This window comes from Panthera leo, chromosome C1 (assembly GCF_018350215.1).
Source record: "Panthera leo isolate Ple1 chromosome C1, P.leo_Ple1_pat1.1, whole genome shotgun sequence".
NCBI lineage: Eukaryota > Metazoa > Chordata > Mammalia > Carnivora > Felidae > Panthera > Panthera leo.
Window position 1 is genome coordinate 14,643,917 of NC_056686.1, and position 261,570 is coordinate 14,905,486.

Here is a 261,570-nt window from a genome sequence, read left to right on the forward strand (position 1 = left end):
TGGCTGGAGCTGCTGCAACCATCCTATCACCACGAGGGGAAGCCTACTGGAGAAAGGAGCCTACTCAAAGGATGCTGAGCACAGAGACTCAGGAAGCAAGCAGTTACATCATTTGAGCTTTGGGATCAGGCTATGCTTAAAGTAAGGTCTATCCCTGGACTTTCCAGTTGTGTAAGCCAAAAAAATTCCCTTTTGGTTAAGCCTATTTGGAATGGGTTTCTCTCACTGGCAACTTTAAGCCCCACTGATTTGCCACTGATTTGCAAATGTTACCACTCATGCTCAGAAAATATCAATGGTTTCCTACTGTCCATAGACCAGAGTTTACATTCCTTAGCCTAGCACCCAAGGCCATCCACAAGATGGCCTCAACTTACTTCCCAACCTGTATTTCGAATTCTTTCCTTATATGAAACTCTCCTTCTGTCAAACTGGCACACTCTTTGACTCCTGTTTATTCAGAGCCCACAGTCACCTTTGAAGAGTCTTCTGTTTTTCCTCTAAGAAATAACTCAAGTCTTACCCACCCTAGGCCCCAGTGATCTCTTCTGTCTCTGAATTCTCATACATTCATTGTTTTGAGCTTTTCTTTGACACTTGATACGAGCCATCTTACTGCTGTCATTCTTTCTACCATTATCTAATGGGCACCCATGTATGCTGGGCACAGTTCTGGGTGCTCAGAAGACGTGATGTCTGTTCTCAAGGAGCTTGCAGACTAATGAGCAAATCGATGACCAAATATTTATGCAAAGAGTACTATATAATTATAATTAAGATAAATAGTATGCCCCCAAAAGGTCAGGGTCCCAGAAGAAGGTATAACAAGGGAACCTGTCTAAATAGTGGGGGGCAGGGAAGGTTTCCCTGAAAAGGTGATCATTGATGCACAAAGAGAAGCACTCTGTGGCCAGAAGGCAGCTGGGTGGGGGGTGGTAGGAGATGAGTCAGAGAAATCACCAGGAGCAACTTATATGGACCGTGAGAGGGCTGGGAATGACTCAGAACCTTAACTTACTGGCAAAGGCATTGGAGAATTGTCAGCGGGGAAGGCGCCAGACCAGCTCTGTACTGTCAAAGATCATTCTTGTTGGCACATGGAAAACGGATTAGAGGGGACCGTTAGATTAGAGGCAGCCATTATGGTAGTAGAGGGGACGGATGACGGTGGCTTCAATTTTGGTGGTATCAATGGAGCTGGAGAGAAAAAGGTGGATCCAGTTACATTTTGAAGACAGCCATTGCATGACTCCATGATTTGTTGAATGCGGGCAGAGGGATGGGGACTGGAAGGAAGATGGGGAACACTGGAGGCAGAACAGGTTTGGAGGAAAAGGAGGCTTGTTCCAGATAACTTTAACTTGCAGTAGATGTGGAATGAGCGCATTTGTTAAGTAGTTATGTGTTTGAAGTTTAAAAGAACAGTCTAAACTTTGGATACACGTTTAGGAGTCTCTTGCATGTCCCAGGTATGCAAAGCCATGGAGGTGGATGAGCTCAGCCCAGGAGATGATAAAGCTCAACAGTGACCCAGCCTATATTGCAGAACACTTCAAATTTTAGGGATTTAGTTGTTGGGATAGAGGCAACACAGATGGGAGATGGGGATCTCTTGCTACCCAGACAGACTGAAACCTCTTGGGGACAGGAACCCAGCCTCATCTGTTTCTTTGATGAGACAGTGCTCTGAACTTAGTATGCAGAGAAACAGTCAGTGTAGATTACACCAAACAGTGGCATTGGGCTGAGAATCAGAAGGTGTGTATTCTAAAATGTAATGATTTGGGGTGAAAACTTGTAATCCACACTCACAACTTAACTGTAAGTGACAGGCTTTCATTCATTCCACTGGTATTAAATAGAACCTATAAACACACATACTGTATAGGGCCGGAAGCAGAAAAGGGGAGGAGGGAAGGAGAGAAAGGGGCTTCTCCTTTTATTTTCACTAGACGCCTATGAATAACACTCCTGTAAAAGACAGTCTTACATGTGGCGGCTGAGCAAACTGAGGTCCACAAAGTTTTAGAAACATAGTCACTAAGCAGGGATACTGAAATTCAAACTCAAACCTGCTGATCTCCCAAACCTGTGCTTTTTCATCTACTATACAGTGTTCCTGAATCCCCGCTCAACAACACACAATTTATAAGGAAGTTAGCCAACAATGCAAAGTGGTCCATGATTAAATGTCAAGGTAGTTGGGGCACCGGAGTGGCTCAGTCGCTTAAGCATCCAACTCTGGATTTAGGCTGAGGTCACGATCTCATGGTTCATGGAATCAAGCCCCATTTCAGAATCTGTGCTGACAGCATGGAGCCTTCTTGGGGTTCTCTCTCTCTCTCAAAATAAACAAACATTTTCTTTAAAAAAAATAAATGTTAGGTAAGAGTGGTAGACTCTGAATGCTATTGTTTAAAGAAAAAGAATCTCAGTATGATACAGTGAGAAAAGTATGGTAAATTAGTTGTGCCTTGAAATGAAGATAAGAGAGTTTGAGGGTCAAGAATGTGTGTTCACAGGACAGGTCAGCAAACCCCAAAGCCACACCACTTGAAAAGCATTTTCTTGTTAAGACTCAGAAATTCTCCTCTTATGCGCCTCATACAGCTCATTTGAGAATATGTTCTTAGAGGCAGGAGCATGTCTGTGATGGTGGATGGTGGACCTGGGAGCCGGTAAAGTACTTAAATTATTTTTCATGATAGCTAAGGGGTTTGTAAAGCATGTACCTTCGGCTCTAAATAGGATTCACTGAAAGATACAATGCCAATCATGAGTAAAATAAAACAACCAACGGCTTTAATAAAATAATGCTGGTTGTCTGTGAAATCCCCATTTAGTCTGGATTTAACTTGACTCGTATGAGATTCCCCACCACATTCTTCCCCTCTCAATACTGCAAACTCTTTGAGAGTAGGGACCACATCATAATCATTTTCTCGGGTCTTGATGGCTTGCCCCAAGGTCTTATCCAACTTAGTTGTTGTACAAACATGTTTTAAACTACTGGAGAATAAATGTTGCATTCCACAAATGGAGCATCGAGGCTTATGAATGCACCAGGAAGCAGTGAGAATGGCAAGGGTGTTTTTCCTATCACTGGGTTTTTATCAACCAAAGGGGAAGGGAGGAGAGCAGCAGCCAAGAGTTCCATTTCAACATAGACAATTTTCAACCTCCTGAACTAACTAGGAGATTGAAATCTATTCCGAACCTGCCAGAGAACTACACTCAGAGCAGTTACAAATTACCAACTCACCTCAATCCCTTCGAAGGAGGAGTCAAGATACACTGCAGAGCAAGGGCAATATCAGAGCCATCTATCTGCACTGAGTAGATCCAATTCTCAACTCTTCTAGGGACTAAAAGTGGAGCCAATTGCAAAGAATCTGGCCAGAGAGACTGGGGTGACCTGAGGCCAGGAAACAGCAAAGCTTGAACTCTTTCTTAAAAAATTTTTAAGTATTTATTTTTGAGGGGGGGGGCAGTCAAAGAAAGAGGGAGACAACAGAAGCCGAAGCAGACTCCAGCCTCTGAGCTGTCAGCACAGAGCCCCACGCGGGACTTGAACCCACGAACCCGTGGGATCATGACCTCAGCCGAGGTCAGACGCTTAACCCACCGAGCCACTCAAGGGCCCCTTTAACTCTTCCTTAATAAAAACCACTACAAATAACAAATGCGAGTTCCTATGAGCTCACATGTGTGACGTACTTAAAAGCATGGCAGGTGCTTTCGCTCTCGCGATCTCATTTGATCTCCCCTCGACAATCTCGTGAATAAACAGCACTTAGCGCAGTGACCGGTAAGCGCTTAATCAGTAGTCTCTGAACGCACTGGGCCACACAGGAGCCGAGCGTCCCAGTACCCAGATGAGGGACCCAGGCTCAGAGAAAAGAAAAGGAAGCGAAGTTCTCTCCAGGGCTCCCGGGAGGACAGGACTCAGTCTGCGCATCTGCAGAATGGGCGCGGGCGCCCAGCCGATTCTGAGGTCGGGCCCACGACGTCTGAGAAGTTCTACATCCCACGTGCGACACAGGGGGCCCTTTCGGGTTCCACATTTTCCAGAGCTTCCCGGGGTCCCCCCCGCCCGCTCCCGCTCTGCTCCCCACCCCGACCCGTAGACCCTTGCGCGCCGGGTCCGCGGGTGGGGGAAGGGCGGCCTAACCCTCGGACCCCGGAGCTCTCCAGCGGCTGCAGGCTGGTGCAGGACTGCGCCTGCGCAGGACGCGCCTCCGTTCTCGCCCGGGTGGGAACCCGAGGCTTGAACTTCTGTTCCGGGGCCAAACTCCCGGGCCGCCCTCTCTCTAACCCTGATGAGCAAAAGCAATCGCCCTAACAGACGGTTAGAGTACTACTCCCAACTGCTAGTTAGAAAAAGGAAGTCAAAGTCTTGGGAAAATAGTAGCTCCTGGAGAGGCAGATTAAGAGTCAGACTGCCTGAGTTCAATCCTGACTTCACCACTTACTACCTAGGTGATCTTGGGCCTCGGTTTCCTCGTGTGTAGATGTACGTTTTAAATGTTAATCGATTGGGGCGCTTTGGTGACTTAGTCGGTTAAGTGTCCGACTTCAGCTCAGGAAATGATCTCACGGTTCGTGAGTTGGAGCCCCGCGTCGGGTTCTGTGCTGATAGTTCGGAGCCTGGAGCCTGCTTTGGATTCTCTCTCTCTCTCTCTCTCTCTCTCTCTGCCCCTCCCCCGTTCATGCTCTGTCTCTCGCGCGTGCTCTCAAAAATAAATAAACATTAAAAAAATCAAATGCGTTAATCGATGTAAATCGCCTACACTGGAGCGGCGTCTGGCACACAGTAAGCATTATATAAATGTGATATTGTATTATCCCAAATAGTTCACTGGACAAACAGGTTATCGATACTACCCTTGAAATAGCGTTTTTGATATTAACATGTGATGATGAGATTTGCTCTCCTCTCTCATAACTGCCAGGAAGCCTTCTCTCCTTCACCTGAATATTTCACCATCCCTCCTAATCTGCTGACCGCAGGCATTGTTCCAAAGGAAAGGGTCTTAGGTTGTGCTTACACATACAAGAAAGCCTATAATTCTGATGTATTGGGACACCGAAGTCGGTTGTCACTCGACATTTGGCTAGTGATTGCTCTTGTAATATTTCCTTCCTTTGTACAGTTTTTTTTTTTCTTCAATAAATACAAAAGCCTTACTTTGACTTCAGAGTCTGTGGTCTTACTTTCCACAATATATGTAGTAAATTGCAAAAATCCCCCCAACCCTACATGCATTCATCTTTGCAATATGTGTTTGCTGCATTTCCCACTGAAAGATGGAGTCTATTTCTCTACCCCTTGAATCAGGGCTGGCCTTGTGACATGTTTAACAGAATGAAACAGAAGTCTCACTGTGGAAGTTCTGAGCCTAGACCTCAGAAACCTTGTTAGCTCCCACCCTCTTTCTTCCTCACTGGTAGGATGACCAACCATCCTGATTCTCCAGAAGTTTCCCATGCCATGGGACTTTCATTGCTAAAACCAAGATAGTTCCAGGCAAAGCAGTATGGCTGGTCACCCTACTTGCTGCCTTGAAGCTGCCATCATCCTTGAGGATGAGATGCCTTGAGGAGAGAATGGCCCGGTCAACATCCAGCACCACAAGCATTTGGTTTTTCCAGCCCTAGTCTAGTTGCCAGATGATAGCAGCCATGTGAGTTAATTCAGATGAGACCAGCAAAACCATCCAGCTGAACTTATCTCACATTTCTGTCCTACAGAATTGTGAGCAAATGCAATGGTGGTTGTTTTAAGCCACATAGTTTTGGTTTGTTAAGCAGCAACAAATAACTGATATGATATTGTAAACCCTTAACTAAAGGGCCTTATACTAAAAGCCTAAGGCCCCGCCTACCCCAGTAAGAATCACAGGTGACTTAACCACTCCTTTTGCTGTGTCCGTGGATGCTCCCCATTCCATATAAGAAAGCTTTGTCCAACTTTCTTACTGAACAAACAGATAATTAGTACACTAACTCCTGAATCGTACTTTTTGGAAGGTTCTTCAGCATTAAATATTTCAGCATCTGAGCATGCATTCTTTTGATAAATATTTTTTGTGCATCTATATCTGTGTCAGGCATGTCCTTGGCATTGAGGATACAGTCATGAGCAAGTCATGTCCCTGCCCTCTAGTGGAAGAGACAGATGCCAAAACAATAATTCTGTAAATATAACATCAGGTAATAATAAATGCCACAAGAAAACAAAAAGCTCAGTGTGAAAACAGACAGGTAAAGGAGAAGAGCCTTGCATTTCAAACAACAGTGATAAAAATGAACAAGGAAGAATTTACCAAGGAAGAAAATCTGTAGCTGTTGTCCCAAGTTTAGGAGATGCCAGGGAGCTGTTCTTTCAGCACCTCTCCCCTTGGCTAACACCTTTCTTCATTGGGCATTTACTCTCCCCTTGGCTAACACCTTTCTTCATTGGGCATTGGGTGTGGGATATTCCTCTGGCAGAGTAAGAGGGAAACAAAGATAAATAAACCATGGGTCCTTCCCCCAAGGGAATTATACCTGGAAGCATCACAAAAATGCACAGTACCACAGCACATTAATTTTGCTTGTGCCACCCCAGAGCAGGGAATCATAAAGGTTATCTGTTTCCTCACCAGTGCTTGCCCACCTCACCTGGTCACCTTGGCACTCTCCAGGAAATCCTGATTTCTTTTAGTTTCTTAAATGTTTGTGTCCTTCCTTCCTGAGGACCTTTGCTCATCCCTCAGCCTAGAATGCTCCTCTCCTCCTCCTTCATCTATTTCCTTTAGGTTTTACTAAGATGCCATTATCGTAGGGAATCTTGCCACTGCCTGCTCAGACTGTCAGTGTACCAGTTAACTATAAACAACAATGCTGCAAAATAAAGGACCACAGCTATCTTAGCAGCTTGCATCAATGAGCATTTATTGAACTCACAATGGTGCGGGTTAGCTAGAGGTTAGCTGACCTGAGTTGGGATTGGCTGGGCAGCTCTACTGGTCTCAGCTGGGCTTTCTCATTCATTGCTTTAGAGTACATTCATCTCTTTGTTGACCAACACATGTACATTTCTCTAACAGGGAGTGACCTGCCCATGTCATGTCACGTCTCTCCCCTCCTTTGCCCAATTACAGATTTCTTGAAAGTCCCCCAGCATAAGGATCATGATCATCATACCTCCCATATCACTCAAAGCATATGGTGTGGTTCCTTGAATGGTGTTTAAATTATCATGTGCTAGAAAAATGAATGGTTTGATGCTATGTACTTAGTATTCAGGAGATCTCGTTCATGAGATTTTTTTTTTTGAAAACTCAGTGCTTGAGCATGGTTGATGATTTTCCTCATATTCCTCACAGATGCATGGAAGAAAACTGAGCCTTCCAAAGATGAGTTTACTTAGCCTGTAATAGGGCTGCCCCAAAAGCTGTCCGTGCACACGAGCATTGGAGTTTGAGAAGTGGCAGCAGTGATCCCCCCATGGTTTGGTGGGATTTCAAGGCACCATTCACAGGAAGATTAGTGGACTCTGTTTCAGTTCCTACAGGTTCGTGGGTAGACCTAAAGTATTGTGAGTGTCTCTCACCAATCTTCAAGGCTCATGGGTCAGCTAATCGAGACTCTGTTTAGCTAGAGTGGCTCCCCTGGGGTGACTCTGCTCCACCTGCCTCTCAGCCTCCTCGTGGGAGGTGTATTTTCAGAATGATGGAGAGGCACAAGAAGGCAAATGGGAACACACCAAGACCTGTCAATACCTACACTTGCAATTGGCTCACTGTCATCCCCATTTCATCTCACTAGCCGAAGCAAGTCACATGGCCAAGCCAAAAGTCAACGGGATGTGGAAACACACCCTGTGGTTATGGGAGAAACTTCCAAAGTCATGTAATAAGGTTGAAACTACAAGGAGAAGCAAAGAATTGGAACCAGGGGTGCAATTTGCCATAATCAGTTTCCCTCTCACATCCTTTCCAGGCACCCTCAACTTCTCCACAGGGCTCACCACACTTAAAATGATGTATGCATTTATTTGTTTGATGTTTTACTCTCCCACTACAATAAATCCCACAAGGGCAAAGAACACATCAGGATTGTTCATTTCTGAATCTGCCACCGTGCCTAATGCAGTGCTTGGCACATGACAGGTGCTCAGTAAGTATTTGTCGATTTAATGAATGTAAGTGGCAGAAACAATAGTGGGAAGTGTTCACAGGAGGGAGAAATAATTTCTGAACGAATTAAGCAAGGCAAGCTTCTTGAAGGAAGGGGCTGTGAGTTAAGAAATGCATTTCTCTCTGGCTCAATTCCACTCCCTCTGACTGGTCCTCAAACAGTGATTGGACTTCAAGTGTATTCATTCCAAACAGCAGAGTGTTGGCTATCACCCCCCTCCTTTGTGCATGGTGATGAGGCCTTTGGGAAGGTCCAGAGGCATGGCTGAGAATGTCCTGGACTGGAGCCACAAAACTCTGGGTTCAAGCACTAAGCTTCCCATTCACACCCTCTCTGTTTGCCCCTTTGTCTTTAGCATCCTGCAATCCTTCCTCCTCGTGGTGAGGAAACTAATTTTGTTAAAACCTCTGTATCAAAGGCTTCTAATGGCCCATAGCATCCTCAGAAGGGCACTTCTGCCTCCTGAGTCAGCCCCATTTCTTTTTTTTTTTAACGTTTTTATTTTTGAGAGAAAGAGACAGAATGCAAGCAGGGAAGGGTCAGAGAGAGGGAGACAGAATCTGAAGCAAGTTCCAGGCTCTGAGCTGTTAGCACAGAGCCCGGTGTGGGGCTCGAACTCATGAGCCGTGAGATCATGACCTGAGCCAAAGTCAGATGCTCAGCCAATTGAGCCACCCAGCACTCCAAGTCAACCCCATTTCTTGACTTGTGCCCTGTCACCACCTAAGCTCTAGCAGTACTGTATTACCTTCGATTTCTAGAAAACACCAAGTCCATTTCCTGCCTGGAACTTGAATCACACAGTCTCCTCCACCTGGAACATCCTATCCCACTCTCCTCCCCAATTCTCCTGCCCCCTTCTACACATCCCCAACCTGGCACACCCTTCTCTGCCTTCCATTTATTATGACCTCTGGAAAGTTTTGCCTGACAGGTCTATAAAACTTATCTCTTCCTCCTTCATTTCTGCCTCTCAGACTTCTCTTATAGCACATGAACTACTATTTGAGGGTGCTCGTATGACATAGTGGTTAAGAGTGTGGATTTCAAATCCCTACTATGTCACTTGCTTGTAGTAGATGATAGACCTTCTTTTACAAAATGTGAATTGAATAGGTTAAAAGCACTTAGAATATTGCTGGCATAGAGGTGATGGTCCTTCAATGTTAGCCATTGTTTTCTCTTCATTTTCTCTTCTCACCATGCTTCCTCTCTTGCCTGGGCTGCTAGGAAGCTCTGAGAAAGTGATTGTAGTAGTCAAAACATCTCTGATGACCTCCTTTGGAGAGCTTTTTGTCCAGTTATGGGAGACAGACATTAAACTGATAATTGCATAACTAAACAGTGAGCCCCAGCATTGCTGGACACTGTGAATAAGGTATGAAGCGTGTCACTTGGAGAAACTGAACTGCTTGAGGGGTAGTGTCATAGGCAGAATAATGACCTCCCAAAGATGTCTACCACCTAATCCCCAGAACCTGTGAATATGTCACCTTACATGACAAAAGAGGCTATGTAGATGTGATTAAATTAAAGATTTTGAGACAGGAGATTATTCTAGATTAGCCAAGTGGGCCCAATGGAATCACAAGAGTCCCGACAAGTGAGGGAGGGAGGCAGGAGAGTCAGAGTGAGGCAGCATAAGAAAGACCTGACGGTACATTCCTGGCTTTGAGGATGGAGGAAGCGGCCATGGCGTAAGGAGTGTGGGTGGCCTCTAGAAGCTGGGGAAGGCAAAGAAGTGGGTTTTCCCCCTGAGCTTCCAGAAGGAACAGCACCACCCTGATTTTAGCCTCTTAAGGTCTGTTTTGGACTTCTGACCTCCAGAACTGTCAGCTAATAAATTCATGTTGTTTTAAGCCACCGAGTTTGTGGTCGTTTGTTATAGCAGTCATAAGAAACTGACATAAGTGGTCAGCTGAACCATTTTTGGAAGAAGGGGAAGAAGGGAGGGAGGAAGGGAGGAGTTTAAAACCAAGGGAGGTGGAAATAGTTAAAGGAGATGGTCTCTAGGGTGTTTTGCAGCCTAGCAGCCTCTGATGCTATCACTTGCACTGCTTTATTGCAAAAGTCACCTTTAGCCTTCATTTTAAAACACTCAAAATCAAACACCCTGGTGGCCCCAGGGCTCTCACAAACATATGGAATGGAGATCCACATGGACATATTGGCAACACTTTAAATGTAAATTAATATTTTAATATGAGCCTGGCTCTGGTACAGTAATCCTCTGTGCCGCCTAGCAGACCATGGGGGAAGCTGTGATTGGTTTGGTGGGGATGCCCAGTCATCTCTGTACATAGAGGCAGCACATCTGGGTCCTGCACTGCCTGGCAGCGGTTAAGACAGGACGGAGCCGGGCTGAACTTTGCTGCCGGGCAGGCCAGTGAAGGAGGAGGTAAAGCCCAAGTACAGAGACGGCTGCTGTGTGAACAGAATGTCCTGGAAAACGGCCCACCCTCAGGAGGCCTGTTTAATCTCGTTTGAAAATTTTCTTTCCAAATTCTCCTGCTCTCTACATCAGCAAAGTCTGCTCTCTGGATGAAAACCGCTCCCTACTTGTTGTTTGCTGCATTTCCTCTGCCAGGAAGGCGCTGCCCCAAACGGGGAAGTCGAGTGGTGATTCCTCTGTCTCCTTCCCGTATCTGCTTTCAAATGGCCTCCTCAGAGAGGCTGTCCCCGACCTGTCTGAGCTGGGCCAGTCCTTCTGTCATATACCAAATTTGTCACTGTTGGAAGAGTCCTGTTTATTGATCTGTATGTGATCTATCTCTTTCTTGCTTCTTCTCCCCATCCAACTAGAATGTTGGCCCTTGAAAGCAGTGATCTCATCGCTCTGGAGTGCTGCTGAGTCCCGCTGCCTTCCCCCAGTCTTACTCCTACCCAGTGATCACATCCCCATTTCTCAACCACCAAGTAACGGACTGAACTATAGCCCCACAAAAACTCATATGTTGAAGTCCTAACCCCCAGGGCTTTAGAATGAAACTATGTTGGGGGAGAGGGTCTTAAAGAGGTAATTAAAGTAAAGTAATGTCATTTGGGTGGGCACTAATCCAGTATGACTGATGTCCTCATGAGAAGAGGAAATTTGGACCCCTTCACAGGCAGGGAAGACCATGGGGGGGGACACAGAGAGAAGAAGGCCAGCTACCAGCTAAGGAGAAAGGCTGGGAACAGATCCCTCCCCAACAGGTCCCTGGTGACCTCAGAAGGGCTCTACTGACACCCTGATCTCAAAGTGCCAGCCTTCAGAACTGTGAGGAAACAGACTGCTATTGTCTAAGCCGCCCAGTCTGTGGTGCTTTGTTACAGGAGCCAGAGTAAACTCATACACACCACCACGAGGAAAACCAGGAGCTTGCAAGAAAACCCTGGATGGAGTGTCTGTGATGGGTTCTTCTTTATCATTTAAGGTACTAGCAGCAAGTGCACCACACACTCAAATTGGATAATTTTGGGTGAGTTTAATAAAAGGACCATTTGTGGAGTTGCAGGCAGAGTGTGGGACAGCATGAGGGAGAGTGAAGGATGCTGAGGCTGGCAACCATGGGGAGCCATTACTATCTCTGGGCTGCTGGGGAAGGGGCAGGGAGAACATTCTGTGGAAGCAGAGTTGCCTGAATAAAAGCTGTGGCCTTTGGGGACTAGCCAGCTGGCTGGGGAGCTACAGGGAGGGGGGCAGGGAAATGAATACCCCTATATTACTCTCTTCCCTTCCTTGCCAGTCAAGGCTCAAAAATGGCAGAAGTCACGGATGCGGTCCTTGTGGTCCAAACTTCTGGGGGTACAGAGCAGTGGAGAGTAGATCTGGAGGGCCAAATGGAAGTTTCCAGCACAGCACCCTCTTTCCTCCTTGCTGTCTAAACATTTATCTTCTGCTTGCTAACTCTGCAGAGAAATGGAGCAAACCCACATTCACCTTCAGCTCCTGCAGTCTGGGAATGCCATTTCTAAACAACGCTGTCAATACTGAATTTCATCAGAGACCTCCAAATGAGTCCGTGCATTGAGTTTTATCTCTGCTTTATTGGCACTGTGTTCTGAGGAGGGTTGCATGGTTTGCTGAACACCTATTAAGTGTCAGACAGTTAATCACCTTAGTCCTTACAAGAATTATAAGGTCGGAGTATTATCTCAGCTTTCAGATGAGGAAATGAGGCTCAGAGAAGGAAGCTGATCAAGGTCCCTGGCCATCAAGTTAGCAGAACTAACTGACCGGAACCCTGAGATGCCTCACTTCAGTGTCTGTGTCCTTCTCACCCTACCAGATGCTTTCCAAAGAGACAAAAAGGCTCAAAGAAGAGCTAACAGGTGAAAAAAAACACTCAGAGTAACAACAATTCCAGACACATATTGAGTATTTACCATCTGCCTGGGCACCCCAATTCATGGGAATCATCACATTAAATCCTCAAAACTATTTTAACAAGCTCTGTGCTCTTGTTATCTCCATTTTGAAGATGGACCTTGAGTTTTCCAGGAGTTAAATGACTTGTTCCAGGTAAGTTATGTGCTCATAACCTGAACCCCAGATGGACTGACTCTGGAGGCCAAGCTCTTCAAGAGAATTACAGTTTCAAAGAATCAATTAAGATGAGCAAGAATTTAGGAGATGGGTGCAGAAGGGAGACCTCCCACCCCTGCGCCCCGTGCATGGGAACCACAATCAGCACAGATTACCCGCCACCATACGGTAATGTCATTGTTTTGCACCAAGTTAAGAGTGGGAGAAGCAAGCACAGCAGGAACTAATCAGGGAATCTTTCAGAAAGAACCTGCTTCCTCAATGTGCACAGACTATAACTCTAACTCGGGTTTCTCATCCTCCACACTACTGACATTTTGGGTGGGATCATTTTTTGTTGTGGGAGGATGTCCCGCGCACCGCAGGATGTTGAACAGCATCCCTGGTCTCTCCCCTCTAGATGCCTGCGGTTGCCCACTTGCCCAGTGTGACAACCAAAAACGTCTCCAGCCCTTTCAGATGCCACCTGGGGGAGAAAAATCACCCCTTCCTCCATTGGAGAACCACTGCTCTGGCTTGGAATGAAGGTCAAGAGCAGGAGAGAGACTTAAGCAGAAACTCTTCATCTGGAACCCCCAGAAGTAAAACCTCTAAACAGAATGGCTGACCTCCAAGAATAAGGCAGAACCCAGGACAAGGAAGGGCACCAAGAAGGCCTCGTGGTTTGATGGAAGGAGTGAAGCGCAGGCTTTGGCATTGGACAGGCAGGTGCGTCACTTATTACTATGCAATAGTGGACAAACTGCTTCGCCTTGCAGAGTTCTGGTCTCCCAAGGAAGGCACATAAAAATACCCACCACACAGGGTTGTTTCAGGGATCAGATGATGCATCTAGTGGTCCTCACATGATTGGAGTTCATAAAGTTAGTATCCCTTCTCTCGTTTCCTCAACCAGCAAAGCCAAGTTCTGCATCTGGGTCATGTGACTGCTATCCAACTTCCTGCATACATCTCACTCTGATGAAGTCCTTTCTCGCCCTCCAAACAGCTGGCCAAGGATGAGTCACCACCACAGGAGAGCCATATCCCAGAGAATGAAGGGGGAGGGGCATTCCAGGCAGAAAAAAAAAAAAACCAGCTTGTGCACAGAGGGGAGGGCATGGAGAAATTACTAACTATGGAATATGCAGGAATGGTGAGTGGTCTGGGGGGCTCTAAAGCCTGCAGCATGCAATATCCCAACAGCTGAGGCTGAAAGAGATTGGAACCAGATTTTGAATGGCCAGGCTCTTACGGTTGGTCTGCCAAATTCCTACTCATCCTTCAAGACCTGTCCCAAAGAAGGACAAATAGAGCTAGTTATATGTGGGTCTGAAGCATTCAGAATGGAATAATCCCAAGAGCTGGGGCTAACAGGGAGTTTGAGACCAAATTTTGAAAGGTTGGGGCCTTGTTCTATTTACATGGCAAACTATTGCCCCATTGTCTTCAATCTCAAATGTTGAAATGTTATCTTCTTTGTCATACTGACCCAGCTCCCCCAGGTAATCCACATACTCTCTCCTTACTTTTCTGGGCTCCCACCATGTTTCTAACACTATATATGTTGTACTATAAAAGACTGTTTTTGTGTCTGACTCTGGACATCTTCATGTTCCACACGCCTAAAACAGAGCCTACATGACAGATATTGTCAGTGGCCTACTGACATCCATCCTTCCCGTCTTCCTTAACAGAATCCCAACCAAACAACATGTTTAATTAAAAATATTCACCTCCCCAGGCTCCCCTGAAGTTCAGGTGCCATGTGACCCAGCTTGGACCAATGAGAGGCAACTTGAGTTCTATACTGTGGGCTTCTAGAAAAGACATTGCTTTCCTGATAAAGGGCCAGACCCATCTGGCTCTTTGCCTTTGGTCCCTTATACCCACGCACTCTCATCTCATTTTCTTGCCTATAACCTTGGACCCCACACCTCAAGGTAGGGCAGCCATCTTGTGACCATGAGGATGAAAAATCACACTGGGGATAGCTGAGCAGGCATCTGGAAGAATCCTAAATCCTTAAGGACTTCTTCCTTGAGTAGCTGTGAGCTCCTAGGATTTTCCTCTTCTGAACTGGTTGTAAGATATAAAAATCAAACCCCAGTTTGATAACTCTACTGGACGGGCTTCTGCTACATTCTACACGCAATCCTAAATGCTATAACTGGGCGCATAAGCAATGCTTAGTGAACTTTGATGATCCAATTGAATGGCTAGATAGCTACCCGCTCAGCTCAGGCCATTTAGCCTCCACTAGGCCAATAAACATGCATAATGAATACACAACTGTGATGGAATCCTTAGGATTGTTCTTATTGGGTTAAAAATTCTCAGGGGTTCCCAGTATCCCTAATATGGCAAGGACCCCAGGGATTTCACCTTCTGGGGCACCATCTTTCTTTTAAATGTTTGTTTGTTTGTTTGTTTGTTTGTTTGTTTGTTTAGAGACCATGAGCAGGGGAGAGGAAGAGGGAGAGAGAGAGAATCTCAAGCAGGCTCCATGCTCAGCCTGGAGCCTGATGCAGGGCTCGATCTCATGACCACGAGACCATGACCTGAGCCAAAATCAAGGGTCAGAAGCTTAACTGACTGAGCCACCCAGGCACCCCAGAGCACCACATTTCTTCAAAGAGGCTAATTTTGGGGGGCCTTGGGTGGCTCAGTCAATTAAGCAGCTGATCTTGGCTCAGGTCATGATCTCACAGTTCGTGAGTTCAGCCCCATGTTGGGCTCTGTGCTGACAGCTCAGAGCCTAGAACCTGCTTCAGATTTTGTGTCTCTCTCTGCCCCTCTCCAGCTTATGTTCTGTCTCTTTCTCTCTCAAAAATAAAAAAAAAAAAAAGAGGCTAATTTTGGAGACCATTCCCAACTAGTCGATGTAAATGTAAGACTGTGGCATGAGTATAAATATTGACTTTGGGATCATTTAGACTATTCATCTTTTCTTTCTTTCAACACTTATTAGGTGGCTGGTCTGCCAGGTGGTAGGCACTATTCTGAAAACTGGGGATATGGGGGTGTGAGCAAAACAGCCCCCCTCAAGGAACTTACAGTCTAGTGGGAGAGACAAAGCCTCCTTGAACAACAGCACCGATGAATACTCAATTATAAAAGGATAGAAGTAACACACAGAGAAGCATACTAAAAGGATCTGTTCTGACCTGTCTTGATTTCCAGGGAAGGCTTCCAGGAGGAGGTAGAATTTAGGCTAACATCAGCAGGTGACCTGGGTTCAAATCTCCATCTGTCCCTTACTAGCTAATGTACCTAGTTAACTAATGTTAGCTAAGGTAGCTAGCTAACTCTTCTAGGCCTCCATTCCTACAATTGAAACATAGAATTCATAATATTTTCCACTTATATTTGCAAAGCTTAAATGAAATAACGTCCGTGATGTCTGGCTCCCAGGAAGCCCTTCTTAGGTAGTTACTCTTAGGATTTTGTTTTGGTCCGAGCCCCAGTATGCTTGGCACCCATGCTCTGGATGGGCCAGACACTGGCAATCCCCACCAGTTCAAACTTGCAAGCCCTCTGCTCAGGAAATCACGTGTTGGGAGAGGATAAGAAAAAAGGCTCAGGCCAAGGTGAAGGATAATTAAGTCCCCAGGGCTGAGTCCAGCAAGGTCTTCATCTCTGATCTCCTCTGACTCTGCTCCCCCTCTGGATTTTCTAGTTACCTCAAGGCTTGGCTGGCTGATGCCAGCCTGATGGGTGGGGGGAAGTAGCAGAAACCACCCCCGTCATACCCTCGGGAGATTCAGAGATACTGGCTGGGAGGGGCCTCATAGAGCAGGATCAGCCCCTCCATCCGGCATCACTTCCTCTGAACTCCCACCTGGAGAGCTGTGGGGCAGGGCCACCCATGGTAGGGAAACTCAGATAAGTCTGCTTCCCTCCTTTGAGCCTCAACTCCCTCATCTGCAAATAGGTAATTAGATGAAATTGTGCTTCTCACACTATGCTGCATGTTAGGATCATCTGGGGGAGATTAAAAAAAAAAACCCAGAACCCAGCTGTGCCCCCAACCAACTCAGAGTCTCTGGGTGGGACCGAGACATCAGCCTTTATCAGACTGTCCAGGTGATTCCAATGTGCAGGCAGGTTGAGACCTGGGCTAGACAGGCCCTAAGGGTCCTTCCAACTCCAAGGTCAGATCCTATTTCCAGCTGGGTGGCCTCAAAGATGGGACTGAAAGCCCCATGCCCCCATTTCATCATGTGTAAAGAAAGGGCAGTAGCAGCTTACCCCTCATGAAGGTGTCATGAGGATTAAAAAGATTCATTTCTATAAGGTGCTGATAATGGTGATGGGCACCACAGAAAGCCTCCAACAGTGGGAGCTGGGGGTGTTTTTATTGTGACCATGAAGAGAGAAGAGAAAGAAGAAGAGGCAGGGACTCTGTGTCAGACCCCTACTCCCTACCGTGTCCATGACTCCCACAGCCATGAAAGGAGGGCACATTCAACTCTCACGTCCTGAGGAGCCCAGGAGGTGGGGGCATGGCTTTCGAGAATGCCCCTTGGAAGAAGAAAGGATGGCTGAGCACAGCCCATCGATGAGGGCCTGGTGTTGCACTGCCCAGCATCTCTGGAGAACTGCTAGAAGGAATCTTAGACATTACCTAGTCTAGTCCTAACTTAATCAATAAAGACTCTGAGGCACAGAGAGGTTAAGTAATTCATCCAAGGTCACGCAGCCTTGGGCCTAGCCAGGCCTCAAATCCAGGTTTTGTTTTGTGTTTTATTAACTTCGGTCTAGAAGTCATTCAAAAGAAAATAATAGCTCTCCGCAGCCTTCTCTCAGAGGACAAAATCCATCAGCATTAATCAGTCTTTTTGCTTTGGCAGGGAAGCCTTATCTCTTCCTTCTAAGCAGACACTGTGCCTACAGCTGAAAGAGCAATCGTGATAATTAATAATAATATTTTGCACTTGGAATTTTCCCCTGGCAGCAGCTGCTCAGAGAGCATCCACTCATTCAGCCACACGGTATCAGCCAATCAATCAGTCCACAGGAGCCTGTGGCATATCTGCTGCCAGCCTCTTGGCCTGTGCTGGGTGCTTGGAGGGGCCCAGCAGCATAAAAAACAGTTCCAGCACTCAAAGAGCAGGGTGGGGGGAAGGGGAGGAAAAATAAACCCCAACAAGAGGCTGTCACTGTAGAGGCATCAGGCCTTTGCAACATCAGCTTTCGCGGCATGGTAATAAAAGTCAGATACCATTACAGGAGCTTCTGTTTGATTTACCACCCTGTTTCCTTCACCTGGAACCCTGCCTGAAGTTCATTGGCCAAAGGTAACTAGCATTCATTCGAGAATAATGCCAGAGAGCACCTACTACACAGAGAAGTTTAAATGAGTTAAAGCATGGAAAAGCTCTTAGAACAAGGCCACACGTATGAAATCACCCCATAAACGCTAGCCATGAATGGTGCTGCTGTCTGTATCAGTGAGGGTCCCACTCAGGAAGCAGATGGAATGCTCAAAAGGTTTGCCAGGAAGAGAATGTAATAAAGAGACTGTTTAGGAGGTGTGGGCAGGGTTAAGGGAAGCTATGAAGGATGGCGAAGCACCCAAGGGGCCAGCAATAGCAGAATGTTGTTACTATTCCAGATCTTGAGGGACAAGAGAAGGGGCCACGGAAGAGAGAGCTCCACAGGGGCTGTGACACAGAGAAAAGCAGCCACAGCTGGTGTGGGTGAGACCCACCACAGCCAGGCAGAAGGGAGTAGAGAGAATAGAGGCCCCATTTCTCTTTCTTCTTGCCTTCCAATCCCCTCTTGGTACTTCCAACTGGAAGCTAGAAGCTACGGGCAGCTGACTGATGGGTGTGAAGTGGTCAGCCTCTGGGGACACAGAGCAGGTCAGAGAACAGCAGATAAGAACCCAGCAAGAGGCAGTAGAAGTGGAGGGGCAGGGAGCAAACAGAGATTGACCAAAGGGAAACACAACCAATAATTCAATATGGCGGTGATGTTTTGACATGACAATACTTTCAGACCATTAGCCCTAAATCTTTGTTCTAGAATTCTGGCAATGACCTTGAGGCAAAAGCTTTAAATTTTCGAAAATGTAGATTCTTTGAAATGGAAAGTAGTGCGAAACTCTGGGAAAATTTATCCCCCAGACTTGGGTTTTGGAGTAGCCATAGGAAGGGTCCTGATAAAGGTCTCCTCATATCTATGTGAGCCTCTCTTGCAGTCATGGTCCCTCTTCTGTGGGAAATGGGGCCTTCAGGCTGGGCTTCCTTCCCCTTGCTCAAAACCATGGAGTTTCCTCTGTCTGGGGCTTTGGAGTCAAACAACCTGTCTTTGGCTCTCAGCTGTCCATGGTCAGTGGCCATGTGTCACTCAGCCCCATCTGAACATGGGGATAATAATTGTTCCTTCCTTATAGGGGTGTTCTGAGAAATAAATGACATACTACACATAAATCAGTCAGCATAATATCTGGCACATCACAGGTGCTCAATAAATATTGGCTCTTGTTACAGCCTGTCGACTGCCAGTTCTTTGAGGTCAGAGGTCAGTTTGTTCAACTCTGACCTCAGTATTGAGAATGGTGCCTCACATGTACCTAGTAATAATCAAGGCATAAAATACAACAATATTCCTATTTTCCCCAGTGAGAAACTTGAGCCTCACAGAAGTTACTTGAGTTGCTAAAGGCCACAGAGTTATTAAGAACCAGAGCCAAGATTAAACCCAGGTGATCTGACTCTAAAGCTGTACCTTCTACAACAGTGGTGTAGCAAACATCAAGGTCACCTCAGGCTAGCGAAGACTTGCCCCAAGTGTCTGGCTCAGCAGATCTGGGATGGGGCCCAAGAATTTGTATTTGTAACAAGTTTCCAGATGATGTGGGTGCTGGACCACTCTTTGAGAACCACTGGTCTACACTCTCGGCCTCCCAGTCAGTGTCCGTCTCCTCTGTGAACACTCCTCTGATTTCCTCACACTCCTGTGAACAGTCTGCACAATCCAGTTCCAACCTGAATGCATGACCCTATCTCACTTTCCAGATGGGATCCTAGAATGTCATCTGAATGTGCCCAAAAGATGGCCACTGCCAGTGGGTGAGAACCTTGTACCTTCTTGTCCCCACTCCCACTTATCATCTTTCCCTCCCTCTCCACCCTCCCCCCTTGGGGGTAGTCTTGGTGTCTACCACACCTGTCTGTGCTCACCCAAGCATGTACATGTGTAGGTTTTTCCCATTTTTTTTTAACAAAAATAAGTTTATATTATATAATCACTCCGTGTGCACGTGCTCTCTCTCTTTTCTTTCAATTTTGCCCTCCTGGAAGAAAATTTCTTCCCCCCTCCCGGAGAATCCTCCAGAAGCAATGCTTTCTGGATGCCACTCACCGCTCTCCATCCCTCACAGCTCTGGCCCACTGAGTGATCTTGCTCATTGGTGAGTGACCTGGGATAAGGAACTTGGCAACGGTAGCCCAGCTGTCTCCATGGGGACCAAGGTTCTGCATGGTTCTTGCAGTCCCTTCCACGGCCCAAACCTGCCTACACCCTAGGAGGGGGGCAAGCCTTCCTATTCCGGGTGTAACATAAGGCAGCCCACTCTCCTGCACGTAAAGCCATGTTCTCCAATAGCAGCTTTATCTTTAGTAAAGGCAATGTTTGGGGGCTCCATCTGCCTTTCCCTCATTCTTACTTCTGGTTGGTTCAGAACGTGGGTGCAGAAACAAGGGTAGTGTTTATTAGCTCCTCTGGACGGGCAGCACTTGCAATCTATCTTGGACCTGAAGACCTGGCTCATTTTAACAGCTGATTCTGTTAGGAAGCTTCTGGTTGTAAACAACAGACGGTGCAACTCAAAGTAGCTTGAACATTAAGGGGGCTGTTGTCTCATATGGTGAGAATTCTGTAGACAGATCTCTTCGCCAACCTCTTGATATTGGGCTCATTCCCTTCCTCAAATTGCAGCCCAGCTCTGGGTCACTTTTCCTGTCGTTACACCTCATGTAATGGCAGGAGGCATGGGAGAAGGTAAACCATTGGGTCCCCATGTCCACTGTGCCATCTGCTGCCTATGCATCCTGGGGCAAGTGACCTAAACTCTTTGACCCTCAGTCTCATTCTCGGTGAAATGAGGGTAACAAGATCTTCCTTCCAAGAGTGCAGTAGAGACGGAACTAAAGCATGGAGCATGCCTAGCACAGCAAGACTCAATGCCTAGTCATTCCTGTCCCCATTTTCTCACTTACAACCTTCTCGGAGGGGAAGAGATTGAGATCAGTACTTAGAAATGCTTCAAGTTATGCCTTAACTTAGCTTTGAGTGTACACATTTACATGTGCTTTCAACCAGGTCCCAGGAACAGGCCCGTCTGGAACAAGTTAGCCATTGTCCGATCTGTTTCCCCTTGGGCCAAGGGATCTTCTTGGATCTAAAAGTGAAGTGCTTAGGTACAAAAAGCCTTTTTCTTCCTCAAGGCCATCTGCCAGCACACACACATAGCAGTTACCCTGTATCCCTTCCCTAGGGATGCCGGAACAAAGTTCCACATACTGAGTAGGTTAAACAACAGAAATATATTGTCCCACAGCTCTGGGGAAAGGAGTCCAAGATCAAGGTGTCTTCGGAGCCATGCTCCCTTGAAGGCATTAGGGAAGGATCTGGGCCAGGACCCCCTCCCAATCTGGTGGCTCCTCGGCTGGTGGAGGTATGACTCCCGTCTTTATATGGTGTTCTCTCTGTGCATAGCTTTGTATTTAAATTTCCCTTTTTTCTAAGGACACCATATCATATGGGATTAAAGGCCCACTCTACTCCAGCATGACTTCACCTTGACCAATTATATCAGAAATGACCCTACTTCCAACTAAAATCCCATTCTGAGGGGTGCTGCGGGCTCAGTCGGTTAAGCTTCCGACTTCAGCTAAGGTCATGATCTTGTGGTCCATGGGTTTGAGCCCCCCATCGGGTTCTGTGCTGCCAGCTCAGAGCCTGGAGCCTGCTTCGGATTCTGTGTCTTCCTCTCTTTCTCTGACCCTCCCCAGCTCACTCGCTCACTCTCTCTTTCTCAAAAATAAACACTAAAAAAATAAATAAAAAATAAAGTCCCTTTTTGAGATGCCCAGGATTACAACCTCGACATATGAATTGGGAGGGGGGGGGGGAGGGACACAATTCAACACATCACCTTCCCTATGTTTCAACAGTAACATCCCCCAAATACACCCACTCTTCTCTTCCTCTGTGTTTTTTGCTCATGACCTGAAACGCCCCTTCCCTTCCATCCCTTCAAAATCCTACCCATCCTTGAAGGCCTTACTCAAACCACCTCTTCCATGCAGCCTTCCTTCAACCCTCTGGTCATAAATAGTCCCTTTTTCCTCTCTCCTCTCATACATTCTCCCAACAGTGCTCTTCCAAGTTGGCCTCACACTTGATTTAGCTGCATGTGCTGATCCCGAATCAGTCACTTTCCAGCAGGGTGATCTAGGATCTCCCAATTCCCGTGTGATCTGGGCCAGCAGCATCTGTATCACCCTGGGGCCTGTTAGAAACGCAGAGTCTCAGGCCCCACCCCAGACCTGCTGGATCTGAATAATCTGGAATTGGACAAGATTATCAACTGTTTTATATGTACCCCAAAGTATGAGAAGCTCTGTTTTAGCACCAGAAACTTATTTGAGTCTCAGTTCCATCACCTGTAAGATATGGAGATGATAGTACCTGGCTCATAGGGTTTCGGGGGAATAACTGAGAAAATGTGTGCACAGTGCTCAACCCAGCGCCTAGAGCAGAATCAGCACAAAGAATGCCGACTACAATCACTATTCGTATTAGCATAAATTCATGAAAGAGCCAAGATCAGGATTCAACAAAGTAACGCACCCAAAGCTCTTAGAACAACCAGGCTGAGTGCTCAGTAAATGACAGCTCTTGTCGCTAATCTTTGTGACCCACCCCTGCCTTCCCGCTCGCCCACCTTGAGGCAGTACCTGCTGCAACATTGCTCATCAGTGTTCATCGAGAGGAGTGCAATGGCCAAGTTCACAGGCCCATATGGAGAGGGACCCCTGGGCCTCAGCAGTGCTAATTACATTCACTTGCCAATGCCAAGGCCCTCCTCCCAGGCTGCTGTCACTGAGCCAGCTGCCCTCCACTCGAATCCAAGATATCTGGACACACAGACACAGTGGTTTCATGTCCAGGGTCCACAGCAGGAGGTGGGGGGCAGGGGGAAAGAAAGAGAAAGAGGGGAGGGGTAGAGAAGGAGCTTGAATGGTCACTGAGGGTGAAATGAGGTTGTACAATGCAATTTTGGAACATGACACGATGCATTCCTGCCAGGAAGGGAAGGGACAGGATCCACTATGTGCTGGGAATGCTCTAACACTTTCACATTCCTGATCTTATTGATGAGGAATAAGAGTCGGGATTTTTATTCCCATTTTGTAGATGAGAAAACTGAGGCACATAAAGGTTAAGGAACTTAGATGAGGTCATCAGGGTGGTTAGTGGCTGAGTTGAGAGTCTAAGACAGGTTTCTCTGATTCTGGGCCCACTCACTGCCCTGATATAAGGGGGGCGGGGAACGGAGAGGGGGGAGGAAGACACATAACACCCATCTTGCTTCCCAGTGTTTTTCACAGCAGAACAAAGCCTAGCACAGAGAAGAAGGTGGGTTTGAGGTGGGAGAAATCTTGGAGAGGGTGCTGCTCAGCCTTCCCATTGCCCCTCCCTCTCACAGATGGACACACTGAAGCCTTGTATGAGCAGTGGAAGGAAGCACATATTTCTAGAGCCCTGTGCTGGGCTCACCAAGCCATTCTGCTCCCTATCAGCCATTATAGGAATTAGGTGGGGTATACATTTTCCAAGAAATCCTATCGCTCCCATTTTACAGATGGGGAAACTGAGGCTGAAAACAGAAGGAGACCTACCAAGGCTTCAGAGCCAGTGAATGGCAGAACCAGATTGACTTTTAACTTGGCCTCATCCTGAAGAACAATATCCACAAAATTGCAGTCATGCGATGCTCATTATTCGCGGTGATGCCCCTAGAAATAAACACCCACTATTAAAATAGAACGTGCTTATTTGTGTACCAATTGAAAGGATCTAATGCTTCACCAGTGGTAGTTGTATCCAGAAAACTCTGGATGTGTATCTGGAAAACTCTGGTACGCACTTAATCGATTCCCCCAACAACCTGTATGTGGTAGGGTTCTCATTTCTCTCAATTTGACAGATGAGGATGTTGACCCAAGGTCACACAGCCAGCAAATTGGGGAACCTGGGACCCCTTGTTAATGATACCCCTCTCCCCACTTCCCTGAAAAACAGTCACCCAATGTCCTATTAACCAGCCCTTCCCTGAGTCCCCAGCAGTGACTCTGCAGCCACGGCTCTGCCAGAATGACCATCAGGGGGGCTGACAGTGGCTCTCTCTTTGCTCAATGCTCTGTATTCTGGCAGCATTTGATGTTGTCATACATGGTCCAGGAACCTTCCCCCCAGCCCCCATCGCAGTGGCTTCTGGGGCAACCCAGAATGGACAGACAAGAAATTGAGAGCACGCTTGGAAATCTGTCTTACCCTCATGTAATCAAGGTATCGCAAGGGACCCTCCCAGCAGGGTCAACCTCCTTCTCCTCAAAGGACAGTTGGACTCCTCTTCATATGACTCCCATTTCTGAACCAAATCTTCTTTTCACCACCATGTCAGATTTCTGCAGCCAAGATGGATGTTAGGGATCTTTGGCTGCATGGAACAGAAATCCACACAGGCTCACTTAAGCAAAGAAGAAATTTATTGGGAAGGATTTGGCAAAGCTTACAGATCAAAGGAAGCACTGAAACAAAACAGACCAGCCAGATCTCAAGCAGAACAAGACAGCAAGAATCCAGGCAGCAGGAACCACAGCATAAGCCTAGCCAGGGCTTTTGTGGGTGAGTCATGTTCACCCTGACACTGTCTTCGTGTGACTTCCCTGGAGACTTGAGTTCCAGGAGCCTCCTACTCTCTGTTCTCCTCTTGGCTGGGGGATGGGCAGGACACCTTGATTGACAGTCCCACAGATCCTGTCCATGGTGAAGGAGGAGGACGCTCACAAAAGCAGCATCAGAGCTCTATTATCCTGAAAAGGAGGATGGGGGTTAGGCCAGCAAAACCTAGGTATCCAATGTCATCTGCCACCTTTAGAAGATGCTGAGGGGCCCATCATTTTCACACTTCAGATGATTCTAGGTCCCTGTCAGAGCTGTCACATGAGGAGGGTTCCAGCATGGATGTTCTCAAATACCCAGCTAGACTAAAGGACAGGGGAGAGAAACTCTCTGCGGGGGGGGGGGGGGGGGGGGGGGGGGGGGGTGTCTTGGCTTCCATGTCTGTCTGCCTCCAGATAACTGTTGAGCCCCTTGGTGGTGACCAGAGGACCAGGGGGGATTCTGAAGTCTCCTACTCACTCATCCTTGATTCTCACTTTCAAAGATGGGCACATGATCCCTCCCTCCTGCGTGCCCTTCTTCGGACGTGGCTTTGCCCCTCCTCCCACCAAGAGACGGAATCTATTTCTCTTGTGCTCTCCAGTCTGAGCCGGCCCTACACCCTGCTGGTGGCAAAGCTGTGTGACACTTACCCATCTACATCTTCAGAAGGCTGGCAGCTTTGGTTTTTGTACCCAGTACCCAGTGCATAGGAGATGCTACCTGTTATGGATAGAACTGTGTCCATTCAAAAGGTGTATGTCACCCCATGGTGACTATGTTTGGAGACAGGGCCTTCAAGGAAAAAATTAAGGTTAAGTCATAAGGGTGGGGTCCTAATTCAATAGGACTTATGTCCCTAAAAGAAGAAGAAAAGCCATGTGAGGACACTGCTGGCAGGCAGCCTCACCAGAAACCAGCTCTGCTGCTGCCTTGATCTTGGACTTCCAGCCTCCAAAACTGTGAGGTTTAAACTTGGCTTAAGCCGCCCAGCCTGTGGTATTGTTGTGGCAGCCCAAGCCGACTAATGCACTGCTCATTAGTTGGGGGAATCTCTCAAGAATTAACCATGGTCCCTCTCCTCATTCTACATTCTATTCCTTGCAGATCTATCCTAGGACTTAAATGTCACCTGTAACTTGACAACTACCGAATTTATCTTGAATCTGCCCACTTCTCTCCAGCCCCATTGTCATCACCTTAACTCAAGCCAACCTCCTCTCTCAGTACATAGCCCGGTATTGTTATGATAATGCTGTAAAACAAACACCACCACCCCCAATCTCAGTGGTTTGCCACAACAAATATGCTTTTCTTTCTTAATGTTTATTTATTTTTGAGAGAGAGCGAGTGGGGATGGGGCAGAGAAAGAGAGAGACAGAGAATCTGAAACAAGCTCCAGACTCTGAGCTGTCAGCACAGAGCCTGACGTGGGCTTGAACTCAGGAACAGCAAGATCATGACCTGAGCCAAAGTCAGACACTTAACCAACTGAGCCACTTAAACATATGCTTTTCTTGATGATGGGCTTATAAGTCGTTTGAGACAGTACTTCCTCAGGCTACAGGTCAGGTTCTGGTCTTCTCTGTAGGTCTCCCCATTCTCCGTGGACAGCAGCTACCCAGGACATGCTCTCATGGCACATGGCAGATGCATAAGAGTGTAAGCCAAACCATGCAAATCGAAACCCCTGCTTATTACACCCACTAATATTCTACTAAAGCAAGTAGTTAAGCCCAAAGATGATGAGGCAGAAAAATATTGTTCCTCTCATAAAAGGGAAGCCATACCGAGGGCCAGGAAGGGAGGCAGAATTGAAGGCAAATAGTATAAACTGCCATTCCAGAGCTACTATGGCAGCCTCTATAATGGGTATCGTCCCAAAACCTCTGGAAGAGATATCTTTTAATGGAACATTCTGATTGGGATGCCTAAGTGGCTCAGTCAGTTAAGTATTGACTCTTGATTCCAGTTCAAGTCATGATCTCATGGTTCATGGGATTGAGCTCTGTGTCCAGGCTCCAAGTGCAGGGACGGTTTGGGATTCTCTCTCTCTCTCTCTCTCTCTCTCTCTCTCTCTCTGCCCATCCCCTGTTTGCACGGTCTCTCTCAAAAATAATAAATAAACATTTAAAAGAATATTCTGATTGAGCTCTTCCTCGAGCCTCTGATCACGTTCTGATCGATCCTCGAAGCCATTGATGGCTTCCCACTGGTTCTGGGAGAAAGTCCAGATTCTTACTGTTGTCCACAAGGTGCTGTGTGATCTGGCATCTTCCCACTTCTTACACCATTCACCCTGACTCACTCTGCTCCAGCCACACGGGTCTTCTAACTCCTTGCACTCATGAGGACACTCCCCCACTCTTGGCCTTTCCAACATCTGTTCCCTGCATCTGGAAATTCATCCCAACTTCCCCCATCTGCCCTCCTGGAAAGCCTTCCAGCTCTCCAAGACTCTAAGGAAATGCCATTTCTTCAGGGAGGCCCCCCTGGCCCATCTTCCACCCTGCCACCTTGGATCCCCTCTTAGACATTTTCTAACTTCCTGTGATAGGCTGAGATTCATGTACTGAAGTCCCAACCCCCCCAGTACCCCAGTATATTTGCAGAGAGAGTCTTTAAAGAGGTAACTGAGTTAAGATGAGTTCACTAGGGTGGGTCCTATCCAATGATTGCTGCTCTTATAAGAAAAGCAAATTAGGACAAACACACAGAGTGAAGACCACGGGAGGACCAGGGAAAAGACGGCCGTCTGCAAGCCAGGGAGAGCCATCAGAAGATACCACTCCAGTTAGCACCTGAATCTTGGACTTCTAGCCTCCAGAATTGTGACAAAATACATTTCTGTTGTTTAGGCCGCCCAGTCTGTGGTACTTTGTTATGGCAGCCACAGCAAGCGAATACACTTCCGGCACTTTCCTTCCTAGCACGAACCACAATGGTAGTGATGCGTTATTGTATACGTTCTCGTGTGCCCACCTCTCCCACTAGACTGTGAGCTGTGCAGCCATACAGGGACCACATTGTCTTCTTATCCCAGGCCCCATCCCCAGTGCCTAGCTTGGTGGCTGACACACAGTAAGCACTCAAAAACTATTTGCATAAATGAATAAACAAATGAGCCTCATCTCAGGAAACAAAGCAGGGGCTTGGAAGATGGTGGCCCTGCAGACCCGCCCTGTGACGGTGGGTCTCAACGAGCCTCCTGCTCAACCGGTGAGACTTGCGCTTTGATTTACTCCCTGGTGACATCATAGCCATCACCATGGCAACGCCCAGCGATGCCTGTCTGCCAGACAAAGTCGCTTCCATCAGGAAAGGGCAAATGGACACCCAGGGTGGGAAGGAGTCATTTATGAGGTACAGCGTCAGCCCTCACAGCCCTGCATGGGCAACCGGTGCCTGGTGGGGCTGCGGCTGGTGCCACAGCATCTGTGTCCCTGTGGAGGGCAGCCAGGACTGACTTCCCTGCTGTGGGAGAGAGCTCTTTATCTTTGAGACAGGCCAGCCAGCCCGGAAGCCAGTGTGTAGGTGGAGGCCAAGTATAGCACAGGCACGTCTGTCTGGCCCACCTGCATCATCTGCCCATAGCCCCTCAAACACCTGCGCAAAGCACTGGCTTCCCGGCTGCACATCACTCTTTCCTTCCTGGCTTCTTACCTTCCCTCCTGCCCCCTGTCCTCCCCACTCCCCCCATTTTCTTGTTCTTTCTTTTTTTGGGGGGGAGGGGGTTGCAAAATCTACTGAGAACCTGCTGTGTGTCAGGCTCTGTCTCAGACAGGAGTGTTCACCAGGGTTCGAAGGGTCTCTGCCTCATAGACAAAGGAGTGGAGCTCCCATGCCTGCCCTTTTGGAGGTGCTCTGAGGCTGTGGCTGGAGGGTGGGGGCATCAAAGAGGAGAGACATGGTGCTGGTATCACCAGTGACATCTTGGGATGCATTTCTTACGGGAACAGGGTTGTAAATGGCAGTTGAGTGCAGCTGAAATATTACTACTGATCCTCCAAATATTTAGGGCTCAAATGGGATTCTGAGGGCCAGTCTGGAAATCCAGCCACCATCTTGCCTAAGCAAATGGATTCCAGATTCCAAACTTTTAGACACTACCTTCGTATAAGCTAAGTGCTGTATCTGATGGTCTCCCCTGAGGCCCTCAGACCTCCTTAATCCCCACAAACAAAGGGATCAGAAACCCAGAAGACACCACAACCTTGTCTAGCACTTACCCCGCAGGTAGGGCTGCTGGGTTGCGAAACAATTTAGTACATAACTGTTAATGCAGGCTTACATCAGGGGGTCCCAGGCTCCCACCCAGCACTCCACTGTCTGGCTGTCTGATCTTGGCCAATGTGCCCCCTCCCTCAATGAGCCTCACTGTTTTCAGCTGGAAAATGGGGATAATACCCCCTACATTCTGGGATCATTGTGGGGAGTGGTATACAGAGGTCACAGAATACCCACCAGATGTCATAGAATCTTCTTGAGGAAGGGAGAGCCCGCCTTGCAGCCTCCCCGCTGGCAGAAGTGTCGACAGGAAGGGCGAGATGTTGAGAGATGCCTCCTGAGCTGTTGCTGGCAGAAGAGCCGTGACAATCTGCCTCTAGAAAGATACCAGCAAGCTGCCTGGGCCAGGGGAAATCCAACTGCGATGACGCTGCCCAGACTCTGCAAGATGTTTCCTAATTGTTGATGCTCATGAGGGACAAGCAACCGCTGAGCTCATTTCTTTTCCCACAGATCTGTGGCATCTGCCCCAGCCCTTACCGGAGGTGGAGAAAAGAAGGACTTTCTGGACCTGCTTTCAGGCTGTCGACGTGCAACAAGTCCCTGGGCCCTTCCAGAAATCAGATTTGCTGACTGTTCTCTATGTTGTCACTGATACATTTGGTGGGAAGAGAACAATACTGGCCTGTGTGCTGTGCTGCTTTTTATCTGTGTAGTTCTAGAACATAGTAAGGCATGGCACACAGTAGGCACTAACAAATGCTTCTTGGATGGACAGGTGGATAGATGGATGGATGGATGGATGGATGGATGGATGGATATATGAAGTCCTGTGAGCCTAAATGAAGATTGCCTCCTTTCTGCCAGAGAATTCTAGGAGCATGTGAAGCTGGGCTGGGGGAGCAGTGGGGCTCAGGCTCTGGGAAAAACTATGAAGACCACAAAAGTAATCCATCCCCTTATGACCTTGAGACCCAGGCAAACCATTCCTTGTACATACACAAGGCATATTTCATAGAGGAAGGGACTGTGGGCTTGGGGCCAGCCTAGTCCAGCCTCTTCTACTGTAGGTGAGCACTTGGCTCTGTTTCTTCTCCACCACGGGGCATAATGGCACTTCCCTTGCAGGGTTCTTGTAAAGTTTCTGTGGAGATAATGCTAGCTAAGCAATTTGCATGGAGCCTGACACAGATACATATGCATTAAATATGTTAATGCTATTTATGATGTAAATATACCGTGTCAATGTTAATACTGTACAGATACCCAGCAATAATATCATTGTTGAGACAGAGGGACCTCAGGCAAAGAGCAGATATGGGGAGAATAAGAGGTTTACCTTTATTTAGGTGCATTGTTCCCTGATGTCTTCCTTTCCCAGGTGCAATGAGTCCTAGGGAGCCAATGACAACCATCCCCCAAGCCCTGTCCCCGAGAGAGGCAGCTGCCAGATCTGTGATGAGAGAGCCCTGCATTCCAGCCTGAAGGAAGGGAGACACAGAGAATCACGGTGTAGTCCATGGAGAGCATGATCAGACTTGGGGTCTTAAATGGGGCCTTGGCCAGTCATGATGAGGTGGGAAACCACAGAGGCCAGGAGTCCGATTAGGGGCTGGTTGCACCTGTGAAAGAGAGAAAACAAGATAGGGGTGGTGGGGAAGGAAGGCAGGAAACAGATTTGGAAAATAGTCTCAGAATATTGATTGAGCACTTTTCCCACCCCCTCTGATCTCTCCATATCATCTCAGGGCCTTCCCTCTAAACCTTCATTCTGAACCTACCCGATGGCTTCAAAACGGATCTGATCACATCAGCCCCTGATTTAAAGCTTTCTGATGACTTCTTATCACCCTTGAGATTAAGGCCAGATTCCTCAGCACAGTCTTCAAGGCCCTGCAGTGTCTGGCCCTCATCTTCTTTTGCATACACACACACACACACACACACACACACACACACACGCTTTGCAATGCTCTTAGCTCTGCCTCTCCTCTTCCTCCTCCTCCTCCTGCTCCTCCTCCCCTTCCTCTCCTTTTTCCCCTTCCTCCTCCTCTCCCTCCTTCCCTCTCCCCCTCCTCCTCCCTTTCTCTTCCTCCTCTTCCCCCTCCTCCTCCCCTTCCTCCTCCTTTCCCTCCTTCCCTCCTCCTCCTCCCCCTCCTGCTCCCCCTCTTCTTCCTCCCCCTCCACTTCCACCCCCCATCCTCTAATGAACACCTCTGCATTTGGATCTCAACTCAAGTAGACTTCCAACTTCCCTGATTAGGTCAAATTCCCCCCATCAGTCAAGCTCCATGGAGTTCCCTTGGTGGCATTCGTCACACTCATTAGTAGCTCCCTCTTCCACTAAAATATAAGCTCTGCAAGGGTCGGTCCTGTGTGTGTTTTCACTCTCTCCCTGAACGCCCCGTGCTTGGCATGTGGGTGTGCCCAACACACGTTGCTTGAGGGAGTGAATGAGCATCCACCATTTGGCAGGCATGGTGCTAGGCACCGTGGGAGACATCAACCATCAGGGACTTTTCTGAAGCAGAGGGGCAGCCCCGAGGAGAGAGATGTCCTTTGGAACTCCTGTCCCTGCATCCCTCTGGCTCCTCATCAGTATTCACAGCACCCGAGCGTCTCGAAGGCCAGCATCCCCTTGGCAACATTGCCACCAGCCTGGCATCATCTGATGCTTATCTGGACCGCGCCGGCTGGGCCCAGCCTCAGAGGAGCTGAGACGGATGCTATGGCAACGGCCTAGCTCCTGGGAGGGCCCGGACTGCTCCTGGGGACGGCAAATCAGACTTCTCCAGTCTCTGGAGACTGGGCCCAGGGTCCAACCTCACAGGGACGACCTTGGTGGGAACGCGTCATTGCACTTAATTGCCTCTGAGAGCCCAGGGGAACCATAGACCACTCAGTCCACGTGTGGACAGTGACTGTCCCCATGGGGGCAAGTTTCCCAGGTGGGCATGAAGAATCATGATTAAAGAGGTCATGGAAAGTTTCCTTGCAGGTGGGGGATGGGCATGGTACCAAGGGATGGGCCGTTGTCCTGGGTTCAAATCTTGGCTGTGCCTTCTGATTCCCTTCCCCTCTGAGTTCAGCGTCCTCATTTATACACTGGGGATCATAATAGAAACTTTGCAGGGCTATTGTGAGGACCAGATCTGTTAACAAGTGAAAAGTTCCTGCAACCTGGAAAATACACGCAAAATCATAGCTGTTTTTCTTAAATGTGTATATATATACATATATATATGTTTATATATGTATATATATGTTTATATATGTGTGTGAGTGTGTATATATATATATATATATATATATATATATATGTTTAAGTTTACTTATGTATTTTGAGACAGAGAGTGCAAGCAGGGGAAGGGCATAGAGAGGGAGAGAGAGAGAATCCCAAGCAGGCTCTGCATCATCAGCATAGAGCCCAATGCAGGGATTGAAGTGATGAACTGAGAGATCACAAACCTGAGCTGAAATCAAGAGTCAGACACCCAACCGACTGAGCCACCCAGGCGCCCCAATCATAGCTGTTTTTATCAGCAGCGCGGCAGGTAATGTAGAGAGGGCGACATGACGATGTGTGATATGTTCCTATGTGGATACTTAATAAACTGGATGGCAGCCTGTTGAGAGTGATTTACCAAAGTTTTGGTTCTGCTACAAGGGCAGATTCCAAGTCAGGGTCAGAGTCAGGGGCGGCTCAGCCCATACCACGCCCTTGGCCTACCTGATCTCGTCTGTCTACACAACCCACCTGTGAGGCAGGTATCATTGTCCCTGCTCTCAGGGGAGGCTTTCCAGGTCCACAGAGCCCAGGTAACTGCAATTATGCAAGGTCCGTCAGGAAATGAATTCATACATTCTCACAAATACAAGTGAGAAGGGACAGCACTAGCTGTTAGACTACATGCTGCGGAAGACCACGGTGGCCGCCTTTGCCTGACAACCACAGGCCCCAGCCTCTCCCCTAACTCCTTCCCACCCCAAACAGAAATGCTCCTTGCTAAGGAGGAGAGTTGTATGATTGCAGCTGCTTGGATGGACCATGGTCCTGGCTCGACTCTGAGCATCTCTGCCAGCGTGGGCGGTTCCCTCTGATTCCATAGCGGGGCTTCGGGAACCAGAGTGGACAAGCACTCACCCTGGGCATGAATGGGCATCCGGGAGTCAAGTAGGCAAATGGACATCCGTTGGTTCTTAGGCTCCATCAAACCCTTTTTTCACCTTGACAATGAAGGCTCAGCACGGGCCAGCAACTCTCCACCGGAAGCCAGTGAAGGTTATGCTTTTTGCTCATGTTACATCTGCCATGTAATGTCTGCCAAGTGAGGGGAACAAAGAACAAGCTGTGAGAGACGGTTCTGGGCACGCCTCTTCCCCAGCACAAAAGTCATGTGGCTTCAAGGAGGCCTTCTGCTTCTGTGAGAGCCAACTCTGGAACCGCGGCTGAGCCTGACTCCCTGTTGGAGGACGCAAGGCAGTGCAGACACGCTTACTGAATCCAAATACGGTTTCATTCATCAGTGAGAGCAAAGGGCCCCAGTGGAGGCGAGTGACCAGGAGCGAGTGTCCTAACATGAATACACAGACGCACAGGCTCGGGGCTCCACCAGTGTCGCCAGAAGTCCCGGGGGAAGTTGCCCACCACACGCCTGCAAACACGGCCATGCTAGGCCACATTGTGTTGCCTGAGAGGGCTGTGGGTACAGTTTTTTTGTTTTTTTTTTTTACCTATGCTAGAGTGCTGTAGTCCAGGGCTCTCTGGGCTGAAGCCTCAAGATGCCAGAATAGCCCCTTTCTCTCTCCATCCTCACTGTATTGGAACCAGGCTGGGGACCACGAGGAGCAGGAAGGATTTGTTCATGCAATGACTATTTATTGAGCTTCTGTGTGCCAGGTGCCGTGCTAAGTTCTGGAGGTGCCCCCGGGGAACAGACGTGATGTGGTGTTCATTCTCTGAGGAGCGAGTGGTCTGCAGGGGGAAACGACAAACACACAAATGAACAGAGACATTTCAAGTTGTGGGAAGAGCTGCTAAGGAAATAAACACGATGCTGTTCGCTTAGATAAACTGAGGAGGGTCTGCCTTGGGATCGGTAGTCAAGGAGGACCTCTCTGAGGAGGTGACATTTATGGCGAGCGTCTAAGACAGTCTTGCTCAAAGGGAGCGGTGGAGAACTGCCCTCGGAGGGAGCAGCGTGGTGGGGAGGACCTGAGGGCTGGGCGTGAGGAAGTGAAAGGAGAGGAAATGGCTGGGACACACACACATGGGACAAGGAGGCTGGGCCTGGTCACGCAAGGCCAGGGTGAGGAGTTTGGATTTTGAGTGTGATGTCATTCCCAAAGTGTCTTAAGCAGGGCAGGGATGTGATGTGATTTATGTTTTTAAAAGTCACTCTGTGTAAGGGCACCTGGGTGGCTCCGTCAGTTAAGCATCTGACTCTTGATTTCGGCTCAGGTCATGATCTCATGCTTCATGGGTTCGAGCCCCGCATCAGGCTCCACACAGACAGCTCGGAATCCGCTTGGGATTCTCTCTCTCTCTCTCCCTCTCTCTCTGCCCCTACCCCTCTCTCTGTCTCTCTCTCTCTCTCTCTCTCTCAAAAATAAAGAAATGGACTTAAAAATACATATATTAAAAAAATGAAAATAAAATAATAAAAGTCACTCTGTGGGGAAAACAAGAGGGAAACAGAGCGGTGGGAGGATGCTGCAGAGTCTGGGGTTGGTGGAGGGGGCGCTGGGGGCCAGGTGATGGATCTAAGAGGTAGTTTGGAGGGAGAATCAACGATGCCCATTGATGGATTAACAACAGGTATCGCGAATTTTTTTTTATATAGATAGAATGCATGTATAGTCATCATTCCAATGCCTTTCTCAAGCAGGAAGTGCTCCAGACCATACTTTACAAGTTTTTCCCCTCTGGCTCTGGACACTGGCACCCAAATCTTCCTGCAGTCAGTCCTCCTGCCCCACGCAGGGCTTGTGGCCACCTCAGTGGCCTGCATTAGCTTCAGCTCAGCCGGAGCTCCGTGCCACCCGAATGAATATGTATAAATTCGTATACACTACAGTGAGCAAGAAATCAGGCATTGCAGACCATTCCTAGGCTGTGCTTAGGAGAAACTGAGGTCCAGAGAGGTTAAGAGACTTACTTATGCAAGAGAGATCCTTAGAGAATTTGCTTTGATAAATAGCTGCGAATTCATTTATTCAATAAACCCATCGAGCTTCTATTATCTATCACGGGCACTGGTGGTTTATTAACTGTCACATGCCCAGCACTCAGCCAGCCTCTGGAATTAGGAAGACAAATCGGATAAAGTCCCCTAGCCTTGCAAAGCTTGGAGTTTTGTGGGTGATAGGGAGGGATGTTTGAGGGAAAGATGGTAAGGACATCTCCAAAGGAAAGGACCAGAATGCAGTGAGTCAAGGACAGTAGCAAAGACACACCCAAACAGCCTACAGAAAAGCAAAGGCAAACAGTGTATAAATCCACTGAACACATATCTGATATGGAGCATGTACCAGATACTTCCAAAGGGCTTGGAAATACCTGTTCTTAAATGTCTTCCTCACAAGTGTGCTTAGCCCATTCACTTGGACCACACATGAAGGCAGGCTAAGGTAAGGGTCCTCCCTGGCTCATCAGAATGGTCCCGGATTCCATATTGGCTCTGAGACTATTGTTCTATGCATATGAAGCTGCCTTTGCTTCTGGGTGGCCCTGTGTACCATAAGCTCCTTGAAGGAAGAGATCATGACCTTGGATTCCTTTGCATTTTTGTCTTTCCATCTTCAACGATGACTTAAATGCTTACTATGTACTGGGTTGTAGATGCTGGAGTTACAGGACAGTGAAAATGGCAGGCATGGTCCGTGCTGCCATGGAATTCACAGCGAATGCTCAGCCAATTCTCAGCCCACAGAGGGTCCATTGCATGGTGCTAATTGTCATCTAGAGCTTAATGACTCCCGAGTGTTATCTTCGGCTCAGTATCATCTGAGCTCCAAACTCGTATCCAACTATGAACGCTCCCTGGATACTTGATTTGCCATAAACTCATTATGTCCAGGTTTCTAGATCCTCACCCATGCCACCTCCAACCTGGTCCTCCCCACCCATCTACCTGCACAAGCCCATAGCATAGGAAGTACCCTCGGTTCTTGTCTTTCGCATACCGCCCCCCCTCAAGCTATCCACTGCTCTCCATCACCACCATCTTCTGTTACTTTTAGTTCCATGATAGCTTCCCCCTTGACCTTCTCCCAGCTTACCCCACTCCAATCCATTCGCTACACAGTGGCCGGGATGACCTCATCAATTGGAAGCAGAATCCGATTTCCCCCAGTTTATCATCTTGCTGGGACTGTCCATTGCTCTCAGGGTAAAATTCCTACTCCACAGGGACAGGCACTGCTCCCATCACTCCCCCACTGCCCGCGTGGGCCGCTCTCACTTTGTTCCAGCCAGCCTGGTCCCCTTCCCTTCCTGGGGTAATCCTCCCCGACTTTGCACCTGCTGCTCCTCTACTCCTCCACCACCCCATTCTCTAAACAGCTGGCTGTCTCCTCACCCTTCACGCTTCAGCTCAGACGTCACTTGCTCAGAGAAGCCTCCCCTGACTTCCGTATCTAACATCTCATCCCTCACCCTAGTGACTCTGGGCCATGCCACTCAAATTGTCCCCTTTCGGGCATTTATCAAATCTTGAATGTTCTCCTGAATGGAGAATGTAGGATTCGTGATGGCAGGGGTAGCATCCATGTTCATCACTGGGGTCCCGCACGTCTAGCAGAGGAGACACAGCAAACGTTTGTTGAATTGAAACAAACCCAACAACAACAGGAAAAGCTTCCCAGAGTGTTGTGAGAATTATGTGCCACAGTGTGTGTGAGAGAAAGAGAGAGAGAAAGAGAGAGAGAGAAAGCGCCTGGCACAGTGCCAGGCTCATTGTAGGCCCTCAATGCACAAAGTGTCCCAGGCTGGCTTGCAGATTGCAGAGCCTAGAAACACATTATCCTCTTTTCCCAGACAAAGCCTGAAGAGACGAGAGGGCAAGAAACAGAAGGAAGTACTCCAGACCACATTTGAAGGAATTTATTCTCCTTTGTTCTCCTCCTTTCCTTCTTTGCAATGTGTCTATGTTTCAAAAGCCAAAGATCACGGAACAAGATTGGTAGCTTCAGAGATTCGGCCCTTCTTTTTCCCCTGAGCAAATCTTTGCCTCCTTCCAATTTCTGTGGAGCAGCCAGCCACCTGTTCCGAGACGCCAGCATCTGTCCCAGCCCCCGCCTCTCCCTGCAGCACCGAGCTGCACTGGACCCCTGGCCAGGGCGGCTGTGTTCCTGCCCCCGGGACAGCTTTGAAGCCAGGAGCTGTCGCTGCCTGTTTGTTTGTACTGAAGGCACCACGTATGGTAACAGATCATGAATAAGAAACAGGTGCCTGATTGCAGAGCAGCTGTCTCCCGCCAGCATTGACCCCTGCCAGCAGCCATCTGCAAACTCCAGGCAGCCCACCTTCTGGAGAGGCAGCAGGGTGCAGGGCACAGGCAGTGGAGGTGGCTCAGCGAGCAGGGCCTGAGCCCCTCCACATGCCAGCAACCGTGGCCGGGTCCGGGTTCGGGCCCTGGCTGTGCCACCAAGCCAGGAGACTTGAGTAAGTCCCTTAACTCTTCTGATTGTCAGTTTCCTCATCTGTAAAGTGGGTATAATAATAATTCCAAATGGGTACCCAGGATTTATATTTTTGATAAAGGTTGCTTCCATTAAGGGTTTCATTTTGTTTCACTTGTTTGGTTGTTCAAAAAATATTTCCTGATGGCCTACCCTGTGCCAGGCCCCATGCCGGGTGTGGCATATATGGCTGTCCAAAGAGAAGGAGCCTTCATTGTAGTCGGGGAGAAAGACATACGTCAAGTGATCCCATGGTGAAATGTTCAGTTGCAGCGGTGACAAGAGCCACAAAGTCTACCAAGGACAGGTCCTCGGGGCAAGGAGAGCCTGTGATTGGGGAATTCGACCTCGAGCATCCCATGAGGAAGTGATCCTTGAGCTGCTATCTGATGAAGCACAGGTGTTAATTAAGAGAGGCGGGAAGAATGTTCTGGAGAAAGGGAACAGTTAGGACAAAACCCTGAGTCAGAAGGTAGCCCAGGGACCACGACGGTCTGCGAGGAATACGGTGCCTCCGGAGGACACAGAGCGGAAACGAGGTGGAAGAAGTCAGCAGGGACCAGATCTGCGGGCGTTCCTTGTTGGCCGAGGTACAGAGGAATTGTGTCTTTATCCTGAGAGCAATGGGAAGCGTTTGCGGGCCTAACCAGGGTTTCACGAGATCGGGTTTGATGCTCTGCAGCGTTCACTCTGGCAGCTGCTTGGAGAACAGACTGGAAGGGCTTGAGGAGAAGCAGGGGCCGGAGGCTATGGCAGTGCCCTGCAGGGGATGACGGTGACTTGGAAGGGTGGTGGAGCAGGGCTGGAGAGAACGTCCAGTCGCTGGCAGTGCAGCGGGAAGGAGGGGGTTGCCATTCACCAGGGGGAGACAGGAATTACCACCCCCGCTCTGGAGAGAAGAGAATCAAGCCTCAGAAAGGGGAAGCAGTCCCCGCAAATGGCAAGTGATAGGACCTGGCTCCCGACTCAGGGGTGCGGTCCCCAGGAGACCAGTGTCAGGTATCGTTATGTAGGTGAGCCCTGGGTGGCTGGGTGAAGACTGGTTCCTGAGGCCAGGGCTGGCCTCTTCCCTGAGGCTCATGCTGCCCCGGGTGATGAGGGCAGCTTCTGGGCTGACCGGCCCTGTCCTCAGCCAAGGCCCAAGGGTGCCAGCAGCGGGCAGGAGGGGACCAAAGCTTGAGGACCAGTTGGAGACAGGACCTGGAAGGGGTGGAGAAGAAAGTTTTGGGCGCACACAGACCTGGTGCAAATCCTGCCTTTGCTCCCTTTTAGCCATAAGCCCCCACGTCCTGCCAGTAGCTTCCTGGAGTCTAACCGGGACTGCAAGCCCTTACAACCCAGGCTGGGTTCAATGAGGCCTCCAGCATCCCCTTCCTGAGACTGAGCTGTCCTATCCCTCCAAGGATGTCCTTGGGGGGTACGAGGCAGACTGTCGGGGTGGTGAGCATCAGCGATCCCTTCCCTGCAGCGGGACATCAGGGCAGAGACGGCGGGAGTGGTCTGCTCGGTGGGGAGGATGATTTTATCACGGCCATTGTTCTAACTTACCACTGAGCGATGATAAAGCACGGACTGATTGTAGTCTATGTGAGGGTTTTTAAGCTCTCCACAGACAATGCAATTTCTCTTGCTAGACTCGGAGCAGATGGCTCCCACTGCCCTGGCCCCTCAACGTCCCTCCCAGCTTCCTCCCTGCTGGGGAGGACAGGGGCAGCTTGCCGAGAGTGTCTTGGGACAGTCTTTGGGTGATGCGGTCATGTTCATTCATTCACTTACTCAACCAATCTTTATGAAGCCCCGCTAGGAGTCCGGATCAGCGTTAGATGCTGTAAATACAGGTGTGTTAGACATGATACTGCTCTTGAGCGATGCTCATTTATCCATGCCCTCATTCACTTATTCATCCAACATGGTGTTAGTTGAGCACCTACTGTATGCTGGGCTCTGCATCGGGTGTGGGATAGTGCGGCCCCTTGGCCAGGCGATCTATCTGGGATGGTCAGGCTTTCTCAGGGGGCTGGTGCTTCAGCTCCGCGGGACAAATGGAAGATAGCTAGATGGAAATGGGGAACGGAGGGATTAACACGGGTTAAACTCCAGAGGTTTGAAACAACCCAAGGTTCGAAGAACCACAAGTAGTTCTATGTGGCTAGGGGAAGGGTCCGTATGGGGGACTGGGCAGGAGCCGGGCCAGAGAGAGGGCAGGGGCAATATCAGAAAGGGCCTTGGATGCCAAGCTAAGAAGGGGACTTTTTACCGAAAGCCACGGAGAGACATTGAAAAGGTTTAGGCTTGGTTGAGAAAGGGGTAATAAGTAGAGACAAGCATCATCAGGTGTTACAAAGATCTGGTGGCAGCATGGGGATAGGAAGCCGTGAGGAGGCTGGAACCAAGGCTGGGGGTGGAGACGAGGCAGGTGCTCAGAAGACATCAGGAAGCTGAAATCCACAAGAGGTGGCTTGTCGCTTAGCCATTGCCAGAAAATGCTGCTGACCAGACCACTCCAAACCCCATGACTTACAACAACAATCATTTATTCTGGATCAGCTAAGAGTTGGCTGATCTCAGCTGGGCTTGACTGGGGAATTTTGGTCCTGCTCTGTGTGTCCCTTACCCCCCTCCTAGGGCCAGTGCACCAATCTGGGCATGTTCTTCTCACGGCAACGAGGGCAGAGGCACAAGAGAGCAAGCCCAATCAGGTGAGCACTTTCCAAGCCTTTAGTTACGTCATCCCCTTCAACATCCCATTGGTTAAGTCATGGGCCCAAAGCCAAGGTGAAGGGGTGGGGCTATATCCACCTTTTTAGAGGAAGAACTGCCAAATCACATGGCACAGAGCAGAGATACGCAGGCACGGAGCAGTAATGGGCTGGAATGATCTCACTATTTCCTGCAGGCAGATGAGGGGCTGGGAGGGGTGGCAAAGAAAGGAAGGGGGGTCATGAGTGTTGCTAAGAACGTGGTACATGTCAGCCCCCTGCCTCCAAAGCTGGGACCTGGTCCGTCTGGCACCCCACAGCTAGACAACGGCTGCATCCAGCCCCTTCGGGAATTAAGCCTAAGGCAGGGCTCTGCTCTGATGCGCTGTGTGCATCACACAGCCCGGCCCCGGGCGTTCTGGGGAAAGAGCCAAACCCCTGCCCTTTACCCCCCAGCCAGACCTTCCCTGATCTGTCAGCCGTGCCCTGGGTCCCCAGCTTGTGTCACTGGGGGACTAGCTTTCCCGTCTCACCCAGACTGTGTTGATTACACACCCCGGAGGCTTGTTTTCCTCTGTGTGGGCAGAAACAGTCTCACGGCAGCTTCCAATCCTGCAAACAGAGGGCTGGGTGGGAAAAGAGGTGTGTGTATGTGTGGACGGGAGGAAGCTACTGCTTCCGTTCTCACTGGGATCCTTGGTCCCCGTCTACACATACCTCCTCCTTGCCTGCTGCCCCTCCAGACCATCCACCTGACTTCTCCAACCGCACAAGAAATGGGAAGGAGATTTAATCTCCCCTGAGGGCAACCCTGCAGCCCAGCTGGCCCAACAGGGTGACCTAGGGGATATCACCTCCCCTTTCTGCAACTGAGTTTTTGCACCTGTGAAACAGTAACATCGGTCTAGGGGACACTCAATGCTTACCTGAACACTCATGTGATGTTAAGTGCCATCCTGTCTTAAGTGCTTGGCAAATATTAACTCATTTAATTATCATGATGACACTTCAAGTCTCCCAATGTTACAGAGGGGTCACCGAGGCACAGAAGGGTTAAGTGATTTCCCCCCAGGACACACAGCCAGGGAATGAGAGAGTCAGGGCTTGAACCCAGCAGTTCAGTGCCAGAGTACACATTTAACCCCCTGATAACACGGCCAGTTGCTTTCCTCTCCTCTCCGAATTTCTAGAAGGACTGGCCTCTTGGGGTCATGCTAGTCCCATGCCTTTATTACCTTCTGAGTTCCTTTTGCGGGTTGAATTGTGTCCCCCAAAATGATATGCTCAAGTCCTAGCCCCTGATATGTGGACATGACCTTCCTGGGGAGAGGGTCTTTGCAGATGTAATCAGGCTGAGTTGAGAACGGGCCCTAATCAGTGGCGGATGTCTTTGTAAGAGAAAGGAGAGGGGAATTCGGAGACAGGCACACCAAGACACAGAGACACACAGGGAAGACGTCCGAGGGAGACAGAGGCACAGCCCAGTCATAAAGTGTAGGGAGGCAAAGAATGGCCAGGAGCCACCGGGGTGCAGACGACAGGGAAGGCTCCTTCCCTAAGCCTTCAGAGGGAGCAAGGCCCTGCAGACACTTGATCTTGGATGTCTAGCCTCCAGAACTGTGAGAGGATAAATGTCTCTTCTTTTAAGTCTCTAATTTTGTGGTCGTCTGTCACAGCAGCCCTGGGAACCCGAGACACTGAGTAAGGAAATCTTGGGGCTTTAAGCAGAGACAGCTCTGGAAAACACCTCCAAGCAGGCAGGCTTCTCGACCCAGCCAGTTCTTGTCTCAGATCCTCTGTCTCCGGCCACCTCGTGTTTCTCCTTACGGCCTTATCGCCATGCACCCAGGCTGACCTTGAATCCCGGAGAATTTGGGTCCTAGAACTCCGGTGTGGGGTGGCTGAGTAGAAAGGATGAGTCTGGAAATGGCCTGGATAGGGGGGCAGAGATCTTGAACTTCATGGGGCTGAGAACCGGGCTTTGGGGAAGGCTTGGAATTCTAAACGGCTGTGTCCCTTAAGCCCTAGTCCTTGACCTGCAGGTGACTCCAGGTGCCAGGTGACAGTGCCCTGTCAGCCTCCGTCTCCCACCCCTCCAGAGCACGGCTGATTCTGCCTGCCACCTGGGTGACTCATTAAGGCGTTCGATAAGACAATGCCGGGGGAAAGGCTTTAGGGGACTGCCGAGTGGCCTGGAAGTTGGTTGTGAACCCCTGTGCCCACTTCCCACTTGGCCAAGTTCCTGGAATCTGTGTCCCGCTCCTCAGCACCCTCTCCAAGCACTGGACCCAAAGCCTGGCTCACTGGGTGAGCGTAAGTACTGAACTCAACTCTGCCACGTATCCGTGTTCGTCCTCCAAAGGACAGAGGCAGCGCGCCGTTCCCCAAACACCATCTTCTACTGTCTTCGGTGCTATGACACCCCAGCAGACATTCAGAGGCAAACCAGGCTAAACAACCAGGTCGGAAAAGTTCTGCTCAGGCTCGCTCCCTCCCCTCTCCGCCCCTCCACTCCCTCTGCCCAGCACTAGCCTCCCAGATCCCTCCCTCCAGACTCTCCTCCAAAATTCTCCTGCTGGGGACTCCCTTTCAGCTGGCTGACACCTGCCATGATGGCAAAGACCTGGGGTTTCAGGTAGACATTTAACGGAAGTCTGGGGGAACTTCAGGCTCCAGGGAATCCTGAGATGTGACTCTCTAATGGTGGAATCATCGGTTCTCAGGCTTCTAAGATCACATGTCTTGGACCTCACATGACATCTCTGCTTCGTTCACACCTTCTTTACCCCTCTGCCCACTGTCTCCGCCCCACCCTCAGACTCCACCCTCCTCAGGCAGAGAGTCCAGAAAGGGGATAGGTCTTCTGCCCTGGATGTAGCCCCTGATACGTGGTGAGGGAGGCAGGGTGGAGAGATGGGGTCAGACAGACCTGGACTTGAATTTTGGGTCTTCCACTTGCTGTGTGGCCTTAGGCAAGTTACTTCACCTCTCTGGGCTTGTTTTTGAAATGAGGAACATAGCACCCACCTCCCCGTGTTTGGCACAGAGCAGGCGAGCATGACTTTCTTCCAGGCCTTGCCTGCAGTGCCTGGCACACGGTGACTGCTTGAAAAGGCCAACGAGGTGTACTGGAAAATTCCCAGGTGCCAGAATCTGACAGGTGTGAGCTTGAATCCTTTCTCCTCTCCTCCTACCACATGTCCTTGGACAAGCCGCTCCACTTCTCTGAAGTGCAGTTTCTCTCTTCACTCTGGGATTAAGCCCCTCTTCTCAGGTTCTCATAAGGACCCCACAAGATGTGCGAGCGGATGACTGTTAGCTCTGTTCTGTACCCCCAAGGCATCTACCCTCTCAGCTTAGGACTCCTCAACTCTAGACCCCAAATTAGGTTTCACGGACCCACCTGGCAGGCCTCTTGCCTTCCAGATCTACCTGTCCTTGATGATGACAATCTCTGGGTCTCTGGGTGGTCCAACTTTGTACCCCAGAGGCCAGACCTCCAGTCTGATGACTCCTGGAGCTGTGCCTAAAAGCCTAACAATTTCCCTTGTGGCTTTGGCTTGACCAAGGGCAGGAGGTGATGGCTTGGGGACGCTAAGACGGGACAGGCATGGCCAAAGTTCTTAGCAGATGACTCACCCATGGTCCATGACCACAGTCACCAGAGCCATCTGCTTGGTGGCATCATGTCCCCGGGAGGCAATGGACCTCCAGCTTATGTCATCGGGCACTAGAATGGACTTGCGGGGGGACAAGGAGCCAGCTCTGCTCTGGTCCCAGCGACAGGGGCCCCGGGGCCATGGCAGGCCCAGCACAGGGCTGAATGGCCCGAGGCAGCCTTATTCCCCCAGGGAGGGGCTGCCCAAGCCTGTTATCACTGGCCAGGCCCTTCACATCAGTCCCAGCAGGAATTAGCAGAGGCTGCTAAGTGGCCTTCTGCTTCCTCCAGTGCTCCAGAGAAGGGGGGAGGGAAGGGGTGGGGGGGTGAGCAGCACCAGCGGTGTGAGCAGGGGGTGATTGTCATGGTTACGCTCTGACAAAACAAATGGTTCTCTGCTTCCCGCAGGCCACCTAAACAGCTATCGCGATGTGGGCATCCATCAGGCCAGCTGCCAGGGCGGCGGGCACTGGGCTTGGGCACCGGAGCCCAGCCCCGGGCACCCCCTCCAGCAGCTCTGGGTGCAGGCACGCAGCCTCAGGGGCAGCGGACCGAGGGAGTATTTGCCCAGACACGTGTTGCTTCTGGGGCAGGTAAGGGTGGGTGGATGAGGGGCCGCAGGGGGGCTGTCCTGAGTGTGCGGCCAGGGTGTGTTCGCGGAATTCAGGTGCCCCTGTGTGCCAGTGGCCGCGTGAGTGTGTGTGTCTGTGTGCATCAGGATGTGTACGTCGTGCGTTTGCACAAGGGGAGGGGGCAGAGGAAGATGAGGCCGGGATGTTCCAGCATTAGGAGTGAGAGGCAACACTACCACATGTTGCTGCTGGAGTCCTCCCCCCTCCCGTCCCTCTCTCCCTCCCGCTCCCTCCCTCTCTCTCTCTCTCCCCACTCCTTTCCCCTCTCTCCCTCTCTCTGGAGCTCTCCGTCTGTTCCTCTCTTTCTTCTGGGTGTGATTCTCTCAGCATCTCCTCCTCCTGTGTCTCTCTCCCCTCCGTCTCTGCCTCCCTTCCCCCACCCCCCACCCATCCCAGCCACCTGTTTCCCCCGTCTCTGGGTCCCCGTCATCTCTAGTCTGTCCTCCGGAGCCCTGGGGCTGCCAGGAGCTCCGCAGACTGTCCATCCCTGGCTGCCTGGCTCGTGCCTGCTGCCCTCCAGGTGCCCGGCGTGTGACTGTCCCCAAAACCACTGGCCAAGTGCAGCGTGTGTGCCCCCCGACCCCTACTCCTGCCTGGTAAGTGGGGCTCCAGGACGGAGAAGGGGTCCTCCAGCGGTGGGAGGTGGGTGGGCGCAGGGGGGGACCTGGCCCCGAGTGCAGCATTGGTGTCAGCTAACATGTCAAGTCCCGCTGGAAGCCGTCATTACGTCTCCTGCAGCCGCAACAGTTCAGTCCGATGCGACGCTCCCTCCGCTCCCTCCGCACCGCGCAGCAGAGGAAATTTGGCGGAGGCTTGGTGGGGTGGAAGCCAGAACCTTCCCCTCCTCTCCCCCAACCAAAAGCAACAGGCACCTTCCTGTCTCTGCTCCTATGCCTCTTTCTTTCTTTTCTTTCTTTGCCTTTCTTTCTTTCTTTCTTTTCTTTCTTTTTCTTTTTTTCTTTCTTTCTTTCCTCTTTCTTTCCTTCTTTCTTTCTTTCTCTTTTTTCCTTTCTTTCTTTCCTCTTTCTTTCCTTCCTTCTTTCTTTTTTCTTTCTTTCTTTCTCTTTTTTCCTTTCTTTCTTTCCTTCCTTCTTTCTTTCTTTCTTTCTTTCTTTTTCTTTCTTTCTTTCTTCCTAGTAGTCTTCAGCAGAGACAGAGCATTCTTCCTCTCCTCCTCTGCTGGCATAGAACCCCGTTCCCTGGGTTCATCTGTCTGAGCCCAGGCAGGTCCCAGGGAACTAGGCAGAGGCACCGAGGAGGTCGGATGAACTCCCGCCTCCTGCACAGTGGAGGCAGAGGGCACGGACACTCCCTTGGTTAGCTGGGCTGGGGGCCACTGAGCACGTGTGCGTGTGGTGTGTGGGATGTATGTTGAGAAGTGTATGGGGCATGTGCAGGCAGGGGTGTGTCCCTGGAGGGTAGTGATACGTATAGAGTGAGCTCCATAAGTTTGGTGGTTGTGGGGGGGGAGGGGCAGTGGTGCATGTATAAATGTGATTACGTGTTTAAGGGTACTTGTGTGGGATGCCCTGTGCCTGCAGGGATTTAAGAGTGTGGGGCACATGTGTGCACACACACACGTGCACATGTGCACATGTACAGATGATTGTGGATTGAACTTGACCCAGAGGTTGCTGGGCAGGACCCCCGAGGCCTGATGCAGTTCCCTTGTCACCCAGCCTTGGTCAGAGTCCCCCTCGTGGGGAGTGCTGTTTTCCATCCAACCCCACACAGGTGGTGATCCAGGGCCTAAGGTGAGGTGGGCAGTGTTCCTGATGGGTGGACCGCAGACCCGACTGCTTTTCAGACATGAGACGGGCCAAGGTTTCCAGCCTGGGTGGGTAGGTGACTAGGGATCTGTGGCCTCGCAGAAAACAGCATGAGGACCAAACTCAAATCCAGGCCAGACTAAGCTCTCAGAAGAGATTTCAGCCATTGGCCATTGGTTTGCAGCTCGGTTGAATGGGCTGTTGGTAAAGTCATCCTGGCTCAGAGGGAAGAAGCGACACTCTGTGCCTGGTGTCCCTCACTGCACACCGTTCTGAGTGGGCACCTGCACCAGCCCCCTGGTGCAGTCCCTGTTCCTCATGGACAAACAATGCTGACTCTGGTTCTGCGGGAGGCCAGCCCTACAGGGAAAGGGCACAGCCCTGGAGGAGTGGGGACAGTGGAAGAGGCACCCAGGGGCTCCAGATCAGCAGCTCCTCTGGGCCCCTGGCCTCAGGCTCCTGCTCAAGTTCAAGCTGTCCTTTCTGCTGCATAAGCGGATCCCTTCTAGCACCTCCTGGCCAAGTCCCTCCACTTACATGGCCTCGATAACGAAAGGCCAAGCCAACCCAGATTTCCCATATCCTCACCGGCGTCCCCAGCCCAGCCAGACTGGAGAGGGGCTTGGGCAATGCCACGCAGAGGGTCATCATAAACAAGAAGTCCACAGACTTCCTTTCGGTCATTGGGAACAGTCCAGTGGGCTCAGGGAATGAAGTGTGGCTCTAGGTCACCAGGGATGAACAAGTCCTCTCATCTCATTTAACCTCCTTTAAGAAAATGTGGCCACTGGGCACTCCCTCATGAAAACCCTGGCCAGTGCTCTCAGGGGGCGCTCACCGAGAAGCCCGGCTGGTGCACGAAGCCCTCTGGGAGAGGGGATTGGGATCAGGGGTGCTCAGTGTGGGGCTAAGAAGGCTTCCTGGAGAAAGCGGTGCTGGGGTGAGGACTTGGAGAAAGCAGTGGGGGGAGATACGGATATATGGATGGACAGAGAGGAGTGCGGGAGGCTTTATATGGGCCGGAGGTATGAGTACATGTTGGAAGGGGCAGGAGGTCATGGCCGATGGTCAGTCAGTTTGAACGAACAGACAAACTCAAGCGGAAAGAGGGAAAAGCATGGCCATCATCCAGGCGCTGGATGCCCACTTTCTGCCAGGTTCTGTGCTGAGTATCGGGCCCCGGTCCTCAAGGAGCTTGTAGTCTCTAGTGGGGAGAATGACATTTATCAACCAGCCATGATTATGTAAAATAGTTCCCAGGAGAGGAGCACTTGGACTTGAGGCCTCCTTGAGCTTGCCAAGAGGAGAATGCAAGGGAGTTTCTCTGGGCCTGAGAGGTAGAGAAGGGGCCAGGATGCAGAGTCACACTTGTGGGTCGTCTGCTCATACGCTGGAGCAGGACAGGGGAAAACCACTTTGGGACAGAAGGCCTGAGGCGGGCCCTTAAGGAATGTTGGCCTCCATGCTGGTTACTTGCCTTATGGAAGGATGAATCTGCGAAAGAGACAGAGAAGGAGAAGCCGGAGGGAGGGAACAGTACCTCGTGTCTTCCCCGCCTTGTGTTTTCCCCTTGCCGGGGACCTTACCCCTGGTATTTTATTCAGTCCCCATTTTGCAACTGATGAAACTGAGTCTTGGAGAGCTCCAAGCGCTAGGTTTAAGGTCACCTAGCAAATGCAGAACCATTTCACCAGGAATGAAGCAAAGGATGGTCCTGAGCTCGTGCTACCCGCCTGGTGCCAGGGCAGAAACAGAATAAGAAAGGCCTCTTTGCCATCCTCTTGGAAGAGATGTTAAGACCATCCATGGAGCAGGAGGATTAGAGCAGGATATGGCTGAGGGGGTCAGCGGAGGGAGCCTCACAGCCAGCTAAAGAGATTCGGAGGAGGTGGGACGTGAAAGGGCCCAGAGACAAGAAACTGGTAGATGGGCCAATGGGGTGGCTCAGTCGGTTAGGCGGCCGACTTCGGCTCAGGTCATGATCTCGCGGTCCGTGAGTTCGAGCCCCACGTCGGGCTCTGTGCTGACAGCTCAGAGCCTGGAGTCTGTTTCAGATTCTGTGTCTCCCTCTCTCTCTGCCCCTCCCCCGTTCATGCTCTGTCTCTCTCTGTCTCAAAAATAAAAATAAATGTTAAAAAAAATTAAAAAAAAAAAAAAAAAGATGGGCCAATGGTGCTCTGGGTGGAGGGAAGTGCATAAACAAGGACACGGAGTTGGGTTCACAGAGGTCTGGGGAGGAACAAACGTGCTGCTTTTCCAGGAACATAGGGTAAGAGGGGAGGTGTAAGATAGGATCAGGCAGAAGTGGGTAAGGAGGCTGAGTTTGGCATGAAAGAGTAGGGCTTTAGCCAAAGCTATTGGCAGTCCTGGAGTAGGAAGAACTGGTCAGATGGGGACCCCAGGAAGACAAACTGATGAACCTGAGGAGATAAAATTTCACCTCATGAATCCTCACTGGAATCGGGGGGATCACAGTCCTCCGTTTAAAACTCTTTGCTAGATGATGAGCTTTGAATGTTCTTGAGTCCCAGGTGGTCTTAATACAAAGCTCTTCTCCCTCTTCCTGTAACCATGCTGGGAATCACACTACTGGGTCCAGGACAAGAAGTGGTTCCTTCTACAGGTGCCACTCTGGAGACAGTGAAGGATGCAAGGTGAGGCTAGGCAGCTGAGGTGGATGCTCCCAACACAGCCTAGAAAGGAACCATGGGTGAGAGAGGCTGGAGGACAGGGGATGAGTCCGCCTCATTGGCCATGTATTCCCTGTTCCTTCTTCAGATCCCATACAGGGGTCTGAGTCATCATTATCTGAGACCCTACAGATGTGAGGTTGTAGGTTTAAAAAAGAGTACCCTGATAGAAGAACGTTAATGAAATGACCACTTAAAAAGTAGTCCCTGCCTGAAATCTCTCCTTCCACAATGCCAACATCCATCCCTGGCCATCACTTAATACTGGTGTCCATCAGGTTCTTTTTGGGTTTGGGGTGGTGTCAGCATCAGCAACTGAACACACAATGCCAAAGGATTGCAAAGTGGAACTGAGGTCTTATGAAGGTTGTAGGATTTAATGAACCAAGAAAGGTTCTCCTCTCTTCTCATCTCACACAAAGCCACAGACAAATGAGAACCCAGCAGAGGTAGACCAGAAAATAACAGAAGGGGAAACTGGCAACAATGAGTTCATGGTTAGAGAACTTGAATGGTCGCTCTGTGATGGAGAAATGTGAAATGAGAAAATGTCATATCATGCTAGCATATGATTTTGCACAAAAAATTTATCTCCCCACCTCTGCCGCCGCCCAATCAATACTTGATTTGTTCTTCGTCATTGGAAGGTTTAGCACATGGCTGTAATTATAATCTCATTTTGGTCCAATATAAGATTCTATTTTCATATTTTTAGTTTTACTTTTCAAAATAAAATCCCAGTTGAAACTTTTTTTTCACTCACAATTTCATATGAAATTTTGGTCCCTGTCTTCAGTGGATTCACTGGAGTGGTCTCTTTCTGGTCCAATTATTGGGCAAATATGGAGGTCATTCATTTGTTTTTTCAGCATTAATGAGCACCTGCTGATGGCCAGACACTCTGCTAAGTACTAGGGATATAACTGTCAACAAAACATACAAAAATCTCTGCCTTCATGGAGATTATATTATAGTGGACCCACTGGGCAATTCCCCCTCCCCCATCTCTTACTCCCTTCCCAATATTGTGGTTTCTGTCTCTGGACCATCGTCTTTGCTCAGAGACCCAAACATTTATGGCTCTACTTGCCAAGTTAGATTGTGCTGCAGTAAAAAGCAGCAACGTTTTCATTCTTGCTCCTGCTGCACATCAAAGTGGGTCATGCATATTATCACATAATATAGTCACTCTTATGTCCAGGATAACAGAGGCTCCTTGTAGACGTGTGTCCCCATGATCACAGTGGCAGGGAAAAAGATATGGCCAAGTACGCAGCAGCTTTGAAAGCTTCCTCCTGGGAATTGACACACCTCCCTTCCACTCAGTTCATTGGTCCTAACAAGACACACAGCCATACCTTCTAGAAGACAGCCTACCAAGTGCCCAGAGAACTGGAAAAGTCTGCCCAACAATGTGAAGATCACATGTGGGCTTCTTCAGAGAGGAGCATCATAGCCTTTATGAGAATGCAAACAGAAAATGGGGGGAAGAAGAAGAGTTATCTTGGGTTGAATCCCTTTGGGTATCTTAGCCCCCAGCCCTGGCCACTCAATACCTCATGGCCAGTGGACTCATCTTCTGCCAACCCTGAAGCCCAGCCTAGCAAAGCAGGTGGAGAGCCTTCGTAGTGTCTCAGTCAGCTCAGGCTGCTTTACCAAGGGTACCCTAGAATGCGTAGCTCAAACAGCAATTTACTTCTCACAGTTCTGGAGGCCAGAAGTCTGAGATCAGGATGCCAGCATGGTTGGCTCCTTGGTAAGGGCCCTCTTCCTGGTTTACAGACAGCTGTGCTGTGTCCTCACATGGTGAGGAGAAAGAGAGAGTTCTGGCTTCTTCCTCTTTTCATCTAATTCCATCAAGGGGTTCCACACTTATGACCTCATCCACATCTAATTACCTTCCAAATGCCTCATCTCCAAATACCGTCACACTGGGGATTAGGGCTTTGAATTTGCGGGGACACAGACCTTCAGCCCATAGCATAGAGAAAGCTCTGCCATAGGAGCTCCAATTCCCCTGTGTTACTTCCCCCTCTGAGCCTCAGTCCCTGATCCTTAAAATGGGTATAATAATCTTTATTTTGCCCCAACTCACAGAGCTCCAATTTAATTCACAGATGTGAAAGTATATTATAAATCACTCCATATAAGGCTCGATGCTCATTATTCATACTCTTATGGAACAATGGTAGATTTAAAAGGGTAAATTGGTCAGAGACTAGAACGCCCTCACTACTGTAAACTCCATCGTTTTCTTTTAAAAAAATTTTTTAATGTTTATTTTTGAGAGAGAGAGAGAGTGGGGGACAGGCAGAGAGAGAGGGAGACACAGACTCCAAAGCAGGCTCCAGGCTCCGAGCTGTCAGCATAGAGCCTGACGCAGGGCTTGAACTCACGGACCGCGAGATCATGACCTGAGCTGAAGTCGGATGCTTAATCGACTGAGCCCCCATCATTTTCAATTCTTTGAACCTTGAAGGGTTTTCTAAGAGATTCTTCAAGAGCCTGTCGGGAGGTCTGACCTTGACCCGGTTTGCCCCTCACCCCATCTTCCCCCGCAAGGCCAAAGCTGCCCACTCACCTTCAAGAGCCAGCCCTGTCTTCCTCACACGGCTCCAGGCCAGCCATGATACGTACCTGTGCAGACACAGGAAGCACTTACTCTGGGCCGGGCACTGGGCTCAGTGTTTCACACGCATTGCCTCACTGCCTCATGACAGCGCTCGAAAGCAGACCTGCTACTGTGCCCTTTTCACAGATCAGAAAACTGAGGCTCAGAGACATGAGGAAACCTGTCCTTGTCACTCAGAGGTACGAGTCAGAGCCTGGCTTTGAGCCTAACTGTTGAGACTCTAGAGCCTGAGCTCTTGACCTTCAGGCTGGCTGACCGGGGTGGGGGGCTCTGCTGCTGGCCTCCTCTCCCTGCTTTCTCGTCCCCAGCTGGGTTAATCTCTGGTACTGACAACCCGCTTTGTACCTGGCACTCTGAGAGGGCTTTTCCTTTGCCTCTGAACGTGAGGGATATTGTTACATGATGGCACAGTGAGAGACACAGAGGCGCCAGAAAGAGACTGCCAGACTTCCTGTCCCAGACCTGTTACTTACTAGCTTTGTGACCTTGGGCCAGTTTCTTAGCTCCCCTTGTGTTCACCCAGATCATCTGCAGAAAAAAAAAAAAGAAAGAAAGAAAGAAAGAAAGAAAAAAAAGAAGTGCTACAGGCTCATGAGGAATCAGTGTGCTAATCCACATAAACTGCTTAGCGCAGTGCCTGATTCAGGGACAGTTTGTGATAAGTGTCGGGAGCCTCTAAATCCTATCTCCTTAAGCCTGGTTGGCAGTGGGGACTCTGTATCCTGGACCCAGCTCCTTCCACCGCCTCCCCACTCCCTATTAGCCTTCCGCTGGCTCCTCACCACCTGGAGCCCTCCCAGGAAAAGGGACACAGCAAACCTTCCAGAGTCTCTCCCGCACTGTCCGCCTCCCCGTCCCCCCGAGACCCATTTGGAGGCCTCTGTGCGCATCCGCCGTGTTGTTTGCCTGTTAGCTCAGATGATTTCCCAGCGGGAGCTGCCTCAAATATGCCGACTCTGTAGGAGGAGGGCATGATGCGGATCCGACATTGCTGCTCGAAGCCTGGGGAAGGAGCCCCAGAAGGGTGGGAGCCAGTGTGGCGTGGAAACTGGCCGCTTGGTGCCGAGGATGACAGCCTCTAGAATAGCAAGCAGGCTCTCAGGCGCCCTCCCTGGGCCTTGGCACCTGGATCTGACTGGGAGGCTGCAGAACGACACAGTTAAGAACCCACGTTCTGGAACCGGAAGGCTTGGGTTCAAATCCGGACTGTGCCGCTAGCGTGCTGTGTGACCTTGAGATTCCCTTAACCTCTCTGGGCCTTGGTTTCCTCTCCTATAAAGTGAAGAGTCCAAATCCCAGCTCCACCGCTTAGGAGAGTAGCACTTGGGCAGGGGATGTAAGCACTCTGGGCCTCAGTTTCATCATCTGCAAAATGGGAATAACGGTCATGCCTACTTCACAGGGTCGTCCTGAGGGTTCCCTGAGCTAACGCATGAAAAGCATTTAGAATAACGCCTGGTGGATATTAATTGCTCCATACGTATTAGCTGTTATTATTTTTAAAGACTTCTTTCATGTGCTGGGGAATAGAACAAGGAACAAGACAGCTTGGGTCCCTACCACTGGGCAAGTGGGACAAAGACAGACACTAAGCCAGCCACCCACCCATCTTTGTGTCCCACTAGGTGTACTGGCAGCATGTGTGATTGCAGGGTCCCGGTCCGGGGCCCATATGGAGTGGTTGGCAGAACGGGCACCTGGGCCTGGGGACCCTGTGTCAGCCCACACAGCCTCCCTGTGCCATCTGAGGGGATAGCGTGAGTGCGGTAACCTCGCAGCATGACCCAGGACCTCAGAGGAAGTTAAGGCCGTGAATATATTCTTCAGGCAACACCCAGGCCGGGTGGTGCAGAAAAGGGGGGTCCCTGGGGTGGCCGGGTGGCAGGTCTGGGGTCTATCGATGGCCATGACCACCAAGGAGACATACGAAACACGCAGGTGCCCAGATGCAGTCTGAGCTTGTGGGAGAGTAAGACCAGAAAGGAATCCCAGAGAGGAAAGGAAAGGAAAGCCATCCCCAACATGTACTGAGGGGAAGCCCTGGGGTGAGCCCTCTACATGCAGTGTCTCACTTGTAATCCTTGCTGGAGCCCTGGGAGATAAATCGCCACGGTACATGCCCATCACACAGAGGGCAATACTGAGTTTCTGTGGGAAAGACTTGGAAAGGAAGAGGCAAGGCAGGTTCCAGAAGCAGGAAGTAGCTTCCCAGGCTGTCATTCCACCCTTAGAAGTGTCTGGGGGAGGCACGGTCCAAGGGTGCCTCTTCAACTTCCTAGGAGCCCCCAGTGCCAGACAGCAGTTCTAGAAAGGAAATGCCCGGGGGGTGGATTCTAAAATGGCCCTTTCCCGGCGCGGTTGTTCCGTGAGCCCCTTAGCAACAGGGAGGCATGGATAAGGCCAAGGCCACAACCGTTCGGTTAGCACCTTTCATGGGCCGCAGGGATGCTGGTTGCTCAGCACAGGGGGCTCGCCTTGCACGTGCGGCCCTGGAAAGATGGGCAGAAACCGAATCCGTGTACACGGAGTCCAGTTTTCCCGGCGGTGTGGTGGCTCGTGTCTGAATGGCCCTCCGTGGGCAGAGACTCCAGGGCTGGAGCCTCACGGGGCCCCCGGAAAACGGGCATCCGGCACCTGCTCACAAGTATTCCCACCATCACCTTAATGGTACACAACAAAGACTCTTTTCGGAAACCCGACAGCCCTCATGGAGGGCTTGGGGGACACGCAGTTTTTGGCTTAGTTATGTCTATTTCTCCCTCCTGCAGCAGGCACGGTCGCAGCCTCTTAGCCGGAAGCCTCTGCAGCCGTGGGCGGCTTGGGCCTCAGCCACCTGCAGGGCTGACTGCCCTGGACATCCGGACTGGCGGGACTCCAGGTCTCCCGGCAGGGCAGGAACACCAAGCACTGAGAGGCCGGGATGCCCTCTGTCCTGATTAGCCCCGACTCCCCACCCCAACGGGAGACCACGGCTGGCTCTGGGATGGAATCCTACAGGCTTTGGGTTGAAATAGAGGGATTTCTCTCACTGTTAGCTGCTTTAAATGAACCCGTGGCCGAGGCCTATTCCCACCCCTGATACACTCTATCCTATTTATTTATTCATTCATTCATTATTTTTCATTCATTATTCACTCATTCATTCATTCATTGGGTAGATAGAGCACACGCCATCCATCCATTCAGGCCATCGCTGAGCACCCACTGTGGGCCAGACGGTGGGGGAGATAGTCCTTGCCTCCAGTGCCAGGAGCTGGCAGCCTCCTGGCTGGGGTGGGTGGTGGGCGGGGGGGGTGGGGGGCAGTTCAGGACCATAGGTGTGGGCCCAAGGGGGGAGGTGTAGAGAAGGAGACCAGCCTGTGAGAACCCCAGAATTCTAGAAGCTTAGGACAATCAGCGGGGCCTGAGAACCCATCGACTCTGCCCCAGCTTTGAAGGGAATACTGGGGCTCATCTGTGTGTGGGGCGGTCCTTGGAGGACAGGCTCCCAGCAGGGGCATGAAAGCATAGACTTCCTAGACAGTTGATGACAGGAAATACGATGAGGACCCCAGCCCAAGGTGAGTGGGCAGGGTGGCAAGGCCAGAACTGCTTGGTGGGTTCACAGTCTGTGCCTGGCCCAGGCCTGGCTGAGACCACAGAGCTGGGAAGCCCCGACCCCGTGGACACAATCTGGGGGCACCTGACCAGGGGGAAGGGGAGAGGTCTCCAGAACGGCCTTCCAGGTGGAGAAAGAAGGCCTGCCATGCTGTCTCTGGAACAATATGAGCTAGGGAAGAAAGGGAACAGGGCACGTTCTGGCTCCAAGGTCACAACCAGAGATGGGCGCTTGGGCCGGGACCCGGGGATCTTCCCAGCTGTGCGAGCTTGATGACTGTGCAAGCTCACCCAGTCCAGGAAGGGGGCCTTGCAAGGAGACTCTATGGAAAAAAGGCCTGGAAGAGAAGCCTCCAGCCTCCTCAGGACCGGCCAGCTTCCTGCCCACTACTCATAGACATCGTCTCCTTTATCCATCCAGTTTCTAAGGAGGTGGGCACCATCATGGTCCCATTTTATAGATGCAAAAGCTAAGGCACAAAGAGGTTAAGTAAGGGGCTCAAGGTCACACGATATATAAGCGGCAGAGCCCAGCTGAGTAACTGGCCCCAGGCCACCAGGGAGTGGCCATCTCGGACACTAACCCAGGCAATGCTCTGGATCCTAGGACCCGGCTGCTACCCCACAAGCAACCCCCACTTTCCAATCCCTTTCTGGCAAGTGAGCGGGAGGCCCCTCTCCTGTACCCCAGGACCCTGATGCAGGCGTTCCCCAGCCTGTCATGATGACTGAAGACAAGCAGGGACCCCGCACTCTCTTCTCCCAGTTCCTTTCCCTGCACATGTCCCCACATCACATGTAAACCAACTCACGCCACCTGCTGCAGGTTCTTGATGGCCCAGAGTGTTCTCAGCCTAGAACGCTGCATGCCAAGTGATTCCGGGACAACTGGGGCCCAGACCACAGCCTCCCCAGAGGCATCTTCTGGGGCCCGCAGCTGGGGCGGGGGGCTGGTATGCAGGGGCCTGCTGAGCTCATGGTGGTCAGGATCACAGCAGCAGCTTGAGAGGCATCACAGCCAGGGGAAGCCCGGTGTTCTGAAGCCCGGTCCCCCAGGCTCCTTGTGCTCCCTCCTCCTCACCCTCCCTCCCTCGCCAGCCTCTCCTGTGCTCAGCATGGACTGGGAAGCAACTGGGGAAGAAAAGGACAGGCATTGGCCGGTGGAAGGCTGCTTGACCACCCACCCAGCCTGACCGCTCACCAACATGCTTCCAGACTTCCCCTCTGCACCTCATTCCCCTCACCCATAAAGTGAGGGTGGGTGTGAGCTTTAGCAAGGATTACAAAGCACTAGAACCTGGTAGCCCCATTTAGAGGCCCTCCTCTGAAATGAGCCCTGTGCAGGAAGCTAGGACACAGGCAGAGAAGGAGGTGCGCCCTGTTCGTACAGCACTTGGGGTCAACAAGCATTACCGACGGGCAGTTCTAGTCCGTCCAGATGAGAGATGTGTCAGACAAGTGCTCAGAGGCCGTGGAGGCCCCGAGAAGGGCGAGTCTGATGGGCCAGGATGTTGGGGTGGGGGGCTTCAGAGAGAAGGTGACAGTGAAACAGGGCTTCGAATGCTGAACAGCACTTTGAAAGGCGAAAAGAAAGCAACCATCATTCCGGGGAAAGGCCCAAGGGTGAGAAAGAACCTGGCCGGTTCAGGGCACAGTGAGAAGGTTGGCGTGGTTGAGACACAGTGATGGAGAACTCGGCAGGAGGTGACACTGGACAGAGATGGGGACCCAAATGGGGAAGAGCCCTGGGCGCAAGGCTAAGAGTTTGACCTGCCCTATCAGACGAGAGCAATGGGGAGCCATTAAGCCCAGGGGAAAAGAAGGCTGGTGTGTATGTGTGTGTTTGTGTGTGTGCACCCGAGGTGACAGAGTGAACTGGAAGGGAGGGTAGAGATGGTCCAGGGCAGAATAAGGAAGCAGCAGCGGTAGAAATGGAGGGGAGAGGAGGCTGGCAAGAGACGCATGGAGAGAGATGGCCCAGCCCAGGAGAAGGTGAAGCAGGAGGCAGTGCAGCCGCAAGGCTAAGCGCATGGCTCTGCGGTCCTTCTGCCTGGGTTCAGCTCTCAGCCCCCTTACCTTCTGGCTGTGTGGCCTTGGACAGTTTACCTCGCCTCTCTGAGATTGGTGTTTTCATCTATAAAATGGGGATACTAAGCGTATACCTACCGCTGAGGGCTGTTGCCAAATTTTATAGAAAAAGTCCATGGAGTGATGTTTCATTCATTCAAAAACAAATATATTTATTGAACATCTACGATACCCAGGCATTATTCTCTTGGTCGTGGATGCAGCAGTGAACGGACTGAAACAAAACCCTCGCCCTCATTGGGGATTACACCCTGGAGAGCTGGGGAGACATGTCGAACGAGACTATTAATAAGAAGAATATACAGTATGGTGATAAGTGCTAAGGAGAACGCAAGGAAAAGAGGGCTCAGACGTGCCAAGATTTGGAGGTTTTTAGAACAACCTATGTGGCTGCCTGCGTGGTTTTGGAGATGGGGCACACATGGGTGGTATGTCAAGCTCAAGGTGTGGGAGTGGAAGTCACCAGCTGAGCTGGAGCAGAAGCAAAGGTCACTGAGGTGCAGGGGTCAGGAGATAAAAGGGCCGGGAGATGCACCACACCCGTGGATGCTAAAGTCACCTGGTTGATGGCAGGGTTTGGGGAGCAGAGGAAGATGGGAGCCAGGTGCCAAGTGTTTGCTAAAAGAAGGGAGAAATTAGGACCTTGGGAATGGCAAGCAATGGGTGGGTACAGAGTCAAAAGGCAACAGTGACCCCAACCACCACCACGGAGAAGGGGTTTTATAGGCAGAAGCAAAATGGTGGTTTTGGAGCAGCGGCTGAGGCCAAGGAGGCCACCGTCCCACCCTTGACACTGAGGGGTGACAAGGAGTAGGCAGTCCTTCCTGTCTAGGGCTGCAGGGGAAGCAAGGTCCTTGGCCAAGGACTCTGAGAAAATCCCAGGAGAGCCCCAGAATACAGGGGGCCTGCTGGCTCCAGAGTGGTAGCCGCAGAAGGCACTGTGGTGGGCTTGAGGGATGGGAGGTGGCCAGAGGCCGGCTCAGGGACACAGGAAAGCAGCATCCACTATGGACCGATGGGCGAGCTCCAAGATGGCGGGACCTTGGTGCCACCAACGAGGGTGTATCTGGGGCCCTGATACAAACACTGAGATGAGAGTCTAATGGATTTAGCATCAATATCTTCTCTGAGGTGCTGCTCTGGGCCTGGTGGTCAGAAGACATCTCTCCCTCAGCTGGGAGAGCTGAGGAACCCCGAAATGGCCAGCCTGACATTATGACTACATGTTGATTGATCCATTCAACAAATATTTATTCACCACCTACCATTGGTGCAAGCACTATTCAAGACACTTGGGATATATCAGTGAGAAAAACAGACCCCAATCCTTGCCTTTGTGCAGGGAAAGTAGATTATAAGCAGCAAACGTAATGCATAGATTGTATTACATCATATTATAGTGGTGCATGCTACGGGAAATATAAATGAAACGTAGGTTGAGGGATTGAACTTGAAGACGGACGAACAGGTCGCCAGTCTAAGGGTAAGCTTCCACGAACAAGTCCCCTTTGAGCAAAGACTTGAAAGAGCGAAGGAACGAGCCACAGGAATGTCTAAGGGAAAGCATTCCTGGGTGTGGAACAGCCATTGCAAAAGAGCACAGCCAGGAGAAGAGCTGGAAGGATGTCATGTCTTCAATGGGAAGAAGGAAGCAGGCCTGGGGGACCTGGAGGCATGCGGGGAGCCGTCAAGAGGGCTGTGCCATCAAGTCACGTGACTGGATCACGGCTTCAAGGCATCACTCTGTCTGCTCCACTGGGGATAGACTGTTGGACTACAAGAAGGTGGCAGCAGGGGAAGGTGACAAGAAGGGGTCAGATTGTGAGTCTGTTGGCTTGCAGCTTTATTTAATATGTGTCTCTCCCATTAATTTATGTCTCACACCTGGCTTGTCTCCCACGGTCTCCCCGGCACCTGGGTGATCACTGAAAGTTCGTGTCCTTGGGAAGCAGCCGACGTTCATTCATTCATTTCCCTGCGTAAATATTTATTGAGCACCTAGTATGTGCCAGGCATGGTACTGGGTACTTTTCATACATTACGCAATGTAATCTTCATGGTGCTGGTGATGTGCCAGCCAGGAGCCCCTCTGCAATTTCGATGTTCGACAGATCTCCCCTCCACGAGATTCTAAGCTCCTTTTTTTTCACAATTGTAATTATTTTTTATTTTGTTTTTTTCCTAATATAATTTATCATCAAGTTTAGCTAACATACGGTGTATACAGTGTGGTCTTGGCTTCGGGAGTAGATTCCACTTGTTGGGACGAGCCCTGGGTGTGGTATCGTAAGTGTTGAATCGTGGGAATCTAAGCTCCTTAAGGACAGAGCTGTGTCTCATGTGCCCCCAGTGGCTAATTCGGGGCCTTGAATACAACAAGTGCTTATTAATGCTGGATGAATTCATGAAAAATATGCATTGTTTAGGCCCCAAGGAATCTCAAGTTCTCTCTTCCTGAGAAGAGAAGGTATTGATATTGTTAAAGGGGTGAGTTCTGAGTGAGTCTGCCCCCTGTTATCACCATCACTGTCATCCAAGCCTCCCTTCCAGGGCAAGGTGCCCCCGGGACGGGCACCAGGGACTGTGTGGGAAGATGTCCTTGGCCAAACTCCACCCCAGGATGGACTGAAGCTGAAGTCCAAATATTCTGGCCAGGAGGGAACCGGGCTGAGGAGGAGGAGGGAGGGAGTGTGGGTGGCAGCTGAGACGGCTCAGGAAATGAACCCCGCCACCGTGTTCTACCCCTGGGAGTGGTGAGGCTTTGCTCAGGCCACCAGGACAGAGAACATTCCTGAGAGAGGGTGGCTGGGGATCCAGCAGCTCCCTCCTGGCTCCTTATCTGCCTCCTGCCGTCAGTCAGCCTGCCTCGATAAGGCAGGGCTGAGAGGCGTCTGGGCCGGACCCACAAGAGAGAACATAATTATAAAGACGCTGCTGCTGGGCAGAGAGGGCGGGAGCCCCAGAGGAGCCACGCAGGGCCATGAGGAAGGCTTGCAGGGGAAGAGTTCCCTTCCTTGGGAAAAGGCAGCGCAGTAGCACGCGTCGATCGGGCTTTGCTTGGCTCGCGCTCCACAGGGAGGAAAACCTGCCTTGAACTTGACCTCAAATTTGTATTCCCCACCCTCTGACTTTGCTTCCCTGCCGGAGTCCAGCTCCTGCAGGACCAGGGGTTCCCGAAGGATGAACGGCGTCGGCGAAAAAGTGAAAATAAAATAAAACAAAAATAAAAGTGGACACAGACCACAGCAGTGTGTTGGACTGGCCGCTTTATCGTGGCAAACGTGGCATTATATTTGCTAGCAATTTCCTTGTAGCGTGCGTCATCTATGTTTTCTGGGCTTTACCTAATTCTAAAATGTTCCTGTGTGTAATCACCCTTTAAGGAATAACATGGTTATTTTCTCATAACGCTCCCTCCTGCCCTTTGCTTATTGATTAATTTCTTACATTATTTTCATGACGTATCTATGTTTATAATCTATAAAGCATTTGCTTTGCTGTTTTCATGAAAGGTCATCTATCTCTCAACATCTCAAGTGGGACAGTTACAGGGACATGACCTCTTAGTTGTTTCCCTGAACCACTTGTGGTTTGAGGAACAAGAGTGTTCGCCTCGGTCTGAGGTGCCAGGAGGGGGCCAAGAGGGCCTTAGGAACCCACGCCTTAGGCATTCTCAGAGAGACCATGCACCTAGGAACTTATGAACCATTCTGCACCTTAACCAACTAGGTTCAATCATCATCTGGAATGCCTCCTGGGGGCCAAGTGGGCCTAGGGGTTGGAGTAACTTGTGCCCATAGATAACACTCCTTTGTTGCCGGAGTGGGGCTTTCAACTCCATTTGTCTCTCCTTGGCTGGGAGATATATGGGGCTATCCTTCCTTTAGGTAGAGGAGTCTTTATAGGGGGTGGCAAGGGTTAAATGTAGGGCCACGCAATTTCCTTGTGGAACCTTATTTTCTTTCCCCAATAGTTCTTTTCCCAGGGGGCCTGTTGAGGGCAATTCCCCAACAGACAATGCCCCAGGTTCTTTTATTTAAGGTCAAATTACATAAAAGCGGGAGGACAAGAAGCTTCACTGTCAGCGGGCCACCGTGCAGTCCCGATCCGTCCACCGCCCGGGCCCTGCCGTCAGGCTGGTTGGAGAGCTCGGCTTCTGGCACTTCCCGTTCCCACCCCACCCTTCAAGCCCAGGGATTACCCAGGAGGGTCCTGGGAACCCAGTAGATAATGGACACATCACTGCCCCGTGAAGTGCTCGGTCCTTCGCGATGGAGTGACGACAGTCATCCGTTCTCATATCGGTTTAATCAGCACTGAGGGTACAATAGGAAGCACAAAGAGACACGGCCTATCCCTCCAGGAGCACACACTGTAAATGGGATGACAGACAGCAACAAAATAACGTCACACAACAAAATGTATCCCTGCAAATGGATACATTTGCTCTCAGGGAAAGAGACTTGTCTCTGCGGAGGCAGACCAATGAAGGACGCTGGGCACAGGTGGTGTCACTTCCCTGTGGGGCAACCCTCCATTGACATTGAAGGACAAGAAGGAGGTGACTAGTTTTTTTTTTTTTTTATGTTTATTTATTTTTGAGAGAGAGAGAGAGCACAAGCGGGAGAGGGGCAGAGAGAGAGGGAGACACAATTCCAAGCAGGCTCCAGGCTCCAAGCCCAAGGCGGGGCTCAAACCCACAGACCACAAGATCTTGACCCGAGCCAAAGTCAGAGGCTTAACTGACTGAGCCACCCAAGTGCCCAGGAGGTTACTAGTTTAAAGGTGGTGGGGTGAACCTTCCAGGGGGTGAACAGCAGAACAAAGGTGGGAGGTCACAGGATACCTCTGAGGAATGGACTGGAAGCCCGGGAGAGTCCCAAAGCCTGGGTGCAGACGTGGTGACTGACCAGCGGGAGAGGTCAGCAGGGCCAGACTGCACAGGCCCTAGGCGGGCCTAAGGGTTTCCGTCTCTGCCCCAGGAGCAGGGTGGTGGGGGAAAGAGACCAAACCAACTGGTGCTTTGCTATGGGGGCGTGGCCACTGAGTAGAGAAATGGCTGGAGGGGGTGGTGACAGTAGATTCAAGAGGCCAATGGGGCACCTCGGTCCAGACAGACGCGGTGGTGGCTGGAATGAGGGTGCAGGTGTCAGGGAGGCGAAGGCACGATGGATGCCACCGCTTTTCCAGAGGTAAATCACAAGCCTTGGCCATGGCCTGGGGATGGGGGGGTGCTGAAAAAGAGGTGTCAGGAATCACTCCCAGGCTTTTGACCTGCACACCTGGAGGGGGGGTGGCCCCTTTCACCTGAGTCTCTTTTGGGGGTGCTCCTCACTCCCCTCACAACCCCGGGCTGCTGGTGGTGGGCAGATTCATTTCAGACGCCCCCTGAAATCAGAGAAGGGGGGATGCGGTGAGCGATTTCAGTTCCCTCATGCTGCACAGGAAGCAGCCTCAGCTCAGAGATTATGGGACTGACACAGGGATGGGGTCAGAGCCCAAGGCCCCGGACTCCCATCCAGAGTTAGGGGAGCACCGTCTGCCGGGGAGGATTCCAGCTTGGCCGTGAGCCTGCTTGGACTCCAGCCCCGATTGTGCCCCATCTCGCTGAGTAAGCCCAAGCGGGTCCCCTGTCTTCAGGCCTCAGTTTCCCTGCGGTGACATGGAGGGAAATGAAATTCCCACTTCTCTCAGGGGTGCGTGAGAGATAGCAGGGGTCACCACCCGGGAAGCGTGTGGGGAACATGGAGAGGATAGTGTGCTGGCCGCCTGTGGGGGCTGAAGTGGAGAACTGGGTTGGGAAGGGGTGGGGGTGGGGTTTCCCCACTTCCTGTCCTTCCTGTCTCTTTCTTGCAGGGTCTGAAGGCTGAGTAGCCAGCGGGATGCCTGGGCTGCTGAACCAGCTCACAGGGGCAGCCCTGCCCCTCACCGCCTCCGATGTCACCTCCTTCGTCAGTGGCTACGCACTGGGGCTGACGGCCTCTCTCACCTATGGCAACCTGGAAGCCCAGCCCTTTCAAGGTGAGGACCCGTGTTATGGCTGCCCCAGGGCCACCCTGCTCTCAACGTTTTTTCCTCACTTTGACACACACAAGCCGATGGACGTAGGGCAAGTCATGTAACTTCTCTGAGTCTGTTTCCCCATTTGAGAAATAAGAATGGCATTTCTGCCCCCAGAGGCGTCAGAGCCAGTAGCAAATCAGGTTCAGGCTTTGGGGTCAACCCCCACCAGCTGTCCCAGGACTGCCTGTGTCCCACATGGGCATGCCCACCCGCATCAAATGGCCAGACCCAACTTTCTCAGGGAGCCCCACAGCAGGAGAGTCGTCAAGACTCCATGCAAACCCAGGAGCTCCCACTCTTAGGCGTGGCTCACCCTGGTCATCTGTTTAGGAAAATCTCCAGAGGGTGACAAAACAGAACTTGCTGGGGACCCAGGAGACTAAACGACGGGCCAATGTCAGGATGGTCCTTTGGCATGCCACGTGTGGGAAGAACCAGCATCTGCCCATTTCGTAGATGAGGAAACTGAGGCTCAGAGGGATGGGAGCCAGGGTGGGCTCACCATCAGCCAGGCATTGTGCCGCCCTGGTGTTTGTGGCCACGTTAAATGAGATATAGCCTTAATCCCTCTACTGAATCAGAATCTGCCTTTTAACAAGACCCCCAGGGTGACTCATGTGCTCTTAGAGTCTGGGAGGCACTAAGGTCTAAACACACGGGGCACACACTCTGGGGCACATAACTCAATAAATGGTGGCTACTTTTTCCATTTGCATGACAACCTCATGAGTTTGGCTCTACTGAGCCCATTTTACAGATGGGGCTGGGAGGCTTAGAGAAGCTAAGTGTCTTATCCAAAATCACCAGGCGAGGAGAAGTGGTAGGGACTGGATTAGAACCTTAGTTCTAAGGTTCTTCTTCCTCCAGTGTCCCAGCATGCAGAATAGGTCACATAAAAATCCAGATTTCCACTGTGTCTTGAAAACTCAAAAGCCCTGGCCACATGGGTCTCATGTGCCTGCACAGTCAGCTGGGACAGGGGAGCAGATGTCCCTTTTCCAGTCGCCCCACTGTTCCCACAGTTCCTCTGCTGCACTTGCCTGCGTGGCTCCAGAGCCACAAGGTCTCAGCCAGAGTCCTCTGGCACCCTCTCTGTGACAGCAAGAACCAACCATCGATCTGGCAGGTCAAAGGCTTGGGTGCCCTCCGTGATGCTGATGCAGGGTGGGGCTGGGACCCTCCGTGATGCTGGGCCCTTCCCTGGCAGGCCTCTTTGTGTACCCACTGGATGAATACACCACAGTGATCGGCTTTGAGGCGGTCATTGCCGACCGTGTCGTGACAGTACAGATCAAGGACAAAGCCAAGATGGATAGCAGCCACTTTGATGGCACCCGCATCCGAGCCACAAATGTCACAGGTGAGGAGGACGGAAGGGCCGTGGCAGGGCCTGGGTCTGGCTGGGGTCTCAAGCAGTCTGAAAGGACAACAGTGGGATAGGGTAGAGAGAGCACTAAACTAGGAGTCAGGAATCCTGTGTGCCCTCAGGCTAATAATTTACTTCTCTGAACCTCATTCCTGTTCTCTCACCTCAAAAGCAGAGTGAGGATCAAAGGAGGCGACAAAAGCGTTGCTAAGTTGCCTCTACAGAGCAGAACAGCGTGTCCATTAAGCTCAGAGGTTGTGGAATGAATCACACCAGGGTCTGACTCCCCATCCTGTTGCAAATGGTATGGGCTTAAAGAAAAAATTACACTTCATCCGTAAAATGGAACAAATAATCGTACGCATCCAAAGCCGAACAGAGACGTGATTGTGGAGACGGCAGTCTCTGGTACAGAGTAAGTACCCAAATCATGGCTGCGGATGCCTGCTATTGAGGATACTGAGGCACAGAGAGGGCCCACACAGCCTCCCTGTGCCATCTGAGGGGACAGCGTGAGTGCGGTAACCTCGCAGCATGGCCCAGGACCTCAGAGGAAGTTAAGGCCGTGAATATATTCTTCAGGCAACACCCAGGCCGGGTGGTGCAGAAAAGGGGGATCCCTGGGGTGGCCGGGTGGCAGGTCTGGGGTCTATCGATGGCCATGACCACCTAGGAAACATACGAAACACGCAGGTGCCCAGATGCAGTCTGAGCTGGTAGGAGAGTACGACCAGGAAGGAATCCCAGAGAGGAAAGGAAAGGAAAGCCATCCCCAACATGTACTGAGGGGAAGCCCTGGGGTGAGCCCTCTACATGCAGTGTCTCACTTGAACTTGTCTCAGCCCAAGTTCACACAGCATGTTAGTGACAAGTCAGGAGTTGAAGTCAGACCAAGGATCATGTGACATAAGAGACCCTTACCATTGGATCTGTGATCAAAGTGACATTTGTTCACCTGATCATTAAGACAGTCAAGAAGCTTCGAATGAGCACCCACTGTGGGCAAGACACCAAGCTGCCTCCAAGTTGTTAGGGCTGCTCGCAGTCTGGAAGAAAAGCTGTACACACGTCGGGGGAGCCACAACAGGAGGTGGAAGGCAGCTGTGCCGGAAGGGGTCTGCGTAACGTCCGAGGAGGGAAGGAGGGTCCGACTGGGGACCAGAGAGGCTTTCGTGGAGGGGCTGGTGGCTGCGTGAGGCTGGCCAAGTAGGGGCGAGGGAACGGGCCTCTCAGACAACAGCAGTATTCATGAACAAAGGCATCTGCCCCAAAGGTGGGGGGGATGCTGAAATGTGGTTCTTTGAGGGGAAGCAGGGTCTGCGGATGGGGGCGTGGCCTCTGTCCGGGTTGTGTGGGTCCCAGCCCCCCACTCCCAGCAGGGTGCCAGTGGGAAGTACTCCAGCCTGGCCTCGGACCCACGTGGGTTCAGATCCCGGGCCAAAGAGTTAGTTACTTGCCTAGTAACTTGGGCGAGTTGCACCCCTCCCACCCCCACCCCCGCTGCTAAGCCTCAATATTCCCATCAGCAAAATGGGCTCTCAAACCTACCCCACTTCAAGGGGACCAGAGATAATACGCGCATAGCTGCTGACTCCAGGCCTGTCACTTAGGGACCACTCTGCAAGAGGGGGTTTCCATCATCCCTCATTCCTGCACGCCGGGGAAGGTGGCTTTGGATGAGGATTTGGAGCGGGTCCTGTTCGTGGTCAACCTGGGGACCATTGTCCCCATGGAGAACGTCACCATCTTCGTCAGCACTTCCTCGGAGCTCCCCACGCTGCCCAGCGGGGCTGTGCGGGTCCTGCTGCCTGCTGTCTGCGCCCCGACCGTGCCTCAGTTCTGCACCGAGAGCGCTGGCCCCTCCAGCCAACAGGCCCAAGGGTAAGGAGCCCTGCCCAGCCCAGGGCAGAGTCTCGGGTGGCAGCAGGGAGGCGGTGGATGAAGGCAGGGAAGTGTGGGGCCGGGGAGAGAGGAGAGAAGACAAGGCTTGGTGGTGCAGTAGCCACCACCCGGATAATTGCTCCCTTCTGCTCGCTTAAGAATCTCCCTGAGGGGCGCCTGGGTGGCTCAGTGGGTGGAGCGTCCACTTCGGCTCAGGTCATGATCTCGCGGTCCGTGAGTTCGAGCCCCGTGACGGGCCCTGTGCTGACAGCTCGGAGCCTGGAGCCTGCTTGGGATTCTGTGTCTCCCTCTCTCTCTGCCCCTCCCCCACTCACACTCTCTCTCTCTCTCTCTCAAAAATAAATAAACATAAAAAAAAAATTTTTTTTTAAATAATCTCCCTGAAATGCCCCATGCTGCTACTGGCCGGAAGCTCAGGTATTTGGACAGCTTGGGATTCGAATTTCCAGGCTTTATTTTTTAATGCACTCGAGGCATTTTCTGAGCACCCTAGTACTGGTGTTAGGGATACAGAGGGCGCCCAACCAACATGGCTCCTTCCCTTTTGGGACTTAGGGGGAGAGATCATTATCCAACTAATAACGTAACGGATGCGTAGGTAATTGCTTATGTATTGCATGCATAATTAATGATGTGAAAAGTGCAATGACAGGGCTGACAGTATGAAAGAGGAACCCGCCCTGGAAGGCCAGGGGCCAGGCCAGGCTTCTCCAAGTTCCGGAGACCAATATTTCAGCTGGGAGCTGAGTGATGAGAAGGAGGTGGGCACTGACAGGAGAGTTCCTGTAGGTGAAAACAGCAGGGGCAAAGGCCCTGAGGTAGCAAGGACAGACCCCAGAGAATTGAAGCTCGGTGACACAAAATGAGGCTATAGACACTTAGGACACCCTGTAGCCCTGGTTGACTTTGGATTTCTTCCAAAAGCAACAAAAAGCCAGTAATAGGGGTTTTAGGAAGGTGGGACTGGGAAAACTACAAGCCCAGGACAAGAGGGTTTCTCTGTGTTCTGCCGTGCCCCCCCCCAACAGGAAAAGAAGGTGGGTCACAGCCTGAGGCACCTGCTGCTGAAATTGGGGCTCCTCCCTTCCCCCTCACCCCATGGGGACTGAGGCGGGTGAGCATTTCCCATGCAGGGAGAGAGGAGGCCACGGTCAAGCAGCCAAGCAGCCTGCAGCATTCAGATGTCTTTGGAGGTCTCACATTTTATCATTCACATGTGAATTTTTAAAATCTATGCCATAGTGTCTTTGTGCCACTCTGGCATAAAAATAACACTTACAATTAATGACCGGTTGAACTGCTTAACTCCCCCCCGCCAAGTCTTGTCTCAAACCTTTGGGCCAAGTTGAAATCCGTGAAGATGTACCATATACATCCAGGACTTTCATACACACCCTGGTAGGACTCCGGGACAGCCGGGAACACGTGCCCATCGGGACACAGACAGCAGTGTCAGCAAATGTCTAGATGCCACCGACCTCAGGCTGAGCCGGGGGGAGGGTTACGGCAGCTTCCCGTGTGGAGTGAGCCTCGAGTGCAATTTTCAGTCACTACATGAACAGTAATTAAACACCTACTGTGTGCCAGGCACCGTTCTGCGTGCGGGGAATATACAGCAGTAAACCAGACAGACAAGGTCGCTGTCCTCATGGGGCTGGCATTCTGACAGCAGAAGGGGGGTGGGGGGGGCAGACAGTTAATAAAGAAATAAGCCCATAACATGTAATATGTTAGGCAAGTTCTATGAAGCTAAATGCTGTAGAGGCTAGGGAGGATAGACTGAGTGCTATTTTAGCTAGAAAGGACAGTTTAGGCAACATTTGAAGCGTGATCTGAAGAAAGGGAGGGTGGAGATATGCTGGAGGAAGAACATTCTGCGAAGAGGGCAGCGGGAGGGGTAAGTGCAAAGGCCCTGAGGCAGCAGCGGGCATGATGTGTTGGAGGAGCGGCCGGAAGGCTAAAACATCTAGCAGAGTGTGAGACAGGTCAGAGGGATGATGGGGAGTCAGACTGTATAAGGTCTTGAAGCCTAAGTGAGGACACCTGTTGTCACAGCACAGAAACTTGAGGCACCAGCCAGTCTCAGACCAGGAACACCAGCTTGTGTGCTGTCTTTGTACGTGCTGACATTGGCCCCAAGTCTTCTGTGTTTGAGACACGGGGCCTACCGGAGCTGGGGACACTCAAGACCTCGGTGGATGGAAGAACAAGGGGCCCAGGAGGCCCTGAGAAGCTTATCCCTGCCCGTTCCAGCAGGCAGAGTAAAACACGCTCTCAGGAGCAGCCTGCATCAAATCCCCAGGAACCTCGGAGCTGTGCACACAGAGTGACACGAGAAAAAATAAGAATAACAGATAATAATACCAAGGGTTAGTGAGGGTGCCGAGAGGAGGAGACTCCTGTCCATTGCTGGCAGAAATGGAAACTTTGCAGCCTGGAAAGCAATCTGGTGAAACACAGCGGCTGTCCTTTGACCCATGAACCCCAGAGACATTGTTTCCTAAGTCCACAAAAGGGATGCAGACCTGCCGTGTCATCTGTTAACCCAGGGAGGCAGGGAGAAGAAGTACAATATAACAGATGCCCCCAGGTGACACGCGTCCCAGCAAAGACTGGTTTGCACAGCACACCTGGACGGAGCTTAAAAAAACAGCAGTGAGCAAAACAAGGGAAGTGATGGGCCACACACACACACACACACACCACAGGGTGCTTTACAAGGAGACCTGCAGATCAAGCACGTAGAACAAAGACCTTAGAGGGTGTGACCCTGAGGGGTGGGGGATACAGTAGGGTCAAAGACAGGTGGGGGATGACCCAGAAAGAGAGCCTGGGAACTTGAGCCTTCAGCAGGTGACTCACTGAGCAACTCACTGTCATTATTATCCGCATTTAATGGATGGAAAACCCAGACTTGGAGAAGCGGCTTGGGCAAGGCGCCCCCGGCTCACAAGGAAGAGCAGGGATCCGAGACATGGTGTGACGTTGTGTGAATGTCCTCAGAGTGGAGCCAGACTCACCCGGCGAGGACACGCTCTCTGCCAAGTGCTAGTTGTGGGAGCTTAGGCTAGCCGCTACATCTTGCTGAGCCTCTGTTTTCCCATATGGGAAATGGGGGCCCTGGGGGCCCTGATGCCTCTTCTGCGGGAGGTGGTGAGAACGACAGGTGCCAATGCTTTGGGGCACCAGGCCTGGAGCCTGGTCCATCCACCGTGAGTCGTCGGGCCTCATGTCGGAGTCCAGGCTCTCCCTGGGGTCAGGTCCCGTGGCCGAGTAAGGGTGTGGGGTGGGAGGAGGCTCCTCAGCCCCCTTTCGGGCTGGGCTGCAGGGAATGCCTAGGCCGCTTGGGACTCACCGTCTTCTTCCGTCTTCCTGCCGCTTCCTTCCTTCCTTCCTTCCTTCCTTCCTTCCTTCCACCTCCTCCTCCTCTTGGCCACCTCCCCAGCAAAGACAAGCATTGCTTCGGCACCCGGGCCCTGGACTCCTGGAACAAGCTGTGCCTGGCAACTCTCCTGGACACCGATGTGTCCAACCCCATGGAATACGAGTTCAACTTCCAGCTGGAGATTCGCGGGCCGTGCCTGCTCGCAGGTGAGAGAGGGCCACCCAGACCTGGATCGGGGCCGGAAAGACCTGAGGCCCGGAGGCGGGGAGGGCTTCCAGCAGAAAGCTGCCAGGGATAGAGAGGAGGGCGAGGGCAGGGAAGCTGACCCGCCCAGAAGCACATGGAGCTTCATGGACCCCCACTTCCTGCTCCCCAACGTGTGGCCCAAAGATGAGCCTCTCCCAACGACAGGCTTCAAGGCTGCCCCCATGCCCACCTCAATGGCTCCCTTGCATAGTCAAATCGGCTGGGGGGTTTTCAGATCCCACCACCCAGATCCCACCCAGAGCTGCTGATGACAGTGGTCTGGGCTGTGTCCTGAACACCGGAATATTTAAGAGCTCCCAGACGATTCTAACATGCAACCAGAGTTGGGGACTATTGTTCTGATGGCTCCCCTCCCCAGCCCACTCAAGGTTTTAAAGGGACACGAGGACACAGTTTCTTGTCAATGAGTGTTCTCCCAGAGCAGCGTGATGGCATTTACAGAGCGCCCAGCCATCGAGCCTTGAGCTCTTGCTTTCTTTATGTGCACTACGAGGAAGCCACCCTTCGACCCCAGTGGATCCTGAGGTCAGGGCAGGAAGGGCCACAGACATCACCAGTCTAAGCCCCCATTTTGCAGATGGGGGAATTGAGGAGGCCTGTCCATGGTTGCACAGCAGGTCAGGAGCCCCTCATCTCTGACACGGGTCTTCCTGTCCCCAACGGAGCCCCTATTTCTCCTGAGACTCCTGAGCTTATTCCATGTTTCTGTGCCACTCAGGGGTGGAGAGTCCCACCCACGAGATCCGAGCTGATGCTGCCCCATCTGCACGCTCGGCCAAGAGCATCATTATCACCTTGGCCAACAGGCACACCTTCGACCGGCCGGTGGAGATCCTCATCCACCCCAGTGGTACTACGCGCCAGGCGGGGCCCCTGGGAGGCCTGTGGGAGGGAGGAGGCGCTGATCCTGTGGGGCAGAGATATGCAGCCAGCCCGGGAGAGGGCGGGGGTGGGGGGGGGCAGGCAGCAGAGAGGAAACCAGCAATAGTGGCTCCTGGAAACCTGACTCTAGTTGGCGGAATTGAGTGCCTCCTGCCGGATTCTAGCTCCAGAGGCCCTGGGGGTCTCATCCACCCAATGGGGAACTTGGCCCCCAGGCCAGCTGAGCAGGTAACCTTTGAAATCCCAAGCTCAGGGAGACCCTCGCAGCTCTGAACCCTCAGAGAACAATTCTTTTGTCTCTTGAAGGCTTCATAAAATGTCAGGATCTGAAAAGATCAGAGCCCAGTCTCACCCCCATTTGACAGATGGGTAAACTGAGGCCCAGAGAAGGATGTGAGTTCTCCATGGCCACTAGGCTCCCCTGCCTGACAGAGGAGTCTTCCTGAGACCCCATGCCACTCCAGGCAGCCAGGGGTTCCCTCCCCCTCCCCACATTGGGAGTCCTCCCCACTCCATGAAGATCTTCCTCCTAAACCAAGGCCCCCGGCCTTGCCCTCCCACTTGGACAAGTGCCAAGAGTTGATCTCATCTCTGCAGAGCCCCACATGCCGCACGTCCTGACGGAGAAAGGGGACATGACCCTGGGAGAGTTTGAGCAGCACTTGAAGGGAAGAACGGATTTCATTAAAGGGATGAAGAAGGACAGCAGTGCAGAGAGACAGGTGAGTGTGGCTGAAGCCGAGTCAGCAGCGGCAGAACTGGGGTGACATTGGGGGCTCGGTCATCATGGGACCCATGAGGATGCTGAGCAGGGGAAGAGGGTGGCTTGCCCGGGTCCCTCCCTCAGCATGCTGCTGGCACATCCTGATCACTGTTTCCGTCTGTGGCTGGGGCGCTGCTGGGACATGGATGTCCCGACGCAGCAATCACTCTGTCTCCCCGTCACCCGTCAGGCACCCTGTCCTCCTGCCTTCTGCCAGCCCACCTTCTCCCAATGCCACCGAGGTGCCTCAGCCAGGCGACGTTCTAGGCTGGTGGCAGAAACAACCTTGGTCTTCTCCAGGTCGCTTCATCCCAAGGAGCCCCCAGGTGCCCTCTCAGTCCCACCTTTACCCCTGGGCCTTCATTTTCCCATCTGCTGAATGGGTCTCCTGCTCTTCCTTCCTCTGAGATCCTTGCAACTATTACCTAAAGAATAAAGGCAGAGCAGAGAAAGCCAGAAGGAGACCCTTTCTTGCCCGCCCCCTCCCCCCATGAAGTGTCAGTGTGAGAAGGCCTCAGCAAGGGGGGGGGAGGGGGCGCAGCTGGGGAAGGCTGGTAGGAGGCTGAGCCGGCATCCTCTCCTGCTCATGGCTCTGCACACCAAGCCAGGCCCTGAATGCCAAGGCAGGTGTAAGGACGATGGCACGCTTCTTTTTCTGGTATCCCCATTTTAGACAAGAACGCTGAGGTTTAGCACCCAAGAAGAACCACTCAGCTGAGAGGAAGGGAAGACCCTTGGCTTTGGTGACATGAGGTTAAGGACTCAGAGTCAACCCTGTGGGGGCGGCTTGGCTGGGTCTAAGAGCCCCTCCCTGACTGGCAGAGGACCATGGCAGAGGGGGAGGGCATGAATATGTAGACCCTTCCCTGCTCGTGCCAACCCCTTCAGCAGACATCCCCCTGGCAGGGCCTGCTTGGTGGGGGGCAGGAGGGATGGCGAAAGGAAAGGGTCAGTAGCTCACTGCCCCTGTCGTCGCATGTTAGGGACCCCACTGGGAACATCTGCCTTCCCAGAGGGGCTCCCTCACCCAGATGAGTCAGTTCGGAGAAGAGGCTGGGGCCAGGTTCTCAGAGTGGGGGTGTCCCCGAGCTCTGAGGACTGTAGCATGTGGGCAACAGTGGGGGCAGTGGGTCTCCCAGGCCTGGGGCTCTTCTGTCTGCCAAGATTAAATCAATTAGCCCCGGGAGGGCGGAAGCAAATGAGAATTTGCCACCTTGGGTTGGTTATGCAAGTACCCTGTATTCTCGTGAGCTCCGGGGATGACAGGGGATCACCCAGAGCCACTAAGAAGAGATGAGTTTATTGCAATTGGATAAAGGCAGCGGGAGGAGACATTGGTGAATCCTGAGCCGGGGTCCCCACGCCACCTCGCTGAGAGGCAAAACTCAGGTTCCCAGAAGGGGCTCTTGTCACTGGCAGATGAGGCTGTTGCTGACTTGGGCTCTGTCTTCCGGAAAGCCAGGCTGGGCAGTGGCCTTTGGCAAAGGAACTCCACGTGGGAGGGAGAGCGTGATCCCTCACGGAGGAGGGAGGCTTGCATCCAGAAGGTGAACATCAATCATGAAGAGTGGGTATGACAAGCCGTCAGAGGCTGTGATTTAGCAAAGAGGGGGGCAAATGACAGGGGAAGACGCCACGTACAAGAGACAGATGCAGAGAGAAGCAGAGACAAGTAGAGACAGCGACTGGAAGAAAGAAAAAAAAAGCAACTCAGAGATGCACACATAGGTGCCCACACAGATTCATTTCTCATTTATTTATTCAACAAACACTATGTCCCCCAGGAGATGTCAGGCTCTGTTCTAGGCACTGGGAGGACACTAAAAATGACATGTCCTTGTTCTCATGGAGCTTACATTCTAGCACAGACTAGAAGTAAACGAATGAGCAAGTTCAAGGGCAGAGAGGGCTGGGGACCAAGAAAGAAATACCGCAGAATGATGGGATATAATGCGTGATAAGCATGGGCGCTGCTTAGCCTGGTGTTTAGAGAAAGCCTGTCTGAGAATGAGGCCTGGTGAGTGGTGAACAATGGAAGACCGTGCACAGAACTGAAAGCAGAATAAAGGCGACGCGTCTGGGAAACAGGTGCCCGGCGTTGCCGAACTGTAGTGGGCAAAAATGGTGGGGACAGGTAGGCAGGGGTCAGGCACTAGGGGGCTTCATAACCATGTGCAAGGCATGGGGGAAGCTGTGTAAGCAGCAGAACGACAAGGATGATCACACTCCCTGCTCTATGTAGAGAACAGACCACAGGGAGGTAAGAGTGGTTGACAGAGGCATTAAAGGTCCAGACTAGAGACAGCACGGTCCCAAACTGGGCTGGGGGTGGGGGTAGAGACAGAGAGAAGAAGACAAGTTCAGAGCGCATCTCAGCGACAGAGCTGACAATGCTTTGCTGAACGACGAGCTGTGGGGGCGGGGGGAGGAGGATAAGAGAGGAACCAAGGACAAGCCCTAGGTCTTGGGTATGAACACACCTGGGTGGATGATGATGTCACCTACCGAGTTGGGGAAGGGGCTGAAATGAAAACACTGAGAAACAGACACAAAGAGGCACGCGCACGCAGACACAGTCAGACGAAGAGGCAGACAGAGGAAATGGGGGTGAGGAGAGAGAGAGAGGTAGGGCAAGGATGGAGGAAATGAGATTCGGCACAGCGTGCGTGGTGAGTCTGGAAGCAGGGTTCAGCAGCAGCGTGCCAGGGCAAGTGAAGAGAACACACAGAAAGATAAAGAAGTGTGGTGCTGTCCCGCCTTTGATGTTTGAGTCCATCTTTGTACCGGGCTCTGAGGTAAGCCCTGGTAAGATGGAAAGAGACTCAGGTATGGCCTGCCTGCAAGTAGCGTACAAGCTAGGAGGAGGCAGCCAGGTAAGCAAAACATTGCAATGTGAGAAGCGCCTGGGTCCCCACAACAAACAGCAGCAGATACAGTGATGGTGGCTCCCGTGTAAAGACACTTGCTCTGCGCCAGGCGGCAGGCTTCATGGGCATTGCACTTAGTCCATATAACTCCGTGAGATCAGTACTCTTGTCTTCACTCCATGCATGAGGAAATTAAGCAATAGTCAGTTCACCCTGAAGATGCGGGCAGGCATTCTAAAGAGGTAAAATCTGAAGACGGAGTAGGAAGTTATCAGAGGGAGAGAAGCGGTAAACCCAGGGATACCAAGTTCACAGCCAAGATGAGCCGGAGGGAGTGGCTTAGACGCTGGGGGTGAAAGCCAGAGACACACTTCTCAGCTGAGGTCCTGCACGTGTCCATCCCGTAACCACCCTGAGAAGGGGATGCCATTTGCCCCATTTTACAAATGAAGAAACAGACCCAGAGGAGGGACGTGCCCAAGATCACACAGCTGGACGGTGAGAGCTGGGATTTAAACCCCGGTCTTTCTGCCTCCAAAGTCTATGCTTGCTGTTTGTTGCCACTGTGAAAGTCTAGCAAACGGAAGAACCGGGTATGGTCGACCTGGAAGTGTCTCTCGTGCGGAGCATGAGTGGGATCTTGACAAAACCTGGTGAGTAATGGGGGACCAGCGTGAGCCCCCAGGAGCAGCTCTGGATGCCTTGAGTGCTCAAGTGAGAGAGTTTTCCTTTCTCCTCCAGACAGAAATCATCCGGAAACGTCTCCACAAGGACATCCTCCACCATTCGGTCATCATGCTCAACTTCTGTCCCGACCTCCAGTCAGTCCAGCCGAACCTGAGAAAGACCCATGGGGAGTTTATCTTCCTCATTGACCGGAGTGGCAGCATGAGTGGGACCAACATCCACCGTGTCAAGGTACCTATAAGAGGACCCATGCCCCGGGATTTAGGGCTTCAGGGTGAACCAGCTTCCTCAGCACTCTCTGTTCCAAGCAGCCCTCCTTCCACACCTGAACTACTTTCCTAAATTACTCCGGGACTAAAAGGAACAACTCAACTTTCTAAAATCCATTTGAACACAGACACCCAAACTCAACTTGTTCCCCAAATAAAACCCTGAAATGGATGAGCAGAGGTAGAACTGTTGCCCATTTACCAAGGGATAAAGTCATCATCAATAGCTTTCCTTGGCACTCTGCAAACCTTTGTTGAGTGCCTGCTTGGGCTGAGACATCTCACCAGGTACTGAGTGGAGAGAGGCACAGAGAAGAGAGGAGGGAACTCACATAGCATCAGGTTTATGTGCCAGATACAATACCAGCCACTTAATGCACAGCGTGGTGTTGAATCCAGACAATAATCCCGTGAGGTTGGCCCTCTTGTCACCATTCTCCAAATGGGAAAGCCAATCCTGAAAATTTCAGTAACCTACCCAAAGTCACACAGCTAGTGTGGTCTAAGATCAAACTCATGTCTGTCTGTTCCTACCACCTGACATCAGAGATTCATTGCACATGGCCTCAGCCATTAAGGACTGTGTACAAACCACTAGAAAATATTTGGTTCATTCTTTTTTTTTTTTTTTCAAGTGCCTAATATGGGCAAAGTCCAGTGCTTGGCCATCTGGAAAGACAACAGATTGTAAATGTAGTTCCTGGCCTCAAGGGGTTCACAGTCGAGTGAGGGAGCAGCCCTGCTAACCAGTCATAGCTGGGAGCATGGTCCCACTGCAGTGGGAAGTTCTGAAGGAGTACAGAAGAGTGATAAACTTTCCCCCCCACACACATATCCAGAAGCGTTTCCTCTCCTTCAGAAGATTATTCACCTCGATTATGGCATTATCTAACTCTCCTTTGTATTTTTCATTGTGGAGATGTATGTCTCCTCTGCTGGAGTTATGAACTCATTAAGGGAAAGGACCAGATCTTTCTCATCTATCTCTCCCCATGGAGCCTCGCTCTGTACTTACCCATAAAAAGCCCCCAGTTGCTGTTTATTGAACTGGGTAAAGGCTCACAGTTCGAGGAAATGAAGGATGCGGGAACAGGAAGAGAGACAGTTCTGCTGCTGTCACCTGAAATGTCATCCCTCCCCCTAGTTTGTCTCTGGAGCAAACTCTTGTTCCCAGGGCAACAGGATTGGCAAGGAGGGGAGGGGTTAGATGGGATCTGTGATGCCAGGTATCTCCTCAGGCTTTCCATGACTAGGTTTAATCTTGAAGTATGCCTGAGCAATCATGTATGAGACCCAAGCTCCTGTTTGAGGCCTCTAGACGCTGAGGTACAGGACTAGTTTTCACCTTCTCCCCACCTTTGTCTGCCATCAAAAGCAAGAATTAGAATGGGGAGCTGTCCATAGTTCTGCTGAAGTATGCTCCAGGACTGTGTGGCCATGTGTATTTCATTCCATAGCTGTATCAGTTTTTAAGACATCTCTTCAGTTATTCTTAAGTATCATGGGATCTTATGATAGCTCTTAGCATTTAAGTCATTTTTTCCTGCCATTTTCCAGGTAAAGAAACTAAGTCCCCAAGAAGCCAGGTGTTCTCCCCAGCACCACAGGGCTAATGAGGAAGTCAAAGCCTCCCATATCTTGGATCAGTGCTCATTTTCCTTAGGTTGCTGGTAGGGTATTAGAATACTCTTTTACTGAGAAAAGCTCTCTTCTCTATGTCATTTCTGCTGCATGGCTTAATAGAAAGAGCAATGCTTGGGTTTTGGGATCAGTTCTGCCACTGACCTGCTATGTGGCTTTGGACAAGTGGCTTCTCAACTCTGGGATTCATTTATCCTTTCTGCAAAATGAGCAAGAACGATTAATTCAGGGAGGGCAAACATATGTCACACGTCCCTTTGTTCCTCTCTCCTAAGGCCAGACAGACATCAATAATTGACCATGGCATTTTTTTCTCATGCTGAGCCTGGACTCATTCTCTACACCCTTGTCATCTCAGTGGTCCAGGCTGTTACTACCAGTTAAAGGGAGTCAGTTTATGAGTGGAAATCTATTTCCTGAACTAAAGACCTTTCCAAACTTTACCCTCTAGAATTTTCATACAATGACTTCCTCTGACTCTCTTCTCAGTCCTTTCCCCCTTTGGAGTCTCCCCTGCTCTCTTTTCCAGTTCAGCTCACTGAGCTCAAGGTCATCTCTCCACAAATGGCTTTGCATTGGCACAATCCATTCTGCTACACATGCCCCTTTTAGAAAAAGGTACAGGAATCACTCAGGCACACGCTCCTTTCCCCACTGACAACGAGGCCATAGGGGGGTTGCTTGGGGCATTAATTGTGTGCCATTAGGTAGACATTTTAGGGAAAACTAGGCTCAGGAAGGTGGGAGAGAATAGAAATCCAAACAGCCACACCAAGGGGGAAAGTTCAGCCAATTTAATTTCCTGCAGCTGGTCTCATTCTTCAGCTGCCACTCGATGCCAAAAACATGGCTTTAAAAATTCTAATAGGTGTGAGCAGAGACAATCTGTATGGATCAGCAGAGTCTCCCGCTAGCGGGAATATACATTAGTGGCTAATGAAAAAAATAAGCAGATATTGACTTCTTTTGTAGAGAAACAAAATGTATTGACACAGGCAACAAAAAGAGATGGAGAGAATGGTGAAGGTTGATGTTAATGTTTGATGTTTGTGGAGGGGGATGGGAGAGGGGCTGCAGGTCTGTGGAGCCTGCAAGGCTGTATTGCTCTGGAAGTTGCCAAGACAGACTTGCGAGTGCTTCCTTCTGGATTCTGGAATATAACAGTTTGTCTCTCTGTGAAGTCAGCTGAGATCCCTGGGGTGCCACCAATAAACTCCTTGAGGGTGACAGAGAGCCCCTCATTTCTGAGCTCTGTGCCAAGGCAGAGCCAACATGAATAAGGATCTCAGAGCTATGTTTTAAAAGCTGTCTTAGGTTTTGCAATCCAGAGCAACTTCTTAACCCTCTGAGCCTCAGTTTTCTTTTTAATGTTTTTCTTTTTGAGAAAAAGAGGAAGAGAGAGTGGGGGGGAGGGGCCAAGAGAGAGGGAGACACGGAATCCGAAGCAGGCTCCAGGCTTTGAACTGTCAGCACAGAGCCTGATGTGGGGCTCAAACTCACAAACTGTGAGATCATGACCTGAGCCAAAGTTGGACGCTTAAATGACTGAGCCACCCAGGTGCCCCTGAGCCTCAGTTTTCTTACCTGTAAAACAGAGGCATTGCTATTAATATGTTTCTCATTGGGGTGGTAATAATAACCATTTACTGAATGTTTACTAAGTGCCAGGCTGAGGCTTAGAGGAGGGACATAACTAACCCAAGGTCAAGTTAGTAATGGGGCAAAAGTGAGATTTAAACCAACATACATCTAACTTCAAAATGTATCTTCTTAACCACTGTGCTGTAATGCATGTTAAAGAGATTAAATGAGATAATTAATAGAAAGTGCTTAGCACAGGATTTGGCACATAGTAATTGCTTGATATTTACCACTGCACTGTTCTATCATCATCATCATTATCAACATCATCATCATCATCATCATCATCATCCCCCGCCCCCACCATCTCTCCACCTTTCTTCTTTGTCATTATTTATTTCAACAGACCTTCATCAAGGTCTCCTGGTGTTGTCTAGTTAAGCAGGTTAGGACTCTACTGTTCACAAACTTCAGAGGCAAGGTGACACATGTTTGAGTTTTTGACTCCACTATTGTCAGAATGCTCACCAATGACTTATCGCACCCCTCTGTGCCTCAATTTTCTCTTGTATAAAAGGGGAATAATGTTGTGCCTGCCTAAAGGGTTATTGCAAAGATTACATACAGTAATGTGTGTTAAGTATCTCCTTAAGTATCTCCTGGCATTTAACAAATATGAGCTGAAGAGACTGTCCCTAAGAGACTTGTCCCTAGTTAACAGTGGGGAGGGGGCCCATCTGATGCAGAAGGCCCTGGATGAAAGCCAGAAGCCTGTTCCATCAACAGTGTGCCCTGGACCCAGCCACGTGCCTCCCTTAGACATTGATTTTGTTTTTGCAGAAGGGAATGGATATTCTCTGCTCTCCCCAACTCTCAGGGTCAGCAGGAGGTGAAAGGGAACTGGCAAATATAATAGAAGGACTTTGAGAAGTCAGGCTTGCTACACGGGTGAGAAGTTTTATGATGATGGCTTTGGTCCAGCCTCTGGTCTCCCTGTCAGCAAATTTCTAGATCTGAGGGAGAAGGCAATGTTGGGTGCAGGCGGGGGGTGGAAGGCCTGCCTGGAGGCCACTTCTGGCTGGGAAGAGAACACTGGTGTGTGGTGGCAAAGGTCGTAGCTCCTTTCTGAATTCTGAACATCCCTTTCTTGCCTGCCAGGATGCCATGCTGGTGGCCCTTAAGAGCCTCATGCCGGCCTGCCTCTTCAATGTCATTGGGTTTGGATCCACATTTAAGACCCTCTTCCCTTCCAGCCAGACCTACAGTGAGGTAAGGAGGGGGAAGGGCTGGGTCCAGGAGTGGATGGGTGGTGAGGAGCAGAGGAAAAGAAGAAAAAGAAGGAGCAGGTAACCCTGAGGCCAGCCTCAGAAGCCATCCCTCACGTGGCACCTCAGTGATGCCCACAAGCAGAGAACCAGGGAGGCTATCTCTGGGTAGGCCGGTTTCTAACATCTCTTTTTTTTTTTTTTTAGTTTATTTATTTTAAGAGAGAGAGAGAGAGAGATCATGCACACATGTGCATGAGTGGGAGAGGGGCAGAGAGAGAATGAGAGAGAGAGAATCCCAAGCAAGCTCCATGCTGGGCTCAATCCCACAACCATGAGATCATAACCTGAGATGACCTGAGCCAAAATCAAGAGCTGGACCCTCAACTGACTGAGCCGCCCAGGCGCCCTGTCTCCTCTTGAAAATAAGGAATATTTTAGGCAAAGTGTAGGTGTGCACAAAGAGGGGATACAAGGAAGGGGTGGAGATAGGATATATCCTAGGCCTGCCACTCACTGAAGCCTCTGTTTCAAGAGAACGATGGACCCATGCAAGGTTGAGCTAAAGGAGGGAATGGAAAGGGGATTGTGGAGTGAATAGGTGGGGAGGTGGGCTAAGAATAGAACTCACAAGGTTCAAACTACAATTTAGAACAAGAGGGCTGGGGCCCCAGCAGCATGTTCAAAATTGGAGCATATCCTATCCAGACCTAGGAACAGGAAGAAAGAAAGTAAGGGAGGGAGAGGAGAGAGGAAGGAAGAACATTTTTCAGTGAAAAATAACTTTATGGGTTTTTAAAATATTTTTAAAAAATTATATATTGATTGTCCCACAATTTCTAAATCTGGATAATCAAAAAGAAAAAAATCTAAATCTCCCATGATCACATCACAAAAAAAAAGAAAGACCACTGTTATAGGCTTAGTATAAAGCCTTCCAGACCTTGTTCTATGTATTTACACACATTTTTAATAAAGATAGGATTAGACCTGCCACAACACAACAGCCTATCATAAGCATATTTCCGTGCCAGTAAATATTAACCTGCAGCATAATTTAAATGGCTGCCTAGTATTTCACTACACAGGTAAATCAGGACTTACTTAAATAGATCCCTACATTTGGGCATTTAAATTGCTTCCATTTATTTTTCTATTCAGTCATCTTTGTAGCAAAGATTCTGCACCCATCCTTAATGATTCCCTTAGGATAAATCCTTAGTTCTGTTGGTTCAAAAGGGACATATACATTTCAAGACTTTTGCTATATGCCGTTACCCCAATCATGGGAGTTGAAAGAGCATCTTCATGAATCGGGAGCAGGACATCTGATGTCCAGTGAGAATCTGTTCCTGCTGCAGTGACATCCATCTGGTACAGCAGTCCTTGGCCAGTTGAGTTTCAAAGTATTGATCCAGGGGAAGGGGAATCTGAAGCCCACGTCGGGGTACTTTGATTTCCTCAAAGCACCATAGGGAGTTAGCATCCCAGGCAGGCCAGGACTCAAGTCTTGAGATTTCTAGTGTAATGTTCTTATATCACTACACCTCCTGCCTTGCTCATCAGAAAAGGACACCTCATTTGTGCTGAGCAGTTGGGGCTTGATATGCTACCTTTTAAGGGGTGTTTATATTTTTAATGAGGAACAAAGAAAGGAGAAAGGTAAGTTAACACACCATCAACAGCATTAGGGCACTGGTAGGGGGTGTTATTGGGCAGAATCACCCCAAATGAGTCGTCATCTATTCCTCCTGTGCACGGACAGGGTTGAAATTGGGAATATGAGTCAATCCAGCGAGACCCAACTAAGATCTAGGGAAACAAAGGACTTATCCTCCAGGGGGCTTGGAGTCTCAGAGCCATATGGTGATCCTGGGGACTACCTTCCCTGCCTGTGGCACTTCCCTGCAGGAGAGCGTGGCCATGGCCTGTGATAACATCCAGAGAATGCGGGCCGACATGGGTGGCACCAATATCCTCTCCCCACTCAAGTGGATCATCCGGCAGCCAGTGCACCGAGGCCACCCACGGATTCTCTTCCTGATCACGGACGGTGCCATCAACAACACCGGGAAGGTGCTAGAACTGGTGCGAAACCATGCCTTCTCCACCAGGTGGGCACAGGCTGAAGGTCTAGGGCTTGGTTATCCTGGGTGGCCCTGGGCGGGGGTGGCTGAACCAGGGCATCATGGAAAGTGCCAGAAGGGGAAGAGAGAACTCCCAATTCCTACAGTGCTTTGCGTCCAGGGTGGTGTAGCTGACTTCAGAGTTTGCCTTTTTGCCTCAAGAGTTCAGATGGAATGAGACGCCCACACCTCTGCTTCCAAAGGGCAGCCTCGTCAGAGGAAGTCCTTCCTGCTGCTTTGACTCTGTCCTGGGGTGGGGGTTGATGGGCTATTGTGAATGTCAGTGCCTGCTGCTGGACCTCTTCCTTCACCTTCACCCTCTGCCTGATGTTAGGACCAGCTCTGAGATAGCTCTGCCGACTCATGCTCTGTCCCTTTCCCCACCAAAGGGACAAAGGTGGCACAGAGGACCAGAAGTAGCAGCCTCTCTCCTCCCCTTCTCCCAGGTGCTATAGCTTTGGAATTGGACCCAACGTGTGCCACAGACTGGTGAAAGGGTTGGCAACTGTGTCCAAGGGCAGTGCTGAGTTTCTGATGGAGGGAGAACGGCTGCAACCCAAGGTGGGCGACAGGGGTTCAGTCTCTTCTGGTGCTGGTACCTCAGGGGTGGAGCCGGAACTTCATTTCATCCAGGTCTGAGCTCCCCGCTAGGCCACACTACACCCCAGTGAGGATCAGAGAGGTGGTAGCCACAGAGCAGGCACCTTCTGGAGCTAGTCCAAGACACTAGATCCACTGGTCTCCAGTCACCGGATCTACGTGCTCCGTCCCCTGGCTGGGCAGGAGAGGGGCTTCTGAAAGAGTCACTGCCTCTATGGATATGAGTTGTGTTTGGGGTCATTTCTCACCACATTCCTGATGGTGACAAATGGTGGCTCAAAAGAAATCTAAAGGACCCAGAAATCAAGGGGATTATAGTCTTCTCTCCATTTTCTGCACAGTTCGCACAAATAACTCAACCCTTAGAAAAACCCTGTGTCAGCCCAGGTCCTCCAGGAACCAGGGACAGCTCTGGAGTTAAGAGTGCAAGAGGTTCACTGGGGGATAATATCTATGAAAGAGGAAAGAGGAAGAAGCAGGACGGAGCACTCTTCAGCCCATGATGCATTTGCATGCCTGTGAAAGGGAGGAAGGGAAGCAGCATGGAGAAGGGAGAGCCTGACTGCAGGTCTGGCAAGGTCTCAGCAAGGACCCAACGGAGAGCTCTGGAGCAAAGATCTCCCATTAGGTAGTCAGATTAGGCTGAAACATCAGGTCCACCCTGCTCAGCCATTGCCTCGGGGCTTCCATGCAGAAGTGTGGTCTTGGCTCAGAAGCTGGAGCATTACATCTGGAGACTATCACCTAACTTCATGCCTTGCTGCAAAGAACACAGTCTTCCTCCGAGGGAGATCTGGGAGTGCGCCTTTATGGCTGCCACAATCCCCAAATCATTTTTCTCCAGCTTTGCAGTACCTTTGAAGAAATCAGCCTAGCTGGTGCTAAACCACAGCTGTTGTTTTTGTTTGTTTTTTAATTTTATTTTTTTTTAATTTACATCCAAATTAGTGAGCATATAGTGCAACAATGATTTCAGGAGTAGATTCCTTAGTGCCCCTTACCCATTTAGCCTGTCCCCCCTCCCACAACTCCTCCAGCAACCCTCTGTTTGTTCTCCATATTTATGAGTCTCTTCTGTTTTGTCCCCCTCCCCATTTTTATATTATTTTTGTTTCCCTTCCCTTATGTTCATCTGTTTTGTGTCTTAAAGTCCTCATATGAGTGAAGTCATATGATTTTTGTCTGTCTCTGACTAATTTCACTTAGCGTAATCCCCTCCACTTCCATCCACCTAGTTGCAAATGGCAACTTTTCATTCTTTTTGATTGCCGAGTAATACTCCATTGTATATATATACCACATTTTCTTTATCCATTCATCCATCGATGGACATTTGGGCTCTTTCCATACTTTGGCCATTGTTGATAGTGCTGCTATAAACACGGGGGTACATGTGTCCCTTCAAAACAGCACACCTGTATCCCTTGGATAAATGCCTAGTAGTGCAATTGCTGGGTCGTAGCGTAGTTCTATTTTTAGTTTTTTGAGGAATCTCCATACTGTTTTCCAGAGTGGCTGTGCCAGCTTGCGTTCCCACCAACAATGCAAAAGAGCTCCTCTTTCTCCACATCCTCGCCAACATCTGTTGTTGCCTGAGTTGTTAATGTTAGCCATTCTGACAGGTGTAAGGTGGTATCTCATTGTGGTTTTGATTTGTATTTCCCTGATGATGAGTAATGTTGAGCATTTTTTCATGTGTCGGTTGGCCATCTGGATGTCTTCTTTGGAGAAGTGTCTATTCATGTCTATTGCCCATTTCTTCACTGGATTATTTGTTTTTGGGGTGTTGAGTTTGATAAGTTCTTTATAGATTTTGGATACTAACCCTTTATCTCACATGTCATTTGCAAATATCTTCCCCCATTCTGTCAGTTGCCGTTTAGTTTTGCTGATTGTTTCCTTCGCTGTGCAGAAGCTTTTTATTTTGATGAGGTCCCAGTAGTTCATTTTTGCTTTTGTTTCCCTTGCCTCCAGAGACGTGTTGAGTAAGAAGTTGCTGCGGCCAAGATCAAAGACGTTTTTGGCTGCTTTCTCCTCGTGGATTTTGATGGCTTCCTGTCTTATGTTTAGGTCTTTCATCCATTTTGAGTTTATTTTTGTGTCTGGTGTAAGAAAGTGGTCCAGGTTCATTCTTCTGCATGTCGCTGTCCAGTTTTCCCAGCACCATTTGCTGAAGAGACTGTCTTTACTCCAATGGATATTCTTTCCTGCTTTGTCAAAGATTAGTTGGTTGTATGTTTGTGGGTTCATTTCTGGGTTCTCTATTCTGTTCCAATGATCTGAGTGTCTGTTCTTATGCCAGTATCATACTGTCTTGATGGTTACAGCTTTGTAGTATAGCTTGAAGTCTGGGATTGTGATGCCTCCTGCTTTGGTTTTCTTTTTCAAGATTGCTTTGGCTATTCAGGGTCTTTTTTGGTTCCATACAAATTTTAGGATTATTTGTTCTAGCTCTGTGAAGAATGCCGGTGTTATTTTGATAGGGATTGCATTGAATATATAGATTGCTTTGGATAGTATCGACATTTTAACAATATTTGTTCTTCCTATCCAGGAGCATGGAACCTTTTTCCATTTAAAAAAAAATTTTTAACATTTATTTACTTTTTGAGAGACAGAGAGAGACAAAGTGTGAGTGAGGGAGAGGCAAAGAGAGAGGGAATCCCAGATTCCAAAGCAGGCTCCAGGCTCTGAGCTCAACGCAGGGCTCGAACTTACAAACTGCAAGATCATGACCTGAGCTGAAGGCAGATGTTCAACTGACTGAGCCACCCAGGCCACCCCCACAGATGACATGTATTGAACATTTATCATGAGGCAGCTACTTCAAATCCAGTATCTCGGCTAATCCTCTCAATGACGTTGAGAGTTGAAAATTACTAACTCACTTTACCAGTAGGGAAACTGAGGCCCAGGGAGGCAAATTAACTTGCTCAAGATCACTCTCCAGTCCACGCTTTGACACAAGCTTCCTGTGGGCCCTGGGCTAGTCACAACCTTACTTTGGGTCTTGGGTTTTCCCATTATAATATGCTAGGCTTAGAGGAGCATTCTGGTAGTTTAAGAAGCTCAGAGGCATGTTCACTGTTGGACAAGCCACCCAAAGCCCACTGTGTCTTCTCTGCTCACACCCTCTCGTGTTCATACCCACACGATCTTTGTGGGTGCTCCTCATATGTGCATGTCCCTGCTCACGCATGCCTCCAACCTGTGTTCTGACTCTGCCCAACAGATGATCAAATCCCTGAAGAAGGCTATGGCCCCAGTCCTGAGTGATGTAACTGTGGAGTGGGTCTTCCCTGAGACCACCGAGGTCCTAATCTCACCTGTCAGCACCAGCTGCCTCTTCCCTGGAGAGCGGCTGGTGGGGTATGGCATTGTGTGTGATGCCTCCTTATACATCTCCCATCCCAGATATGTAAGTATCTTAGACATTCCAGAACCTTGCCCACAACTCCATCCTTAGCTGGAAAGACTACTGGGAACTAGGAACTAATTGGATCTGGTGTTTACAGTTGTGGGGCATGGTGGCCAGGCCAAGGGCATGTGGTCATGATGACATTGCTTGGCTAAGTGCTGTCATCGCAATACGTGGTTCTTAAGATCCCCTGCAGCAGAAAACTTGGGGTAATGTGCTTAAAATGCAGACTCCAACCTCCAACCTGGGCCTACTGAATCAGTCTTTGAGGGTAAGGCCTAGGAACCTATATTTTATATAATCTCCTCAAGGTGATTTTGATAAACAATTCATTTCAGAATAACTGCGTTCAGGTTTCTTTCCCCAAACACTCTATTCAGGTCATGTCTCCTCAGATGAGTTTGTGTTTTATTTACATGGATAATTCTCTTGTATGTGGTGACAGACGTGAGATAAAAGTGAGGAATGTCTGTAAGGAAGGTGGAGTTCATGTTAAAACGTGGGAGATTGCCCGAGAAGCTATTTCCCCATCCATCTTCCCTCTTTAGTGAGTCTCTCCTCTCCTGCTTGAAGAATTTGTCCTCTTGTTTTATTTTTAAGCAGGAGTCACAAACTCATTGCCTAGAGGGATTGTGCGGGTATAAAATGATTGAAATGAACTTATAAAAATAAAAGGGAAAATGCCATGAAGGATAGCAGTGATCACTGAGTCCATAGAAAGTCCATAAGGAGTGATAAGGAATATGGCAAATTGGACAGCATGCACCCATCTAAATTGGGTGGTCCCCTACCCAGCTCTAACAAACTGTTCCCATGCAGGAATGTGGGCTCTGTGTTAAATGTGTTTTCAGTCTTACAAGAGAAGTTAGAATTTTATGTGCAATTTCCAGATTTTAGAATGTTATAGAATCTCCTAAGAATCGTGGTCAGGGTAATGGTTAATGTGTTGTGGAGAGCAGGGCATTCAAATGCAGGGAGAAGTTGGTCAGTCTTTGAACAGTATAGACCCTTCTCGGAGGTCTGGAGGCAGCAGATCACCAGCAGACCCTACCACTAGAAGGGACCATCAAATCCCTTCCCTTTCCTTACTCATGAGAATGGCAAAGTTTTCTCCCACTCTTACCAAGGCTGTTGGGTAAGAGTACCCTTGTATATCGTGGTGGAAACATGACTTTTCCCCCTGGAAAGCAATCTAGAAATACCTAATGAAATTTGAAATACATAACTTTTCAGCCCAGAAATCCCTCCTAAGAATCTAACACATAGAAATAAAAGTGATGTAATGGATTCGTGCCCAAGGGTTCACCGTAGCAATTTTTTATGGCGGCAAAAATAAATGGCCACAAAGTGAATGCTTAAAAATAAAGAGTGGGAGAATATTTATTCAGTTAATTGTTAAAAAGAATAGTTGATATGCAGGATTTCCAAAATGATTTAAGTGCAAAATTCAAGATACTGATAAATGTAAGTAATACAGTCCAGCTTTGGTAGAATAAAAGTGACCCTCCAAAGCCCTTATGTTTTATATATATATTTATATCATGGAGAATGGAATGGAAGGAACAGATGGTTCATTCTGTTAATTTTGATGACCTATTTGGAGACAGCAGTGGCATTTAGAATGACATTTTTAAACATGTTTCAATAAATAAGATAATTAAAAATATAAATAGTATAAATGATATGGAGAGCCAATGCCTTTCACCATCTCTTAAACAGAAGTCTGCCTAAACAAATCAAGCAAGCGAAAAGCTTTCCTGTTATTCCAGATCTTCAAAGATGGAATGTCCATCACCTCCTGTCACACGCTTGCTGCCCTGAACATGTTCTTTCCGACACCTAGCCTCACTCTCTGCCCTCTTCTCTCTCCCTCCCTCCAGGACAAAAGGAGACGATACAGCATGTTGCACTCTCAAGAGTCCAGCAGCTCTGTCTTCTACCACTCACAGGACGAGGGGCCCAGCCCAGACAGCAGGGACTGTGTCAGGGGCATGGGCGCACCCTGCAGCCCAAGGCAGCCCAAAGATGCCCAGCTGTCCACCGGAGACTCCATCGCCAATCTTGGTTAGCCTGTGCTCCACTCTCTCTTCCAGGGAGGCCATGGTTGCTACATTTTACTGAGCAGTTACTATGTGCTAAGCTGTTTTATACAAACAATCTCACTGCAGCTGTGCAGATGAGTACTGCTCTCCCTATCTGCAGATGATGAAACGGAGGCTTGGCGACTTTAAGCAATTTGGCCAAATCATGAAACTTGAAAGAGGGGGAGGGTACAAACAAAGGGTCTAAGAGCTGTCTGGACCCAAAGCTTCTTTATGGTGTTAATTTCTGGTCCTAGGTATTTATTTACTTACTTACTTACTTACTTACTTACTTTGGTGGGGGGGCTCAGGTGAGCAAGGGTGGAGAGAGAGAGAATCACACGAGGGGCAGAGAAAGAGAAGGGATCACTTACTAAGGCTAGGCTACCCAGCACAGATCTGGGAAACAAAGATACCCCAAATGTGGACTCCTATCCTTCAGAAGCTCTCCGCCTAGTGAAACAGATACAACTGGCCCTAACTCTGATAGAAGTAGAGTGACAGGGACCACAGGAAAGTTTAACAAGCTGTGAGGGTCCCAAGGAAAGACACATCGGCAGAGGATATCAACAAAGACATAATGAGGGCACTGATTCTTAGAAGCGGGAAGAGAGGAGATTCCAGGCAGCAGAAATGGACCTGAGATGTGGAAGTGTGACACCTAGAAAACACATACACAACTGATTACTCATCTGGCATATTTGGAGCACATAATACATTGAAAAAGGAGCAGAAAGGACAGTAGCTGGGTAGATGGATTGGAACCAGATTAGGCAAGGCTTTAAATGCCAGGTGAGCCGAGACACCTGCAAATCTTTCACCAGGCAAGAGGTAGAAAATGCAAGACATTTCTAAGCAGGAAAGGAGCATACAAGCCCCTCTCTCCTTCCCCACTCTTCTCCACCCTGACGGCTCCCCTGTCACCACCCTACCCAGGTCTGGACTTCTCCCAGCGACGGCGGGCATATAGCACCAACCAGATCACCAACCACAAGCCTTCCCCAAGGGCCACCACAGCCAGCGACCCCACAGTGCCTGCCAGGAGATACCCACTGCGGAAAGCCAAGCCGCAGGATCTCACCAACCAGACCAGCACAGAGGCCTCGTGGTGGCAGATTGATCTGCAGGTACCGAGCAGGGCAAGTTGGAGCTGGGGGTGACCATAGATGGGGAGAGAACTGTGTGTCCTGCTTCAGCCACAAGGATGGGGCCTTTTCTGCCACATCCTATTCTGCCAAACAAGTCACTTCCTCTTCATTTTTCTGGATCTTCACCTGCCTGACCCCCTTTCTAATAATGGTACCCATTGGCCAGTGACATCACTCATTCCGTGTACACAAACACCTCCCAGCCAGCAGGGAGCATCGAGCGGGTGGGGGAGCTGACCGCCCCCACTCTGTACAGATGTGGAAATTGAGGGCCAGAAAGGTAAAGTGACTTATCCAGGGTCACATAGCCAGTCGGGGGACTGCGACCCAGGACCCTCTCCCTACAAAGCCCCTGCTTCCCTCCCTCCATCGCACTGCACCTTCTGCAAATCCCAAGTGTTGCACATTCACCCCTGGCAGAGATCATCACAGAGTTAGAGCCAGAGCAGGACCAGTCGCCCGCCATTCAGCTAGACCAGAGTGTCTCCACCTCAGCACTATGACACGATAATTCTTTGTGGCAGGTGCTGTCCTGTGTTTTGTAGAATGTTTGGCAGCAGCCCTGGTCTCTACCAACTGAAATGCACCCCCAATCACCATAACCAAAAGCAGTCACTGCCAAATCCCCCTGGGGAAGAGGGTAGAGTCACCAGAGAAACACTGTCTTAAACCAGCTTGGGGTTTCTTATTATCTGCATGCCTTTCTCCCATTTTCTTAGGAATGGGTTTCATGTAGCTTTGTCATCATTAGGTCCTGGTTCCATAAAAGCAGCCGTTAACTTCTCCCATGCCACCCACCGCCCCCTCCATCCCCGCCCCTCCGTAAGCTCCTGCCCTCCCCCCCCCCCCCGGGGCAGAGACTCGGCCACCTAGGCCCTTCTCTGTGCTTAGCCAGTTGGAAGACACTACCCTTGGACTCAGGCAGACTCTGCTCCTTAAGCATGTTGCTTACCCTCTCTGAGCCCTGATTTTCCCTTCTGTGAAATGGGGAGAATAGCTTGTGCAGATGATTGAGCTAATAACAGCCATCAACAGATTTTTTTGAGAGCCAACTGTAGTGGAAGGCTCTTGCAGGCAATGGCTGATAAGAGATGAAGTGCCCTGGAGCAGCAGCTGGTATGCAGTAGGTGTCCCTTAGATGCACCTCTAGCTGGTGAGAGCTCTGGGCAGCTTAGCATCTGCTCCCTCCTGCTTGCTTCTGGCCCATCTTTGCTCGTCTCTCCCTGAGCCCCTGCTTGGCTTCTCCAGTCTGACTCTCCCCAACACGCTGGTACAAACGCACACACATGCATATGCAAGCACACACATGTACACACACCCTGCAGCCTCTGGCTGGGTGAAGGACTGCATCTTAGACCAATCTGTTACCATGGAAGCTGTAGCAGCGTCTGTTTCTTGCTGTGGCTGTGATGTTGGGGCAGGGGTGAGGGGAATCCCAGTCTGTCATGGGAGAGGGGGACTAAGGATCCCTTGGGACCCAGCAGCCCTGGCTGGGTACCAGCTCCCATCAGGGCCATCCTAACAATGACCGACGGTCCTTTCCTTCTCCCACACCCTTGTACTGTCCCCAGCCCCAGAGGAGATGGGAAGGAGGATCCCGGCCCCTGCCCTAAGGAGTCCCCATCTAATGGAGAGGCACAGTCCTCTTCTCAGTAAATACTTGATAGAGATGAGGAAGATTCCATGGTTAACTGTTGGCCTTAAAACCTAAGAGGCGCTTTCTCTGTTTCACCTTGTAAGTGCCTTTGGCCCCTCCCAATCCGCTCCCCCTACCAAGCATAGCAAGTTTCCCGGACGCACAAAATTCATTTTTAATTAATACTCTTTAATTAGAGAAGTACTACACATTCAGAGTTTACAATAAAAACCCTCAAACAGTGCAGTCAGATATAAAGTAAAACTAAAATCAGCCCTTCCTTGTGCCCAAACCCACTGGATTTTCAGTGTTTCCTTTCAGAAATACTACAAAGACACACACACACACACACACACACACACACACACACACACACATGTTTTGAAGAATCACATTATAAATCTCCAATCTATCCAATTATTATTGGATCTCTCCAAAGTCCATAAGTAAATCTCTGATTTACTTTGTTAATGTCTTTTTGTTTATTTATTTATTTTTTAAAAAAATTTTTTTTTCAACGTTTTTTATTTATTTTGGGGACAGAGAGAGACACAGCATGAGCGGGGGAGGGGCAGAGAGAGAGGGAGACACAGAATCGGAAACAGGCTCCAGGCTCCGAGCCATCAGCCCAGAGCCTGACGCGGGGCTCGAACTCACGGACTCACGGACCGCAAGATCGTGACCTGGCTGAAGTCGGACGCTTAACCGACTGCGCCACCCAGGCGCCCCATAAGTTTATTTATTTATTTTGAGGCAGAAAGAGAGAGAGAACGAGTGGAGGAGGTGGGGACAGAGGATCTGAAGCGGGCTCTGTGCTGACAGCGGAGAGCCCAACATGGTGCTTAAACTTAGGAGCAGTGAAATCATGAGTCAAGCCGAAGTCGGGCGTTTAACTGGAAGAGCCATCCAGGTGCCCCTTTTTAATTCACTTTTCTGTATACAGTAAAGTGTACAATTCTTGGTGAATTGTTCTGTGACTTTTGACAAACGCATAGTCCTGTAACTATCTCCACAATCAAAATACCGAACAGTTGCAAGTTACTTTTTTAAAATATGTTTGATCTCGGACAGCTTCCCACGTTGGTAGGAAGAGATCTGCCACTTTGATTTCTGGGTTGTGTAGCGTTCCATTGTATGGATCGACCATAATAACTTATTTGTCAACCCCTATTGATGCACGTTTTTGACAGGGTCCAGATTTTTCACTTTTACAAGCAATACTGCAACAAATCTACAGTACGTGCACGTAGATATCTGCATCCTTGTGTATTCCACAGAATTAAATTTCTGAAAATGGAATTGTTGGGTCAAAGGAGTCTGTGCACATTTCATGTTGATAGCACACTGCTAAAGGTTCCTCCCACAGGCGTGCACCAGTTTATACACACATCGACAGTCCAAGAGAGAGACCCTACCCTGTCTCCCCAATTAGCCACAATGTGCGTCATCAAATGTTTAAGTATTTGCCAATCTGGAAAACGGAAAAAAATCATAACTTATTTTAATTTAGAGCAATGCTCACGAAGCAGAACATTTCTTCATGGGTTTATTTGATACATTTTGAATTGCCTGTAGATACCCTGAACCCACATTCTACCTCTGCCCTCCTGCCCCAGTGATTTACAAGCACTTTTTCTTGAAAATGATCTTTGTCATGCATGTTGCAAATATATTTCCCAGTTTATCCCTTGCCTTTTGATGTTTTTTTTTTTTTGTACCAGCACAAGAACAGACAGATTAAACGCACAAAACAGAAGAGAAAGTCCAGAAATAAAACCAAATGTACATGAGAGCTTTGACAGGAGAGAGGCAGGGAACTGATAAACCCTAGAAACTGAATGAATGGACCATATTCAGGAAGCAGTGTTGAGATCTGTACTACTCAGAAAATCAAGGAAAAGGCTGGTTTCTATTTCTTGACACCAAAATAAATTTCATGTGAATCAAAGATTTAAGCAAACAAAAATAAATCATAAAAATTCCAGAAGAGTTTTTCTGAGTGGGAAAGACCTTTTAAGCATGACATATGAGAAGACATAAGGAAAATGCTGATAATTTTAGCCTCCTCCCAACACACACACAAAGTTTTAAACTTTATGGCAAAAAAAAAAAAAAAGTGGATTTAGAATATTATCCATGGTATGTGATTTTCCATGATTTTCCATGCTTTGGGCTTTATCCATGCTTTGGGATTGTTTGTGTTGATGGTTCCTCATGGGTAGTAGAGAGTAGGTAATTTGTCCTTGGGAACCGCAGGAGCTGAAGTGCCCAGGGAAAGAGCTGTGGCTAGGGGTGGAGGGAAGAGGGCAGCCACCAGGAGCTCAGCCTCCTCCCTTCCCTCTTGCACTCCTAGCCCTTGCTCAACAGCGGTCCGGACCTGAGCCAGGGCCCCAAACTCCGAGGCCCAGGTGCCCGCAGGCCGTCTCTGCTGCCCCAAGGCTGCCAGCCCAGCCTGCCCTCCAGCCAGGAGACCCAGACCTGGAGCCCCATGAAAGAGCCCGATCTTGGGTTTAACCTGAAGCCTGCTTCAGACAGCCGTAGCCCTGGGGATCTGGGTAAGTGCCTGCAGGGTCCAGGACCTGACTGGGGACAGGAAGGAATCCTTCACCTTCAGATGATAGGACTGATGGCAAATGCCTTCCTCTGTGCCCTTGAGGGAGAAGGATCCGATATTGCCCATCCCTGCCAGAGAACCTCACTCTCCCAATCAACCTAGCCCTTGGGCTGGCTGTGAGGATCCCAGATGTCCCTGAGGCTGCATTCTTGCCGCCCAAGTGTCCCCACACCATTCTATCTGGCCACCTCAAGTACTGGATTCCTGGGAGGTGGGTCTGCCCCATTTTGGGGAGAAGCCATACCCTCCAGCTGTCCGAGGGAAGGAATCCTGTGTTCCTTGAGGTGGGAAGGGTCGGGGGAAGACAGTACTTGCTTAGGGATGTCTGCGCCCTGGGGAGGAATGATGTCCCTAGGGATTGACCCTCCGTGCCCCAGCTCAGAGCACCACCTGCTTGTCCCTCCACTCGCAGAACCGTCCCACCACCCTTCCACCTTCGAGACCGAGACGTCCTCGGACTGGGAACCCCTGGCCGAGTCCGAGGATCGTGTCAGTCCCAGCAGGCCCCCTACCCCAGCCCCGGTGCTGGGCAAGGCCGTGGTCAAGGGCCTGCGCGACAGCCAACGTTTGCAGTGGGAAGTGAGCTTTGAGCTGGGGCCCCCCGGCCCGGAGAGGGGAGGGGCACACGAGGCCGACCTGTGGAGCGAGACCTTCCACCACCTGGCGGCCCGCGCCATCATCCGCGACTTCGAGCAGCTGGCGGAGCGCGAGAACGAGATCGAGCAAGGTGAGCCCCACGGCCTGCGCACTCCTATCTGCCCTCCCGGAGCCCCTCCTCTCAGCCCCGCCCAATGCCCATCCCACTCTTCCCACCATGATCCGCCCCCTCTCCGCAGCCCCGCCCAATGCCCATCCCACTCCTCCCACCATGATCCGCCCCCTCCCCGCAGCCCGCCCAATGCCCATCCCACTCTTCCCACCATGATCCGCCCCCTCCCCGCAGCCCCGCCCAATACCCATCCCACGCTTCCCACCATGATCCGCCCCCTCCCAGCTGTTGCGTTCCGCCCCCTCCCCACAGCCCCGCCCAATGCCCCGTCGCCCTCCCGGCCCACCCACCCGGAGATCTGCTCCCTTCCCCTGGCTTCAGGTGCCATTGTCTTCCCACAGCTGCCATTGTCTATGCTCCACCTCTTCTCCCTACACTGCAGCCTCCAAGTGCCTCTCCTCTCCCCCAACCCCCCAGCCCTCCCTCCACCTCCCCCCGCCCACACACACAGCCAGGTGTTCCATCCTCTCCTGATCAGCCCCCATCCCCCAGCCGCCTTCTCCTCCCCAGGGACTCTTCCACCCCTCTCACCCCCTCCAGTGATCCGTCCTTTCCTCTCTTTCCTTCTTCCCCTCTACTACAGGTCCCCCATTCCCCCTCACTCCCCACGGCTTCCCCTTACAGCGCCCCCTGTAGGGCTCCGGAGACAGAACGATGGAGCCAGCCCTGTCCCACCTGACCCGCTCCCCTGGGACGCACCTTCTTAGGGAACCCCCCCCCCCAAACCCAGTCGGTCCACTCCCTCACTCATCAAGGCCATTTTATTGATTTTGGATCAGCGGGGGGCCAGGCTCGAGGCTGAACAGTGCGATGACCACCACAATTCCTACCCTTACTTACGAGTGCTTGATTGACAAGGACTAGCCAGGAAGCCGACATCAATCAAATAATTATACACACAATTAATTGAGTGCATTTGTCCTAAGTGCTATTAAGAAATACAGGGATCCAAGAAATCCTATAACGGGAAGAGAGGGGAGCTAATTTAGCTCAGGAAGTGGGACAAACTTTCCTAAGATGGTGACTCCTGGGATCAGGGTGGTGCACACTTAGAGAATAGATAGATATAGATATAAATAGAGAATAGTACTTGTTTATAGGCTCATGCTTTGTTTATACAATAATGTATTGCTTATATTTTATATTATTTGTACTTTCGTTTAATATATATCATCATTTTCTTTCCATGAGCACCTCACCTTACAGTTTACAAAACACTTGTACACCTTTTATCTCCTTGGATCCTCACACAGACAGCCCTCTGGAGGCAGCAAGCCAGAGACTGCTCACCTGTTCCATGGATCTATTTGATTCAGATCCATCACTGACTCGCTGTGTGACCCTGTGTTCGCCCCTCTCCCTCTCTGGTTTTCATTCTTCTTGGCAAGATTGTCCCAATGGGCCAGACCAGGGGTCCCCACCCAGTCAGGGAAACTGCAAAGTCCTGCTACAAAGTTTTTACCAGATAGCTGCAAAATGAAAATGGAAAATACAGACAACAGAAAGGTTTTGGGGTTTTTTTTGAGATTTTATTTTTAAGTAATCCCTACACCCAACGTGGGGCTTGAACTCACAACCCGAAGATCAAGAGTCACATGCTCAGTAGACCAAACCAGACAGGCGCCCCTAGAGGATTTTTTTAATAATGCTGAAATTATTTAAGGAGTGTAACTATCTTTTTTGTCTTAAGACGTCTTAGCTCTTTGACATTAAAATGTCCTTTTAGGAAATGATGACAGAGGTTAATAATCTGGGGTGGGGGCTAAGGTCAAGGCATCCCCTCAATTTTAAGGGCTTATTTATTTATTCATTTATTTAAAGTTTATTTATTTATTTTGAGAGAAGCAGTCCGAGTGGGGGAGGGACAGAGAGCGAGGAGAGGGGGAGAATCCCAAGCAGACTCCACGCTGCCAGCACAGAGCCCGATGAGGGGCTCAAACCCACGCAGCCGTTGAGATCATGACCTGAGCTGAGATCAAGAGTCAGACGCTTAACCAACTGAGCCACCCAGGCACCCCTGAAAGGCTTATTTAATCCCAAAGATGAGGACCACTGGTCTAGCCCTTCTTTTAGCTTCCAGAACTTCCGCGTCAAGGGGGACTTTCTGAGCCTGCACACTGACCCCCAACTTCTCCCTCTGCAGGGTCCAGCCGCCGCTACCAGGTAAACGCTGTGCACACCAGCAAGGCCTGCAACATCATCAGCAAATACACGGCCTTTGTTCCTGTGGACGTGAGCGAGAGCCGGTACCTGCCCACCGTGGTGGGGTACCCCAACTCTGGTAAGGCGGATGGGTGGCTGGGGCCTGCCTGAGGAACAAGCAGTGCCCCCCTTGGCTGGCAGAGGGGAACTGAGACACAAAGGAGCATAGGCCTACCAAGAGGAGTACAAGGAATGACCTAGAAGCAAAAGGGGCCCCTGGCAGATGACTTGGTCACCATAGGGTGGGGGGCGCATGAGCCCCCTTCCCACTGCTCTGCAGAAGGCCATGAAACCACCCCACTCCCTTTTACCCACCAAGTGAATATGATTTTATTGTATTTTTCCAACTGGAACAATGTGTGCTCACTGGAGAAAGTTCCAAAATACAGAAAGACCTAAAATAAATAAAAGTGCTTGGAACTGACAGTCCTCCAGAAATGAGTACTAATTACTTCCTTGGTGTGACCATCCTTCCAGACTTCTATGAATATCTACATGTAGCGAAATCAAAAGACAGATAATTTTTTCATGAATTGGATCATACCAATATGCGCTACATTTTCCAAACTATGGGTGTAGAAAATATCTTTCCACGAAGCTGAATCTATATCACCATTTTAATACCTGCAGGGTTTTCTACTTTCATCATTGTAACAGCCAGTTAGCATCCCAAAGCACTTTACAGCAAATGACTTAATTCTCAAAACAGCGCTGCAACCCAGATGCTGTTATGAGCCCCCCCCCCCCACTTTACAGATAGGAAGACAGAGGCAGAGGGAGTTAAGTTACTTGCCCAAGGTCACACAGCAGGGAGGGGCAGAGCCAGGCTTTGAATCCCAGCGATCTGCCTCCAGCACGTGTTCCCTCCTGCTCCTCTCCACCGCCTCTTAAGGTTTATCAGAACCTATTTCACCAGCCCTGTGTTATTAGACCTTCATTTTAACCCCCTTTTGATTATTGTAAATTACGGTGCAAAAAACATCTTTATGCCCCTGTCTGGTTATCTCCTTGGGGCCAATTAACTCTCAGAAGTAAGAGCACATCCAAAGTTCTGCCCGTTGAAAACTGTGATGTATTGTGCAAAATTGACCCTGCCCAGAGGTTGTTCAGAAATCTCCCTTCCCCAACACTGCATGCTGCTTATCTTTCTAAATGCTGCCAGGCTCATAGACAAGGAAAGATTCTCTCTTCGGGGAATTATTCTAGGTTTTTTGGTTTTTGGTTTTTGGTTTTTGTTTTTGTTTTTGTTTTTTTCTTGGTGAGTTACTCTCCATAGGGGCATAAACTATATGTACTTTTTCTTTCCTATATTTCATTTTCCCGTCCGCTGCAGCTCCATTTTCTTTTTTTCTTTCTTTTTTGTTTCCTTTAGCAAACCTCCTGAAAGAATGTTTGAAAACAAAATGTGCCTCTCCTCATTTCTCCTGTGCACCCCCCCCCACCCCACTCCCCCTGCTGTTTTTCATCTGTGGTACCAAAATAATCAATGACCCGTTCCCTCTTTCAGATGTCTCATTTCAGGTTCTGGCCAGAAGCCCAGGCTGTTCCTCCACTGGGCATTCTCATTCACGGGGCTTTTGTCATCCTGAATGACATTCAGGATGTCTCTCCCTCCCCTCCCATCTCAGACTGTCCTCCTAGTGTCTGTAGCCCACAGCCTGTAAGGTCTGAGGACCTGGCCCACGTCTTAACCCAAGTCCCCCAGCCCCTTAAGACCTGGATCAGTACCTCCCAAAGTGTGCTCCAGGAAATCAGACCCTAGTTCCATGTGCCGTTCATGGCCATTCAGCACAAAACTAGGAAGTACTAGTTAGGAAATACATTTAGGAACCACTGGATTAAGCTCGGACCTTTTGATTGCAGAACTTGTCAGAGCCTTTTTTAGTACGTTAATCTACATCAGGAGGCTCAGAGAATGGACTGCAGTTTGCATCTTCTAAACTTACCTCCCCATAGAACTCCTTGGTATTTTTTAAGACATAATTTACAGACTAGTGTTCTCCAAAAGTGGGGTTCCCCAAAACATACTCGAGGGTGCTATAGTTTCATCTGTCTTCTACCCATCCCCCATTGGTGGGGCCCTAGGACTTCAGGGGCCTTCCCTGTGGGAGAGGAACTGGGACCTCAGTCTCTGGGACAGTAAACTAAGAGAGAAGGAAAATGGGGTGTTCCTGAGAAAACCAGCCTTTTAACTAGAAAACATTGCTGCTTTCTGAAAGCTAGCTCAGCAATAGCATGTACCCAGCAAGGTTATTATCCCCATTTTCTAGATAAGAAAACTGAGGCACAGAGTGGTGAGCACCCCATCCAGCTGCTAAGAGATGGGGCTGAGGTTCAAATCCAGGTCATTCTGGCTCCAAAGCTCACGGTCTTGCCTTGTAAAATGTCTCTCTGCCTTTGGATAAGTGACAGACTGAAGCCAGAATCATTCCCGCTAGCCTCGGGGGAGAGGCAAAGGACTGACACAACGGTACCCATCTGACCCCCTTCTCCTTGTCCTCGTGAAGGTGCTGCATGGCGGATGGTCAGCTCTCAGGTCCTGACCCGACAGTGGAGGGGAACCTCTGCCGGCTTCAGACGGTCCCAGACCCTCCTCGGGGACTACTCGGCAGCAGGAGATGGCAAATTCCAGAACCTGAGTAAGAGCTGCCTCAGGCGTGCTCTGAAGCCTGGGCCCCGTGTCCAAGGCCGCGGAGGCCAGTCTCTGAGTCTGCACTCTGGGTCCTCACAGGGCCTGGGTGGGGCCAGGCCTCCTGGGCTCCCCGAGGCTCAGCATGGCCCAAGCATGCCACCATCAACACAGCCTCGCGGAGCAAGCTGCGGGGCACCTGCACGCCCGCGCCATCCCTCCATGTCTCCCCCTTCACGGTTTGCCAAGCCGGTGGCTGTTCTCTGACTCCAGTCTCCCGAGTCCTCCCAGGCAGCAAATGCCAAGACAGCTAACAAACCAGGGGGAAAGCCAGGAACAAAGAGGCAGTTTCATCTGGTTGGGTCCTACCATCTGCTTCTGTCAGGATTCCCAAAGCTTCCTTTCTGCCTTCGCCTGATTTCCTTGTGCCTACAGCTTGGGTCCTTAAACATTCATGATTCGACCCTTTTGTGACCTTGCACTAATTCACGGGATCGCTTTCACCCTGCATGTCTTGAATGTACGTGCGTCCTTTGGTCCCTCCAAAGACAGCTTAACTGCTGCACTGGTCCTAACCCTTTCCTTCGTGCCCTCTCATGTTCAGTGAGGATGTCCTGCCTTCTTCTGTGCATGGGAAGGACGTCAGAAGTCCCACCTGACCACTAGGCCAGGCACCCAGATCCTGATTGTTTTTTACCTGAGAGACTAGAAAGTCCTTACAGACATTGGTGGGTTAAAAAAGGAACAGTGTGTGAGGGGTAGAAGAGAGTGTAACTCCAGAATTAAAAAGCTCTGCCATTTCTTTGGTCCCTCAGAGCCTCCAAAACTGGGGGGAGCATGCTGTAACCCCTGAACCAAGCCGGGCTTCCAGTCTAGAGGAAATTTCTGTCTACCTTTTCATTTCTCCGTAGCTCAGTTCTTGGTGGCCCATGGCTTCCTTCAAAATCACAAATCCCTTCCTTTCTCTTTTTTTTTAATTTTATATGTTTTTAAGTTTATTTTTGAGAGAGAGAGAGAAAGAGCGTGAGCAGAAGAGGGGCGGGGGGGTGGAGAGAGAGAGAGAGAGACAGAGAGAGAGAGACAGAGACAGAGACTCCCAAGCAGGCTCCATGCTGTCAGCACAGAGCTGGATGCGGGGCTCGATCCCATGAACTGGGAGATCATGACTGGAGCCAAAATCCAGAATCAGACACTTAACTGGCTGAGCCATCAGGCGCCCCACAAATACCTTCTTTTCAGCTGACCTCTGATTCACACCCAAGTGTCTATAACTTCTACACTCTGACTCTATCCCAAGCCCTTTCCCTCCCCAAGGATGACAATGGCTGACATTTCCTGAGAACTTTCTGTGTGCTGGCCTCTGTTCTAATTATCTGACACGGTTTCTCTTCCTCATTGAGAAATGAGGAAACTGAGGCTCAGAGGAGTTAAGTGACTTACTCAATATCACACAGCTGGGAGAGCCAGGACTTGAACCCAGGCAGTGTCTGGCTCCAGAGCCATGAGGCTAACTGCCATGTTGCCTCCCAGTGCCTCCGTCACTCAGGCGTTCAGTCACTGGTGCACTGTTGTGCTATTCCCGCACCCCCAGCGATAAACGGATCTTCCTGGCCCTCACAGAGCCACTAATGGCCTCCTAGGGAACATAGAGGCTTTGATAAACATTTATGCATGAAGCTTTTTCCATATTTTGGAAATTCCCTTATGGTATATTGCCCATCGCTGTCCAGCCTTTGAAACAATCATAAGAATAAGCACCGTGAGTATGCATTTTGAACCAGCTATGTTCAGTTATTATCCCCATTTTACAGATGGGGAAACTGAGGCTCAGAGCCCTCTGACAAGTTAGTGCCATGTTCTCATGCCTTCTGGAGAGCTGGCAGGAGCCCCTTCTCAGTGAGGCACAGACCTGGTGAGCGAATGCCCACCTCGCCCCCCACCCTCAGACCCCCGGGCTGCTTGCATTTCTCTGCTGGGTCTGAGCTCAGGGCTTTATTGAGCACTTACCATGGGCCAGGCACCCGGCACTGTCATCTATGTATTGTCTCCCTTGATCCCTAAGACAACACTGAGAGGTAGATACTATTGTCCTCAATTTGCGACCTCAGTTTATAAAGGAAGTAGCTTTCCCAAGGTCACACAGCTAGTCAATGGGTGAGTTGGGATTTGAACCCAGGCTTCTCTGACTCTTACGGTGGAGCGATGGTGTTATCTTTGGAAGACGAAGGACCATAAAACAGTGATGGAAACCCTGGCCTTGTTCGTCCAACTTACCCCCAGGGACTGTGAATTCTTGCCCTCGCTTTCCTTGGGGGGCAGGAGAGGTGGGGAAAGGGAGGGCCCAGGGGGCTCAGGCCTCACCGGTTCCTCTGTTGTAGATGTGGAGGAAAGCCCCAGTGCGCCCTTCAGAGAGACCACATCCCAGGGCCGCGAAAAGCATGCCGCTTCGGAAGGTGAGTAGGCAGTCAGCTGACTCTCTCTTTCATTAAGATAGTGGAGTGATTGATCCTTGAGCCAGGAGAGTGTTAGCCCTACAAAGTCTTTGGTGGTTTATTTATTCCTCAAAATGCCCCTGTGTGAGATAAATAGGAGTATCCTTAATTGAAAGACGTGGAAACTAAGATTCAGAGAGGTGAAGTGACTTCGCCAAGGTCACACAGCAAGTTAGTGACAACACGAGGCCTGGAATCAGACCTCCCAATTCTCAGTGGAGGGAGCATTCTAGCACCTAACTCTGCTTAGAATCCTCCAGCAATATGCCAGGGAAGGAAGCTCAGTGTCCCCACTCGGGGTGAGGGGGGCTGATGAGAAACTGTCACTGCCCCACGGGTAACCTTCCAGAAGATACCAGCGGCCGCCAGCCAAGGAAACTTGGAGGCCTATTTCTTATATGTGGACACACGTTTCACCCTTCCCCACACCACCTGGGTCAAAAACAGCCTAATGAGGGGCGCCTGGGTGGCTCAGTCGTTTGAGCGTCCGACTTCAGCTCAGATCATGATCTCATGGTCTGTGAGTTCAAGCCCCGCATCAGGCTCTGTGCTGACAGCTCAGAGCCTGGAGCCTGCTTCAGATTCTGTGTCTCCCTCTCTCTCTGCCTCTCCCCCACTCATGCTCTGTCTCTCTCTGTCTCAAAAATAAAGATAAACATTAAAAAAAAATTTTAATAAATAAATTAATTAATTAATAAAAACAGCCTAATGATCAGCGTGGATCCCTAGGGACCTAGGCAGGACCCTGCCCCGTTCTGGGTCGCTGTTTCCCAGCTGGGGAGTGAGCCATTGGACAGGGTCATCTGTCAGGTCCCAACTGTCATTCTGTGGCTCTCCAGGTCCCCTGCGCAGTCTGGCCACCAATACCCTGTCTTCCTTGAAGGCCTCAGAGAGTCTCTTTGGATCCAGGTACGTGGGATCAGCTTCCCTGTGGCCACCCCTAGTGTGAAAGGCAGAAAGCAGGCCCAGCCTGACATTTAGACAAAAACAAACAATCCGAAAGGGATCCAGGAGGCTCCCTACCCAGAAATATCACCATCTTCCCGTCATCACACAGCAGAAGCCCCCACACATCCATGGTCTCTATGCAGGTGCAAATCCCCTGGGAGGGCTGCCCCAAGACTCTCTGACCCCCAGGGCTGAAAGGAATACATGATCAGAAGAGGGTCAAAAAAAGAATACGGGACGTTCCTTGTCCAGGCTGCCGCTAACTCACTGAATGTCTCGGGAAATGCAAACCTCCCTCCCTGGGCCTCAGTTTCCCCAGCTGTCAAATGAGGAGGTCAGAGGAAACCATCTGTCACATTCTTTCTGGCCCTGACTTTCAGAAGCTGCTGAGTGAGCACGGGGGGAGGGGGGAGATTCCCAGGGACACCATGGGGGCAGCTACGGCCACCTGTCCCCGGTTCCCCCCACACAGGCTGAATCTGCACAAGTCCAGGCTGCTGACTCGAGCAGCCAAGGGCTTCCTGAGCAAGCCACTGACCAAGGCTCCGGAGCCAACCCCAGGGAGCCAGAACTTCGACTACATTCCGCTGGTGAGTGGCCCCAGACCCCAGACCTCAGCCCCCCACACTCCCCGAGGGGCCTTCCTGTGAGCCTCCTGCCCACCCCTCCCCCTTCACAAAGGGAAGAAGACCTACACCTTCCCACCCAAGTAGCCAACAGGGAAAGGGCCTGGGGCCTCGGAGTGTCGCTCGAATCCAGCACCAGCATCGTGAACATTCTTTGCAATCCGCTGTCTTTGCTTTAAAAATTCACAGGAATTTTGCATTCTACTCCACCACCTATGTGTGTTTATTTTTCAAGACATAAAAATAAGCCTTGGAATAGCTCACAAGTGAGTAACATTAACACCCCAGGGACACGTGATGTGTTTAGTAAGCGGCTCTGCAGACAGCCCGGCGTGCTGCGGGCAGGGTGAGGTGCCCAGGTCTGGCGGGGGCGTCTCTGAATTGAGGAACAAAGGGGCCTGGCCCCAGCATATATGGGGATCAGAGGGTGCTGGGAGACGGACGCGGTGTGAGCTTTTCACCGCACAGACCCAGTCCCTACACTCCCGAGGCATAGTGTCACTTTGAATTTCCAAATATCCTGAGCAGCACAGCACTGTGCTTACAGTAAGTATTTGTTGAGCCAGGCACAGTGCTAGACCCTGGGAGACAACCTTGAACTGGATGAACAGAGTCCCTAAGTTCATGGCACTAAGTGTCTTGTGGGGACACAGACCAGGAACCAGGCAATCCTGAGAGGCTTAATTGGCCTGGGTACCCCTCAAGTCTCCCAGGCAGGAGGGGCAGGCTAGGGGTGGGGGGGGATGAACGGGCGGGCGGTGTGGACTCAGGCTTTTGCCCGGCCCGGGGCTGCACAGGCTGAAAAGTTTGAGGCCCACTGAGGGGCTCCCCCCCACACAGGTGTCTCTGCAGCTGGCCTCCGGAGCCTTCCTGCTCAACCAAGCCTTCTGCGAGGCCATCCACGTCCCCATGGAGAAGCTCAAGTGGACCTCACCCTTCACCTGCCACCGAGTGCCCCTCACCCGCCAGCCCGAGCCCAAGACCCCAAGTCCCCAGCTGTGCACCGCCGGCCCCTCGGCCCGGCACCCCTCCTGTGATGGCTTCTCCCCAGAGCCTCCGGCGGGGGGCAAGCCAGGCTGGGAGACCAGGGCTGCGATCGAACACACAGGGAAGCTTTGGGCTACGGTGGTGGCACTGGCGTGGCTGGAGCACAGCTCGGCCTCCTACTTTGTAGAGTGGGAGCTGGTGGCCGCCAAAGCCAACTCGTGGCTGGAACAGCAGGAGGTGCCCGAGGGCCGCACGCGGGGCACGCTCAAGGCGGCCGCCCGCCAGCTGTTCGTGCTCCTGCGGCATTGGGACGAGAATCTGGAGTTCGATATGCTTTGCTATAACCCGAATTATGTGTAGTGGGGGGTGGGGGGGGTGGGAGGAGAGGGAGGGGACCATTTGGGCCTGGGTGGGGGGAGATTTTGAAGCTACAGCCAATATATTGGCTGCTAGAAAGAGCCCTGGACTGGCAGCCGGGAGGCCTGAGTTCAATCCCAACTTTGCTACCACCTAGCTGTGCAACTTTAGGCCGGCCCTTGCCCCCTGTCTGGGCCTCAGTTTCCCCACCTGTAAAATAAGCGTGTGAGGTGAGGGAGGTGGACTAGATCTCTAGAAGCTCTGGAGGTTCCTTTCTGCTGGACATCCAGGGAGCCGTCGGTGGGGAGAGAGAAAATACAGTTTAAACCCAAGTTCTCCTGGAGGAGAGTCACGTAGGCAAAGCCCCCCACCCCCGCCAAATAAAAGGGTGGATGAGCGAACCCAAAGGCTGCCAGTAACCAGAACTGCAAGCCTCATCTAAGCACGAGGAGACCACCTCTGCTCGCTCCACAGTGACGGTCCAGGACCCCTAAATCCCAAAATCCCACCTACAGACCGACTGGAGAACCATCCTTCCCAACACGTTACAAAAGAGTCCGTTGGGGGCCTTTTCCCTGGGCTAGGAAGCCCTCGGTCTTTTTTAGTTTGCAGATTTACTGTGACTTCCTATCTAAGGAGAGGAGGCAGGGAAGATAAGGGGAGACCCCCTATGAGCTGAGGTGTTGAAACGAAGCTTCACTGTGGGCAAAAATAGTCCCAAAAGAATAGACATGCTGGCAGAAGTCAGAGGAGAAACCAGGCGACCCCTGAAGTCATTTGCACACTTTCCAGAATTGTGCGAGGCGAACTCAGCTTGCCCTGAGGGGCTAGAGGGACCCCCGTGTTGGCTGCACCGGGGGGCAGTTGGGACCTTCTCCAGCCACACCACTGTGGGGGAGAGGGGCCCCCTTTGCACAGAGAACCAGTGCTCAGCTGCCATGCCTTTGGGGCCACCAGCTCCAGCGGGGAGGGGAGATTAATTCAAAGACAGGGAAGGCTTGAATTGTAAAGCAGACAGCCCCTGGGGACTTCCCTGTCTCCGGCCCACCTGTGACACCATGTGGTGGCGGGCCTGTGGCCGCCTCAGGTTCCCTGGGGGCTGGTCCCAGTCATCTCTGCCCCGAAGACTCCCTTGGAAGTCCACCAGCTTGAGACCCCAGGCTGAACCCACAGGCCCCCCTCCCTAAGGCCTTAATGTCTCCATCAGCTGTCCCTTCAGGCCCCATGGCCCCGGCACAAAGCCCCCTCAGGGAGGTCTGGAGGTCCCCACGGAGCAAACTGACCTGTGGAGGAAAGGAGCCATGGGCTCTGGCACAAGTCCCGGCCTCACGAAGCCTCCAGAAATGCCCGGTCTGCAGCAGGGGCTGAGGGAGAGAGGGCGTCCAGCAGAATGCCCTTCGGGCATGGAGAAGAGGAGTCCCCACTGGATGTGCCCCTTGTGCAGCCCGCCCTTGAGCAGAGCTCTGCCCTGGCCTTCTGCTGAGGCTCCAAAAAGCAGGCAATCGATCTATCCCCAGGGGAGGGAAGGGGCTGGAGGCTTCATATAAAGTCCCGCCTGCTGCCCGGCCCACTGTTCTGCTTCCGAATCACCCTCTGGGGAGGAACCAAGCCGGGCAGTCACCAACACCGTGGCCACCACGACCCCAGCTGGGGCAGGGTGACCGTCTGGGGTGTTGGCTTAAAATCAGTGCCACTGAGAGGGACAAGGGTCTTAGGCTCTCGTGCCCAAGGCCTCAAGCAGGTGTAAGGACAGCGTTATCTCCCTACACACACCCCTGCCCAAAAGTAGTGGTTCTGCAGCCGGCAGCCAGCAGCCAGCAGCCCAGCTTCAGGGTCAGGAGAGAGGAGTGTGACATCCCCCTTTGGCTCACCATGAATGGAAACAACAGTCAGGCTGAGAGTGCAAACTCCTGGCACCAGTTTGGGCAACGGCTTCCCCGTGCTGGGTACCCTAGAGCTGGGAGGCTCCCCCGTGCTCGGACGTTCCCAGATTTTCTGCCTCTGAGATGTTTCCCTCTTAGCGACCGTGGACTTGCTCTCATTATCTGTGTGATCTTGAGCCAGTGGCATGGGCTTCCTGGGCCTCCTCCCTCCTCTTACACAGTGAGGTTGGACTGGGCTGTCTGGCCTCGTGATTCACCTGATTCTGGGCCTCCAGGCTCAGTGTGGACAATGAACAGGTTCGAGGTGGCCCAGTGTGGAACTGAAAGGGGTAATCGAGCACCCAGCAAGGTGGTGGGTGGACCACCCCCTTCTCCGGGGAACTTCCTCAGTTCCTACTCCTCTAGCGGCTGCTGGGGCTCCAGGCAATTTTGATGCATAAGCAAATTGCTGACCTCTGACCCCCTGGCTCTCCTGCCCAGCACCCAAAGGTGCAAAGGGACAAACTCTCATTGATTGCAAATAACCCAAGGGCTCTGAGGGACATCTGGAAAAGACATTTTTTTTAAAACCTTCAGAGGCATTGAGATGGCATGTTTCTCTAGAATCTGCCCCTAGGATTGCCAAGCAGAGAACCGAAGGGACTCGCTTTAAGGAAAAGTTAAGAACGTTAGGTAATTAGCACAGGCGCTGAAGCTAAGACGGTTCCAGAAATTCTCAAGGAGGGAAACATCATCCCTGCACTTGGGATTAACTTGGATTAACCTGGATCCTTTGTTAAACTAACCCTTGCATTCTAGGTCACGGAAAGAAACGTTTGTGCCCTGCCTGGCTGGGGAATCAGGAGACTACAAATGCCTAGTGGTACTGACCAGCGAAGGCTGGACACTTCAGTGGGGAGAACGCTGAGGAGAGTGGGGGATTTCAGTGCTGGTCTAAACTCCACCAGCGTGCTGTGTGACTTCCGGCAAGTTGCTTGCTTTCTCTGGGCCCTGTTTTGTCTGTTGTAGAATGAGGAGCTCACGCTCCATCACCATTTCCAACACTATCCCTTGGTGGATATGTGAATTAGCAATTCATGAGAAACTGTCAGGGCAGACAAATATGTTGGGGAAACACTAGGAAAACAGATCTCTTTAGGTCAAGACGACTCAGAGTCATGAATATGTAAATATGTATTGTCAGGCTCCAATGAGGTGATTCCGAAGGTTGCTGTCCCCTGGGTTATTCAGCTGGGAACATTCTGGTGGAGATCTCCCTCAGGGGTTTGCAGACACTGATATTCAAAGAGATCCTTCTGGATGCCAGGTACACCGGGCGGCATAGTGAACATGTCTGGTGGTACTCCTGTGCTTTTGGAGCTTGGCGAGAAGTATTTGAAGAATGTCTCCTCCGTGAACCATTTCCCCACCCCTGGGGGACGCTGTATCTTAAGCTGCCTGAGCTGCGACATCCCCGGCCTGTGGTTCTGTCACATGCAGGTGTGGCCTCAGACTGTGCTGTCTGGGCATCATTTGCACCGAAGGCCAGCCCCTGAGCTTTCTGACACGGATGGCACGATAGAGCTGCCCGCAGCAGCGCGTGTATGGTGTAGCCAGAATGGAGGCGGCGTGGCACTCTCGCGGGAGCACCGGCAGTGAGCCTCCTTGGCCAGGTGGAGCAGGGGAGTCCCCGCCACAAAAGTGTCCCGAGGAGCCAGCCTCCCGCCACACCCAGAGTCCTCCCTCAGCGGAGGAGATCAACTCTGGATCCCGGGGAAAACTGGGCCCCGCACTTAGGCAGGCCTGCACTGGATTTGAGAAGAGGCATTGGTTTCCAGCCGACGCATTTGCGGTTGCCCAGTCCTTCCCCTGCCTGTGGACAAACGACATCTACTGGCCTGTGCTGCTGTGATGGATGAATGGAGTAGCTAGTTCCAAAACTACCTGCTGGGGGTGGGGGTAGGGGTGGGGGTTTCACCTGCTCTCTAGGAGGGGAACCTTCTCTCTTTCTTGGCAGGGACTCCCGGTGAAAGGAAGCGAGGAAACGGGTCTCCCCTGATCTGTGTGACCGGCCACCCCGTTCACCTGCCCCACTACAGCCTGTGACACAGCACCTGCTGTTGCAGTATCCAAATGCTGCTGTCCCCTACTTGAGTCCTGGAGCATCCCCAAGTGGCCCCCAGACACAAACGCATCCTGTATCCTAGGGCTTTGGGAAGGGAAAGAGAAGGGCATTGCTACCAGGAACGGGTTGTGTTCATGACCCGTGGGAGATCTTTTTTTTCTTGCCACCAACTAGCAGGGACCAGGGAAATCAACAACCCCCCCCCCCCCAACCAAACGGGCGCATTCCTCAGCCGGAGCACGCACCACAGCTCCAGTACAAAAATAACCAGGGCAGGGGCGTGTGTGGCATTTTGCAGCTGGATAATCTGATCTTCAGAGATCTGTCCTAAGGTCAGGAGCTTGGCTGCATCTCCCAGCCGGGCTCCCAGCCCCCCTCCAGTGGAGCCCCCTGACCTGCGTGTTCACCCGGCCCCCAGCCTGTTGACTTTGGCCTCTCAACAGCACTGCCTCCCAGGTTACCCGCCAAAGTGGGATTTCTCCTGTTCATGCTGCAAACCTCCTTGGCTCGGAGCCAGCTGCCTTGAGCTTACAGCCGCTTCCCGAGGCAAAGCGCCTTGCCTCAATGTGGTCGAATGTGGTGACACACGCCGTGTAGTTTCACTATTTGCCCAGGTGGCTTTGGCTCAAGTGGCATGGCCGGTGCTTGTCCCCCTCGGAGCCTTAAGTGCCTACACCGTGCTGCCCCATCCCCTTGCCTGCTCATCTGTAATGTCCCCACCGTGCCTGTGATACTTCTTGTCCTCAGAATACACGTTGCCTTTTTCCCGGTAGCCGGTCATGTCAACACTGTGGGAGTCCTGGATGTCAGCCGTCTTATGTCCACCAATAATTAGCAAACCACGCTCTGGGGCTGTATGACCGTGTCTGTCTTCAAAGGAATGGCTTATTTGTAAATGGTGGCTACTGTTCTCTTATAGGCATTTAGCTCATAAAAACTAATGAACCCGACGATATGGCAAAATTATACTTGTGTCTGTTCTTTTGTTCTCGAAACTGATACTGGGCTTTCAAACTCGTGGTTCAGTGCTCTGTCTGCCTTGCTTAGTGTGGTCACATCTGTCTTGGTTTGGGATCCCCCTTGATCAAGTGTCCCTGTTTGCCTGGGACTGAAGTGTGGGGCAGTCTCAGGACGTGGGGCTTTCACTTTTAAAACTGGGGCAACCCCGGGGAAATCGGGACAAGTTGGTCACAGTAGTTCAGCCAGAAGAGGAGCCTGAGATAAGGATTCAGTGCAAATAGGGTAATCGTATGATCCCCGGGAAGCACACCCTTAGGCAAGTGAGGAAGTGAAATCGCAGCACAAAACACCAACAAAGGGAATCCTGTGAGCAGGTTACTACTATGAGTGTGGACTTTCATCCCACAGGGCTCTGGAAACCAAAGTACATGCCCATCTCAAAGCTCACAGAGAAGGAAGGAGTGAGCGCAGGCTCCAGCTCCACTCGGTCACTGGTTGAGGGTCACTCCCAGGCATTCTTTCCTTGGCACGTCTGGCCTGCCACGGGGGGCCGAGCTGGGCTCACTTCTGCAACTAGAGAAAGCCTCCGGTCAAAGAAGTACAGGTATTGGCAGGTATCTAGCCCCCATGCCCCGGAGCTGAAAACCAGCCGTGGGGATACAATGCAAGGTGCTGACAGCACCTGCTACAGTCGTTCTGCACAGCTGACGTCCACGTTTCGTATTTTCCCCAGAAGCAATTAGCGATCACAAATATATTTCTTCAAAAATCATCGCCAGCCACCGTCTTGCCTGAGAGCCCATACAAACGGACCCCCAAAGCAAACCTGAGTCATCTGGAAATCCGTTAGCAGCTTACATTGTATCCTTGCATCGGTCATCCCTTTGCAGCCTCCAGGGAGGACGGCTGATTAAAACAGGAATTCCTAAGGGGCCAGAAACATGGCCGTGACGTACTAACAGCCCCTAATAGGAACAATCTGAGAAGCCAACGGGCTGAGACTACAAAAGCTAACAGAAATACTGCTCACAAGCATGGCCCTCTTGGATGACTTTCAGATGAGTAATGGGCCTTCGCTCACATAGACAAGCCCTTTCTCTGAGCCCCCAGCAGCTTCGACCTGAGGTTCCTTTAGCATCTCACTAATATGTGAGCAGGCACTACTCCATTTTGTATGAAACTTGCTTCTTTGCTTTCTTCTCCGGTTGTGCATTCTGTAAAAGCCAGTGTGTGTGTGTGTGTGTGTGTGTGTGTGTGTGTGTGTCCTGCTGGGATGGCAGTAAGGGTCTCCTAACTCCTCATGCTATGAAAACATACTCAAGAAAGCAGAAACTCAGGACCCCTGGGTTCTCTCCAGGAACTCGGTGGACGGAGACAATGAAGAGAGCCCAGTGGTTCAGGTCTCTTGGCCCCCTAGGTCCTCTGTCCTGTGGCTGCCAGTCCTCTCCAAGGCACTACTGACCCCCTGGGAAACTTGAGCTCCATTAGGCTTGATTAGTCTTAATCCTGGTCTGAAATGGGGAGAACACATCACGGTGAGTCCCGGCCTAGCTCTGCCAAGCTCTCTTGTTCTGCCCCCAGCACCAGCCACCCTCATTCTCAGCATCACCTAGAATCTCCCAATCCTAAATCCCTCCTGGAAGGATCCAGACCACCCACCCAAAGTCTAGCCACCCCACACCCACGGTTGGAGAAAGAAAGGGACACATCCTCTTTGATATAATGAGACATGGGTAATCTGTTGGGAGATGGCCCTCTCCTAGCCTGGGGGGAGGAGGGTCCCTAGATACTCAGAGCTCCTGAGCCTCCCGGTGTGATCTGGGGTGGGGGGGGGGAGTTGTCTACCATTGCTCCCTTGGCCACTCCAAGCAGAACTGACCACCCCTCCACTACTCTTAAACTCCAGGATCTTCCAGGTCACAGATATGGACCCTCCCAGGCACTAACCGAGGTCCTATCCTTCACTCCTGGCTTCGGAATCTGGGGCTGCCGCAGAGCAGGGACCCCGGGCTGTTGGCACAAACGCCTCGGCGCGCGGAGCCTGCAGAGCTGTTCAGGTGCCTTCCAGCAGAGGGCGCTGTGGGCGTGCCCTGCCTTCCAGACCCGGGCCCCGCAGAAACATTCCGGGAGAGAGGAGGGGCAGCAGGGGCAGGGATGGAGAGAGGCTTCAGAAGCTATTCCCGTCCCCTGTCAACAGTCTTTTTTCCCTGCTAAAAATGGGTGATTCGTGATAGCTAGGAAGCCCACTGAAAGGCTGCGCCGGTCACGTACTCACCCGTGAGTCCAGACGCTGGGCCAGCTCCCGGGAACTGGAAAGGGGACTACTTGGGCTTCCTTGCTCTGCCCATTGTTCCTCCTCTCCGCCATATTAGCACCCCTCCTTTTGCAGACTCCGCGAGAACCCACCTCCTTCGGGAAGCCTTCCCAGGTCTTCCCACAGCAGCAGCTTCTTACGGGATATTTACTAGTGTATACATATGTGTGTTCTGTCTCCCCCATCAGACAGGGGGCTCCCAACCATATTTGCAGATCTCTCCCGGGGCAAGGCTGTGTAGCTCCCATCAGACTGGAGGGTCTTTGAGGCCACAGGCCTTACCTCCTCCATCTGACCAGGGGTTGTCTCCCCCATCAGACCCTTCACTCTCTGAGGTAACTCTTGTGCACCTCCAGTGACACCTGTCTTAGGTCTCTGTCCCCAGGCAATCATCAGTCTGAAGACAGCCCTCCTCCCTCCTCCCCTAAGGGGAGATCAGAGAGCTTTGCACACTGGGTGGGAGAAAGATGGGTCTGATCAGAGGAGAGATACTATTCAGGAAAAGAACAGAAAGCAGGCAGGTGAGATCGGAAAGGATTGAAGACACCAGACTCCCTGTTTGTACCACATGTCGGCTCTGCCTCTGCAGGTTCCCCCGTTCCATCTGTGCGGTCACCCAGAATTTGGCCCTCATCACTGCATGTCACAAGCCAGGGTAACTCGTTCCAGCCCAGGGCCACATAGTGAGCCCAGCAGCCTCTGCCTGTATCCACAGGCACTGACCAGAACATTTCATGTCTCCTGTTCTGGAGGCTGGAAGTCCAAGTTCAAGGTGCTGGCAGGGCTGGCTCCTTCTGAGGACTACAAGGAAAGGGTCTGTTCCAGGCTCCTCTCCCGGCTTCTGGTGCTTCCTTGGCTTGTGGCCCTAGAACCTGTCTTCACATGGCCGTCTCCCTGTGATGTGTCTGTCTTCAAATCCCCCCTCTTTTTTTTTAACATTTATTTATTTATTTTGAGAGAGAGCATAGGAGGGGAGGCAGAGAGAGAGGAAGAGAGAATCTTAAACAGGCTCCATGGAGCCCCATGTGCGGCTCGATCCCATGACTGTGAGATCATGACCTAAGCCAAAATCAAGAGTCAGATGCTTAACCAACTGAGCCACCCAGGCACCCCTCCAAATTTCCCTTTAATAAGGACCTCAGTCATATTGGTGAATCAGGGCCCTCCACAATGACCTCATTTTAACTTGATTGCCTCTGGAAAGATCCTATCTCCAAATACGGTCACATTCTGAGTCCTAGGGGTTAAGAGTTCAACAAATGGATTTGGGTGGAGGGACACAATTTCACCCATAATGCTACACTCGTGGGGCTAATGTTCTAGTGGAGAGAGATGGACAAGAAACACAAAATCAAGTAAATATACATTAAGGCAAAAGGTGATAAGGCAGAAAAATGAAGCGTTATTAGGGAAAGGGGAGCTCCAGGGTGGGCAGAAGGCTACTATCCCAGGGCAGTTCAAGTCCTGGGGCAGCAGAGAGCACTAGGTGACCGGGAACAAGAGCTGGAAAGAAGGCTGGGGGACACAAAACAAATTTTGCTGCCCTCCCCCACTTTGTGGTAACACCCATCCCCCCCCCATGCTGAAATAAGGAGATGGGGGGCACGGTTCACACACCCCAAAAGTCCTGCTGTGAAGGCCCAGGTCACGCCAAGCACACAGACTCTGGGCCTCAGTTTCCTCATTCAGGGAATGAGGGAGGAAGACTGGACAAGGTTCCCTCCGACTCTGAGGCTGGTGACTTTACCATCCTGGTTCCAGACTTCAGAACATTCCAGGATGAGAGGGGTGGTGGGGATTGCCCAGAGGTTGTCAGCTCTCCTGGAGACAAGGACTCTTCCCTCGGGCCACAAGGCCCCAGCATGCAGGTGGCAGAGTCCTGTGCCACCACGCCTGGCTCAGGGGTGGAGACACGCCCTCTGGGAACCCAGAGAATGTGCAGAACAGCCACCAACCCCGCAGACCCACTGGGTGCAATTCCAGGCCACCACAACACTGTCCTTCAGGGCCGGAGGCCCGATGAAATTACAACCACCATCAATGAAAGGTTTGGCCCCGAGTAGTGGAAAAAGTGTGAGTTTCTGGGCCGGCCTTTCCAGCCAGCCTGTCTCCTGTCACTGGCTGGGCGATTCACCTCACCTCTCCCAGCCCCCGTGTGCCTATCTGGAAAATCACCATCCTTCCCTTCACGGTGTTCGCAGGAAGAAAGTGTTTGTCCCTGTGCGGCTCGGAAGGGGGACCCAGGGGCCCCTGAGTAGCCCGCCCCAAGTCAGCTTTTACAGAGTTGGGGGGTCGGGGGGAGAAGGGCGGGAGGCGCAGGGCACAGTTCCCTTGGTTTTCTTAAGCTGCGATTCCCAGCCCGGAGAGAACTTTCAGGGTGACACCAACAAGGCTTGGGAGTTGGCAGGCCCTGTACCCACAATACTAGTAATAAAATTAAATGAATAAATGTCCCAAACTGCCTGGGATGGGCCTGGGCTAATACAGGGAGGGGGTGGTCCCAGGCAAGAAGCGGGGCGGGGTTAGAAGCCAGCCCGCCAGCGCCCTCTCCTGGCGGTCTCTGCGGCCTCCGTGTCGCCTCTGTTCTTCCCCAGCTGTATTTGTCGCACGCCTTCATCCGCTTCTCGCTCCCACTGTTTCCCACCCCCCCCCCCCAACTCTGCCTTTGTCCCCTCTTTCTAGGGGCGCCTAGCCTGGGTCTCTCTCAATCTGTTTTCCCCGCTCCCCTCCCCCCCATCCGCCCAGCACCCTCCCCGCCCCCGCGCGTCCTGCCTCCAAACCCGGCGAAGCCACATCTGTCCTTAACCCAAAATCCTGCCAATTAAACCGCTCCCTCTGGCTCCCGCGGCCGCTGCTGACGTCGGGAGAACCGGGCGAGGCGAGGCCGCCGCCTACGCGGGTGGGGTGGGGGGAGGCGACGGTCCCCTCCCGGGGCCCAGCGGTCGTCCGTCTGTCCGCCCACAAGGCAGGCGAACCTCGCGAGGCCCCAGCGCCGTGCGTCCCAACCTCACTCCCGCCAGGCCCCGCGCTCGGGGTCCCCCATCCGCTCCAAAACCCCCACCTGGGTCCCCTGCACCTCCCCTCCGTCCTGATGTCCCCCATCCGTTCCGAGAGCCGCACCCGAGTCCCCCGGAACCGCCCCCTCGTGCTCGGGGTCCCCCACCCGCTCCAAGACTCGGTGTCGCTCTCCTGGCGGGAGCTCCGCGAACCCCAGCCCGCTCCCCGGCATCCCCCACCTCTCCGACTGCGCGCTCCCAGCACCCTCTGTGCCTCCGGCGCGCACCCCGAGGTCACCCGCTCTCCCCGCACCCTCCGCGCGCTCGGGCCTCGGTTTCCCCGCTCCGAACCGCGCTGGCTCTGCCGCCACGAGGATGTCGCCTTGTGAACCCGAGGTGGGGGTGGGGGCACATTAAGAACAATCAGCGCGCGCATAGCTGACAGTGTTACCTTAATAAATAATAGTCTGAACGGCATGTAAATACATAGAACGCTTTATGTGGGCAGGAGGTGCAGCCCCGAGGCCCGCAAGCTGCTTCCAAGACCCCAGGACATTGGCAGGTGCCCTGCGCCCCAGGGGCCTCACCTGCAGCGGGGCTGGGCCTGGAAGCTGAGGCCCAGAGAAGGAGCCCAAGGGAGAGAGACTGGGAGGAAGACAAAAAATGCCGTGGGGAGAGAGAAAACGTGAGTGGGGGGCTGGGAAGGAGAGGGATAAATCCGAAGAGCGGAGTGAGGACAGTAGAAGAGGCAGAATCTGGTGTCCCAGGATAACACAGGAGAGAGCTCCCTCCCTCCTGCTGACACACTTCCTCCTGGGTTTCTCCTCCTGTGTCTCTGCTTCTTTGCCCGCTCCTCTTCACCGCTCCCCGCCCCCCCCCCCACCCCCGGTCCCTTAACCCTGGGAGACCCCAGGGCTGGGACATGGGCCTCTCCTCACCTGTCCCCACTGGCTCACTAGATGAGTGCCTTCACTCTAGATGCTTTACATGTTGTCCCTGTGTGGAAGGCTCCCTCATGTGTGCTCCAGCCAGACCTGTCTCCTCTGAACCACAGACTAGCACCTCTCTCGAGCATCCAAGACCTGAACATGCCCCAGCCCAGCACCCACCCTCCTCCCAAACCTGCTTCACCCTCCTCTTTCCCGTTTGGTAAGTGGCAACTCCCTCCTTCCAGTTGTTGAGGCCAAAAACCTGCATCCTTCATGCCTCTCTCCCCTCCTATTGGGAAATCCTGTCCTCTCTGCCTTGAAAACATCTCTGGAATCCTTCCACTCCTCCCAGCTCCATGGCCAAGCCCCCACCATTTCCCACCTGGGCTGCTGCAACAGCTCAGGCTTACTGGGCTCCCCATTGTCTCTCTATGGACAGAGTAGAGACACAGAAATACTAGTCAGATTAAGCCCATCCTCTGCTCAGATATTTCATGCAGAGGAAAACCAGCATCCTTAAAGGGACCACCAGACCCTACCGGCCACTGTTCCCTTTTGGCGCTGACCTGCTCCCCTCCCCATCCCCTGCTCTAGCCACCCTAGACCCCTCGGCTGTTCCCACCTTTGAGTTTTCACACTAGCTGCTCCGTCTTCCTAGAACATTCTCTCCCCACATATCATCATAGGTTAACCCATCACCTACTTCAAGTCTTTGTTCAAGTGTCCCATTCTCCATGAGGCCAACCCAGGGCCATCCTATTAAAGCTATGAATTTCTCTAACCCCTCCCTCCTCTACATCGTCATCATTCTGCTTTCTATTCCTTCAACCTCCAGTGCTCAACCTCTTCTAATAACATGACTTACTCATTTTCTTCTTTCTCTCTCTCTCTCTCTCTCTCTCTCTCTCTCTCTCTCTCTCTCTCCCAAATAGTAAGCTCCATGAAAGCATAGGTTTTGTCCCCCGCCCCCAACACTGCTGCTGTATCTTTAGTACCAAGAATAAAAGAGACTCAAAAATATTTGAAGGAAGGGAAGAAGAGAGGGTGGGTGGTTGGAGGGAAGGAAGAGGAGTGCACGGGGAAAAGAGAGCCCCTGGAGGAGGGAACAGCATGGCAGAGGCAGGGTGGCATCAGACAAGCGAAACAGGGTGGGGAGCACTTGGCCAGGCTGGAGCTTGGAGTGGTCCGAGGGCTGTCGGACGTGAGCAACTCTTCACCAGCCTGGTGCCCAGGCTGAAGGAGCACCCAGTGGGGGGTGCGGCAGCCCTGTGGCACGCAAGGTCCCCCCCGCCAAACCCTGTGGCAGGGAGCACCGGCACCACCTCAAGCCCCAGCTGGGTGTTGGACCCCGGGGCTGCGGGCGGTACTGCCTGGGTAGGCCCCTGGTAACAGCCACAGTAATTACTGGTTGTATGCGATTAGGGGATAATTATGCTTAATAAGTCCAAAAGTAATTACCATGCAGGCTGCTTGCTGCTTTGGAAAACAGAGGCCCCTGGTGAGCAGGAGCCAGGGAATTGAGAAGGGGGAGAGTGGGCATCACAGAACATCAGAGGCGCTGGTTCGTTTCTCTAGCAGATGCCTGAATCCTCTCGGTGGTATCCCCACCAGGGGCTTGCTCACCTCCAGTGATGAGGCAGCTCCTTCCATCTTTGGATGGCCACACACACAATTTCAGCTGTTTCTGGCCACACCATAACCTCTTCACTTGCACGCAGCATCTTAGCATATGCACAGACACAGAACTCAAGTATCATTTGGAAAAGGAGCAAAGCGCATCATCACACGCATTGCCACTGGCTGTTTTATAAACTCACAACATCACTAACGTAGTATTTCCCTTTAGTCCCACTGCACAGGTGAACAGACTGGGTCTCTCAGAGGCCAAGCTCACAGAAGTGGAGGACAGCAGAGCCTGAGTTCACATTTCAGTCTGTCTGATGCCAAAATCTATGTTCCCAGCACCTAAGTTTACTGATTCTCCCTGAGGTCACACAGAGCCAATCCAACCCATCTCCCCAGAAACCAACCCAGGACCTCGTGAGTCTTGTCTTTTTTACTCTACACAGACTCAGTGGCTGCACTCTGTGCTGTGTCCAGGAGGCCACGTGGGGTGATGAAAAGGACACCAGCTTCTTTCCATTGGTTCTGCTGCCAACTAACCCTGTGGCCCTGAGCAAGCTGCTCGTTGCCTTTGGGCCTCCATTTTCCCATCTGTGCAAAGGGGGTAAAGGGACCCCCAGTTTATGACTTTTGGTTCTCTCCCCTGAGCCCAACCCTAAGACCTGAGCAGCTCCAAGCCCACACTGGCCCAAGGCTTCCACACCTGGGACCTGGGAAGACTCAGTGACCTTCTCCAACCCCTGGGACAGCTTCTTTTCTTCCTCTGGATTGGAATGCCCTGTAGAGGCACCCCGAGAAGATGCCTTAGAGGGAACAGTGAGCAATACTCTGCTCTGGACACACACCCCCGCCCTTCCATGACCCCAAACATCTACTTTCAACTTCATTCTTAGAACTTGATTTCCAGGGGAGAGGATGGAAGTGGAAGTTTGCAGGACACGAAGAATATCGTGTTAACATACAAATGCCCTCCTTAAAATTGCTGCCATCACCTGGATAGAGATTCGTATGTATGATGAGAATAACTTATGGTGATGTAAAGGATGACACTTTGATGTCCATTTTCTCCCATATCTCTACACCAACCTGCTGGGGCATGGGTAGCACTGTCCACATTTCACACATTAGGCAACGGAGACCCAGGAAACGGAAGCAACTTGTCCCAGATCACATGATTAGCCAAAGACAGAACCAGACTTTGAATCCAGATCTGACTCCAAAGCCTGTAATTGTGATCACTACTCTGTATCTCTTCACAGCCTCAGAGCCAGCTGCTCTGGCATCAGGGAAATCAGAGGTGATGAGACTTCAAGGGTCAGATCCAAATTCCCCACCAGCATTAGAGCCCAAGGGTGTCATCAGAGGCTGGTGAAGCTATCTGGCCCCTGCCTGCATCTTTCTTGGTAGAATGTCCACTGCACCTGCTTCTCCACTGAGGATTATCCTTGGGGTCCCAGAGGGAAAGAGAAAGATTTGAAAAGAGTAAATACAGCAACAGAGGCATCTCATCGATGCCTGGAGCATTACAACGTGGGGACAGAGAACACAGAAACATAATTAAAACCGCTCTAGCGCCCTAAATTGCCAGGCCTGCAGGCCGAGGGAAAGAATGGAGTGGACTTCAGAGCACTGCAAATATGGAATCAGGAGGGACTATCCACTCTCAAGCTCCAACAGTGGAAAAAAATCGCTACTGCTGTAAAAATAATGGAACTGCCAACCACCCATAAAATCTGCTCCATTGATATAAAACATATAAAATGATTTATTTCCTGTGAGAGTATCGAAATTACAAATTGTTTTCAGGAAATAATATCACTGAAAAACAATGATCCGTGGGAGAAGCAGGCTGGGGTTGGGATACACAAATGCTCCCCAAGGTAGTGGGGTCCCAAGCCACCCCTCGGAAGATTTCCAAACATGAGGAAGCTAGGTACTTATCTCAGGAGATTCTGAGTGAGCAGGTGAGATGCAAGGCCTGGGGATCACAGTACTGATGGACTCTCCTTAGGAGATTCTGCAGCGGCCCTTCCAGCCAGGTCTGGGGTTGAGGGACCACCACGCAGGGGCCAGACATCTTTCAGCACCAGGGACAGGGGCACATGCACAGGCTCTCTCAAAAGCTCCTGGTCACTGCCCCTGCTGGGAATTTAGCTCTTTTACTCTTTTCAGTGGGGAGAGATGAAGAGGATCTTCTTACCTCCCTCCTCCCTCTCCCTAGTTGGGAGGAAAGCATATGTTCTGTGTGGCCACTGAGGCCCAAGACTTGCAGGACATGAAAAGCCAATGGTGCAGGGGAGGGGAGGGTGGGCTCACACATGGCTCAAAGATGAGGGACACCACCCCAGCCAAAAAAAGGCTTCCTGCTTTTACTTGACAGTGAGGGAGAAGCCAGGAGGGAAGTAGAAGGGTCCTGGACTAGGAGTCCTGTGCATCAGTCTTGAGTCTCTCCCTTGGGCAAGCCACTTCCTCTCTCTGGCCCTGACTGCACCATTTCCTGGGCCCTGTGGCTGGTACAGCAAAGCTGGGGTTTGACCCCAGATCTTTTTGATGACTGAGATAATGCTTTCTACCTCTACCCCACTCACCATGGTCTCAAAACAGTGAATAATACAAACCAGCATTTCTCAAACTGTGACCCTCAAAAGTGAGCGTGTCCCAAGAAACGGGCATTTTTGTGCTTCCAAAGAAGGGAGGGGAAATACTACGATAAAAGCAAGTTTGAGAATTATGATGGTAAACAGAAACAGATCTGTTTGCTGTAAGACTTCTGGGCCCTCGAATGTGCTATTGTGTGTTGATTGTTTCCGAGATGGCGGGCAAGAAGTTCTCAGTGTTTCTCAAACATCCTTTCATGGAACACCTACAGGAATAGCTAACAGTATTATATCTATATCTATATCTATATCTATATCTATATCTATATCTATATCTATCTATCTATATCTATCACTTATCATGTGCCAGGAGCTATTCTAAGATCTTCCCAATGTTAAGGCACTTAATCTTCACAACAGCCTATGAAGCAGATACTATTATTACCTTTTTGCAGAAACAGAAACTGAGGCACCGGGGGTTAAGTACTTACCCAAGGTCATGTGGCTAGTGTGCTCCAGAGCCTACACTTAAATTGCATTACTGAAATGCATCTCCCACCTTGAGGACTGGAGTTCACATGCCGCAGTCTGGGAAGCGCTGTCCCAGGTGCATGTCTATTTAACCTGGGATTTTAGCAATAGATTTTCCTTTTCAGTTTTATTTGCTTTGGGCTGCTGTTTAGATTCCCTGAGCAAACAGTGGCAGGCCCAGGTGATGACTGGAAGGCAGGAAGAGCCCATGTGGTTGAATGTACGTACATGTGTATGTGTAAGGTTCAGGTTGGCTTTGCTGCAGGGAGGCTGAGAACTGCTGAGTTTCTAGTCACCTGGTGAGGGACCAGAGACAGGAGAGAAATGGAGAGTGTCTTCAGGGAAGAGGGAAGGAGGAGCAAGGAGGTAGAGAAGAGGAAGAGAGGGGCAGAGGAGGAAGAAGGAGGGCAAGAGAGAAGGAAGAAAGCAAAGGGCAGAGAGGGAGAGAGGGGAGACAGAGTGGAGAGGAAGGAGTTGACAAGAAGCAGGGAACAGAAGGGAATAGAGAACAGCAGGAAGTGGGGACCACCTCCCCTCAGTCCCAGGGCTCTGTCCCACCTTCCTCTGAGGGCCTCACTTGCCCCCATTCTCCTCTGTGGCAGCACCTTCTTCCTTCACAGCCTCAGCCTGGGTGAGGCCCCCAGTGCATAAGGGCTCTGGGGACACCTGGGGAGCAGGATTTGGGGGCTGGTCCTGCATGTGAGCCCCAGGACTTTGGCTTGGGAGCCTCTCCATCCCTGGAACCCTATTCTGCACCTAGCCTCTCTCCAGGCGCTTTTCTGTGCTCTTTCCCCTGAACAAACCAACACCTGCCACTCACCAGCACTTCCTGGAGCTTCGAAAGAGTCTGACACTCTTTCTCTCCAGTGGCCTTTCCCTGCTTAGGTGGCTTATCTGCTCCAGGACTCAGCTCTAACTCTCATTTTCTGGTCTCAAAAAAAAAAAAAAAATCTAAAACATAGACCCTGCTTCTTTTTCCACAGAAACATCAACACCAAATTGGAACATCATTGGTGACAGTCCCTGCTCCAGGCCCAGCCCTGGGGCTTCCTTAAGGGCATCAGGGTGATGTCATCCTGCCAGCCTGAGACACCAGTGGGCTCCAGCCCCATCCAGGTCAGCTCTCACCCAGCCTGAGGTCTCTCCCAGCCCAAGCCCCATGCCCAGCACTTCTGGGAGAACATTTGGGGCCAACGTTGCCATGGTAACCATGATACCAGCGGTTGTATTCATTATGCTCAGGGTGTAGAATTATATGGCCTAGAATCAAACAATGAGAAGCAGCTAGTACCGTGGGTAGAGCAACGGACTGGGAATCAGTGCCTGCCTCTGGCCGCAGCAAAGTTACCATCAGGCAGAGTGACTCTGACAAGTTACTTCCTTGTCCTTGCTGGGACCTCACCTGTCAAACGCACACCTGTGTGAACATGGGGAGCATTGGATGGGATGATCCCAAAGATCTCTGACTTGTTGGATGCCTCCAGTAGCTAAGTGACTACCTGAAGTTCCCCACGCACCCCTCCCCCCCACAAAACCACCCACCACCAGCTCCAGGGAGAGACGGTGGGGAAACAGTCAAAAGCGTATCAACCCAACCTGCGTTTTAGGTCTCATTCCCATGGCCAGAAATCAGAAACATTAGTCCAAAGGAAGGGAGCCTCCCTCATGAGTTGGTCTCCCTTGGAAAGAAACCAACCTCCCAGGGGCAGATTGCCTGGAACCTCGGACTCCCCTTCCCACTTACCCAACCCTGAGAGCAGCCTTTCTTTCTTTTCTTTTTTTAAGCTTATTTATTTATTTTTGACAGAGACAGAGACAGTGTGAGTCGGGGAGGGACAGATAGAGAGGGAGAGAGAGAATCTCAAGCAGGCTCCATGCCACCAGCACAGAGCCTGATGCGGGGCTCAAACCCGTGAAACTGTGAGATCATGACCAGAACTGAAACCAAGAGTCAATGCTTAACTGACTGAGCCACCCAGGCACCCCGAGAGCAGCCCTTTCTTTGGTCCAGTCACCCCCCTTCCAGGGATCTGTGCTCAGGCAAGGAAAACTTGGAGTCCACATTTTGGCTGCTAGGGAATGGCTAAGGGAATTGGGGTACATATCCCCAAACAGAACACTGTGACAACCGTTAACAATTATAGTTACTGGGAGTATAAAATTGCTTGTGCTCTGGTGTTAAGTAGGAAAAACAAGATGCCAAATGTGGAGAGCTGTACGGTTCTTTTTAAAGGGCATAGGAAAAAATACTTGGCTTAGAATAAATTCTGTTTTCCTTTTTGAACCCTACTTTCCAAATCTCTACAGCTAACATGTATTATTCTATTCTAGAAAGATTAATAAAACGCTTTTTTCTTTTAAGTTGGCCTTGATAGGGAGGCAGCAGGGCTTGTCAGTCCTTGGTTCAAATCTTGACTCTGACATTTGCTACCCATGGGCATGATGATTTCCTTGACCTGTCTGAGCTGTGATTTCCTCACATGGGGATGGTGGTGATGCTTAGTGTAAGGATAAAGTGAGATAAGGCCTCTAGAGCACGTAGCATGGCCTGGCACCGAGCGGGTGCACAGGAAACAACGGCTATTAGCTGGACTTTGTGTGGCCATCATCACGCACCCACTCTGGCTCTGGCCTCAGTCCCCTTCCAGAGTCTTGGCCTCTGTCCCTCAACCTGCAGTTCTGACTCTCTGCCGCCCTCTCAGCCTGCCTCCAGCCCCATCTGGAGAGTCTGTCCCCTGCCCCCAGCACAAGCCCATCCCCAGATACCAGCAGCCCCAAATCATGCTCAAGGAGTTGCCCATAGGTTTCTCCCAGGATGCCCAGCTGACTGTGCACCACTCCCCCAGGCCCCCTCCAGCACCGAGCCCCCCACCCCTAGCCAAGGACTCTCCAGCCCCAAGGACTGTCGTTTTTCGTAGGCTTTGCCACTTTCCCTGAGTCTTCTGAGGAAGACACAGTCAGGCCTGAGTCAGCCTCTGGACCCCAAGCCCTGCCCTGGGGAGAGGCGTGTCTTTGGATGAATCCGCTGGTGGCAGCACCCCCACTCCCCAGGCCTGGTGACAGACGTGTTTTACCTCTGATAATTCCACCATTTTTGGCACCTAAGGGAGCAGAACAGGCAAGAGAACAACGAATATTTTGTGGGAGCCGGAGGCAACTAGGGTTCTGCAGAGTGACAGGCAGAGAGGACCAGGCAGGGAGAGAGGACAGGCCTGAGGTGGCAGTGCTGTGGCAGGGGGGCGGGGGCCTAGGACACACCCCCGAAACTCATCTCCCCTCTGTCTGTCACTCTCATGTCTTTTCTCCCCGTTTCCTTCCTCCTCTCCCTTCCTTCTTTCCCTTCATTTGTTTTTTTTCCCTCCTCCCTCCTTGCCTCCTCATTAATTCATTCCTATTTTTAATTCCTCTCCCATCTATTTGTTCAAGTGCTATGCTAGCCCTTTTCCTCCTGCTCTGTGTTGAGTCCTGTGCTGGGCGCTGGCGACACGGATGAACAAGACACAGCGTGGGTCCTTAAGGCACAACATGCAGTTTTGCAACCCCATCACTCCAGAGCACTCCAGAGCTCCCACCAGAGAAGCCAGGGATGCCCAGCCCTCTGGGGTATCTGGGAAGGCTTATCTGAGGAGGTGCCCACCATGCAGGAGGATGAGGCCTTTGCCCGGGCAGGCAATGTAGGGCAAGGCGAGAACAGTGTGTGCCAAGGCACAGAGGAGGACTCAGCCAGCAGTAGCCCACAGTGACAGTATGGCCAGATGCTGAGGAGATCGTGCCTCTAGCTTGATTTCCTGTGACCAGGCATTCTGCTAAGTGCTTTCCCCTGTACAGAGAGGGAAACTGAGGCTCACAGAGTTGTGTGACTTGCCTACCATCACACAGCAAGTAAGTGGCAGAGCTAGGACTTGAACCCATACCTGGGTAGCTCTAAAGGCCATGATCTTGCCCCTTGATCCTGATAAACCTCAGCCCAGTGGTTCTCAGAGTATAGGCCACCCCTGACAGGCGATGCATGAAGGCCTATCCCTGCAGGCTCAGGGCACATGTGGTACTTCTCTGATGACCACAAAGACAAGGAGCCTCTGCCCTGTGGGTGGGATGCCTCAAGCTGCCCTCCCTACGCCACCAGGGAGAAATCAGGTCAGGCCTTTACCCTCTCCCCATTTGGAACATCGTGCCGGGTCTGGCTGGGAAGTGAGCCCAAGTGGTTCTGAGAGCACCACTGTCTATCCCATGGCCCAAAACCTTGTTCAAACTGGGCATCTGTCCCTGGCTTCTACAGGAGCAGGGTGGGTGGACAACACTCCCAGCCCTACCCTGGGCATCCCCGAATCACAGAGTTGCAGAGGGTGGGAACCAAGACCATCCATGGAGGTCATCACCACCAAAGGCCTGTGGGTGGCAGTGCTGAGTGCCACCAGCCAGAGCTGGCGATCCACCCTGAACCACCACCTCCTGTCTAAATGCAAATAATAACTCCCACTTCCTCCTCATTGCCTGTGTCTCCTCTAAGCTCAGCAAAGGGTGGGGCAGCCCAGGGTGATGGAAAGACTGAGGGCTCTGGGGGCAGAGTCCTTGGTCTGGGCCTCCGCTGCTGGCTTCACCTCTCAGAACCTTGGCTTCCTCATGTGTAGGATGCTGACCATGTTACCCCCCAGTACCTAGTGAAAGTAAGTATTCATAATAGCTACATGAACTGACACAAACTAAGCACTGACTGCTTTTGCTGCATTTCATTCACTCATTCATTCATTGTGTCTGTGTATGCTGGGCACCGAACAAGGCATGGGGACAGGACAGGAGTGGAATACCCAAGACTAAGAAGGACAAGGTCCCTGTCTTAATGGACTGCACATGCTGGGGGCTGCAGAGAGTAGAGTGACAAAAAATACAAACCGAGTCATACAATCACAAGTGACTAGAGACAGGTGTTCTTGGAGGAATGGCAAGAAGGAGCCAGCCATGCAAAGACGAGGGGGAGACATTCTGCAGAGGCAAGAGCAGGCAAGAGAGATTGAAGACAAGGAGTGGTAGGAATTGGAAGGGGCTGAGATTGGGTCAGGGAGTGTGGCCAGGTCAGGATGGGTCCTAGAATGCTTATAGAAGTAGGACACTTATAGAAGTAGGAGCTCAGCATAATAGCTGTAGGTATGATCTTCTGCTCCCATGTCCTCATTTTCCAGCTGAAGAAGTCCTACAGATGGGCTCATGTTACTGCCAGTCCATTTGCTAATGGTCCAGTGGTCCATTCCGATCCAGAGGGTACCTAGGGCCACCACATGTCAAACATGGCATTCTGAATAAGATAAGGTGGAACCCTAGACTGCACTGGGACTGGCATGGCCACCTTTTCTGGCAACCTCCAGCCTTGCCTGCTTCCTGTGACTTAACACCGTATAGTGTTGGATGCCAGGAAGGGGTGGCCCTTGTGTCTAGGAGAGCCCTTGGGAGTGGCCATCCCAATCAGACAAACAAGGAATCCTGGACAGATGGGGTCTGTGAAGCTGCAGAGAAGGGGGCTCTTTCCCAGCAGCTGAAGACTTGAACCTGGCTGAGAGTGTGGGGAAGGGGGGGCAGACATCTTCTCACCACCCCCCTCAACACCTGTAAGCTATGCTCGTGTTTCCTGGTGACCCCTCAGAGCCCCTCCAAGAATGGCTGGGAAAGTTGGTGCCTTGCCCAGAACTGGCACTACTCAGGACTGTCCCTGCAGAGCCACCCCATCCCCACCTTGTGCCTTCTCTCTCCCCTCTCATTCTCTCTCTCCATTCTCTTTCTCCTCTCCCTCTGTATCCCATCCTCTCTCTCTCCATCTCCTCTCCTATTTTACCTTGTTCCCTTGTCTCCATCCTGCCCTCTTCTTCCTCTCTTCTCTGGATTGGCTAGTTGATTGGTTGATAGACTGATTGATTCATTTCTCTCCCTCCTGGTTCCCAACAGACTTCTAGGAATACATGAAACTCGAGGTCAACAATGATCCAGTCCAGGGTTCTCGGGTGGTCAGGTGGTCGGGTGGTCAGGTGGTCAGGCTCAGTCCAGGAACTGAGCTCTGCATTCCCCAAAGAAGAGGGCTGCTGGTCCATCAGAAGACCGCCTACCAAGAGGGTTTCTCTCCAGAGCACTGTAGGTAAACACTGTAATAGGAGACAGTGAGATGTGTCTCCCAGCAAGTGTCTGAAGGGCAGCACCCTACCTTCATGTGGCCCGTTGCAAATCAAACTGTTGGCTTCTAAGGTTACCCAGGGGACAGCCAGGTCAGAATTACCTGGGCAGCTTACTGAAAATACAGATCTCCAGGCTTAGCCAAGTTACTAAACTGGATTTTCCAGGGCTGGAGCCCCAGTATTTATATTTTTAACAGGATCCCTGGGGATTTCAATGGACTGTGGCAACTAAGGAAGCCAAGCAGGGCAAGGGCTGGAGAGAGGGGAGTTCTCTCCCTCTGTACTCAGCCATTCACTATTTCCTACTGTGCACCAGGCAGTGTGCTCACAGCTGGGTACCTATGGTGAAGAAAGACAGAGTGCCTGCCCTGTGGAGCTCATTCTGCCACGATCTTGACCCAAACCCTAATGCTCCTACCACGCCCCATGCAATCTGGCTCTGCCCATCCCCCCCTACCTTCCTACCACTGGACCCCTCATGTTAGCTGCACTGGCCCTCATCTGGCTCTGTGAACACTCTGCACTCTTCCTACCACCCATAATTTTCCATGGAGCTCTGTTCCACCTGTCTGGCACTCACCCCTATCCCCACGCCCATGCCAACTTTGCCTTGTTAAACTCATTCATCCACTGGAAACATTGGGAGTGAAATGGCTGAGAAGCTAGCTTGCAAAGCCAGAGGGCCAGGGTTCAAATCCCTACCCTGCTACTTACTAGCTGTATACATTGGACTCGACTCAATATTTCTGAGCCTCAATTTCCCAGTCTGTAAAATAATGATTGGTCATTACTTCCTCAAGGAAGCTCTGACTCTTAAAACCACTTTGAGTTCCCTGTTATAACTTCTCTTAGCAGCCCCTGCTTCTTTGGGGTAGAGCTTAAAAGTGTTTGTAACTACGTTCCCATTTGTGTGACTACCGGAGTCATGTCTGTCTTCCCCACGAGAGCAAGGACCACTTCTACTTTGTCCTCGCCACTGGGACCACAATGCTTGACACTTTGTGGGAGGTAAAAATGTTTGTCATGGGAGCCAATGAAAGAATCAAGTGTAACCCTCTTCAAGCCAGACCATTTTTCCTCCTCCCTGAAGTCAACATCAGCATGAGTCACAGTCAGAAGAACATTAGTCTTATACCCAGAAATCACGAGAAGGCAAGTTGAAGGCTTTATGTAGTTTCTTGAGAGAATGCCAGAAGTATGGGTTACATCCATCACTCAGACCAAATATCTTTAAATCTCTCCAGCTCTGCCTCTGGCTGCTCTAGCCTCTCAGGAAAATGGGCCAGTCTAGGCCAGAAGCCCAGACTGAGATGCTGCTGGTCATTTTTCTCGTTGAGGGATCTAGAGACGCTCTGGAACCTTGTGCTCTGGAACCTTCCTTCTCTAAGGGAAGGATTCCCTGGCCTGCCATGGGAAATATGAACCCCTGAAAGACTGATAGACAAAGAGCTCTCAGTCCCCTACCTCCAGGCTCAACCAGCCTGTCCTGAGGTCCCCTTGGAAGGGACTGAGGGAGGAGCCCCTCCCCTACCATCTACTGTATAAACCAGCAATGAGGAAAGACAGGATGAAAGGGGTGCCTTTCATCCCCTTTCATTACAGATAAACCTAGAGTCCATACAGTCCTCACAGAATGTCTGTGTTATAAGGGAGTTGACAAAAAAGAAATATACTCTGAGCCTTCAATAAGTTTCTTCCCTTCCCTGAGTTTCAGCTTGTCTATCTGTGAGAGGCTGCTAGACTCCCTTCCAGCTGGAAACCAAGATGGGGTCCTCATAAACCTAGAGCAGCAAAAGAAATTGGCCTGGGACTTTGGGACGTGGAATTAGAGAGGACCAAGTCTTCCCTGGGGTTGGTCACATTTCTGGGGCAGGAATACATGAAGATGAGAAGGCTCCTAAGTGACCAGAAGCCTAGGATGGCTTTTGTCAAAATGTATGTGGCACAAGAGTGCCTCTAGGTGTAGTCTTAACCGCATATCACCTTTCTTTCCCATTGCCCTCAGGTAGCTTGCCCAGGACACACGTTTAGGCTGCTTAGTATTGATGATACGCATCCAATCTCCCTCACAGGGCTGTAAAGACCCCCACAGTCAGTAAGCACATTCATTTTGGGGCGCCTCATGGCGCCTGGTTAAGCATCCGACTCTTGATTTCAGCTCAAGTCATGATCTCACAGTTCATGAGATTGAGCCCCGCATCAGGCTCTGCACTGACAGCAGGAGTCTGCTTAGGATTCTCTCTCCCTTTCTCTCTGCCCCTCCCCTGCTTGCTCTCTCTCTCTCTCTCTCTCTCTCTCTTTCAAAACAAATAAACTTGAAAAAGAAAAAGAAGCACACTCATTTTTGCAACCCTGGTAATGGCGGGGGGTGGGGGGGTGCTGTAACCTGTGTGCCAATGGACGCTCATTAAATGTCTGCTGACTTGATTTTTTTGAAAAACTGACTTCAGTGCCTGCTGGCTGTGTGATATTGGGCAAGTTTCTTTACCTTTCTGAGCTTCAGTTTTCTCATCTGTAAGACAAAAATAAAAAACATACATACCTATGAGGTCATTTGGAGGATTATATAAAGTTATGCATGTAAGATGTTTAGCTCTACATCTATCACAGACAAGGTTCTCAAAATGTTAATACTTAATAGTATTAATCGTGGTAGTGAAGATGGTGGTGATGGTGAGGGTGGTGATGAGGATGATGGTGGTGATGGTGATATAGGTGGTGATGGTGACGGTGGTGATGAAGATGATGGTGGTGATGGTGGTGATGATGGTGATGAGGATGATGGTGGTGATGGTGGTGATGGTGGTGATGGTGGTGGTGGTGGTGATGGTGATATAGGTGGTGATGGTGACGGTGCTGATGAAGATGACGGTGGTGATGGTGGTGAAGATGACGGTGGTGATGGTGGTGATGAAGATGATGGTGGTGATGGTGGTGATGAGGATGGTGATGGTGATGGTGGTGGTGATGGTGATGAGGATGATGGTGGTGATGGCGGTGATGGTGGTGGTGGTGGTGATGGTGATATAGGTGGTGATGGTGAGGGTGGTGATGGCGGTGATGGTGGTGATGGTGGTGATGGTGATGAGGATGATGGTGGTGATGGTGGTGATGGCAGTGATGAGGATGGTGATGGTGGTGATGAAGATGATGGTGGTGATGGTGGTGATGGTGGTGATGATGGTGATGAGGATGATGGTGGTGATGGTGGTGATGGTGATATAGGTGGTGATGGTGATGGTGGTGATGAGGATGATGGTGGTGATGGTGGTGATGAGGATGGTGACGGTGGTGATGAAGATGATGGTGGTGATGGTGGTCATGATGGTGATGGTGATGGTGGTGATGAAGATGATGGTGGTGATGGTGGTGATGAGGATGGTGATGGTGATGGTGGTGATGGTGGTGATGATGGTGATGAGGATGATGGTGGTGATGGTGGTGATGGTGATATAGGTGGTGATGGTGATGGTGGTGATGAAGATGATAGTGGTGATGGTGGTGATGATGGTGATGAGGATGGTGGTGATGGTGGTGATGAGGATGATGGTGATGAGGGTGATGGCAGTGGTAGTGATGGTGGTGTTGATGGTGGCATTGGCAGTGGTGACGACTGTAATGGTGGTGATGGTGGTGTCAGTGATAAAGAAGATGACGCCATGATGGCAATGACAAGTCAGCTCAGGTTAACCCAGCTGGCCTGTCAGCTCCCACTGGCCCCTTGAGTCCAGATAATATTTGGCAAAGCAGGTGCTTGAAACCCTGACAAGGCCTTTTGGCCTCAAGAACTGCCACTGAGGTGGCAACAGAAACCATACAGCCACGCTCAGTAAGAGGTTGGGATGTTTCATATGGCATGTTTTGCCAACAAAAGGTGAAGGTAGTAATTTTGAAAGGAATATCTGTGCACTTGAGCTACTAAACAACCATTTAACACAGTGTTCAGCAGGGAAGGCAAGACACGTGGGCAATGAGAAATACGTATCCATTACACCCCAGAGGATGGCTGACGCCTGTGTGGATCAGGGACTGAATCCCACTCGTCTGGGAAAGGGGCTGCCTATGGAAATAAACCACAGACCTTTGTTGAGCACCTGCCGGGTGCAGGGCTGGGCTCTGCAAAGGGGTACAGTTGAGTATGGAACCCAAATGTTACCTTGAAAAGCCAGGTGTGGAGAAAGGAAGCAAAATATAGAGAATAAAGATGCTGGTGTCTGTCCATTCATTCAACAAACCTGCACTCAACACCTGGAATGTATCGGGTCTATGGGATGTACTGGGAATACTAAAATAAAAGAAGGCTCTGTTCTCAAGGAGCTCCCTGCCTGGTAAGGAAAACAGAGTAAATAAATACTCGCAAAAGAATGGGCTCCAACCCATACAATGGCCTTCCCTCACAGAGGACTCACTATGTGCCAGGCACTGGGCCCAGGGCTTTACTTCTGTCATCTCATTACATTAATCTTACCATGAGCCTGTGAAGTTGGAGCCATTAGGATCCCCACTTTGCAGAGAAACAGCCAGGGAGCCACAGAGGGGAAGTCACTTGCCCTAAGTCACAGAGCTCCTAAGTGGAGGAGTCAGGATTTGAGTCTGGCTTTGAGGCTTTTAGGAACCCTCCTGGCCTAGGAGATAGGGGGCCAACTCTACTTGGGGGATGAGGCAGGGGGGTTCAGAGGAGACCACTGAGCCGGGTCACAAAGAATGAGGAGAACTATGCCAGGAGCTGGGATGCAGAGGGCAGGCAGGGCATGGGCAGAAAAAGGCTTTCTAGAAGTAGCCACAGTGGGAACAAGGGCGTGGAGGTGAGAAAGCAGGTAGCATTCCCAGGGGACAGTGAGGAGAGCAATGTGGCTGGAAAATTCCTGCAGACAAAGGGGAGTTGAGACTGCTAAGTGAGGGGCAGGGCCAGGTGCAGATCCCTGGTCTGAAAGCAGGGCTACTGGGAGCCTCACACAGCCTGTGCTGAGCCCTGCACTCCTACTGGGCAGTGCCTCCTTGCCCTCCCAGCATCTGGCCCTTAAGAAAGCCAAATCCTTCCTGGGCACCAGCTTAAAACTCCACTTTCAGGTACGGCTGATGTGGTGGAAAGAGCACAAATCTGGGCTAGAATTCCAGCTCCGACCCAACTTGGGGCAAGTGATCTAACCTTTCTGAGATTCTATTTTCTCACCTATAAAATGGGCTGATTTATAGCTACCTCACTTTTGTAAGAAGTAAACAGTATGATACTACTAAAAAGAAAAAATGCTAGCCTAAGGTCTGGCAGCTGGCAGTTCCTAAATAATAGATCTTTTCTTTCTCTCCCCTCCCTTCCTTCCTGGTTTCTCCTGTTCCTAAATAACATGGAAACCACAGAGCCTCCATTTTCTGAATGTCCTGATCTCAAATATTCTGTCCCTTTGTCCCGACAAACCATCAAAGATCCCAGGAATCCTAAAGTTTCTACATCCGAATCATGTTCTCCAGAATGTGCAGCCTTCCTAGAATTCCTTTGTGGGTGCTTGGGGTTCAGAATATACCTTCCCCATTTAGGGAGGATGCAAGTTTAACACAGGTAATGTGGGAAGATGCTTGCCACATTCTCCAGTGTTCTGTCTATCCTTAGATTAGAAATAAGTCTAGGGGATGGGCACCTCAGTGACTCAGTCAGTTGAGCATCCGACTCTGGCTCAGGTCATGATCTCACGGTTTGTGGGTTCAAGGTCCACGCGGGGCTCTGCACTGAGTATGGAGCCTACTTGGGATTCTCTCCCTCTCTCTCTGTCCCTCCCCCCTCAAAATAAATAAATAAACTTTAAAAAAAAAGAAAGAAAGAATCTAGGGACACCTCGGTTGAGCATCTGACACTTGATTTCAGCTCAGGTCACGATCCTAGGGTCATGAAATCGAGCCCTGCATGAGGCTCCACATGGAGTGCAGAACCTGCTTGGGATTCTCTCTCTCTCTCCATCTGCTCCTCCCCCATTCTCTCTCTTTCTCTCAAATAAAAAATTTATAGGTGTACCTGGGTGGGTCAGTCAGTTAAGCATCCAGCTTCAGCTCAGGTCATGATCTCGTAGTCCATGAGTTCAAGCCCCGCGTTGGGCTCTGTGCTGACAGCTTGGAGACTAGAGCCTGCTTCAGATTCTGTGTCTCCCTCTCTCTGCCCCTCCCCCACTCATGCTCTGTCTCTCTCTCTCTCTCTCTCTGTCAAAAATAAATAAACTTTAAATATGTGTGTGTGTGTGTGTGTGTGTGTGTGTGTGTGTATAAATTAAGAAAAGAAATAAGTCTAAAATACTAAAGACAGATGAGGTTGGTTGCTTCTGGAAGGTGCTAGATGCAGAGGAGATCCTGAGGAGTCCCCTACCTGGGTCTGAGAACTGGGAGGACACAACGTCCCCATCCACCCCTTCCCTGAGCTCCAGATGCTTCTACCAACTGCCACTGGGATGCCTCAGAGGCAGTGTAAACTCAACATGACCATAACTCAGCTCCTGCTTTTCATCTTCAAGCCTGCCAGTCCCACATTCACTGCCACGGCCCCAAGGCTGTTCAGATATCAAGAGGGCGTTGCCAACACCCCTCCCCCTACCGGCCTCCTACTCACCTATCACTGAGCCTGGTCTGTGCCACCACCTGGTGGCCCCATGCCCCCCCTCCTCTGCATCCCCACCCTTGTGACCTAAGCCAGGCCCTAGCTTTCTCCAGCGACAATCCCACCCTCCTGCCTGGTGATCCTGCATTCATCACACCCATCCTTGCAAAATGCAAACCTGCTTATGTCACTTCCTGGCTTGATGGTTCCTACTGCTCTTAGAATAAAGGCATCATTGCTTTAAAGACAACCTTCCCTAGTGGGTCAGAAGGGTCCTGTGGGTTGGCCCCATCTTCCTGTCTATTCTTCACACCCCTCTCACTCAGACAGACACAGCACCTTCCTCTCCCTTCTGTACACTTGCCCTGCTCCTTCCCACCCCAGGGCCTTTGCACACGTTTTTTCTTCTCCCTGAAAAGCTCTTCTAGCCCCTGTTACCTAAATAGCATCTTGTACTTAACATCTCAGCCAAAGGATACTTCCTCCAGGAAGTCTTCTGTGACTTTCCAGACTAATTCTGGGTTCCCATAAAGCACCACATATCTCTATGGAGCACTTATCACAGTTGTGATTGTGCATTGATTTGTGTGGTCATTTGATTAATGCCAGTCTCCCCAGAACTCCCCAGAGGCAAGGATCGTGGCTGGTTTTGTGATTCCAGAACAGAGGGCACTGGTACATCTTAAGCACACGACGCATAGAACAAAATGAACGAATGCCATGATGCTTCTCCAGGTGTACACCCTCCACTTCCTGATCTTCTGTAAACCTTAGACTTCTACAAAGGCAGATGGAGACATTGAGAGGAAAGGGGACCTGTCAAGTCACAGAGCAAGTAGACATCTGGGCCAGGACCAGGAGAATCCAGGCTCCCTGACTGGGACACCCTCCCCACCTGCTGACTTGGGGGTTCAAGCTCGACAGTGAGGGGAGGGATGCAGGAAAGACTGTCCTAGAGGACCCCAGAAGGGAAGAACTTTATAGGCTGGGTTTCTGCACACCTGGGCTCTAATCCAGGCTGCAAGCACCCTGGCGAGAAAAATGTGTTTTTCCCGTGTTATGCTGGGCCCTGCCGACACCACATGCAAATGTATGCAAATTATGTGCAAACACAGTCTCTGGCTTGGATGAGAGAAACCAAAAGCCTGGTACCAGGGGGAGCCATCTGAGATTAGACGAAGCTGGCAGGCCCTTCTGGCCATAAAGTTCTGACGCAACCCGTTGGCTACACAACTAAGGATGGGGGGCATTAGCAGGTGTGAGCATCTCCTCCAAAAAATCCCCCGCCCTCCTGTCCTCCCATCAACTCCGGGGGACTTGGGTGCTGGGAACTTAGGGCTATTTTTCCAGGAGTGGGGTCACCTCCCTGCCCACCCATCCTCAGCACAGCTGTAAGAAGGGTCTGCTCGGAAGGCACACCTTTTGGAGGAGGCAGTAGCGGCTCCTTATGCCCTCACTCAAGTGCACCCCAAAACAGAGCCCGTGGCCCCAGCTTCAGAGACAGAACTTGTGGGTCCAGAAGGGCCCTCACCTTTTGCTTAGCTGATGCATTCCTATCCCTCGAGACTCAGCTCAAGGATCCCCTGGGAAGCACCTCCCCCATCCCCTCACTGTCCCCAGTTGGCATGGACCTCCGCCCTCCTTGCGTCTCCCTGGATGCCGTCCAGCAGAGCGCAGCCCCCGGGGGAAGGTTGCCGTGTGAGGATCTGTCCCTCCCACTGGGCTGGGAAAGCCTTGGAAGCTCATGACCAAAAGTGGGGGGCAATCTGATGTGTGAATGAATGAATGTGAATGAGTGAATGTGAGTGATGGGGAAGAAGGAGAGAAGAAATCGAGCATCGCTGATCTCTTCAGGGAAACCCTAGAAGGTCTGGGAGGCTGGACGGTGGGGGCTGGGTAGATCCGGCCTCTAGTCCCAAGGTGCCCCTGAGGCCTAGCCCTGCCTTGGCTGACACCTTCCACACCTCCTGCTCCCCTTCTCCCATCCCAGGCTCGGCCTAATCGGCTGTCAGCACCAGTCCTTCGTCCAGAAAGTGAGCTGTTCCTTGAAACCTCATGGCCCATGATTAGATCTATGGCAGCTTTCTAAGCAGCTCAGTGGTTTCCATGGCAACCCAACTGGTACCCAACTGGCAGCGGGCCACCTGGAGGAGAGGGAGGGAGGAGGGAGACAGGTGTGGGGTGCTGCTTGAGGCAGGGAGAGGCAGACAGGATGGAGATGTCAGGAGAGGCCTGGGGAGAGGGAGGGGCCCATGTCACAGAGACCTGGGATGTGTGGGGGTGAGCTGGGGAGGTGGGGCGCAGGACCCAGGAGAGGTCAGACAGGGGCAGGTCTGGGAGGCCGCAGGGGCTTGCGAAGCTGGGGGTGGGTGGGAGAGCGGAGCTGGGGGAGACGGATGGAAAGCCAGGAGTGATGGCAGAAGGCAAAGAGAGCCTGAGCAGGCTGAGGAAAGAAGCAGGAAGCCAGAGGCCCGCACACTGGGGAAGCTAAGGCAGAAAATGCCCTCCGGCCTGCCCACACCTGCCCAGTCCTGGCACAAGGTCAGCCACCCCCCACGAGGTCCATCTGCCTCTGACCTCAGCCCATCTCCAGGCTGGGGGTGAGGGGCCTGGCAGAAGAGAGACCTACTTGACCTTCAAAAGGCAAAAGGGCCTCTTCAAAAAGCCCCCACGTGGCTTAAGTGCCCAGGCTCCTGACGAGGCTGCCTAACGTGCAGCTGGGACTCGGGCAAGCAATGATGCTGGCAAGAAACGCAGTGGGCCTGCAGCGGGCCTCCAGCGGGCAGGGCGGCCTGAGGCTGCCTGCCAGAGAGAATGACAGGGGCGGGGCAGGAGATGAGGCCTGGGGTCGCTTTGTCAGGATGAGACAGCCATGAACAGGTGCCCGGCTGGGGGTCAGAAATCCAAGAACCCCGCCCCGTCTCTCTGTCCGGTCTTGGACTGACTTGAGTCACTTCTTTGCAAAAACGGTTTGAGTCAGATTAGGCACCTGGTGGGAGTCCTTCAGGGATGAGGGACAGGAGCCCAGCTCAAAGTGGCTAAAGCCAGAACAAAATGTATTTGCCCACGACATTGAAAAGTCCAGTGGCTTCAGGCATGGACCAGGCACTCGAGAAGTGTCCCAGAGGACGCCTCTCCCCTTCACTTCCTTCTTGGCAGCTTTATTCCCAGGCCACCCTTCCCCGAGGCAGTACAAAGTCACCAACGGCAGCTCCAGGCTTAATCCTAGTTCAGCAGGAGACTCTCTCTACCGGTGCCAGCAAAAGTCTCCGGGCTGATGCTCACTGGGCAGGAGTGGGTCCCCTACCTGTCCCCGAGTAATAACAGAGTGACAGTGAACCCTCCCGCAACTGGACACACGCCAGGGACTGCTCTAGGCACTTTGCATGTATAAGCCTATTCTGTCCTCAAAAATGCCAGGACCCCTCTTATTTCCACTTCACAGATGAGGAGACGGAAGTACAGGAACCTTCTATAACTTGTCCATGGCTTGTGGCTGGTGGGGCTGGATTCCAGCCACCCAGGCAGTTTGACCTCAAGGTCCACATCCTCAAATGCACAGGGTCACCTAGAGGGCTTGTGGAAGCAGGCTCCCGCTTCCAGGGGTTTGGGCTGCATCCAGGAATGGATGTTGCCATCTGCAGACCACGCTGTCAGTAACATTGAACTACCCCCAGATGCTTCTCATGAGCCGCTTGGCTCAGCTGCTGGAACCAATCACAGTGGCTCTGATTTGCCACACGTGGGTCCCACAGCCAACCCAGGTGTGGGGGACGTGGGGGCCAGTACCTAAGTCACATGGACCCAAAATGAGGAAGGCAGCATAAAGGACGTAAAGAGTTTCTGTAATCACAAAGAAGGGATGTTTGGACAATTTGGTACCCTCCCCGTGCCTCAATTTCCTCATCTGTGATTTGGGGATGTTAACAGTTCCTGCCTCGTGGGATTACTATGAGAATGAAATTAGTCAATACCTGTAAAGCACTTAGCTCGTGCCTGGAACATAGTGAGAACCTGATGAAAATTAGATACACACTCCATGCGCATTAGCACGAACACACACACACACACACACACACACTGATACTTGTGAACAAGAACATAAAAGCACCCAGTCCCACACTTGCAAATACATGTGAGCATGCAAACACATCCAGAACATACAACTTCGAGCACGTGGGCATATGGAACACCTCAAGGACACACGTGAGGACACGGATGTGAACACAAAAGGACACGTGCCCTAAGACCTTTGCACACACGGTAAGCTGGCCCCCTCAGTTTGTTCTTGTGGATCCTCTCCGAGTCCACTGCTGCTGGCTGCTCCCCCAAGTTAGGTCTCCTTGTGGGTCTCAGAGAGAAGAGGCAGGTCGGGGACAGGACCACATCAGAGCCAAGAACCAGACATTTAAATCCGTCACAGTCAGATCTGTGACCATCTCCAACAATTACTTCAACAATAGTAGGGTGACCTTGAGTGAGTTGCTTAACCTCTCTGAACCTGTTTCCACCTTCATAATAACGTGGGGATGACACATACCTATTTCCAAGGGTTGTAGTGAGAATTAGGTGTCTGGGCTATAGGAAGTGCTCAATGAGAGGTGGCTGTGTGCACGGTTTTAGTATAATAAGCATCTCTAGTTTCTGGATGGGCTTCCAGACGTGGGAGGGAATCAGTGCAAATTTGCACAAGTAGCTGGGATGGGGTCAGCCTTCAAAGCCGCAGCAGAACCAGGTTCTCTATCCCGCCACCAAGACAGTGGGAGCAGCTACGATGCCGACTCACTGTCCCCTCCCAGAGCTGCAGCGTGCCCAGCAGGGCTGAGAGCTGTTGACGGTGTTCCCTGAGGCTCAGGGCTTCCCCCTGCAGCTCCAAGTGGCAGGGAAGTGTTTAGAAATTACAACAATCTGTAATTTGTGTTCAGCGATGTGTGTAAATGTATAGGATCCATATTGACTGTGGGCAGACACGATTTGCTTTGCAGAATGGCCTTCTTGGTGGGCAGGCAGCAAGGAGCAAGGTCTGAAGTCACCCGTGACAGCTTCACAATCAAGGACAAGAGCGTGTTAGGGCTAAGACAGCATCCAAGGTAGCGCTCTAAAGTTCTCCACGGCCAGGCCCCGTCCCTGTATAGGCTGCAGCTTGCTACCCCCTGCCACCCTCCCTGGCAGTCAAGCCAAGTGGTTAAGAATTTGAGCATAGGACAAGAACTTGGGCCTAGGGCATCCAAACAGATCTGGAATCAAATCCTGGCTTCACCACCCTCTCCCCAGGTGGCCTTGGGTGAGTCCCAGCTTGGGTGAGCTTCTGGGGCCTCAGTTCCTCCTCTGTAAGACAGAGGAAATAAAAGAGCCTACCTCCTAAGGCAGAGACATCAGAGAGAGATCCTATATGTTGGCGTGTAACAAGTACTCAGTCAACAGCACCTAGGATTTTTCCACCAGGCTGGCCTCCTCACTAGGTGCTCTTCACCGTTTTGGGAGGGCTTTGTTTTTGGTTTTGGTTTTGGGTTTTTTTTGCCCAGAAACAACCACTGAGCCTTGGTTCCAAGACAACCATCTCCCACTGGCACCTGGAAACACCACTTGGCACAGACTCTCAAGAAACAACAGCGGCAGCATCTGCCCCACAAGAGGTGTGACCCACTTCTGTTTTTTAAATACGTTGAGCATTAAACTGAGATCCACGATGATGGGGCGTTTGTCTTGTGTACTGTTGTACCCCCAGCTCCTAGAACAGTGCCTGACACACAGTAAGCACTCAATAAATGTTTGTGCAACTAGTGGATACATTTGTCCACTCACTCATTCTGGAAACATTGCTACTATATCTCAGACACTGAGTGCAGGCTGAAGTCAAGTACAGGCTGTGGGGAGAAAGGAACACGGAGGCAAAGAGAAGGTGACAGTTCCTCCAAGAGGCCTGGCCCCTCTTGCAGGTCCAATCTTGGCTTTGACCCTGAGCTTTTGGAAGTCACCCCCTCCCAGATTGTTTATTCATTCAAAAAGTATTTGTTACTCAGTCCTGAACCCAACAGTGGTGCCAGAAAGCCTAAGTAGGTACTCTCCCTTTTAAGAACTTTTGAGAGCCAATCCAGATCAATCTGTCTGCTGTCCTATACTCTAGAGTTAGTATGAACTGGTTAATAAGTGCATAACCCGGGTGTTTGCTCATGAGAGTTGCTATGTCCCATCTGCTTCCCATCTCTCTCTAAAACTAGCATGACGGTGTGCAGAGGTCCCTTTCTGACTATCCCAGCTTAAGCCCAATTAGCTTCCAGCATGCATTGGGGCTGTTCATGCAGATTAACCTCCTCTCCTTGACAGCTGTCACAGAAGATAGTTTTCAGTCTAAAGTCCTGAGGCTGGCATTCAACAACAATGAACAATGTGACTCGGATGGATGGATGGATGGATGGATGGAGGGATGGATGGAGGGATACATAAACACACAAATTAAAGGGTCAATAGTGGATAGATGGATGGGTGGGTGGGTATATGGATGGATGGGTGAAATGTGGACACTCTCCTCACCTCTCCCATCTGATGGGCCCACCCCTCTGGTGATGAAAACCTGCAATGTCTGGCCCCAACTCAGGATAGGTAGGTGAATGGATGGGTCAGTCAGTATATGAACAGTTGACTCCCTGATCTCCTCTTCCCTTTCAGTTGGTCTACTCCTCTAAGCATGAAAACTTATGCACTGTTGCCTTGAGGGTTCCTCATAAGTCACTTACCCAAAATCCCAAGAGAGTAAGCCTCCAATGTTTCTCGATCAATGAGGAGCCTCCAATCAGCAAAATCTACTGAAATAAGTGAGACAATACAGATACATATTCATTCATCCACTCATTCATTCACTTATTGAGCACCTTGTGTGTTAGGCACAGAATAATAAACCAGCCACTTACTAGCTTTAGGAACCTGACCAAGGTCAGCAAAAGAAACAAAAGACCTCCATATTCTCACACAGAATTTTGGATTTGCACATTTATACAAAATGCCCAACCTCTCACTCTCCTCCCCCATCCCCCTTGGACCTCCCCAGTCAAACCCCATTGAGGGTACCTCCACATAGAGACATTGGGCGGACCCATGGAAAGAGGGTCAGGTCATAGTTACATGGTGAGGTTGATTTCCACTGAGCTCGGTTTAGTTCCATTCTACAAACATCCTCCGAAAGCCCTTCTGTGTCCATCTCTGTGGGATAGAAGATGGGCTCCTACCCTTGGACCCTCGCAGAACAATGGCAGGGCAGTGGGAAAGGTCTCAGCTACAATTAGAGGTAACGATCTAAGAGGGGCTCCTCTGGGGCAGGGGCTGTGTTTGAGTCATGTCTGGGTCCTCATGTGGTACGTTGTGGTACACAGTAGGTGTTCAATACAGATCTGAAGAATGAATGAATCTACCGTTTTCCCCTTTGAGCTTCACCAGACATACCCTAAAAAAAAAAAAAAAAAAAAAAAAAAAAAAAAGCCAACATGGGAATCTTTTTCCAACTTCAGAGATGCCAGTGATGCTTCTCCAGAAGGAAAGAGGACAAGGATGAGAAGGGGATTGGAAATGAGATTGAGGTGGGAGTGGAGTTTCTCTGGAGTGGCTCCTTTGGACTGGATCCTCAGGCAGGAACACCCTGGCCCAGGCTGTGAGTCCAGAGTAATGATGACGTGTGTCCAGAGTGAGCAAGCTGGTAAGGTCCCAAGACCCCGGCTTCTGAGCCTACAAATCTCTACCCAGCTCCCTGGCATCTTTGCTCATGCCCAATTTTGCTTTTCTAGATTTTGAGTAAAACTCTCACTAAAAAAATGCTGCTGTTTCTCTGCTGGGCCCAGGGAACCCAGGAAAGTGCTGAAAACTTATACTGACCCTTTGCAGGGAGCACTGGCAACAAGCAGCAAATGCGGAAAACCGTAAGGGCAAGTGAATCAGGAGCCCCAAGCAGCTTGGTGTTGCTAAAAGAGCTGACCAAAGTTGGACCAGGCTCCTCTGCTTACAAGCTGTGGATAATCTTGGCAAGTTGCTTTACTTCTCTGAGCCTCAGGTTATCTATCTGTAAAACGGGGATCATTGTAGCAACCCATATGGTGCCTGTGAAGATTCTCCACAGGAAAGAAGTGATTTTTGCTTGCGTTTGTATTTCAGGGTGAAAATTAAATGGAATGATGAAAGGAAGGCACTTAGCCCAATTCTTGGCACATGGCTGGCACCTCATACTTGCAGCATCTCCAGTGCAAGGGGCAGGTATCTGGGAAAGAAGAGGGCTTTGAAGAATGATGATGAAGATGGTGATGATGATGATGACAATGGGGATGGATATGACGATGACAGTGGTGAGGATGATGATGACATTGGGATGAAGGGGATGATGACGGTTATATTGACAGAGGTGATGATGAGATGTTGGGTTGAACGTGATGATGATGGAGGTGATGATGATGGGAGATGAAGGGGATGATGTTGGTTGTAATGATGGAGGTGATTAAGATGATGTTGGGATGAAGAAGATGATGACGTTGGTTATAATGATGGAAGGGGATGATGATGATGGAAGACGATAGCAGGAATAAAGAAGAAACTTGTACTGAGCACCTACCTTATTGCAGGTTAGGCTCTGCTCTAGAAGTTTCCCAGGCACTAGAGTACTGATTCCTCATTTTAACGATATTGTTTGCCCATTTCACAGATGAGGAACCAGAGGCTCAGAAAGGTTCAGTGACTTACCCAAAACCACACATCTCAATTCCAGGTCTGTCTAACTGCGGGCCGTTAGCTCTCAACCTGAACCATCCTTCGTGAGTGGGATGCAGACAAAGCTGTTCGGCCAAGACGTGGCCTCTACCCAGAGAGAACTTTTTCTGATCTGCCATTCTCTGCCGCTTCCTGATCCATTCTTACTCATCTGCTCGGCCTCGGGGCTGGGGACACAGGAGAGGCTCACCTAGTTCCTTTCCCCCCGGGGATCTTTGGGTGATGTGAAGTGAGTTGGGGAGAGTACCACATGAGCAAGTACCTAAGAAACTATGTGATGAGAACCACTCTCAAGGCCAAGGGAGCATCGTGAGGGACTGATGTTCCGCCAGGGACAGGCACAGAAATCTTCACAGAAGCAGTGACTTTGGGCTGGTTTCAAGGGAGGAATAGGAGTGTGATGATAAAGTGAAAATGGCAGAGGGAGCTGCCTGAGTGAGGGCATGAGGGAGGAGAAGAAAATTTGTCCAGAGAATGATGTGGCCAGGGTAGAGGGACTCTGGAGGAGCAAGGAGCTGGCTTACAAAAGGGCCCTGAATGCCAAGTTAGGCAATTCGGACTTTCCCCAGAGGCAGTGCAGATCCATGAAGATTCCAGCTGGGGAGCGGATAACCAAGTTTGCTCATGTTTTCCAAAGGCCAGCGCTGGTGGCAGTGGTGTGGAGAGTGGATTAGGCACGGGTGGGCAAGAAGGCATCTGGAGAGGGGCCTGGACTGGGTCTGGGCAGAGGTGAGAGAAGAGGGCTGAAAATACTGGCTTGTGTGTATCCCCAGCCCCGCTCTGCCATGCAGAGCCTCGGTTTCCTCATCTGAAAAATGGACCATCTCAAGGTTGAGAAGAATAACATATGAAAGTGATCGCTCCAGAGCTTGGCATAAAATTAGCACTTGGTAAATGCTGCTGCTGATTGTCCCCGTGTGATAAATGAAGAAGCTGACGCCCAGAAACGTGCTGTGACAAAGTCATACAGCTCGAGAGCATCCAAGCCTGGGGCAAAAGCCGTGTCTTCCCTCTCTCCATGCCTCAGTTTTATCATGTTTCTCTGTCATGAGGGGTAAGTGGCCTCCCCTCAATTTCCTGCTCTGTGTAATGGTATCAGGGACCTTCCTGGTGCCCGGAGTCAGGGCAAGGAAAGCAGCCAACATGCCAAGAACCAGGAGGGAGAGACTGGGGGTAGCCCCGGTGGGACCCAGTGGCTATAGAGCGTCCTCTCACTCCCCAGTCACGTCTTCCGCTGTCATCTGGCCTTGATTATGAAATCCTGCCCTGACTTCTTCAACGAGGTGGCATTGGTGGGCACAGGAGGGGCCTCCTCCTCCCCAGCCTGCCTACAGGCAGATAAAACTCCCCTACCTGGGAGCAGAGCCTCCGTGAGTAGGACTTCCCTGGGAGCCCAGATGAGAAGCTAGTCCAAAATTGCTCTTGCCTGGGGGTCAAGCACTCTGGGTTCGAGTTCTGGCTCTGCCTCTAACTCCCTTTGTGACCCGGACATTCTCCTTCTTGGGACCTCAGCTTCCCCATCTCAGAGTCAGGGGGTTGGACTCTAAGCTTTGTAAAGGCCCTCTCGCCCGTATTCTGCAGCCCCTTCAACCTTCATTCCACCTCCTCCCTCCTCCCCTGCTCTCTCCAGGTTCCTCCTTCCAAGCCTCCGACCTGCCCCCTGCTGTCATGCTCTTCGCTCAGGCCCCGGGGCTCCCAGGGTCCAAGGGGCACAGACCCCAGCCGGCGCTGAGCGTCTCCCCGGCTGATAACAGTCCCGCTGACCAGCAGGGTGCCTCCTGATGCCAGTGATGCCCCCCAGCCCTCCCACTCAGGGTCAACAGTAGCCACAGAAAAACCCCTGGCCCTGTCTGAATTGACTTCAGAGCTTGGCCAGAGCCAGGGTTTAAAAATACAAGTGCCCGTGTGCCCACACAGCCTGCACTGCCCACTTCCCAGATGCCATCGTGGACGCCGTGGGTGGCACAAAAGGAACAAGGGGGGGTGGAGAGTCCAGAGAGGCCCGGGGGTGGCTAGTGAGGGGGACGGACATTCCTCAGAGCCTAGACCACGGAACAGGGCTGTTTACACCATCTGGCCGTACCCAGTTCTCCGGTCTCCAGAGAGGAGCAGGCCCGCATTGTGCAGAATCATGGGCGCTAAAGTCGGATGTACCTGGAGTCACATCCTGGCCTGGCCGCTGACGGGCTGTGTGAGTTTGGGTAGGTCACCTGCCCCCCTCTGAGCCTCGGCCCCACCGGTAATATAGAGGTAATAAAGGTACATACTTCCCAGGGCCCTTGTGAGAGCTAGTTAGGACGACGCACGCAGAAGGCCTGAGCACAGGCCTGACGGGGCCATTGGAGCTGTCTTCGTCCTGACTGTTACTGTTTGGTGATGTGGGGGCTCTCTGCAAGGACTCCATCAGGGAGCGAAGGAGAGACTAGGGGCGGAATGTCCCGGCTCCGCTCTCTCACCCACCTCTGGAACCCCAAAAGTGCAGGCCCATCTGGCACCAACAAGGCTGACAGGGGAGCCCGGCTCCCTACAGACAGACAGGCAAGTCAGGGCCCAGAGAGAGACGGTGCCCTGCTCAAGCAGCTGGCAACCGCATGAGCGTCAGAACCTGGAAATCTGGGCCTCGCCTCCAAGGTGACAGAGACACAGCACCCCCAGAACCCGCAGGGCCCCTAGAGCTTACCCAAGCCACCCCTCTTCGGTTTTCCAAAAAGGGAAACTGAGGCCTGGAGAGGGGAAAGGATTTGCCCAATTCATGACAGAGCTGGGACCCGAGCTAGGATTGCTGGCTCCCTGACCAGCGCTGTCCCACTCCATACGGCGGCCTCGCCCTCCCCTCTCCTGCCCAGGCCTAGCTGAGGGTCTCGGTCCCAAGGCGACAGCCAGGAGCCTGGTCCTGCCCCCCAGAGACTTCTGCTGGGGGCTGGGGGCACTGCCCTGTTCCCCAGTCCCACCAGGGCCTGCTACATCCTTACATAACCTGCTCTGAGTTACATAATCTGTTGCTGCTTCCTTCCGGAATGGGAGCTCCGGGAGCAGATTCCAGCGTGGGGAGAGGCTGTGAGCTGCCTCCGTGTGAAAATAGGGTCATTACCGGCACTCGGGCTCCAGTGCCAGCTAATGGCCTTCCCAACATGGCCTGGGGCCTGCCAGCCTCCTCCCGGACCCGGGGGAATTGGGAAGGCCCAGGTAGGACCTGAGCCCCATGCCAAGGCAGGGTACAGAGGGAGATCACAGTCTGTGAAGCCTTGTTGGGGGGCGGGGGTATCAGCCTGAGGCTGCTGCTCGAGCAGACACCGGTCCCCAGACTCCACAATCCCAGGCAAGCGCATAAGCCCTAAAGAATTCCCTGGACGGAAACCTAAGGCTGACACGTGTAGGGGCCATGGGCTGTGGTCTGAGTCTGACCTGGATTACCTTGGTCGTTAGCCAAATATCTACAGACACATCAAGTTGCTTCCCCTGCACCTCGGTTTCCTTATCTGGAAAATGGGACTAAGACAAATTGGTTTTATTGGTTACTGTTCATGTTAAATAACATCCTGACTCACGGGGACCTAGCACAATGCCTGGCACGAAATAAATGCCCATTTGGCAGATGAGACAACTGAGGCTCAGACAGGTGCTATGACTTTAGGGAGCAACACAGCTGTGCATAAGACAGCCAGCCTACCGCGTGCCAGGCACATACGTGTTCTACAAATATTGGCCAGGCTACTCCCCCAAAACCAACTCCATGGAATGGGTCCTGTTATGTTTCCCATCTGACAAAGAACCCTGGCTTACAGGAGTTAAGTCACTTCCTTAAGGCACACATTTAGGAAAGGGCCGATCCAGGAATCCAACTCTGACCTGTGGCTCCAGAGCATGGGGGCAAGTGGCAGGCAAGCTAGACAGAAGTCAGGAGGGAGGCCCCTAGGGCCGTCACATCCTTTGGAAACGCAGTCGCCCCCACCCCCCACCTGTCCTGTCCCTGCCGCTGCTATGCTGCGTGACCTTGGCCCAGCCGGCTGACCCCTCTGGGCTCTCATCTCCCGGCTGAAACAGGAAGCCCGATCACTGGGCTAACAATCACAGGGTTATTGTGAGGACACATTAAGACAACGAGTTGGAAACTGCTTTTCAGCGGAGAAAGTACCACACAGCTGTGCGTGGCTCATCACTTCCCCAGCCTCCCTCGCCCTGCAGCTCAGCAGGAACCGGCTAATGGCTGGACACCGGGGGCCTCGAAGCGTCCCTGGCTGTTCCAACAAACACCTCTCCCCTCCACTGCCCCTGCTCCGGGCTGCCCTTCGGACACAGAGGCGAAGCTCCCGGCCCGTCCTCTGGCTTCTCTCTAGCAGGCTGGGCCCGTGGGTCCTCACCTTCCCGCCTTTCTTTAAAAGAGCATTCATTTTAGCTGAGCCCGAACTAGGTGCTTCATGGGCAACCTCACACTTAATCCTCCCGGTGACCTGCTTGAAGCTGGGATTCCTCCCCTTCATTTCATATATGAGGGCACAAAGGCTCAGAGAGGTAAAAGTCAGTTGCTCGGTCACACAGCTGCCAAGCCGGTGGAGACGGGACTCAAACCAGTACACCCTGGCTGCGGAGTTCAAACTCGCAACTGCCTCCCCAACCCAGCTGCCCGTGAAATGTGGCCTGTTATGCTCATTTTTCAGGGGGAGAGACGGTCACTCAAAAAGGTTAAATAAAGCATTTGCCCAAGAAGCCCCAAACAAGGGCCAGGCTGCAAACTCAGGGCTTTGGTGGGGGGGAGGGGGGGGGGCGGGGGAAGGGTAGCCCTTAGCTCCTTCCCTGCCGCTCTGTGTCTTGATCAGGATGCATGAGTGAGAGCCGTCCAGTCAGCCCTCAGTCAGCCGGGCCGGCCGGACACCGTGAGAGTTGACAAAGAGGCACACGTAGGGACCCTGAGCCCCAGGGCAAAAGAGTGCCAGAGTGGGGGCCCGGCCAAGTCATGCCGCTCTCTGGACCTCAGTCTCCCCAAGTGTACAAGAAGCTCCAGACCCTGGGTCGACTGGGGAGACCCCTTAAAGTCCCTCCAACTGCAGGAGGCTGTGTCCTGAGCAGGAGTCCCCAACCTGGCCAGTCACCAGAATCCCCTGGGAACTTGTTACAATCCCAAACACCAGGCGGCACCCCAGAGAGTCTGATTGAATAGGATGTGGGAGGGGTCTGGGGACCGGTATTCTTTATAGCCACCAAGATCACTTCCCACACCCATATCCCCATCCCCACCCAAGCCTCTGTCATCAGCCAAAGTCTGAGAATCCTGGGCTAGGACAATTTTCCCGAGGCTAGGTGGACCCTAGTCCCCTGTGTGCCTTCAGAGCTCACACCTGGGGGAGAGGTGGTCCTCAGAGGTCCATGGGTGATCTGGGGTAGGTCATAGATGGAGTTGGGGGGGGGGTCTCTAATGTAGAGTCTCTAAGCAGCTCAGAATCAGGACCTGGTAGAATTCCAGATGCTGGGTTGGGCCGGGACCTTGAGGTGCCCCCCCCCCCACTTCTTATTTGAATAATTCTTCAGGTAGCAAATGCCGATTAGCAGCTACTATGTGTCAGGCACTGTTTTAGGTGCTGGGGGTGCAGCAGTGAGTAAAGCAATGTCCTTCCTCTTGTGACACGTCCATGCTGCTGGGGAAGATGGTCATAAAGTGGCCAAGGCTGGACAGCCCCTCTGGAGCTTCCAACAGCCTTCCACATCCATGACCCCTTGCCTATGACCCTAGTCGTGAGCTGGAAGCTTAGCCCCCATTGTACAGATGAGTCACTGAGGCTCGAAAGCCATCTCCATAGTCCGTCTCCTTACTCTAGGCAAGCAACACCGCCATGCCTCCCAGCCAACCCTCTGTACGTCTGCCTCTGAGCAGAACTTTCCCTGTTGCCACGGCAACCCCCCTGGGGAGGCCTGTCCTACTTTATATCCCTGGCATAGAGCAGGCGGCCTCACCCCACCCCCTAAGACAGAGAGACGGGGCTCATCCCACTCATGGGGCAACTGGTCCCACTGGGGAGAGGACCGGGCTCCCTCATTCAGACATCCAATCAGTGCCAGGCAGCATCAATGTTGCACCAGGGACCAAGCCAGGCCTCAGGACAGAAGGAGAAACAACTTGTGGTCCCCGCCTTTAGACAGCACATGCTACCCACCTGGGGGGCTGACAAGTGCAGCAGTGAGGGGATGGTGGTAGCAGAAGGAGAAGTGCACTTCTGGCCCTTCCCATGTATGAGCTCAAGTAATCTTGCCATTCACTCCTGCAGCAGGTGTCAATATTGTCCTCATTTTACAGATGAAGAAGCTGAGGCTCAGAGGGGTTAAAAACTTGTGTAAGGTCACACAGCTGAGAAGCGGCAGGGCCAAACGTAGGACGCAGGGAGATCCCAAGCCACACCGTAGGTGCTCAGGGAGGGGGCCCCTAACTCCGTCACGCTGGTCCGGGATGGGGAAGGCGTCTTGTCCTCGAAAGTGATCTCAACAAAAGGAGACGGGAGGAGGGACACGAGCATAGTGCAGTGGGGGCTCTCAGGACTTCGTGACCACCTGGCAAGACCCAGAACTGAGGGAGTGGCCTGATCCTCCTCCCCCTGCCTGGTGGGGCCCAGCTGGGACTCGGGGTACCCGATGTAAGAAAAGCAAATGCAGTGGAAGGTGGCCAGTGCCAGAGAGACGGGCTCAGGAGCCACAGGGCACTGGCCCCTGAAAAAGTACCAAAGTGCTCCTGGCGGCTCCCGAGGACGCAGCTCGAGGCAGGCGTGCACAACCCCCCACGTGCCCGTCTTCACAGCCGTGGGCAAGGCATCTCTACACTCACACTCCCGTGTGAGCCAGGCGAGGGACTGATTGGCTTGATCTTTGCGGCGCCCGCAAAACCAGACTTGCGTTACCACGTTAGTGCAACGGAGATGAATAGAGACTGTGGAGCTGACCGCCTGGGTTCACACTCCAGCCCTCCTACGTCCTAGCTGTGGGAAATTGGGCAAGTGATGTAATGGTGACCTGAATGGACACCTGCTATGAGCGGGAGAGGCACACGCAGCTGAGCACAAAGGTATGGGACGCGGACACCTGTGGCGCGCCGGCAGGGCAGCAAACACGCATGCGCGGGCCCAGTGGGCCCAGCCCCGTGTGAATACGTGGTTTCGCGTGTGCACCCCCGGGCCTGCGTGTGCAATGGGCACCGTGGATGCATGGTTGAGGCTGATACACATGACGTAGATGGGTTTTGAGTTTTTCTCCTGGAGCCACTGAGATGCGAACAAATCTCAGCTCTGGAAATCACAGATCCATCAGCGAGGTGGGGGGGGGGGGGGGGGGGAGGGGGTGAGGGGGGTGGTAAACAGTAAACAGGTACTCAAGGCATCAACCTCCTCCCACCGGTCCCCTGGGAGTGTTCAAGCCACAGGGAAGAGAAGCAAAGTGAGGATAAAAGTCGGGAGCTCACAGAGGGCGAGCCAAGCCATCAAGTGCTTCTGTTTTCCCAGACGCGAGAGGGCCCGTTGTCTTGGGAAATACTCCAACACCTGTCCAGGCCCCAGCCCACCCTCCACCAATCAGGAAACCCTCCTTCTAGGGAGAAAAAAATTCCACCTATCCCTACCACTGCCTTGGATCTTACTTGGAAAGAAGAGAATTAAAAGAAAAGCTTGCTCAGGTCATGATCTCGCGGTTGGTGACTTCGAGCCCCACGTGGGGCTCTTTGCTGTTACAGCATAGCCCACTTCGGATCCTCTGTCCTCCTCTCTCTCTCTCTCTCTCTCTCTGTCCCCCCTCCCGCTCCCACTCTCTCTCTCTCAAAAATAAACATTAAAAAAAATCTTGCTTATTAGCAAGACCCCTCTTGGGAGATTGCCCAGAAGCAAAGCCTCCCCACCTCCCAGGGTGTAAGGAATAAGAGAGGGGGGTTCTGTGCCTCAGGCTATTGGTAATTAGTCAAGACTACAAGCCTAAGTAGCACAGGGTTAAATAGATCCTGAAATGAGGAAGACTTCTGTTTATTCAGCACTTTGGAGTATTCAAAGGCATTATCTTATGAAACTGCATTGCAAATTTCTGCAGTTCAGAGAGGTTCAGTGATTTGCTCAAGGCCACACAGTATCTCATCTGTAGAGCTGAGACTTGACCCCCTGTCTGACTCCACATCTTGTGGCATTTTGTTTACATCATGGCATTGCCCAAACATAATATATCAATAGCACTACTAATAATAAAATAGCATGGGGACTGCTCCCAGGGAGTAACATGGGACAAAACCAAAAAGCAAAAAAATAGAGGCTCATTTGTGCAGTTCCTATTCAAACAGTCCTGGGAGAAAGGAGGGCTCAGATGGCCTTCGAGACAAGGAAATGCTTTGTGGAGGACGGGGGGCTTTTTCACGGGCTTTAAAGAATGAATAGGGTTTGGATAAATTGTGAGTTATGAGGCCATTCCAGGCAGGGGGACATCATGAGCAAAAAGGCAGAAACTAGGAGCTTGGAGTGTTGACATTAAGGGTGGAGGTGGGGATGGGCAAGAATTGGTCTGAAGAGGAGAATATCTGCTTGGCTGAAGGGGATATGAATGAGGTGGGGTAGACCAGGTGGCCCAACCATGAACTTCCTATCATGTTCAGCCCAAGGTGGTGCAGGGCATTCAGCAGATACTTAATATATTTCCGATTGGCTGAATGGATGGATACAGATACATGAATGCATGGATGCATAATGGATGGATGCATGATGGATGGATGGATGCATGCATAATGGATGGATGTATGATGGATGGATGGATGGATCATGGATGGATGGATGGATGGTGAATGGATGGATGATGGATGGATGATGGATGGATAGATGATGAATGGATAGATGGATGGATCATGGATGGATGGATGATGGATAGATATTTGGATGATGAATAGATGGATGGATGGATGACGGATGATGGATGGATGGTGGATGGATGGATGATGGATGGATGATGGATGGATGATGAATGGATAGATGGTGGATGGATGGTGGATGGATGGATGATGGATGGATGATGGATGGATGATGAATGGATAGATGGTGGATGGATGATGAATGGATGGATGGATGGATCATGGATGGATGGATGATGGATAGATATTTGGATGATGAATGGATGGATGGATGGATGGATGGATGGATCATGGATGGATGGATGGATGGTGAATGGATGGATGATGGATGGATGATGGATGGATGATGAATGGATAGATGGTGGATGGATGATGAATGGATGGATGGATGGATCATGGATGGATGGATGATGGATAGATCTTTGGATGATGAATAGATGGAGGGATGGATGGATGAAGGATGATGGATGGATGGCGGATGGATGGTGGATTGGTGGTGGATGGATGGATGGATGGATGGATGATGGATGGATGATGGTGGATGGATGGATCATGGATGGATGATGGATAGATGGATGGATGATGAACGGATGGATAGATGGATGGATGGATGGATGGATGCTTGGGTGGATGGATGGATGGATGCTTGGGTGGATGGATGGATGGATGGATGGATGGATGGATGGATGATGGATGGATGGGTGGACAGGCGAATTGTATGAGGTACAAGAGATGAGTGTGACAGCAAGAGCTCTGGGCTGGGAACTAGGAGCCTGAAATTCAGATCCCTTTTCCACCACTAACCAACCATCTGAGGGATGTCTCTGGGCCTCAGTTTCCCCACCTGTAGAGCCCAGGTGATTCTCAAGAGTCCTCCACACATGACAGTCTGTGATTTTGGAGACAGAAGCAGGGACTCAGGCAAGAAAGCCTACTCATGTAGCCCAGGGGGTGGGGGGAGCTGGCAGCAGGGGGTGTGCGCTACAGGTTAAGAACACAGCCACCAGGAAGGAGAGGCAGGTGTCGGCCTGCCTCTGCCACTTATCTGCTGTCACTCCCCCTCCCTAGACTACAGTTTCAGTGGATGCGTTCCAGGATTCTAGGACTCTGTGAGACTTGTCAGAGGAGCCTAATCTCTAGAGTGAAGAGCCCAGCCCCACCCCTCTCTTACCCCACTTAGGAGGTTAAAGCGACTTGGGAAAAGCACTTATTCTCAGCTCCTGGAATTACCCTTCATTTTCCTGGCAGATAAATGGGGCAAAACAGAAGATACTGATACATTTAAATGGATCAAGGCAGGCGGAAGTTTATAAGATTTGAATACACTTTCTGGCTGCCTTTGAATATTCATTTGCCCAAGGGAGTGTCGGGCAGCCAGATCCCTGGGCCCTGCAGGAGGTTATCTGAGGCTGGGGGGAAGGGAGGCACAAAGACAGGGTTGGCAGGAATCTCTGCTCATCAGGCACTCGGGAGCTCACCGCGGTTCTCCACCAGCTAAAATGTCACAGGCTCAGAGTAAATCCTGGGAGTTGATACACCCCATGGTTACTGTTGCCGTAGCAACAGCCTCCCTGCAACCATGTGTCCCGGCACATCACAGCAGACAAGATAGGTCTAGGAGGTGAAGGATGAGGAACCAGCCCAGGTCTCCAGGGGGCCCCCAGGGTTCTGAAACCTTCCCTGGAATTCCAGAATACACCCTAGGCTCCTCAAGCATCCCTGAGATTCTGAAACAGAGCCCAGAGATCCAGAACGAGCCTGAAATTCCAAAATCTGTCCTTGAATTCCAGAATACTTTCCCCAAGGCCTAGAACACACTCTAGATATCCAAAGGATACCCTTCACTTCTGGCTGTCTTGGCACACTCTGCAGGCAGCTCCCCCAAACTCTAAAACACGCCCCTGAATAAACATGTCCTTAAGTTCTTATCTCCCTCGTGAGTAGATTCTTCCCAGGACCTGGTTTTCTGTCTGAACTGTGAGGACCGTAGAGCACTCAAGGCTCGTGCTGGAGGAGAGGGGCTGGGACGAGCCTAGGGGTTGAGGAGATTGACCTTGTCCTCCAACCCAAAGTGCAGACCACCCCAGACGTGTGGGTACGTGCCAGCCCTCACAGTCAAAGGCAGCTCCCCTGGCCCAGTGCTCCCAGCACTTTCCATGGTGTACCCTGTTCTCTGCAGTGGGGATGAGTCGATGCTGAGTCATCTCTACTCTCTGCCAAGGCCCCTGGGTGACCATCAGCACATTAATCCTGGGCCTTCCAGGAGAGGCCAAGCTGAAGGGCAGCCCAAACGCTCCTCTCTGCCCAGGCAGTCTGAGGTGGGGGGTGGGGGGGGCAGCTGAGTGGAGAAGCCTTCCGCTCCTGGCTTTGGGAGGGGTGCGGTGAAAGGATGGGGGTGGGGGGAACGGTAGTCCACAAGCCAGTCCTCCCCACCACCCCTGCCGACACAGTCACCCAGTCCAGATGCCTGAACAACAGCGTCATCCCCGCAAGCTGGTGGGAAACCTCAGACTGCCTCAGTCTGTTCCCTCTTCCTTTCCCACCACGCTGCTCACTGCCTGTCATCCCCACCCTTAGTTCCCTGACCCCATCCTCACTCCACCCCCACCGCCATGGTCCAGGCCCCGTGACTCCGGACCGTCGGCCTTCCCCGTGTCTCCACCTCCACTTCTACCCTCTCAGTTCTGCGGCTCACAGGCAAGGCCGCGACCATCCTGCTGTCCTGCCCAAAGCTGCCGTCCCGCTCCCACACCAAGTGGCACGGCCACTTCACCTGAGCGTTCGAGGCCCCCTGACACCTGGCCACATCCAGCATTTCCCACTTACGGTCCCGACCTCTGCCAGGCGGGCTGACTCCCCATTGTTGGAAAAGGCCCAGCCCCCATTCCCAGCCCTCCGTGTCCTCCTCAGAGGCTCTCTGCACCTCTCTGAATCTCCATGCCAGCGTCAAGGGCCACCCCGTCGGAGATGACCGGAACCACTGCTCACTCTGCATCTCTCTGAAACCGCAGCACCGCTTGGCTGTACCACAGTGTTTGGACAGAGTTGGTTATGGATTGTCAGACCTGCCAGGAGCCACAGAGATAATTAAGTCCAAGTGGTTTTCAAACTGGGCTCTGTGGCACCCGAAAGGGGGGCAAGGAGGAGCCTCAAAGACTGTAGGAGGAGCGAGGTCATGAGGGGTGGTCCAGTGCAGAGCATCATTAGCCAGGCTGGCCAGAGAAGGCTGTCTGAGGAAGCAACCTCTGAGCTCACCCCTGAATTGCCAAGGGCCACCTATGTACACATGATTCTAGGAGCAGGATATTCGTGCAAAAAGAAAAGCCAGTGCCAAGGTCCTGAGGCAGAAACAAGCCTGCCATCTTTAAAAAAAAAAAAAAAAAAACGACAAAAAGTTCAGGGTGATAGTGACCAAGGGCCAGAGCCATCCATCCAAGGTGAAACTTCCAAAGGCCCATTCCTCGTGGGGAAATGACCTGGTCTAATCCTGCTATTTCAGGAAGGAAAGGAAAACTAAAATGAGTACACCCAGGGATGATTGAGGTCCAGCGGACAAGGGGCGGCAGGGCTGAGACCGGCTCTCAGGTCTCAAGACACTGCCCCAGGCACTATCTGTCACCCCTCGTGGGCAGCACAGGCCTCCCTGGTGTCCACCCCTCATGGCCACTCACCAGCTCCTGGTCCCCACCCCGCCCCACCCTGTGCACAGGTGAGAAGCATGAATGAGGTAACGTCTCCCAGGCCTGGGAGCTCCCGGGAGCAAGCAGCCGGCCAAATAAAGGCTTTATTGGATTAGTTAAACATGCATCCTGTGGCCAAGGGCCTCCTGGCACCAGACAGCCTCACAGAGGAAAAAAACAGAGAAGCAGACGATGAAATTAAAAGGCTTTTCATTTCCAGAGCTGAGGCCGACACGTGCAAGTGGGGAAGGCATCTCTCGTGGCTCCTCCCCACCCTCCTCCCAGGACCCCTGCCCCTGCCTCACTGGCCAGGCTCACGACTCCCACGGTGGCACGGGGCCTGCCAGGCAGCCCTCCTGCAGCACCTGGCCCGGGGCTCAAGGAACCAGAAGGGACTCGGGGAAGGAAGGACATGCGGCAGGTGTCTGAGAGGTCACGTCGTCCACCCCATGGTCTCAGGGCTGGATCACCTCTACTTCAGAAGCCAGCAGGCCCCAAACCTGGAGAGGGTAGGGCAGGTGAGGGCTGGGGAGAAGGAGACACCTAACAGATCTCATTTCTTAAAGGTGCCTGGAGCCCCAGTTTTCCACGGAAGGGGAGAGGGAACCTCTCTGTTTTTCTGCTCCCCCCTCACAGCCTTACTCCAGCCTCCCCAGAGCCTCTGATAGCAGCAAACTCTCTGGGTACAAACACATCCACCCGCACGATATTTTCCCTGCTGTCCCTGGAGAACATCACCTGGTTTCCTTTCAGACCAATCAGGCCACTAAGATATTTTTACGTAAACAAATTTCCCCACCACGATCGATCTGAGAGAGAGAGAGAGAGAGAGAGAGAGAGAAAGAGTGTGTGTGTGTGTGTGTATGTGAAAGTTTGTTAAATGCACGTTCCCAAGGCCAAGGTTATCCCCCTCCTGTCGGTGCTGCCCTTGAGAAAGGGTCTGTGGGAATTGTAAGCACCATAAGGAAACAAGACAGTTTATAGATCACTTCAGAGGAGACCATTTCACTGCTGGCTCTTTTCGATTTTTTTTTTTTTCCAACAAACATCTATTGAGCACTTAGTGTGTACAAGGCAATGCATTAAATATATTTTGTTTCCAAGAGCAAACAAAACAGACCTACCTCCTTTCCTCTGGGAGCTTACATGTCAGGGCTGAGGGACTGGGTGATTCAGTAGATCTATAATCAAATGACCCAGTTCAAGGGGTGCTGGTAAATGAGTCAATGTCAGCCTGCAGGAAGTCTCTGATCGCTGGCTCTCCGATTCTTTCTTTGGACATTCTCATCAAGGATGTAATGATGGAGGAGTCCTGGATCCCAGCAAGCTTGGGGCGTTCGTGCACAGATGTTCACAGAGCAGGTGCTCTGTGCCAGATACTGTTCTAGGCACTGAGGACACACCTGTGAACAAGACAGACCAAAACCTCTCCTCATGGGGCTCACATCCTAGTTGAGGGAGAGAGATAATCAACCAATTGATAAGTAAAAGAAAGAGAATATCAGATGCTGGTAGGCACTGTAGAAAAAGTAAAGTGGGGGCTATAGAGTGCTGGAGGGTGAGGGTTACATTTAAATATGATCAGGGAAGGCCTCACTAACAAGACAAAGGAGAGGATGCAGATCAGGCAAGCCGCCTAACACAGCATTCTTGAAAACAGGGAAGGGGGCACCTGGGGGACTCAGTTGGTTGAGCGTCCAGCTTCGACTCAGGTCATGATCTCACGGTTCATGGGTTTGGGCCCCGCATCGGGCTCTCAGCTGTCAGTATGGAGCCTGCTTGGGATCCTCTATCTCCCTCTCTCTTGGCCCCTCCCCTGCTCACATGCTCTCTCTCTCTCAAAAATAAATAAACATTTTAAAAAATATAATAAAAAGAAATGGGGGAAGCATGTGCAAAGGTCCTGGGGTGGGAGTGTGCCTGGCATGTTCATGAAGAAGCAAGGCCGGTGTGACTGGACCAGGGTGATAGAGGGACGAGGGGCAGTAGATGAGATCAGAAGGAAAACAAGAAGAGGTCATTGCAGGAATCCACATGGCCAGTGGAGGTGCTCAGTGGGACACGCTAAGGAGTGGTTAAAACATGGGCTCTATCACCAGGTTGCTGGGATCAAGATTCACCTTGCATAGGTTACTTTAACTCTGTGCCTCCGTTTCCTCATCTTAAGACAGGCAGAATAAGAGAATCTCCCTCCTGGGGTGGTGTGAGAATTAAATGAATTAACACTCATGAGAGTGGTCAGTACATAATCAGGCATTTAACTGTCAGCTCCTTACTTTCACAGGAGAGTGCCCTGGCCAACGCCACCTTAACCTGATAGTCAAGGTTCACATCACCGGTGATGTCGTGCGCCCCAATGTGATGGGACAGAGAAGGGCACTTCTCTGTGTATGCTTTCCAGAACCCCATAACTTCAGCCTCGTCATGAGAACAGCAGACAAACCCAAATTAGGGGGCGTTTTACAAAGCATCTGGCCATTACTTCTCAACACTTTCAAGGTCACAAAAAGCAAGGAAAGGCTGAGAAACTGTCACAGACCAGAGGATGTGGAAGAGATGGGACAGCCCATGCAGTGTGCGATCCTAGAACAGCAAAAGGACATTAGCGGAAAAACCGGCAAAACCCTAAGGAAGTCCGGGGCTGGGTGAATCATCAAGTACCAGTGTTGGTCTCTCTCAGTTTGACAAGCCTATCGCAGTCATGTAAGATGTTAACGACAGGGAAAACGAGATAAGGGGGCAGAAATCTCAGCTCGTAATTAAACAACCCAAGGACCGGACTGGCAACTTTATATTATTTGTTCAACAAACGCCCATAAGAGGGGCATCAGACTGACTCCACCTAATTCTACAGGACCCCCAGGGGAGAAAAAGGGGCCAAGCAAGGACGTGGGGCGTGGGGAGGAGAGGTTCCCTAACAACCCGGGTTCTTCATCCCTGAAAAGGGTGCTGCTTCCCCACTGTGGGAAAGGCTCCAAAAGAGCCTGGAGAACCCCTTGCCCTGGGGACCAGATTCTACCCCATTCAAGGGGGAGGCTGCAGACAACCTGGGCAGCTCTGGTCCCCACCGGAACGTCTCCATCTCTGGTAGATCTCCAAGTCCACTCCAGCCATTTCACGGGCTGGCCCCAGGTCACCCTCTCCTGTCCCGTCCCCGACAGACCCAGCAGCTGGCAGAGGCTAGCTGCTCAAACCCTTTACTGTTGACACATGCACCCATCACTGCACATCATCACTGTCAGCCATTCAACTAAGTCCTGCGCGATATGGCAAAGGGCATGCGAAACAGTTCGGGAGGCAGGGCTTGGAGGGGTCGGATCTCAGCAGCGCCCCCTGGGAAGTGTGTGACCAGTCTGGGGCCCCCTACCCTCTCTGAGCTTGTCTCCTCATCCAAAAGTGGGCAGAGTAGTAGAACGTACTTCAGGATCGGTGTAACTGGTCGTTAAAAGAGAAATATAGGGGCGTCTGGGTGGCTCAGTTGGTTGAGCATCCGACTTCGGCTCAGGTCATGATCTTGCAGTTTGTGAGTTCGAGCCCTGCGTCAGGTTTGCTGCTGTTGGCCTGTGAGCACAGAGCCCACTTCGGCTCCTCTGTACCCCCTCTCTCTGCCTCTCCCAAAAATAAATAAATATTTTTTAAAAGATAACTATAATAATTATTCTTATGTGGTAAGCGTTGCACCGGACGCAAAAGGGGCACAAAGTTGAACAGACCTGACCCTGACATCTTCTTGGAGGAAAGTCAGGCATTTAACAGTTAATTATAATACAGGACAGAAGTTCTACTGAAAATGCCTACTCGGTCACAGAGTGCCCAGGCAAGGCCCCCAGCCCCATATCTCAAGGCTTCAAGAAAGGAATTGTAGGATCTCCTCCTCAGAAGTTAAGGATCTTAGCTTAGTGTGGAGTTGAAAACCTGCCAAAGAAGACTGGCGTGTGAAATCTGTAGGCCTTGATTAGAGACAAACTCTTTCTGGCTTTTTAAAAGCACAACAAAAATAAAGATGCCTTCCTCCTCTCCCTTATGCACGTGCCCCGGCAGCCCTGCCCGCCTCGGCTCCTGCGGCAGCTGTGGTCCTGGGGGCATCCCAGATGCCACTCATCTGCTGCCCTCTGCCCTGCTGCTATGCCAGGAAAGGCCTCAGTGGCCCCAGTGATGACTGTCCCCAGCTTGGCCAGCAGGTAACTTCTCAATGCGCCAGGGCCAGGCCGTTTGGAGGCCAACACTGAGTGTAGACAGGCGAATCTGCCTAAATGGCAGAGGGCCAAGCTGGGGGGCCAGGGACTCAGCTGGCTGCCCTGGGCACCAGGAGGAAGTCAGGGGGAGGCACCTGCTGTTGGTGGGGTGCGGAACTGGTGGGCCAGGGCCGGGGATGCCTGGCTCATAAGAATAGCAATTTCTATCACGTGCCTTCTCTGTGCCAGGCAATGTAAAGCGATTTCATTGACTCATTGAATCCTCGTGGGATGGAGGACGATTTTTCTCCCCATTTTGTAGATAAAGGAATTGAGGCCCAGAGAGTTGAGAAACTTGGCCATGTCACACAGCTAGTGAGTGGCAGAGCTTGACGTCCAGTTCAGGCCCCTGTTTTAAGCACAACCCGACCCCCAGGGTCTATATAACTCTGACAAAGCAGGCAAGGAGCACCTGACTCTGCCCTGGGCAGTCCTGGGGGGCTTCCCTGAGGTGGCATCATTGGAGCTGGATCTTGCAGGACTCTCTCGGGCGAGACCTGAGGACGTCCAGGTATAGATGGCAAACGGAACACACACAAACATCTTGGTTCCCCCCACCCCTTGAATGCTGAAACAATAGCAAAGAGGCTTCTTTAAATGCTTGAAGATATGAGCCCACAGGATGGGGAGAATGGGGGAGGGGACAACGGCAACAAAATTTTAGGAGCTGAAAAATGAATGGGCAATTGAGGAAAAGGAATCAGGAAGAAAAAAAAATCCCCCGAAGACTCAGGGATTAACCACATAGGTGCCTCTGGAAGTTGGGGTAAAGAGCAGTTCAAATAAAGATTCCTCAAAAGGCTGTTTAAGAAGCTGCTATCACCCCGGACCCCAGACACCTACAGACTGAGGGACACCAGGTACAGCGTACAGGATGGTACTCTCCTGACGACACGGAGGTTCCGCATATACGAGCAGGCTAGATGTCAAGACCTAACCCTCTTGTACCACTCTGCTGACACACTCACACCCTCTAGGCAGACAACCAGAAGAACTTTTTCTGGGAAACATGATGCACCAAGCAGAAAAGACCCAGATCAACCCTAGATGCCAACAGTGGAGGTTTTCCAACCAAATAGCACTGACAGATCACCCTGCGAGGAAGCCCACAGTCCACAAGACCTACCCACGTACTCAGAGCTTCCAATCAGCTCCTACTTTACTATTTTTAAATATGCACAGATACCAAAGGTTTGCCAGGCATCTGAAGAATGCCTTTAACCTGAAAGATAAAAATAAACAAACAGAAAACACCAACTTGAAAAAACCTGTCTTAATATCATCATGAGACATGCATAGGTGGAATTAAACTAGGATTCTCATTTTGAAAAAGAGAGAGAGAGACAAAGCATGAAATAAAAAAGCTTTTCACAATGAAAAGTATAATGGAAAAAGGAAAAATTGGAAAATAAGATTTATCTTTTCCAGAGTGACAGATAAGGGAAAAAAAAGGAGAGAAAATAAAAGAAAATTGGAGAACTTGTCCAGGAGTTCCATCTTCAAATAATAACAATTCTATAAAGAATAGAAAAATGTGTAGGAGAGACAATGTGTAGGAATCATCAATAAAATAGATTGAGAAAATTTGACAGATCAAAAAAATCTTTCTAAATTTCAAGGACTCACATCACAGAGGTTCCAGTGCAATAAATAAAAATAGACCCACACCAAGGCATCTCATCATGAAATGTCACTATCCTGGGACCTCAGGGAAGATTCTCTAAGATTCCAGATTGAAAAGATAAGGAATGAGAACAGTGTCCTCCTCCTGGAACAGGCAATAGAGCAAAACCTTCAAATGTTCTAGAGAAAAATAATTTCCAACCTGCAATTCTATACCTAGCCTAACAGCCAATCAAGGAGGAGGGTAGAATGAAGCCATTTTCAGATGTCCAAAATCTCCAAAACTTAACATTCCATGGATCTTTTGCCAGGAGCTACTGGTGGATGTGCTCCACCGAAACCAAGGAATCAACCAAGAGAAAAGAAGACATGAAATACAGGGAGGTGAGATCCAACACAAGAGAGAGACAGAGGAATCCTCTGGACTGATAGCAAAGGATCCGAGGATGACGCCCGTACAACAGGTGCAGAAAGCAACCCGCCCAGGGGAAGCAGGTCACAGGTTCTGGAAGACTTCTTCAGGAGACGAAACTGATAGGAAATTGATGCATTCAAATGTGTCCAGAGGAGATTCACATTATTGGCCAAGAGTTTGGAGTTTACTTAGTTATGAGTACAAGCAAATAAAGATTTTTTTTAAAAGACAATTGGTAACTCCAGGGAAAACAAAAACTTGCACAGAAAAGGGGGACAGTGATAGCATTATGGGGGGCATAGGAGACCAGAAGAGCAAGGTCGTGGGGCAGGGAGCAAAGAGAGCTAAATCCTCAATTTATGTAGCAAAGGATCAGATAGCTGGGCTTCCACTCTGGCATGGCAATGTGAAGAGCTCTGCAGATATGTTTCCCAGGGAAACTGCTGAAAATTATTTTAAAACAACCATTTAAAGTCTGTGGAAATGGTCCTAAGGGCACACAGCAAATGAAGAAACATTCATTTAAGAAAACCTAATAAAACTCTATAAAAGCAGCAAGAGTCTGCAGCATTTGAACTATGATCTGCTTCCTCCTTCTCTCTCAGCTCAGCATTATGAAAACGCCACTCCAGATGGGTGTAGTCAATAGCACAGGGCTCTCTCTGTCCCAGCTTCTGGTGGGAGACCCACAGTATCTTCCAGGAAGGGCAGAATATCAGTATATCTCATCCTGCCTCAGCTTACTGTTGCAGAGACTAAGTCTAGGTGCGTGCAGCTAAGAGGTGGGGGCTCCCCTCTTCTTCCCAGCCCCCACCAGGGGGATCAGAGCTCTGCCTTGTGCCCTGCATGCTGGGGCCCTAATCACCCTCATCTTGGCTCATTCATAAAGCAGAATTTCCATGCCAGGAGAAGCAAACTGAGAAGACCAGAGGCCACAGCCAGCCCCTACTCCATCAAGTGCCCAGCTCCTAAAGGAGGGATGTCACTCACGAGAGGAGAGTGCCACTATTTCCACACTAAGTTCCAGAGACCTGGCTCAGAGACCTTGCCCAAAGGGAGAAACAGACCACAAATAGTTGCAAAACTTATCTCAGAAGCACTGAATTCGTTTGCAAACACGGCCTGGGGAAGATAAAGTTTAAGTACGCTATCAAAACCAATAGAGATTGCTGTGAAAAACACAAGAGGAGACCAGTGGGTTCATTTGACATTTCAGTGATACCATAAACTGACCAGTTTATCAGAGAGAACCATGGAAGGAGACAGATAAAAAGAGCCCTCTTCGGATCAGAACAAAATCTCGAACAATGACCTCAAAAATTATATCCTCAAAGGAGACTGGAATTGTTATCATATATTATTTAAGAAGTTCAATTTCCATCAAAAAAATTTACAAGTTATACATAGAAACAAGAGATTTTGGCCCACACACAAGAAAACAAACTGTCTGTGAGAGTAACCAGATGTCAGATTTAATAAAGAATTCTAAGTAGCTATTATAAATATTTTCAAATAACTAGAGAAAGCCATGCTTAAAGAACTAAAAGAAGATATGGTGACACTGTCTCATCAAATAGAGAGCATAAAAAAAGGGGCAGAATTATTTTTTAATGGAAATTCTGGAGCTGAAAAGTACAATAATCAAAATGAAAATTTCACTAGAAGGGCTCAACAGTTGATTTGAACTGGCAGAAGAAATAACTAGCAGACTTGAAGATATATTGATAGAGATAATGCAATCCAAAGAACAGACAGAAAAAAAGCACAAAAGAAGACGAGCTTTAGGGAAATGGGGAACTCTATTAAGTCCACCAATGCGTGTATAATGGGAGTACCAGAAACAGAAGAGACAAAGACATGAGCAGAAAAAAATTCAAGTAATGGCTGAAAACATCCCAAAGTATGAAAAACTTTAACCTGTAGATTCAAGAAGTTCAAAAAACTCCAAGAAGGATAAATGCAAAGTAGGAAAAAATGCTGAAAATCAAAGAGGAGGAAATCTCCAAGACAGTGAGAGAAAAGTGATCACTTACAAGGGAACTCAGTAAGATTAAGACTGACTTCTCAACAGAAACAATGGGGCTAGAAGGCAGTTGGGAAAACATATTTAAAGTGCTTAAAAATACTGCCAGTCAAAAGCCCTATATCCAGAAAAACTATCTTTCAAAAAAGAAGAAATAAAGACAACCCCAGTATTACCAAAGCAGAAAGAGAAATCACAAGATTATAGACCAAATACATTCTCTGAATATAAATGCAAAATCCTCAATAAAATGCTAGCAAACCAAATCCATCAATGTGTAAAAAGAATTATACACCATGATTAAGTGAGATGACGTAACCCAGGAGTGCAAGATTGGTTTAACATCTAAAAATCAGGGGTACCTGGATGGCTCAGTTAAGCCTCTGACTTTGGCTCAGGTCATGATCTCACAGTTTGTGAGTTTGAGCCCTGCATCAGGCTCTATGCTGACAGCTCAGAGCCTGGAGCCTGCTTGGGATTCTGTGTCTCCCTCTCTCTCTGCCCCTCCCCCACTTGCGCTCGTGCTCTCTCTCTCTCTCTCAAAAATAAACATTTAAAAATTTTTTTAAAAACATCTGAAAATCAATTAATGTCATACATCATATCAATAGAAGTTTGTAAAGTCACATTATTACTTCAATAAACACAGAAAAGGCACTTGACAAAATCCAACACCCTCTCGTGATTAAAAAAAAAAAAAAAAAACACTCAACAAACTAGGAATAGAAGGAAATCTTTCAACTCGATGAAGGGCATCTATGAAAACTCCACAATTAATATCATATTTAATGGTGAAATACCAGATTCCTAGTCTCCTAAAATTGGGAGCAAGACAAAGATATTCACTCTCACCACTTCTATTCAACAGTGTGCTGGAGGTCCCAGCCAGGGCACTTAGACAAGGAAAAGAAAGAAGCAAAATACCTCTATTTACAGATGATATGATCATATATATACATAGATAGATATAGATATAGATATAGATATATATTCTACTCCTGAAATCATTATCGCACTATATGCTAACTTGGGTGTAAATAAATAAATAAGAATAAAATAAAATAAAATAAAATAAAATAAAATAAAATAAAATAAAATAAAGAATAGAAAAAATTAGAGAAAACCTAAGAAAAACACAAGACATGGTATGTTTATGGACTATAAAACTTAATATTATTAAGATGGCAATATCTCCCAAACTGATCTACAGACTCATTAATATAGGCAAAGGATCTGAATAGTCATTTCTCCAAAGAAAACATACAAATGTCCAAAAACACTTGAAAATATGATCAACGATATTAGTCATCATGGAAATGCAAACCAAAACTTCAGTGTGATGGCATTTCACACCCACTAGGACAGCTATTACCAAACAGGCAGATAATGACAAGCGCTGATGAGGATATGGAAAAATTGGAAATCTCAAACACTGCTCATGGGAATGTAAAATGATGCGACCACTCTAGAAGAGAATCTCAAAAGTTTAAACTATTGTCCTATGACCCAGCAATTCTGTTCCTAGGTATAACAAACTCGACAGAAATGAAAACTTATGTCCACACAAAAATTTGTACACAAATATTCACAGCAGCATTATTCATAATAACTAAAAGGGAGAAAGAACCCAAATGTCCATCAACTGACGAATGGACAAACAAAATGTGGTATATCATCTAATGGAACATAATTGGCTACAAAAAGGAACAAAGGACTGACCCATGCTACAACGTGGATGAACCTTGAAAACATTACGCTAAGCGAAAGAAGCCAGACACAAAAGGCCACATGCTGTATGACCCATTTATGTGAAACGTCCAGAATAGAGAAAACAGAGACAGAGAGTAGATTTGTGGCTGTTTAGGACTAGAAGCGATGGGGCAAACCTTGACTGTGTGGCACCTGCAAACCTCTTTTCTGGCAAGGAGTTCACAGTAGCTTTTCTCAGGGTCCCTAGGAGGGAGTCAAGACCAGCTCTCCTCATATCACAGATGGGTAGACTGAGGCAACCTATAGTAAAAAGACCCTCCACGAGCAGCCGCCTGGAGCCCAGGGTCCTGACCCTCAGTCCTCCCCTGGATGCGGTGAGGCTGGCTTCGCCTCCTGGTCCACTTGGGCCCCCTCTTATCCACATTTGAGATCCAGCGTGATGATGCCACTACCGGGAAGTCCTCTCCATGTCTGCTTTATTTTTAGATGCTGTAAGACTGTTGGGGAAGAAGAAAAAAATCCATTTTCCTGTTCAGAAACATGGACCTCCCTTTGATCACGCCACCTCCCCTGTCACAAAAGGGCCACTGTGCCTTCTCCTTCGCAATCCTGTTGCTCCAGGACCGGACTTGCACCCCTCTCCAGGTGCCCGGCCCTGCCCGCTCTCCAGCTCATCTCAGACCCCACTCCTTCCCACCCCCCTCCACCACACAGAACAGCCTGGAAGCCATCCTGTTCTTCCTCCCTCAGGGCCTCCGCACATGCTGTTCCTCCTGCCTGGAAGACCCTTCCCTCCTGTCTCCCTTGTGACTAAGCCCAGCTTCCTTTAGAACTGAACCTGAGGGGCGTCTGGGTGGCTCAGTCAGTTAAGCAGCCGACTTCAGCTCAGGTCATGATCTTGCGGTCTGAGAGTTCGAGCCCCATGTCATGCTCTGTGCTGACAGCTCAGAGCCTGGAGCCTGCTTCGGATTGTGTCTTCTTCTCTCTCTGCCCCTCCCCTGCTTGCTCTTTGGCTCTCTTTCTCTCAAAAATAATAAACATTAAAAAAAAAAAAAAGAACTGAACTTGAATGTCAGACTGGATCAGGCTCCTTGATCCTCGTGCCCAAGGCATCCTGAACTTTTCTTTCATAACGCGTTACACACATTTATAATGACTCAAGAATTTATAAAAATTTTCAAATGCCTTGTCAATTATGTATAATCATTTAATCCCGGGGTGCCTGGGTGGCTCAGTAGGTTAAGCGTCTGACTTTGCTCAGGTCATGATCTTGCAGTTCATGATTTCGAGCCCCACATCAGGCTCTGTGCTGACAGCTCGGAGCCTGGAGCCCGCTTGGGATTCTGTGTCTCCTACTCTCTCCGCCCCTCCCCTGCTCAAGCTGTCTCTGTCTCAAAAATAAACACTTAAAAAATTTTTTTAATAATTTCACCCTGCTAGGTTGAAAGCTTCCTGACGATAAGCCCTGTGTCCTTGTTCCCAGTTGTCCCCAGTGCCTAGCAGAGTTCCTAGAACTTAGTAGGTGCCCAATTAACATTTGTTGACTGGCTGACCTACTAAGGCAACGGAAAGCTCCCACTTGAGTGCCCGTATGTTACTCTGTCCTGTCCTCACTACTGAGGTGGCATTGGTTGCCCCTATTTTGCAGAGGAGAAAACAAAAATCAAAACCCTTTAGCTCGGAGAGGTGATGGAACTTGCCCAAGGTCACACCGGGCCGGAGGAGGTGAGAGGGCTGGATGGACACCCAGGCTTCTTCCCTCCGGGTGGCAAGGGAACACCCACTCCCCCTCCAAAACTCCCTCTAGTTAAGGTTGTTAGGGACAGGTCATGATGACAGTCTCTGCCACTGGGGGCAGCCCAGACCTGCCCCAGGCTCCAAACAGAGTAAAATCAGCCCAGCTCTTCTGAGAACCCAGTTGCTGTGGGGCCTCCTGCACGTTGTCACCCACCCGGTCCAGGCGCCCAGAGCCCAACCGAGGCAGGTAAATCAAGGGCGACCACGGCGCCTCGGCGCCCTCTAGTGGTGGCAGGAGAGAGCGGCTGTGGGGAGAGAGGAGGACGGGAGGGAGGGTAGGTGGCCCGGAAGGGGGAGGGGAGAGGGGAGAAGAGAAGGAGAGACAGTTGAGGCTAAGGAACAAGAGCCAGAGGAGACCGGCAGGGCATTTGTCTTGGCTCCAGAGCCCCCCTCCCCCTGCAACCGTCTCTCCGCCAGTTGCCCCTCTGGATTTCTGCCCCCCAGCTCAGCCCAGGCCCTGGGGCTGACCCCCCCTCGAGACCCCCACAGTCACAGGGACGAAGGCCCCAGGTCTACCCAGCCTGCCCCAATGCCTCCCCCCAAATCCCAGCAGCTGCAGTTGCCATGGTACCAGCACCCCCACCCCACCCCCACCCTGACACAGAAGGAGAGTCCTGAACGTGCACGGAGCCAGCTCATTTCCCGCCCCCCACTTCGGGGTAATTAGTGCAAATTAAATTTCACACCCCTTCTCCTGAGCAGTCAGAGCTCCCCGGAACGGATGCCCACGATTCATGGGGGGAACATAACTCTCCTCGCAGCGTGCAGACGTGAAAGAACATTTCTCAGCCGTTGAGTTCTCGCGCTTCCCCCAAGTCGCCCAGGCCGGGCTCCGACACACGTGCACGTGCTGCTCCGGGGTGGGGGCGAACCCAAGAGACGGTGGGGGGGGGGACCGGAGCCCCATTCCCGGCCGCACCCCTCACCCAGACTTTCCTCGCTCTGGCTCTAAAACCACAAGGATGGGCCAACTCACGGTAGAAAGGAAAGCGAGGGATCAGCAAGGCCTCAGAAACGCAAATGCGCATGCACATTCACAGGCCTGCTTCCTTCTGCCACCTGTGCCCTCCCAGAGGGCCCCAGAGTTCAGAGCCCCCACCCCCACCCCCACCCTCGCCTGGTTTAAGGCTCTGTCCGCTCCCCTTCTAGGCCTTTTGGCTAAGATGAAGTGTAAGGCTCTGTCCACTGTCAAATTCTCTTAACAAGGGGCCCACATTTCATTTCGCACTGATTTCTGCCAATTTTGTAGCCAGGCCTCCTCCCTGTGTGCCTTCATTTGCACGTAAGTATCTGGATAAGCCCACAAACACAGCACAAATAATCCCACTCCACGCTTTTCAGGTGCTTCCTACACTTTAACCCCGTTTAATCCTTGCAACAGCCCATTGAGGTCACTGTTTCATACAGTGCTCCTTGAACTTCTGGGACTTTCGAGTCCGGGGATCGTGTGAAAAGGTGGGTTCCGAGTCAGCGGGTCCGGGGTAGGGCCTGTGACTCTGCATTTATAGGAAGGTTCCAGGGGAGGCCGATACCACCGGAGGGTCATTTGAGAGGCAAGGGCATAGTCAAGGCTGGAGGGCCTGTCCCCCGGCCGCTTCAGGCTGCAACGGGCTCCCATCGGCCCCCTTCTCTGGAACGCTGCCCTCAGCCAACCCAAGCTGCCTCACCGGAAAATGCCACGAGATTATTTCCTCCTCCAGGTGAAGGGTTGGGGACACACAGCCAGGGACTGACTGGCAAGATCTTGCCTCCTTCCCTGGGGTGGGCCAATATCATACCAGCTGTGGATGAACCCGCCTCTCAGCTTGGTGCCTGGCCACCTCCAGTGCTACCTGCTTCCCTCACTCCCTTACAGACTCTCCCAAAATAAGTCACTTGCGTAAGAATGCCTGTCTGGAGGCTTCTAAGGGCACCCTCCCCAGCCAGGGAGATAACTGGTTTTTTCCTCATTTTATTGATGAACAGATTGGCCAAGGGGTTAACTTGCCCGGGATGCATAAGCGACAGACTGAAAATTCAAACAGCAGCCAGGTTCCACGACATGATGCTGCCTCAGGATGCGTGTATACACCGTAAACCCACATTTGCACTCACATACATACACTCTTGTGAATGCACCTGTTCGTGTATCTATGCGCATAGCGTATTCTGCATGATATTGACACCCCAGTGCACATACACGGATATTGCTTCCTTCTAACATCTACTCACACACGTGCACCTACCCCTGATGTCTACCTCCCCAAAGACACAGATGTGCAGATTCGTTCATTCGCTCAGTGAGCAAATGAATTATTTCACATGTACCTGGACATCGGTCCATCAGATCCTGGCTCAGCCATCACCACCTCCCAGAGCTCTCCCTGTCTCTCTGAGATTAGGTCTGGAGTGCCTTCTCCCAGCTCCCTCAGCTGCCATCCTTGGAACTCTTGTCCTTTCCAGCCCCCTCAACAGGCTGGGCTCCTCCAGGCAGGGCTTCCCCGCAGCACTCAATACAAAGACACCGGTCCAGCCACACTGGTCTAAGTGCCCGCCCCGCCCCCCAGCCGCAGCAGAAAGAGCCCTGAGCTGAAAGTTCCTGCTCTCACGCTGCCACTCACTTGCCGGGCGGCCCTGAGAAAGTTGCTCTTCCTCTCTGGTTTCCAATTTCTCCATCTGTCAATGAGAGGATGGGGTGCAATGATCCCTAAGGTTCTGACCAATCAGAGCCCCAGATAGATCTCCTAGGTTACGATGATTGGTCCCCGACGGAGCACATCGCCCAAGCTGAGCCAATGAGAGTCCATCCTGGGACTCTGACTGAAATTATTATACTAAGCATCTCACTTCCTGCTGAGGTTGCTGGCTGGCAGCATCTGAACCTAGAGATACCAGGTACCCCTGGGAAGAGATCCTGCCTGGGAACCAAGCCGATACTTATCCCTAAGGGCATGGTTCAAGCACCTGGATCCAGCCATGCCTGAAATCAGTTACATAGACCAATAAAATTCCCTTTTTGCCTAAGCCCATCTGAACTGCACTTCTGATGCCTATCTCCGATGGAGTCTTGACCGGTATAAGTCTTTCCACTTGTATATATTATATCATAGTTAGTGCTTTTTCCTGTGATTCACTTGGGATGCTTTTCCTGCTCTCATCTGATTCCCTCAATCCTTGTATCCTTGAATGTAGCTGAGGTGCCTCCTCCTCCAAGAAGCCTTTCCTCGCCACCCTGGTCCATGCTGTTACTTCTACATCTGGCATTTCCCCAAATACGTTTCTCAACACTAATCCTTTAAAAATCCCACTTAATGAGAAGGATTGTATGGCCAAACAAGCTTGGGAAACATTGCATATGCTATATCCTCCTTTTGAAGGATTCGCTGCACTGAGCCTATTAAGAATGTTGAGTTTGGGGTGCCTGGGTGGCTCAGCCAGTTAAGTGTCTGACTCTTGATTTCCGCTCAGGTCATGATCTCACGGTCAGTGGGATCGAGCCCCATGACAGGTTCTGCACTGACAGTACACTGCTTAAGATTCCCACCCATCCCATCTCCCTCTGCCTCTCTCCCCCACTCATGCGCTCTCTCTCTCGCTCTCGCTCTCTCTCTCTCAAATTAAAAAAAAAAAAAGAATTCTGAGTTCTAATGTGAAGAAGTCAACTCATTTTGTGTTTCACAAACTTATTTCCTCATAAAGCCTCTTCTTTTATTTTCTGGGATACCTAATAACATCTTGCAGGACAGGGTTCCAGGGTCTCACTGAGTAAACACCACTTCAACTTCCATTGGTTCAGGCTCTGTGCCCTTCAGGGGCTTTTCACATCAATTTCCCTAGTGCTTAGTAAATGCCCACTGTGTGCCAGGCCCAGCACAAGTGGCTGGGGATGCCTTAATGAGTCAGTCTCTTCCCAGACTGGCAGGAGCCCGCAGGTTGAGGGGCAGTCGTGACTTTACTGCCTGAGTCTGACCAGGGCCCACCAGTGCTGTGTGGCCTTGAGCAAGTCATTTCTTCCCCTCTCTGCCTCAGTTTCTCCATCTGTAAAATGAGAGGGTGAGATGTCATGGTCCCTAAGGATCTGGCCACCTGGAGCGCCAAACTCCCCAGGCTGCAGTGATTGGTTCCAGGGTGGGCACATGACTCAAGGTGAGCCAATGAGAGTCCATTCTGGCACCCTGGGTCCCTCCAGGAAGTCGGTCGCCATGAAATCACAAGGCAACTATGGATTTGAGTGCATGAGTGCATTCTTAAGAGGGGGGAAAGGTCCATAGCCCTCAATACATTCCCCAATTCCTCCATGGCCCAAAGGAGGTTTATAAATGCTGGCAGAAATGAAAATTCAGTAACAGGCACTGGACCCGTCTGGTGAGGAAATGGAGACCTTGTGAGAGGGCAGAAGATTAAGACTCAGAGTGAATGAACTTGTTCAAGCCCTTCAAATGCTTTTGTGTTCACCAGGTTGAGGTGGTTTTGATCTCCTGGCGCGAAGGCTTTGTCTCTGATGAATTCCAAAGACTCTACTTAATGAGCTGTGTGCCTTCAGGCAAGTTACTTCCCCTCTCTGCACCTCAGTTTCCTCATCGTGTAAAATGAGGACGCTTTCAGGTCTGATCTCACAGGGGAGGATTAAACGAGATCATGCAGGTGAAGTTCTTAGCCCAGGGATGGACCCAGAAGAAACATTAAATAAAGGTTAGCTGGTGCCGTAACGGCGTGCGTGGTGAAAATCAAACAGAAGGACAACAGCTGGGGTTCATCCTCCCCATGGCCCCCATTCTAAGATGGCTCCTCATGATGCCCACTTCCTGGCTTCGTGTCCTTGTGTAATCCCCTCCCCTTGAATGTGCCGTGGACCTGGCGACTTGCTTCTAACACAGAAAATGCAACAGAAGTACTACGGGGGTGTTGCTTTCAGAATCGGGTGACACAAGACTCTGGCCTCTGTGTTGCTTGCCCCTCTCGGGCTCCCTCCCGTGCCCGCTCTGATGGAAGCCAGCTGCCATGTTGTGAGCTGGCCTGTGGTGAGGCTCACATGGCAAGGAACAGAAAGCGAGGAACCGAGGGCCTGAATCCAACAGCCCCCAAGGAGCTGAATTCTGCCCACACAAGTGAGCCCGGAAGTAGGTCCTTTCTCTGCTGAGCCTTCAGAGGATACAGCCCAAGCCGACACTTTCCTTACAAGCTCAGGAGGGACCCTGAGCCAGAGGACCCAGCAAAGCCCCCCTAGATTCCTCACCCACAGAAATTGTGAGATACTGTTACTGTTTGGGACGCCTGGGTGGCTCACTTCGGCTCAGGTCATGATCTTGCGGTTCGTGGGTTCGAGCCCCGTGCTGGGCTCTGTGCTGACAGCTCAGAGCCTGGAGTCTGCTTCGGATTCTGTGTCTGCCCCCTCCCTCACTCGTGCTCTATCTCTCTGTCTCTCAAAGAGGAATCAACGTTAAAAAAAATTCTTTTTTAACTTAAAGGTTGTCATTTAAAGCCACTAACTTTGGGGGTAATTTGTTACACAGTAACAGATAACTACTATCTATCTGGTGAGAGATAACTGACACACGTAACGAAAAAGGGGGGACCTTTTTTAGCTCACTGAACTGAAAAGTCCAGGAGTAGAGTCTGCTTCAGGTATGGCCGGATCCAAAAGCTCAAATGTCAGCAGGACTCTGTCTTAGCTTGGGTTTCTGTGAGGACAGGCCTGAGACAAGGACCTGGACACCTGGTGGTGTTTGGGAGGGGATTACGGGAAAACAAGAATGAGAGAGAGAGAGAGGAAGGGAGAGAGAGGGAGGAGATTGAGACCAAGGAAAAGGAAAGGGGAGAAAGGGTGTGTTTCCACACTTGCTATGATAAGTAACACGGGCTGGGCTCCTCTGGAATCTCTGAGAAGCAGACTGCCTCCCAGCGTTGTCCTTCTGGAGAGCGGGAGCCGGGGGCATTTACCTAGCAGCTCTTCACTACATGGGCTGACAGTGGCCCGCAGGGTATTGACCTCCCAGAGTGGCAAAGCCACCCCTGTTCTCTGGCTGGGCGGGCTCCTCAGCTCCAGAGATGCTTGAGGTGGACCCTGACAGCTGTCTCCTCCACCCCTCAGCTTCCCCCCCTTCGCCCCCCCCATGAGATGCCTCTAGGGTCAGGCAGCCTCTTCCGGAGTGGCAGCGACAGTGACAAGGACAGTCCTGGACTCTCCTCCTACAGCTCAGCAACCCCTGGGGAAAGAGTTTATCTTTCCCGATAGTTCCAGCAAAAGTCTTAGGAGAGGGTTTCATTGGACAGGAAGGATCCCATGCTCACCCCTGAACCAATCACTGAGTCAGCTGGCTAGGGGTCTTGACCTATCCTTGAAGCCATGGACTAGGGGTAGTGCCTCCACTGAAATTTCAGGAAGTTGAAGAAAAAGAAATGAACACTGTCAGGAAAACAGACTGACATCTGTGAAGTCTACATGAGTCTGACTCACATTAGTGGGTTATGAGATCAATTTTCATAGGTAATAACTAGCATTTTTTAATGTAGTAAAACAGGAGTTCTCAAACTTTAGCCGCATCAGAACCATCCAGAAGGCTTGTTGAAACAGTTTGCTAGGCACTACCCACCCCCCCCCCCCGACCCCCCGCAGTTTCTGATTCAGCTGGTCCGGGATGGGGCCCAAGAAATTGCATTTCTAACAAGTTCTCAGGTGATATTGGTACTGCTGGTCCAGGGACCCCACTCTGAGAACCACTGGGATCGAAGCTATCAGAGGGCACTGCTTGTAACAAGGCTAAGTTCTGTCCCAGTGACATGTGTATGCGGACACAGGGTCACCACGTAAAAAGCAATTCTTACTGAGATCTTCCCAGCACAATTAAGTAATTGGCCGGAAGTCGTACAGCTGTCAGGTAAGAGCACAGGGGCTGGAAGGCAGGTCTCACGGGCTTGGAACCACCGTGCTCGACAAATTGCTGCTGCACCACGCACAGCAACTCAGGATTTGGGCCAGTTGTCAAGCTGTGTTTACCACCTGAAGAAGGTAAGGTACAAAATAAGTTGTTGTAACAGAGCCCAAAAGACACCGGCTTCAATAAGATAAAAGGTTACTTCGGTCTCATATGACAGTCCGGAGGTACATGTCCGGGGCAGCTCTTCCAGCCTCCCCCTGCGGCTTCCATACTGGGATCCAAAGGTCTTGCAGCAGCAGGAAGTTAAGAAGAAGAAAGGGTAAGTATACTCCGTCCTTGAAAGGGCACACCCAGAAATTGCCTGGGCCACTTTCATTCACATCCCATTGGCTAGATCCCAGTCACATGGTCAGATTGACAGCAATGGAGGCTGGGAAATGTAGTCTTGAGCTGGGGGACCGCAATCAGGGAGTAGGGGCGAGTAAGGACAACTGGCAGAGGCTACAACACCAGGTAGTGTGGCCCGAGGTGCCCGACAGAGGCACCAAGGGGGAAGGAGTGCAGCTCCTAGGAGGACCCCGTCCCCTGCAGAGGACAGGATGATGGCCCAGCCTCAATCCCCAGAGACAGGGTCCAGCCACCTTCTCCAGCCCCCAGCTGTGGATCTAACGCTAAACCGCTCCCCCAGACCATTCTAACTTGGCTTAATAGTTTCTAAAAGGTTTCTACAGACAGCCTATTTCCCAGTTTATTACATCGTGTCAAGCAGAGCTTCCAATTTTAAGCTTCAAAGTTTATTTACTTAGAAAATGTTTGCTTTATCAAAAAGGATGCCGTGTGGATATTAGTAAAGCCAGGTACCTCCACCCAACAAAATAATCTCTCTGGTTGAACGGGAGTGAGCCTGTTAGACTTTATGCCTGAGCTTATTTTTACTGGCCCTGCTGCTGAACTTCACCCCCCCCCCCCATTTCATTCCCAACCACAGATGCTTCTTTTTCTAATCTTTCAAAGAAACAAAAAAAAAAAAAAGCAGTGACTCATAAACAAGAACAGATTTCTCTTGCTTGCAGAAAAGGTAAATTGCTGGCGGAAATAAATTTGCAGATGCTAGAATTTCACAGAAAGGAGCTCATTGGTGGAGCTGGTTAGGATACCCTGCCCTGCTCCTGCCTTCCCATCGGTATCTCTAACCCCGCCCCCATCTTTCCTAGGGAACCAAGCTGGGTGCTGTTGGGGCCTGGCTGGGCCCGGGTGTTGGGCGTGACCAGAAGGTAGGCTCCGCCTTTGAGAATCACTCCCCTGTTTATCTCCCGCTTTGTCCCAGTTCCTGGGCCTGGGATTGGGCCTGGGCTGGGGGGGTGGGGGGAGAGGGGGTGGGGGTGCCTGAGGTGCAGGACTGGGGCATTCCAGCTCTGCACAGTACACTGACCTCGATTTATGTGGGTTACTCCCAGCCTGTGGACCTGTCGCCTGATGAGGAGGCCTGTGGCACCTGCCCCGGGCCCGTGGGAGGTGGTTCCTCATTCAGGCAGACTGTGGGACCCAGGTCAGCAGGAGACAGGCTCAGATGCCAGAGCATCCTCCTTCTAGGAGCGAAGGCCCTGGGATAGGTTCTGGAAACTTCCCTCTCTGTCACAGAATTCATGGCAGAGGGGCCAGGGGTGCAGACTGCCGTTTCCCTAGCAACTGCTGTGTGCTGTCGCGGTGCCAGACCTCCATAGGCATCTCCCCCAGTCCTCACGGCCACCCTGGGAAGCTAGTGTACCCATTTTACAGACAAGGAAACTGAGGCACAGGGGAGTGGAGGAAAAGCCACTTGTCCACACTCATGTGCCCTCTAGGGACAGATCAGAGATGCAAACAGACCCTGCAACTGGTCTCATATTTCTTCAGACCTCCCTTCTCTCTCCCCCTCTCTGTCTCCCTCTCCCGCCCATTCCTCCCCACCCCCACTTCACTCCTCTCCTGGAATCCTGACTTCCTCCCCCTCTCCACTGCTCTTTTCACACTAAGCAGAGAATCCAAGGGAGAACATGAGAACATTTTCCCAAAGAAAACAAATGCAGAGGAGCCAGAAGTGGGGGGTAGGAGCATCTCTGAGCCCACTAGGAAAAACTCAGCTCCCAGCAGAGGCAAAGGGTCCCTCCCCGACTCCCACCAACTCCCAGGGACAAGTTAGATTTGCAGTGGCCAGACCACTGACCTAGAACCACCTTGGCAAGTAGTTTTTTGAATTATTTTTAATGTTTTGGGTTTTTTTTTTTTTGAGAGAGAGAGAGAGAGAGAGAAGAAAAGAGAGAGCACTTGCAAGTGGGAGAGGAGCAGAGAGAGGAGAGAGAATCCCAAGCAGGCTCCACTCTGTCAAGCACCCAGCCAGACGTGGGGCTCAAACTCATGAACGGTGAGACCATGACCTGAGCCAAAATCAAGAATTGGACACTTAACTGACTGAGCCACCCAGGAGCTCCTTGGCAATTAAATTTTTAAATGTTTAACATCCCTACACTTCCCTCCCATGCCCCAAACCTTCTCTATTGGTCATTTGTTATTTTAAGCTTCTTATTTCTAGGAAAGCCCGACTATCTACACTCCCTCCACCCACTGCCTTCGCAGAAGGGGTTAATCATTTACACTGTAGCGTGAGGAAGTCTTTGATCCTTCCCTGGAAGAGGGCGCTACCGGGAGAGGTTAGCCCCAGGGAGATCCATGGGCTCTTTCGATGTCCGCTCTTTTCCAGCAGCCAGATGGACCCCAGGCTGCATCATCTCCGAACTCTCCAGGGCTGAAAGGTGCCAGATGTGGCCAATAGCCATCCCAGATCAGGTCAGGTGCCTCCCCACACTAATTCTTTGCATAGCAAAGGCCTGACTGAGGTCCCCACGGGCAGCAGATGGTGAGCCAACTTCTGCGTTGCCATGGCAGCCCTGAAATGGGGGTGAGGAAACCATGCTGTGTCTTATGCCCTAGATTACATGAGGGCACATGGGTGGATGGATATGAGCTTCCACTGTTATTGCTCCCTCCCCAACCCCATCAGGTGGCTGCAGGAGTCTCCAGCAAGATGGGGCAGAGGCTGGGGACCCAGGACCCAGATGCCAACGGACCTAGGTTCCAGGCTACCTAGCTCCTTACTCCCTGGCGAGAGCAGGGCCAGCCGTAAGGTCAAGTGCAACCAAGGGGCTTCCAGGAGCCCACAACCCCCCTGCGTGGAGGCTCAAGGACCTGTTACAGGTAAGAGCCTCAAAGACAGCAGGGGTCCCAGAGGCAAAAGATCTTTGGCGGCCAAAGATTAAGGGGCGTTTGGCCAAGAGCAGACCCCAGGGCCTGCCTTCACCATTTCTATTTGGTAGGAGACGCAGTGCCGAGGTCTCTGCGTGGTACCAGCCTCCAGGGCAGGACCCAGCCTGGGGTGATCCACCTCCCCCGACCCTTTACAGACAGTTCCCACTCCCTGGGCCTGTCTGCGCTGTGGGAGGAGGATCTAAGCCAAGCTAGTGGGACACACACATAGCACTGAAACTCGAAGCCCTTCCTTCCCCAGCCCACCCCCAGAGCCAGCCCTGGTTCTGAGGACCAGCCCCTGCGCATTCACAACATGTACGGCAAATGGTGTGATCACGATGTGTACACACATGTGCACACACACACGACGTGCGCACACTCTGATCACACACAGTGCACACAGTGGGGGTAGTAAATGCTCAGGGTGTCAGCCCATCGTGCCCCGGTCCCAAGGGCTCCCTTACTCACCAGTGCATGCACACATGCTGTGGGTGACTTACACGCACAACCCGTGCCCAGGGGACCCACACATCGGACAGAAGAGTCTACCCGCCACGTGCTCAGGGAGCACACAGAACAAATACAGCACGCATGTGAACAACCTCTGCACACATACGCAGCACCCTCAAGCCCCTCGGGGCCAGCCCAGGGAAGGGACAGAAAGAGGCAGGGGAACCCCTTGCCTCCTCCCTGGAGACAAGCTGAGGCCTGGAGGGTCAGGCACAGAGACAGGTTGAGGCCTGGGGAATTTCTGACTCAGCATCTGTGCAGGCCCCTGCAGACAATGAGATCAGGGACCAGTTCACCGGAGAGGACCCAGGAGGGAGTGTCTGGGCTGCAGCCAGGCCGGGCAGCCCTGTAATCATCAGGGACAGAGGTGGGGCTGGAGGACAGCCCCAGGGAGGTTCCCTGAGCCTGGCTGAGGCCTGAGGTGGGGCAGTCTCCAAACTGCCTAGCTCCTTCCTTCTGTCTGTCACAGCCATGGGGCAGGAGCCTTAGGTAGTGGGTAAAGAGGTGTGGGAGGTGGGGGGTGGGTGGCGAAAGCTGAGCAAAAAGCCCCAGGATGGAGACCCAGAGGCCTGAGTTCTAGGCCTGGCTCTGCTTCTGCACAAACGGGCCTTGCCTCGGTTTCCCCATGCATACCCAGGGCAATAACCGAGGCCCTGCTGTCGTCTGTGCTCATACGGAGGCCTGTGTCACGTGGGTCACTAGCCACCTCAACATCCTGACCCCGCAACGCACGGTGCTGCAGGATCAGGGGCCCGGTCCCCTCTCTCTGGGGCCTTGCCTGCACCAGTACTGGACCGGCTCATGGGAGAGGCCGGTGAGAGGCTTCACCACCCAGGGAGGGCCTGCTCCTTCCATGGCTTATGCGGGACAGGCTGCAGGGTCTAACTCGGTCTGGTCTTTTGAGCCACCTACCCCAGAACACAAGGCCATGACCACCTTCGCACCAGGGAAAGCGCTCCAGGCTGTAGGTCAGAATGTGTAGGTCGCAGCCACAGGCCGTGTGACCTTGAGCAAGCCCCACCCTGGGTCTCAGGCTCCCTGTCTTTGATCTGAGGAATCTGACTTAGAACTGCTCTCCAAGGGACATCCGGTTCTGAGTCTCCCTGTCCCCAAGAGCAGCTCCCTGAAACTGAGACCCCCCTGAGCACCCTCTGGGGCAGTCACCAGCTCAAGCCCTTCGCGCCCACAACCTCAGCGATGAGGAAGAGGCTAGTCAGAGCCCCAATTTACAGATCTGGACACGGCAGCTTGGAAAGGACCAAGGTCACACCCCCCCAGCAAGTGGTGGAACCAGGATTCAATGTCACATTCTCTGACTTCAGACCTGAAACTCCTGGAAACTAGACCCTGGCATGGTTTCTCTCAGTGTATGACGTGTATTAACTCCATCCACGGGACAACCCCAAAGATGGGTTCTGTGATCAGCTAGGTTTTACTGAAAACAGAGCCTTCCCTGTGGAGTAGCTCGCCCAAACCCTCGCAGCTAGAAAGTGGGAAAGCTGGAATCTGAAGCGAGAAGGACAGTCTCCGTCTGGAGCCTAAGGTCTCCAGCATCTCACTAAACCCTCCCGACGAGAGCAACAGACAGTCCCAGAGGTTAGGCGGTGGATCGAGGCCACACTTTTTCCACTGACCATGTGTATCAGTTATCGGCTGATGCGTATCAGTAATGCTGAGTAACAACCACAAAACCTCCAATGCACACAACAGGACACACATGTTTCCTCTCACCTGTCTGCAAGTCAGCGGGGTGGTTCCCCGGCTCCGGGCCGGGCTCACCTGGTCTCAGCTTGCCTCGCCCGTGTGTCTGCCCACAACTGGACGCTGAGCTGACTGGCTGGTGTAGCATGGTCTCACTCTCACCCGCCAGACGATCAGCGGGCCGTCAGCTGGGATGACAGAAGTGACTGGGCCACGTATCTCTCAACTTCCAGCAGCCTAGCCCACAGTTGCCGGCATGGCTGTCGCGAGGGTCGGGGAGAGGGAGAGAATGTGAGCGAGGGGAAGGGAAAGACAGGGAGAGAGAGGGGCGAAGCTACGGCCCTCTGTTGCCTGCTTCTCCACTTTGCATTAGCCAAATCCTCGGGACAGCCAGACTCATGGGCTGGGGACACAGACCCCGCCTCCCAAAGGGAGAAGCTGCAAAGTCATTTGCAGACAGCGTGATTACAGAGAAAAGGGAAGAACGGGGCACACTTTTGCAATCAATCTACCTCACTGCATATATGCTTCCCACTTTCAATTTTTCACATCCGCTCGTTCTATCAGAGTCATAGAAAGACAGAGCTGGGACGGGGAGGCTTAGAGATCAGCTCGTCCCCAGTCACCCATTCTGCAGATGCGGAGCCTGAGGCCCCGAGAGGGAAAGAAAGGTGCCAGGGGTTGCTGCCCGAGGCTCTTTCCTGTGGCTCAGGGAGCAGCGCCGACTGGCAGCCTTCTCGTGCCTCTTAGCTGCTGGTGCCCTTGCTACAATCCCACGGAGCGGGCGCTTGGCACTTAGCACCCAGGAAGCTGGTTCTCATCTCAGCCCCCACCCCCTCCTGCTATCCAGACTGAACACTCCGTATTTATATGAGTCACACCAAGCCCTGACATTTGTGTAATTGTCTTCCGTGTACCAAGTGCCTTCACCCATTACTCAGTCCCCGCCATCACCCTAAAGGGAGGGCAAAAAGCAATAACAACAACCACCCTTAGCATTTACCGAGCACATTCTAGGGCGCACACATTGTTCTAGAGGCTTGACATCTATTAGCTCATTTGATGCTCACACCAACCCCTGACGAAGGTATGATTGTCATCCCAGATGACAGAAGGAGAGAGCGAGGTTCAAGGAGGTGAAGTGGCTTGCCCAAGGCCACGTAGCTAATACGTATGGGAGAGGGGACACAAGCCTAGGTCAGTCTAGCGCCCAACCACAAGATACGCCAAGTCATTGGAGTGGCCTGGAGAGGCGCCTGGGCTCCTCTTTTTATCGCCACAGAGTTCTGGCCTGGAGTAGGGCTGGAGCTGGGGCTCACCTCCTGAGAGAGGAGGGTATGCTTGAGCCTGCCAGGAATCAGGGTTGGGGGGGGGGGGGGGCAGAACAGCTTGGCACATGGAGCTCACTCAGCCTCCAGGGTTCAAATCCTGGTTCTGACACCCAACAGCTGTGTGACTTTGGGTGATATATTTAATTCCTCTGCACCTCAGTGTGCCAATCTATAAAATGGGGATGATAACACTTGTACTCAGGTTGGTACTAAAGATTAAGTGAGTTAATACGCAGAAAGCAATTACCAGCACATAGTAAATGATCAACAAACCTCGGCTATTCTTCTATCTATTTGTCGTGTCACCATCCGACCCCCTTGGCTTCCGGGACGCCAGACAGAACACCTCTACGGCAGCGCGCGAATCCGTAGGCTGGAGGCAGGAGGGGGAGGGGGGACGTGGCAGTCCAGGGCTCTGCTCTTCTGCTTTCACATCCCCCCCCACCCAGGGCCGGGTCCCGACGTTTAGAGACCCCAGTGCAATGAGAAGGGTGTGGTGCCACCTCCCCCCCCACCCCCACCCCCACCGTGTAAGTCCAAATAAAAGCGATACCAAACCAGGAAACGAGCGCACAGAAGTTTAACAGCGTTCTGATTTGTGGGAAGAGAAGAGCGCGAACGCTTTGTCTTGCATATTATTTGAGTTTATTTTGGTGCCTCTGTCTTGCTGGCGTCTTGAGCACGTGACTTGGCGCGTTCCTGCCCTGGGCTCCCAGGTGGCCTGCGGTGTCTCAGGACCGGAGCTGGGGCCCTCAGGAGGCAATGAGCCCATCCTCTCCCAAGAGCACCCACCCCTGCGGGGGGGGGGGGGGGATGCAGGAAGAAAACCCCCACCCGGGACGCTAAAAAAAAACCCTCCAACCAACAATTTGGCAGCTGTGGTTGCCAGGGAGATGATGAGGGATGCGAGTGGTGCTGCCTCCTGCTTGGCAGAGCCCCTGCCTCCACCCCCAGGGGGGGCATTCTCCTGGTGTCATCGTGGGGGCGAGGGGCCAGGCCAGGAAACAGAAGCCCGCAGATCACATTCCCCCGTTGTCCCCGCTGTCCTCAGAGCAGAGGGCGTGGACCAGACAATGGGCTGATGGACAATGGAGGACAGCAGATGGTCTCCCCAACCCTCCCCACCGCCAGCTGGTGCCACTCGGCTTGCCAGGCCTGCCGGAGAGGTCGGGGTGGGGGCCCAGCTCAGCTGGCTGCAGACCCCAGCCTTGCACCTGCCCGCGTCGGGTTTTTGGAAAAAGCTTGCACCGGGAATTGAGACCCCTGAGCGGTGGAAAATGAGAAGAAAAACAAAAACCAACACTCACTGGGTCTAAAATAAATCTGTACTTCACGGAAGATCCAAACTCCCGCAAGGCTCAGCACAACTGAGACCCCGCCATATCCCTCTGGTGTCACCAGACTCCTCTCTCCTGGGTCTCTGCCAGGGTCGCCCTGTCTTTTCTGTGTCTGAAGTATGGTCAGTCCTTCCTGACCTCTGCACCTTTGCCTATGCTGTTCCCATGCCCTGGAACGCCACCTCCCTACATGGTCACCTCCTCCCCGTCATCAGGCCTCACCTTAAGTACCATCTCTTTGGAGAGATTCTCTGATCACCCTGCCAAATAGCACCTGTCACCATTCCCAATTAATGATTTTTATTTGTTTGTTTGTTTCTTTATAATTCTCCTCCCGCTGTCTGAAAGCTCCGAGAATACAGGGACCGTGTTTATCTTATTCTCCACTATATCCCCTGTACCAAGTGCCTGGCACACAGCACACAGTAGGTGCTTAATAAGTGTTTCTTGGACTTACCAAGCTCCAGGCACTTAATCCTCCCAATCTAGCCTATGAGGTTGTTTTTGTCCCCATTTTGCAGAAGGAAGAGTAGAGGCTCAGAGAGGTTGGTAATTGGCTAAGCCAAGATTAGAATGTGGAGCTAAGCCAACTTCAAAATCCCTGGGATTTTTTTCAATTTTTAAAAAAACATTTTTTAATGTTTATTTATTTTTGAGAGAGACAGAGACAATGCAAGTGGGTTAGGCGCAGAGAGAGAGGGAGATACAGATCCAAAACAGGCTCCAGGCTCCGAGCTGTCAGCACAGAGCCCGACATGGGGCTTGGACTCATGAGCCATGATATCATGACCTGAGCCGAAGTCAGACACAACTGACTGAGCCACCCAGGCGCCCCTAAAACCTCTGTTTTTCAGCCCACATTGTTCCACTACCTCCTCCAAACTGTACCAGCACCAAATCCCTTTCGGAGGAACAGAGGTCCCTGCCGGTTCCCGGGCCTCTGTTTTCCCATCTGTAAAATGACAACACAGAGCTTAACATCCCTGGAGGTTCTCATGACTCTGACAGCCTAAGATCCTCACAGAGATAAGCAGCCCATCCACCGCCCACCTGCCCTCTTCCATTCACCGTCTGTCTGCTGCTTGGGCTCTGGGGGCAGGAGTCTCGGGTCCAAGTGTTAGCAAGGATGTGGAAGAACTTGAGCTTTCACACCCGGTTGGAGAAAAAGGGAATGAGGAGAGCCACTTTGCAAACGCTTGCCGTCCGCTCACCGTAGGACCCAGCAATTTCATTCAAGAGGAATGAACACATATGTCCACACAAAGACCTGTACACAATCGTTCACAGCAGTTTTATGCAGAACGGCTCCAAACTGGAAACAACCCAGCCATCCATCAACTAGCGAACGGTCAGAGTGTGACGCCTGTGCACAATAGAACACTATTCAGCCGCCAAGAGGAATATGCAGACACAGCAACAGCATGGCTGAGTCTCTCAATAATTGTGCTGAGTGAAAGAAGCCAGGCACAGAAGACATACGCTGTATGATCCCATCTGTGTGAAATCCTACAAAGACGCAAAATCACAGTGATGGAAAACAGATCAGTGGTTACCTGGGGCCGGGAGGTGGGGGGCGGCGGGGGGGGACAACTGCAAAGGGACACAAGGGAGGTGACAAAGTTCTCTACCACGACTGTGGTCATGGTGACGCCACTGTACATGTTTGTCGTAATTCATCAAACTGTACGTGTGGAATCGGCACGCCTCCTGGCGCGTGAATTGCACCTTGATGAAGTACCCAAACAAGGGAGAAGGAGGAGGTCTGGGGTCGCGTGCCAGCCCCACCATCCCTTCTCTCGCACAAGCCACCGCCTTGCTTTGAGTCTACTTGGGGACTGCGTTGGGGCCTCGTAGATGCCAGGCTATCGCTGACCCTGGTGGGTAAAGCCCAGCTGGGAGCAGATGTGAGCTGGCCGAGCCCCTCGTTAGGGCTGCTCCTGGAAGCCCACCCAACAACACGCAGCACGCCCTGGCCCTGGACATCACTGGACGGGGTTTGGGGCTCCCACTGTGTCTGCTCTCCCTTTCTGCAGTGGCCCTCCCTCACCAGCTCCTGGGCAAGGCCAGAAATTGGAGCGGAGCTACAGGTGGCATTACAGTCCCACCCCAGGCCGGAGAGAGCCTCCTCAGAACCTCCTGACATCACTCATGGCCACCTTGTCCCCAGAGTCGGAATGCTTCCTCCCCGTGGACAGAGCAGCCCATCCCCGCCCAGAGGCAGCACCAGCAGGTAGGACAGCTCCAGACCCAGAGAACAGAGGAGTCGCTAACACAGAGGACTCCAAAGCCACACTCACACTTCCCTGCCCCCACACTTGAGCACCCTCTTTCCTGCAAGGCAGTGAGAAAGATGGGGGCTCTGGACTCGCCTCTAACATTTGCTGGGCAGCCCAGGGCAAGCAGACAAATGGAGGTCTGTGTCAGGAGCATTGCCCCCATCCCCTCTCTTCCCAACACTGGTTCCATCACACTCTGCAAGTGGCCTCAGGTGCACAGGTGGGGCCTCACATGAATATGGCCAAACACCACCCACAGGTCTGACAAGTGGCCACCCCTTGGCCATCCCTTGGACTTAGGGACAAGCACACCAAAAGTGTCATCCAACTGACGGAAGATGACCCAGGGAAGAGGTCCAGGCGGGCCCTGGAAGCAAACATGGGGCCATTTCGGCAGGGGCTTGGGGGCCTAGATCCCAAAGCATAGTCCAGGAGAGGGGGTATGGCTTCTGGGTGGATACGTTCCCTTGGACTTACAGACTGCTTGCACCCATAGGGATGGGCCTGGCCAGGGGGAAGGCCAGATCCCGACCTTCTAAAGCTCAGGCCCAGGGCAGGGTCCCCAGTCACCCAGGTCTGAGGGCTACGGGGAGTACTGGGAGGTGGTGATTCTGGGGTTAGATGACAAGAAGTTTCAAATGCCAGGCTAAAGAGCTTACCCTGAACTTCTGAAGGAAATGAACATCCATTGATGAGTTTGGGGATACCAGAGAGTCAAGAGCAGATCTAGATTTCAGAAAGTTTCATTTAATACTCATTTGTGGGTCATCTACTAGGTCCCAGAGCCTTGGCCATTTAGGGCACAAAGCTTTACACGTGCAGCCTGAGGAAAGCTCAGGCTGTAAATGATAAACCTGGTGGTGTTCCTAGGTGCCCAGAGGATTCGCATCATCCAGCTTGCAGGAATTTAGTACGAAGCTGTCACTGTAGCAGCTCTTCTGGACTCCATGCCCACCCTGGGCCTGGGGGCTCCACTTTCTCTGGGCCTCTATGTTCTTCTTTTCTTGAGACGTTCTCCCCTTGGGTTGCTCCTAGATCTCGGTGCTAATTAATTAGCCCCTGGCCAACTTACTCTCCAGAAAGCATCAGTGGCCTTTGCCACCAGGATGAGGCCAACTCCCCTCCTCCAGGTACCCATCTCCAAACAGCTGTCCCCTTGCCTGTCACCCTTAGGGGTCACAACACATCCCTTTGGACAGAATCTCTTCAAGAATCTGGATCACCCAGGCTTACCTGCAAAAATGCTTTTGGTTTACCAGTTGCCCAGCCTGGAATACTGCTCCCTATCCTGTCCATAGGCTGTACACACACACCCCAAAGTCTAGCAAAGCAGAAGTGGCTCAGGGTGTACCCCATCTCTACCTCTAATAACTGCGTGTCTTGGTAGGTTGCTCCACTGCTATTCCTTCATCTGTAAGATGGGTATGAGTACCTACCTCATAGAGTTTCTGCGAGGATTCAGTTAGAATGTGTCAGTTGTTTAGAAGGGTGTCTGGGACATAGTCTGCACTCAGTAAATGTTAGTTTATTTTTTTTAATTTTTATTCATTTTTTTAAGAGAGAGAGACAGAAAAAAAAAAGAGAGAGAGACAGAGCATGAGTGGGGGAAGGGCAGAGAGAGAGGGAGACACAGAATGGAAGCAGGCTCCAGGTTCTGAGCTGTCAGCACAGAGCCCGACACGGGGCTCGAACTCATGAACCATGAGATCATGACCTGAGCCAAAGTCGGACGCTTCACCGGCTGAGCCCCCCAGGTGCCCCAGTAAATGTCAGTTTATTACTCCATCCTCCTCTGTTCAAGTCAAGAAGCCTCCCCTGGCCAGCCGATTTCTCCCTCTGAGCTATTGCCAACACTCTTGTGGGTATTGACCTTTTCCCAGCTTCATCCCTTTTACAAGCATGCACTGAGTTCCCACAGAGAACGGCAAAGCAAGGCACTGGCCCCAAGGCTCTCCAACCCAATGGGAAGGAGGTGGAAATGGGTCATCAGATTCTGAGCTCAGGGATGGAGAGAGTGAGGGCTGGGGTTGGGGGGGTGGTGCTGGAGAAGCCCAAGGGTTGGCTGGGTTTGGTCAAGAAGGCTTCCAAGAAGGAGAGATGTCTGAACAGAGTTTTGAAACATGAATGAGTATGAGGCCAAGAAAGGGAATAGGGACCCCTCAGAGGAAACAGCATGTGCAAAGGCCCTGGAGGAAGAAAAGGCTTGGCTCTTTGAGGAACTGCAGGTGATTCAGCGTGGCTTGAGCACAAAGGGGTAGGATGAGGGGCTAGAGATGGGCTTGAAGGTAAACAGAAATCAGACCATAAAAGGCTTTCAAAGCCCTATGTAAAAGCTAGGACTTTAGTATTCTGGATTGGAGGCCGGAGCAGAAAAAAGAACAATACTGGAAGAACTGGTGAAATCAGAATGAAGTCTGTAATTTAGCTAATGGAGTCATACAATGTTAATTACTTGGTTTTGACAAACATACGGTGGTTATGTGACACTAACATTAGGGGAAGCTGAGTATAGGATATATGGGAACACCACTCTTCCACAAATCAAAAATTGTTTCAAAATAAAAAGGTTGTATCCGAGAAGGCTAGGACTTTATCTTAGGAGTGATGGGGGAGCCACTGGAAGGTTTATAGCCATGGAATAACAGATACGAGTGTTCTGGCTAAAGGGAGAGATTGGAGGGGGCTAAGCCTGGACTCATAGACTCACCAATAATCCAGGAGGCTGTGTATGGTTGGAGAGAAGTGAGCAGAGCTGAGAGTTTATCAGAATGTGGACTTTAAGAAATTTGGTTTTGAGGGGCGCCTGGGTGGCTCAGTCGGTTGGGCGTCCGACTTCAGCTCAGGTCATGATCTCACAGCTTGTGAGTTCGAGCCCCCGCCCCACGTTGGGCTCTGTGCTGACAGCTCAGAGCCTGGAGCCTGCTTCGGATTCTGTGTCTCCTTCTCTCTCCGCCCCTCCCCCACTCACGCTCTGTCTCTCTCTCTCCTTCAAAAATAAATAAAAAATTAAAAAATAAAAAAAGAAGAAATTTGGTTTTGATTGGATGAGAAGGAAAAGGGGGCGCTGAACCAAGGAAGACACTTGCGTTGCTGGTTTGCACGATACGATCACCAGGATTCTCTGATTGCAAGTGACAGAAACATCATATGAGAAAAGAGCAAATGTATTACCCACGCGGTCACCTCTGCCCTGAAAACAAACCAAGAGGAAGCCAGAAGTAGAGCGGACTTCAGGAGCAATTGTAACCTGGCCTCAGGCAGCTTTAGGACACCCTCTTCCTCCTGGTGTCTTGCTGTCCTTCTCTATCCAACTGCAAAGAGCTCAGGACTCATATCTTTAAAGCCTTGTAACCTGCCAGGAGGGCATCAGGCTCGGAAGGAGTCCTCTCTGGGAAGCCCATTTGGCTTCCTGTGAACTTGGAACAGCCAAACTTCCTCTCCCCAAAGCGCCGGGGGCTCGTGAGGACTAATGCTTTTAGCATCGATTGGCCCTCCCTGGCCCTCCTGGACTCACTGACTCACCACCACCCGCTCACAGCAGAGCTGAACACCTCATGCTGATCTGATCCTCCCCAGAGGAGGGGAGGTGAGAAGAGGGCTCTGGGCTGCCTGTGAAGTGTTGTCTTCTTCCTCACCTCAGACCTAGCCCAGATGGAATGCCTTTCAGGACTTTTCTCATTCTCTTCCCCTCCCCAGGAGTTACTATCAGGAGCCATTGTCATTATTAGAATGAAATGGGGACCAGGAAAGGGAGGTGGTCAGAGCTAGAGAAGATGAGCGTTGGGGATGAGAATGGTTAGGTTGTTGGGGGAAAGATGTACAGGTCAGCTTAAATCATTCCCTCAGAGATATTTCCCACCACAGTGAAGCAAAAGATACAGGCTCTGAAGTCAGACCCCCGGCTTTAAATCTCACTGACATTTACCAACCATGTGACCTTGGGAAAGTTACTAAAACTCTGTCCATCTTCCTTTCCTCATCTGAAATGTGGTGATAATCCTACCTCATGGAGTCTTGAGAAATTTCAGTTTCATTTCCTCAATGTATGTGCCACACTTAGCACAGTCTTTGGAAAAAAATAAACTCTGGGGAAAGGACAACCACTTGTAGTTCATCCTGTTTGGTTTTATTTGTGCAACTTTCTTGATTTTGAAAAAATGGATGGACGGTTGCATGAATGGATAGATGGGTGGATGGATGGATGGATGGTGGATGGTGGATGGTGGATGGATAGATAGATCATGAATGGTTGCATAGGTGTTTGGTGGTTGGATGGATGAATGGATAGGTGTTGAATGGATAGGTGGATGATGGATGGATGGACGGATGGATGGATAGATGTTGAATGGATAAGTGGATGATGGGTGGATGGATGGATGGATGGATGGATGGAGATAGATGGATGGGTGGATCATGTATGGTTGGATGAATGTTTGATGGTTGTATGGATGGATGGGTGTTGGACGGATAGGCAGGTGATGGATGGATGGAAGGATGGATGGTGGGTTAGATGGATGTTTACTTGTCAGATGGATAGATAAGTGGTTGGATGAGATACTGAAATGTGTAATATGTAGTCCTTGTCCTCACTAAGCTCACAGTTCCGTGGAAAACAAAGAGACAGAAACAGATTATTACAATAGAGAGGCAGAAAACCCAGCCAAGGGTGTGCAGGGGGTCGGGGCAACCAGGAATTAGCCTGTCACAAGAAGAGGCCAGTTCCTGCCCTCAAGGAACTCACAATCTAATTAAATAATTAGCCACTTCAGATTCCTTTTGAAACAGAGCCAGGTGTAGATAAATCTGTATACAGAACAGTTAAGTAAACAAGGTGTACTCTAAAAGGCAGTGAGCTCAAATGTACAATAAATCCTGATTCAAAACATCATTTTCTCCTTGGAACAACCTCAGAGTTAATTCCCCAAATTTCCCAGAACACACACATTTCTTTGTCCCTGCTGCTCAGCCCTCACCTCCTCTCTGGACCGCCTGCACTACTCTGATAGGAAAATAAATACCCAAAGCCCTCTGCACCCAGCCCGCCTGCCTGCCTCAGTGTGTTACAAGGGGAAACAGATCCAATCCTCAGCCTGGAGAGCTCTGTGCCCCTCCCCCAATGGGGCGATCAGACACAGGGATCAAAGGACCACAAGCTTGTTTTCTCATTAGTGCTTCAGGTTTTAGTCTTAAACGGGAAATAATTCATGGCATGAAATGTGTAAAGTACCTGGCTGAGAGTAATTGAACGAGCCCTAGACTCAGCCCTGGTCCCAGCTCTGCCGCTGGTCACTGCGCAAACGGGGTGGGAGGGGAGGTGCTCTCAGGTCCCCATCTGTCAAACAAAAGGATCCCAACAGAATGATTTCTGAGCTCTCAGTTCTACTATCCAGCAACATATATATTTTTATTTGCAGGTTACAAATGAGGGGGGTTCAAGGGTTTTCAAAAGGGGCAAGTTTGGGGCCCCCTGTACTTAGCATCTGACAAAAGAACGTGATCGTGCAGGCTCCCAGCGGTGCTGCGGGGTCCAAACCGGACCATGTCTGTCCAGGTGTTGACAAACTGTAAAGTTCTGCACCGGTGAACGGGAAGAGGGCTTTCTGGACATTCAGAGGTGTAAGCCTGGAAGAAGCAAAAGTCACACGGGGCTTCCACGTGGAGGTGAACTGTGTCACACGAGCTCTGAAGGGCCTTAGATGTCTGTTGCCCACCTCTGGGTGGGGAGCTGATGCCCAGAGAAGAACAGGGACCCCTCCTGGGAATAGAACCAGGTCTCCTCGTGACCAGGACGCTGCTCATCATGAGTGCGGGCCTGGCCAGAGCCTTGGTCCTGCAGGGTCTCGGGTCTCCTGGGGGCAACATAAGAGCAGATTCCAAATCTCTTCTTCCAGCAGCTTCCCGGGCTGCACCTACCACAGGGCTTGGGGCGTGAGGCTTGCACAGGTGAGGACACCCACCCTTGCATTGGTAATGATGGTGTGACATGGGCAGCTGGGGAGTGGGTGTGGGGTCTCCCAGCAAATGGCAGTGGTCCAGTCACCCTCAGCCATGCTCCGGGGGCACAGAGCCAGGCTCCAGAGGGTAGTTACAAGCCAGGTTGTGGAGCCCGGTGCCCAGTGTGCAAACCAAGTCCTGCCACTTCCTTCCTGCCTGTGTGGCTGCAGAGATCTGATCTCTTTACGCCACAGTTACCTTGTATGTCAAAATGGTTTCATCGTGGGGTCTCTCCTCCTTCAAAGGGCTGTGGGGAGGATTACATGAGGTGGGAGGCAAAGGGCTGTCGTACATCGGGCTCCAAGGAACAGCCTCTAAGATGGAGATTTGCACACGGCAGTGAGTCAGGGAGGGCTCTGGGGAAAGCCCCCGTGAGGGGTGCGGGAGGCAGGGCTGGGCAGATTGTAGATCCGCTCTGCAGCCCCAGGGCAGGGATCGCCCCTCCAGCTCTCCCACACTGAAACCAGATTGCTGCACCCGGGGAAGCTGGGCTTGGGCTGAGGGCACTTCCAAGGAGGCACTCGGCAGTGAGCTTTTAGCTGGCAACACTCCTGGAAACTGGGAATGAGTGCCTTGGTCCTGAAGGGGGACCTCAGCAGTGCACTGTGTCCTCTGCTTAAAAGAGTTTAAGACTAAAAAAAAAAGGGGGAGCGCCTGGGTGGCTCAGTCGGTTGAGCGTCCGGCTCAGGTCTCGATCTTGAGGTTTGTGAATTCGAGCCCCGAGTCGGGCTCTGTGCTGACAGCCCTGAACCTGGAACCTGCTTCGGATTCTGTGTCTCCTTCTCTCTCTGCCCCTCCCCCACTTGCGCTCTGTCTCTCTATCAAAAATAAATACATTTAAAAAAAAGAGATTAGGACTCAATAAATATTGGCTCTTAAGATCATCATCATCATCATCACCTTGTTTAAGCCTCAAAACCACCCTGGGAAGTGGCTGTATTAATATTATTTTACACCTTAGGGAAACTGGGACTCAGAGAGGCCAATTGACTTACCCAAAGATGCACAGCTTATGCATGACAGAGCCAATACCGGGAAACCAGATCTATCCGTGATGAGTGTTCATGCCTCTCCACTCTAAGATGAAGGTCTGCCCATCCCAATCACCCTTCCTTGCAGAGCTGGACAGATGGCCACCCAGGGTGTCCGTGAACAGGAGTCGACTCCTACCAGGGCACCCAGATCCAGCACTGAGACTCCGTGATGGGGCCAAAGTCTGTCTCTACAAAGCTTCTACCCATCTGAGCGCTAGATCCTAAAATAGCCTAGCTCCCACCACACATATTTCAACCATAACTTTGCACTTCCAGGGTGAGAGAAGGGAGACCCGGAGGTGGAGCCTTAGAGTCTTAGAAAGACACCCACGACCCTGAAATGCTCTTGGCCCGATGCCTTCCAGGAGAGTCGCCGCCCACAGCCCCCCATGGCCCCCGTGGCCCCACCGTGAAGTCTGAACCCACCCCTGAGTCACCCCCTCCCGCTTTGGGCCTCCTTCCCATCACGCTGGCGTGTTTCAATCCCCGCCCCCCCACGCATACCCTGCTTGTTCCCACCTACATCTCCGTGCAAACCCCTTCCTCTCTGGTGCCCCCCTTCCTCACCTCCTCCCCTGGCTTCCCCCTATTCACTCTTTGGTGTCAGCCTCCCCCGGAAGACTCTGACCTCCAAAACCCACATTGGGGGCCTCACCTCAGTGTCCCCAGCACCCTGTGTTTGCCCCTCCCCCACCCCACACCACACTGGGAGCCTTATATGGTCAGGAGCCATATCTTGTTCACTGCACCCAGCACAGCACTGGGCATGTGGCCTGTGATGAATAGATAGTGAGTGAATGAATGAATGAATGAATGAGGTGATGGAGGAAAGAGAGTCACTTGGTATGATTTACCCCGTCCCCTAGACATGACCCAATAAAGGAGAAAGCCCTTACCCCAAGTCACAATACTCCAGTCTTTTTATTTTAAAAAAAATTTTTTTTATGTTTTATTTTATATTTGAGAGAGAGAGAGAGAGACAGACAGGGTGCGAGCAGGGGAAGGGCAGAGAAACGGAGACAGAATCCGAAGCAGGCTCCAGGCTCTGAGCTGTCAGCACAGAGCCCGACCTGGGGCTCAAATCCACGAGTAGTGACACCATGACCTGAGCCGAAGTCGGACATGTAATTGACTGAACCACCCAAGCACCCCCCCCCACAATACTCCAGTCTTAGCCTGCCCTTCTGCCCTACATTACTCCAGAACCTTCCCCAACCCAACACAGTGAAAACCAAACTGGCTCCCAGACAGGCAGGTGGCATGTGTCCTGAAAATCATAGCCACTATGGTCCTTAAAAACTTGCCGAGGCCAGATGAGGAAACTGAGGCCCAGAGAGGCTACATAAGCCCCCCGCACAGCCAGCTGGTAGCCCAGCCCGACCCGCGGCTCCAGCCACCCATCCCCCCCTCGGCCTCAGTAAATCCAATCGGCTCTTTCCCACAGCTGCAGCCCCATTGGACCCTCTCTCTGGGGGGGGGGGGGGCAGCGAGTGGAGGACGCCTGTCTTCTCCCTGTCCCTGCGGCCAGCAGGACACTTGGATGTTCTCCGGAGCCCGTGGGTCCCTTCTTCCCCTCTCCCTTCCCCCACCCCCCTTGCCTCCCTGGCCGCCCAGCTCTGCAGGGGCGGGAACGTAGGAGGTTGGCAGCAGGGAGGCTGCAGGTTGGAAATAAATTCTAATCAAAGACAGAATCATTCCGTCTTCTCCCTCTGCTCGGAGGACAGCGTTTTTGCTGGGTATTACTCATATGTTCGGAGCGAAATCTTCTGAGGCTTCTCAGAGCCAGAGGGGAACTTGCCGGGTTGGGAGGGTAAAAATCTTTTCTTTTTTTTTCCTCCCCAGGCTGGTTCTCGCTTTTATTATCTTCTCTCTCTGCCTCTCATTACCCGCAGGACTTTGAGGAGACAGATTTCATCTGGCCCTTCTCACCCGGCCTTAAAGGCACAGGACCCGGGATGCTGACAGCTGGCCGAAGCCCAGAGGCGGGGAGCCGCCAAGGGGGGGCATGGAGGTGCCACTACGAGACAGGTGGGGACACGGGATGGATTCTCCCAGCCAGTGAAGGCAGGGGCCACCGGCAAGGAAGGCACTGGAGAAGAGGACAGCCTTTCCCAGAAGCAAGGACCGAAAGTGTTCTTCTTGGGGACCTTAATTCCTCTCCATCCTTCATCCCAAGCCCACCTCTGTCCTGTCTCCACCCCCAGATGGACCCACAATCCAACCACCCTTCTCTCCTATCACAGCTGACACCTCAGTTCTCTAGCTGATGTCTCCTCTTTAGACCACTGTGGTAGCCCCTCCAGCCCCCCATCTCCACCCCCCTCTCCCTGCTTCCAGGTTTTCCCGAACACCAACCCCCCCCCCCAACACACAACATTCCCTTTTCCATCCAGCACAAGCTGGGCCACATCACTGCCTCCTGCCTCCTTCCCACTGAGACCCGAGTCAAACCCCATCCACGGCCTGCTGTGGCTCCTGTGTCCTCTCAGACCCCTCTCGGCCTCTGTCCTCACCTCCAGGCCCCGGTCACCCCACCCTTCTCCCTGTCCCTGGAACATGGCAGCTGTCTCCCCCGGGCCTCGTCACAAATGCCATTTCCTCCGAGGGGCTTTCTCCACCCGCCGGAGCCAGAGCGACAACCCCACCCTGTCACTCCGGCCTCATTATCCCCCGTCACCTCCGGGCTCGCCACTGTGTCGGTGGCACTAACAAGGTACGAGCCAGCCGAAATGACTTCTCCACAGATTCCCTCCCCTGGCAGGTGCTGGGGGAAGAGACATCTCGCGTGAGCGCTGGAAGCCGGGAGTGAATCGGCAACAGCTGTGTGTTTATTATGCTCTGAAGTTCAGGGGGCAGGGTCCACCCCTGTCGCCAATCTGCCCCCCACCGTGTTGGCGAGGGGAGGTCCCCTACGGCGTCTCAGGCCCACCCCAGATGCAGGAGCGGCAGCGCGCGCAGACCGCCCCACGAGCTCTCGAACTCGCGTGAGGTGTAACCCCGATGATAAAGCCGTGTTCTGTACTATCTGTAATGACGCTGCTTCTCTGATGGCTACCCCAAGGATAGTCTCTCCATTTTAGCCCTTGTCGGTGCTGAAAGTTGAGTTCTAATATGCTCATTTCTTTCCCACCAGGCTACCTGGGAAGATCTTCGAAGGCTAGGCTCCAGTCTGTCTTTTCACAGCTGCATCCGCGATGCCTGGAACAGAAGCTGGCACGTAGCAGGTGCTCAGTGGTCACTGAGGGGTGAACGAGCTACCACCATTAGCGGGCAGGGCTTGGGGAGTAAGAAAAAGGTGCTGTAGACATAAAAGGATGACAGGCCAACAAACACTGGCCTGGCGTATGCACAGCACCGGGGAGACCCTTGCCTTCCGCCTCAAACCGCATCCCGCCCAAAGCTGTCCCCCACCCCAGAAGCACCCCCTCCGCCTCACTGCCCACCTGCTCCAAAGAATGGCCGAGGCAACCCAACCCCTCTGACGCCCAACTCCCTACGTTCTGGTTCCTGCCTCGTGCTCACAGAGGTGGCCATACCCGAGGTCACCAGTGCCAGGGACCGCCAGGCCATCTCCTCTGACACTATTGACCATCGATCGCCCTTTCCTTAAGCTCTGGTCCCTGCCGGTTCTGCTCCCACCTCTCAGAGCACGCCCGGTCTTCCCATCGGCTGTTGCCCGGATTCTGTCCTCAGCCTCGTCTCCTTTCTCTTCTCCGTCTGACGTGGCCCAATTCCACCAGTGTCCTGACGCCCCCGTGTCCGATGGCTGAGGCAAACTGACAGTGTCTGGACCCAGAAACATAAAAGTGGGTGTGGTCAATTGTAAGTGTGTGTGTGCTTTTTTTTTTTTAATTTTTTTAATTTTTTTTTTAATTTTTTTTTAACGTTTATTTATTTTTGAGACAGAGAGAGACAGAGCATGAGCAGGGGAGGGTCAGAGAGAGAGGGAGACACAGAATCTGAAACAGGCTCCAGGCTCTGAGCTGTCAGCACAGAGCCCGACGCGGGGCTCGAACTGACGGACCGTGAGATCATGACCTGAGCCAAAGTCGGACGCTTAACCGACCAAGCCACCCAGGCGCCCCTGTGCTTTTTATTATCAAGTACCGGTCCCGGCCCACCTCACTGATACTGAGCCCACTGAGGCACGTGAACAGACCCTGGGAGGGCGGGCACTAAGCCACTCCCCAGATGCACCCCCGCTCAGCACAGGTCATCCACAGCCCGCTGCTCCACGAGCCGGCCCCAGCGTGCCAGAGGCCTGAACAAACATGTGCGGAATTAGTGCATGAATGGATTGGTGTGGGGGGGGTAAGTGCCGATTCAAAACCCAAGGAAGGGAGTCGGACTGCTTGGTGGGAGGCCAAAGCACCCCTTCAGGCAAGGAACACAGAGATACACGGATAGATGACATGAATCTGGGAGGGGGGGCCACCCAGCAATGGTGGCTGAGACTCTGGGGGACATCCGTGTGGGCGAAATCAGCTTGTAAGACTCTCTGTGTGGCCCTGTGTAATGAGACCCAGGGGAGGACAATCAGAGACCAACCAGTCTCAGGCCACCGTGACACCATGTCTCAGCCGGCCCACTCCGAATGTTCCCTGTATCTCCAGCCACCTATGCCTCTGCCTTTGCAGGGGGAGCATCTGCAGAGCCGTAGAGGTCCTGGAATGACTCTCACACTAACGTGGTATTTGAGAGCTTGCAAAGACCTAATGTACATCATCCAGGTAGGTACGACTCTCTCCACTTAACAGATAAGGAAACTGAGGCTCAGAGAGGTGAAGTGACTTGCCCAAGAGCTAATAAGAGGTTTGGTGATACCTGAACCCGGGCCTGTCTGACTGGAACTTCACCCTTCCCAGCATTCTATCTTCGGCACTAAAGGTGCACATGAGATGAAAGATATTACAGTCGATGCACACATCCGGTGCTCCAAACCCATGACATCTGCACACAATTGGTGTTGAATAATGCAGTCAATACTGCACAGCGAATGCACTTCTCAGATGCCTGCTGGTGATGACAAATGTTACCGGCATGGGGAAGGGGGGTATCACAGGAACATGTCAACACCCGTCGGCCCATTTACATGAGCTGGATTATCAACCCAATTAGTTGTCATCCAGCAAGAATCAGGACTCTGGAAACAGATGGATTTGACAGGTAGGGAGTAGGGCTGGAAGAGTCAGGGAAGAATGGGGAACAAAGCTAGGAAAGGCAGCAGAGTAGAAATAGGGGGCGGGGGGGCGGGGTGCGGGATGCTGGGGAAGACGAGGCATGCCAGGGACCAGGCCAAGGTTTCCAAGCCAGTGACTCCCATTTCACTGAGGCCCCATTACTGGTCCAAGGAATCCCAGTGGCGATGGTGCTGGCAATGGTGGTACCCAGCGTGCAGCCCCCCCTGGGGTTCCAATTGGGAGTCAAACCCCTCCTCTCTGTCTCACCCCTGAACTCACGCTGCCACCTCAGGGTTTGGTTACCTGTCTGCATCCCAGACACAAAGGGATTTAAAGCCAGACAGTCTGACCCTGACGGTCCAATGACTTATCCACCATCATACTGCTTCACAGTGGATGGTTGGATGCATGGGCGCTTCGGTGGTTGGACGGATGGATAGATCATGGATGGATGGATGGATCATGGATGGATGAGTGGATAAAAAAATTAGGAGGATGGGGAGGTGAGAGGTGGTAAGATGTTGCAGTGACGGCTCTCCTGATCATTTAAAATCCTATCCCACGAGGGATTAGGAGAAAATTAAATAAAGGTTCAGCATAGACCCCTAGGTCAGGGACCAACCACCATCCCCGAAGCCTAGAACTCATGCCACCCTCAGCGGAAGGGCCTGCAAGTATCTACGGGCCTTTGCTCCCTAAAGGTGAAGACCATCCATCAGCAAAGGACACAGGACAGTGTCCAGGATAGAGTCATGTACACCGGCCAGACCCCACAAAATTCCAGCTGAATATGATGAGGAATATTTCTTGAACACCTACTGTGTGCTGGGCACAGTCTTCTGCTGACCAGCTGGCCGGCTGGCCAGCTTCCTCCCTCTGGCCGGTTGCCGGCCCGGGCCCGGCCAGCCGACTCACAGAGCCCGTATCCGCTTACACGGCAGTCGGTGTTTCCCTCACTGTAAATGCCCTTGTCTCCCTGGATAGAGGGAGAGTGTGATGATGACAGGGGTGGTCAGAATGATTTAGTTTCATCTCTGAGGCGCCATGCCTGGGGAATTCTCATTGTCATCAGTGGTGACAGTTTATGGTTGTGGGTATTCGAACAGCTCGGCTGTTTGTTTCGATAGGCCTCATATAAAATTATGAACCAAGCAGATGCGAGATGGGAGGGACAGCCTGATCTGTTTGGGGAAAGATTACCTGGAAGCTGCTGACGCCGGCAGAGGAAAACTAGCCACGAGTGGGTTCTCAAGGCATCCCAGGTGTTAATTATGGAGGCGACTCCCCTGCGGTCACCCCTCTTGAGTCCACAAGGAAAGTGCTCCTGAGTCTGCCTCCCTACTATTGTGGTTTGCGGGGGAAACAGCTTACCCTCTCGAGATAATAAAAGCAATGTACCCTCACTGTAAAATATTTAGAGAATTCAGGGAAGTGGGGGAAAAGGAAGTAAAACTCATCCGTTAACCCTCATAAGGAAAACAGCATTGATCTTTTCTCCCGTGTTTTTATTTCTTCTTATATACATTGACAATGGCTGAGATGATAATAATTAATGAGAATAAGTATATCCTAATATCTGGCAGGCATTGTTCTAAGTGCCTCACATGTATTAACTCATTTAATCCTCCTAACAGCCCTCTGAGGTAGCACTCTCTGTCTGATTTGCAGATGAGGAAATTGAGGCACTGAGAGGCTAGCTTGTCTGAGGTCACAGCCACTAAGGGGCAGAGCTGGGTTCAAACCGTTCAGCGACGCCTTCTATCGTGGGCCCACCTGACGGCCTCCTTTTGGCCTTGAGCATTATGACATCGGCGCTTTTCCCCCGTCAGGGCACAAACTGCAGAAACGTCATTTGTAATGGTTGCTAAATATTCCAAGTAGAGGGACTACAGTTCACTTAGTCATTCTTCTATTTTGGAACTCTTCTTCCTGAATGTTCCTGAATGTTCTACGGCATCAGCAGCACCATGGTGAACGAACTTTCGCAGAAGAAAGCCGCTGCCTCCTCACCACAGCATGGGCTCACACGCACCCGCCCCATGGCCACCACACAAGGCTGGCCCCGAGTCCGCGCTAGGACCCGATAGAGGCGACTCCTAGCCCCCGATTCCCCACCCACCCACCCCCACTCCCCGCCCCAGCCCCCCAGACGGCAAGCCTGGGATTCCCGGAACTCCGAGGAGGCCCCCCCACCCCACCCCCTGGACCAAATATATCGCAAATACACCCACGCCTGCCAGACAGTGTGGGCTGTGCACCTGTTCCCCCGGCCACCTGGGGAACGCACCTCATCACAACCAGCCTTTCTTTCTTCCTTATAAAATGGCAAACCATCCCTGCTTACCTCGAATGACAAGTGCTCTGTGCCGATCAGATGACAAAATTGCCATAAAAAGGCTTTTGAACCCCGGGAAAGAGCTCTGCATATGCAAGAGGTTGTTATTATTATAACATTAATGCAGCAACATCCCCTGAGGAGCTGCTACATGCCAGGCATTTGTGCGAAGCCCTGGGGAAACCGAGACCAGCCAGAGAGCCCCAGTGCCACCAGAGAGGGAAACACGGTCTGATGGAGGAAGACAGACCAGCAATAGCACACAGTAGGACAAGCGATTGAACAAAGGGCAGCATGGGCCCTGCAGGAGCCTAAGCGAGGGACCTAATTCAGGTGGAGGAGACTCAGGGAAGGCTTCCTGGAAGAGGCGGCATCTCAGCTGAAACCTGGAGGACCAGCAGGATTTGGCTAGAACAAAGGGCTGGGAGACCGAGAGGACAGCATATGCAAAAGTGCAGAGGCATAAAAAAAGCATGATATGGGGCGCCTGGGTGGCGCAGTCGGTTAAGCGTCCGACTTCAGCCAGGTCACGATCTCGCGGTCTGTGAGTTCGAGCCCCGCGTCAGGCTCTGGGCTGATGGCTCGGAGCCTGGAGCCTGTTTCCCATTCTGTGTCTCCCTCTCTCTGCCCCTCCCCCGTTCATGCTCTGTCTCTCTCTGTCCCAAAAATAAATAAAAAACGTTGAAAAAAAAAAAATTAAATAAAAAAAAAAAAAAAAAAGCATGATATTCTGAAAAGAAAGCATGACCAGGGCATAGCAGATTTATAGAGAAGTGGAAGGAGGGGAGGCTTGCAGCGTAGACACCCCCCCGCCCCCCGCTCTTTTAACTGCCAAGGATCCCATAACTGGTTAGGGAATGGGGAGGGTGCTGCACACCCACTCCCCAGCAAGGCAACCTCACCAGGCACGCTTAAGAGCAGCAGCACCCACTTTGCAGCCTGAGAGCAGCACAGCATCATGGGAAGGGCCCCATGGGAATGGTGGCTGGGGGCGGGGGGCAAGGGGTGGGGAGGGCAGTCTTTAAAGGCCTCCCCACCAAGCCTTTGCCCACTCTTGCCCCTGCTTCCCCCAGCTTCCTCTAGCCCCACCGGGGCTACCCCAAAGCTCAGACTCGATGGAGCCCCAGGAAGCTCAGGGAAAGAACCCATCAGGTTCCGGGTATCGCCTTTAGGTCTTTCCGGCGATCCTCTGAAGCCTGGATTCACGGTCCCATCTCACAGATGAGGGTCAGAGAAGTGGTGACGTAGGCCCAAGCCACTCGTGGACTGTGAGCTTGGGGTTCGGGGGAACGTAGGCATCGGAGAGGCTAGGTTTGAATAGCTGGGCTGCAGCCTCCCCGTTGGCACGCTTGGACAAATTACCACTTCTTTAAATCCCGATTTCACACCTGTCCCTACAGTGACGATAGTGCCACTACCTCTGCGGGCTGCCGTGAGGCCTGGCTGAGATGTGTTCCTAAAGCATGTGGTGCGTAGATTGCACAGCAGCTGTGCTGGTTCCCTAACGCTGCGTCTGATGCTCCCACATGTCCCGCAGGCACCCACTAGGATCGGATTGAATTTGAAATCGTTCCGCATTCATCAGAGGAGTACGTAAATCCAATCCCAGGCACCAGACACACTCTTGTGCTAAGTGACTTCCAGGTTTGGTCACTGTCCAAGATGCCAGTCCTTTCCAGCTCAGGCAGCACTCCAGGGAGACCCATGGCCCTCAGAACATCTCAGAAAAGTCCCGGGGTCCCTTTCTGAAGGTGGTAGGAACCTAGTGAGGCTCCGGGGGCCCAGAGGAACCACCCAGGGGCTTTGCTGCGGCCTCAGCCGGAAAGCAAAAGGGTGAAGGTCCTGCTGTGTGTCTCCAAACGAGACCCTCAACCTTTCGGGGCCCCCACGTCTTCGCAGTTGCAGGAGGCTCGGGAGCCGCGAAGGCCATGGAGGGTTTATATGCTTCCTTCTCAACAAATATTTTGACGCTGCTCTAGATGCCGGCAAGACAGCAGAAAACAAGACACTGCCCTCAGGAGGCTTCCACCCTCTCTTATCCTGCTTCCCTGTGAAACGGAGATGATGACAGTCCCCACTTCACGGAGTTGTTGCAAGGATTAGATAAATTCATATCTGTGGGGCGCCTGGGTGGCTCAGTCGGTTGAGCATCCGACTTCAGGTCATGATCTCACGGTAACGTGGGCTCGAGCCCCACTTGCGCTGACAGCTCAGAGCCTGGAGCCTGCTTTGGATGCTGTGTCTCCCTCTCTCTCTCCCCTTCCCCTACTCACGCTCTGCCTCTGTCTCTGTCTCTGTCTCTGCCTCTCTCTCTCTCTCAAACATAAACATCTTTAAAAAATAAGTTCATATATGTAAAGAGCTTAGTATGGGGCCTGGCGCTTACCAAGTGCCCCACAAACACTCAGGATTATTAGTAGCAGTGGCACCTGTCACCGGGTCACAAGGATTAGATGAGATAGTGTAAGTAAAGCACTTAGGGTGAGGCTGGCCTGGCGGCAAGTGTGAAAATACCAGCTATTTCCTCAAATGGAAGCCAATATCACCAGCCCATTCCACGGAGGAGGGAACGGAAGCAGGAGGAGCTCGGTGGCTTGCCCACAGTTTTATTCTGGTTAGCGGAAAGGGGTCTTAAACACGCCAATTCGGGATTTCTCGACCCCAGCACACTTGGGGCTGGGGATTCTGTGTCGTGGGGGCTGGCCTGTGCCTTGGAGGATGTTCACCAGCATCCCTGGCCCCCACCCAGCAGCTGCCAGTAGCGCTACCCTCCCAGCTGCGTGTTGACAACCAGAAACGTCTCCAGACACAGCCAAATGTCGCCTGGAAGGCAGACTTGCCCCCGTTGAGAAGCTTTTCTAAATCAACCCTTGGGCTCATTCAAGGACTTTCAGGATCTGACCCAAAGCCCCCTCCTCCAACCCTGGCACCACCAGAAATGCCTCGCTCCACCAATACCCAGAGGACCTTTCTCAAGCAGATCCCCAGCTTGCCAGTCCCCGTCCCGCTGCGTCTTCCCTACACCAAGACTGCCTCTTCCGTCCCCAGCCCCATCTCCCAGGCCCTGCCAAAGCCCACCTGCTCCCTGAATGCCCCCTCCCCAGCCCAGAACTCACTATTTCCTGCCCAGCTCTCTGCCTGGAACTATAACTAGTCATGACCGCGTCTGGCCCTGCCTGCTTCCTGGTCCCGCCCCCCACCCTCAACTCCAGACAGAAGCACCTTGAGGGCAGGGGGGGCTGAGCCTTACTCATCCATGTGTCCCCAGCATCCGGCCCCGGGCCAGGCCCACCAGGCTGGCTCACTGCTCTGTGTACATGGTGTGTCACAGATGTGACTCGTGCCCAAACAAACTCCTGGGGCTGGTAAAAGGCCTTCAGCCTAGGGAGACAACGTGGCATCCCACTTAGGAGTCAGTAAGCTTCTGAGGACTGACTGAGCACAGGTTAGTCCAACCCTCGAGGCGTCGCTTTCTTCACATGTGCAATGGGGATAATTTACAGTGACCCTGATTGATAGGATCGCGGTGAGAACTCAGGGCTCCTGACTCCTCGTCCAGTGCTCTCTTTGGTTCCATCCAGGACAAGGATTCCCAGGGGAAGGTGGGAGAAGGTGGGAAGCCCCTGCCCCGAGCTCCCGTGGGGGCCTGACATTGGAACTTCTTGGATATGGAAGACAAGGCCCCGGCTGCAAACCAGGATGTGAAAAAGCCACGAGGATCAGGAGGGCGGAGGCAGGCGGGAGGCCGCTGGGGAGGCCACCAGGCACAGTAAATAATTCACACAGATGAACTGGAGATAAGAGCGGCTTCGTGGGGGATTGAGTTCAGGTCAGAGGAGGCACAGACGGCTGCAGGGGACCTGTGGTCTCCCCGGCTGAGAGGGGAGCAGGAGCACTAATGTGGCTCCGTCTGCCCGGGGAAAACGCGGCCCCAGGTGCCAGCTCGGGCCACTCCCTGCCACCGGCTGGGGCTCCCCAGAACTGCCCCGCGGGGCACCCAGCCCCCGCCTGCCGCCTCTGCGGGCCGTCCCCATGGCAACCGCTGGCCTGGTCCAGGGTTCACGGCCAACCGGATCCTCAGCCTCCCCTCCCCCACAGGAGCATGGGCGGTTGGGGCTGTGCCCTGGGCTGGGCCACAGAGGGCTGCAAGTAGCCTAGTCCGACCCCCTTCTCATTCTGGAGGAGGTGAAACCAGGGACTCTGGGGGTCAGCGTCCACCTGTCGCCTGGAGGTTTCAGTCGCAGCTTCACGACTTTCCAGCTGGGCTACCACAGGCAGATGATTCTGTGGCTCTGTGCCTCGGTTTCCCTTAGCTGTAAAATGGGGATAATAGTAACTACCTCCTTGAGTTGTGAAAATTAAGCGATATAAATGCAAAGAGTGTAGAACAGTTACCAGTGAGCACCTCATAAATAGTATTTCCACGTTGGGAAATGGAGCCCCAGAGGGGCAAAATACCTGTGAACAGTCAGGGGTCAGGGTCACACATGCCAGCACGGTATTGGCACATTCAGGATTGGAATGAAATTGTCAGTCCTTTCTAAGACACCTACCGCCGATGCTGGCAGCATACTTTTGGGGTTCCCCAAGAGTTTCCTAAGTTTCCTGTGGGACCACCCCCCCTTTCCCAACATCCTGAAGCTACACTATTATCAAAGGGTTGTTGGCCAGACAGTGAGGTCCCAGAAGGCGACAGGAAGCCTCATGTTGGCCAGCTCTGTCTCCCCCGTGCCAAGCACAGTACCCATTCCACCCCACCCCCATCCCTAGCAGAGGAGTCCTTAAGCGAATGCAGATTTAGTTCATTTCCACTGCCCAAACACCCTCCCAGACCAAGCCCCTTATGACCTTAGCCATTCAGCTCTCTGCCTTATGGAACACCCCTTTCCCTGACAACTTCCTGCCATCCCTGTCTGTCCCCCATCTGCCCAGCCCCCATTGCCACTCTGTTAGGATTTCCCATGGCACACTTCCCAGATCCTTCTCCTCCCTTCAGCCCGTCCTCCCCGACCTCCCTTTCCCTCTGGTGACCCTTTGTCCTCAAACAGCTGTTTCTGGGTCAAGGACCTTCCTCCAGGCCCCTGGGTGTGCACAGCCCCGGGTTAAGGACAAACCCTCCAATGTGAGAGGTAACAAGAAAAACCAAATCCTCCTCACAGAATGGTGGGGTGGGGGGTGGGGGGGTACCGAGGTGGGGCTATCTCTCTGGGACTTTGGGTTCTGCTGGAGAACAGGCTGGGGCCCATAGACACAGTCTCTCTGTCCCTAGGGGCCACCCCACAAGCTCCAGCCCAGCTGCCAGGTTTCCCCGGATACAGCCCGGTCCTCGGATTTATTTTTGCATATGGTTTGAGAGAATCTCTGTTGCTGGAATAATGACAACATTTTTTTCCCCTTCTGCTTCCCTCCAATAGGCAGATTCTATAAACCAGAGCAGCTGCCTGAGGCTTCCAAGAGAAAATTCTGCACAGTTTCTAACCAGGGTGACAGTTCCCCTCCACAGGAAGTTGCTTTTATTAAGATTGTTGGGTTTTTTTTTTTTTTTTAATCTGTTTTTTTGGTAAGGCTCCATCTATCGGTCATCAGGCAGCACCTTGGGCCTTGTGGGCACTTTTGTTTTTCCCCGGTTTGCCTGGAATCCATGATTACATCTAAACCACAGTGGGCTTGCCCAACACAGGGGCAACGTTGAACGGCTGAAAAGTGGGTCATTCACATGACCTGGGCAGAAGGATCCCAAGTAATTTATGGAGATACTCCCATACCAAATTACTCCCCACACCTTGAGTGGGCTACACATGATGATTTCCTTCCAGAGAGGACAGTATGGAAAGGAGGTGGGAGAGTAACTTTGCAGTGGAGAAACCTAACAAATGCCAGCTCAGTCAAGTGATCAAGGTCAATATCAACGGTGATTAAGTCATGTTGATAGCATGTACTCTTAATATGATGTGATGAGAAGGGCACTTTATCTCCAGGATCTTCCTCCCCAACCCCATAACCCCAGCTGAACCATGAGAAAAACATCCGACAAAACCCCCAGTTGAGGGGCAGTCTACAAAATACCTGACCGGTACTCCATCAAAAACAAGGAGAGTCTGAGAAATTATCACGGAGTTTAAGGGGACACGAAGACTACATGTAATGTCCTGGATGGGGTCCTGCAAAACAAAAAGGATGTTAGGTACACAGTCAATGAAATCTGAATGAACTATGGAGTTTAATTAATAGTAAAATACCAGTGTTGGTTCCTTAGCTTCCAGAAATGTACCACAGTAATGTCAGATATTAACAATAGGAGAAAGTGGGTCAGGGGTATTGACAACTCTGTGCTATGTTCACCACTTTTCTGTGAATCTAAAACTATTCTCAAGTAAAAGTTTATTTTTTAGGGGCGCCTCGGTGGCTCAATCGGTTAAGCAACCGACTTCGGCTCAGGTCATGATCTCACAGTTCGTGAGTTTGAGCCCCGCATCAGGCTCTATGCTGACAGCTCAGAGCCTGGAGCCTGCTTGGGATTCTGTGTCTCCCTCTCTCTCTCTGCTCCTCCCCTGCTCACATGCTGTCTCTCTTTCAAAAATAAATAAAGATTAAAAAAAATTTTTTTAAAGTTTATTTTTTTAAAAACTGGGCCCCATGTTTGGGTTTCAGGCAACCCCCAAGACCCAGTTCTCCTTGGCTCTCTCTTTTTGCCTGTACTAAGGGTCTGAGCTGCTGACTTTAATGGTACCCCGGCCCAACCTCATTTCCTTGGAGCTGTCATTTTCAAGCCCAAGGATAACTCCCATTTCCTCACTATTGTATTCTCAGTGTCCGGTCCATAGCGGGTGCCAGTTCATATTTGTCAAATGAATGAAACTTGAGGACTCATCGGAGGAGAAGATCCAAGCAGAGAGCCATGCTCTTCCCTTCCCAGGGCAAGAAGTCAGCACCTGCTAGCTCCCATCCCGAGAATGGCTTCAGGCAATCTGGTTAGAAGTGGCTAAGAGACTTCTCTTAACACGGCCTTTGGAGAACAAGCATTCAGATTTACTTACGATTGCATTTATTGGGGATTTTGAGGAGCTGGTAGATAATAGGCAGGCAGACTCCTCCAAACTGCTCCCCATCCCGCCGCTCCCCAACCCCACAGTGGTGCCTCCACTGCCCCCTCGGTACCCCCAAAGGACACTTCTACAAAGACGCTTCATGCAACAAGATCTGTTTGCTAGGTTTTGAAAGTCCGTTACCTGGCACACAGTAGGCACTTCATATGCATTCGTATTGACGACTACCATTTATTATGCACCAGGCTCTATGTGGGGGAGAGGGAGGGGTTCCCATTTAATCCTCTGTTGGTAGGCATTACCATCACCCCCATTTCACAGAAAAGCTTGACAAACTGGCCCCACATGACAACTAGGAAGTATAGGGGAGAAGTTTCAAATCCAAGCCATGCAAGACCCAAATCCTTGCCCTTTGCTCCAACACCAGCCACCTTAATAATACCTTCCCCTTCCACTGGGCCCAGGATCTGCTCCCTGCTGTCCGAAGAGGCCCCCTGTGCTCACTCCTTCATCTGTGGCCTCCGGACGGCGGCAGTGTTCGAGCCTCTTTTTTTAAAAACTCAATTTGCCAATTTCCCCCTTAGAGGTACTTTTTGGTATTCCTCGGGGCCGTCAGCCTGGACTGGCCACGGAAGCAGAATCCAGGGAGATGGGCACTTATTACAAGCATTCAGTTAGTGAAGTTTGAATAATGCAGTCCTGGCTGCTGGAGCGATGCGTGGAGGCTTAGAGACACCTTCCCCACCTTGGACTTGCAATGGCCTTTTCCGTATTTATTGCCACCTAACCGGATACTTCAAACATATTCTGTACTTGGTATAATTTGATAGCTGCCCAGTCCCCAAAGTGCCTTCTCAACAAATGTTTACCCCCGTGTTAGAGTATATTTAAAAGATCTATATTCCCTTTTACTGAATGGAGTCCTCGGGAAAGACAGACTCTGTCTTCCCCGGGCAGAGGATCCTGCCTTGGCTGACGGGGTGGCCTCCAGCAAGAACATTTTAATACATCACTTATTACAATGGACCCAGAGCCTTGGCCGAGGACTCCCGGGCTCCCCCCACCCCTTCCCAGAAGAGGGCAGCTCCAGGCCTTTGCTGACACATCCAAGCCCTGCCTCCCTTCTGACCCCTTCCGCAGTCGTCTGTTGTGCAGAATAGCAGAGAACATAACCTCAAAACAGTGAACCGACACAAGGATCCTTAAGGCTGAAGGACCAGGGCTGCAGCTGGGACGGAGCCTGGGTCTGGGGCCAGACCATTGTGCATCCCCGTCCCGGAGTGTATGGGCTCTGGGTTCTACTCCTGCCTAGCCTACTTACTAGCTGAGTGACCCTGTGCAAGGTAGTGAACATCTCTGAGCCCCCTTTTCTCCTGTACAGTCAAGGTGAGATTAACACCTGCTTCCTAGGGCTATTGTGAGCCTGGCATGCAGTAAAAGCTCAATGAATGTAGTTGTTCTGTGGTCCTTTTAGCCCCTCTGGGCCATCGATTTCTTCACCTGCCAGAGAGTTCATCGCTGTGGGTTTCCAGGGTTTCTGGGCTGATTCCGTGACAGAATAGAAGGGAAGCAATGTAATTGCCCAGTGCTTTGATCAGGGAAGCAGCAGTTACTCCTGGTATGGACAGAGACGTGCCTTCGGGATGAATCTTTTCATAGGGCCCCTGCCCCTCCTGGCAGATGGAGGCCGAACGGAAAAAGTGGGCCCTGCCCCTAACTCCTGGTGCGGCGCCACTCGACCTTCTGATGGGAAAAGCACAGGGGAAAAGAGAGGCGGGCTCTGTGGTACCTAAAGGCCCATCAGCTCCAAAACGCTGGGACTCTCCGGGGTTGGCAACAGGGAGAGCAGGACCAGGGTTGTGCGCCTGGGAAAATCAAGCTAGCGCCCCTGATCATCCTGCTGGTGCCACCAGCCCCGGCTCGCCCACTGTTCCTACCAGTGACTGATGGGCTGTCCAGCTCTGTTGGGCCCTCCTGAGGCTCAAGGCCCACACTGCCTGGGAAGGGGGATGAGACCTCACTCCCTCCCCCACAGGCCCTCCAGAGCCCCCATTACCCCCCACCGCCACCACCCTGGGGCCTGTCTTACCTGATGTCTGAGTCACAATCAGGCTCCTGTCACTGTGAGCTGTGTTGTGACTCCCTGGCTGACAGTTTTACAACAAACACATTAAAAGCTCCCGGCACTGAGGCTCCTGGATGCGGAACAGCCCAGGAGAAAAACCTCTCCAGGCCTTTCTTCAGCCAAAATCCTTCTCCCAACCCTTCCTCCCACATGGCCCCGCTCTACCACCATTAACTGCTCCAGAGCCCGACAAGGGATTGAGATTTTTTTGTTTTCATCATGAGCTTTTTCTCAAGTGGTGACTCGGGGAAGCCGGAGACCTACCAGGCTGTGGGCCTCTGAAGTTGGGGCTCATCCCTCATACGGTGACCTGTGAACTCTGCTGTGAAGTCAAAGGTATGTAGTCCCTCCTCAACCCAGCTTCTGAGGACAAGTGGCCCTTTGGTGAAGCGTTATATGGGCATACAGTGGCCCGACCCGGAGTGCTACCAACGTCCCTCCCACAACCTTATGAGGCAGGCCCTGCATTATCCCCACCCCCACAGATTTGGAAACTGAGGCTTCAGGAAGCGAGGGGACTTGCTCAAGTCCATACAGCTGGGAAGTGAAGGAATTGGGATTTTAATCCAAGCCTGCCAGCCTCTAAACATTGCTTTTAAACAAGACGGACGGCCTCCCAACACGCAGGACCTTGTTCTCTGTACACCCCACAAGGGATGTCAGAAACCTCAGGAAGCAGGGAGACCAATGCAAATCCAAACGGAATAAGCTCTCCCTTGGGCGACGGCCCTGCCAGTGCACTGTCTTTCCTGCCATCTGCGCCCAACCCACACTGTCCTCTACACCGCCTCGCCGACCAAAGCTATCATTCCCTCCTTGTCTGCAGCCGGCAGACAGAAAGCAAATCTCCCCCACCCCTCCCGACCAAAGCAGAGACAAGAGAGGAGTGAGACACAGGAACAGTTCTTTTATTGTACATTGGAGAAATAGCCCTGTGTGCTGGTTAAAGGTGCAACATCCAGAATATCGAGTTAAGAAAAGAGGGAACAGGGCAGGGAAGAAACCTCTTGAGGTCCAAAGTTGCAAACAAAAAGTGGTAAAAGATTTCCTCACGCAAGAGGCGTTTTTTTGCAAATACCATGCAAAACAGGCAGCTGGTGTGCCTTAAGAGAACCCCTATAAATAACAGAAAAGACTCTCCAAGCATTCCTTAACGTGGACTCAGAGCACAGGGAAAAAGAAAGAAACCAAAATGCCTTTTGGCATTTCAAGATATTTGGCACTCTTGTGATTACATTTTTTTTACAGCCCATCGAAGAGAATAAACTGACACAATATTAGAGAGAAAAAACAGGCTGCTCACACAACAGACTGCAGGAAGAGGTTAGAAAAAGCTCAAGCATTTTTTTTTCTTTGTTTTTGTGTGTTTTTTTTCCTGACATATAAAATGTGTCCATTTGCATTAACTTGGGCAAATAGCTTGCAGCAACAGAGAAACACAAGCTTTACAAGTCATTTTAAAGTAAGACAAGGATTCAGTCTAGGTATCATTCCTTAGAAAAGTTCTCTTCTTGTTTTAAACACATTTCCTGGTAACTTCAAAAGATGACCAAAAATAAAACAATATCTATAGAGATCATTTGCTGATTTTTTTTCTTGTACATCCAAGGAGAACAACATAAAAAAAGAAAACTGGACAGCATTTCACATCCAAGAGCACAGAACCATTTTTGCAAGATTAAATAATGTAAACATTGGGAACAGCCAAATCAGCGAACAATGCCAACATTCAAAACACCCGGTGTTGCCGCTTCATTATTTAAGTGGCTCAAAATCCAGATCTATAATTGTGCAATATTCACTGTATATAAAAAGAAATAGATATTACTTTTGACAAGTAGCTGCAACTGAGACGTCTTTTTTATTTCTTTATATGTGTGTATAGAGTGATTTTTAAATTTTTAATTTTTTTTTTTTAATTTTTGTTTTTGCTGAGGAGCCCAGAGCCTTCTCCTCCTCCTCCTCCTCCTCCTCCTCCTTCTCCCGCCTCATCTGTCTCCCGGCCTGACGCGAGATACAGGTTGTTGATTTCATCGTGGGTAGCAAGCTAGTAATAAATTTCAAAGTGCTTTCTCTTTTCATGCGTTTTGCCAATGACTGTTACCGCCGTTCTTATTCTCTCCCTTTAACTCATTGTCTTTGGGGGGGGGGGGTGGGGTTAGACACCAGGAGGTGCCTTGTCTGTCATATTTTTCAGCACGTCATCAATCCTATCATCTTCAATAACAACTGCAAAAAAAGGGGAGAAAACGAGACGTGAGCGCGCTTGGGCCTCGTGGGGGGCTGGGGGTGGGGGGCGGGGGTGGTCTCGGACGTTTCCCATGGCTCCTGGGGACGGGGAAATGCGGGAGGGCCAGGGAGGGGGCGCTCCTCGAGCGCTACACAGCCCCATCCTCCTCGGCCTGGGCCCGGGGACCCTGTGCTGCTTCCCTCCGAACCACTCCCCCCAGCCGCTCGCTGCGTCCCGGCAGCGTTCTGAGAAAAGGCAGCAGAGAGGGCGCAAATCCCTCACGCCGGGCCGCGGCCGAAACGCGCTCTGGCCGCGCGTCCTCACCCCACCTCACCTCTCCCTGGGCGCGTCTATTTAGAAAAAAAAAGGCTCCTGGGCTGGAGAGGGTGGGGAGGAGGAGCCCAGGTCTCCGGCTCAAGGACCCTCGGGGGTGCCCCGAGCGCGGCGCGGGCGGCCAAGGTTCTGGGTGCGGAGGTGCGGGGTGCAAGGGAGGACTCCGGGGACCACAGCGCGCGGCGGGTCAGGGGTCTGGCCTCGCCAGGGCGGGCGGCCCCTCCTGCGCGCCCCCTCCGCGGAGGTCGGAGCCTCCCCGCGAGGCCGGCGGCCGGCCCCGCCGCCTCGCTCACCATCTCTACCTAGCCTCGCCTTCCTCAGTCCCGCCATCAGTCTCTCGGCGTGGCCGTCACCTGTCGGGGTCTCTGAGTCTCTCTCCATCTGGGGTGTCGGTCGCCCTCATTGTTTCGCTGCTTTCCTGTCCTCCCCAGACTGGCGTCCCCTGCTCGCGGTCTCTCCCGCTCTGGCTCCCTCTCCGGATCTTTGTTTCGGTCTCTGCCCCTCTCGATCTCCCCCCCACCCCAAGCCAGCACCCGCCTCCCCCCCCCCCCATCTCTGCGTCTCAGTCTCTCCCGGCAGCTGTCGGTCCCCCTCCTCGTCCCCGAGCCTCCGGAGCTCCTCTCCCAGCCTCTCTGCGTCCCAGTCCCCCCGGGGCTTTTCCAGCTCCCGCGCCGAGCGCCCGGGCTCAGCCACCCCTCCCCCCCTGCTAAGTAACAATGAGAAGCCCGGGCGCTCCGAAAGCCCCTCGCCTTCCCCGGCGGGAGTGGGGTCCCGCCCCGCAGTTCTCCACGCCGTCCCTTAGGGAGCCCTGGGACCCCCCACCCCGGGTTGCAGAGCGAGTGCAGCTGCGACTACACTGCGCAAAAGGGGAGGGGGGAGAAATCGCAAAGCAAACTTTGGCGCGGGTGGGGACCCGGGAATAACCTTCCAGCCCCCGCGGCCGCTAGAAGCCGCCACGCCCCCTAGGTGACCCCAGCGGGAATCAGGCTGAGGGGGAGGGGTTTCCGCCGGTGCCCGACCTGCAGTGCGGGATCCCCCCCAGTTCCGCGCGACGGGATTCCATTCGGTCGGAACCGGCTCCTAGGCGCGGAAGAGCCCCCACAAACCTCGGCCAGGCCTCGGCGCCCGAGAAAGGGGGCGTCCGGGGCGGGGGCAGCGAACTCACCCCGCTTGCTCCGGCCGATCTGGCCCAGCTTGGGCGGCCGCTTGTTCTGCCCGGCGCCAAAGAAGTTGTTGGTGTCCTGCAGGCGGCAGGAGAAGATCTGGCCCACGTCGCCGCCGTCGCCGTAGGGGTTCAGCTTCTCGTCGCCGTAGGGCAGCACCTCCGACATGGTCGCGTCCGGGGGCTCCGCGGCGGCGCCTCCTCCGCCCGCGTCCCCGCCCGCGGCGGACAGGGTCAGCGGCGCTGGGGCCGGGGGCGGCCGGCCGGGGACGGCCCGCGGGCTGCGGCGGCGGCGGTGGCGCCGGCGAGCGGCCGGGGGGCACCGCTGGGCGAGAGCGCGCCGCCTGCCCGAGCGACCCGGCGAGCGCCCGGCGCTGCGCTGCGCTCCGGCTCGGCGCGCGAGTGGCTGCTGCTCCGGCAAAGGCGAGCAGGACTCACATCCTCGGCGCGTTCGGGCGCTGGGCGGGGGCCGGGCGGGGCCGCGAGCCGGAGGGGAGGGTGTCCCGGCGAGCCCGCGGGGCGCGGGGCCGAGGAGGGCGCACCCCGGGGAGCCGGGCGGGCCGGTCCTGCGGCGAGTGCGGGCGGCGGCGGCGGCGCGGCTTCGGGGAGGCTGACTGGGGAGCGGCGAGCGGCGGGGCGGCGAGGGGCGGAGGGGGAGGGGAGCGAGGGAAGAGGGAGGGCACGGGGGTGGAGGGGAGAGGATGCCCGGAGGGAGGGAGGGGAGAGAGAAACCGGGAGGGAGACGGCGAGAAAAACAGAGAAGAAAGAGAGAGGGAGGCCGGGGGACCGGGAGGGAGAGACGGAGGGGAGCGGACGAGGGGAGGGAGAGAGGGAGAGAAGAAAGGGGAGGCGGCGATGGGTCCGGCTCGCAGCGGCCGAGGGAGGAGCGGAGAGGAGAGGGGACCGGGCCGGCGGGGAGAGAAAGAGGGTCGGAGAGGGAAGGCGGAGAGTGGGAGCGCGCGGAGGAGGCGGCTGGGACGCAGGAGCCAGCCCGCGAGCGAGCTGCGAGCGAGAAATGCCGGCCGCGGCGCGGAGGCGAGGCGCGGGGAGGAGGGCGGGAGGAGGGCGGGGACGAGGGGACCCGGGGCCGCGAGGAGAGATCCCTGGAAGCCGCGCGACGTCACGGGGCCGCGCGGGCCGGCCCGGGCCGCGGCTCGCTTCCTGCCCCCGCCCCCGGCCCCCGCCGGCCCGCCCGCGCCCTGGGGCCCCCCGCGAGCCCCGCCCCGGCCCGGCGGCCTCCGGGCGCCTCCTCCCCCCCCCCCCCCGCGCCCCTCCCGCGGGGTGTTTACCCGGCCCCGAGCGGGTGCGCGCCGGACCCGCCGCCCGCTCGGCCTCCCGAGGGGTGGGGGGCGGGGGTTCGGCGACGGGAGGGGGAGCGGACCCGAGACCTCACGCCCGGAAGGACTGACAGACGCCCGTCTCCCCGGAGGCCGGACGCTGGGGCGAAAGGTCGCAGGGCGCCAGGGCGACCCGAGGACGCCGCCCCCCGCCTCCCCGCCGCCGGCCTCAAACCAGGGAGCCCCCTCCCCCCACCACGTTTGCGCCCCGCTTCACACGCTCCGGGCGCGGCGCTTTGGGTCTCTCACCCTCCCTCCCTCCCTCTCCCTCCCATCCCTCCCACCCCCGAGCGTCCTGGAAGGCCCTGCTCCCGGGCCGCGGCTCTAGACTCGGGCTCCCGCGGGGCCTCGGGGTGGAGGCGGAGGGGGGAGGGGGAAGGGAGGGGGCAGCCCCGCCTCCCGGAGGAGAGTGGAGCGCCTCATTATGCCGGGCTCGCCCGGGATGCCGGGCTCTCGGCGTCCGCTGCCTCCTCCGGGGACGCCCAGGGCCTTGCAGCCCTCTGCCCGGGGGGGACCTCCCTGCCAGCAACAGCCTTGAGCCCCGGGGAGAGACTGGCTTCTGGGCCGAGGCTGGGGCAGCCCCAGAGGACTGGGAGGCGCAGCTGCCAAGCAGATGGTAACTCCGAGGGGGCAAGGTGCATGAGGAGGGCTCGTTATCCTCGCCCAGAGCCAACAGCACCTGCTCTCCCCCTGGAGACCGCCTTCACTCAGCAGAGCCGGCCTGCCCGCCGAGAGGGGCAACCATCTCAAGGTCGTGCAACCTGCTGAAGGCAGGGCTAGGAAACGCATCTAGGTTCTCCTCCCACCCCTGCCGTGAGGTCTCAACTGGCTCAACTTGCTTCCCTGCACCTGGTCCCATCCTTAGTGCAAGAGCACCCTCAGGTACACTCTCCCCTTAATTCTAGAACTCTGGGTGGGGGACAGGTTGGAGGGAAAGGGGTGTGCTTTTTTTTAGCGACACAACATGTGATAGAAAGACTACCTGAGGGGAGCTACCCCAGCCCCCCTCCTCCAACGGTGCAGAAGGGCCCCAGAGGCAGGCACCTTGCAGAGAGGAGAGGAAGCAGGCTGAGCGATGGGAAAGAGACAGTGGGGCAGATCGAATGGTGTGGAATGAGATTCAGGCCTGGGTTTGAATCCCGGTCCCGTCATTCGCTAGCTGTGTGACTTTGGACAAGCCACCTCCTCTCTCTGAACTTCCATAATCTCCGCTGTAAAATGGGGCGCGGCTGGCCAGCTGCCTTTGTGCCTCAAGGACTGTCAGGAAGACAAAATGAAATCGGGCTCCTGGTGCTTCCTGAGTGAGAAAGAACACCACTACTGCATTCATTCCCGCTTCCGAGCTGTCAGAGCTGGGAGGATCCTTAGGGATGATGTAGTTCAACCCCCTCATTTACAGAGGGGGAAACTGAAACTGGCTCAGGGGCTTGTCCCCAAATCCCACGGCTTGTCAGCTTTCCCTTTGCTTCCCTCCACAGTCCCCGGGCTCCATTCATGAAGGCTTTACACAGTGTCCCCTTTGAGGTTAGCACCAGGCCAATTGCTGGAAGAGAAAACAAAAGCATAACAAGCAGGATGATTAGGTTACGACAAGAAGCTCTTACCGTTTGTACCCTGCTTTCTATTTTTCCCCCAAAGCATTTCACATCCATTACTGACCTTGCTTCTCAAAATAAATACCTTCTGAGGTAGAAAGAAGAGCCCGCTGCATCCCTGTCTAACTGATGTTTCCAGAAAGAGGTAAGTGACTTGCCAAGGTCGCAGACTAGTGATGGAGCCAGGAGAAGCCACTCTTCCAGCTGTGGTTCCAGGTCCTCGAAGGGATACTCCGCGGTGCTGGAACTACTCTGCTCTTCTCGCACTCACCTGCTTCCTTTCTTGCTGCTGTGTTCCGAAGCAGTTTACACACTGAGCACCTGCCACAGTGCCCCCCGCCCCCAGTCAGAGGTAAGCAGAACAGCACAGGGAGGGCAGATGAATCCCTGCACACCCGGCAAGTGAGAGTAAGAAGATAAGCCGGCTTTTATACCCCATCTGTTTTTATGTTTTCCTTGCCTTGTTCCAAATAAGGTTAAAGGTGGCCGCATTGCACCTTCCCAATTCAGTACCCACCCCCTTCCTGAACTACACACTCCGCCCCCCTCACCCCCCCCCCACACACACACCCCAGGCATAAAAGCATTTCCATGACTATTAACCTTCTTAGAGCCTCCCCTTGGCCTTTAGAAGCTGCAGGACTGGGACAGACCAGCCCATTTTGCTGATAAGGGACCTGAAGGTTGACCCGCGTCTCCAAATCCACACTGCATGGACATTCTCCACCTCTACCCTTTCCCAACTGTCTCCCTTACAGAATCCACACTGATCCTCTCTTTTGTCCGGCCTTCTTCAGAGGGGCATCCCTTTACCCCAAAGCAGTAGACCTGGAAACAGACATGTCCTGGGATTCCATTTCCCCTCCAAAGCTGAGGGGCTGGCTCTGAGCCAGATGCCCAGGGCTGTGTTGAGTTTGCCAGGTCCAGATGGAGGAATGGACCATGTAAGAGTGGAAGCTGCCCTCCCTGCTACCCAGCAAGGAAGAATGGCAATACACAGTCCAGTGCAGTAGCCCAGGGTGAAGGGGGCAGCCTTCACTGGGGCCGCCATGTTCAAATCTCTGCTCCGGCATTTCCTAACTCCTTGATTATTTCACCTCATTGTGCATCAGTTTCCTCATCTGTCAAATGGGGATAATAAAAATTCTTCCTATTTGGTCGGGCTTGCTCTAGGGAAGAAAATCATACATGCGTCATATGCCTGGTACACAGTGAGTCCTGGAGAAATGTAGTTACCATTTTTAGCGATTGACTCTTTGTGGCCTTGACTAAGCTCATTCTCTCCTCTACACCTCTGACCCCCGCATCACAAAATGAGAAACTTGAAGAAAATCACAGCTGTTTTTTTTTTTCCAGCTGCAAAATCAGCCGGTTCTCCTAAATCTAAAGCAGACAAAAACTGCTTGAGGCAAAGGTGGGGGGCTCCCCGCTCTAACTTCATCTGAAAGCTCCTTCACTGGACTCTAAGACTCTGTACTGAGGACCACAGGACTGGACCATCTCCATGGCCCCTTCGGCCCAGACATTCTAGGGTTAAAGTAATAGGTCTTCACAAGTCCCTGTTGAGCACGGAGCCCTACCCCAATGTTGGGGTATAGAGAAAAGGAAAGTCAGCCCCAGCAGTACCTGGTGCAAAATAGATGCTTGGCACATGTTGGTTCCCTTTGTTCCCTTCCCCTCTCTCCTACCCAGATGGGGAAACTGAGGCACAAGCGGCCACATCAGAGAGCGATGGCAAAACTTGGAGAAGCGTGGGGCTGTTGGATACCCTGGCCCCAGGTGCCTTGCATCTGCCCACAGCGCAGGCCAGGGTCCCATGGCCTTGCCAGGGCTGGCTCCCACCCTAGCCTTCGGTCAGGAGGGAAGGCCAGGATGCTGTGCTATGCCAGTGGCCAGCTGGTCACCTCCGGAGAGGCTAAGTGGCCTCCCAGCAGGGGACCACCACTCTGAGCCAAGGCTGGATGTGATCACATGTCACCCCCACCCCCTCAGCCCCTCAACTCACCCACCAGAACCTGAGTGCCCCCGGTTCCCCACTGGCCTTGATAGGCATGGCCTCTGCCCGCACCTCCCCACTTTCATGCACACAGCACAGACACACGCAGTGAGGGAGAAGCATGTGAACTGACTGGAGATGGTGTAGGCCTAGAACCAAAGACAAGGGTTCTGGGTCAGCAAATGTGTGTTGGGGACTTTTGCGACAGTTACCTTCCTTCCCCGGGTACAACTCAAAAGACTCTTAGCATCTTTTCTTTACTTGTTTAATCACCAAGACACTTTCTTAAAAAAAAAAAATCTTAGGAGAAAATGGTAACAGGCAAGTTACTAGGGGCTCAAGACCCACACTGTGGGCGCCCCCCCCCATACTCCCTAAAGGGTCTCCAAAGAATGCCCAGAGCCCTAGACAGCTCAATGTGAAGCCACTCCTGGAGGTCACCTCTTCCAACCTCCTCCCATTATGGACGGGGAGACTGGGGCCCAGATGGGGCTTGCTGGAACCCGGGACTCTGGCTCTTCTCGCTGCATCACCTGGCACACCCAGGATTATATGGGGGAGGGGAGCTGCACCGAGCACAACTAGTCAGAAAATAAAAGGGCTTTCTCAACAAGGAAGTTTGCTGTGTGTCTTTAAGACAAAATAAATAAAAGGATCAGAGGGTAACCTATTTAGTTTTTATCGTACCAACAACCCACAAAGTAAGAGTCCCACGGGCCCTTCAGGAGCCGTGAGGACAGCTGGGAGGAGTTTAGGAGACAGATGTCACCAGAACATGAAAGGGGATGACCGGTGTCCTGACTGTGCTCTCCTCTCCCCTCATCACTCCACAGCCTCACATGGGGGATGGAGGGAGGGGTCCTGAACTCTAAGACAGCAGGCTCTGCCTACCATCCCCAGCCCAGAAGGAGCGGGTGGGGACGCTGGGGCTCTGTGCCACCCTGGAAAACAATAGTCCCTCTCCAGCTGGGAAAGGAGAAGAGGGCGGCAAACAGGCCTGGTGCCATAGTGCTTTTGCATGTATGCACGACCCTGGGAACAGACAAGGGCAGGTACAACTTTAGCCTTGTGGACAAATGGGGGAGGCTCAGGAGGCTGGGAACTGTGGTCTGGCTGCGTTCTGAATAATTTACTCACCCACTGGGGTTCTCCTGTCCAGAGCTCCCAAGAGCCCCAGAGTCTGCTGACCAAAGAGCCCCTGACTTCACCAGAGCAATGAATGAGCTGAGCTAAAGGGGACTAAGAAGGAGCTGATTCCAGCAAGTTCAGAAAGGGTCACCACCACCTCCGGATCCCAACCTCCTACTACCCGATCGCTACTAAGAGCTTACCCTGCCCTGGGATCATGCCAATGGCTCTAGACGTCTCTACGCTCCTGATTACGTTGGGGAGTGACTGTCATCTATCTTATACCATCTGTAAGGGCCTGAGGCCAGAAAAGTTGAGCAGCAGGCCCAAAGCTGCACAGCGCAGGAGAGGCAGCAGGTCTGACTCAAGGCTGAGTTCCCAACTGTTGGGCAACACTGCCTCCCTGAGGACATCTAAGAATCAAGAAACCAGGGACAAGCCTCTTCTGGTCTCTGCACCTCAGGCCTCCTACCCACAGATATGGAGGGGGTGTAGATTAAAGAGTCCAAACCTGGGGCACCTGGGTGGCTCAGTCGGTTAGGCATCTGACTTTGGCTCAGGTCATGATCTCAAGGCTGGTGAGTTCGAGCCCCTCATCGGGCTCTGTGCTGACAGCTCAGAGCCTGGAGCCTGCTTCGGATTCTGTGTCTCCTCTCTCTGCCCCTCCCCCACTTGTGCTCTGTCTCTATCAAAAATAAATAAGTGTAAAAATAAAAATAAAAAATTTTAAAGAGTCCAAACCTCTTGCAGGCTGAGGACTCCTTGGAAATCTGATAAAAGAGATAGATTCTCTTTCCCAGTAGCAGAAAATTGTGGACCCGGTTTCCAGGGGATCTCTGAACCCTTACGTCCCCTTAGATGAAGAATGTAGGACTGGTCCTATAAAGGACATTCCCCACCAGTCTCCTGTGACAATAAAAAGGCTTTTAACATCTTAAGCCCAGAGGCCCTCACCCCTGACTCTCCCCCAAACCTGGGGTCAGACCTGTGGCAGCTCAAGCCTGTGCAGAGGAAAGTGGCCATTGACTTCTGAGCCCACTGGGGGGCTGTGCAAGGCTCTGGACCCTTCTGCCTCCATGGACTGTTATTCAAGCGCTTTTCCATCCCATGGATGCAACATCATTTAATGTCCATGAGGACCGGTAAGGTTGGCAGGGCAGAGGAGAGACACTTTCCACCATACGGTAGGGAAAAGTCAGTCCCAAACAAGGAAGGTGAACTGCCTGGCTGGAGAGAGAGCCCTGACCAAGACCCCAGGCCTCCCAGCACAGAGATCTATCTACTGGACCCGGTGAAGAGCAAGTGAAAGAGAGTAAATCAGAAGACCCGGGGTCACTCCCAGCTACACCCCTTCCTACCTGTGTGACTTTGAGGCAGTCACTTCCCCCTCTGAGCCAGAATTCCTCTCAGCTATAAAATGGGGGGGGGGGGGGCGGGTAACCAGACCAGCCTCAAAGGGAGACTGTGTGGATTGGATGAGGGGCTGTTGGGTCACTCAGATAAGAGCAGGGGACAGCTCCATGCTGGGAGTCTTACCACCCAAAGCCTGCCAGGAGTGGACAGAAGGGCCCTTTCTTCTGAGGAAAGGAACTTCCTATGTAATAGGGAGAGTGGAATTGAGAAGCGGTCACCGCACGGTCACAGAGGCCCTCCCCATCCTGCCCTGCCAGACCCGGAGCTGGGCAGGGGCTGTGGAAGAAGGAAATCCCGTCTGCGAGGGCAGGTGCCAGGCACGGGTGAGAAATACACCCACAGAAGCAGAGAGCCTAAAGGAAGCCTCGAGGAGGAAGACAGATCCACACGCAGAGGAAGACACTCTAACACACACTGGAAAGCAAGAGGCAAACAGGGCAGACAAGAGGCAGGACTGCCAAGGAAAGCAGTTGACAGCTGTGTCTCATACAAGCAGCCTAGAAGGGGCCAGAGGAGCTGGGTACACGGACGAGGGGCCAAAGGCAAAGATAGCACAGAAGAGACAAGAGCAAGGACGGCAGGCCAGGCTGAGAGAAGCAGGATTTCTCCGCGGAAAAAAAGGCTTCCGGTGGAGGGGAGAATCAGAATCTATGCCATACAATTTTTTTTCAGCATCCTTTACCAGTATGAAGTCATCTGGGTATTTTAAGAACATGTGATGCATTATGCATATCTCATTTTTGTTGAAAGAAGCCTGGGTTAGTATATTTAAAGATGTGAATGCCTGGAAAATTATCGGGGGAGAAATGTGGGATTGTTCCCCACCCCCCCCAGAATTTTCTGGGCTTCTCAAAACTTTCACATCTGCACCCAGCTTCCTTCGGGCAGAGAAAGGAAGGAACCCAAGAGAAAATCCCTGATTGTCCCCCTTTCCGGGCTGTGGCCCGCTGGCCCTGGGATCAGCAGCCCAGGATCCTCCTCTGACTGGGCTCTCAGGCCTCTGAGGCCTGTTGCCCACCCGGAGCGGAAGAGAAAATTGACCTTTGGAAACGCGGCCTTGGTTTACACCCGAGTCCTCGAGCCGTCCTCAACCGTGGGGACACAGCGCCACCTGGAGGTCATGGTAGACACTGCAGCACTAGGACAGATGGCCGGCAGAGTCCTGAATCAGGAAGGGTAGGAAAAAATAGACTATGGACAAACTTATTGCAAGCATTTATGAAGCTCCGCCCTATGAAGCACCTTAAATACTAGGAAAGATGATGAGGGGATGGGAGGCCTGCAATTGTGGCGACTTGGACATGAAGATTAATATGACCTCATTTTTAACTCCCTCCCCGCGGCCTAGAGAGCATTCAGGTTTACGGATACAGGGTGCCTGGCACATGAGGTGCCTAATGAATGCTTGTTGAGTTCGGTTGTGGCCCTCCAGAGTCACGGCCCAACCCTGGAGGGATCTGAATTTGAGGAACATAATGGGAGGCCGCTCCGGAAGGGACAGAGGATAAAGGGTAAGCGATGAAGGCCTTGTAGTTTCACCAGGCAGACCCTCACCCAGGCCCAGTCAGCCCCTCTGCCCAAAGCCAGTGTCACTAGCTCAGCCTCGTGCGCCCTACTCTTGGAGAAGGGAAATGCCAGGTCCCTCGGCTGGCATCTGGAAAACAATAAGGCAGCTGCAGGGGAAGTGACTAATGAGCACTCCAGGGAGCAATTCAGGACATCATACATCGAAACTTCTCCCATTCAAAATTGATAAGTTACCACTATCTAATTAGAGAGAAAATGTGCTGATCTCCCCAGCTTCATGGGAACGTGGTCCTGAGGCTGTTTGCGGGCAGCTAAGCCTGAAGAGGGCCCACATCTCATCTGTCAGAGCAGCAGCCCCAAAGAGAGCCTCACAACTGCCCTCCTCACTCCCTCATGCATTCCCATCTCTGAGACGCCAACTGTCAGAGCTGGATGGAGACTTGGAAGCTTCTAATCTGACTTGCTCCTTTTCTAGATAGAGCTGAGGCCCAGAGAGGTTAGATCACTCCGTTAAGATCACACAGCAACACAGCCAGGACCTGAGAGCAGTCCAGCCTTCGTGCTGCCAGTCCAGACTATTTCCCACCACACAGGGACGTTGTCCCAACTTTGTGTGGAGTCCTCAAGGTTCTGGTCAGCCTGCTGGACGTGATGTTTCTCTGACACAATTTATCCACGTTGGCTCGAGGCCCTAAGAGGGGTTCTTCCCTCACTCCTTACAACCAAGTCATGGCCCAGATCTCTGGTCCAATAACCGCCCCCGGCCCCAGGCAGCCTTCCAGAACCATGTTCCCCACACCTATTTCCCTCACTAGTCAACTCACTCACTCCACATACACTCATTGCTTAAGCTCTTGGGCTTGGAGTGAGACCGCCTGGGCTTAAATCTTGTCTCTCTTGTGAGCTTGGCAAGATCCCTGACCTCTCTGGGCCTTGGTTTCCTTTTCTTTAAAGGAAGAATGATGCAAACACGTAACTCACAGCGGGTTAAATGGCATCAGTCACGTGCAGCATTTAGTGAGTACCTAGCAAAGAGCAAGCCCGAAGTTAGCTCTAATTAGTGCACAGTGATGACCAAAACATCGTGCCTGGCAAGAACTAAGATACGGAAACTGCCCAAGACGTGGGCAATTCGGTTAAGGGCAGGAAAGGGAAGACTCTATTAGGGAATCTCAGGGGAAGGGGCTCTAACTCTGCCTAGGCATCTAGGAAGGGAGGAGACACCACCAAGCTGAGTTTTCAAGGGTGAGTAGATGTTAGCAAGGTGAAGAAAGATCTGGGGTTCCAGAGGCAGGACTCAGCATGGCACATTTAAGCAACCTCAGTGCCTTTGCTGCCGGAGCCCCAGGTGTGAGAAAGAGAGCTGCAGAGAGGCCTGGAGAGGTGGCCAGGGGCTGGGTCACACAGGCCTGCAGATGCCATGGACGAGTCAGGGCTTGGGCCTGGAGATGACAGGGAGCCTGGGGAAGGGCTTTAAGCAGAGAAGGGACACGATCAACTTGGTGTTTCAAGTAGGTCATTCTGGGCTCTGTGGGGTAGATCTTCTCTGCTTGGCTCCCCTTCAGCAATGATGTGGTGCCCTTGGATGGTTTATTTTAAATGGTCAGGGAATCTGCTCTAACCAGGCCAATTTCAAAGGCCCATCCTAGCTACGCTATTGTGTGGACCACATATATTCCCAACAACTGAGAGTCACCACACCCGTCCAATAGGGTTTACTTGCCTTTCAGACAGTTGGGGTTTATTAAGACAACTCTGAGCCCTTTGAGGGCAGAGGCTGTTTTATTCATTTTTGCATCTCCAGGCACAGAATATACATTTAGCACGTGTTTGTTAGATGAGTAAGTGCTCGTCAATGATACCAAACTCTTCCTCTGAGCATTCCAGAGGCCCTGTGGGATCAGCACTGGATCCATCACCCAACTGGGGGTTTCATGGCCTAAGACCAGGGTGATAAAGGGTGTCAGATTGGCCAAGTTTGTTGTGCTGTTGTTTGCTTAATTTTTCTGCATGTTATTTGCTTTTTAGTTGTTCCACATATTGTTGCTTCTAGAATATTCTGTCATAATTCTGAATGGGTTAGGATTCCAAAGACCTGCCTTCCAGCTCCTGTTTCATCAAGATAAGCTAGGGAACCTCAAAGCCTTACCCTGTGGTATGTAAAACCAGGGTGTGACTCGTGATTGTTAATGTGCTGACTGGCTTGGAAAACACTATGTGTCTGTAATACTCAGTTGTCTGTTGGACAACTTCCCTTCTTAGCCTCTCAGGCTTCATGTGATAAAAGACGAACTGCCTTTGGTCTTTTATCACATTAGGCATTATAGTCAGACCTTGGTAGCCTTCAGCACATCACATAACCTGTAAAAAGGGGTGATTCAGTCTCCCCCGATTGCTTGCCCTAAGTCTAAGAAACAAGGCCTGTAAGGAAGCTAACGCTGCCTGGCTCCTGAGGATGTGTGGCTGTAAGCACAAACATAACCCTCCCTTTTCTCACTTGTAAACTGGGGGTGACAATATCCACTTCGTAGACCACACGCATTAACACATATGAAGTGCCTAGCAGACGTTCAAAGCCAGGAGTGGTTATTCAGGATGACTTCCAAAGCTGTTTGCCTAGGATTAAAGTGGTGAGCGTAAGGGTTGAATCAGCAAGGAATTGAAAATTCTCAACTATCCCAAGGCCAATCCAGAACTAACCGCTATGTCCTCACCCCCCCTGTCATGCCCTGCTCCCAGCCTGGGCCCATCTCCATCCAGCATAGGTCCTGTTCAACCTTCTTGGAGACGAGGCTCCCGGGATGGAAGGTGGGAACTGCCACAGGTGAACGAGACTGTGACAGTCCCAGCCCCAGCTGGGCTAGGACCTAGCAGGGACCTCAAATCCAGAACCTGAGGATATGTGTGCCCATGTTCCCAACCGGCTGTCACTTCCTAGGGCAGGGACAGTGTGCTGCTGTGGGTCTCCCCCAGCTCCACTTGGAAAAAACACTTGGGGCAGATGCGATCTGCCCAGATCTGAGCGGGGCTGGCGTAGAGCAGGCTGCCTTCCCTCTTCGATCACTCTAGTCTGATTTTTCGCATGAAATCTGTGCCGAGGGCTGAACTCTTGGTAGACTGCCATGCACACCCACCGCAGGCGGCTCGTTCACCCTCTGCCAAAGGCCCGAAGGACAGGCCAAAGGGGGCAGGTGCTTTCAGGACGCTCGGCCACCCCCTCACCCTGGCCGACCCCCAAGGCAGCTCCATGGAAACCCAAACTCTCCCCACCTCACCGGACAGGACTTGGTACAGGCACAGGGGTTCTCGCGTCTGCCTGTTCCTGCACAGCCGGCCCCTCCGCTAACATGGGAGCAATACCTTGTGGGATATTCCCGCACACGGAGGAAATTAGCCAGCCCCACTGCCACAGCAGGAGGGGGCTTTGAAAACATCTTGGCAGTTTAAATGTAGAGCCAGCACCTACCAGCTGCAAGCCCCCAGCCCAGTGAACTTCCCCTCTTGGGCTAGTTCCTTGACTGTGAGAGATGCCATGAGAGCCTGCAGGTTTTGTGAGGATTAACCTGCCTTGAAATTAAAGCTTGAAAGAGCACAGAGTACAACACTCTGAACGTCAGTTTCCTCCCCGCTATCCTCCAGCCCCCCAAGGCTGTCCCAAGGTCTCACTGCCCCTCTGGTCAGGACTTCTTCAAAGACTGGCTGTCTCAGTGAGGCCAGCGCCACCTACAGACTGGCCTCCGCCTCCCCAAGCTGCACACCACCTGTGCGTGGGAGCCCCCAGCCACCTCTCTACAGAGAAAGAAGATACACACAGAGGCCTTGAGGTCCCTAGATCATCCCACCGCGGCGGGATTCCATTCCATCTCGGGCAAGCCTCAGCCCAACCATCGAACTTTTGTTGACAAAGCAACAGGCTAACACTTGGTTGTAACGTGTTTAATTTGTGCTGTCCACACTGGATGCTGCATAGAACTGGAGTCAGCCCCCTGAGAGCACCCCCACCGCCCCCACACAGAGGAGGATGGGGATGGATGTTCAGAGCCAGGGAAGGGAGAGAAGAGCTGTGTACAAGACTGTGACTCCCGGGAGGGGGTGAGAGGTTCCCCTCCTCGTCTGGCAGGTGAGGGGGTGAACGGCAATCCAGAGGGGGCGATGTGATTACACCCACGGGATGTTAACTTTCCCACGTGAGGAGGCGGGACCCTGGAAAAGGCTCTGTGCTCAGGGTGCTGGCTGGCTGCTTGTCCTCGGTGACAGCCTTGGAGGGAAGCGGAGACGGCCGGGAGGCCGGGGCTGCAGAGGCCTTACCGCTTCCTTCAGGTGGCGATGCCTTTCCAGCTGATCTCAGGCCGGGAGAGCTGGAGCCAGCCCTCGGCCCCCTCAGGTCTCGGGAGGTCCCAACCAGGGCCGGAGGAGCGCTCTGACGGCCCTGCCTTTAGATCACCGGAAGGGCCACGGCCAAGCTGCCGTCTTCACCACCAGGGACCGCAAGACAGCGCAACTGTCCCTTCAAGTGACCGCTCTTCAGCTTGCCGACCAGTTCCCATCTTTTAGGTAGAAGGCAAATGCCAGACTTCACTCTCTTCCGTCCTGACACACATGTGCACACATCTAAGAGGTAAGCCGGTGAGGGAAAGGGACACGAGTGACGCGGCCAGCCTGGCTTCCTCCTGGGGTACAAGCAAGACTGAGAGTCTCTTCAGAGGCAGCTCCTCCAGACATACACCGCACCCAGAGCCCGACTTCTGCCTCCCTGCTGGCTGAGTCACTCAAGGCTGAAGTCCACAGGAACGAGCAATTCCCCAGAAAGGACCAGAAGACACCGGAACAGAAGAGCCAGAGGTCACTGGCTCGGGCCCTTGAGTGATGAGGTGCTGTCAGTCACACGCACACTCCTCAGGTTCCAGGAAGGAATGCAAGGCCACCACACCCAGCCAGGGTGGGGCTGGGATTCTGAGGCAGTGCTGGAAGGGTCCCCCTCAGGGTGGAAAGGCATCATCTAGTGCTAGAGGCGTGAGATCGGACTCCCCCAGTCCCCTCCCTCGGTCGTACCTGGGATAACAGCTGCCCCCATCACTGCTCTGCTAAAGGCCTCAAGACGAAAATTCCTGAGAAGGCTGGGGGGGGGGGGTCCCTTCACGTCTACCTGTGGGGCTTCCAGACTGTTAGCTGTTGAACAAGGGAATCACCCGGGTGATCTCCTGTCTGCAGATGGGGCACTTCTTGGGCTCCGGCAAGGCGCGGTAGCACTCGGCACAGGAACAAACGTGCCCACACTCCAGAAAGACGCAGGACTTGAAGTTGCTCAGACACACGACGCAGGCGCTCTTCAGACTCTCCCTGTCCTCAGGCTTGGCGCGGCTCAGCAGCTGGGCCTCGTGCTCCTGGAACTCCTTCTCCATCTGCCTGAGGCGCAGCCGCTCCTGCCGCTGCAGATAGTGCTTTCGGAGGACGAAGAAGAGGGCCGCGCATGTGGCAAAGCCGAAGACCAGCGTCAGGACCTTCCAGAGCCTGACGCTCGACTCCTGCCTCTGCAGCAGGCTGTCAAAGTCCTGGCTGCTTAGATAGTACTGCATGCCCTGCTTGGGGGGCTGCAGGCGGACGGAGTTGTTGTCCAGGACCAGCTCGCCGACCCCCGTGAGCGTGGCCCCAACCTTCAGCATCTCCTCGGTCTCCTGGATGCCTTTGGGCCGCTCGCCGCTGATATAGTGGCCGATGACATCAGTGAAGGACTGGATGGAGGGGTGGAACTTCTCGTACACAGTCTCCAGGCCCAGATCCTGGGAGTCCAGGGGCTTCAGCACTCGCACGGCCATGTCCACGCTGTCCTCGTGGGGTACCAGGTCAAAGGGCACCGTATTGGTCCTCTGGTGAATGATCTTTGAGCAGTCATTCCTAAGACAGCAAGAGAGCCCAAGATAAAATGAAGGACAGCAAACACTTCATGCCCAGGCAGAGACGGGATGGCCGAAATGCCAGGACAGGATAAAGTTTGAAATACCTAGAAGAATACACACAAATCGCTACTATCCGTGTACCTCATAATAGGGAAGCTCAATTTTTTAGGTTCTCGGGCAATACCAGTGGGCAATAAACACTGTCACAGGTCACCTCTGCCATTTATTTCTCTTTGCCACATTCAAACATCCGATTTCTTTAAAAAAATTAAAAATAGAACTACGACAAAGGTGCCCAGGTGGCTCAGTCGGCTAAGCATCTGACTTCGACTCAGGTCATGACCTCACGGCTCATGAGTTCCAGCCCCGCGTCGGGCTCTCTGCTGTCAGCACAGAGTCCGCTTGGGAGCCTCTGTCGCCCCTTCTCTGCCCCTCCCCCGCTTGCATGCACTCTCTCTCTCTCTCTCTCTCACGAGATAAACAAACATTAAAAAACAAACAAACAAACAAAAACTACCATATGATCCGGCAATCCCAATCCTCTGGGGTTACATCCCAAAGAACTGGGGTCAGGATCTCAAAGAGGTAGCTGCACTCCCCTGTTGCCTGCAGCATTGGTCATGGGAGCCAAGACACGGAAACAACCTGGGTGCCCGTCAGCGGCTGAGTGGTTAAAGAAAACGTGACACGCACACAGTGGGACATCACTCGGCCACAGAAAAGACGGACACTCTGCCGTCTGTGACGACAACAGGGATGAGCCTAGAGCACGTCGTGCTGAGCGAACTGGGCCACTCAGCAGAAAGACAAACGCTGCATGATTCCACGTACACGACGATCTGAAAAGGTCACGCTCACAGAAACAGAGAGCAGATTGTGGTCACCGGGGGCTGGGGAAGAAGAAAACGGGAGTTGTTGTCCAATGGGTATAAAGTTTCAGTTATACGAGGTGAAGAAAGTCTGGAGATGTGCTGTAACAGCACTGCCCGCCACGCTCCCAAACGCGCCAGAAGGGTAGATCTCACGTTACGCGCTCTTACCACGATAAAAAACAAAATACAGAACAAAACACCACCACACAAAAAACTAGGTCAGTTGGAAAAACGGTTGTCTGTGTGATGGCACAAAACTGTTGCAATAGATGCTGAATTCATGAACCCACGCCATAAATCGGTGGTTCTCAAACTCAGTGGGCATACCAACAGATTCCACGCCCCCCACGGTGCGAATGCTGGCTCGGTAGGTCTGGAACGCAGCCCAGGAACCTGCATTTGAACAAGATGCCTCGGGGACTCTGATGGAAGAGGTCTGAGCACGCTGTCAGCATGAAGAAACTGGTCTGTGTGGGACACCAGCGTCTGAGCCGACCAACCGTGAGGGGTGGCGAGGCGAGAGGGGATGCGTACCAGAGGTGGGTGGTTCGATTCCACACCATCTTGTGCTCCTGCAGGGTCAGCCGCTGAATCACTCCCTTGCAATTCTCCACGAACTGGCTGTTAAGCGTTTCTTTAACCGATCGGACAGCTCCTAAACGGAAACAAATTATTCGCCTTCTGAAGAATTCTTCCGCCCTCTCCTTTTACGGTGATTTACATTTTGTCTGGGTTGAGCTTAATTAATCAAAATGATGAAAATGATTATCACGGCAGGTTATGTTTTGCGGGCGCTCTGCTAAAGCACTTTACAAGGATCCCTCATTTCAGCTTTACAACAGCCCTGTAAGGGAGGAATTCCTTTACAGATGGGGCAAGGGAGGTTCAGAAAGGTTCGGTGGTTGCCCCCAGGATCACACAGCAAAAACCCAGGTCTTTCTGACCCTGAAGCCCAAGTTCTGGACCACTGCCCCAAGGCTACAAAAGGCCCTCAATGTCAGCCAAGATTTTTATCAAACTTTTAGAAGAGGAAGTTTTTAATTTTACCAATAAATAAACATACCTTCAATAACTGCATAAGGCACACATTTTCCTGGAGCTTCTGAAAGAATGCTCTTCAAGTCTTCACCCAAGTGGATTCTTTTCGCTCCCTAAATGCAAACAACATATTACGCTGACTGATGAGTACTGCGCGTTCTATCAAACCTAAAGGCCAAACAAGAAAATGACTGTTTGCTTGTCTCATGTCGGGAGAATGAGGAAATCAGGCAGGAAGGAGCGCGTGGAGAACCACATCCCCAAGCTGTGTCCCAGAAGTTGTACCACATAACCAGGCGTGTGCCATCTAGAGACCGGGGTGCCGTGGACATTCTTTCTCCTGTTATTGGAAATACACCCTCCTTTGCGTTTTAACTTCTTTTGGTGAAAACAGCAAAGGTACTTATCAGCTTTCATACCATAGACTGACCATGATTTAATCTCTTCCTGACAACACCGAACTGCGCATCCAAAGGGCTTACGTGTAAAGCACCTAAACGGGTGCCAGACGCGTGGCAGTGGCCCGGGCAGCGGGGTCTCTGAGCAGGTCTCCGTCCGTGCTCCCCGTTACGCATGGCAGGAAAGGGGAGCCTTCACTTTGCAGGGTGAGGCTCTGTTTGCTGGCGCTATTCTCCCGCTTTCCCGTTCGCCGTCCTACCCCTGGACAAGCAGGCGAGCACGGTGACCGCCACTGCCACCTCCCTACTCCTGCCACCCCTCCTTCCGTTCGGCCTCCGACCTACCGTGCGTGGGGACCCACCACGCCTGGCGCCCGCTGCATCACAAACAAGACAAAATTAATAAAATCAATGACCGTGTCCTGAGCATCCATGCGCCAGGCACTGTGCTGGGCGCTGGGCGTTCAGGGATGAAGGAAGGACACTCCCTACTTGCGGCATATCGCCGCCAACAAATCTGAAGAGGCCAGGCAAGTAAAGCCTCTGGGAGTGAGGGGGTACTTGGCACTCTGAGGTCACTGTAAGGTGAGGCTAGTGCTATACAGTAAACGACAGGAGCCACGTCAATACAAACTTATTAACCACCTACCCTGTGAGGATAATACAAAGAGCAGCCTAGCAACTCATGCTTACAGTCTATCGACTTGTTTGTTATCTGTCTCCCTCCCCCGGACTATTCAACTCTGGGAGATGGGACCTTGCTTGTCTTGTTCACTGCTGTCCCCCCCCTAGTGGCGAGAACAGTGCCTGACCCATAGCAGGCGCCCAATAGGTGTCTGATGAATACATTAGAGAATAACCACTCAGACCCACTACAGTTGACCCTTGAACAATGCAGGGGTTAGGGGTACCGATGCCCCCCCACACTTGAAAATCTGTATATAACTTAACTATTCATAGCCTACTTTGACGAGAAGCCTTACTGATAACATAAGCAGTCAACCAATACATATTTTGTATACGTATTTTACACTGTATTCCTGTACTAAAGCAAGCTAGAGAAAAAAAAAAGTATTTTTTTAAAAAATCGTTAAGAAAAAATACATCTGCCATCCTGTACTTATCGGAAAAAAATCTGCGGATAAGTGGACCCGGACAGTTCAAACCCATGTTGTTCCAAGGTCAGCTGTATACACCAGGCACTAAGCTAGACACTTTAGGTGCATACGTTCATGTATCCCTATACAGTAGACATTATTATCCCCAACTACAGACAAGGAAACGGAGGCTCAGAGAGGTGAAGTGATTTGCTTGAAGTCACACAACTGGGAAAGTATCCACCACAGAATGGCCAGTTAGATTTTAATTTTTTTTTTTAACGTTTATTTATTTTTGAGAAGAGACAGACAGAGCATGAACGGGGGAGGAGAGAGACAGGGGGAGACACAGAATCCAAAACAGGCCCCAGGCTCTGAGCTGTCAGCACAGAGCCCGACGCGGGGCTCGAACTCACGGACCCGTGAGATGATGACCTGAGCCGAAGTCGGACGCTTAACCCACTGAGCCACCTGGGCGCCCCTAGAATTTTTTTTAAAGATGAGTGGGAATAGGGTCAGAAAGACCTGGGGTTGAACCAAGCTCCAGTGTATCTGCTATGACTTTGAGCAACTTAATTTACCTCAGTCTCCCTTTCCAAAACTTTAAAAAACTGGGGAGAAAATGGGGCGCCTGGGTGGCTCTGCCGGTTAAGCGCCCAACTTCAGCTCAGGTCATGGTCTCACAGCTCGTGAGTTCGAGCCCCGCATTGGGCTCTGTGCTGACAGCTCAGAGCCTGGGGCCTGCTTCAGACTCTGTTTCTATCTCTCTGCCCCTCCATCTCCCTCTCTCTCTCTCAAAATATAAGTAAACATTAAAAAACTTTTTAAAAACCTGGGGAGAAAAATCTCACCGGAGTTTTAGGTGTACTAAATGAAGCTTAAGGTGTGGGAGAGCCTAGCCCAGGGACGGGCACATAACAGGCATGCAGTATGTATTCCCATCGCCATGAGAGATCCACAAGGATAAGACTCAAACCTCCTCTGGAAGTTTTGCAGTCTGATCAAGAGAATAGACTCTAAAATGTTAGGAATCCCGACTCTTTCCAGGAAGGGGCTTTTTCATCCTCATTTGGGAACTAACTGGCAAGACTTTTCGAAAACGGATCCTGGAGAGTTCACGGTTTCAAAGCTCCCACATTCAGCCAGCCTGATGCCAACCTGATTTCTGACTTTGAGAGGCAGCGAGTGAAGTTATCAGTTACACTCCCAGCCAATCACTTCAGGAGTGACTTATTTATAATCAGAAAAACAACTGGGCAGCTGGAATCTCACGAGGAGGCCATATGCACCACAAATCCAACTGCGTGGTAACCCGGTTCATTCCAGATGGATTCCAACACGCCCCTCGATAGCAGGGATTCCACTGAAAACGATATGATGATAATGAGCTGAGTCTGGTTTAGGAATCCTTCTTCAAATAAATGTCAAGTTAAGCCCTAACTGCGATATTGGGACATTTCAGCCAAAAGGAATCGACAAACATTTACTGAGCATCTATCACTCGTCAAGCACGGAGTTAGAACCTAGAAGGAAAGAAAGACAAAGCACAAATGAGACCCTGCCTCCGACCTAAAGAGGTGCATCTCTCATGGGCCAGACATTCACAATAAAGCAATGTGGTCAATCGGAAAAAAAAAAAAAAAAAAAAAAAAAAAATCCCACACTTGGAATCAAAAGACCTCACGTTAAGTTCCAACCAGACCAGCTGTAAGACCTTTCCTCTGACTCTCAATTTCCTGCTTTGCAATCTGGAGGGAACTGTCATTTTCTCTACCTCAAAAAATTATCGTGATGAAAAAAAAAAAGATGAGAAGGTGCTAAGCTGTAAAGGGCAGCCCAAGGAAGAGTTATTTTTAAAATAACTAAAATATTAAAAAGGAAGAGTCTGTAGAAGCAAGGAACTGAGTAGTTACATAAAACGGGCAAAGTCTAGGGTTTCTGCACTTGCTATCGCCTCCATCTGAATTGTTCTTCCCCTAGACACCTGCACGGTCTCCCTCACCTCCTCCTGGGCTCTGTTAAATGTCACCTTATTTAAAATAGCAAACCTCCCTTTCTCCAGCATTGCATTTCCTCTCTTCCCCACATTATTTTGTAGTATTTTTCTCCCCATCTGTCATACCATCTGATGTACTTGTTACTGTCTGTCTGCTTGTACCAGAATGCGATCTCCGTGAGGGGAGGGACTTTGGTCCCCGAGGGCCTGGAGCAGAGTCGGTGGTCAACAAATAGTTGTCGAATAAAGTCATGAAATCGAGATTCCGAGTAATGAGAGGGGCTTCGGAGGAAAGGGGGCAGTGAAACGGTTATTACGAAACCCGAATTCTGGTCCTAGCTCTTCCAGGGACTGGCGGAGCGACACCTGTCAGGGCCGGTTTCCCCTTTGGCCAAGTTTCCCACGCTGGAGCGGCCCAAGGCGAACCGTGGGCTCACCAGGACCGGGGGCAGGGGTGACCCGGCTGAGGCCAGGCTGGCTCCAGCACTGACCTTGAGCTCTTGGGCGACCCGGGCCTTCTGCCGGTACACGGAGTACAGGACGGCGGTGACGACAGAGCTGGCGCCCAGGAGGATGAACTGGCCCAGCGAGGGCCGCCCTCCGCTCTCCATGGCCGCGTGCCGGCGGCGACGCCGAGGTCAGGCCGCGCGCCCCCGGAGCTCCGCCGCCCTCCACCCGGGACCGCGCCCCCGCACCGCCCTTCGCGAGACCCGCTCTCTGTCCCCAGGCGATGACGCGCCGCGCCGGCACCGGAAGTGGGCGGGGCCGAGCAGACCGGAAGGCGGCGTTGCCGGGGTGATCGTCCGGCTGCGGCGGCCTGCACCGCGGCGGGGTCTCCTTCGCAGAGGGGAGGAGAGGGATGGTTTGGGGGAGCTCGGCGGCGGCTTGTCGCTCCGGACCCTTCTTCCCCTTGGACGCGCGGCGCACCGGCCACAGTTGACGTGCTCGCGCCGCCCTGGTCTCCATCCGTCTGGTTTCCTGGGCTTACTGGGTTGTTTGATGGGTTCTTGGATGGCTCCAATCAGTAGATTGAGAAGAAAGAAGAGGACGAGTGTTAGCAGGCACTTAGGAGTATTGCACATTTAAGCTGATGGCAAACCTTGAGCCTCGGATTTTATTCTTCCACTTTACAGACGCGAAAACTGAGGCCGGGGAAGTTAGGGAATATGCACAAAGTCACACTGCTAATGAGTGCTAGAGAGGAATTTATCGCACTCCAGAGCCCTTAACCTCCAAGAGGGCAGATTATATCACCAAAGTAGCCCTTTAATCTGCCATCACCCCTACAACAACATATTTGTTAACTAATAATTACAGCTATTTTGTTGAGTGCCTGTTATGTGTCGGCTACTGTGACAAAAGTATTACGGACATGCCATTTAATCCTCACAAGACGACTATACAGCAGCTTCCAGACTATCTTCTGACCTCTTTAGTGATCTCTTAACTAAAATAATCAGAAGATACACAAAATCTTACCCAAAACATCCGTGTGTTCATCAAGCTGGCTCCTACAGGTTATGCTTTAAATTCTTGAAAATGTAGGAAGGTACCCACTGGTCAAAATTAATATGTAACATGCATCTAAAATCTGTAAATTTCGCCACAAAAATAAAACCTCTTTACTAAAGAAATTGGCTATCTATGACATTTTCGACCACATTCCTTAATTATCCTTGGAGTCAACCAAGAATTACTTGGAGTCTAACCAAGAACACGGGGTTAGAATCTCCAGATTGTTAACATCTCCAGATACTTTTGATGATTTTCAATCCAAGAGGTGATTGTGAATTTGTCACACGCATATACACTTAAAATGAAGTCTAACTTTAATTTTATTAATGGAACTTGCCCAAAAGTTAATAACACATTGTGTTGGCAAAGGTGCAGGGACAGAGGCTGTCATATATTGCTGATGGGTGTGAAACTGCACATTCCTCATAATTAACAATTAGGCAATGATGATCAAGAGTAAAAGTGCCCACACCCATTGGCCAAGAAATTCCACCTCCAGAAATTCTCCCTACATAAATTCTTACACATCTGAATATGGCAAATATACACGATTATTCATTGCAGCATTGTTTTTAATAACAAGAATAAAGACAATGTCAACGTTATCAATGGTTAATTGGTTAAGTAAGTTTTAAAAATAGGTGTATATGAGGGGCACCTGGGTGGCTCAGTCAGCGGAGTGTCCGACTTCGACTCAGGTCATGATCTCACAGCTTGTGAGTTCGACCCCCGCGTCAGGCTCTGTGCTGACAGCTCAGAGCCTGGAGCCTGCTTCGGATTCTGTCTCACCCTCTCTCATTCTGCACCTGCCCCGCTCATGCTCTGTCCGTCTCTGTCTCTCTAAAAAATAAACATTAAAAAAATTTTTTAAGTAGGTGTATATGAGCATAGTAATGTGAAAATGCCAAGTGCAAACCTGTTTAAGTATGATCCCATTTATTTTAAAAAGGAGGGAGGGAGTGCCCGGGTGACTCAGTCAGTTAAGCATCCTACTCTTAATCTCAGCTAGGTCACGATCTTACAGTTTGTGTGTTCAAGCCCCATGTTGGTCTCTGCACTGATAGCATGAAGCCTGCTTAGGATTCTCTCTCTCTCTTTGTTCCTCCCCCACTTGCGCATGTGCTCTCTCTCTCTCTCTCTCTCTCTCTCAAAATAAATAAACTTTTTTAAAAAGGAGGGGGAAATATATATGTTTACATATATCTAGAAAGATTCATAAAAAGCTGATGATATTGGTTGTTTACATAGAAAGGAATCTGGTGGCTAGAGAACAGGGTGACTTTTGACTCTTTTGTACCTTTTGAGCATGAAAACGTATGGCATGTTTTGAACTAATAAAACTTGATTTTAAAAAGAACAAGAAGAACACGCCGCTCCACAACCCATGATTATGAGAGCCTCCTGCATCCAAGGCTCTGGCTGGGCACTAGAAGATACAACCGTATATACCCAGCCTCTGCCCTCTGGCAGTGTAGGGTCTTGGGGAGAAGCAGAAATGGACAGTTATCTGCTATCCGGGCCCAATGGAATTAGGGCAACCAAAACTCCGCCCGCATAGGGAGGTGCAGCTTCCTCTCCTCACTAGGGAAGGAATTTGAGTTCTGTAAACATGACGGAGGGTGGAGTGGGGAGGTGGGAGTAGGAAAGACTTCATGCAGAGGAAGGAAGATAAGCAAAAAGTGCAAAGCTACCAAGAGCTGGCTGGGACAGCCCGAGCCCAGGACACGTGATGACAGAGAACGGGGAGCAAGTAATTAAAAAGGAAGGTGGCAGTCAGGTCCTGTAGGCTCCTAAATGTCAAAACAAAAATTTCAACTTCTTCATTTGGGAGATGCAATCTAGTAAAGCTGGCTGAGAACCAGCAGCACGTGATCTAATCTGGTTTTGGGTTTTTTTTCTTTTTCATCATCAAAATCCCTATATCCTTAGCACACAGCAGGGGGAAGAACAAAAAAGGGAATGTAAAAACGCAAACAGGTGTGGCATCTCCACTAAAGGGTCCTTGTTTATGGGTTCTGATTATTTGCTTTATTCTACAGACCCTTTCATGGGTTCCTTGGGAGCTTGTTAAAAGACCATCAGTCTTAAACGAAACAGTTTGATTTTAACCAACCCTGCCATTTCTTTGCCAAAGGCTAAAATCCTTCATTAGCCATGCTGAGCACAGTCCTATTGGGCCATTTTGAAATGTGCATGATGTGGATCTTGTTAGGAACGATTGAGAGATGGGCAGTTTCGGCTGCTGCCAGATGTCCCGAGGGAGCCATTCCCAGCTCAGAATGGCTGTCCTCACTGAATCACGAGGTGAAGATGAGCCTCTGATTTCAAGAGAGTGAGTTAAGTTCATAACGCACCAGGCGGAGACTCTGGGAGGTGGGAGTTGGGGGGCAAACCTGAGACAGATGGGTTACCAAGGACACTGCCACCACTGGAAACACTGAGTACCAGACTTTTGTCATTGATTTTCTCTCAGAGGAGCAACAGTTCTCTGTGAGCCTCTTAGGCTGTCCGTCCAGTGAGGCATTTAGCAGAGTCCAGGCACCAAATAAAAGGAAAACTGGCATCTTAGCCGCTGCACTGATGTTCCCAGACAGGTGCCACAGGAGACAGAAAATAGAAAAGATTCACATCCGATTGTCATTCAGTGTCCTTACAGAACTTTCCATGGGGAGAGCCACGAACATCATAAGTATTAGGAATTATATAATGTATTTAGCATATTTTTAATGAGCATTTTCCGCATGCTATGTACTCTCCCAGATACGGTGGGACATGAGGATAATGTACAGGGCATGCCCCCTAACCTCTCGCAGAGTACAGGAGACTTTTTCTTCTTTTCACGATGATTGAAACTGCACCTGTTTGGGTAAAGAATCTGAGATGACTTCCTAAGATAGAACATACCAAAGAACAGATAAATTCAAAACAAATATAGAAATCAATCAATTAGGGGCACCTGGGTGGCTCAGTCAGTTGAGCGTTGACTCTTGGTTTTAGCTCAGGTCATGATCTCAGAGTTCATGGGTTCGAGCCCGGCATCGGGCTCTGTGCTGACAGCACGCAACCCGCTTGAGATTCTCCCTCTTCCTCCGCCCTCTTGGCTCACTCTCTTTTTCTGTCTCAAAAATAAATAAATAAACAATTTTTAAAAGGCAATCAATAACAAAAATCAGCTAAAGGAAGCAAGAAACGACCTGTTACTAGGCCCCTAGAATGAGTTAATCGTTACAATTGGACACCATCCTTGACTGTGAGCTTCCCAACAGCCATGGCAAAAAGGAAATATGTTGATTTAGTAGAAAACATGGGGCAGCAATCCCTATCAAAATAACACCAGCATTCTTTGCAGAGCTAGGACAAACAATCCTAAAATTTCTATGGAACCAGACAAGACCCCGAGTAGCTAAAGCAATCTTGAAAAAGAAAACCAAATACTGGAGGCATCAAAATCCCGGGCTTCAAGCTATACTACAAAGCTGTAATCATCAAGACAGTATGGTACTGGCACAAGAACAGACACTCAGACCAATGGAACAGAATAGAGAACCCAGAAATGGACCCACAAACGTATAGCCAACTAATCTTTGACAAAGCAGGAAAGAATATCCAATGGAGTAAAGACAGTCTCTTCAGCAAGTGGTGCTGGAAAAACTGGACAGCAACATGCAGAAGAATGAACCTGGACCACTTTGTTGCACCAGACACAAAAATAAACTCAAAATGGATGAAAAGACCTAAATGTAAGACAGGAAGGCATCAAAATCCTCGAGGAGAAAGCAGGCAAAAACCTCTTTGATCTTGGCCACAGCAACTTCTTACTCAACATGACTCTGGAGGCAAGGGAAACAAAAGCAAAAATGAACTACTGGGACCTCATCAAAATAAAAACCTTCTGCACAGCAAAGGAAACAATCAGCAAAACTAAAAGGCAACCGACAGAATGGGAGAAGATATTTGCAAATGACATATCAGATAAAGGGTTAGTATCCAAAATCTATAAAGAACTTATCAAACTCAACACCCAAAAAACAAATAATCCAGTGAAGAAATGGGCGAAAGACATGAATAGACACTTCTCCAAAGAAGACATCCAGATGGCCAATCGACACATGAAAAAATGGTCAACATCACTCATCATCAGGGAAATACGAATCAAAACCACAATAAGATACCACCTCACACCTGTCAGAAGGGCTAACATGAACAACTTAAGCAACAATAGATGTTGGCGAGGATGTGGAGAAAGAGGATCTCTTTTGCACTGCTGGTAGGAATGCAAATTGGTGCAACCAGTCTGGAAAACAATATGGAGGTTCCTCAAAACATTAAAAATAGAACTACCCTATGGCCCAGCAATTGCACTACTAGGTGTTTATCCAAAGGATACAGGTATGCTGTTTCCAAGGGGCACATGCACCCCAATGTTTACAGCAGCACTATCGACAATAGCCAAAGTATGGAAAGAGCCCAAATGTCCATCGACAGATGAATGGATAAAGAAGATGTGGTGTGTGTGCGTGTGTGGGTGTGTGTGTATTATATATACACAGTGGAGTATTACTCAGCAATCAAAAAGAATGAAATCTTGCCATTTGCAACTACATGGATGGGACTAGAGGGTATTATGCTAAGCGAAATTAGTCAGAGAAAGACAATATCATATGACTTCACTTACATGAGGAATTTAAGATACAAAACAGATGAACACAAGGAAAGGGAAGCAAAAAGAATATAAAAACAGGGAGGGGGGACAAAACGTAAGAGACTCTTGAATATGGAGAACAAACTGAGGGTTACTGGAGGGGTTGTGAGAGGGGGGATGGGCTAAATGGGTAAGGGGAATTAAGCAATCTACTCCTGAAATCATTGTTGTACTATATGCTAACTAACTTGGATGTAAGTTTAAAAATTAATTAATAAATTTTTAAAAAGAAAAGAATCATAACAAACAAGACTTGCTAAATTTCCCCCAGTTAACTACACTTACCTCATACCCTTTGTCCTATCACACTTCTCCACAACTGCCCATCCTTCATCAAACCTAGCGCAAAAATGCTCAGGTTTAAACACTTCTTCAGGTTAAAAATAGAACTACCCTACAATCCAGCAATTACAATACTAGGTATTTACCCAAAGACCACAAAAATCCTAACTCAAAGGGATGCAGGCACCCCAATGTTTATAGCAGCATTATCTACAGTAGCCAAACTATGGAACTAGCCTGTGTCCATCAACTGATGAATGGATAAAGACAGAAGATATAGTGTGTGTATACACGTACATATATATATATATATATATATATATATATATACATATATGTATACACACACATACATACATATGTATATACATATATATACACACACACAATGGAATATTACTCAGCCATAAATAAAGAATGAAATCTTGCCATTTGCAACAAAATGGATGGAGCTAGAGAGTCTTTTGCTAAGTAGGTCAGAAGTCAGCAGAGGAAGAGAAATACCGTAGGATTTCACTCGTATGTGGAATTTAAAAAACAAAACAAATAAGCATGGGCGGGGGAGAGGGGGGCAAACCAAGAAACAGACTCTTAACTATAGAGAACAAACTGATGGTTACCAGAGGTGTGGGGGGGGGAGATGGATAAACTGGTGATGGGGATTAAGGAGGGTATTTGTTGCAATGAGGTCCAGGTATTGTATGGAAGTGTTGAATCGCTAAATGGTATAGCTGAAACTAATATTACACTGTATGTTAACTAACGAATTTAAGTAAAAACTCGAAATATAAAAAGGAAAAAGGAAAGGAAACATGGGCAAGCATCTGAAAGATCGATTCAAGGCAGTTCGTGAAAAGTCTGATGAAGAGGGAGGGACCAAGTTGTCTGGAGGTCAGCAAGATGGTTCGCAGTCCATCTCTGAGGATGCTGCTATCAGAAGCTCATGGAAGGATGTAGGTTTCGAGGATTTCCCAAAAGAGGTTGCACCCACAGTAGGGGGTGGGAGGGGTAGTGGACGCCCAATGGGTTTCCTTTCTCTCAGTTTCCTTTGGGCCAGGACACCTACTCACCATTGACTGACCAAAGGTTCCAGCACAAAGATGGGAGATCTTCTGGAAAGCAAAATGGCCTGTGAGGATAGAGTGCTTAGGGCTTGGCCTCACCAGCACCGCAAATCACAGGAGAAGTATCAGTCTCTAGATGGGGACTGATCTGTCACAACTTCACTTTGAAACTCCTCAACATACTATGTTATGAACTGTAATTTTCTTTTTTTAAACAGCTTTATTGACATACAATAAACTTAGTTTTGACATCTGTACAGACCCATGAAACCCTTACCACAATTAAGATAGTAAACATATCCATCACCCCAGAAAGTTTCCTGATATCTCTTGGCGATCCCTCTCTTCTGCCCCACCACTGCTTCATCCCCAGGAAACCACTGATCTGCTTTCTGTCACTATAAATTAGTTTGTGTTTTCTGAAATCTTATATAAATGGACTCATGCAACATATACTCTCCCTTCTCTGGCTTTCTACACTCAGAATCGTCATTTTGAGGTTCAACGATGTTGTTGCACATATTAATAATAGTTCATCCTTTTCTTACTGCCGGAGAGTATTCCATTATGTAGATACACCACAATTGGTTTATCCGTTGACCTGTTGATGAACATTTGGGCTGTCTCTAGTTTTCTTTTTTTTTTTTTTTTTCAACATTTTTTATTTATTTTTTTGGGACAGAGAGAGACAGAGCATGAACGGGGGAGGGGCAGAGAGAGAGGGAGACACAGAATCGGAAACAGGCTCCAGGCTCCGAGCCATCAGCCCAGAGTCTGACGCGGGGCTCGAACTCACGGACCGCGAGATCGTGACCTGGGTGAAGTCGGACGCTTAACCGACTGCGCCACCCAGGCGCCCCTGTCTCTAGTTTTCAACTATTACAAATAAGGCTGCTTCGAACTTTCACGCTCAAGCATTTATATGGACATAAGCTTTCACTGCTCTGGGACTGGGATGTCAGGTCATACGGTAAATAAACATGCAACTGTTTAAGAGACTTCTAAACACTTTCCAAAATGGTTGTACCATTTTATGTTCCCACCAGCGGTGTATGTGAGTTCCAGATCTTCCACACCCTCACCAACATTTGGAACGATCAGCCTTTTGATTGTAAACATTCTAATAGGTGTGTAATACATTTCATCATGGTTATAATTTGTATTTCTCTAATGACTAATGATGTTGAATATTTTTATGTGTTTATATGCCACGTGTCTATATTCGTGGGTGAAGTGTCTGCTCAAATCTTCCTCCCATTTCTTTTTTTGGTTGGGCTGTATGGCTTTCTTTCTTTTTAATGTTTTTTTTTTTTTAATTTATTTTTGAGAGAGAAAGAGAGGGAGCGTGCACAGGAGCGAGCAGGGTAGGGCTAGAGAGGCAGAGAGAGAGACACACACAGGATCTGAAGCGGGCTCTGCACTGACAGCACAAAGCCCGACATGGGGCTCGAACCCATGATCTGTGAGATCGTGACCTGAGCTGAAGTCAGACGCCCAACCAACTGAGCCACCCAGGCACCCCTGTTGGGCTGTATTACTTTCTAATTATTGAGAGTTCTTTATATATTTTGGATGCAAGTCCTTTATCAAATATGTGATTTGTAAATATTTTCTTTAAAAAAAAATGATTTTAAGTAATCTCTACACCCATCGTGGGGCTCAAACTCACAACCCTGAGATCAAGAGTCACATGGACTGAGCCAACCAGGTGCCCCATAAATATTTTCTTCAATATCATGTCTTGACTTATTCTCTTAAATTGTCTTTTGGGGAGCAGAAGCAGCTGACTTTTATGAAGTCCAATATATCAATTTTTTTCCCTCTATGGACCATGTCTTCTGTGTCGCATCTAAGAAATCTTTACCTAACCTAAGATCACAAAGATTTTCTCCTGGCTTCTCCCCAGAGTTTTATAGTTTTCAGATTTACATGTAGGTCTACAATCCATTCTGCATATATGATGCTCCAGGCGCTGGGCTTTCTGTGTGCCGTCTCATGCTAGTAAAGTGGTTATATACCATCTTCCTCCCCATTTTCAGATGAGGACACTGAGGCTCAGGGAGGTGATGTGGCAGGGTTTATCCAACTTCATCCTTCTCCAGATCTACGTGCTTAAGCACTAAACTATACCTGCTTTCACTTCATTCATATCGTTAGCCCTGAAAACAACTTAGTGATTGGTCGGTCATTTCCTACCCTGAATCCCACAAGTTACTCCCACTCAAAGATTTAGTCAATGACAGTCCATTTGGGGAAATCGTCTAGGAACCAGGACTCCTGAGCTCTAATCCTGACTCAGGTTGGTTTTATTACTCCGGAAAAAGATGGAAATTATTTGTAAAATGATATCCAAACGTCCTTCGACCTCCACATTCCGTGATTTTCCAGCATTTTCCCAGGAACAGGTGCAGTCAGTGCTGCAGTGGATACTTTTAGCCACAAGGAGGCGCGAGGAGCACAAGAAGCAGTAGGTGAAAAGCTCGAGGATGAAAGGAACTGGGATGTAGGGAGGGGAGAAAAGGAAAAGGGAGGATCTGGAGATTTAAGGGGAGCACTCAGGCTAACTGTGGCCCCACGCCGGGCTGTTTCCAGGCGCTCGACTATGCCTCAGTCTTGTTATTTCCCAGCAGGTCCTGTGACCCTCACCTGTTGTTACTTTCACCCCCAGCCTCACCTGGGAAGTTCAGGAGCTGCCTTAGCTGTTAATGGCACCCCTTGCCCAGTTGGAAGGACCAGCACCTGGGTATTGGAAAAGGGGGATTAGGCAAGCTTGAGCCCTAGGCTCTGCCATTTACCAGCAGGGCAAGTCCCAGCCCCTTCCTGAGCCTGTTTCTCATCTGTAAAATGGGAAACCAGAAGTAGATGATCCCCCAGATTATCTTCCAGCTGGGATTCTATTCGAGCTACTTAGAAATTCGAGAAAGAAACATTCTCCTCCCCAGGACAAACCATTTCCCCATTCTGAGCCTGTGTTTTCTTAGCCAGAAAGGCAGGTAATATCCCCTGCCTTCTGCAGGGGATTGCTGTCAGCCCACATAAGCAGACGTGTGGGAAACTGCTACGGACAGGTTAGGAATCATTTTCCTTTTAATCACTGTTTGTGTTCTTGGCTTGCCGAATGCAGTCAAGGAGTTCATAAATTTGAACAATTCTAGTTTTTTTAACTAGTTGAATCTGTTTGTCATCATTTGCTAGGTTACTGTTGTAGTTTCTTTTTTTAATATTGATTTGGAGGGAGAGAGAATGTGCGCGCAAGTGAGGGAGGGGCAGAGAGAGAAGGAGAGAGGGAGAATCCCAAGCAGGCTCCTCGCTGACAGCGCAAAGCCCCACGTGGGGCTCAATCTCAGGAACCACGGGATCGTGACCCGAGTGGAAATCAAGAGTCGGACGCTCAACCAACTGAGCCACCCAAGTGCCCAAGCAGTTTCTGGGGGGAAGATTTGCTGTGGTCACAAGATAAACAGTTTACATTAAAAGTTTAATAAGAAAATCAAATTTGGCCAAATGGCAAATGAGTAACACACAGATACAGATGATACAGAGGCCCAGAGGAGGAAAACATTGCCGTAGGGTTTCTACGGTTAGGCAATAAGAGTGACATTCACTGAATACCTACTATGCGCCAGGCACTCAGCTAAGCAGTGTGCACACAGAATCATCCACCCTCGATTCAAAGGGGGACTTTGGGGGCCACCTACCATACCTGCAGTTATGTATGTACATGTATATGGGGCCCCTGGGTGGCTCAGTCGGTTAAGCATCCAACTTCAGCTCAGGTCATAATCTCATGGTTTGTGAGTTCGAGCCCCGCGTCGGGCTCTGTGCTGACAGCTCAGAGCCCGGAGCCTGCTTCGGATTCTGTGTCTCCCTCTCTCTGCCCCTCCCCTGCTCATGCTCTGTCTCTCTTTTTCTCTCAAAAACTGAATAAACGTTTAAATTTTTTTTATTGTATACATACATGTATAATGACTCATTTAAGGTCCGTCTCTCCTGCTAAATTTCAAGCTGAATGAGCCCAGAAGCTGTAGCTGTCTTGTTACCTGCTGCATTCTCAGCATCTAGCCCAGGAACTGGTATTTAGTAGGTGCTCAATAAATACTTGTTGAATAAATAAATGAATGAGCAAACCCATTCCAAGCTCACTCCCAGTAGAAAAAGTCCTTCTATACTGACTCAGAGAGGGTCATCCAGCCTTTACTTGAATAATTCCTTTGGTGGAGAACTCACTACCTCACGGGAGTCTATTGGCAGCCATCTGTGTCTCTGGCACTTCCCCTTCTTGGCCCTGGTTCTGCCATCCCGAAGCTCTGACCATCCTGAGGAAAAGGCTGAACATTGAGCTTCTCTGCACACCTCGGAAACTTCCTTTGCGTTCTGCCACCCCTGAGCACACCTAACTCTAATGGAGGGAAGCAGAGAAACATTACGGTGGCTGAAAAGAGTACAAGATGGGAGGAAGTTGCCTGTGTGTGAAGCAGATGGGACAGACCCTGAAGAGGAAACAGATCATAAACACCGGAGAGGAAGAGAGAAATGTAGGACCCTCTGTGGAACCACGTGTTGCAAGAGGCGGACCTTGGCTTTGGCCCCAGACAATCACGGTGGCCCTGGTCCCCTCGCCAGGGATTAGTTTAGGAATGAGCACATGACCCAGTTCTAGCCAATGAGCTGGGAGAGAAGGTCTGTTGAGGGGCCTCAGGAAGTTGTTCTTAAGAAGCACAAGCTGAAAGAGCTGGTCCCTTTTCTGCCTCTGACGGGCGGATGTGGGTGTGATGCACCTGTTGAAGCCCTCTTGCTGCCAGAAAGACCAATACGTGGAGCAGGGAAAAATCCAAGAAAATCAGAGAGAAGCAGAGCCGGAACTTTGGTCAAACTGTGCCTGAAGGTGTTCCATCCCTGAATTTCTTGTCAATGGGATAATAAAGCTTATTGTGTAATCCCAGTGAATTGGCCATTGGTAAGTACTACCACCAAGAGCATCCTAACAGATACACAGATTAAAAAAAAAAAAAAAAAAAAAAAAAAAACTATAGGAATGAGGGCTTTTTCAGGGACAAGTGCGGAAGCTCAACTCTAACATGTTTTCACAAAAAATAGAATGCATTGGGTCAAATAACTGAAATGTTCAGGGTTGGTTGGATCCAGGACTCAAGTCATGTCATCAGGACTCACCCTTCTCTCTTTCCCCTGTTCCATTCTTTTTTTTTTTTTTTTAGTTTTTTTAAACATTTATTTACTTTTGGAAGACAGAGAGAGACAGAGCGCAAACGGGGAAGGGCTAGAGAAAGAGGGAGACACAGAATCCGAAGCAGGTCCCAGGCTCCGAGCTGTCAGCACAGAGCCCGACGCGGGGCTCGAACTCACGGACTGCGAGATCATGTCCTGAGCTGAAGCCGGCGGCTTAACCGACTGAGCCACCCAGGCACCCCCTCTTCTGTTCCATTCTTAGACAGTCATTCCCCAGGTCGTAAAATGGTCATTCATTGCCCCAGACCCACATCCTCACAGCTTTGCAGTCCCAGTGGAAGAGGACTTCTCTTTCCTAGTGGTTTCAACAAAGGTCCTGGGATTCAAGTCCCGTGGACTTCCCTGGGTCACACATCCATCCCTGAGCTAATCACTGAGGTCAGGGAAGAAGGAATGCCGTAGCCACTCTTAGATGTGTTGTGGCGTGCGGACTGGCCAGAGATCAGAGTGCTGTTCAGTTCCATCCAAGAAATATCTGCTGAGTGCCTTCTATGCAACAAACACTGTACTAGGCACTGTTTCCCAAAGAAGGGGAGACGAATTAGTGTCCACTCTCCCAGCCATAAGACAAGTCAGAGCGACAAGAGCTCTGAGAAATTTACAAATGATAGCTGACCAAGTTATAACCAATACAACCGCATTCTTGGCATAATAGCTTGTGTTACAGCCCAGCCAGTCCTTGGCGGTTGTGGAATGGGCTATAGTTTGCTTTCTTAGCCTAGAAGCCAGCTGGCTTTCATCCAGTCGTCTATGTTCTTCAGGATGTGCTCATTAATATGTAGACGTATTTGGCCAATGTGATCAACTAATATAACGTTTTTAACCCGCAATTACAACATACAAGTAGAGTTTACAAGTCAGTGAAACTCAGCTGAGGGCCAAGACAGAGGTGCAGCCAGTGAGCACTCTAGGATACAAATTTAAGGAGGCACTCATTCTCAGCTTCATACAAGCAAGCTCGCCTTGCTCTGGTCCCAGCTCTGGCTCAACTCAAACTAGCTTGAGCCAAAAAGGAAAAATTATTTACAAAACAATGTTCTAACTAGGAAAGGTACAGTGGTGAAGGCCGCCTATAGGGCACATGGATCTAGGACTCAAATGCACCCGTATTTATTCATTCTCTTCTCTTCTCCCCTTCCCCTCTTCCACCTCCTCCTTCCTCCTCTCCTCTGCCTTTCTCTGCCTTTTTGCTTCATCTGTCCTACTACCATTAGTCCTTCTCCTTATAATTACATCATAGTCGCAAGCAGCACCAAGTTAAGCCCCTTATCTTGCAAGCAAAATGGGAGGGGGCACTGGGAGAGTTTCCCAATAGTTTCACTCAGGAAAAATCTTAGGGAAGACCTCACATTGGTTACCTTGGGTCATATGTCCATGCCTGGACCAAACACTGTGGCCAAGGGGTGGGATAATATGATTGCCTAATCTAGGACATGTATTCATTCCTATGGTCCAGGGGCTGCAGGTTGAGACCAGAAAAGGATCAGATGAGCCCACAAACTCCTAGCATTTAAAGTCTGAAACATTCTAGCTCTTGTTTGTTTGTTTTTTCCATTGAAACAATTGTTTTTAAATAACAGTTTGATAACCCAAGGTTCCTCAAAAGAATGCAACAATTGAGTTACAGAAGAAGAGATTCCAGGTTTGGGGGGGGGGGGGGGGGGGGGGGGCAGGGAGGAAGAGGTGGTGGGGAAAGAGGCTAGAAAAAATAAATCAGAGCAGATCAGCGAGGTCCTTTAATTAATTACTTTAATACATTTGTATCAAAGCCTACTCCTTGGTGGAGTCTGGACTCTATAATCAGCCAATAGCAAGGACTTTTTGTCAGAGCAGAGGCATGTCAGAGTGAGAGAAACCACTCTGAAAAGCCACCAAACTGTGTGGCCAACACCTTTCAGGCCGGGACAAGAGGTAACAACGCCCATGTGCTGGAAAGGACCGCAGAAGCCAGTGGCCAGCACTCACTGGCCACATCTTCTGTGCCCACCTACTATGGCATCTTGTGGGACACATGGTCCCCAGGAACTCAGAGGACTTCCTGAGAGTCATGCCTGACACACCTTCACCCCATATGACTCCCTGCTCTTTCCCAGGCAGACCCACTCAATGCCCACCTTTCAGTCCTGTGGCCATGGGTCAGTCACTTGAGACCTGACCCTTTACCTCTACTCATTTCTCCCTCTACTCAATGTTTACCATGTACAAATAGCTCCCAGGTACACATATATTGAGAAAACTTTGTGTTGAAATACAGCTAGTATTTACAGAGTGCTTAATCTATGCCAAATCCTTTGTATTCATTATCTAATCAAATCTGTGTGACAACGTGTGGCAGAGACAGCTAACTGCACCCCAATATTCATCCCATCCTTTCTTTCCTTGTCATAAAAGCCCTCAGTTTTAGCTGGGCATATAAAAACTACATTTCCCAGCCCTCCTTGCAGCAGTATAACCATCTAAGCAACTAAGTTCTGGACAAAGGAGAGGAAAGGGAAGTGTCACATCAAACTTCTAGGGAATGTTCTCAGCAACACAGCATCAATTTAATCAACAGTAGGGAGGGGTGCCTGGGTGGCTCAGTCGGTTGAGCGTCCGACTTCAGCTCAGGTCAAGATCTCACAGCTTGTGAGTTCAAGCCCCACATCAGGCTCTGTGCTGTGCTGATAGCTCAGAGCCTGGAGCCTGCTTCTGATTCTGTCCCCCTATCTCTCTGCTCCTCCCCTGTTCACTCTCTGTCTCAAAAAATTAATAAACATTAAAAAGAGTAGGGAAAGAAACACTTCATTAAACATATACATTGATCACAAGACACAGCCTGATTCTAGAAAGAGGCACATCCTCCTGTACTCCCTCCTTTGTTCCTGCTGGCTGGAATATAGTCAAGATAGCTGGAGCTCCAGCAGCCATACTGGATCATGAGGGAGAAGCTAGGTGTTGAGGACAGCACAGCAATAACCTAAGTGGGACCTAGGTCCCCCAGTGGCTATAAAGCCACCCTGGACTTCTTATACGCATCACAGAGAAGGGAACTTTTCTCTTTTTTAAGACACTTTTGCTTTGGCTTTTTTGTTACTCCCAACTGAACCGAATCTCAACTGCTAATCCTAACTCCCTGGCATTAGCTGTCCCTACCCACTTCCCTGCTTTATTTTTCTTCAGGGAAAATAGAATTGCCACCACGTACTAAATTATATTTTAATAATGCGTATGTTTATCATTGGTCTGTCCCAGCAAAATGTAAGCTCACAAGGGGCAGAGATTTTATGTTTTGTCCACTTCTGCACCCCCAGCTCTTCAGCAGTGCCTGACATATAGTGGATGCTCAATGAAAATGTGTTGCCTGGGCAAACAGAAGGATAAAGTTATGTCATAGAACGATCTTACGGATGAGGGTGCAGAGGCTTCGAGAGGGTCACCCAGATGGGTAGCGATGGAGCCCGGACGTGACGTGAACTTACACAGTCTGACTCCAGAACCCATGCTCTCAAACACTAACTAAGCTGCCACCCAACTCAGGGAAGCCCCTCAAAATCCTTCTAACCGGAACCATACCTTACTTCTAATGGGAAAGGCTACATTTCTTCAGGGAGGAAATATGAGCAGGAATCTGAGGCCAGAAAGATTCTCTGAGGTCTCAGGCTTGGTTACTAATGAATATTGGAAACAATAAAAAAGGGGGGGGTGAAAATCTTGTGCTTCCTTGATTCTAAGACACTACTGGTTATAAGACATACTATCGATTTTATTGGGACGAGGGAAAGAAACACTTCATTAAATAGATACATCGATCATAAGACATCTTGATGTCAGAAACATTATAATGGAGTGGCCAAAATGCCTTTGAGAAAGCTGTTAGAGGTATTTCCTTAAGTGTTCCTCGAATGAATATGGTTTGGCCAATTTTTTCCATAAAAGAAGCTAACACAAGGCTGGGTTCTTTGCTTTCCACCCCCCACCTACATCTACGCCAGAGTTAAGCCCTCCCTTCCTCCCGGTGCCTTGTGCACGCCTCTTTCTTTCAAGCTGCTGTGTAATTTATGTGTTTACTTATCTCCTCTGTAAGATTCTGGGCTGGAAAATGAAGATCACTGAACTGCGTCCTGTTTGCCCCTGCAGCCCCAGCACAGTCTGGCACATAGTAGGGTCTTAGGGAATGTTTACTGAGGAAATGCATGAATGAATCAAGGAGCAAATGAATAGAACAATGGGTGAATGGTTATGCCTACACCTGTCAGATCCTCAGCCCATAGGGGTGGGAGTGGTTCCCATGTATGTCCCTGGTAGAACCCAAGCAAAGCTCCAGGGATTTGAACAGCATCAAAGAAGGGAGGGACAGAAGCCAGAGCTCCTTCCAAGGATGAGGGGAAGACATTGGTTATATGACCTTGTAGAAAAGAGCTGCTTTTACACTGGCGGAGGGCTCCAGCCTCTAACCCAAAAACCTCAGTGTCTCATCAATTCTGGAAGGAAATCTGGTGCTGCTGAACTCACCTTCCCCCTCCTCAACTCACAGGCAGGAAGAAGGCAGGACACATTTTCTCCCTGAAATATGCAGAACGGTGGTTGCCATGAGCACTGAGATCCGCATGTTGCTTGACATCCGTTTTTTTAGAAGTTCAGTTGCCATGGTAACAAAATACCATGTGCAAGACTGAAGATGAATCTCTCTAGCTTGAATCTGAGGGAGACAGAGGCTCTTTCTAGACATCTCCTGGTGTGGCAGGGTGGGACCGAGCCTTCCACCTCAGGACTCAAAACACATCAAAGGATTCAATCGAATTGCACTGAAGCAGCCAAGACACGGCTGATGGAAGGGGGATGCAGCTCCCATCATCATCCTGGCTGGGCTGGGGGCTACCCAATACCCTCCTTGAAGCCACCCGAGGCACTGTGGACACTGCCTGCCACAGGTGGCATGTGCTTTCAAACAGCAGTCACCGCTGCTGGTGACACATATCCCAAGAACAGGCAAACACGGCCACAGGCAAAACAACAAATGTTCATGCCACAGAAATATTTATTGAGCATCTACGATTAGCCATGGATAGTCCTAGGCACTGAGGATACAGACAAAAACCCTCCTCGAAGGGTCTAAATCCTGCCCTCAGGAAGACAGATGATAAATACAGAAGTAAAATATGGTTTATCAGAAGGTGGGGTAGGTTGACGAAGGCGCCTCGCCCCAAAGATGTTCTACATCCCTGTGAATTTGTGAATGTTTTGCCCTGTGTGGCAAAAGGGATTTTGCAGATATGATTAATTCAGGAATCTTGAGGTGAAGGTGTTATCCTGGATTATCCACGTGGGCCCAAGGTAAACAAGATGCTGTGCTGCTGGCTTTGAAGATGGAGGAAGGGGTCACAAGCCTAGGATTTAGGCAGCCTCTAGAAGGTGGAAAAGAGAAGGAAACAGATTATCCCTTAGAGCCTCCAAAAGGAATGCAGCCCCATGGCCGTCTGACCTCCACAGTTATAAGATAATAAATTTGTGTTGTTTTAAACCCCTGTTTGCAGCCACTTGCTACAGTGACAATAGGAAATTGATACAGATGGAAACACATGTCAATGGAGAAAAATACAGCAGAGAATAAGGGCAGAGAGTGCCGGTACAAGGGAGGAGGTGAAAATTCCAAATGAGGTGGTCCGCAAGCCACTCTGAGAAGGTGGCATGTGAGCAAAGGCATGGAGGAAAGCATGAGGGGAGTGGGTGTCTGAAGAACATTCCTGGCCAGGGGAATGGCCAGGGGGAAGACCTCTAGGTGGGAGTGTGCCTGGCCCGCTGGAGGATCAGCAGGGAGGCAAGTGTGGGAATAATCGAGAAGTGAATAATAGGAAGTAAGGTCAGCCAGGCTGAGGGGGCAGCTCATGGGCTTAGTAGAACACGGGACGTCTATAGACTAGATGTTTGTGTCCCTACCCACCAAAGTCGTGTTCAAACTCAATCCCCAGTGTGATGTTGTTAGGAGGTGGGGGCCTTCGGGAGATGATTAGGTCATAAAACCAGAGCCCTCATGAATGGAATTAGTGCCCTCATGAAAGAGACCCCAGGGAGCTCCCTTTCCTCTTCCGCCACTGAAGACACAATGAGAATGTGGTCCTCTGTGAACCAGGAAGCAGGGCCTCACTAGACACTAAATCTTCCCGAGCCTTGATCTTGAACTTCGCAGCCTCTGGAACTGTGAGAAATAAATTTCTGTGGTTTCTAAGCCACCCAGTCCATGGCATTTTGTTATAGCAACCCAAAGAAAGAGAGACAGGAACTCCCAAAGGGCTTTGAGTAGGGGTGGGACATGACTGGATTTACCTTCTAAAGGGGTTCCTGTGTTGAGAATAGCTGGTCAGGACCCTGGACAGAGGTAAGAGGGTAGTGAGGAACGGGGTGTTGGGGGGACAACACGGGGCCACGCTGGGGGCCATGGGCGTGGTGGGAAGGGAGGAGGGGGTCAGACCCCAGATGTTCTTGGAGGGAGAGCTGACGTAAGGCAGATGGACTGGTTGAAGGTGGGAAGAAAAGAGAGGGGTCGAGATTGATGCTAAATTCTTGGCCAGAGCAACTGGCAGGCTGGCCATCACGGGTTTGGGCCATTTTCATTTTGAGAAATCTATCTGACCTGCAAATGCAAGATAGGAAAAGAGTTTGGAGTTCAGAGAGAGGTCCAGGCTACAGACAGAATTTGGAGGTCGCTGGCTTATAAAATGGTATTTCGGGCTAAGAGCCCAGATGAGATCACCCAGGGAATTCAGGCACTCCACCACCACCACCCCCTGCCGGAGATCAAGGAGACGGGGAGGACTCAGCAAAGCAACTCGAGAGAGTGGCCGTCGAGAGACCAGGACACCAAGGAGGGCGTAGAGACATGTGTTCCGGAGGAAGCAGTGGCCAGATGTATCAAATGCAGCCGGGAGTTCAGTAAGGTGAACACTGAAAATGGACACTGATTTAGCAGCTTGGCAGTCGGCGGTGACCTTGAGAAGCGTGGTGGAAGCCAAGGCCGGATAAGAGCGGATCCAGGAGAGTGGGAGGGAAGGAAGTGGACCCAAGAAACAAGTTTTCAAGTTTTGCTGCACAGAACAGCGGGGAAGATGGAGAGACGATGTCTGATCAAGAGAGGGCTTTATTTTAGTTTTGTTTTGCAGCAGATGAAAAATGACAGAATGCTTGCATGCCGATGGAAAAGTATCCAAAAGAGAGGAGAGGGGGAAATGGAGCACCGGGAAGAAAGTGCAGGGGCTTTCCGAGAGTAAAGACCCTGAGGAAGTGAGTGGGGTGGGCTCACTCCCTCCAGCAGGGGGGCTGAATTTAGGCAGCGCCACCACAGCAGCGAGAGAGGGAAGCCAGCGTGCGAGCACAGAGCAGGTGGGTGGGTGGCTGTGCTGCTGAGTCTGAGGAAGTTCTCTTCTGACTGCCCCAATTTTCTTTGGGAAGTAGGAAGCAAGCAGCCTCAGCGGAGAGTGAGGACAAGGAAGGAGGCGTGGGGGTCTAGAGAGAGGAGGAGGCGTGAAGTCATCACGGAGAGAGGGAGAGTGAATGGACGAGGGACATATAGTAGATCCGGCTGGCAGTCTGAGGTTTGCTCGAGAGGAGTGGTCATGAATGGAGAGTGAGCTCCGGTTTCTGTGTTTGTCCGGCCACACTGAGCGGCACGGGTGCAGACACGGAGGAGGTGGCCGGTCGGATGAAGTGAGATTTGGGATTCTGCTCAGGTTAGTAACATCACCTGGGGGAAGGGCAAAGCACTTGAGGGGCTGGTGGGAGGCAGAATAAGGCCCCCCCCCCAAAGATATCCACATCCTATTCCTTGGAACCTCTGAATATGTTAGATTACCTGGCAAAAAGATGGGGCGCCTGGGTGGCTCAGTCGGTTAAGCGTCCGACTTCGGCTCAGGTCACGATCTCGCGGTCCGTGAGTTCGAGCCCCATGTCAGGCTCTGGGCTGATGGCTCAGAGCCTGGAGCCTGTTTCTGATTCTGTGTCTCCCTCTCTCTCTGCCTCTCCCCCGTTCATGCTCTGTCTCTCTCTGTCTCAAAAATAAACATTAAAAAAAAAATTTAAAAAAAAAGATTACCTGGCAAAAAGAAACCCATATTGAGGTGACAGATAGAATTAAGATTGGCAATCAGCTGACCATGAAGTGGAGACATTATCCTGTACAGTCCACACCAGCCAAATGTGATCCCAGGGGGTCCTTATAAGTGGAAGAGGAAGACAGAAAAGAAAGAACTAAAAAAATGGCCGTATAAAGACTCAGCCCAGCATTGCTGACTTGAAGATGGCAGAAGGGACAATGAGCCCAAGAATATGGGCTAGAAGCCCCTAGAAGCTAGAAAAGGCAAGGAAACAGAGTCCTCCCTAGGGCCTACCAACAGCTTGGTGTTAGCCCCATGAGACCCACTTCAGATTTCATACCTCTAGAACTGTAAGAGAATAAGTTTGTGTTGTACACAAATACCATTATGTCTGTGGTAATTTGTAATAGCAGCAGTAGGAGACTGGTACAGGCGTGTGTGAGGAAGTCACGGCATTTGAGCGGAGTGAGGAGGGAAATGAGCTATGAGCAGGATAAAAAGGTAGTAAGATCGATGAATTAGAGGGCCAGGTGGAGTCAAAGAATTGTTGGAGATGAGGCACTAGAAGATAAATTCGAATACGATGGCATGCTCTGAATTGACACGAGAATGGAGTTGCGGCTTTTGATAATGGCAAGGTCAAGGGTATGACCATGGGAATGAGTGCTGAGAGGGGGCGGAAGACAGGATCCTCAGAGGAGGTGGTAGGGAGCCAGAATAGCGAGGAATCACTTTTGTGGATATCGAAATCACCAAAAAGTAAGCAGGAGTGGTAGAGCAGAGAACTAAAGCCAGGAGTTAAAGTCTTTAGGGAAGAAGGCCCCTGGGCTAATGAATGACCACAGCATGTGGTGGCATGGTCCAGTGACATGGGAGACTTTAGCGGCAGGGGGAAGGGATTTTGACTTGTGAGCAGCAAAGGCGTGTGCCCCACTGAAGGTCCAGTGGCTTGAGAGGTGAGGGACAGGACCCACCCACCCATTGCGAGGGCTACAGGAAAACATTGTATGGGAATGCCACAGCTTAACCTCTGTTGACCTGTCATTTGTAACCAGCCTCTAAAATGCCTCCCAGTGGTCCAATTTCCCAGCACACACAACATGATGTGGGACTGGCCCTGTGTGACCAATAAAATCTGGCACAGAAACACTCTGTGACTTCTGAGACTAATCATAAAAGGCTTTGCACCTGCCATTTTGGCCTCTTGGCTCATTCTCTCTGGGGAAACATCAGCCCCCACGCCAGGAGGATACTCAAGCAGTCCCATGAAGAGAAACCGAGGCCTCGGCCAACTGCTAGTACCATCTTGCCAGGTACAAGGGTGAGCCATGTTGGAGCGGCCCTCCCAGCCCCATTCGACCCTTCAGATGACCGCAGCCCCAGCCACTATCTGACTGAGATCTCACAAGAGACCCTGGGAATGGGCTGGCCGAGCTGCTCTCAAATTTCTGACCCACAGACACCATGAGAGGGGACTAAATAATTGTTGTTGTTGTAAGCCACTGAGTTTTGGGGTGATTCATTACACAGATACTAATACACTAGTGCTCTCTTAATAGTCTCTCCTCTGGCAACGCCTCTAAGTTTCAAATGAAATGACTTCCTCAGGCAGGTTGCCCCAGACCCCCTCTCAGAGCACTCCATTCTTCTCACCACATAATTAAATAATGATTTGTGTAATCATTCATCTCATGTATATTCCTATGGCATATATCCCTCTCCCAAACAAGACCGTAAGCTCCAGAGAAGGACCGCACATGCCTTACCGTCCTCTGTACCCAGGACCGGCCACAGAACAAGTAAGTGTTCAGAAACCATCTGTTGAATGGCTGATGGAGTGAATGAAGATGGGCCATATTTGGTTAGATTAGGAGGTCAGGTGGACGGTGTCATGCTGAGATCAGTATCATCACAAAATGGAGCCCAATTCCCCTCCTCTGGCCTTGTCGTTGCTCGCCCCCGCACTGGCTCAGGGCCCAGTGGGCTGCAGGTGTCTCCTCTTGTCTGCATTCCTGAGATCCAGCTGTATCCAAATACTGGCCTTTGTTTAGACTGTTCTGTTTGTTATGCAAACATGACTTTGCTTTGAACTGGACTGCAATTTGATGGATGCACCAGGAGCTTATCTCGTGAACACAGGTGCACTGAAAATAACATTTCATCCATCACTTTGGTTCATCTGCTGTATTTATACCACTCGGTACTCAGGCACCTGATTGTAGACTAATGCTATGCCGAAGACTCCTGTACGCTCAAAATCCTCCAGAATGAATAGAAATTTTTGTCTCATTCCTCTTTTTCTTTATTTCTTCCTCTATTTCTTATTTGTGGAATCACAAATCCACAGGCACAATTTTCCCAAAGGGTTAAGAGCATGCCAAACAGATTTTGGCCATTGTTCTGCCAGCGGTGTGGCCTTAGGGAAGCTGTGGGTCCTCCCTGAACCTCAGTTCCCTCATCTGTAAAATGGGAATTATAATAGTTCCTGCCTTGCAAAAGTAATTGCGAGGATCAATTACGATAAAGGAAAAGGTTTCACATAAGGCCTGGCACACAGCAAGCGTTCAGTAAATACTGGTTTATTATTATCAGAAATGAACAGAGACATGTGACTTTGAAATGAATACGGCTTCAAATCCAGCTTCAAACAAATTGGCAGGAATACTGTGGATGTTCATGAGCATTCTAGAACAAACACAGATTCTTCTTTTTAAAAAATGCACACACAAGTATATACCAATGTAGCACTAAAAGGCACACACACACACACACACACACACACACCTATAACTGCAAAGCATCCACATGGTAAATCATAGCTCATTTCTATTCATCCCTTACGTAATCACTTACAACCACCTGGATATTAGGAAAATTGTACTTCAAGAGCTTTGAAAACCTTGCCAAAATCTCTCTAAATGAAACCGTTCCCAGCCTTCAAGAGAAACATTGCACTACCCACCTTTTTCGGGGAAGGAAGGCAAGTAGTCCAAGGTCACAAAATGAGTCACTGTCGGAAGTGAGATTTTTTTTTTTTAAATAAAAGTGTATGTGCCATCCTTTAAGGATAACGTACTGACGTACTGTCAGTTAGAGATTTGCTGCAAGCTGCTTCTCTCATAGTTAGGAGGATGACAACAGAGTCAGCTGTCAGGAACCCACCTTACTCAGCTGTCCGGCAAATGTCTTTTCAGAACCTACTGTGGACCAGATGCTGTCCAGGGCACTGTGGAGTTAGCAGCCTCAAAGACAGATGCATTGCCTGCTCTCAGAGTGCTCAGTGACTTAGGGGTAGAGGGAGACAGGCATCCAATAAATGATGACATAAATAATGACATGACGACAATTCTGATAAATGCTTTAAGGGAGCCAGGAAAGGCAGAACCACAGGAAGTCAGGGGAGCTTAGGGGACTGTTTCCCTAAGAGTGAGGACATTTAAAAAAAAATTTTTTTTTGTAATGTTTATTTTTGAGAGAGAGAGACAGAGCAGAAGTGGGGAAGGGACAGAGAGAGAAGGAGACACAGAATCTGAAGCAAGCTCCAGGCTCTGAGTTGTTAGCACAGAGCGCACACAGGGCTCGAACCTATCAACTGCAAGATCCCCACCTAAGCCAAAGGCGGATGCTTAACCAACTGAGCTACCCAGGCACCAACAGTGGGGACATTCAAGCATTGGCTCAGAAGATGAATAGGAAGGATGGGAATGAGCAGAAAACAACCTATAGAAAGCACATAATGGTGCTAGGGAGGTAGAGGGACTGGAAGGAGGCTCACATAGCGTGCCTGAAGCAGAGAGAGGGTCTCCCAGGGAAGCTGGGGGAGGGGATGGAGTGCAATCACAAGCTTTGGGGGCCAGCGTGACAGATTAGGGATTATATTAGTTATCTTTTGCTAAAAACAAATCCTCCCAAAGCTTAGTTGACTTAAGACACCAGTGAACATTTGTTAAATCCCAGTTTGTGTGGGGTGGGAATTTGGGACTGGGTTAGCTGCATGGTTCTGACTGGGGGTTCTCACGAGGTCGCAGTCTAGATGTAAGCTGGGGCTAGAGTCATCTGACATCTGACTGGGGCTGCAGGGTCACTTCCAAAATGGCGCCCTCACACACATGGTGAATTGATGCTGGCTGTTGGCACGAGGCCTCAGTTCCTTGCCATGTGCCAAGCACTTCATGCTTGAGTGTCCTCGTGATACAGCAGCTGGTGTCCACCAGAGATAGTGACCCGGTAGAAAGCATGGCAGGAGCCACGATACCCTTCATATCCTGGCCTCAGAAACCACATCATGTCCCTTCCCCAATGCCTGATTCATGACCTAGGTCAGCCCTACTCGTTGTTGGGGCGGGGACTACACACAGGCATGACTACTGGGAGGTGGGGATCAGTGGGAGCCTCGTGGTGGCTGGCGAGAGCAGGGATGTCTCACGCATTTCTTCAGTGTCCCCTGTGGTGTCTAGTTTTGAACTCAGCACGCGCTTAATAAAACAATTCCTGTGATGACAGAATATCTAAACCAGAAGGGACTATGGCAATGAGTCCAACTTCCTCATTTTGCAGAAAAACATTGCTGAATGAATACATAAATAAATATGGAATAATTAATCAACTGACCTAGATCGAGGCACTTTTATGTTCCTAGGAACAAACGATCATGAGAATATGACACGTGAATCTGGGACACAATAATGGTCCATCTGAAACTACTGAGGAGAGACTTCTGGTAGACCCGGAAAGTTGAGGGAAACTCCCCACTCCTTCCCCAAGCCTCAATAAAAGACAAAAAGAACAATAAAAGGACAAAAAGTGACATAAAAATAACAACAAAAGAACAATAAAGACAATAAAAGAACAAAAAGTGGCATAAACTGACAAGGAAACACAGAGAAGTGATGACAGCAGCTGACATTCTTAACATTCTGGAAAACGGATGGCACATGAGCAAGGGGTCGCAAGCTCAGTAGGATGGGAAAACGGAAACCTCCCAAGAGTCATGCTGGGGAGCCTGGAACCTAGGTATTCCACGCACCAGACATCTCAGGTGATCAGGTGCGGGGGGTAAGGAAAAACCGAGGGCCAGGTGAAAGCCTGCAGTGAGAGGCCCAGATCCAAGCCTTCTCCTGAGAAGTGCACACATTCCCACCCCACGCCCTCGGCCAGAAGACTAGAGCTTTCCTCTCGAGGGGGACTGCCTCCAGAATATCTGGGCTGAGCACCCCCGGGCACGGCTGAGGGTGAGGGAGCACCACGCTGAACACAGAAGCACGGGCAGCCTGCATGCTGATCAGGAGACAGGAGGCCCTGTCTCCACTCCTCCCCCAGAATCCTGGCAACCCAGCTTCTACCTCCCCTCCCCCATGGGCAGGCTGCTCTGGGAGTTCTCTCCGGGGACAGTGTCCAGCCCAAAAGAAGACCTACAGACCTCGATATAGTGAGGGTTGTTAAGAAAAACCAGAGCGGGACTGCTAAAGCGGTAAAAGCAGATTTTATTCAGAAACTATTGCAATAGGGGAAGAGAGACCTCAGTACAAAACTGGGCTCCTTTCCCGATACAGCAAGAACAAGTCAGGATTTATGGCCAAGACGCAGGGGGAAATCAATCAGTGGGTGGAAAATTATTGAGAGGATACATCAGGGGTAAAGGCTTATTCTTGCTAAACCAACTCCACAAGATTCTTGCTGAAGGTGATCAGATATCACCTGGAGGATGGTGGGGGGTGAGGAATTAGATCAGATATTGAGGGTGGCAGATATGGAGGGTGGGGCCCTACTTTATCAATAACCTGACTTAACAAGATTCTTGCTAAAACTAAGCAATGTAGGGGGCGCCTGGGTGGCGCAGTCGGTTAAGCGTCCGACTTCAGCCAGGTCACGGTCTCGTGGTCCATGAGTTCGAGCCCCGCGTCAGGCTCTGGGCTGATGGCTCGGAGCCTGGAGCCTGTTTCCGATTCTGTGTCTCCCTCTCTCTCTGCCCCTCCCCTGTTCATGCTCTGTCTCTCTCTGTCCCAAAAATAAATAAAAAACGTTGGAAAAAAATTAAAAAAAAAAAAACTAAGCAATGTAGGACTGGCAAGGATGGGGCCATAGAGAAAAGGGTTCAGAAGAGTCTGACTCAATTTTTTTAATGTTTATTTATTTTTGAGAGGGGCGGGGCAGGTGGAGAGGCCAGAGAGAGAGAGAGAGAGAGAGAGAGAGAGACAGAGGACCCGGACATGCGGCTCGAACTCACCAACCATGAGATCATGACCTGAGCCAAAGTTGGACACTTAACCCACTGAGCCACCCTGGCACCCCCTGACTCAAGTTTTGTCAAGGAAAGTCTTTGTTGGGGTTTCCTTACAAAATGGCTGAGTATGTCATCAGATACTGAGACCCATATATGACAAAGACGTGTTCATCCCCCTCCACCCTCCAGACATGAGTTTTCAATCAGCATTTGTGCCTCTCAGATACAAGAAGCGAGGATTAGAGGAAAGCTGTCTAATGAGCTCAGAGATTCATACTGAGCTCATGAGAGTCAGAGATTCATCAGAGATTCTCTGAGGAGAGTCAGAGATTCATATTTCTTAAAATTAATTATTAAAAAATGGAAAACAGGAAAAAGGAATTCAAGGAGCAGAGCAATGCATGAAACTGAAGAAGGCTTTTCTTAAAACAACTATAATTACAATTCCAATGTTACTGTTTTCTCTATATATGATCAACACATAAAGCTGCATCACAATGTTGTAGTAATAACGCAAAGTTTATAAAACATAATTCTTACAGCTCTCATTCTAATCAGGATACCAAATGGAATAAAAATCTCAACAGTCTCGAGAAATAATGATAATAATAAATAAAAATTTAAAAATCAAAACAACTGTACTTGGAAAACCCTAAAGACTCCACACACAAAAAAAATTTTTAGAATACACAAATTCAGCAAAGTTACAAGATATAAAATCAACACACAAAAATCTGTTGTATTTCTATACACTAACAATGAACGATCTGAAAAGGAAATTTTAAAAAATTTCATTTCAAATAGCATCAAAAAAATAAAATAAAGTACTTAGGAATAAACTTCACCAAGAAGGTAAAAGATTCATACGCTAAAAACAATAAAGTGTTGCTGAAAGAAATTAAAGAAGACGCAAATAAATGGCAACGTGTATGGACTGGAAGACTTCATGTTGTTAAAATGCCCATCCTACCCAAAGCAATCTACAGATTCCATACGATCCCTAGTAAAATCCCAATGGCATTTTTTGCAGAAATAAAAATATCCATCCTAAAATTCACATGGAATCTCAAGGGATCCTGATTAACCACAACCATCTTGAAAAGGAAGAACAAAGTTGGAGGTCTTATACTTTCTGATTTCAAAACTTATTGCAAAACTATAGTAATCAAAAGAGTGCAATACTGCCAGAAAGACTGATATATAAATCAATGCTAAAGAATGGAAAACCCAGAAATAAATGTTTGAATACATGGTCAAATGATTTTTGAAAGAGGGCCAAGACCACACTCACTGAGGAAAGGACAGTCTTTTTAACAAATGGTATTGGAAAAATTGGATATCCATATGCAAAAAAAATGATGTTGGACCCTTACCTTAGACCATACGCCAAAACTAACTCAAAATGGATCAAAGACCTAAAACTAAGACCGAAAACTACAAAACTCTTAGAAGAAAACACCAGGGGAAAGCTTCATGACATTGAATTTGGCAGTGAGTTCTTGGATAGAACGCCAACATTATAGGCAACAAGAGTAAAAATAGATAAACTGAGCTACAGCAAAATTGAAAACTTCTGCACATTAAAGGACACAATTAACAGAATAAAAAGGCAACCTAAGGAACAGGAAAAAAAATACTTTTGCAAGTCAAATATCTGATTTGACTCCTACAATTAAACAATTGTAAAATGGGCTAAGGACTTGAACGGACATTCCTCCAAAGAAGATACGCACATGGCCAACAGGCATATGAAAAAAATGACAATGTGATACATCTCACACCCATCAAGATGGCTGCTATATATTTTTTAAATAATAATAATAACAGAAAATAACAAGTGGTGTTATTATAGTTCTTAATTATAAGATGGAGAAACTGAAACCCATCTCTGGTATAAAATGGTACGGCAGCTATGGAAGCCAGTATGGTAGTTCTTCAAAATATTAAGAAATAGAATTACCATATGCTCTAGCAATTCCACTTCCGTTTATAGATCCAAAAGAGTTGAAAGCAGGGCCTCGAAGAGGTATTTGTACACCCCTGTTCACAGCAGTAATTATTCACAGTAGCCAAAAGGTGGAAGGAACCCAAAGGTCCATCAACGACTGAGTGGAAAAACAGAATGTGGTATATCCATACAACGGAATATTATTCAGCCTGTAAAAGGAGGGAAATTCTGACACCCAATACAACACAGATGAACGTTGAGGACCTTATCCAAAGTAAAATAGCCAGTCGCAAAAAGGCAAATACTGTACAATTCCACTTATAGGAGGCTAGCCAAATTCACAGAGACAGAAGGTAAAATAGCGGTTGCCAGGGGCTGGGACAGGGAGAAATGGGGAGTTGCTTCATGGATATAGTGTTTCTGTTTTACAAGATGAAAAATTACAGGAGGTTGGTTGCACAACAATGTGAATATATTGCAACAACAATGCTGGACCGGACACTGAAGAATGGTTAAGATGATACATTTTATATTATCTGTATTTTACCACAATTAAAAAAATGTTTCAAGCAACTATAATTAACATTATTTGAGACAAGAACAAGAAGGAGATGCTATAAAAAGGAACAAAACCTTGCTCTTTTAGAAGTGAAAAGTTATGAGAAGAGATATATTAAAAAACCTAATGGAAAGGTTGGAAGATAAATTTGAGGTAATGTCCCAGAACATAGAACAAACATTTTTAAAAATGGAAAATTGGAAAGAACATTTTGAAAAATCAGAAGACCAGCCCAAGAGGCCCAACATCTGACTAAAATAGGTCTAGAAAG

The 261,570-nt window shown here is 51.1% G+C and overlaps 3 protein-coding genes and 4 long non-coding RNA genes across 13 annotated transcripts; 1 reads left to right on the forward strand and 6 right to left on the reverse strand.

Annotated features, from left to right (window-relative positions):
* Window positions 1-24,485: 24,485 nt before the first annotated feature.
* Window positions 24,486-27,834, reverse strand: LOC122227714. The gene is made up of 3 exons (XR_006206207.1): window positions 27,635-27,834; window positions 25,306-25,447; window positions 24,486-24,804 (listed from the first exon to the last, which is right to left on the reverse strand). It is a non-coding gene; the product is annotated as an uncharacterized LOC122227714 (long non-coding RNA).
* A 21,944-nt stretch (window positions 27,835-49,778) lies between these two features.
* Window positions 49,779-50,766, reverse strand: LOC122227578. The gene is made up of 3 exons (XR_006206134.1): window positions 50,566-50,766; window positions 50,368-50,466; window positions 49,779-49,891 (listed from the first exon to the last, which is right to left on the reverse strand). It is a non-coding gene; the product is annotated as an uncharacterized LOC122227578 (long non-coding RNA).
* A 4,225-nt stretch (window positions 50,767-54,991) lies between these two features.
* On the forward strand, window positions 54,992-104,900 carry VWA5B1 (von Willebrand factor A domain containing 5B1). 2 transcript variants are annotated; one of them, XM_042952531.1, is made up of 22 exons: window positions 54,992-55,201; window positions 63,183-63,347; window positions 64,597-64,749; window positions 66,366-66,636; window positions 70,103-70,248; window positions 71,028-71,159; window positions 71,789-71,913; window positions 75,563-75,739; window positions 80,158-80,268; window positions 82,176-82,378; window positions 82,837-82,951; window positions 86,223-86,408; window positions 88,289-88,472; window positions 89,426-89,616; window positions 93,627-93,828; window positions 94,300-94,614; window positions 96,800-96,937; window positions 99,366-99,497; window positions 101,866-101,940; window positions 102,819-102,888; window positions 103,400-103,517; window positions 104,394-104,900. In XM_042952531.1, the coding sequence occupies exons 2-22, from the start codon at window positions 63,209-63,211 to the stop codon at window positions 104,898-104,900; spliced, it is 3,690 nt and encodes a 1,229-aa protein (XP_042808465.1). In that variant the 5' UTR covers window positions 54,992-55,201; window positions 63,183-63,208. The 2 variants fall into 2 exon arrangements, with proteins under 2 accessions (XP_042808465.1, XP_042808467.1); XM_042952533.1 differs by lacking the exons at window positions 54,992-55,201; window positions 63,183-63,347; window positions 64,597-64,749 and adding an exon at window positions 65,085-65,170.
* A 20,846-nt stretch (window positions 104,901-125,746) lies between these two features.
* LOC122227644 lies at window positions 125,747-167,746 on the reverse strand. Of its 3 annotated transcripts, none has more exons than XR_006206176.1 (6): window positions 167,350-167,746; window positions 155,985-156,263; window positions 140,313-140,378; window positions 129,484-129,507; window positions 126,662-126,775; window positions 125,747-126,097 (listed from the first exon to the last, which is right to left on the reverse strand). It is a non-coding gene; the product is annotated as an uncharacterized LOC122227644 (long non-coding RNA). The 3 variants fall into 3 exon arrangements; XR_006206174.1 differs by having other exon boundaries at window positions 140,313-140,381; XR_006206175.1 differs by having other exon boundaries at window positions 129,382-129,507; window positions 140,313-140,381.
* Window positions 167,747-204,470: 36,724 nt separating this feature from the next.
* On the reverse strand, window positions 204,471-207,608 carry LOC122227822. 3 transcript variants are annotated; one of them, XR_006206229.1, is made up of 5 exons: window positions 207,487-207,608; window positions 207,050-207,292; window positions 205,733-205,797; window positions 205,300-205,471; window positions 204,471-204,664 (listed from the first exon to the last, which is right to left on the reverse strand). It is a non-coding gene; the product is annotated as an uncharacterized LOC122227822 (long non-coding RNA). The 3 variants fall into 3 exon arrangements; XR_006206228.1 differs by lacking the exon at window positions 204,471-204,664 and having other exon boundaries at window positions 205,100-205,471; XR_006206230.1 differs by lacking the exons at window positions 204,471-204,664; window positions 205,733-205,797 and having other exon boundaries at window positions 205,100-205,471.
* A 2,210-nt stretch (window positions 207,609-209,818) lies between these two features.
* On the reverse strand, window positions 209,819-211,660 carry CAMK2N1 (calcium/calmodulin dependent protein kinase II inhibitor 1). Its single transcript, XM_042951185.1, has 2 exons — window positions 211,403-211,660; window positions 209,819-209,903 (listed from the first exon to the last, which is right to left on the reverse strand). The coding sequence occupies exons 1-2, from the start codon at window positions 211,566-211,568 to the stop codon at window positions 209,833-209,835; spliced, it is 237 nt and encodes a 78-aa protein (XP_042807119.1). The 5' UTR covers window positions 211,569-211,660; the 3' UTR covers window positions 209,819-209,832.
* Window positions 211,661-224,316: 12,656 nt separating this feature from the next.
* Window positions 224,317-232,432, reverse strand: MUL1 (mitochondrial E3 ubiquitin protein ligase 1). 2 transcript variants are annotated; one of them, XM_042952440.1, is made up of 4 exons: window positions 232,185-232,432; window positions 228,228-228,315; window positions 227,699-227,819; window positions 224,317-226,290 (listed from the first exon to the last, which is right to left on the reverse strand). In XM_042952440.1, the coding sequence occupies exons 1-4, from the start codon at window positions 232,302-232,304 to the stop codon at window positions 225,561-225,563; spliced, it is 1,059 nt and encodes a 352-aa protein (XP_042808374.1). In that variant the 5' UTR covers window positions 232,305-232,432; the 3' UTR covers window positions 224,317-225,560. The 2 variants fall into 2 exon arrangements, with proteins under 2 accessions (XP_042808374.1, XP_042808375.1); XM_042952441.1 differs by lacking the exon at window positions 232,185-232,432 and adding an exon at window positions 231,820-232,156.
* Between the last annotated feature and the right edge of the window lie 29,138 nt (window positions 232,433-261,570).

Excerpts from the sequence above, each read along its gene's own strand:
- VWA5B1 (XM_042952531.1), top strand. The coding sequence starts at position 63,209 with ATGCCTGGGCTGCTGAACCAGCTCACAGGGGCAGCCCTGCCCCTCACC. Across the intron at positions 71,160-71,788 it reads GATCCTCATCCACCCCAGTG|AGCCCCACATGCCGCACGTC; the intron begins GTACTACGCGCC and ends TCATCTCTGCAG. Across the intron at positions 99,498-101,865 it reads TGGCAAATTCCAGAACCTGA|ATGTGGAGGAAAGCCCCAGT; the intron begins GTAAGAGCTGCC and ends CCTCTGTTGTAG.
- CAMK2N1 (XM_042951185.1), bottom strand. The coding sequence starts at position 211,568 with ATGTCGGAGGTGCTGCCCTACGGCGACGAGAAGCTGAACCCCTACGGC. Across the intron at positions 209,904-211,402 it reads GATCGGCCGGAGCAAGCGGG|TTGTTATTGAAGATGATAGG; the intron begins GTGAGTTCGCTG and ends CTTTTTTTGCAG.
- MUL1 (XM_042952440.1), bottom strand. The coding sequence starts at position 232,304 with ATGGAGAGCGGAGGGCGGCCCTCGCTGGGCCAGTTCATCCTCCTGGGC. Across the intron at positions 227,820-228,227 it reads GCCTTATGCAGTTATTGAAG|GAGCTGTCCGATCGGTTAAA; the intron begins GTATGTTTATTT and ends GTTTCCGTTTAG. Across the intron at positions 226,291-227,698 it reads AATCGAACCACCCACCTCTG|GAATGACTGCTCAAAGATCA; the intron begins GTACGCATCCCC and ends TTGCTGTCTTAG.